Here is a 288358-nt window from a genome sequence, read left to right as displayed (position 1 = left end):
CTCTCTTCCTTTTTATATATTTAAAGAAGCTCTTACTGTCCATTTTTATATTAGTTGCTAGTTTACTCTCAAAGTTTATTTTCTCCTTCTATTTTTTTTTGGTTATCTTCTGTTGGTTTTTAAAACTTTCCCAATCCTCTGGCTTACCACTAATCTTTACCACAATATATGTTTTTTCTTTCACTTTGATACTATCCTTACTTCCTTGGTTAACCATGGTTGGTTTATTCCCTTCCTACAATCCTTCTTCCTCACTGGGATATATCTTTGTTGTGAGTCATGAGCTATTTTCTTAAACGTCTGCCATTGTTCATCAACCGTCTTTTCTGCTAAACTTCTTTCCCAGTCCACTCCAGCCAACTCTGCCCTCATTCCTTTGTAATTACCTTTATTTAAGTTTAGTGCAGTTGTTTCCAAACTAAGTTTCTCACTCTCAAACTGAATGCTAAATTCCACCATGTTATGGTCACTGTTTCCTAGGGTATCTTTTACTCTGAAATCATTTATTAAACCTGCCTCATTACAAGATCCAAAATAGCCTGATTGGACCCACAACACATTGTTCTAGGAAACTGTCCCGAATAAACTCTATGAATTCTCGCTCGTGGCTACTTCTGGCAATTTGATTTTCCCAATCTCTATGGAGATTAAAGTCATCCATGATTAATATACTGCCTTTTTTACATGTCCTCATTATTTCCTGATTTATTCTCTGTCCAAAAAGCATAGCTACTGATAGGGGCCCATAGACTACTCCCACCAGCATCTTCTTCCCCTTGTTATTTCTTACCTCCATCCATATGGATTCCACGTCTTCCAATCCAAGATCATTTCTTGCTATCATGCTTATTCCACCTCATACTAACAAAGCTACCCCCCCACCCTTTCCTTCCTGCCTGTCCTTTCGAAAAGTCACATACCCCTGAATATTTAGTTCCCAGCTTTGATCTTCTTGTAACCATGTCTCCGTAATGGCTATAAGCTCATACCCATTAACCTCTATTTGTGCCATTGATTTATTTTGTTCCGAATACTAAGTGCATTTAAGTAAAGAGCCATTAATTTTGCCTTTTTACAATCCCCCCCACCTTGACCCTATTTGCTGTTGTTTCTTTATGTTTGTACACACTGTTCCTTCCTGTCACACTCTGGGTATCATTACCTAAGTAGCTGCCCTGCAATGCCATATGCTTTTGCTTTGTAAGCCTACTTATCCCCTCTCCAGAAACCACCCCCACTTTGCGGCACTGGGTAGCTATCCCCCTCTGCAGGGCATTTGCGCTCACCACTGCCTCCCAACTCCCAAGCCGGGTTGGTGACATTGCTGCCCATCCTGCTGCTAGAGCAGCAGGCCTCCATGGCATCTAGTAGTCAGTGGCTCAGGGAACCCATCGTTGAAGTGGGTTGGGGGGATGCTGCATTCTTTTGTCCTTTGCTGGCCCTTTCTCCTGGGCAGCGGTGACGAGCTAGTGACGATGAGTGCTTTGCTGGCGGCTGCCTTTTAAAAATGGCAGCCAATGTGATGCAACAGCAGGGTGATGGCGGGCAGGCGAATAAGAGCCCACTCGCCATGGAAACGGCGTGTTTTGTGGGAGTGAATAAATAACAAGACGGGCTCGAGACAATACAGCATGGAAACCTGCCATTTTTGTCAGCGAGTAGGACTCCATTTTACCTGCCCGATACGGCACTTAGTGCAATTCTGCCCATCATCCCAGTTTGTAACTTTCTTCTGTTTTAAATCATAGTAGCTTTAGATAATTGTGATCTTTGAAAAAATATTATTTGCTACTGGTTGAATTTCAATGAAAAGGTACTGAGGTTTATCTCTGGGATCATGCTTCCATGCACTGGTTTTTCACATGCCACTATATACAAATGAATGGTGTTGGCATGCCTGTATTCCACAGGCCATCCAAATCCACATGAAAAGTGTCACTGTACAAACACTAGACTGGGTTTAGAGTTTGCAAAGTATCAAGTTTATTATTTTTTGCATCCAAGGATGGAGTACAAGTTAAATAGTGTAAAATAATAATCTGTATTGGCTTTGCTACAGATTATCTATTAATATATAGTTTATAGTCTAAACCACAGCCTGGTACTATAAACACTGTCACTTTCCAAAGTCTAGAAAAATCATAAGAGGGCTATTATATCTAGGTACCTAAATACAGTGATAAATCTCATGTTCAATACCTATGCTTGCTAAAGTAACCAAATATTGGGCATACTAAGGTAGACTCAACTTCAAGGGAAGTTAAGGCTCACTTACAAGTGATCTTTGATATTGAGCATAAGTAAATTGGGTAAAAGACCTCAACACTTGATGCAGATTTCACATTTGCTCCTGTTGGGTAAATAAGATATGTCCCCAAGTTCAGAGATCTTAGGTTCAAGTTGACAGAGCCAAGAAATGAGGTTCCCCATCTATGCATGGGGTACTGCTTGCATTTAATCTGTTAAAATTGCACACCTTACTTGTACAGAGCACTGGTAAACTTCACTCTCCTTACAGGGTTATCTGGCACTGAATGGGAAAAAACCCAGCTCTAGGAGATACATCTCTGCAGGATCCATGTGTAAGCTAGACTGGCTGCTCAATCAATAATACCCTTTCTTACTTATTATGCATTTATAAAGTTATTCAAACATTTGAAGTAATCAAATGAGCCGAATCCTGTGGAGTCAACAGTTTAAATTAAAGCATAAATTTCAAATCCAATAAAAAAAACAGAATTTGTTCGAGGTCAATTTATTGCATTCAACAATTATACAATTATGTTAATATCCTGTTCAGACTGTTACCTAACAAAAACAATGTAAAAATGTTAAAACAAACAGACGAAAGTAAATACTGTCTACATCAAAAAACATGGCTGTAGATCAAATTTATAACTATGGCAAGGTTAAGTGTACCACACAAATGCATTTTTATTTGTATTGGTTATAAAAGCTCAAAGATCTAATATGATCAAATCCTCCATTTGCAGATCATCCTTAATCTCAGTACACCGTTGCATTCTATAAATACAAGAGAATCAGTACCATGTAATAGATCAAGAGTGTTCAATTCTGCATTCAAACCTCTAGCTATTTGAAATCTTAGGCTTTATCACATCAAAAAAAAAAATGACACTGGATAACAAATACTCTGTTCTTGGTCAGAATACAAAGATATATCAGGCATTTCACACATCAGAGGAACCCAACTGGTGCATCTTTAAACTAGCGTTTTCACTATCAAACTACCTCCCACCCTAAAAAATATATATCCAAACATGTACTTGGCCACAACACTGAGGAAATGGAAATCCAGTGTAGCTCACAAAGTCTGTTTGCTCCTTCATGCTAAGGAGTCAATTTCAGCTACAAATTTTAATTGGGACAGCAAGATCATAAATAGGTCTTTGCACCCTTTTTGAAAACCAAACAGCATCAGATAACCAAGTTAATTGTGAAATGCTGCTGAAACTGCACCTTTTCCAAATGTACTGTTTGCTTCAAGCAGTTTAAAAAAAACACTTATTTCTCCTCCTGTAATATCTGCAAAAAGCAGCATCATGTAATTACCAGTTATTTAATTTTGGTGCAGGAATAGAGAGTAGCTTGGTCATCGATTTAGCTGATGCATTAGAGTAGCAAACATTTGATGCCAATTCTGAAAATCATTTAAAATGTTGAGCCATGACTGATGATACTCTGCAATGTTCCTGCCACTCCTTAACCAGTTCTATCCCCAATTCCCATTTACAACTGTTATGAGAACTACAAAATTCTATAATCTTTATGGTTAACAATATAACCAGATAAATAAAATCTTGTCATAGATTCAAATTAGACATCTGCAATGTATTTGATTGTTTGTTGCATCAGGGACTAAAGACCCAGCACACTCAGTCCGTCGTCTTTGCAACTCCCAGAAAACTTACAGAAGAAACTGCAGTTCTGTGAAAAGACCTCTGTCCTGGTATACTCTTTTACTGTCTCTGAAAGAGAAAAAAAGATATGCATTTATATTGTGGTTTTCATGACCATCAGACATCTCAAAGCACTTTACAGCCAGTGAATTGCTTTTGAACTGCAGTCACTTTTGGAGTGGATAAAACATGGCAGCCAATTTGGGCACAGCAAACACCCACTGACAGCAATGTAATAATGACCAGAAGATTTTTATGATGTTGATTGAGGAATATTGGTTAGGACACCGGTAATAACTCCTTTCTTCCCTTCAAAATAGTGCCACGGGATCTTTTACATCCAACTGATCAGGCAGATGGAGCCTCGGTTCAACATCTCATCCAAAAAACAGCACCTCCAAAAGTGCAGTGTTCCCCTCAGTACTGCACTGGGGAGCCAGCCTTCATTTTTGTATTCAAGCCCGAAGAACAATATTTTAGATTTACTAACATAAAACAATTTATTCTTTCCCCCATCTAGTCCACTCATGCAGGTGTAAAATGTCATAAAGTTTCATGTGGTAACGTTGTCACCTTGCATTATCATTCACCACCGCACTTCTCAACAGAGATGATTTAACACCCTTGATATATTTGTTCTCCATTCACTTTAAAATCCACTAAATATTAAAAACCTGATCAGCATCTCATGACTTTGAATCCCTCAGAGCTTTATCATAGCTTAATGATGGAATAGAGTTCACGCTATTTTTTCATTCCTGCAGCCTGTAAAACTTTCCAACTTATCTGATGTGAAAATGTTAAAACAGACAGAAGTAAGTATTGTCTATGCCAAAAAACAATGGCCATAGATGATCTAAATTGCAATTATGACAAGGTAAAGTGTATCACACAAGTGTATTTTTACTCATATTGGTTAAAAAGCACACATATCTAATCCTCCATTTGCAGATCAGCCTTAATCACACAGTACATCGTTAATTTCTGTTGCATTCTAATAGAATCAGTACTGATACTTTCAGTCACAAGGGTATTTACTTCTGCATACAAACCTCTAGATATTTGACTTTGTGATAATGTGGCTTTCTCACATTAAAAAAATGACACCAGACAACAAATACTCTGTATTCTGGCCAAGAACAGAGATATACCAGATGTTTAACACAGGAGGAACCCAACTGGTGCATCTTTAAACTAGTGTTTTCACTATCAAACTACCCCCACCCTAAAAAATATATATCCAAACATTTACTTTGGCAACAACACAGTGATGAAATGGAAATCCAGCATAGCTCAGGAAATAACACAAAGTCTGTTTGCCCCTTCATGCTAAGGACTCAATTTCACCTACAAACTATGATTTGGGACAGCAAGATCATAAATAGGTCTTTGGACCCTTTTTAAAAACCAAACAGCATCAGGTAAGTGAGTTAATTGTGAAATGCTGCTGAAACTAATTCCATTAAAATACACTTTTTCACAATGTAATCTTACATTGGAAAGATGTAAAGTTCTACAGGCTGTGGGAATAAAAAAAGGCATGAAATCCATCCCATTATTGAGATGCGACAGCAAAGCTCTGATGGACTAAAAAGGTCATGAGATGCTAATTAGATTTTTAATATTGAGTGAATCTTTGTAAAGTGAAGAGAACACAAATATATTGGGAGTGTTAATACTATCTCTGTTGAGACTGCCCATGATTTGAAATGTCTAATTCAGATAACACAGTTGAGTTTCTGAGGGTGAGCTCTAGACTTCTCAATGGCATACATTTACAAAGCTTTCAAAACAAAAAAAAACTTGCTCTAAAACTTAGGGAGAAACACATGATGTGCAACCCCCTAATTCTCTCTCTACCCCACTTTGCTATACTAAGCTCTTTATCACAATCCTGTACGACGTGGAAATAATCATGCGCCAAATAATTCTCCATAGCTGTAGCCAAATTAAAACATCAAGACTGTGGCAAAAACAAGAGATGAGATTTAAAAGAACAATCCGTATTTATATAGTGCCTCTAACGTAGCAAAACACCTCAAGGTGCTTCACAGGAACGTTATCAAATAAAATTTGATGCCAAGTCACATAATGAGATTCCAGCTGAAGACCAAAACCTTGGTCAAATAGATAGGTTTCAAGGAGCATCTTAAAGAGATAAAAAAGCTTCCTTACATCAATCCACTAATTCCTGCAAGTCAAAGAAATGCTCAGCATTCATTATTTTAAAAAAGGGGTCAAAATTGTTTAGTTGTAAAACAACTAATAACACTATAGTGAGGCTCACTTATATCCCAGTGCCATTTTCAGCACAGTGACAGGAATATGGATGCAGAAACAGCACTTAAAATTTGGCCGCCAAAGTGGCAGAATGCAGAATCAGCTACCCCACTAAAATTCTGACCTTAGGCGTAGCATTAAAACAACCAGTTCACAACAGCATCTGCAGAGGTTGATCACTGTCGCTGGGTGTAGTGGAAAAATAGGAGAGTTTATTTTAAAAATTGTTGGCTGCGCATGTGACTGGAGAATACAGAAGAGAGAAATGGAAGGTGCTGTTCTTTTGCAGCTACTGGAACAAAGGAAGCTGAGGGGATATTTAATTGTGGTGTATAAAATTATGAGGGACCTAGATAGAGTGGCTAGTAAGGAATTATTTTTGTTAACAGCGAGGTCAAGAACCAGAAGGCATAAATTCAAAGTAATTGGCAGAAGGAACGGGGAAATTGAGGAGAAATGTTTTCATCCAGAGGATGATGGGTGTCCAGAACTCTCTGCCTGTAAGGGCGGTAGAGGCAGTAACCTTTGTCACATTTCAAAAAACCTAACATACACCTTAAGTACCATAACCTACATGGCTCCAGACCAAAATCTGGAAAATGAGATTAGACCAGATAGCAATTTTTCAGCTGGCAAGGACAGGGTGGGCTGCATGGCCTCCTTCCGTGCTGTAAATCTATGTCCTTGTTGTACAGTACCTGTTTCATTATCTCATCTCTTGTAGTGAAATGTGGTGCATCTTCAACATCAATTTCTTCAGCCATTTTCAAAACCTTCTGTGTAAGTTGCTCACTGTAACTAAAAACAACACAAGTTACGGTACACCGCAGGAGGTCATTCTGAGAATTTTTTTTAAAAAGCGGAACTATATTCTTCTGAACTCCCACCCCCAGTTTTACAAATATTTATGAAAATACATATATGAGCCATTTATTGTTGGCTTGTGGCTTGTTTAAAGCCGGGGTTTGGTGGGACGGGCAAGAAACACCCTGAAACCAACAGAGTGGGGGACTTCGTGATGTGCTCCCCTTGAATCTATGCTTCAGCGATACTGTGAACGAGGGGGCATTGGGTCGAGCACCGAGTTGTTTGGGCCCTCCAAGTGAATAACCCCGAGTTAATGCTGGGGAAGAGGCCGCTCTCCTAGACCAGCAGCCGGCCACGCTGTACAGCCAATCTCAGCAAGGCCTCTGGAGGGATCCAGGCGGACTCGCTGCCACACAGAGATTCCCCGAGGACTCGCTGCCACACAGAGATTCCCCGAGAGTCGGTGCTGACCCCGGGGAGTCAGTCAGCATTGGGCCGCAGAGGCTGAGTGAAGCCCCGGCCCCGGCCCCGGCCCCGGCCGGCCACCCTCCCCCCCGCAGCCCACTCACCGACAGCCCATGAAGATGTGGTTGGCCCAGACCATGGAGAGCGCGACCAGGTCATCCATGCGATCCCGCGGGTAGTCGTTCAGGTTGCGGATCAGAAAGCTCTTGCGCGCCGTCCAGTGTTTATCGCTTTCGGACAGGCCCCGGAGCTGCTCCAGGCTGCAGTCCGCCAACTCCCGGTTCCGCTTGAGGAAATCATCCAGGCTGCAGTCCTCCATCTTCCCGGCAGACCCCGCGGCTCCCGGCATGCCCCGCGAGAAAGCTGCGGGCCTCTGGGGAGCCAGGAGCCGGCCGCCCTCTCGGCCTATGGGAAATCTCTACCGTCCCTTCAGCAGGCACCTTGTGCATCATCCGCACAAGGTAAATGTTCGCTGTTCACAGAGCAGGCTTTCCACCTCATTCATATTTATCAACGTTTCAATCAAATTCACTCACATTTATATATATATATATATACATACATTTATGTTACTAATGAGAAAGAACATGCATTTATTTTTGCAAACCTTCCCAAAGTGCTTCATAGGAAATCATGTAATTTTGTGGGTAAATATTTTAGCCAGTTGGCATTTGCAAGGTCCCCAAACATCGAACTAAATGACCGATTAATCTGATGATGGTTGAGGGATTTGTGTTAGCTAAGGCACTAAAACTCACTTTGATCCAGCTCACACGGAACATAAGGAACAGGAGTAGATCATTCCAGCCTATTCCACCTTTCAATGGCTGATCCATATTTTAATTCCATCCACCTATATTCATTTACACCTTTGTCAAGCAAAGATCTGTCAATTTCAATTTACATAAGATATAGCAGCAGGAGTAGTTCCCCCAAGCCTGCTCCACCATTCAATAAGATCATGGCTGATCTGATTTTTGGCCTTAATGTCACTTTTCTGCCTGCCCCCCCTAACCAAAGAATCCCTTATGGATCAAAAATCTCTCCAATTCAGCCATTAATGTTTTCAATGACCCAGCCTCCACTGCGCCCTGGGGTAAAGAATTCCAAAGATTATCAAACTTCAAAGTAGAAATTTCTTCCCATATCCATTTTAAATGGGACACCCCTTATTGTGAAACTCTGCCTCTGGTTCTAGATTCCCCTATGATGGAGGCATCCTCTCAGCATCTACCCTGTCAAGACGCCTCAGAATCGTAGGATTCCAACCACCCCCCCGACCAGCTGCTGGTCTAGGGGAGTGGCCTCTTCCCCAGCAGTAACTTGTGTGACAGTGTGGTTGACAGGGCATCCACCCTGTCCAGTCTATTTCATGCACTCCTGCTCTCACCCCTTTCCCTCCCATGCGAATCATAATAGGGTTCCCCTTGTCCTCACCTTCCACTCCGCCAGCCTCCCTATTCAATGGATCTGTTGGAAAAGGAAGCAGGGCTTTCACATCTGGGTCCCACCTGTCATTCTTGAAGGCCTGTGGAGTCTTCCTGTCTCTGTGAAAATCTGGCCCTTGTGTCCTCACCTGCCTTTCCTACCTGCCTTTGTATTGTTAGAAAATTTGGCTATGAGACACTCAGTCCCTTAATTCAAGTTATTAATATGGATCATAAATAGTTGAGGCACCTGCAATAATCCCCTTGGCACTCCATAATTACAATTTGCCAACCAGAAAATGACCCATTTATCTTGACTCTGTTTCCAGTTAGTTAGCCAATTCTCTACCCATGCTAATATATTACCCCCAACACAATGAGCTCTTATCTTTTGCAGTAATCTTTTATGTGGCACCTTATCGAATGCATTTTAGAAATCCAATTACACTACATCCACAAATTCCTCTTTTGTCAACCCTGCTTATTACATACTCAAAGAACTCTAATAAATTTGTCATACACAATTTCCCTTTCATAAAACCATGTTCTTTCTGCTTGATTGTATTATGATTCTCTAAGTGTCATGTTACTGCTTCCCAAATGGATTCCAGAATTTTCCCAATAACAGATGTTAGGATAACTGGCCTATAGTTTCCTGCTTTCTATCTGCCTCCTTTCTTGAATAGAGGTGTTACATTTGCAGTTTTCCAATCTGCTGGGACATTTCCAGAATCTAGGGAATTTTGGAAAATCACAATCCATTATCTCTGTTGCCATTTCTTTGAAGACACTAAGATGCAGGCCAACAGATCCAGGGGACCTATCAGCCTTTAATTCTAAAATAAAAGCAAAATACTGTGGATGCTGGAAATCTGAAAGCCTTTAATCCTGTTTGTTTTCCTAGTACTTTTTAGTGATTGATGATTGTTTTAAGTTCCTTCTTCCCTTTTGCCCCTTAATTTTGTACTATCATTGGGATACTTTTTTTGTCTTCTACCATGAAGACAGTTACAAAATACTTGTTCAAAGTCTCTTCCATTTCTTTGTTTCCCATTATTAATCCCCAGCCTCACCCTCTAAAGGGGCAATGTTTACTTTAACTACTTTCCTCTTTATATACTAGTAGAAGCTCTTACTGTCTGTTTTTATATTTCTTGTTAGTTTACTCATATTCTAATTTTCCTCCTTTATTATCTTTATAGTCATCCTTTGCTGATTTCTAAAATTTACTCCTTCTGGCCCACCACGAATCTTTGCAGCATTGTATGCTTTTTCTTTCAATTTGACGCCATCCGTAACTCCCTTAGTTAGCCACAGATGGTGCATCCTTCTCGTAGAATCTTTCTTTCTCAAGGGAATATACCTTTGTTAAGAGTAATAAAATATCTCCTTAAATGTCAGCCACAGTCTTACTACTATCTTACCTTTCAAGCTATTATTCCAGTCCACTGTGGGAAACTCTGTCTTCCTACCTTTGTAATTGTGTTTATTTAAGTTTAAAGCACTAGTTTCAGACCCAAGTTTCTCACCCTCAAACTGAATGTAAAATTTCATCATGTTATGATCACTCTTGCCTAGATTGTCCATTACAATGAGATCATTAATTAATCCTATCTCATTACACATTACTAGGTCTAACATAGCCTGTACCCTGGTTGTTTCCAGAACATATTATTCTAAGAAACGATCCCAAGAACATACTGTGAACTCATCCTCAAGGCTATCTTTGCCCATTTGATTCACCCAATCTATATGAAGACTGAAATTGCCCAGAATTACTGCGGTACCTTTCTTACGGAGCTTTCCCATTTTTTTTCTTGATGTATACTTTGGCCCACAGTGTAACTATTGTCAGGGGGCTGAAAAACTATTCCCATCAGTTACTTCTTTCCCTTGCTATTTCTTATCTCCACCCAAACTAATTCTATATCTTGATCTTCCAAGCCAAGATATTTTCTCACTACTGTCCTGATGCCATCCTTTATTAACAGAGCTACTCCACCACCTCCTCCTTTCTTCAAATCTTTCCAAAATGTCAAATACTCATGAATACTCAGTTCCCAGCCGTGGTCAATTTGCAACTACATCTCTGTAATGGCTATCATATCACAGCCATTTAATCTATTTGTGCTATCAATTCCCCCATCTTGATACGGATGCTGCATTCAAATATATTGCCTTTAATTCTGTTTTTTGACCATTTCCCCCTACTCTGACCCTTTATGCTAGTGCACTCTTATGTTTGTGTGCTCTGTCCCTTCCTATTATGCTCTCATTATCATTCCCCATATTGTTAACCTGAATTCTTGCTTTGTTCTTTCTCATTAACTTTCTAAGTCTCCCCTCATATGAACCCTCCCATTATATATTTTTAATCCCTCTCTATATTCCCAGTTACAAGATTCTCCAGAACACTGGTCCCGACAGTGTTCAAGTAAAGGATGTCCCAACAGTACAGTGCCCTCTTTTCCCAGTACTGGTGCCAGTGCCCTACGAATCAAAACCCATTTCTCCCATAGCAACCTGTTACAGCCTGGGATAAGTGGTAGAATGACTCCCTCCCTTTTCACCTCTCAGTTGACTGCAACAGGTGTTTTTAAAAATAATTTGCTTGTCAATCTGTTGAGTATTTAACTATTTAAGTGCTGTGACTGTAAAATACACACATAGACAGGTTTTTTCACAAGTTTTAAAAGAAGAGGAAGTAGAGTTCATTGTCCTTAAAACTTAACAGATAAAACATTAAAACACTCCAACTCACACTCAGACATGCATCCAAAAGACTCACACACACATAGAAGTAGGTTACAAGGAGGGAGGGTAGGTTAAATTGTTTAAGAATGTCCAAAAGACAGTCAATCATATATGGATCATGTAGGGTGATGCAGTGGATGGTTTCAGGTTGTGTTTGGTGAATCTTTTCAGGATTCTGCGCAGAGATGATTTAAAGTCTTGATGAACGATCGCTATCTTTTTCTGTGAAGTCAGCTGCTTGTTGGTCTACTTTGAAGTGTTTAGCTTTTTTTTTTGTAAAAATATACTTTATTCATAAAAAATCTTCAATCACATTCAAAACCATTTCAAAAACAACATTACAAGGGTACAATCCAGGTTAAACTTTTACAAAATGTATCACCAGGTGCATCAGTACAAACAATATTACAGTCATTTACAGCCTTTCATTTTGATCTGTACAGCCCGAGGGGCTCTAAACAGTTCCCAGTCTCTCGGTGCGCTGTGGTAGAAAGGTCTTAGACAGCGACCCTTCCCCATTGCGCCTTTGCGGCAGCTGGACCAAGCTTTAGTGCGTCCCTCAGCACGTAGTCCTGGACTTTGGATTGTGCCAGTCCGCAACAATCGGTCGGGGACAACTCTTTGTGCTGGAAGACCAACAAGTTTCGGGCAGACCAAAGCGCGTCTTTCACCGAGTTGATGATCCTCCAGCTGCAGTTGATGTTCGTCTCGGTGTGTGTCCCTGGGAACAGCCCGTAGAGCACAGAGTCCTGTGTCACAGAACTGCTCGGGATGAACCTCGACAGCAACCACTGCATCTCTCTCCAGACTTTCTTTGCAAAGGCACAATCCACAAGGAGGTGAACAACGGTCTCTTCCCCACCACAGCCACCTCGAGGGCATCGTGCAGAGGGGGTGAGACTCCTGGCGTGTAGGAAGGATCTGACGGGGAGGGCCTTTCTCACCACCAGCCAAGCTACGTCTTGGTGCTTGTTGGAAAGTTCTGGCGATGTGTTTAGCTTTTTTTTTTGTAAAAATATACTTTATTCATAAAAATCTTCAATCACATTCAAAACCATTTCAAAAACAACATTACAAGGGTACAATCCAGGTTAAACTTTTACAAAATGTATCACCAGGTGCATCAGTACAAACAATATTACAGTCATTTACAGCCTTTCATTTTGATCTGTACAGCCCGAGGGGCTCTAAACAGTTCCCAGTCTCTCGGTGCGCTGTGGTAGAAAGGTCTTAGACAGCGACCCTTCCCCATTGCGCCTTTGCGGCAGCTGCCCCAAGCTTTAGTGCGTCCCTCAGCACGTAGTCCTGGACTTTGGATTGTGCCAGTCCGCAACAATCGGTCGGGGACAAATCTTTGTGCTGGAAGACCAACAAGTTTCGGGCAGACCAAAGCGCGTCTTTCACCGAGTTGATGATCCTCCAGCTGCAGTTGATGTTTGTCTCGGTGTGTGTCCCTGGGAACAGCCCGTAGAGCACAGAGTCCTGTGTCACAGAACTGCTCGGGATGAACCTCGACAGCAACCACTGCATCTCTCTCCAGACTTTCTTTGCAAAGGCACAATCCACAAGGAGGTGAACAACGGTCTCTTCCCCACCACAGCCACCTCGAGGGCATCGTGCAGAGGGGGTGAGACTCCTGGCGTGTAGGAAGGATCTGACGGGGAGGGCCTTTCTCACCACCAGCCAAGCTACGTCTTGGTGCTTGTTGGAAAGTTCTGGCGATGAGGCATTCTGCCAAATGACTTTGACAGTCTGCTCGGGGAACCATCCCACAGGGTCCACCCTCTCCTTATCCCTCAGGGCCTCTAGGACGTTACGTGCTGACCACTGCCTGATGGACTTGTGGTCAAAGGTGTTTTTCTGCATAAATTTTCCCACCAGGGACAGGTGGTACGGCACGGTCCAACTACTTGGAGCGTTCCGCGGCAGCGTGGCCAGACCCATCCTTCGCAACACCGGGGACAGGTAGAACCTCAGCACGTAGTGACACTTGGTGTTTGCGTACTGAGGGTCTACGCACCGCTTGATGCAGCCGCACACAAAGGTGGCCATCAGTATGAGGGCGATGTTGGGCACGTTTTTTCCCCCTTTATCTAGAGGCTTGTACATCGCGTCCCTGCAGACACGATCCATTTTCGACCTCCAGATAAAGCGGAAGATGGCTCGAGTGATCGCCATCGCGCAGGAGTCTGGAATGGGCCAGACCTGCGCCACGTACAGCAACAGCGAGAGTACCTCACACCTGATGACCAGGTTCTTACCCGCAATGGAGAGGGAGCGTCGCTCCCACATGCCCAGTTTCCTTTTCACCATAGCCACTCGCTCCTTCCAGTTTCTAACGCATGCCCCGGTCCCTCCGAACCATATCCCCAGCACCTTCAGGCCGTCAGCCCTGACAGTGAAGGGGACAAAGGATCGGTCAGCCCAGTTCCCAAAGAACATGGCCTCGCTCTTCCCACGATTTACCTTGGCTCCCGAGGCCAGTTCGAACTGGTCGCAGACGTGCATCAGTCTGCGCACCGACAGCGGATCCGAGCAGAAGACGGCGACGTCGTCCATGTACAGGGAGGCTTTTACCTGAGTGCCTCCACTGCCTGGGATCGTCACTCCTCTTATGCCCGGATCCTTCCTGATGGACTCGGCAAAGGGTTCTATGCAGCACACAAAAAGGACAGGCGAGAGAGGGCAGCCCTGCCTGACTCCAGATTTAATCGGAAAGCTATCTGTTTCCCACCCATTGATTGAGACTGCGCTACTGATGTTAGTGTAGAGCAGTTGGATCCAATTTCGAATTCCCTCCCCAAAGCCCATTTTGGAGAGCACATCCCCCATGTAGGTGTGCGATATTCTGTCAAAGGCCTTCTCCTGATCCAAGCTGATGAGGCAGGTATCCACACCCCTGTCCTGTACATAGGCAATCGTATCCCTGAGCAGCGCCAGGCTGTCAGAGATCTTCCTGCCTGGCACAGAGCAGGTCTGGTCAGGGTGAATCACCAATTCCAGAGCGGATTTGACCCGGTTGGCGATGACCTTGGACAGAATCTTATAGTCCATATTCAACAGTGAAATGGGTCGCCAATTTCTAATTTCCTCCCTTTCCCCCTTGTGCTTGTAGATGGGGGTGATGATGCCTTTCCTCATGGACTCTGACATGCTGCCGGCCAGGAGCATACTCTCGTACACTTCTAGCAGGTCTGGGCCGATCAAGTCCCACAGAGCCGAATACAACTCCGCCGGCAGGCCGTCGCTTCCGGGGGTTTTACTCTTCTCGAAGGACTCGAGGGCCTTAGTCAGTTCCTCAGGAGTTAGCGGTTTGTCTAGGCTCTCCCGCGTACTGTGGTCTAGGACCTCCGTGATAGAGGACAGGAAGGACTGGGAGGCCGTGCTGTCCGTGGGCTTCACGTCATACAGACCGGCATAAAAGGATTTGCTGATCCTCAGAATGTCGGACCGTGATGACTTTACTGAGCCGTCTTCTTCCTTCAGGCTGCTGATCACAGAGCGCTCTCTGTGTACCTTTTGGAAGAAGAAACGTGAGCACGTCTCATCCTGCTCCACGGAGCGGACTCTGGAACGGAAGATGATCTTGGAGGCCTCCGAGGCAAAGTGCGAGGCTTGCTGGCCCTTCACCTCTTGGAGCTCCTCCTTGACATCGACCCCCATCGACCGCAGCCGGAGCAGATTCTGCATCTTTTCCTGGAGTCGGGACATTTCCCTCTGTTCCTTTCTAGCTTTCTGGGTGCCTTTGCGGATGAAAAACCTCTTGATGCTTCCCTTGATCACTTCCCACCAGTGTGTCAGGGACTCAAAGAGGGGTTTCACGGTTCTCCAACCTTTGTACTCCCTCTTGAGCTCCTCAATGTTCTCTGGGGTCAGCAGTTGCACATTTAGCTTCCATGCCCCCCTGCCCACCCTCAGGTCTTCCTCCAAGTGGCAGTCCGCCAGTAGGAGGCAGTGGTCAGAGAAGAACACCGGCTTGACGTCGGTGGATCTGACTGTGAATGCACGGGACACAAACAGGAAGTCTATCCTGGAACGAATGGACCCGTCTGGCCGCGACCAGGTGTATCTACGCTGCGCTCCGTCTGCAGGGTTGCTGAAGACGTCGTGCAGCTTGGCATCCTTAACTGTTTCCATCAGGGATCTGGACGTAGCGTCCAATCTGCTTCCGGCCCTGCTGGATCGTCCAGCCGCATCGATGATGCAGTTGAAGTCCCCGCCCAGAATGACCGGCCTGGAGGTCGCCAGCAGCAGTGGGAGCTGCTGAAAAACCTCCAGCCGCTCAGCCCCTTGTGCCGGGCCGTACACGTTTATTAACCGGAGTGGAGCGTTCTTGTACATTACGTCTGCTACCAGGAGTCGCCCGCCCACCACCTCCTTGACCTCGGAGACGGTGAAGTTGCCTCCCCGCAGCAGAATACCCAGGCCGGAGGAACGAGAGTCGTTTCCGCCCGACCAGATCGATGGCCCGTGGGACCACCATCGTGACCATTGCCTGTAGGAGCTGAGGTGCGGTATCGCACACTCCTGCAGAAACAACAGGTCAGCTTTGACCTTGGCTAGGTAGTCCAAGGTCGCAACACATCGCGTAGTAGATTTAATGCTACGCACATTTATGGATACAATCTTTAAACCCATATTAAAGCATTTATTCTCCTACCAAACCCACTGTCTCTGAGAGTCCCAGACCTTTAGTCTGCTCCTTCATACCCGTAGTGAGCTCAAATTCCTTCACTTTGGATGGGCTGAGGTAGATCTCCTTGGCCGTGTTCTGCTCCAGTGGCATCTGGAGGTTCACGTAGTGAGCGGATTTTGAGATGACCTTTGCTGGAGAAGCTTCTCCAAAACTCACCCCCTCTGGGGGGTTGCTGTTCCCGGCTTCCTGGAGCTGGGGTGCGATGATTGCCTCACTGCTCCCAGATTCCAGGGGCTGTGGTGCACTGGCCTCCTCAGGTTGCAGGCCAAGTTGGGGTGCGCTGGTCTCCTTGTTGTCTCCAATTTTCTGGAGCTCGGGTGTCTCATCCTCCAACGCCCTGGAGCTTTGCCGCCTCTTCTGTCGGTGCCGCTCTGGCACTTCCTCATCCGAAGAGCTGCTGCCCTTGTCGTCCGTGTCGGATGGGAGACGCCTCTTGCCGCTTCTCTGGGAAACGCCTTTGCTTCTTCTTCGCTCCCTCTTACTTTTCTTGTTCTTCACCGTCCGCCACTCCCCCTGCTGCTTTTCCACTGCTGCCTCCTCCTCCATTGATTCGCTGTCCTGAGGACTGGAAGGTTCAGGGGGTAGTGCTGTTGATTGGCTCTCTGTTGCCTCAATCTCTTTCTCCACCTTGTCTCTCTCTGTGTCCTCCTTTGTCCCGTTGAGCTCCCTGGGGGCCTTGGTGGTTGGAGTGACACGGAACATTTCTTCTGCTTCCCCGTGGTCGGCTTTGGCTGCCTGTGCGTAAGTACGGCAGCGTTTGGGGCAGGTCCTGTAGAGGTGACTTGCCTCGCCACACAGGTTGCAGCACTTGGCCTGTTTGCAGTCTTTTGTCTGGTGCCCTTCCTGTTTGCAGATCTTGCAGAGGGAGGCGCTGCAGTTGGCCGCCACATGACCAGCCTTGCCGCATGAGCGACAATGCTTGGGTTGCCCAGCGTAGACCAGGTAGCCACGGTTTCCCCCGATAGCGAAACTGGAAGGAGGGTGGAAAATGGCTCCCTTATCATCGGTCTTTAGCGTGACCTTAAACAGGCGTTTGCCTGTCCAGATCCCCAAGTCGTCTCGAATCTCAGTGCCGCTCCCCACCTTATCGAAGTACCTGGTGAGGAAGGTGACCACGTCGGCGACAGGGACGAAGGGGTTGTACACATGCACCATCACCTCACGTTCCCGTTGCAACGGCAGAGAAAAGTGCGGCTCCGCCGTCAGGATCTTCATCTCCGGCAGGTCTCTCTTCTCCTCGAACACCCTCAGGAGCCGGACGCAGTCTGCCACTTGCTTGAACGTGACGTCAAAATAACCACCTTTGCGGGAGTCATGCAGGGTGAAGATCTCCGTAGCTTGGAAGCCGCACGCCTTCAACAGGATCCTCCTGGTGAAGAAGCCCCGATCCATAGGTGATCCTGGTCAGATACAAGCAGGGCATAAGGTTGCAGAATGGCTGGATAGAGAGAGAGGGGCCATGAGTTCTCTTCTTCTTGTTACCCACTCATGGTCTGACTGACATTGACTCTCTGGAAAAACAATATCTTTTTTAACACAGTTAGCTTGCTATCAAATTACCTCCATTCACAAACTAACCAGTTACTAAATATGGTCATAGCAAGCTGGGAAACCCTTATTCCAGGTCCATTGTTTACAGTGATTAGACTAGGTGGTCAGCAGAGCCCTCTCCTCAACCAGAGCCCATTGCCCAAAGTGATTGTGTTGAATGGCTCAGTACACACCCACTTGAATAAACAGATTAGGTCTGAATGTCTATGAGGAGTTCAGAAGATGGGCCATTCACACTCATTTAAGATGATTGTCCTGGTGGGCTACCTCCAGACAGCACAGCTCCTTTCTGCTAGCTTTGTAATTTGCAAGGGGAAATTATGTAGTCAGCCATTTTAAGAGCTGCTGTTTAGGTCACTTAAAAATACTGTTGTCAGTCATTTTAAAACTTATGATAAAAGCAGAATACTGTGGATGCTGGAAATCCATATGACCCTTCATCAGAACTGATGAAGAATCATACAGACTTGAAACATTAACTCTGTCTTTCTCTCCACAGGTACTGTCAGACCTGCTGAGTTTTTTCAGCAATTTTTGTTTTTATTTTAAAACTTATCCCGCCCATTCACTAAATAAAGTTATTTTTGACATAAAACATGGTTTTGCAACAAATCTTTGAGCCAAGTTGAATGCTTGGCTCTCTAATCTTATTTACCCTATGCTAATTTGCTCATGGCTCAGGTGTTAATCCAGAAAGTATTACCTTTGTGTTTCAGATTTTGAATTTCTCCCCTAGTCACCTCACTCATAGTCACACCCTCCTGATCATGGACCAAATCTGAAGTATCTAACATAAGGGATGTGACTACCTCCTGGCACAATGTGTCCAGATAACTTCCCCTCTCCCTGATCGATCACAATATCCAAATATCAGACACAATATCCAAACATCAACTCTGAACCGTAGTTCCTCGAGTTGCAGACACTTACTGCAGATGTAGTTGCTGTGGATCATACTGATGTCCAGCCGCTCCCACATGCTACAACTGCGGCATATCACCTGCCCTGCCACCTTTATTGTGTTTGTTTAATAAGGGTTTCAGGTTAAGAAATATCACTTAATGATAATTTATAGCTATATTAAGTAATTTAACTAGTTTAACTATAAATTTAATACAATACTTATATCTCATGATTCACTACCGCCTCAGTTTAGGAAAAAAAATGAAACCATAAAACTCACCAACCAATCACCAACCTGCTTATCCAATAAATACCTCCAGACCTCAGCTGTTAGGTCTCATTGAGTTCCGCTCCCTCTCTTGGTCCACCCTTTGTTCAGTAAAAGACCAGAACAGCACCTCTTCCTTCACTGTACCAAATTCCCTCACTTCAGTACTCTGTCCATGCTACTTACTCCATAAGTGAGCAGGTAACTCCTATGTTTATACTAGCTGAAATTCCAATTTAAAAGTATTAATTTAGCTACCGGCTACTGCTTTTTGTGGGAGAGCCTTCCACACTTTTACCACCTTTTGCATGAAGAAGTGTTTCCTAATTTCTCTCCTGAATGACTGGGCTCTGATCAATTTCCTATCAATTCACTCAAACAAATCATCCCTTATCCATCTATATTCCTGGAATAGAACCCTAGTTTATGTGATCTCTCCTTATAATCTAACCTTTGGAGCCAGGATAACATTCTGGCAAATCTGCACTGCACTCCTTCCAAATATACTTTCTAAGGTGCTGTACAAAGTATTCCGTTGTGACTTTATCGATGTCTCTTTGTACTTTTATGCTCCTATCTACACTACTTACTATCCCACCAGTCTTTGTACCATCAACAGACTTGGATATATGGCTCTCTAATGTGCTAAGTAATTAATAAATATAGTGAATAGCTGAAGCCCCAGCACAAGACCCTTGTGGAACACAACTTGTCACTTTCTTCCAATTCAAATACATACCTATTTTCACTAATCTGTCTTTTACTGCCTGATTAATTTCCTAACCAGGTCAATAATTTGCCTTAAATTCCATGAGCTTTAATTTTAGCTAACAGAATTTATGTGGAACTTTATTGAATGCCTTCTGGAAGTGCATATAAATAACATCCATAGACATTCCTCTGTCTACTTCCTCAAAAAGTAAAGCTCAGGTTAGGCCATATCAAGAGTATTGCACCCAGTTCTGGTCACCACACTTTAGGAAAAATGTGAGGGTCTTTGAGAGGGTGCAGAGGAGATTTATCAGGGTGAGTCCAGGGATGAGGGATTTTAGCTCCAAGGTTAGGTTGGAGAAGTTTGGGTTGCTTTCCTTGGAGCAAAGGAGAATGAGGAAAGATTAAGTGTACAGATTATAAGAGTTTAGATAAGGTAAACAAAAAAAAAAACTGATCCCATTAGCTTACAGTACAAGGACCAGAGGACACAGATTTACGTTTTTGGGCAAGGGATACAGGTGAAATGTGAGGAAGAACTTTTTTACATAGCAAGTGGTAATGACCTAGAAATTGCTGCCTACAAGGATGGTGGAAATGGAGACAATGAATAGTTTCAAAAGGAAATTGAATGGGCACTGAGCAAAATAAACTTACAGGGCTATGGGGATAAAGCCTCAAAGAAGCCAGCAAGCAAACCTGACAGTTTTTGCCTTTCAGACTTCCCACATGGCAACTCCCATGCCCGCCACTGGTTGAACACCAGCAGCAGCAGGGTGAGGTCCTTAAGCGGGCATTAATTACCCACTTAAGGGCTTCAAATAGTGTTTGAGCAAGTAGGCTGTCCATGAGCCTCCCTGCTCCAGACTTAATCAGGCAGAGGCGGGAAGGCAGCGAAGTCCCCATCCCACATCCTCCCACCTGATTAAATGACCCCTCTTCCCCCCACCTCCAAAACCGCCACAGGGAAGGCCATTAAATTCTGCCCAATGGATTCATTAGACCTGATCCACGCTTTACAAATTCATGTTGACCCTCTCTAATCGGCTCAAATTTCTCTAAATGCTCAATCAAGCTGTCTTTAGTTATAGATTCCAAATACGTCCCCACAACAGATGTTGAACTAACAGGTCTATAATTTCCTGGTTTCTTTTTCCCACATTTCTTAAATAACAAAGTTACTTTTAAGTTATTCTAAAGGGATAATTCCTGAGAGAGCTTTGGAAGATGATGCTAAAGCATTTGCAATTTCCTCATCTACTTCCTTTAAAACCCTGGAGTGGAAATGATGAGGACCTCGAAATTTGTCAGTCTTTAGTGCCATTACTTTTTCTAACCTGTTTTATTGCTTAAGTTAACTTTAGTTAGTCGCAGTCTTTGATTTATTATTAATTTCTCTTGAATGTTTGGTATATTATCCTCTTTCTCTACTGTAAACAGAATGACACAAAGTAATTGTTCAAGTCTGCCATTTCATTATTTTCATTTTCAATATTATCCACATCTGTTTTTGAAGGACCCTTGACAACCCTTTTCCTTCCAATATGACTGCAAAAACATTTTGTGTTAATATTGATGTAACTTGCAAGTTTCTTTCATATTACTTTTTTGCAGCTCTTACTGTTTATTTTTCGTCTTCCTTTACTGTTCTTTATAGCTTTCCCAGTTCCTTGGATTTACACTATTCTTTGCATTTTAGTTTTATGTTATATCTCTATATGTCGACCATGACAGTTTTATTTGATAAGTAGCTCTTTCTCCTAAGGGGTATGTACTAATCCTGTATAACCTAAATTGTTTGAACACCTCCCACTGTTCATCTGCAGTTTGTAATAGTTTTAACTAGTTTGATTTCATGAATCACTGTCTCACCCTGTTAGTTAGCCTGAGCAAAATCTATAATCTCAGTAACTGTGTTAATCTTTCCTTTTGAAACCTAACATTGAATTCAATCATATTATATGCACTCAAGAAATTCACTACCTTTCTTAGTGGAGCTTCCCTACTCTTCCTAATGTATATGCTCCCATTAAAATAACACTGTTTTTGCGACAAATCTCTTTATTCTCTGAATTAATAAATGTTGCAATTTCATTTTTACTATTGGGAGGACAGTAAGTAGTTCTGATTACAGTTTTAAATTCTCTCTTGTTCCTCAATTCTAACCATAGGGTCAATGCTGAATGCTTCCCTTACAATTATCCTCTCATTAGTGTTGTAATAATATCCTTCAATAAGGCTAACCCCCTCTTAAAAATTAAACTGCTCCATCTGTTAAAATGGGTTTCTGATTAATCTCTCTTTTTCATCACAAATCCACACCTTTAAGTTTCTGTTCCTCTTGGCTCCACAATGATGTAAGTAACAAATATGTAAGCGTTTTACTTATATTTTGGGTAGCAGCCTCCAACGGTCCCTTTAAGGACTGCTGGTTTGGATGTTATGCATCTGAAAAAAATTGCTCTCAGTATGCATGGCACATGCTGTAATCAATTGTAGATACATTTCTGAAAGGTACCTGAAACAGGCGTTAGGCCCTGACCTGCTAATAGATTGGGCCTGTAATGTTCCAGCTTTATTCAGGTTGTGATCTTTAACTTGCGGCATACTCAACAATACCATCCTAATCTCACCAGGATTCCCCTAGCAATGTTGCTGACTTGCATGTTTCCCATGCAGCTTCAGTTAAGTTAATATTGCTGACCTAATTGCTTGTCTCCACATTACAACTGTGACAATTAGTTTCAAACAACGTTGGCTGTAAAGCACGATGGGACATCTGGTGGTCATGAAAGGTGCTGTATAAATGCAAGTTTTTTTTCTTTTTGGACCCCAATTCACAAGAGACTCCGCTCTGTGCAGAGAAAGCTCCATTGATGCAATGAATTACCATAATTAAATTAACACTGAATGGGAGTGTGGTGTTCCTTCTGTAGCACATCTGTTGAAAACACTTCTACAGGCTGCTCAACTACCATAGACATCACCCACATTTGCGATCCAGCTATATCATTACGCAGGATAAATCGAAGCACTGCAATGGGAAATTTTTCCACCACTCCAACTATAACTTCATTAGTCTTCCATTTGCTCTTTAAATTTACCTTCCACAATGGAATAGATTTAGTATCTCCATAAACCCCACTTATTATTACCTTCTCCTGCAATACTCCCTTTGAACAACAAATATCACTATCCCACAACATTAAGGATTGACTTGCACCTGTGTCTCTTAAAATTTTAACATCTTTACCTACCCCACCTTGTACACATGGAAAGACTTTCCCTTCACATACAAAGTCTTTAAACATCTCTGCAACCTGCTCCCTAGAATTCTCTTGAGTAAACTGTGAACACAATCCCACTTCTTTACCTTTCACTGATTCTCCCTGTTTCGCCTGTACACAACCCATTGGTTTCTCCTGTGCCTGAACTTCAGAACCCACAGTACTTTTACTTCCAGAGCTTTTCTGTACCCCAATAATTCCTACAGATTTTCCCTGCAGTCTCCAACACACTGACTTCATGTGCTTCACTTTATTTCAATGAAAGCACCTCAATTTCTGAATGTCACTCCTACTTTCAGCAACTTCCTTTTTATTCTGAGAAAAACTTCCTGGGAACTTCCAGCTACTCCTTCTTCTTCCCTGATGACCTACCTTCCTTTCACCTTCCCACTTTCTATCCTTTTCCAATTTGAAAGGGTGACAGAAAAAAGCTCTATGAACTAACTCATAATCATCAGCTATCTCTGCTGCTTGTCCTACAGAATTAACCCTCTGTTCCTCCACATGCATTCTCACTACTGAAGGGATTGAATCTTTAAATTCTTCCAAAAGAACGACTTCCCTAAGAGCTGCATAAGTTGTCTCTATTTTAACGCCTGCATCCACTGGTCAAATTACTTTCTTGTACTCTTTCGAACTCAATATAAGTGCCTGGGCTGTTTTCTCATATTCCTTAATTTCTGCCTATATGCTTCAGCAACCTATTCATATGCATTCAAAATAGCTTTTTTCACCACATCATAATTCACCAACATTTCTTCTGAAGGTGAAGCATATACCTCATGTGCCCTACCTAACAACTTAGACTGTAATAATAACGTCCAGTTTTCCTGTGGCCATTTTATCTGTTTAGTTAGCTTCTCAAATGAAATAAAGAATGCTTCAGTATCTTTTCCTCAAACTTTGGAAGAGCTTGTACAAATTTAAACATATCCCCACTGGGTGCTACTCCAGAGATAAATCCTTCCTCACCTACTGACATCTCTTGCCTAACTGCCAACATTTTCAGTTGGAATTCTCTCTCTCTCTCTTTCTCTTTCCTCCTTCTCCATCTTCACAACTTCTAGTTCCCTTGTTTTAAATTCAAGCTTTTTCAGTTCCTTTGCTTGTTCAAATTCAAGCTTCTTCATTTGCAACTGAAGTCTCACTACCTCCAGCTATGACTCACTAGTGTCAGGTTTCACTTCCAATTGTAGATGCTGTGCTATACTTTTAACTGTATCTGATTTCCTAGTCCCTGCAGGTAACCCCAATTGTAACTTATGCGCCAACTCTGTTAACTTAGTTTTGGCTATTTTCTCCAACCCAATCAGAGTTATCTCTTCTGCTCCCAGACAGGCCTTATCAATTGCCAAAGCCATCTTGCAGTCTCACTGCTTCTAAAATACCTCACCTATTCAAAGAATTCAAAGTGCCTCTCATACTCGTAAGCTTAAGATTCACCAATTCCTAACCAATCAAGGAATTGGAAATATAATTTATCCTGGACGAGCCCCCAGTTGTTTTGACTACGCAATTGTTAAAGCTGAGTTATTTAAAAATCCCAAAGGGAAACTTTAAACAACTGTCATAACCTAAAATTTTAAGTGTTATGTCTAAGATGTCACTCTAAATTCAGGAATCAGACCACCAGTTCTTGAGACTTTACATTAAACTAAATGAAACATTTTATTAATTTATACAGGTTAAAATATATATACACATGGCTACAAATTACTACGATCATAACTTTTTAACAAATTCCCAAACTAATGTCCATTAAGGCAACAGCAACCCATAGACATAACCAGACACCAGGCAAAGCATTTTCACCTTATAAATTCAAAATGAGGTCTTTTCACTTTGGTTCCTGTGAAGAGAGTTGGAGGCTTACAGCTGCATTGCCTCTGCTCTGCACACCCAAAACGGTTGTCTTGTTATACCTACCACTGCCCATTGAATGTTAATACTCATTGAATCAACAACCTCTGAATTAAACCTCTCTAACAATAAAACCCCTTTCATAGTACCAATTATATTAATAATATAAACATATTGCCTGGTAGTTGCTAGATAGGTGTCTGTTTTCATCCTACTTCTTGAATGCTCTATTCGAAAAATGCAAATGCACGCTATCTCCCTTACATATCAAAACTAGTACACATCAAAGCACCCAGACTAGCTGGCTTTAATCCAGTTAAAACACACCCACAGACTATAGAGAAATCTCTATTTTTAAAGAAAAATATTTTCCAAAATATTATATACATTAATAGCTTCATGACAGGTGGGTTGGAGACAGAAATTGTACTTTTGCAATTTTAACTCCTTGTCCCAACCGTTGATGCCTGTCAAACTAGGTCAAAATTGAGGCCAAGAATACAAGAGTAAAATCATAATGACAAAGCTTTTCAAAGCATCAGTAAGCCATAGTTAAGAGTTAACCATACAGTTTTGGATGGAGGATTGGACATTAAAGCCAAAGAAAACCTCCAATGTATATTTACCAGAATGATGAGAACCAAGATTATAAGAAAAAAAGGTCAGAAAAATTTCCGTTGAAGCCAGAATGGTTAAGAAGGGATTCAATAGATATTTTAAAAACCATGAAACATTTGGTAGATTGAATAGGGAATTATATTTTCCTCAATTTGGCACTCAGTGATGACAAGAGGTCATTGATTTAACACTGTCATTAAGAAAGTAAGGACAAAGAGCTGTTTGGGCCATGGAATACTTTGTCACAGAATGTGGCCCACACAGACCCATTGTACCTTTTAAGAGAAAATTGGATAAAATTAGACCAGAGAAATACACACAGCTATTGGAAGAGTGTGGGGTAGTGAGATAAGTTTTGGATTGCTCTTGCAAAGAATTGGCAGAGATAGAATGGCTCAGGTGATGTCTTTCTGTGATACAAACTTCTATGATACAATCAAAACCACTTGTTTCACTGTCTCTGGCCCGAACTAAATACAAACCCTTTCTAAATATTTTCACTTCAATTGTGCATCCACTATCCCAGACACAATTTTGTACTCTGTCAATGGAACAGGATAACCTCTTGTCATGAGCAATGCCACAGGAAATCTACAAGTACGTGGAAAAGTTTTGAGCATAACGCAAATATGTCATACGTCAAAGTGTTGCACCTTGTTGCAAATACAAAACAATCTTGAAATATAAAGAAAAGAACTAGCCAATTAATACTTCACTGACCTGATGCCTGAAAGTTGCAACCAATTCACAATCTTTCACAAGCAACCATTAAACTATAATTGACCTGAGGCTCTTTTCAATTAATAACAATTAGATTTTGGGTATGAACAGCACACAGTGCTTTACTATTATCACTTTTCAAAGTAAAAGCTTCCACAGTTTACCTTCAGAACTGTTAAGGCCAGAGAGCAGGGGATTCATTTTGGGCTTGGATAACCTTAATCTTGAAATCAAAGTTATCGAGGGCAGGTAATTTGCAATTTTCTGGCACTCCAACTGACTTCAGAATTCCTCTGGATAAGTACTCCGAGGAATTGCATTTAACTCAGGTCACTCTGACCTAGACAGAAAACTCAACCTCAAGAGTTTCAAAACCACAAAATAACACTATTGCTTGCTCAGTTAGTTCTTGTTCTACCAGTCCTGATGTAGAATTAGACTTGCTTTTGTTCTGCAAGGATGCCATGATGAGCTGACTCATAAATGAAACCTTATCACAGTTTTAGCCATGCATTAATATCTTAAACAAGATAGATTTTTCATTAATCTTTATTGTTTCAAAATAATTTTGATGGATGCAGCACAATTTGACACTTTGGAGCCTCACAATATGCCACCAAATAGACCATCCACATGCTAAGCCCCTAGCTCAATTGTGCTCCTTTGGGAAGATCTGAGTGAGGCTATCTAGGTTCCATAGGGAGAAAGGAGCAGTAGGAGGTGTAGTCACCCACAGGACCCATACTGTCTGGCAACTTTGAACAACTTGCAATAAAGTGATATTGACAAAAGGTTGGGACCAGCAAAACAGTTTGTCCTGCTGTCTGGGTAAGTTGTGTGATACAGACAGAGTTCAGAAAAAAAGTGAAAATAAAAATAATTTGCCCATCTTAGCATTTTTGTATCTAACCGATTTTGTGTTAAACAGGATTACTCACAATAAGACTTATTTACAGAACCAAACGTAAAAGGTAAGATATTGAATGCTTCAATACGGAACCAGATATCTGGGAACAACGGGTTGAACAAATACACCAATCAGGCAAATCGCTTTGAGATGTATTTGGGCAAACTCACTGACAAGATTCAGATAATATAGATGATGAATGCAACTTTAGTTTTCTTTCTTGTATTCAAAATTCATCATGTGAAACTGTAACCAAGATTCTACGTATTAGGGGCTCCTAAAGGTCAAGTTTGTATGCACCATATCTGTGCCACTGAGTTAATTGAAATTTACTTCATTGGCTATAAAGTGCTTTGGGATGCCCTGAGGTTGTGCCAGGTGCTATATAAATGGAATCTCTTTCTTTTTTTTTACAATACTTAATCTATGTTTATATAAATGCCCTTTGTCAGCAGTGCAAGTAAAGTAGTACTGCTGAATTGCATATTGTTGATTTCAATACACTGGGAATTGAGTATAAAGAAGACATATGTTAGCAAAACGATTTAAAGGCTTTTCAGTCTCTGGTGATAGGTTTGCTTCTGAGTGTGATATTTCACAGGAAATCTCTGTGAGGAACATTTACATTTTTTTGCTAGTTGTTAATGTAACAACTGAAGGTATTTGAACAAATTAATGCACAAATGTTTGCATTAATTTTTTCAAATTTTGTTCCTTAAATTTTAAAATAGTTATTTTACAATTCTCCTTTCTTTTCTTTAGATTTAGATTTTAATTCAGATTGAGATTCCCTTTCTTTCCACGCAATTTACTTCCCTCCTCTTCAGAAGGCATTGTGCCTTGTTGTCATGTAGGTCCAAAGATACAACCCTCTAATACATCATATAAGCAGCCATTCTTGCTATCTGAGCCTATAGATGATATTTGGCTGTGGGAGACATCACAGCCAATCGGAGTTCCATTCTTACCAAATGTATACTTTTCAGTAAGGGCCACTGAGTGGGATGAGGAGCAGGAATTCTTCTTTTGACCAGAATCATCTAGGTGTATTGTGGTTTTGATTTCTTATATGTTGAGATCAGCTAAATTAGTACAGGCCAACAGTTGAAACTGGGGACCCCATGGTCTGTTTTGCAATAGAGCAGTTGTTAAGCAGTACATTTACTCACCAAAAGATGATTTAACATTTTTCCAGCATTGTTTTGAAGATAATTTTACAAAACATGTATAGAACAACCAAAATTATAAACAAAATGTAAATATTGTAGTACAGAAAATTTAAAATGGCTGTACAAATGATCAATACTTGTAAATTTAGCCCTTTGCCTGGCACATGAGTACCCAGATACGCAAAAGAACTTCTCCTGGTTCAACTATTATTCTCTGTGGCAGATCAATGCCCTCCAGCAATCCGACTCTGGTAACTCATAATGGATCCTCCAACTGCATTGGGAAAAAGGTTGGTCAATTTCACTTTTCATCAATACATGGGTTTCAACAATAGATAATTCCAAAATGGGGCAAATACTACAGTTTACGTCTTGTTTTTCATATTGGTATTGTCCCAATACTGTTGTAACCAGTTGATTTTAGTGAGTTAATACTGGCATTAAAATGAGGTTGATCAGTGTAGTAGAAGGGTATGGTAAATACAGAGTTAATGTGGGACTGAGTGTAGTACCGCCCACACAGTGATGTAAGAAGGCACATGACGTAGACCCAGGGTCAATGTGGTGTTGGTCAAAGACATGTTAAGACCTAGGATGGAGATAGCTGCATGCCTGTACTCCTTACTGTATATTTGTGTATAGTTACAAGAAGTTTATAAAGACTTGCTGCGAACATACAGAACATTATGAAGGCTTCTTTAACAGACACATTCTGTAACCAACACCATCTCAGCAATCAGAAAATCTTGGCTTTGGTATCTATATTTAGATGCTGGAAACAATCAGAATAAAATTCTCAACTTAAATGCATGTATAGCAGTAGGAGCATTTACAAAAGTAGGGAGGTCATGTTGGAGTTGTATAGAACCTTGGTGAGGCCACAGCTGGAGTACTGTGTGCAGTTCTGGTCGCCACATTATAGGAAGGATGTGATTGCACTGGAGGGGGTGCAGAGGAGATTCACCAGGAGGTAGCCTGGGATGAAACATTTAAGTTATGAAGAGAGGTTGGATAGACTTGGGTTGTTTTCGTTGGAGCAGAGAAGACTGAGGGGCGACCTGATCGAGGTGTACAAGATTATGAGGGACAGGGTGGATAGGGAACAGCTGTTCCCCTTAGTTGAAGGGTCAGTCACAAGGGGGCATAAGTTCAAGGTGAGGGGCAGGAGGTTTAAGGGGGATGTGAGGAAAAACCTTTTTACCCAGAGGATGGTGGCAGTCTGGAATGCACTGCCTGGGAGGGTGGCTTCACATCCTTTAAAAAGTACCTGGATGAGCATTTGGCACGTCATAACATTCAAAGCTATGGGCCAAGTGCTGGTAAATGGGATTAGGTAGGTAGGTCAGGTGTTTCTCACGTGTCGGTGCAGACTCGAGGGGCCTCTTTTGCTCTGTGATTCTGTGATTTATACAGACTATAAGATGTAAATTAATTCAATATTCAGAGGTATAAAATATTTGCAAGGATAAAGAAAGCCGAAGAGGAAAGGTAACTATATATGTTCAGGAGAATTTTGAAATTAAGGAAGAGAGATTGACATTCCAGGGAAGACACAAACTGAAATAATAACAGAAAATGCTGAAAAAACTCAGCAGGTCTGGCAGCACCTGTGCAGAGAGAAACAGAGTTAATGTTTCGAGTCAGTATGACTCTTCTTCAGAACTGAAGAAGCACAAACTGAAATAGTCTGGCTTGAGTATACAAGCAGGGAGGACAGAATTAATGGTACAAGACACTGGGGTCTAAAACCAAGGACAAGTACAAGCATATTAGGTACCCTAGGTGAACCTTTAGCTTTGCACACCCACATTCACCAATACACACACAATTAACTTTTGAAAATGAATATTGTGCATTAGTATGAATGTGGAACTGAGCCACAGACTACGCAACATCTCCTGCAATGCCTATCGCGAGAGGAACCCTGCACTGTTGCATATCTTGCCGAATTCAACAACAAGGCGCAAAAATGTGTCCAGTTCTGGCTGGGCCATGTATAAACTGTCTGTGGACACAATAAGAAGAAGATTAGTATGAATAAAGATTCTACATTTATAATTAAAGATTTATTTTACACAAAAAAAGAGAATATGATATTGATTGTATACTCTCATTGTTCTACGTTTCTCACATGTACGAGAAGAAATGTACATTATAATGTGTAATATGGCTCACATGATGTAATTCTATGTGTTCTTGCAACAAAGTTGATCATTAAAATTTAGAATTTAACTTTCTGTGCTTTCACAGAATCACAGAATTGTTACGGTGTAGAAGGAGGCCATTCAGCCCATTGTGACTGCACCTGCTCGCTGAACATTTGAACTTAGTGCCAATCTCCTGCCTTTTCCCTGTAACCCCACACATTGTTTCTATTTAGATAATCATCCAATGCCTTCTTGAATGCCTCAATTGAATCTACCTCCACCACACTTCCAGGCAGTGCATTCCAAACCCTAACTACTCGCTGTGTGAAAAAGCTTTTTCTCACTTCACATTTGCTTCTTTTGCAAAACATCTTAAAACTGTGCCCTCTGGTTCTCGATCCGTTTACAAAGTGAACAGTTTCTCCCTATCTACTTTGTCCAGGCCCCTTATTATTTTGAAAACTTCTATCAAGTCTCTTCTCAGCCTTCTCCTCTCCAAGGAAAACAGTCCCAACTTCTCCAATCTTTCCTCATAACTGAAGTATCTCATCTCTGGAACCATTCTCGTAAACCTTTTCTGCACACTCTCCAATGCGTTCACATCCTTCCTATAGTGTGGTGCCCAGAACTGTATGCAATACCCCAGCTGAGGTCTAACCAGTGTCTTATATAAGTTCATTATAACCTTCCTGCTCTTGTACTCTATGCCCCTATTAATGAAGCCTAGAATACTGTATGCTTTAGAAACAGCTCTCTCTACATGTCCTACCATCTTTAATGACTTATGTACATATACACCCAGGTCTGTCTGCTCCTGTACATACTTTATAATAGTATCCTTAATTTTATACTGTCTCTCCATGTTCTTTGTACCAAAGTGTATCAATTCAGGTTTGTCTTCCTCTGGCCAGTCACAATCTAATATGAGAGGAAAGGCAATCAATCTGGTATTTAATGTTGACTGAAAGACAAATAAATTGAAAGATGTTTACAAGGCGTTTATGAAAATATAAAAAATTAAATATACAAAATATTATAAAATAGAAAAGGATTTTTCCAGTAGATATGGAATCTTGCTTTAATACCCCTCTTTTTCCTGTGTTTCTCCCATACAGGTCTTGCCAGCCTGTCCATTTTCTCTCGAGAAGAGGTCAAATAGATGGTTAAATTCATGCCTCACTGAAACAGTATGACTGGGAATGGGAACTTAATAAAATAGGAGGAAGGAACTGAATGGAGAGTCGTGATAAGCTGGTTTTATAGCTGCATTTGCACCTTCTTGACTCGCTTGTGAATGATGCAGGGAGAGGCCAACAGGAAAAATAACCTCAAAAATGAAACAAAGCTACCATCTCAAAAAATGGTAGTGATTTCTTGGAGTATTGGAACCCTGTTTTTAAACAAAATGGATAAATCTTCCATATGGCATAGCATGTTTAACAACTGACCTGGTAGATACACTTAGTAAATAGCTTGGCACTTAACTGTGGCAATTCAGCACCTTCACAGCGACCAATTAAAATCAATCCAGCCAAGGATATTATAGCTCTTCCAGTCTGCTAGATTTGCAATTTTCCATGAATTTGTGTAAACCTTTTTCTTAAATTTGATATTGTTCCTTACCCTATTTTTTGACTATGGCTCTTGCAGAATAGAGCACTTGCTTTTGAGAGGTAAGTGCTCACTGTATATTGTTGGTTCTAATGAAAGGTCACAGACTTAAAACGTTAACTCTTTTTTAAAACTCTCTAAAGATGCTGGATGACCTGCTGAATATTTCCAGTGTTTTCTGTTCTTAACTGCTGTTTGTCTGTAGGTTTATCCATTAACAACTCAGCCCAGTTTGCTGTGGTCAATTCACTTCTCATCCTTTTGAAGTCTGCTTACTTAAATTTAAAACCTTGGTCTCAAACTCTCCCTTTTCATTCTGAAATCTAATGTCAAATTTAATCATATTATTGTCATTATTTGCAAGATGTTCCCTTACCATTAGCTTGTTAACTAAACTTGAAGTATTTTATAGATGCCATATGCTCTAAATTGCAGATGTGGAAGGTCTTTTGCTTTAAGTACTTCAGCAATTATTTCAGATGTGGCTGAAGCATATCTTCTGTTCATCTGCCTGACTGCCTGTTCCCTCTCCTCTGGAATTTTCTTCTGTTTCCATTTATTTCTGCAACTTGGACAGGTCTCCAGTTAGCTCCTTTAAACTATTTCATCTTGATCTGAGCCAATGTCATAGTACTCCTTAAGGAAGTGCTTAACTCACTTGCATGTCAATAGGAACAAATGAAAGGTAATGAATGTTAGGTGTGAAAATGTTATACTCTATATATAAACAACTTGGATCATGGCATACAGAGTAGAATTTCAAAATTTGCCAATGATACCATACTTGGAGGAGTGACAAACAGTGAGCATGATATGCATTATCCACAACGTGACATAGATAGGTTAGCAGAATGGGCAGGCAAGTGGCAGATAGAATTTATTAAAGGGAAATGTGAGATGATGAATTTTGGCAGAAGGGATAGAGAGAGGCAGTATAGACTGAATGGCACATTTCTGAAGAGTGTGCATGAAGAGAGGGACCTGGGGGGTGCATGTGCATAGATCTTTGAAGGTTGCAGGACATAGTGAGAGAGTGGTTAGCAAAGCATATGGGATCTTGGGCTTGATAAGTAGAGGCATTGAATCCAAAAGCAAGGAAGTTATGCTGAACATTTATAAAGCTCTGGTTAGGCCCCAACTAGAGTATTGTGTCCAGTTCTGGTCATCACATTTTAGAAAGGATGTGAGGGTCCTTGAGAGGGTACAAAAGGAATGGTTTCAGGGATGAGGGATTTTAATTACAAGGTTAGATTTTTTAAAAATTTGTTCATGGGATGTGGGCTTCGCTGTCTAGGCCAGTATTTATTGCCCATCCCTAATTGCCCTTCAGAGAGGCATTTAAGAGTCAACCACATTGCTGTGGGTCTGAAGTCACAAGTAGGCCAGACCAGGTAAGGATGGCAGATTTCCTTCCCTAAAGGACATCAGTGAACAAAATGGGTTTTTATGATAGTCGGCAATGGTTTCATGCTCGTCATCAGACTTTTAATTCCAGATTTTTATTGAATTCAAATTTCACCATCTGCCATGGTGGGATTTGACCTAGGTCCCCAGAGCATTACCCTAGGTCTCTGGAAAACTAGCCAGTGACAATACCACTATGCCACCGCCTCCCCCAAAAGCAAGGAAAATCTGTGGTTCTCCTTGGGGCAAAGGAGATTGAGGGAAGATTTGATAAAAGTGTACAAGATTATGAAAGGTTTGGATAAGGCAGGCAAGGGAAAACTGTTCCCATAGATAATAGTACAAGGTCTAGGGACACAGATTTAAGGTTTGGGCAAGAGATGCAAGACAGCGATTGGTAATGATCTGGAACTCACTGCCCACGAGGGTGGTGGAAGTGGAAACAATCAATGATTTTGTAAGGAAATTGGATCACTTGAAGAAAGTAAACCTGCAGGGGCACAGGGGTCGAACAGGGGAGTGGGACTCCATTGGGCCATGTGACCAGGGAATGGGTAAAACTCGTGTCAATAATTTTAATGAAGAAATCAATATGAGTAGGAAACAAGATTTTTTCAATTATATTTACATCATTTTTGCAGTAAAAGCATCGACAGGAGTAGTCTCATTTTCCTTGTTTACTTTCCTCAAGTGACTACTATTTTCAAACTTTTTATACTTTCTTTTCAAATGCATGACATGATTATGTAAATTCTGCCATCAAATTGATCATATGATGCCCTCTCTCCTTCAAAATAACACTTTTTGTTGAAGACATTGCCCCTTTAAATATTTTAATTCTAAACCGTGTCAAAGACAGCTCTGAATTAACAGCACCTATTGGCACATCCCCTTGTCTGTGACATTTTACTATTGTTGGCGGCGTTGCATTGTTCAGAGATCCAGGTTACAAGTGAGCAGTTTAAGCAAGTGGGGAAGCCAAATGTAAAATGCATTTCATAAAAGGAAGGAACAAAAAATTTCAATGGGAAGATATTAAGGCCGAATTCATTCAGAAAATTGATCGCTGTATTTCTAAAAATTAAGTAATGCTAAACATTTACAAAATTGCTGGTTAGACCTCAGCTATAGTATTTTCTATAATTCTGGACACCACACTTTAGGAAGGATGTCAAGTCCTTTGAGATGGTACAAAGGAAGTAAACCAGGTTGACATCTCTAACTTTTTCAGTTCTGATGAAAGATCATTGATCTGAAATATTGCGGGACAGTTTTAATAGCAAAAAACGAATATCAGAAGCCAACAGCAACGCATCAACTTCCGCTTTTAACATAAGCATAACATGCAGCGCAGAAGCAACTCTCAAGGGGCAGGTGAGTTGACAATTATAATCTGCAAAGTGCTGATTAAGAACTGTTTTAACTCGCGAGTTGAGTTTTAATTGTGGTGCATATGTTTCCCGTCTTTGTGAAACTCGCTGGGAAAAGGAGGTGAGAGTATTATACAGCAGGATTTGAGGGGGCTGAGCAAACGGCAGGCAAGAAATCCTTTCAATGCTGAGACCTTGCACCTGTTTCCTTTTTCCTGGGTGAAAGGCTTTTACTCATAGGATTTGTTCTCAGAGTATGCATTCCCTACTTTGGAGGTGATTTCCAGTTTTTTGGAGATCATTTCTACTATTTTAGAATTAATTGCCTTTGATCTACATTCTCCAGCAGTCAACCTTCAGGTCAGCATGGGAGCCACTTATACAGCTTTATCTTGGACCTCAGATAAGGAGCAAGCTGAGCGACAGCAGCAGGAGTAGTAGCAGGAGCAGCTTGCTCCTCAACCACCTACTGCACCACAGGAGAGAGGCGAGGAACACAGAGCTCCAGCTTGTAGGAGGTGATATCAGTAAGAGGATGTTAAGCCATGATCGTGCACATTTATCATTTTTCATTGTCTGTTGACATCAAGTCAACATGAGTGTTGCATATCATGTGTGATATTTAGCTCTGTCACTAGATAGCTGGGAGACCCCACCTCCGATGGTCAGGAATGCTGATATTCACTTATCTCAAGCGCCTCCTCTTCAGCTATGGAGATGGGTAGAGGGCCACCTCCAGTTCTCTTCCTCTCTCTAGTGTTCTGTGCTCTCTTGCAAGACGGAAAAGAAGAGACCCATGACTGTAAGAAATGGAATGTTTAGAGAGGATGGAGGGGCCGTACTTGTTGACAATTACTATGAAGGAAAGGTGTAACATTACATTGAGATGAGGATGTGTGCCAGGATGGCCAAATGGGAGATGAAACAGTGCCTACACAGAGAGGGATGGGTGCACCTGCAAGATGTGTTGGTATGAGGAGTGATGTGCAGGAGAAAGCTTGAGAAGGCAAAGTGAAGGGATTTGGGGGTTAACTTGAATGTGCCATGCCACGTGCCTTCCAGACCCGATCAGGTTGTCAAACCTCTCCTTGCACTGTATTTTGGAGGATAGCACCACACTGATCTGCTGACCTCAGCAACACCTAACTGCGCCTTCCTAATGTCTGAGTTAGGCTTCTTCCCCCTAATGGCAAGGAACAGAATCTCCCTACAGGCCTTTACAACACACAGCATCATCTCTAGAGAAGTATCGTTGAAGCATTGTGCTGCTTTGCTTTGTGTGTTTCCACTGCTCCAGTTTCTGGCTCTGTCAAAAAAAAACCCTACAATGTTTCAGGTCTTATCTTCACAGGGTCCCTTTAAGTATTGAACTGAAATAGACTGATGCACACTGTCATCACACCCGTTCACCCTAATTTGTCGGGAAACCCTGCAATCAGATGCAAATGCAGTGGCACTGACAAACGCACTGCTAAAACTTTTGGATCTCTGATGCGGTGCCAACCTCCTCCAGAACGAGTAGGTCAGAAAGTTAAAACCCAGCCCATCAACTCGGTTTCTCTCTCCACAGATGCTGCCTGACCTGCTGAGTATTTCTAGCATTTTCTGTTTTTATTTGAGATTTCCAACATTTGGAAAATTTGCTTTTGTACGTGTCTTTTTTAAATTTCTGGAATTACGCTACCTGAAAGGGTGGTTGAATCAGATTCAGTGAGAATTTGCATCAGGCTATTGGTCATTAATCCTTCAAGAGGATTAATTTGCAAGTTTAAGGGGAAAAAGTTGGGATGTGGGACTAAATTAGATAGCCCTTTCAAAGAGCATGCGCAAGCATGATGGGCCAAATGGTCTCCTTCTGTGCCACAAGATTCTGTTCTGTTTTGTGCACTCCCCATCACACTTGGGACTTTGTAACACCAGTGCACAGGACCAGAGATTGGTCTCTATTGATCCGAAATATCTATAAGGTGCAGTGCTGAAATTCATAGCACAATACATTGAAACTGTAGGGAAAATTGCCTACTCTGTGAAATCTCCACAAGACATATACTCTTTCTATGTACCTTGGAATGATGAAGACTGATTGAATCCTGCCAGGATTTGACCCCATTAACCTTGACAAAACAGTGAATTCAGGGTATGTTTTCCACCTTACACCTCATTTCGCTAGGGGTTCATCTTAGCCCTAATAATGTTAGACGTCAGTATGGAAGCCAGTGGTTTCTTCATAGGACTGAAATGAAAAACAAGGAGAGGGCTACTCTTTTATGCTTCCTACTGGCTAGTTCAACAGCAGCACTGACAAATGCTTTGGAGCAGTTTGTCCATCTGCTCTTGTGGCCAAAGAAAGCACTTTGTCTAAGGACATCTCTGTCTCTCTTCATGTAGCATCCTCATTGTCAGAGGGTTGCTAGTCATGGCTTCTGCCAAGATATAGCTCTGGGGCAAGATGCAGGCCCCAAGAACCTCCTCAGCTGGTATAGGGTTTGAACCCGCATTGTTGGCATTATTCTGCACCACACTCAAGCCATCCATCTAACTGAACCCTCTAAGGATACCACAGAGGAAAAAAATCAGGGGGAAAAGTTAATAGGCAACATATTCTCAAAATAAGTTTGCAAAGGGCCTTTGATATTATTAATGTACAAATATTGTGCTGGTAATGATGGGATGTAGGTTAATTCACAACCATCAGATACCAGCTTGCTGAGTTACTGGTCTCATGCAATTCCTATACCTTCCAGCATGTCTTTAGGTTGCCATTGGTGGAGGAATGGGAGAAAATCATTCACCTGACCTCATGATCAGAGATATTGAGTTGACAGAGGACTCAAGAGAAAAGGAACAAAAGAAAACGCTATAATGGACAAAGCTTTGTCACCCCAAACAAAAAAAAGTAAGGTTTTTATATGAAAAAGTACATTTACTAGATATCAGTTGGATGATTGGTTCAATGATACCCCTTTAATTCATTTTCATTAATCATTGTGCTCTGTGCAAAGTCTATAATTCAACAGTAGCTCCCTCTCGTGATACCGTGGGTTGCTGAATGTGGTCATGATGTGTGTTGTTATTCATCAGAATCCAAACAGTAGCTGTTGCATTGTGGTTATCTGATACGGAAGCTGCAGTTTAGTCACAGGAAAACCAAACTGGGCTCTTTTTGCTCACAGTTGATGTCTGAGTGTCTTGAGCTAAGGCACAGCATGGCGCATTTCCTTCTCTGAGCCTTACTGTAGTCAGGAATGATATGATCAACGCCCACGGTAAATGTAACCTATCAAAGTAAACAGAGGGTGATATCTGTTGGCCTCCAAGCCAGCACAGAAGCATCCCTTTATCCGAGATTGCATGGCTCATTATTAGCACATTGACTTTTCAGCTTTGAGAAGCTGGATAGGAACCAGACTCAGACTGTTAGAATGAAGATCTGCCAACTCCGCAGCCTATATTTTCTTTATTTGTTCTCGGAATGTGAGAGTTGCTGGCTAGGCCAGCATTTATTGCCCATCCCTAATTGCCCTTGGTGATGAGTCACCTCCTTGAACCACTGCAGTTCATCTGCTGTAGGTACATCTACAGTTCTGGGGGGAGTTTTGGGATTTTGATCAGGTGACAGTGAAGGAACGGTGATATATTTCCAAGTCAGGATGGTGTGTTAGAAGTTGCAGGTTTAGAAGGTTCTGTCGAAGGAGATTTGGCAAATTGCTGCAGTGCATCTTGTTGTATGGTACACTGTGCTGCCAATGTGCACGAGCGGTGGAGGGATTGAGTGTTTAAGGTGGTGGATGGGGTGTCAATCAACTGGGCTGCATTGTCCTGGATTGTGTCAAGCTTCTTGGGTATTATTGGAGCTACATTCATCCACACAAGTGGAGAGTATTCCATCACACTTTTGACTTGTGTCTTATAGATGGTGACAGGCTTTGAGGAGTCAGGAAGTGAATTACTTGCTGCAGAAGTCTCAGCCTGATCTTGTAGCCACAGTATTTACATGGCTGGCCCAATTAAGTTTCTGATGATTGGTAATTCCCCGGATATTGATGGTGGGGGATTCAGCGATGGCAATGCCATTGAATATCAAGGGGAGATGGTTGGATTCTTTATTGTTGGAGATGGGTCATTGCCTAGCACTTATGTGACATGAATATTACTTGTCACTTATCAGCCCAAGCCTGAATGTTGTCCAGGTCTTGCTGCATGCGGGCACGGATTGCTCCAGTATCTGAAGAGTTGTGAATCATATTGAACACCATACAGTCATCAACGAACATCCCCACTTCTGACCTTATGTTGGAGGGAAAGTCATTGATGAAGCAGTTGGAGATGGTTAGGCCTAGGATACCACACTGAGGAACTTCTGCAGTGATGTCCTGGGGCTAAGTTGATTGGCCTCCAACAACCTCAACCATCTTCCTTTGTGCTAGGTATGACTCCAACCAATGGAGAGTTTCCCCCCCCACCGCCGATTCCCATTGACTAGTTTTACTAGGGCTCTTTGATGTCATACTCGGTTGCATGCTGCCTTGATGTCAACTCTTACCTCACCTCAAAGGAACAGTCAAGGAAAATTTGTTTGGAGCAGTCCCATTCCTTGGGTGGAATTTTCCAGGCCTGCCAGCAGCGTGAAGCTTGGCAGGCAAGGGAGCTTAATTTGGCGTGAGGCCAAAAATCAATTTCCCAATGTCGGGATGAACTCTAACATTTACGTTCTCGGGACTTTAGAGGTGGGTCAAGCTTCCCAGCAAACAATGTTGGAAAGAAAGCCCTTTTGCGTGCATTAGCATGTCATGCATGCTCCTTAAAAGGCCATTTCAACGAAATTAAGTTTCCTCTCCAAAGTAAGTTCCACGCCAGTGAGAAATCAGAATGTTCACATTCATGACTGCACATATGGCGTGCAGCTGGCAAGGTAGACTTCTTCCATGATTAATGATGAGTTGCAGCTCCATTGTCCTCTTTGGAGGGCATCTGTAAATGTTAGTCTATGCTTGAGCCGGGGTATGGTAATGCAAGTTGCGTAGAGGATGACCAAGGAAGGGAGGAAGGATTAGCAGGGAAGAGTGGACCTGTGGGCCCTGCAAAGGTGGAAGGGATAGACCCTGGGTGTCTGTGTGTCCCTTAAATATGGTGCCTGGACCTTCGACCCCATGAGATAACAGCTGGGACGGTGACTTCCTCCCTGCCCCCGCTGCAAGAATTGGCGAGCTCTTTGCGGATGCATATGTAATTTGCTGAATAGTGCAAGATCGCGTGTGGTCATCCATCTTGCTCCCCAGTGGAAATCACTCCCACCTCCATGCCCGCCACCGAAATTAAACTCCAGAACTGAAGATTCTGGCCATTATGTGCATAAATCCACAACAAATAGTACTCATGGCACCAACTAACATTAAATTAGCAATCTCACTCAGAATAGCCACAAGAATGAATTCTATGAGAAATGCAAATCCCACTTGGCTGCTGCTGGGATTCTCATTTGCGTTAACAATCAAACTGTAGCTTTACTCTAGCCTATTATTTTCTGTTCTGAAGGTGCTGAATGCTTACACAGAGTTTAAAAATGTATAACTATATTCCATTCCGAGCATTGATATTCTGTAGAATGAAACAAAAAGTTAGCAAGTTGTAAATAAAAATGTGTAAATTAAAAGTAAGCACAGCTGTCCATGCAAATGAAATGTCCTGCAGACATCTGTAGTTCTCTTATCTCATCCTGTCCGCATGTGGAGGAAGAATTCCGCAGTTCTTTGCTGCCTCATCCTAATGGGCATTTTTCATGTATAACCTTAGACATTAAGAACCAACAGGCTATTTAAATGCAGAAGCATCACAGTCACACAGGATCCTGACCTTACACTTATGAATTGGAACAGGAATCCTAATTATAGTTTTTTTCCACCTCTAGCACAAGGAAACTAAGACCAATGTACTGCTATCATTGCTGCCCCAGCTGAAATGAACAAAATCAACGGACACCAGAGATTGAATTGGCAACCTTTCTGACCTGTTTTGATGATATAATTGAATATTGGGAAGAGTGAAGCAATTGTTTTTAGTCCCTGCTCCAAACACCATTCCCTAGCTACCAACTCCACCTCCCTGGCGACGGTGTGAAATTAAGCCAGTCTGTTCGCAACCTTGGTGTCACACTTGATCCTAAGATGAGCTTCCGACCTCATATTCATGCCATCACTAAGACCGTCTGTTTCCTTCTCCGTAACATCGCCCAACCTCATTTCTGTCTCAGCTCATCTGCTGCTGCAATACTCATCCATGCCTTTGTTGCCTCTAGACTTGACTATTCCAACACACTCCAGGCTGGTCTCCCACATTCTACCCTACATAAACTTGAGGTCATCCAAAACTCAGCTTGCTGTGTCTTGACTTGCAGCAAGTCTCCGACATCCCCTATCACCACTGTGCTGGCAGATGTACATTGGTTCCCAGTCAAGCAACATCTTGACTTTAAAATTCTCATCCTTGCTTTTAATTTGGTTTTTATCTCTCTGAGGTATCTATGGTCTCCTAATTCTGGCCTCTTGTGCATTCCCAATTATAATTGCCCCACCATTGATGGCCATGCCTTCAGTGGCCTAGGCTCCCAGTTTTGAAATACCCTCCCTACACCTCTCTACCTCACTTTCCTCTTTTAAGACATTCCTTAAAACCTACTTCTTTGACCAAGCTTTTGGTCATCTGACCTAATATCTCTTTCTGTGGCACGGGGTCATATCTTGTCATATAATGCTCCTGTGAAGCACCTTGGGACATTAAAGGCGCTATATAAATATAAGTTGCTATAGTTGTACAAGAAGATGGATTTAGAGTTCTAGAATTTGGAGACATGATAGTTAAAAAACCAAAACAAATGGTTTTATTTCTAAAAATTAATTCTTTCAGAAATTTGAAATTTAAATTTTTCCACCTCTGCCATCCACTTTCCTTTACTCTTGTCTATTTCACATTTGTTTTCTTGCTGTACCCTCACACGACCATGTACTGAAGTCTAATCAACGGTACCTTGCCATCTGAATTGATTGTGTGAGCTCCTTCACCATGTAAGGTTTAGTGTTGTTTTGAATGTGAAGCGTCTTGGGACATTATGGGTAACCCAGCAGCATCTAAAATGTAATGCTGTGAGGAACTGGTGAAATTGGATTAACATACACAGTTGAATTGTCATGGGGACTGAAACAATCTGACTGTAACATAGTACTTAGGAGCAGCAGTTGGCCATTCAACCTTTTGAGCCTTCTCTGCATTCAGTAAGATCATGGCTGATCTGGTTGTGGTTTCAGCTCCACTTTCCTGTCTGCACCTCTGCCCCCCACATAACTCCTGACACCCTCGTCTACCAAAAATCTGTCTAACTCTGCCTTGAATAAATTCAATGACCCAGCCTCTGCTGCTCTCTTGGAAAGGTGTTGGCATAGTGGTATTGTCACTGGACTAGTATTCCAGAGACCCAGGGTAATACTCTGGGGACCCAGGTTCAAATCCCACCATGGTCCCTTTAAATTTTTAGGAAGGCAGGCGGACAGCAAAATCAGCTGTCTGCCCGCCGACCTGTCAATGGCCGATTGAGGCCATTGACAGGCTAATTAAAGGAGCCCCAGTGGGATGAAGTTTCATGTCTGTTTTGTAAAAAAGTTATGAAGTTTGTGTTTTTTAATTAACATGTGTGACATTGTCACATAAGGGGGACATGTTAATAATTTTTTAATTTTTGTATTTTTAAAGTTTTTCGGACTGTCACTGGTTTCCCTGAGACAGTACTTTGTCTCAGGGAGCAGTGTGCTCTTTCGCGTGCACGTGCGAAAGAGCGCACTTTGACAGATGGGGAATCCCTCCCCACCCCCCCCACCCCTCCCTGCACAGGAAGCACATAGCGCTTCCCGTTGGGGATGCCGCTGGGCGGGCCTTAATTGGCCCGCCCACTTAAAATGGCGGCGGGCCCCGTTTCGGTGGCGGGGGTCGGCTGGCCGCCTGCTGCCAAGCCAGTGGGGCCCGCACGCCATCCGAGGGCAAGATTCTGCCCTATAGAAAACTCTGGAATAAAAAGTCTAATGGTGACCATGAAACCATTGCCGATTGGTGTAAAAACCCATTTAGTTCACTAATGTACTTCTGGGAAGGAAATCTGCTGTTCTCACCTGGCCTGGCCTATATGTGACTCCAGACCCACAGCAATGCGGTTAACTCTTAAATGCCCTCTAAACAAGGGCAATTAGGGATGGGCAATAAATGCTGAACTAGCCAATGACACCCACATCCCACGATAATAAAACAAGAGTATTCCACTGAGAGAAAAATATTTCTCCTCATCTCAATCTTAAAAGGCAGACCTCTTATTCTTAATCTGTGTCTGCTAGTTCTAGTCACCCCCACAAGTGGAAACATCCTCCCAGTATCTACCCTGTCAAGTCTCCTCAAGATCATATATGTTTCAATAAGATCACTTCTCATTCTTCTGCAGGCCTAAACTGTTCAATCTTTCCTCATAGGGTAAGCCCTTCATCGCAGGAATGAGTCGAATGAACCTTCTCTGTACTACTTCTAATGCAATTATATACTTTTTCAAATCAGGAGACCAAAACTGTACACAGTATTCCAGATATGGTCTCACCAACACCCTGTACAACTGCGGTAAAACTTCCCTACTTCTTTATTTCCATTCCCCTTGTAATGAATGCCAGCGTTCCATTTGCCTTCATAATCATTTGCTGTATCTGCGTACTAACTTTTTGTGATTCATGTAACAGGACACCCAGATTCCTCTGTTCCACCAAGTTCTTAAATCTACCTCCATTTAAGTAGTACACTGCTTTTCCATTCTTCCTACCAAAATAGAGAAGTTCACATTTTCTCACATTATACTCCATCTGCCAAATTTTTGCCCGCTCACTTAACCTGTCTATATCCCTTTGCAGACTTTCTACCTCCTCTGACAACTTCCTTTCCTACTATCTTGGTGTCATCAGCAAATTTAGTTACCATACATTTGGTCCCTTCATTCAAATCATTGATGTGGATCGTAAATTGTTGAGGCTGCAGCATGATCCTTGTGGCACTCAACTAGTTACAGCTGGCCAACCCAAAAAAGACTCTCTGCTTCCTTTTGAGCTAACCAATTCTTTATCCATGCTAATATGTTACCCCCTACAGCATATTCTCTTATCTTGTCTAATAATATTTGATGTGGCACCTTATTAAATGCCTTTTGGAAATCCAAGCACACAACATCTACAGATTCCCCTTTATCCACCTTGCTTGTTACTTCCTCAAAGAATTTTAATGAATTAGTTAAACATGATTTCCCTTTCACAAAACCATGTTGACTCTGCCTGATCACATTATGATTTTCTAAGCATCCTGCTATAACCTCCTTAATAATGGATTCTTGCAATTTCCCTATGAGAGATGTTAGGCTAACTGCTCTGTAGTTTCCTGCTCTGTGATTCCCTCCTTTCTTGAATAAAGGTGTTACATTGGTTATTTTCCAATCCACTGGAACCCTTCCAGGATCTAAGGAATTTTGGAAGATTATAACCAATGCACCTATTATCTCTGCAGCCACTTCTTTTAAGACCTTAGGATGCAGGACATCTGGTCCTGGGGACTTGTCTGCCTTTAGGTCTAATAAATTCCCCAGCACCTTTTCCCTGGTGATGGTGATTATTTTAAATTCCTCCCTCCCATTCACCTTTTGACTTTCAAGTATCTTTGGGAAGATTTCTAAGTCTCCTCCAGTGAAGACTGACAAAATACCTGCTCAATGCCTCCGCTATTTCCTTCACTGGATCTAACAATGTTAATTATTTTAGTTCTGTAAATAATCCACAAAAGGAAAATAAGGGAACTCACTCCGCATTTTTCCCTTGTCAACCAGATTAGTCATGAGGTGAAAACCACAAATTAATATTTCCGATAATGATGCAGAGAACACTATTCACCACCCACCCCCACCCCCCCATCCCCTGCTCCCGACCCCACCCCAACATCACCACAGCCCTTCACTCGGACACCACAGACTGAAAATGTATGTGGCAGAACAAAAGCAGCTTCCCATTTGGAAAGTAGATTAAGCCTATAAAAACTTGAGACTGGCTAAAAAAGCAACATAGAACATGAGAACTATGTTCTCTGTACCAGAGGGCTGAAATGAAAAATACAATATAAGAGATAGAAATAATGAACATAAATATTTTAAATCTAAGTAAAATATAATAGAAAGCAGTCAGAAAAATGAGGCATACTACTCCAAAGAAAGGACATAAATCGTGTTAGGTAATCCTATATAAAGAGATGGCTGCATCTATAAAATCATTTGGGTTTCTGAAACAAAATAATTTTATGAGATTAGAAATTATACTGTTCAACACTGCCAGAGATACTAGTACAAATCCAATTTTTAAAGAAGGCAGAACCAGAGAACCAAATGTTAGTTAGACTTCAGTATAAGGTGAGATGCATGAAGGGATCATAACAGACACTATTCATGATCATCTAGACACAGGAGTCTTCAATGACATTCAGTATGACTTCCAGAGAAGAGGATTATGTGTTAAGAATTTGATTTAATTCTTTGGAGAAGCCACTGGATTAGTGATGAGGGTAATCCACTTTGCATTGTCTAAATTTGATGTTTAGAAAGCTTTTGATAATATATCTCATAACAGATACCTTAGGTAGAATCTTGTGGTACTGGGAAGTTACTATGCTGGATCAAGAATTAGCTGCATGCCTGCAGGCGGGAAAGTTGTTGTCAGTGGCTGTGGATCTACTTGAAGATTGGTTACCAGTGTTAGAGTCTTTGTTGTTTACAATATCATGACTAACCTATATGTAAGTGTTGGAGGAATGATCCACAAGTTTGCAGATGTGTGCAAGTGTTAACATGACAGAGGAGACCAAATTACTGTGAGCAGGTCTTGATATGTTGCAGGAATGGGCCCATATTTGGCAATTAGTAATTAACAATTACAAAGTTTTGCATATGGGCAGGACCAATGCTAAACATATCCTACATGGAATAGAATTGAATGCAATATAACACAAAACCTAGCATTCTGTCTTGTAAAAGAAATAAAAACAGAAAATGCTGGAAAAACTTAGCTGGTTCAGGCAACATCTGTGAAGAGAGAAATATAGGCTGGGAATTCCCACCCAAAGTGAACGGACCTTAGGCTTGTCTGTCAAATTTTCCGTCCTGCCTGCGATGATTCCCTCTGTGGGCTGGATTGGAAAATTCTGCCCATAGGGTTAACAATTTCATGTCCATGATCCTTTACCAGAACTGGAAAATGTTACAGATGAACCGCTTAAAAGCAGGGACAGAGCCAGGGGACAGGAAAACAAAAAAATAAATTCCTGTGATTGTGTAGAAGACAGGTGATGATTAATTGACAGAAGTGATGATGGTGTGAAAAGCAAAGGGTGCTGATAATGTCAGAAATTTTTTTTAAAAAGTTGTGTCCAGGAGATATATGTTATGACCCAGCAGTTGTTGAAGCTGAGTTATTTAAAAATCCCAGAGGGAAACTTTAAACAACTGTCATAACCTATATTTTAAGTTTGAGATGCAACTCTAAATTCAAGAATCAGACCACCAGTTCTTGAGAGGTTTTAAATTAAACTCAATGAAACATTTTATTAATTTACACAAGTTAAATATATACACATGACTACAAATTACTACTATCATAATTTTTAACAAATTCCCAAACTAATCTCCATTAAGGCAACAGCAACCCATTGACTTAACCAGACACCAGGCAAAGCATTTTCACCATATGAATTCAAAATGAGGTTCTTTTCACTTTGGTTCCTGTGGAGACAGTTATAGGCTTACAGCTGCTTTGATCTTACATTGCCTCTGCCCTGCACACATGAAAACTGCTATCGGTTATATCCAGCACATCTCATTGAATGTAAATTCTCATTGTATCACTAACCTCTTTGAACTCCACTTCTTCTAACAATAAAACCCCTTTCATAGTACCAATTTTATTAGTAATGTAAACATATTGTTTGATCTCTGCTAGCTAGGTGCCAGATTTCACCCCTACTTCTTGAATGCTCTATTCAAAAAATGCAAATGCTCTCTACCTCTCTTACACCTCAAAACTAGTACACATCAAATAACCCAAATTAGTTTTCTTTAATCCAATTAAGACAAACCCACAGACTAAACCTCTATTTTAAAAGAAAAATATTTTCCAATAATATATATATTAATAGCTTCATGACAATATGTGGTTGAAGCGGATATTTAGCAGAGGCATGGTTAGCATAGGAAATCTGGAAAAGTGCACAAAGTTCCTGAGGCCCAGAAACATGGTGGAAGGAAGGCAGTTAGGCATTAATAGTACAAACCATGCTGATGGTGGTGAATCAATAGGGGATCTCCATCACAAGTCTAAACCTAAATCTCCTGCATTCTATTAGCTCTAGTCCTCTACTCTTACATTAGCAGCACCAGTTGTGAGAGAAAATGGAAGAGGCAGTTAAAGTCATTGTTGAGGCTAGAAGGCTGTAAAGTGCCTCATAGAAAAAGTGCCTAGTGGTTAGAGTTACACTTATGCGGACAGAGCGGAGGTGTTCAGATAAAAAAAATCACCCATTCTACATTTAGCCTCTCCAGTGTAGAGGAGACCACATTGCAAGCAGCAAATCCAGTACACTAAATTGAAAGGAGTACAACTAAATCACTGAACTTCTTGAAAGAAATGCTTGGGACCCTGAAAGATGACAATGGAGGAAGTAAAAATGCAAGTATTGCATATCTTCTATTTGCATGGAATGGTGCAGGAAGGAAGGAGAACATTTGTTGGTATGATGGAGGAGTGAACCAGAGCTCTGTAACATTTCCTGCTTCTACCCCTACATCACTTGCATCACAGCTGTCAGCCTAATCCACATTTCTGTCACTTCCATATTTGCTTTCTGTAATTATCTCCACACTGGCTTCCCAAACATTACACAACTAGCTCAAATCTTTGCTATTGTATCCAATCGTACATTAAGTGAAATTTCTTGTCCTTGTCATCAACATCATCTATAAACTTTGATCCAAACTACTTCAGTGACCTTATCCACCCTTATGCCCAAGCCTGAGCCCTTTATTCTTCTAACCCTTACCTTTTGTGCATCCGTTGCCTCTATTCCACTATTGGTGGCTGAATTTTTTATCTTTCTTGGCCCTATCCTACTCTCTGGAGCTCTTTCCCAAAACACATTGCTCCATTTCCTCTTTTCTTGCTTTTAGATGCCTTGCCTATGGTCTCCTCTTTAAACTGCCCTATTTATGCTTGGAGTCTGTTTTAATTCTTCTATGAAATGCCTTGGGAATTGGCTATTCTATGTTAAAAGTGGTATTAAAATGAAAGTTTTTAGCAAAATCATTTTCCAAGAAGATTCTGCACTCCAAAAGTAATTTATTATGTGAAACACTTAAAGCTGTTTCAATGAGATGAAATATGGTGCAAGTATTATTTCTCAAATACAAGTTTTAAAATAATAATTTTCAGTAGTACACTTGCAAACAAAATATTTCTTCTGCTGAGTGCTTTTTCTAAAGTGCTTCTGTGCTATAACAAAACAATTTAATCTCCAGGGTAACTCCACTTTCTTACTCCTTCCTGCAATGTATTGTAAAATGATAACACCACTGTTCTAGCTTGTGTTTGACACTTGTTACTGTAAAACCTTCCTCAAAATTTTGGTTTATTTAAAACAAAATCATGCAGGTAAAGAAAAATGTATGGTAATTATAAGAACAGGAGTAGGCCACTCAGCCCCTTGAACCTGCTCCATCATTTAATATGATCATGGCTGATCTGTACCTCAACTCCATTTTAACTATATGCAAAAGCAAAATACTGCAGATGCTGGAAATGTGAAATAAAAACAGAAAATGGTGGAAATAGTGAGCAGGTCATACAGCATTCATGAAGAGAAGGGTAAATGTGACCTTTTATCAGAAATTCCATTTTAGACATTCCATTTTACCTACCTTAGTTCCATATCCCTTGATATCCTTATCTAACCCTACTTATCAATCGCAGTCTTGAAAGCTCCATTTGCCTCAGCCTCTACCACTCTTTGAGGGGAAAAAACTCTAGGAGTGGAATTCTTCCATCCGCTGTGGCAGTTTTCGTGGCGGGCGGGAGCGAAGAATCCAGCAGGAGGCAAAAAATCAGAAACCCGCCACTGCAAAAACAGGTTGCAATTCTCCCGACAGTGTTTTCATGGCGGGTCAGTTATTCCGCTGACTAGTGGCGCGAATGCCATTTGCGTTCATTAGCATGTCATGAATGCTCATTTAAGCAGCTGCTCACCAGAATCTTGTCACACCTTCCAATCTTCCACGTTGGCCATGCCAGTGGGAAATTACATTGGCGTCAAACCCGTTTGAAAAAGGGTGATGTGCACAAGTTGGACCTCAGATCACTGGAAGTTCGAGGTGAGTGGAACATACCTGCCATAGCGCTGCACCGGGCTTGTTGGGATGAACACCATTCTGCTGGGGTTGTAGGGTTGGTCTGTGCCTTCTCTTTGCTTTCATTGTCCCGAAGAACACCACTGTGCTGTGGTACTCATGCAGGCCACCATTTTCAGAGGCTAGCACTTCAACCAGGGGTGAGCTGTGAGGCAAGGGGCCGGGCTGACAAACACGAGGGGATCAATGGGGAGGGAAGGCTGTAGAATGGCAGTCAGACGAGAGGGCGAATACAAGGGGGTCAACTGGGAAGGAAGGCCGTGAAATGGCAGTCGGGGGGAAGGGCGAACCCTAGGATGGGGCCTTTCTGAGGTCACCCTCTAACTGCTTTTTGCCATCGGAGTGAGCAGGAGTCTGCTTAGAAAGAAAAGAAGAAGACCTTCTTGCGATGAAAACCACTTAAAGCCAATGGCTTCATTAGCGCTGTTAAAGGGCTACTCAGAACTCAGTGGCTACACATCGCAGTCACTGCATCTCAAGTGGAACATATAGGAATGTAGAATTTGGGAATGCAGGCAATAGTGAGGGAGACACAGCTGTATCATATATGGCATTCCATCAATGAAGGCCTGTTATGTGTTTACCAGATGTGACACTCCTAATGGGACAAGGGGCATATGGTCATTCGCCATGAGCAACTGATTGGTCATTAGTATGCCACATCAGAGATTGGAGCACAGAGTTATGTTGAGTCATATCTCAATTAAGCTTTAGCATCTCACGCAGGGCTCAAGATATTACATATCTGCGATGCCATCTTGGTTACCTTGATGTGTGTGCTTGTGCCTCAGGGACAAGTCAGCATCAGCCACCATGCAAGTAGGGCAGGAAAAACTATGAACACTTGCAGTTTCTGTACATTTCATCTTCTGAGCTTCATTTTCTTGCCCCTTGAATCACTAATATCATCAATGTTTCCTTTCAAAGAGAATACAAAAGCAGAATTGGATCGAGGGCTCAATGCTGCCTTTGTCAGACTCCAAATACAATGGAGGAGGTGAAGGAGGGAGAGGCGAATCCGCACACAGCTTCAGCAGGAGGGACATGGTCAAGCGGAGCCATCCAAGAATTTCCTACCTAACAATTGAGCGAAAGGCAATATCAGGTTTGTTCTGGATGAAGATAGCCAGGCTGCGAGATTCACCAGCTTTGCTGCCATCTCAGGCTACCCAAGAGTACAGGGTGCAATAGGCTGCACCCATGTGGCTATACAGGCTCTATGGCAGCAGGCCCTAATGTTTATAAACTGCAAGGGCTATCATTTCATCAATGCACAACTGGTGTGTGATCACCAGAAGCGCGTACTGCATGTTTGTGCACGTAAAGCTGGGAGTTGCCATGACTCCTACATCCTGAGTCACTCCCAGGTGCCTGAGATTTTCAAAGGGCCATTACACCTGCAGGGATGGCTGCTTTGGGATAAAGGGTACCCACTGAAATGCTGCCTGATGACACCGGTGCATTGTCCTCATTCCAAGGAGAGGTACAATGCTGCTCACAGCTCCACACGCTCCCTTATAGAGCAGACCATAGGGCTTCTGAAGATGTGTTTCAGATGCTTGGACCGCTCAGGTGGCTCACTCCACTACTCTCCCGATAGGGTTTCCTGCATCATCGCAGTGTGATGCGCCCTTCACAATCTGGCAATGCAAAGAAGTGACACCCTGCCAGAAGATGACCTGGAGGAGTATGAGCTCATTGGAGGATGAAGATCCAGAGGCCCAGGAACCTCAGGAGGCTGCTAAGGGTCATTATGAGCATGATCACGCCGTGGAGGAAGGAAGACGTGGGAGATGTGTCCATGATACGTTAGTCGCTGACAGGTTCCAGGAAGAGTAAAGTCAAGTGAGGGAATATGGCCACATCTCTCCCAGCCCTCAATGCCATCTTCTTTTAAGTCAGGGGAGGTCCCACATTTACACTTGCCTCATGAATCATCAGGCCATGATCTATGCTTTGGTCCATAGGGTCCTGTGAGTGAGCTCACTCTGGGAACTTAGAGCCCACTTAGGAACTTGAGCGATGCGAGAGAAGGCTTGAAGCCTTCATCACCATCCAATGATGCCAGCACTGCTGCAGCTGAGATGTGGGCATGCCAAGGGATCTCATAGAGTCATAGAGGTCTACAGCACAGAAAAAGGCCCTTCAGCCCATCGAGTCTGCACTGGTCAAGCAAGTACCTAACTATTCTAATCCCATTTTCCAGCACTAGGCCTTGTATGCCATGGCATCGCAAATGCACATCCAAATACTTCTTAAATGTTATGAGGGTTTCTGCCTCTACCACCCTTTCAGGCAGTGAGTTCCAGGTTCCCACCACCCTCTGGGTAAAAAAATTCTTCCTCACATCCCCTCTAAACCTCCTGCCCCTTACCTTAAATCTATGCCCCCTGGTTATTGATCCCTCCACCAAGGGGAAAAGTTCCTTCCTATCCACCCTATCTATGCCCCTCATAATTTTATACACCTCCATCTTATCCCCCCCTCAATCTCCTCTGCTCCAGGGAAAATAAACCCAGTCTATCCAATCTCTCCTCATAACTAAAACTCTCCAGCCCAGGCAACATCCTGGTAAATATTCTCTGCACTCTCTCTAGTGTAATCACATCCTTCCTATAATGCGGATTCCAGAACTGCACGCAATACTCTAGCTGTGGCCTAACCAGTGTTTTATATAGTTCCTGCATAACCTCCCTGCTCTTATATTCTATGCCTTGGTTTATAAAGGCAAGTATCTCATATGCCTTCTTAACCACCTTATCTATCTGTCCCGCTACCTTAAGGGACCAGTGGACATGTACCCCAAGGTCCCTCTGATCCTCGGTACTTCCCAGGGTCCTACCATTCATCGTGTATTCCCATGCCGTGTTTGTCCTGCCCAAGCGCATCACCTCACACTTATCCGGATTAAATTCCATTCGCCACTGATCAGCGCATCTGACCAGCCCGTCTATTTCCTTTTGTAATCTAAGGCTATCCTCCTCACTATTTACCACACCATCAATTTTCATGTCATCCACGAACTTACTGATCAACCCTCCTACATTCAAGTCTAAATCGTTTATATATACCACAAACAGCAAGGGACCCAACACCAATCCCTGTGGAACCCCACTGGACACAGGCATCTAGTCACCTCTCAACCATCACCCTCTGCTTCTGGATCCAATTTGCCAAATTGCCTTGGATCCCATGGGCTCTTATCTTTGTTATCCCATGTGGGACCTTATCAAAAGCCTTGCTGAAGTCCAAGTAGACTACATCAAATGCATTGCCCTCATATACACACCTGGTCACCTCTTCAAAAAATTCAATCAAATTGGTCAGACATGACCCTGCCCCTTAACAAAACCATGCTGACTGTCCTTGATTAATCCCTACCTCTCCAAGTGTAGATTAATTCTGTCCCTCAGAATTGCTTCCGATAGTTTCCCCACCACTGAGGTTAGACTGACTGGCCTGTAGTTCCCTGCTTTATCCCTTCCTCCCTTCTTGAATAATGGTACACATTGGCTGCCATCCAGTTCTCTGGCACCTCTCCTGTGGCCAGGTGTTGAAAATTATTACCAGCACCCCTGCTATTTCCTCTCTTGCCTCACCCAACAGCCTGGGATACATTTCATCCGGGCCTGGAGATTTATCTATTTTTAAGCCTGTCAGACCACTTAGAACCTCCTCCCTTTCTATGCTAATTTCTTTAATTATATCACAGCCCTTCTGCCTGATTTCCATACCCATGTCATCCCTCTGACTTGTGAACACCGACACAAAGTATTCATTTAGAACCCTACCTATGCCTTCCGGCTCCACACACAAATTACCACTATGGTCCTTAATGGGCCCTACTCTTTCCCTAGTTGTCCTCTTACTGTTTATGTACTTGTAAAATAACTTTGGATCTTCCTTTACTTTACCTGCCAATGTTTCTTCATGCTCCCTTTTTGCTCTCCTAATTTCCTTTTTAAGTTCCCCCTGCACATTCTATACTCCAGGGTTTTTGCTATTTTGAGCCCTTGGTATCTGCCATAAGCCTCCCTTTTTCTCTTTATCCAATCCTGTATATCCCTCGACATCCAGGGTTCCTTGGATTTGTTGGTCCCACCATTTATCTTTACTTGAATCTGTTGGCCCTGTACTCTCCCTATTTCCTTCTTGAATGAGTCCCACTGCCCTGACATAGCTAAAAGTAGCTGCTCCCAGTCCACTCTGGCCAAATCATGTCTGATCTTATTAAAATCGGCCTTCCCCCAATTTAGAACTCTGATTTCTGGCCCATCCTTGTCCTTTTCCACAACAGCCTTGAATCTAACAGAGTTATGATCACTATCAGCAAAATGTTCCCCCACTGATACCTCTACCACTTGCCCGACTTCATTCCCTAAAATTAAGTCCCGGGCCGCCCTCTCTCGTGGGACCTTGTAAGTACTGGCTTAAAAAGCTCTCCTGTATGCATTTTAAGAATTCCTCCTCCTTCCGTGCATGGCTTTTCTTTTGCCAATACCACTGAGGAGACACAAATGGCGATAGAATATCAATGCTGATGAGCTGCCCTCACTCAATGTTCTTTGAGGAAGAAGGGTTAGAAACGCTTACATCACACACTTCCAATAAAGATTTAAACATGTTTCCCTGACATCACACAAGGGGTGCAGATACTAGTTCAGCTGAGGTTGACAGCACAGGAATGTTAATCTCACAGAGGGACACTATCACTGAGCGGGAGGAAGGATAAACCTCGAAATAAGAGGACTCCAAAGTACAAAGTCACAATGCCTTCAGTTGACAGGAACATTCACATAACCATCAAATATGTCAACAAAAGTGCAACTTAATTACACAGCTAGCACACCCGTAACCCAAAAGTGATATCAATTTTTCTTAACTTTCCTAACTCTAGCACTATGCCTGGGTGCGGCCCCGACATCTGCAGCAGAGTTGGAGGCAGCCTGCTGACTGCTACATCCTGATGTCAGTGATGACTTTGGTGGACGTCCTCTGGTGGCCCATGACCTGGAGGACCCAATCTGATAAGGGTCACCTGCTCAGGGGCAGAAGTGCCATTGGCGGCCTGAGAAGCTGGAGTGGATGGAGTCACGGGACGGAGGCTGTTAACGGCTGCACACCCTGGAGTCTCCTGAGAGGAGGCGCCCGGGGTGTCCGGCTGATGCTCATCCTCCCTGTGGGTGCCCGAGGGCCCCGCTCTGACTCCTGCAGGAGATGGTGCACCTGGAAGGAGGTCAAGGTGCCTCTTTGCCTACATCCTGATGGTGCCCACCAGGGTTTGTGGCCATGGAGTGCAGGGCCAACCGCAAATCTGGCAAGACTTGCTGGACCAAGGTCTCCATGGTGGTTGCCAGCCTTCCCACGGTGACTTTGAGGCGCTCGCATGTCAGAGCCACAACATCAGACAGAACTCCTCCATCGATCGCTCTAGTCTGCTGAATGACTGCCGAATCTCTGTCTGATGTTCTGCTGCCTGTCGTTGCATCTCCAGCATAGAGTTGGTGGCCACTTCCAGAGGCTCATCAGCCGACTCACATCAAGTGGATGACTGGTCTCTAGCAGCCCTCTGGGTGCCGGAGACCTGGGCTGTCCCTGCCTCCAACTGCTGCGGTGACATGTCAGTGAGGTATTCCCCAGAAAGTGAGCCTGAGCCTAATCTACAGCTGTGCCCCACCGACGTGTGTGTCCCTGAGCTGGTGGAGGGTGCGTGTGAGCACCGTGACGGTTCTTCTGGAGCTTCATCCTCGGATGAGGTCCGAGGGCTCACACTGGTGGTGCTGGAATGACTTGGGGTCCTTGATGTGCTTGTGCGTAGAAAATAGAGTTTCAGTTAATGAGCATGAGATAGATAAGACTGCACGTGAGTCACTGTGATTGTCAGGATTTAATGAGGTGATGGAGCTGTGATCCATACTGGGTTGGTCGGAGAGGCCGATCTCCCCTTATCCACAGGAGCGATCCCTGTCGTCCACAGTCAGCTCGGCTGCAGCCTCCTCAAATTCACTGAGGGCAAGGATGTCCTTCCCCTGGTCTGGGCTCTCTTGCACATATTGTGTGCCAGCTTGGCCTGTATGAAGAAGAAATAAAGGCATGTGATGAGAAGGGATGGAGCAGAGGTTGGGTGAGATACATGTCCTCTGTGTGTGGTAAGCCCTCTCCAGAAGGCCCTGAGGGCGGAGTAAGCAACATGATAGATGGGATGATGGTGATGTGAACGTCTCGGTGTGAGAATGATTGTTGATATAGGTCCCCCGCCAATGGTTGCGTGAAACCCCTGAAGAGAGTAGTTGTTTGAGTGCATGATGCATGATGAGAGTTTAATATTGGAGGACATTGAAGGACGCTTCCTGCAGCCATCCGTGGGGTAGAGCAGGTGCCGTTATTCCTGCACCCCTTTGCCTGGAGGGCCTGGTGGGTGGTGGGGTGTAGACTTTGTGCTGAGGCTCTGAGCTTTTGTCTTATGGGTTGCAGATATCTCTGGTGGGTTGGAGAGATTGAGATTGTGTGATGGACTAGCATTTAAACATGGCGCCCGGAGCTTCGAACCTACCAGCTGAAGAATCAGCTCCTGACCCGCCAGGTGATACGGAGCGAAATGCGCCTCTGCATAATTAATGAGGCTTCAAGCGCAGAACTGGGCACGAGTTGCCACCATTACAGACGGCAGGCTGGGCACTGCTGAAACCGCCCGCTACCGCACTTAGTTTCATCTTGGGAGAATTCCACCCTAGATTTCTACTACTGGTTGTATGAAAAAGCACTTCCTGGTTTTCCTTCTAAATACCTAGCTCTGATTTTAAAATTATGCCCCCTTTCCCCTTTCTTTGCATCTAGCCTATTGAACCTTTTAACATTTTAAATACCTTAATCAGATCATCCCTCAACCTTCAATACTCAATCAGAGAGCACAGATTTAAAGGTTATTCGCAAAAGAAGCAATGGTGACATGAGGAAAAACTTGTTCATGCAGCGAGTGGTTAGGATCTGGGATGCAGTATAGTGGAGGCAGGGTCAATTGAGACTTTCAAAAGGAAATTGGATCGTTATCTGAAAAGGGAAAAAATTGGAGGGCTACAGAGAAAAGGTAGGGGATTGACACTAGATGAATTGCTCCTTCAGAGGCCCAGCATAGCCATGATGGGCCAAATGACCTCATTCTCTGCTGTAAGCATTCTGTGTTGCTCTGATTCAAGGGAATACAAGCCCAATTTATGCAACCCTTTCTCATAATTTAAACCTCTAAACTCTGTTAGTATTCCGGTGAATACGTACTCCATCCAATCCAAACCAATATAATAGCAACTTGCATTTGTATAGTACCTTCAATGTGGTGAAACATCCCAAGACGCTTCACAGGAATGTTATCAAACAAAATTTGAGATCGAGACACTTAAAGAAATATGACCAAAAGTTGGGTCAAAGAGGTAAGTTTTAAGGAGGTTCCTAAAGGAGGAAAGAGAAGAAAAGAGGCAAAGTGATTTAGGAAGGTAATTCCAGACTGTAGGTCCTTGGCAGCTGAAGGCAGCATTGCCTAGGGTGAAGTGATTAAAACTGGGGATGCACAAGAGGCCAGAACTAGAGGAGCACCTAAATCTTGGAGGATTGTAGGGGTGGAGGAGGCTACAGATGTAGGGAGGTATGGTGCCCAAAACTGAATGAAGTACTTCTGTTGTTCTGAAGAAGAGTCATACGGATTTGAAATGTTAACTCTGTTTCTTTCTGCACAGATGATGCCAGGCCTGCTGTATTTTTCCCATATTTTCTGTTTTTACTTCTGATGGGGTCTGATTAAGGATCTGACCAAGGGTCTATACAACTGAAATATAACTTCCTCTGCTTTGCAATACAGCCCTCTTGAGATAAAGGTCAACATTCCATTAGCCTTTTTGATTGCTTTTTGTACTTGTCAGCTAGCTTTAAACGATTTGTGTACTTGGACTCATAAATTTCTCTACTCCTCTGCAGTTCCTGGATGAGTTTAGAGAGAGTATGAGAGTATGTGAGAGAAGCTAAAGAAAGATGCAAGTTCAGGGCTAAGCCAGGAGGAACATCAGTGGAAGTTTGACCCAGTGGGTAGGGAAGAGAGGGAGGGAGGTGGCAGAGACAGGGCAAAAGAGACGGGGGAGAAGGTTTAAGAAGAATTCACAGTGGTTATTCTAGTGAAAACATTCATTTTCTAAAATACCAAGGTATTTCCACACACTGAATGAAAAAATTGGTAACATTATTGACATCTACTAAGTTTTGGCAAGATTCAAACTCTGCCAATTGACCCTGATCCACTCCAAGATTATTTCTATTTGTGAGATTAAGCTGTCATTTGTGGGTTTGAAAGATAAAACACAATCTACAACATTATAGGGTAGAGATACATCAGGATGTTGGAATTGTGCATTGAACAAAGGTGAATTTTATGCACTTTTAGAAGTTTTACTGGAAATTTTCAAAGATATAACATAATACTGTGCATTTATGTAAGGGTCTTCATCATTATTTAAAATCAGTAGGGTTGACAATGTGGTCAGGGTGTAGTGGCAGACTTCTCTCCTGGAAATATGTTTATCTGCCTTCCACTGAGCTGGCCTATAAAAGAATGCAAGGTAGACTATTAAAAGCTGGGGGCTTGCAGGGGCCTGTGCACAGGATGTCCAATGCCAGCAAGCCATAAAGAGCTACTGCAGGATTGTTCTTGAAGGGAATTCACTGCAAATTTTCTACTTGGTAGAAGCAAAGTCCTGAGGCAAAATAGTGGAAACCAGAGATAAGTGGAGCTAATTGTCTAAATGAAGATGGTATTAAATCCATTATTCCATATTTATGTTAGACAAATCAACAGGATTTAATGGTTCACTTCTGATGATCTGAGGGGAAAACATCTTTTCAAAAAAAATGACAGTTAAATCAAGAAATGATAGGCCAGTTAGTTCTACTTTAGTTACTAGCAAAGTACGAATGATCAAGCTGCCAATTCACGTCTCCACCCAGTCCCTGCTTATTTCTGTGTGAGTGGAATCATAATAGCAGACATTAGGTGCATATTTAAATGAAAGCATTACACTGGGATGTTACCAGACTTGTCACTATGCTCTTCTGCTTGCTGTTATTCATGCCTCAAGTGTAAAGGTGTAAGTCAGTTTAATGGAACATTAAACACTACAACTCACAGCCTAACTCATAACAAGTCCCGTTTACCCTGTGCTCGCTGATCTATATTGGCCCCCAGTCCAGCAGTGCATCAATTTTAAAATTCTCTTTTGTGGCCTCACCCCTCCCCTCTGTAATCCCTTGAGACATCTGTGCTTATCTAATTCTGGCCTCTTGAGCATCATCGTTGTTGGCCAAGCCATCAGCTGCCTGGGCCCTAAGCACTGTAATTCTCTCCATAAACCTCTCTGCCTCTTTACCTCTCTTTCCTGCTTTAAGATGCTCCTTCAAACCTATCTGTTTGACAAAGCATTTGTTCATCTATCTTAATATCTCCTTATGTGGTTCAGTGTCAATTTTTGTTTGACAATGCCCCTTTGAAGCACCTTGGGACAATTTACTATGTTAAAGGTGATACATAAGACAAGTTGTTAATGCTGTTGGCATCATATAAAAACTGCTGCCACATCCATCGCCAGTAACAACAGTGGGCTTTTTTTTTGAACCTTTGTTGCTAATGATGCCTAGAGGTCTGCTGCTATGTCAATGGCAATGGATAGACACTCTTGTCCCAGGGGCACAATAGGATTTTCTTTGGAGTTGCTCCCATACATAACACTGTTGAAGGAAGAAGAGGAGTAGGAACAGAAAGAAACCACGTTGGGTCAGACTAAACAGAAGGCAAATGGCACCTAACTACCACTACCTTGTTCCCAGAAATTACAGCTCATGCCACCCCTGCCTCCACCTCATCCAACAGTGCATCTCTTGACAAAAGAAGCCACCTGTGAAATTGTGATGCTTGCTGCAACCTGACTGCAGACCATCTCCAGCACAAGTATAGCATGGCCAATGGCTGTCAAGGTCACCACTGCTCTAGATTTTGATGTCACCCCAGACTGCTCTATTGCTCTATAGGATATTAGTAACAGTATCAAACCTTCACAAAAGCAGTAATAACACTGATGGGAAGATCAGTGATCATCCCACAATTATTTATCAGCCTATAGATCATGGTAACTGATTATTTGTTGTCAAAACTGTGTTTTAACTTGTTGTTAACTCATGATATTTTATGTGTTAGGCCTATCCTCATGTTCCTTCAAAGTGTCACTTGAGACCAGAATGTAAAAAGTGACTGGCTTCTGACTCTTCAGGATGGATTATCCTCCAATGAGGAGGCTGGACCCCATAACTCATTCCATTTCCCTACCAATCACTGCCAATTGAGAAATCACCAGGAGCAAGGTGGTAATATCCTCCAGGGCAGCATGAGGAGAAGGTGTGTGTAACTGTCTACTCAGTGCAGTGCTTCTTGGAAGCTGTTGCACACTACACTTGCCTTATCTAACCTGATCGGATCATTAAACTTCTTGCGACACTCGTGTCACCATCTGGCAAATCATAGATATGGCATGAACAGCTGAGGCCACCATTTTTCATTGGGCCTGAGGTATTCCTCTTGATGGCTTCCTCCCTATATGCTAAAAACTGCATCCCTCCTCAGTCCTTATAGAAGAAACAGCTGCCTCAAGAAACTAGAATCCCAAATTCCAAGTCCAATCCTTTCTGGCATTGCTTTGAATTCACTACTCCCTCCTGTTCCTGCAACATCTTACTCCTTAAGATCTTATTAGGTTACAGTTGGAATATTGTGTACAGTTTTGGATGCCCCTTCACATGAAGGATATACAAGCAACGAGAAAGGTGCAGCAAAGATCATTAAGATGTTACTAGGATCAAGGGTTAAAAATGTTGAGACATTTAAAAGTTAGAAACACTTAGAAAATCAAGCAGTGATGGAATAGTAGCCTTGAAGGCTATCAAGAGTTAAGATAAGACAAATAAAAGATTATATCCATTTGTTGCCAAGGCAATAATTAGGGGACACATATTTAAGAGGAAAGGTGGATTGTTTTAGAGCAATGGGTATACCCAACAGCTCGAGCAGCTTGGAAGGAGGTGACAAAGAGACTGAATGCTGTCACCGGAATTTCAAACAAAGAATTGATCAGAAAGGCATTTTCTGGATTAATCAAGATTGCCAGACTAGATGAACTAACACTTTGCATAATAGCACAGAAGAAGATTATTTGGTTCTTTGTGCTTGTGCTGACTCTTTGCTGGGGCAAACCAAAATGCCACCCCATCCTGCTCTCTCACTGTAGCCACATACAAGTACTGTACCTTGGCTAGCTTGTCTGGTAATTAAGCTACGTATTGCAATATGTGGCTGTTTATATGGTAGTGGAAGTTAAACTTACTTCCTCTGACACCCCTGGCTACCATTTTGTGAACTTCTTTCCCTCAGTCACCAGGTGACTTTATTTTCTGGATTTTATTTCTTCTGAAAGGATATTCACCGAAGCATCACTAAATCTGGGGTCTTTGTTGCTCTCACTCTGACGCAGAATCACAGAATTGTTATGGTGCAGAAGGAGGCTTTTCAACCCATCGTGTCTACACTGGCTCTCTAAGCATTTTAACTTAGTGCCAATCTCCTGCCTTTTCCCTGTAACCCTGAACATTGTTTCCATTTAAATAATCATCCAATGCCCTCTTGAAAGCCTCAATCGAACCTGCCTCCGCCACACTTCCAGGTAGTGCATTCCAAACACTACTTGCTGTGTGAAAGGGTTGCTTCTCACCTCGAATTTGCTTCTTTTGCAAAACACCTTAAAACTGTGTCCTCTGGTTCTCGATCCGTTTATAACCGGGAACAGTTTCTCCCAATCTACTCTGTCCAGACTCCTCAAGATTTTGAAAACTTCCATCACATCTCCTCTTAACCTTCTCCTCTCCAAGGAAAACAGTCCCAACTTCTTCAATCTTTCCTCACAACTGAAGTGCCTCATCCCTGGAACCATTCTTGTAAACACCCTTTCTTCATTGATTGCTGTACAGTTCTAATACACCCCTGCCCAAAAAGTCATGTTTCTCTCCCTCTCCTGGTGGCAGTGAACCATTAGGCAGCAGTTTTACCAAGATATCATGCGTCAAGTAAATAATTAGGAGGTCACATAGCAACCTGAGGAACTGTAATTCAGAATGCTTGAAAGCAAATTAGATAATACCATATAATACTCTGAAGAAGAGTCATAAAGACTCAAAAGGTTAACTTTGTTTCTCTCCACAGATGCTGCCAGACCTGCTGAATTTTTCCAGCATTTTCTGTTTTTATTTCAGCTTTCCAGCATCCACAGTATTTTGCTTTGATCTTGCATAATACCATAGGTTACATAAAGATTTGGTTAAGAATTCAGTCCAAAATGTCAGGATAAAGTAAGATTATGGATTTTCGAAACAAAGCTGTCATTTACATGTCAATACAAAGTGTATAACTCTAGTCCAGAGTGAAACCAGATTTAAAACATACTCAGAAGTTAAATCTTTATGCACTTTACACATTTTTAATGCTACAAGAAAGTGGATACTGCCGACTGTTCTGTTTTAGCAATGAAATTAGCTTGGACAGCAGAGCACTGCTTGTACATGTAAGTAGAATGCACAAGGCTTTCTCCCAAGGCAGACATAAAATTATTTTCCATTGTATTGTTATGATCTCCGTAGGACCAATAACTTTTAAAGAGAAATGTGAACTTCAGTTAATAGCTGAAAGAATGACATATCAAGATTTTATGTTTTAAAACTTTTACTGTAACAAATGACTAAAATGCACTATTGATTAAAAACTATTCTCTTTTCATAGACAATTTATGCTATAAATTACAGAAAAGAGATTCCCATTTAACTTTTAGTGCAATCAAAAATCTCCTGCTACAGTTTTACATTATACTGTCCCTTCAGTGGGCTCTTCATCCTCCAGGAACCTGTTTAAAATTATTCTCTGTTTCCGATGACTTGCTTCCTTATTACTTTCCCAGATGGGTAACTTCTAATCCCAGAACTACCTTTCACTGTGAGGGTTACACTGTAGATCCCTTCCTGTAGCTACAAGCTAGGTGGATCTTACAGCCTCCTTTAAACCCTCACAAATTCAGGCTTCAATCTGAGCGTGAGCTCCCACCCATGTTCTGCATGGCGAATGATAAAATTGGCTTTTTCTTTGCTTAAGGTGCAGGTCTGGTTGCTTCTATATTTTGCTCTCTACCTCTCAGATGGCTGCAGAACACAGAAGACAAGATTGTAAACCCTTGTCTGTGATATTCATGGTTTATAGGGAAGCCTGTAACCTAACCTCAAAAATAGCTCCCTCTACCCTTTTCCCCAAGGCAACCAGAAACACACTGGCTTTGTATCTAAGTAGAAATGTTAATTAGTTATCTTTGATCCCAATTGCCTTTCATCTTAGAAGTAAATGGATAGTTTACAGTGCCACTGTTTACAACTCAGTACCTATAACACCTTTCTGGGGTTTTGGAGACTTAAAGTTTATTCATGTTAGACTCCGAGGCTGTGGTCATTGTCTCCAAGTGTAAATACCTTGCACATCCTCTCAGTAAAACAGTATGAATCTCCCATTGATCACTTACAATCAAACCACCTAGGCTTACTGTCAGGCTAGGCTGCATAACAGGTCACAAGACTCCCTTAATTTATCCTAAGTTTAAAGACACAGTCCCAAAATCTAATAATCTTACAAACCAAAGAATACAGTTCTAAAATACCATAATCCTATAAACCTCACAATTGTAACAGCATAACTTTGATTTGGTAGTTGTGCTTCACACTCTGTAGCACTGGCCTCAGATGAGTAGTAATATAACTGCAGCCTGAAATATGTTTGCTTGTTAGTGAGAGTTCTTAGCACAAAAATGTCCAAATTTTTATCAAATTGAAAATAATTATATGCAGAATTGCTAATCTGGGAAATGGATAAATTCACAATAGTATAATCAGATTTGCTCTTCTGTTAATGTTAAAGAAGATAAAATACGTTTTCTAGGATTCCACCGCCATTGACCTAATACATATACTTCAGACATTCGATGATTATCTTCTTATTAGACCAGCCAGGGATTGGATATGCATATCTTCCCTTTGCTCAATGCTAGGATTTAGGGTAAGTATGCCCTCACTAGATTGACAACAATAGGATGGATCTGAAAACCTATATGATGGAATGTATACCCCCCATTGAATAACCAGGAATTAAATGAAGATCTCTGATAAGAAAGAAAACAAAGCCAGTTTAGGATATGTATGAGTTCAATTACTGGCTACATCTGAAGGTCAGATGAGTTTGATCCTTGGCAGCCTTGTTTCATAAGGGTTGGATTTCTTGTGCTCCCTGAGGATTGGCCTTCAAATAACTCCTGTTGTCCAAATATCATGAAAAATCTAATAAGTGCTCTATAACTGTTTACTTCACAGGAAGGCTATTTCCCAGATCAGTTAGTGATGGTGCAACTGAGCCACTGTCATTAGTGGATATTGAATTCCCCCTATCAGAGTGCACTTGTGCCCTTGTTTCCTTCAATGCTTCTTTCAGGTGGTGTTCAGCATGGAAGGGTACAAATTCATCAGTTGATGGACAGGTTTTGGGAGGGTGGGTAAGCGTTGCTGATGGGAAGGGATATAATCAGTAAAGGTTTATTTGCTTTTGGTAGACCTGATCTCCTAGGGACTGAAGTCAATGTTAGTAACACTCAAGACCATGCCCACCCAACTGTAGCATTGTCTCCCCTCTTCCAGTGGGCCTATCCTGCTGGTGGGACAAGGCATATCCTGGGATGGTGATAGAACAGTATAGGATCTTAAATGATAGGTATGACTGCGGGTACAACTATGCATGCTAACGTTTGACTATTGTGTCGGATAGCCCTCCCAAGTTAGATAGCGATTCTTAGGTGTTTCTGAGGAGAATGCTGCTGAATCTTGGCCTGATCCAAAGCTACAAGGTCCATCTGATATTTCTCATAAGATTCTATTCTGTAATGATTATTTTGCTATTACTGAATGGTTTGCCAGTCCGCTTAGGGGGGCATTTAAATTCAACTATATATTACAAGACTGGAGTCCCATGTAGACCAGACTGGATAGGGGATGCAGGTTTATTTTCTTGTAGGACATTAGTGAACCATATAGAATTCTATGACAATAAATTACCAGATTTATTAAATTCAATTTCACAACTTGCCAAGGTGGCATTTAAACCCTCTGCTTTGCCAGTTCAGTAGCTTAGCCATTAGAAAACAGCTCACCACCACCCTCTCAAGGGCAATTAGGGATGGGCAATAAAATGCTGGCCTAGCCAGTGATGCCCACATCCCCTGAATGAACAAAGAAAACTGTACCTTTTAATGTAATTCTACCAGTATTGTATTTCAGGCTGTGAAAAACTAATTAAGTTTGATTCAGATTCTGTTCACTGTCCTTTAGAAATGTTCTGGACCAATTTTTCATGCCAAAGGGCCAAAGACTAACAAGATTGGATATACCACCAGAGGAGGCGCAGCATAGAAGCCAAATGTTTTCCACACTTGTTTTCCACTGAGCAAGGCAGGTGAGCTGGGATACCAATGGGTCGGCCTCCTGTGCAGCAAGGAGAACCTGAAGAAGGGGCAAACAGTAGCAAGCCTGCTTGAAAGGGCAGTTATAAAGAAAATCTGAAAATTACCTAAGTTTATTTTCATTTGTTAATGTAATATTCTTTCTTTTCTTGTCACATTATCCTTTTTTTTACAGTTGGTCTCACTGCATGATGCAACATTATGAGGGGGTTGGGGTATATTACTGTCACACTTCCACAAATTCTGTTTGGAAACCAGTCATTGACAGGTGTGAAGGACTGAACTATGTTGATCCTTTTTGGCTTTCCTTGTGGAGAAGTATTTCGCGAGTTCTTGCCATTTCCCACAATTCTCTGCCACTAAGATTGAGGCCATCTGTTCAGTGCTCTCAGCTATTTCCCACCATTCTTCTAGCCCATCAAACCAGACTTACCCTAAAGATTCCCCCTGCCATGAACACGCATCTTTCTCTACTCTCTTTTCTCCCCTTATGCCCTTTCTGATCTTGTTTGTCCATGAGACTCATCCCTTGCTCCCTCGATCCTATTCCCACTAGTCTTCTTCTTAGGCAGTCCCTCAGAATCGAGGATGACTTGCTTCCACTCCAGTTCAATGGGTTTTGAGATGGCTTATAAGTCCAACGCGCAATCTGCAAACTCTGCTACATGTGCGGCAGGTGGTGCATGAAGGGCTGGGTAGATGAGTTGTTGAGAGGGTTATGTACTCTCTCTGACACCTTGACTTTGTCTCTGTGTGTTCCCAAAGAAGTGTCCCGATATGTTCGGTGCCTTGCTGAATGAATCTTCTCCATTGTGGTCGGTCACAAGTCAGGAACTCCCATGAGTCTGCAGGGATGTTTGAACTTTTCAGGGATACTTTGAGGACGTCCCTAAAGCGTTTCCATTGTTTTCTTGGAGTCTCTCGCCATGACCAAATTCCAAGTGAAACAGTTGCTTTAGGAGTCTGGTATAAGGTATACAAACAACATGGCCTGCCCATTGGAGCTGGTTTTAAGTGATTGGTGCCTCAAAGCTGGGGATGTTGGGTTAGGAGAGGATGCTGCTGTTGGACTGCCTTTCTTGCCACTGGATTTGGAAGATCTTGATCTTCACTGTGTGGTAATTCCAAGAAAAATGCAAGGAACAACACCAACCACTGTATATGGCCTTTTTCAACCTCACAAAAGCCTTTGACTCTGTCAATTGTGAAGGTTTATGAAGCATTGTCTTCAAATTTAGCTGCTTTGAGAAATTTTTCACCATTCTCCGCATACTTCACGATGACATGCAAGCTGTGATCCTCACCAATGGAACCACCACACACCCTATCCGAGTGAACATGGGCGGGGGGGGGAGTCAAGCAAGGCTGTGCCATCGTATCAACCCTCTTCTCCATCTTCGGCGCTGCAATACTGCACTTTACCTGCAAGTTTTTTTTTTTTTTTTTTTATTGTAAAAATATACTTTATTCATAAAAATCTTCAATCACATTCAAAACCATTTCAAAAACAACATTACAAGGGTACAATCCAGGTTAAACTTTTACAAAATGTATCACCAGGTGCATCAGTACAAACAATATTACAGTCATTTACAGCCTTTCATTTTGATCTGTACAGCCCGAGGGGCTGCACTTTACCTGCAAGTTACCCACAGACTTAGAGATATTTTAAGAACATCTATTCTGCCTTCAATCCAAAACCAAAATTACTCCAGCTTCAGTCATAGAGCTTCAGTATGCAGGTGACACTTGTGTGTGTGCTCACTCAGAAACTGAGCTTGTTGACTCTTTCTCCAAAGCATATGAGAAAACGGCCCTCTCACGAAAGACCCAGAAAACTAAGATCCTCTTCCAAACAGCCCCCACTAGACTACTGTTCACCCAACTTTCCTTCCTGGCCACTATTTTAGTCTTTTAAAAATTCATTTACATTATGTGGACATCGCTGGTTAGGCCAACATTTATTGCCCATCCCTAATTGCCCTTGAGAAAGTGGTGGTGAGCTGTAGTCCACATGGTGTAGGTACACCCACAGTACTGTTAGGCTAAATCACCCATCTCCACCCCTGCCTCAGCTTATCTGCTGCTGAAACCCTTACCCATACCTTTGTTACCTCCAGTCTTGACTATTCCAATGCTATTCCAACTAACCTCCTATCTTGAACCTCCGTAAACTTGAACTCACCCAAACTTTTATCCAAACATGCACTAAAGCCCATTCATCCATCATCTCAGTGCTCTGTGCTACATTTTTCACTGGTTTGTTAATATCTTGATGTTAAATCTCTCATCCTTGGTTTCATATTTCTCCATTTCCCCATCCCTACCTATCGCTGTCAGTCCCCCCAGCCCCACAACACTCCGAGATCTCTGTACACCTCCAATTCTGGCCCCTTAATCACTCCACCATTGGTGCCTTAAGCTGTCTCGTCCCTGGAATTCCCCCCTAAGTATTTTCCTACCTCCCTCTCTTCCTTAAAATGCTCCTCTTTAACCAAGCTTTGTTCACCTGCCCTGATACCTCTTCATGTGTCTTGGTGTCAAACTTTGTTTGTTAACACTGCTGTGAAGTGCCTTGGGATGATATACTACATGAAATGCATTATATAAACGCAAAATTTTATTGCTGACGTGTCTGAGATCAGGATATTGGTAAGAGCAAATCTGCAACCTTGTAACACAGCACAATGAGGCTCCAATGTGCTTCTTTGAGGACCATTTTCAGGTGGGAAGAGGCAGTAACAAACCAAACATTGTGGTGCAATACTGACTACCTGGTTTCTGTGACATGATTCACTGGTGATTTTGGAACAGGACAGAAAACATGCAAGCAGCACTCAAAACAGTACCTCTCTCCACCCTTCCACCAACCCCACCCCACAAAAACCTTTGAATGACCAACTTCTCATTAGAGTTTACAAAGGAGCTCCTAAATTACCGGCCTACTGTATTGCAAGCTGCCTGCCAGAGCTCACTGAGCACTGGCAACTTGTCACAAGTATTGTGATCAGACCCTACCATGGAAAGGATTTGCACTACTCACCAGTGCCATTGGGCAAGCAGTCCAATGGCACCACCCAAAGCCACCTGATGTGTATCCAAACCAAAAATGCTCCCCAGTCTGTCTGGATTTTGGAGAAAAATCTCAAGAGTAAAATTTTACTAGAAATTAACACAGGTGGTGCACAAATTCCAAATGGATCTGAACTGGTAAAATACAGATTTAGAGGTTATTTTAGAGCTCATCCTAGAATTTGTTTTTTCCCCAGGCTTTACGTGCTGTCTTTCTTATTTTCCCCCCAACCAAACACACCACCAATTATGCTCTGTTTTCACCAGTTTAGCTGGTCCCAATCTCATAGCCAATGATTACTGAAATTATCCTGTGTTATTTTTCTCACTCACTTCCTTTCTTGTTTGTGAGGAATATTTGGTTATTCCTTAGCATGGCTTAGATTGTGAACTTCATAGTTGGGGGATCGGTGGCACCTAGAACTCTGTGGCATACTACATTGGAGTACTGAAAAAAGACATTTTGTCAAAGCTTTTCGACTTGCACTCATCAGGACCATTGCAAGAATACCAATGCCAGGGAAAGAACAACTTTTTACTATATGAGAAGGTAGTTCTAATTGGTTGGCAAGTGGACTCTGATTGGTAGAGATGTTGCCAGGGAGAATGCACCAGTTAATGGCAACTGACAGTTAACTGCCGAGCATCGTTTGAAATTTAAACCAGGCGGCTTGACACTGGTCAAGGCATTGCCCTGAAGAATAAACCAGCGAATAGCTATCACTTATTTTGTTTAGCTGAACCAGGCGCAATGTGTGTACATGTTCCTTCTGTTTGCAAAGAGCAGGGCCCTGTGTATAATATAGGTAGCTTCCAGTACATGCAAATGCGCCATACTGCGGGCCCGACTGACAATCTTAAATTGGTTGTCAGTGTAATTTTTAGCACACTGAGGATTATTTAGCAAATGTTGTTCAATTGCGGAATCACATCTAATGTTGGACGCTGTGTTTTGAGTTTTGCAAGCACGGATTGTTTGGGTACAGCCTGTACCTTGCCCGTTGCGATCAGCATAAGGGACATGCTGCTTGATAAAATCCACCAGTCTTTGGGACGTACGTCCTACATACCTACATCACACTGGCATTGAAATTCATACCATATTACTCATTTGTGTGACAGGCAGAACGTCTTTTTGATTTGACGGCAGCATCCTGTTAGTGGTGAATACCACTTGTGTTGCTACTGCATAGTGGCAGCGTGAAACAGCTAGTGTCACCTGTTGCTCAAATTTTTGAGATACCTTTTCCTTCCAGGGTAATATGGGGTAGACTGGACACTTTTTCAGGGCTTAAAGTGATGGCCTTAGGCCCGTTCATGAGTTTGCGTGATATACAGCGCGAAATGAGCTGATCAGGGTAGCCATTATCCCACAGGATGACTTTGATGTGCCCTATTTCAGCATCAAGATTTTCGGTGAGCAAATGGCTTGGGCCCTATTTATGAGATTGCCGATAAGACCAATCTAGTAGCAGATGGATCTGTAAGAATCCCAACGCTTGTATTGACCAGTGAAGAAAAGCTTGCATTACATCGTGGTAGAGAACCCCCTGGCAGATTTCTCAACTAGTACGTCAAGGAAAGGGAGTTAATTTGACTGCTCCACTTCAAGGCCGTCACTTTCGGCCCTGAAAAGTGCCCAGTCTACCTCAGATTACCCTGGAAAAGCAAGGTATCTCAAAAATTTGAGCAACAGGTGAAGCTATCTGTTTCATGCTGCTACAATGCAGTAGCAACATGACTGGTATTCACCACTAACAGGATACTGCTGTCAAATCAAAAGATGTTCTGCCCATTACACAAATGAGTAATGTGGTATATGAATTTCAGTGCCAGTGTGATGCTAGGTATGTAGGTCGTACGTCCCAAAGACTGGTGGATCATATCCAACAACATGTCCCTTACGCTGTTCACAACAGGCAAGGTACAGACCATACCCAACCAGCCCGTGCTTGCAAAACTCAAAACACAGTGTCCAACATTAGATGTGATTCCACGATTGGACAACATTTGCTAAATAATGCTCAATGTGCTAAAAATTACGCTGATACCCAATTTAAGATTGTCAGTCGGGCTCATAGTGTGGTGCATTTGCGTGTACTGGAAGCTACCTATATTAATACACAGGGCCCTGCTCTTGGTAAGCAGAAAGAACATGGGGGAGGATTTCCCCTCCTTGGGCAGTTGCATCGGGCGGGCCCGGGAGTGTCCAAGAAATGGTCCGCCACCCACATTCGGGCCCCGAGCACGATTTCACATTGGCTGGCCGTTAATTGAGAGCCTCAGCATTGCCGGGGTGGGGGCTGGAGAAGCACAAGCGCTGAAGTTTGCGCATATGTAGGGTTGTGCTCATTGAAAGCTCCCTGAAGGCACAGAGCTGCCTCAGGGAGCTGAAGGATTTAAAAGTTAAAAATAAAGATTTGAAAAATAAGGGAAACATGTCCCCACATGTGACTATGTCACATGAACAGGGAGACGTTAAAAACTAGCTTAAAAATTTTTTACTGTTTTTTTTATTCACAGTTGGAAACCTCATGCTGCCCGCGGATGACGTTTCACAAAAAATGCAAAGGCCACCTGGCCTATTCGCCCATCAACCATAAGTTTGTACAGGCAGTGAAAAATTCAACTTAATTACCAGCTTGAGGGCCTTAATAGGCCTCTTAATTGTTGGTGGGGGCGCTACTGACTGTCTCGCGTGCCCGCCAACCGAAATATCGCGCGAGTGCGCAATGACATTGGGACGCTTGCCCGACATCATCGCGTGCTATTTCATGCTTGGGGGTGTCAGGCACATGTCCACACGCCGAGCTGAGAATCCTGCCCATGTACACACATTGCGCCTATTTCAGCTAAACAAAAAGTAAGTGATAGCCATTTGCTGGTTCATTCCTCAGGGCAATGCCTTGACTAATCAGAGTAAAGCTGCCTGGCTTAAATTTCAAACAATGCTTGGCAGTTAACTGTCAATCACCATTAACTGGTGTATTTTCCAAGGCAATGCTTCTACCGATCAGAGTCCATGTGCCAACCAATCAGCACTCTCTCTTTTCATACAGTTGTTTCTTCCCCTGACATTGGTATTCTTGCGATTGTCCTGCTTGGAAGACTAAAGCTTTGACAAAATGTCTTTTTTCAGCAATACTCAAGTTCTGTACTACCACATGACATTGGAGTAGAAACATATTGTAAGAATATTTTGCCTCCCATTCTGCTAATTTTGATGTCAGAATTAAAACTTAAATACTTAAACAATTTGGCAAACAAAATAAATGTGACATCCTATAAAATTCTATTTTGTAAGAAAAAATGATTAAAGGGTTTAAGGATTGATTCATCATGTCGAACAATCCTTTTAGGTTATTTTAAAATTTAATTTGTAGTGTTTCAAAACTTGAGAATATATAATAATTATTTCCTTACCTGAAGCTTTCTTTGTTTTTTTTCGTTGCTGAATGTCAGCGGGATCATGTGCTTCTTTTGTATTCCATGCAGTTGCAGTTACAAAATAAAATGGAATAGGAAGTGATTGGGCACTGTCTTCATACAAGAATGTTTGCGATTCTTTTCTCATCTGCTTTCCAAGCACATACCCCAGTGATGATTTGGTCTGCAATAGAACATATCACTCCATTGCAAAAAGCCTCATCCAACCATCTCCTTTTGACATGATGATGGCAAAAATAATACATGGCTCTTTCATTGTGATGTAACCAGTTCCTGTCATTTGACCTGGTATTATTCCTCAAAAGAGAAACAAGGTGATCTCAATTGTGGCTGCACTGGGTAAACTACAACTGGCCTGAGTGTTTGAGAAGAAAATATCAGCTAAGACTCAAATTCTGCTGTCTAATGATTCCTGCTAGAAAAGGCATATATGCATACGATTAAAAGAACTTCTGGCTTTAATATAAAAAAAAATGTCCTAAGGCACTTCACAGAGGTGTAAAAAAAAAGAATTAGAAGCTGGGTCAAAGGTGAAAATATTAGTTGGAGCAGCCAAAAGCTTGGTCAAAGATGAAAGGGGATCTTAAAGGAGGAGAGGGAGGCAGAGAGGCGATGGGGTTATAGGGAGTAAATTCTAAACCATGGGCCTGGTGGCTGAAGGCACAGCCACCAATGGGAGTAAGGGACAGGGCCGGTGAAGGAGCTCGGGAATACAACTGAGGGAAAAACAGTTTCTCATGTTGAAAGTAGATTTGCACATGATAAGAAGACTATCAAATTCAGATTCAATCTCTGTAAACTGTTGAGAATATCTAAAAATTGAAACACAGGGCAGAATTGTCCCAGATTTGCACAAAGTGCAGTAGCGGGTGGGAAAAAGGACCTTTTACCCGCCAGCCCCAATGGCGGGTTTTCCCACCATCTCGTACCATTCCTGGCGCGTCTTGCCTCATTAATAATGCATTCCCGGGAAACATGCCGGCGGCCTCTGATTCACCCGCCCCGATTCACCTCAAGCCTTCAGTAATCCGGCTGCCAAATTTAAAGGGCGCCCTGCACAGAGCCAGCACTCTCTAAGGGATCAGAAGCTGCTGCAAAGTCATGGCTGCCAAAGGGAGGAAACATGCTGTCCCCAGATTTAGTGACACCTCCCTCGGGCGCCTAATGGACGCAGTGTAGGACCACCATGAAGTCCTCTGCCCCTGCTCTGGGCAAAGACTAGCAAGCATGGTCACCAATCCAGCATAGCAGCGGTGGTCAGTGCCAACACTGTGCAAAAGAGGACAGCCACCCAATGCGGAAAGAGGATGAATAATCTCCTCCGTTCCGCCAGGATAAGTCACACATCTCATCACTCTCAACTCACACACTCACAAACCCATCACCCATCCACAGGGATCTCACTCACTGCCAGTTTAAGGGACCTCACCATTCACTCTCTCACACACCTTCATCTGCCTTGCGGATCGTGTCCTCATCCCATCCATGGCACAACTCAGCACCCACATATGCCAGGTATCCTTCTTATCTGGCCTGGCAGGACATCCTGCTTGCACTCACTCCATCTGTATTCATGCAAACAAACAGGCACACAACAAAAGGGAGAGGTCACAGACTGGTGGAGGAATGCCTGAATCAAGGTCCTCACAGACTTTGAATATAGAGTCATCCAGTTGGCTGGCGATGACCTGGACTGTTCCTGTGCTGATAGTGAGGTCAGCAACACTCAACCAAGTGAGGGTTCAGCAGTGCAACATCCATAAGACAACCATGCAGTGAGTTCCCTTGTTCCGCAGTTCCCTGCCATGAACTAATTATCTTTTCTTGTTTGTCGCAGGCACATCTTGGAAGCAGCCAAGGGGGTCCACGCGTCAGGTCCTTGATTCAAGCCCCGAAGACACCTCAGAAGAATCTGAAGACACCCTAAGTGAAGAGCCGTCATAGCGCTCACCCACACCTTCCACCAGCGCAGATATACGCACCTTGGTGGGACTTAGTTCTAGAGTAGCCTTGGAGTCACAATCTGGTGAGCACATCACACTGCCTGATCCACAGCAGGTAGCGGCAGGGACTTCCCATGTTTCCAACATTCAGAGGACTGCTGGGAGCCAGAAATCTGCTGAGTCTGAGTCAGATGAGGAGCCTTTGTATTCGGTCATACCTCAGTTGCTGGAGCTGCAAAAGCAAGCACAGGAACATTAGGAAGGGATGCACTCCTCAGATTGCAAGGCATGATGGAGGAGTCCGGCTGCCTTCAGTCTAAGGTGATAGCACCGGCATGCCAATACACCGAGGTCAACACTGGTAGGATGGCAGCCACCATGGAGACCTTGGCCCAGGACATTAGTCCTGCACTGCTGCGCGGACTGAACTCCATCACTAACATCATAGTTGGCCTCCTTCAGTATCAATGCAAGAAGGGTACAGGTCAGCCCAATCTCACCCCAGCTTCCCCTTCACTTCAAGGTGTCAGCTGGGGCCCTTGAGAACCCATAGGGAGGAGGATCAGCAGGTGCACAGCCTGATGCAATCCACCCAGGTGACTTCGGGGGTGTCCAGTCCATCTGAATCCCCTCTTCCTGTGACCCTAGCAGCTCCAGTTCCACAGGCCGAGGAGGGTGCCACTGCCACACAGCAAGACCCTGAAAGCAGGCTGGGTCCCTCCAGGTCTCAGCCCTCCAGAGGATGCCCGCCAAGGTCATCACAGTCAACAGTGTTAGAATCATATCTTTCAAGACTGAAGTTTTCTTTTATGAAATGGAAGGACATGGCATGACCTGGACATTTGGATGTTAACCTGGGATTTTTTTAAAAAGGTCATACGTTTACCTTGTTATGTTGAGCAGTGTTCGTGTCACTCAGATGTGAAAGATTGGTTCCTGCATAAGATAAAGGCAGGTGTCTCAGTCCAGGGCCTCTTCCCTGTGCAGTGTGTAACCTTCAGACCAAAGTGATTGTCCAGCTTCACACACACTGGACACATTAGTGATTCCTGCACCTCGATGGTGCTTGTCATTGCTGCCAGAATGTAGCGGGCAGGTGTCACAGAGTTCCGTCATTCTCTCTGTGTGCTCTCAGTGCCTTTGAGGTGGAGCTGGCTCCCATCTGTTCAGCATCTGTGACCAATGACACTGTGCTCCTGAAGGGCTCAGGTGCTGAAGGCGGACAAAGGATCAGGTGCTTTTAAAGTTTCATTGCTGCATCTCCATGATATGACCCTGATCACAGAGTGCAAGTGAGGTGTCCTCAGCCAGACAGGACTCAGACAAGTACAGAGGCAATGTGAAGATCTATGGAGTGTCCTCACTGCATGTCATCATCATCCTCCTGGAATCTTGCGACTATTGGGGCCTCTGCTGCGTCTTCATGACATAAGCCTGAGCACTGAGAGTATGTGCGCTGCCATCAGCCACACAGAAGTCAAATGTTCACGGATGCAACGTGAGGATGTCAGGACTGTCCTCACTGTATCTCATCATCATCCCCCATGAATCTTGCAGCTGTGAGGGCCTCCTGAGCGCACTTGCCTCATCTGGCCAGTGCAATGGCCTCATTGCCAGCATCCTCGCCTTCGAGGACCTCATCATTGTCACCCGCTTCGACATCCTCCTTATCGGAGGATACACGCAACTTCTTCATCTCCTCCTCAGCTAGGTCCTACCCCCTTTACAGTGCCAGATTGTGGAGTGTGCAGCAAGTGAAGATAATGCGCGACACCCTCTGGGGACTGTATTGCAGTGCTCCACCGGACCTGTCAAGGCACTGGAACCTCATTTTCAAAATGCCTATTGTTTGCTGCACCAAAGTCTGGGTTGCAGCATGAGCCTCGTTATACCGTCGCTGTGCTGCAGGCTGAGGCCGCCGCATGGGTGTCATCAGCCATGTCCTCTGTGGGTAGCCCTTGTCCTCAAGGAGCCAAACCTGCAGCCTCTCTGGAACCAGGGAGATGTCAGTGATCTGAGACCTGCTAGGGATGTAGGAGTCATGGATGCTCCCTGGGGATCATGCACAGACCTGCAGGATGTGTTTGTGGTGGTCGCACACCAGCTGAACATTCAGCGAGTGGAAGCCCTTGTGGTTGATGTAGTTGATTGCTCGTTACCATGGAGATTTAAGCGCCATGAGGGTGCAGTCGATGGCACCCTGCACCTGTGGGAAACCTGAGATCTGCACAAGTCCCAGCACTCTTGCTTCCTGGCTTTCCTAATCCTGGAAGAAATGTGCAAAGTTTTGTGCCTTTGCAAAGATGGCGTCTGTGACATCCTGGATACACTTGTGCATGGAGGCTTGCGATACCCCACACAGGTCACCTGTGGAGTCCTGGAAGGAGTCACTGCCGTTAAAATTGAGCTCCACCGTCACTTTCATGGCCACTGGCAGTGGATGCCCTCCATGTCTCCATGGCGCCAAATCCTGCAGCAGGTGGCATATGTGACTGACCAGCTCCCTAGGCATGCGCAGTCTTCAGTAACACTGGTTTTCGGTCATCTGCAGGGATGACAGGTGCCGTTTATTGACCCTGGGTCTTATGATGCACCTATGAGCGATGGCTCGCTGCGGATCTTCAGCTGCGTGTGCAGCAGACTCTGCCATCCCTTCATCTTGAGGGAGGTGCTCCTCCCTTTGCTGAGCCAGGTGCCTCCGCTGCTCTCTTCTTCTTCTTTGGTCTCTGTAAGCCATGAGGCACTCCACTAAATCACCAGGCTCCATGATCCTGATGCTCTCCTCCTGCAGGATCGAAGAGATGGAGACGCATGGGTTAGTATAGGTGTACTAAGAGCCCCTCTTGGTTAAGACTGAATGCCCCTTCATGCATGCAGGAGAGTGCTGGCCACCACTTGGATGGCCAGTGTGTAGTGCGCTAATTGACTGTCCAAAACCCTACCCACCTCTGCCCCACTCCACTTGACTGGTTGGCGCCAACATTGGCCACTGGACTACATGCTGTGCTCTCAGCTCAGGTACAGACATTCACCTAAGCCACACTGCAGGACTGGACCGTTAGCTTGAACCATAATGGATACTGGTCCAAAGCTTAATAAAGACATTGCAAAGGGCTGTGAGCACCTCCATCAGTGACTGTGCCATGGCCACCTTTCACATGGGGATTGTACAGCTCTCCAGATGGCCAATTGCTCTGCTGCTCCCTAAAACGCACATTAATTTGCAGCCTGCGCCTGAGGGGAGCATTTGGTGGTACTTTCGTGCTTTTGCATCGCTTGAGTGGGCAGAAAAGCTTCAAAGGCCTGACACCAAGCATATCAGTGGAGCTGCAGCTGGACAGCCTCAGCTGCAAAAGAATGCTCTCTTTAGACAAGCATTTCCAAGTGCGTGGCCGTTTCCCTCCTCACCTCCAGAGCCCCTCCACCGCCACCCTCCGACCCCCCTGTCCCGTCCCGGCCTGACCCACCCTGGAACCCTTGCCCTGGCATCGCACTGAAAGTCAGCTGGGAAAAAGTGACTTGCCTATGCCCCCTGCGAATGTGCAGTGCCTATTCTTTGATGTCCTACGGGCGATGCTCAGGAGCACATGGCAAGACTGTGTGCACTCACCTCCAAGCTCCCCTCAAAGTTGAGGCCATCAGGTGCATGTCTTTTAAAGGCAGCTGTGAATCACGCCATCCTGAAGTCAGGCTGACCTGGGCGGTAAATTTGATGTGGGGGGATGATTCTGGCGAGCAGGACTTATAGTTAGTTGCAAATGACGTTCCCGATGTGCAGCAGTGGGAAACACGGCCCACCATTGACGGGTGGAGCGGACGATTGCAAACCAGTTTCATGATGGTGTAAAATCGATTTCTGGCCTTCTCGTCATATTGTTCCCCCCACCACCCCCACCCCACCTGCCATTATGCCCGGCTGGTGCCGGACAATTCCGGCCACAGAAAATTAGAACCTTTCACCAAGATGGCAAAATATAATAGAATACAAGTAATGAACATAAATATTTGAGATGGGATGCAGGGAGAAGGGTCAAAGAAGAGGTTGGAATCAAAAGGATAGAGAATATGAGTAAGCATTGCACTGGAGGAGTGACACCATGAAAGAGATTTAAACACGAGGTTGAGAATTTTAAAGTTGAAGCACTGGAGCACTGAGGGCCAATGTAAGCAATAAAAGGGGTAATGGATAAGCAGAATTTGGTAAGGGAGAAGATATATGCTGCAAAGTTTTGGAAGCTAACGTTTATAGAAGATAGTAGGTTTATCAGGGGAACATTAGAATAGTCAAGTTTGAAAATGGCAAAAGCATGAATGAAGGTTTCAGCAACAGATGGGGTGAGGTAGAGGTGGAGGTGTAGGCTGTTGTGGGGATGGAAGGAAACAGCCTTTGTGATGGAGAGAATATGGGGTTAGAAACTCAGTTCGGAGTTGATAAGATACTGCGGCTGTGCGCAGCCTGGTTCAGTCTGAGACAGTGACTAAGAAGGAAGGGATGAAGTCAAGGAGAAGGGCCTAAATTACTGACTTTATTCTTCCTGCTGTTTAACCAAACAGATTGCAACCTCTCTAAAACTGGATGTTGGACAAACAATCTGACAACACAGTGGGCAGTGGAGGGATTGAGAGAGGTAATGGACAGCATCAGTATACATGTGGAAGCTGATCCCATGGCTTTGGATATAGGTTCCAAGGAGAAATATGTAGGTGAGGAAGAGAAGGAGCTGAGGATAGATCCATGGGAGACCCTTGAGGTGACTGTGCATGGTTGTGAAGCGAAGTCCTAGGTAGAGATTCTCTGGTAAGAACAGAAACTAGCGAAGGGGACTGAGAAGAGGCGTTGGAAGAGGATGGTGTAGTCAACCATATCAAAGGCTGCATAGAGGTTGAGGAGGATGAGGAGGGATGATGCATCACTGACACAATCATAGAAAATATTTGTGACTTTGGTTAGGGAAATTTCGGTGATGTGGAAGGGTTCAAAAACTGATTGGAGAGATTCAAGCAGTGAGGTATAGTAAAGAAGGTGATGGATCTGAGGTGCAACTACAAGGACAGCAGATTAAATTATTATTGGCTTAGCTGTGGAGCCACCAAGTTGGCAACACTCAAAATAAAAAGCAAAATACTGCAGATGCTGGAAATCTGAAATAAAACAGAAAGTGGTAGAAACACTTGCAGCATCCATGAAGAAGTAATAAAAGTTAAGTTAATATTTTAGGTACATGACCCTTTGTCAAAATTGGAAGGTATTACAAATGAACAGCTTATTAGGAGAAACGGAGCAAGGGATGAGGGAAAAAATAACCACATACACAAGAAAACATAGGTGAAAAACAGGAGATGGTTAAATGACAGGAGTGATAATAGCATAAGACAAAATAGATCATGATGAGAGAAATTAGAGAAATAAAATACATAAAATATCCAAAGGACATGAAAGGTTAATGCAAAATAGCAGAGGGAGGGCAAAGCATGGAAAAACTGGCAATACAGAGCAGCCGCTAGTGGCCTGGAAGAGAAAGGAAGGTTGATCCTAGGATGCAGGATATGTTGTTGACCATGTAGTAAAAGGGATCCACATCCTGAGCACTAAACCAGAATTCCCCACCATCTTGAAAATGCTGGCAGCTGGTATACCCATCCTACATTATCAGCACTTTCTGCTGTAGAAAAAGTGGGAACTGTGGAGAAGGCCTAAATATAATGTTAAGACTAGAAGGCTACAAAGTGCCTATTGAAGAAAGGAGGTCCTGTTCCTTGAGCATCAGTTGAGTTTTGGTGGGACAATAAAGAACCTCCAATAAGAGGGAGACGAACCACTTTCCTTTGACATTCAACAGCATTACCATTATCAAATCCCCTGCCTTCAGCACCCTGGGGGGGGTCACAATTGAAAAGTAGAAACTCAACTGAATCGGTAAAGTAAATGCCATGGGTACTAGAGCAGGTCAGAGGCTGGGTATTCTCAGGTGAGTGACACAGCTTTTGACTTTGCAAAGCCTCTCCATGATCTACATAGCACAAGTCAGGAGTGTGATAGAATACTCTCCACTTGGTTGGATGAGTGCAGCTGCATCTGTCAAGAAAGTTGACGCCATCCAGGACAAAACAGTCCATTTTATTGACACCTCACCCATTAGTCGAAACATCCAGCCACTGTACAACTGACATACCATGGTTGAAATGTGTATTATCTATAGAATGCACTGCAGCAACAGCAAGGCTTCTTCATCAACATCTCCCAAACCCACATCTTCCACCACCTAGACGGACAAGCACAGTAGGTGCATGGGAACATTATGTTTTCTACATTCCACTATCATTCCTATGCTGGCTTGGAGACGTATTGCCATCACTGGGCCAAAACCCTGGAACTCTGTAACAGCATTGCGGAAGCACTATCACCATTAGGACTACAGTGGTTCAAGAAGAGGGCCACCATCACCTATTCTGGCCAACTAAGAATGGGCAATAAATGCTGGCCTTTCCAACAATGTTGACATCTCCAGAATGAATTTTAAAAGTACGGAGAGGAAAGGGTAGAAGTGGAATGGAGAATTAAAGTAACAAGTGACTGGAAGTTCAGCACTGTATTTGTGGACAGACGTCAGGTGTTCAGCAAACAGCTCACCCTATCTGCTTTTGGAAGAAATACGGGTTAATTACTAGTTTACCCAGAAGAAGTGTTTGAGGCTCTGATTGGTGATATGTGAGGAGATATATATGAGACAATCATGTGCCAGTGCTGCAGAGAAATGGTCTCATTAATGAATGTAACAATGAAGCATTACAGACAAGATGTGTGATAGATGCAACTTTATATATCTATTAGTGAATCTCCTGTGTGGTTTGCTTATGGTAAAACAGATGATATGTTGTATTATAATGATAGGAGCATTATTGCTGCAATTTTATAGAGCCTTGGTGAGACTGCACCTGGAGTATTGTGTACACTTTCAGCCTCCTTACCTAAGGGAGGATACACTTGCCATAGAAGGAGTGCAGCAAAGGTTCACCAGACCGATCCCTGGGATGGCAGGATTGTCCTGTGAGGAAAGATTGAGGAGACTGGGCCTATATTCTCTAGAGTTTCAAAGAATGAGAGGTGATCTCATTCAAACACACAAAATTCTTATAGGGCTCAGCAGGGTAGATGCAGGAAGGATATTTCCCTGGCTGTGGAGTCTTGAACCAGGGGACATAGTCTCAGAATAAGGGGTAGGCCATTTAGGACTGAGATGAGGAGGTTGTTCTTCACTAAGAGGGTAGTGAATCTTTGGAATTCTCCACCCCAGAGGGCTATGGAGGCTCAGTCATTGAGTATGTTCAAGACAGAGATCGAAAGATTTTTAGATATTAAAAACATCAAGGCATATGGGAACAATGCGGGAAAATTGCATTTAGGTAGAAGATCAGCCATGATCTAATTGAATGGTGGAGCAAGTTCAAGGTGCCAAAGGCTTACTTCTGTTTCTATTTCTTATGTTCCTATGTAACCATATAACGTACAATGTATTATACTGCTGCTAAAATGAAATTGTGACTTTTTGCAGCCAAACAATCTAATTTCTGTTAAGGTGAGAATGAAGTCAATCAGTGTTCAATTTCATTTTGGTGAGGGAAAAATATAGATAGTAAACTTCTCACAAATTTCAGGTTGTCAGTCAGAATTTTGCATAAATAAGTAGATTGCTTAGGTCAGTCACAAGTTGCATTTAGCATTCTCAGTGTAAAAAGGCATTTCATTATGTCAACAATATTTGCAAGTGATTTGCTTTTCTCCCACTATCTTTTGAGGTTTAATGCAGCAATTTGTATACTGACAGGTATTACAGACAAAATATACACCAGACATATTTTTATTCATATATCTTCACTAGTGAATCACCCATGACACTGCTCACAGTAAGTCAGAGAATACAAAGTTTTATCAGGACTGCGGTATTATATTATGAAAAATCACTATATTATTTTTGAAGGCATGTAGATGAAAGTCCTTTTAAGGTAACACAGTCTAATTTTGTTAATTAAACATTGGGATTGTGTAGCGGACAATTAAGAGGTTGCTACTGTTAGTAAGCACTGAACGAGCCAATTAAGAGGCTGCTGGCTTCACTATTCTGTGTTCCTGGGGAGTATCTTTATACTTACCTTTAGGAAAGAACTTACTCTTTGAACTGTGAAACAAAAGGTTGAGTGCAGCATTTGAAGTGTGACTGACAGGAATTGAATGGTACACTGATTCATATTATTATAAAATAAAGATTTATATTGATTTAGATGCTATAATTCATCCTAAAAATGTTGAAAGATGTACTCAATATTAAATCACAGCATGCACATTGATAAAAATAAAACACTATCTAGTAACAGGAACTTGGAATTAACTGAACTAATCTGAATCTGCAATTTTGTATGCTGCATATGGAACAGTGGAACATTTGCACTGACAGCATCTTGAAAGATTTTAAGTGTCGGTTGCACATTTCTAATGCAAACATCAGTTCAGCTGGAACATTTAGAATTTTTTCCCTACTAATTGAGGTATTTTTGCTATGTTTGTTTGCTATGTTTGCAATGCAAGTTGTGGTTTCTTTCCTGGAATATACTATAAAAGTTTGAAAAGAGCATTTTTCAAATACTTGAGTCAACCTGGAGTTTTAGTGAAACTGTATTATCTAAAGGACATTGTACTGTCTTTTCCCAGGCCATATTGTTAGTTAAAAGCAAAGTCCTTGAATGCCTTATACACAATGAAAAGCAGTTTCTATCAGTGCACTTGAAGGAAAGGGACGCTCCATCTCACTTTCAGCACGCTTAAATCCCCAGGTGATCTAATACTACAAAATATTGGAACAAACTATTATTGTGTATATATATGCTAGATATATGATAAACCAAAATGCGCAAAAAACGTTTCTACCTTCATGCGAAACCACCTTTGTATTACTCCCTCACTGCATATATTTAAAACAAAGCATAAATAGTAACTAAAACTTTCGGAACTTGTTGAGTTTGGAAAATGAAAGAGATACGCAATGGATTCCCATGTTTTCTCACACGATTGTGATTAGATTTCCATTGTTATCCTGTACTTTCATGTTCGGTATCGTACATTTCACATGATTATAAAACCATTTTCGTATCCACGTTTGGATATATATATATATATATAGTCAATAATTTGTTCATAATTGTGAAATTAAACAATTAAAATAACTCCCCCCCTCCCCAAAAAGTAGGCATATGCTCACGGGTGCACAAGAGTGTGAGGTTGTTGATAGCTTTATTTTTTTTACTTAAATGCACCTCGGACATTAATATCCAGAGTGGGACCTTACATTCCACATCTGCTAATTGCATCCTGCCGTCAATGGCTTGCGGTATAACGTGGGTCAAAATTCCCACCGTAAAAAGTAAGGTGCTCTGCTTGCAATACCGCTGGGCAATTAATAAAAAAAATGCATACAGTCGCAAAGAGGGAAAGCTGACAAGTGCTATATGATAAATAAGTGCAAAATAAAAAATTAAAAGGCTTGCATCCAGCCCCCCCGCCCCCTGCACGACTCCCTTTAGTTTCCCAAGCTGTCTTTGGTGCGTTACAACATTTAAGTAAAAGACGCCGGGTTTGACGCAGGGAGATCTTGTGTTTTTTTCCAAGAGGCAATTTTAAGTACGTCATTAATATGGCGCCAAAAGATTTTGAAGTATGAGCTATTTCGTTGCTAGGTCTTGTAGTGTACGCCCGTGCCAAAAAAAGAGGGGAAAAAAATCGCCTTGTTTTCCGGAGGTAAATCTCCCAAAGTGAGTCTGCCTCCCGCGATCCGATCTTTTTTTTTTGAAAAAAAAATTTCCACATCCAAATTATCGGGAAGGGATCGTACTGCACACAAAAAAAAAACAAGGAGGGAAGATTTAAAAAAAAATAAGTAGCAAAAAAAAAAGCCACAAGATGCAGTTTGCAAAAAAAAAACCCACACCGGATCGGGGCGAGAGGATCAGAAACGCAACAGGACTGCATTAAAGTGATCTGAAAGGTGGGAGTGAGAGAGAGAAGCGGAGCTGCAAACTGTGTGTGTGTGTGAGAGAGAGAGAGAGAGCGCCCATTGCATTTCATTGGCAGCCATCTCAGCACTGTGTAACTGCATGTTTTTTTTAGAGAGAGAGGGAGGGGGGGAGAGAGAGAGAGATTTAAATGTATTAATGTGCATCGGATCGATGTGCGTTTCCTCCTGCGCCGCTTTTAACATATATCAGCACCATCGCATTCATATTACAACACCATCATCATCACCATCGTGGCCTGAGGACAGTCACCGCAATAAAAAAAGAGGCATATAAGATCCGAAGCTAAGCAAGCAAAAAAAAAAAAATTGCATGGTAATTATTATTGATCGTTTACAAGTAGCGAGCTGAGTAACTGTTTTGGGGGGAAATTTGATCTGCACCCCACGCGTGCAAAAATCCTTATTTTTCTTTTACTTTTTTGGGGACCAGAAGTGCAAGGCTCAACTTTTTTTTCTATTATGGATAATATTATATCGCTTGCCTGTGTATCAGTTACTGCAGTCCAAGACTCAAAAGAATTGTTTACATTTTTTGCACCCCAGCCTGTGAGCAGAGGGGTGCTGTTTGCTGTGTGTGTGTGTGTGTGTTTTTGAGAGGGGGTTGTGTACAGATGTAGATCTCACGGGTTGGAGAGTGGGGAGGGGAGGGAGAGGAGGGGAGGGAGGGGGGGGGGACGGAAGGAAAGATGTGCATTTATTTTTTACAAAATGCATCGTCTTTATTTAGTTGCATAATTTTGAATTTGCGTGATCCGTGGGGTGTTGGGACAACCGTTTGCAACGTAGGAGCTGTTTTTTTTTAAATAATACGTTTAATAAATGGTGTCTCTCTCTCTCTCTGTGTACATGTAGGTTCCTGAGTGCAAGCTGCGCTGCTGACTCTAGGGGGAGTGGCTCTTGTTTATCCCGAATTCGCTGCGCTCAGGTTCACCGGGGGAGGCGTGGCTCCTCAATATCACCCCCTTCCAGCAACAGCAACACCCACCGAGAGAAGAGGAGGGAGGGGGGTGCGGGGAGAAAGGCAAAAAAAAAAGTTGCTGAATTCTGCACGCAGGTATAACTTCAAGCACGTTTTAAAACTTCATCAACGCCGACTGCCCCCTTCTTTTTAACTGCCTGGATGCACAACTTTATGACAGATGCACACGTGTTGTTGCCTGATGTCGTGTGGCAATCACTTGACCTGTAACTGCATCACGCATTCAGTGAAAGCCCACAGATTGAGGAAGAGGAGGGCCCCTTGACTTAAACTAATTATCTCTGTGCTGGCACCTTTTTTTTTGGGGGGGGGGGGGGGGGGGATGGTCAAGTATAAAACTTTCATCATCTACATGTGCAAAGAATGCCAACATTAAAACACCAGCTGTAAACTTTTTTTGTGATAGCACTTAAATTCAGTGCAAAGCCAGACCCTGATTATTCACGTTCAAAACTAAATTGTACTCCAGGGGGAAAAAATATTCTCACGTTGCAATACAACTTGTTTATAAAGTATTATGCCCTTTTTTAATTGGAAGCGAAAGGTGAAATTTCTAACTTGCAAACATTTTTGTCAGGTAAAATGAACACATTTCACACCGTGCCACATCACAGGTGAAATTAGAAGTGATTGTAATCCTGGATTTAATTGAAACCTTTAATCTTAAAGATAAAAATACTTCGTATTCCATGCAGGCTGTGTCTGCAAATAATTTGGGTCTCAAACCAGTGAATGGAGTTTGTGAAGTTTCTTCTGTGTAGTCAAAGTAGTATGTTTTAAGATTTGTGTCAAAAATATTTTTTTACAAAGTTTATAAATGTGGGAGGGAAATATGACAGTTGTATTGTGGTTCCCCTCCCCCTTTCTTTGAGCATCTCTTGGCTTTGCATCACTTTGCACACTGGTGTTCTTGTGGTTTGTGTATTGTGTTCCTCCCTTGCTTCATTGCTTTGGTGAAGGGCAAAGACATTTTTTTAAAACTGTGATCACATGTGTGAGTTAAAAGGAAGTGGAAACTCTAGAGGTCAGTATTATGCCTAAAATGACTTCGAGGCGTGACATGAAAGTGGGGTTAACAATGAACTGTCTACAACAATCAGCTACAGTATCCTTTACTAAATCCTTTATTTGTTTATGAGCAGTGAGCTAAAAGGAGTCCTTGCAGTCCTTGTCTGTGTACTTGGTCGGTTTTGAAATGAATTGCAGTGGATTGATGGTGTGCAGATAATGCATGAAGTGACACGGTGGCATAATGTGCAGGAGTACTGAAGTGCAATAGCCAGATGCAATTTTGATGCCCTATGTAGATTTCCTGAACTAGTTATGTTGTGGGGAAATGTATTGGTATAGGCAAAAAAAAAGGCATTGAGGGCCCATTCCTGAAACAGGCAGAGAAGGTCCTTTGCTTATGTAAATAGAGGGCCTAACACCCATTTGTGACACCCTTCCATTGCCCAAATGCACTTGGCGTTGGGATGGCTATATTGAGGAAAATTTGGTCTACTTTGGCCTAACCAGTGGGACCTTTAGGGTACTGCAACAGGCTGTCACTGAAAAGACAAAGCTTTTAAAAAATAATGCCTGAATGTGGAGCTGGGTGGCGGGTTCCATATTCAAATCATGGGCCACTGTTGGCAGTAGCTCATCTTCTCACCTCTGATCGCGACCATGCTACCTTCTCCTGTAGCAACATCTCGACCTCACTGCCCGTGCGAGTGAATTTCTATCCCAGAGAATTGTTCCAGGGTGGTTTTTGCACACCTCCTAGTGGTGGGTTTTAGACTGATACTGTTGGGAGGCACAAAACATGTAGTCCACCTGTTCTTCTGTCCACTATTAATTTTGACCCGAGGGGATCAAGTTAGAAAGAAATGAAACAAAATGGGATCATTTACCCTCGAATAAAGATAAATCTTTGATTGATGTGAAAGCCAACAAATTAAACTTATACAACTGAGGAAGCAGATGGATTTTAAGCAAATCTTGCTTTCTATGTACCAACTTCAATGTCAATTCTATAATCGGTGGATGAATTGTGTACTGTCAGAGGAACCTGTAAATGGGATTATTCTAAAACTAAGTGCTAAAGCAGGTAGCTGAGTCTAATTGGAATAAATCTGTTATAATTTTGACCCCTATAATTAAGAACATATTTTGACAACATATTTGCAGTTTAATAAGTCCTTTTATGTGCAATGGCATCAAGACAGATAAAAAATTCTATAATGAGTGTAGCACAACTGCTCAGGCTTCTAAAAAGATTATTATTCGATGTGGGTAACTCTGGTAAGTTCACATTTATTGTTTATGCTTAGTGACGTTGAGAAGTTGGTGATAAGCCTTTTGTTTGAACCGCTGCTGTCATTGTGCTGTTTCCCCTAGAATGATATTAGGTAGGGAATTCCAGGGTATTAACCTAGAGACAGTGAAGGCAAGATGATATATTTCCAAGTTAAAAGGGTGCATGACATGGAGGGGAACTTGGACGTGGTAATAATACTCCAAAGATATTGTCCTGCTCTGTGGTGGAGCTTGCAGAGAAGGAAGTAATCCTGCTGAGTTTGTAGATTGCATCCTATAGATTGGCTGCAATATGTGCATAGGTGCCAGTGATTGAAAATGTGGATGCTGAGTCAGGGGAAGGGACACCGATCTGACAAACTGCTCTGTCCTGGATGGTGCCAAACTCCTTAAGCATTATTGCAGTTGCGCCCATCTGGGTGAGTGGTGACAATTCCATCACACTGTTGACTTGAGCCTTTTAGATGGCGTAGAAGGTTTGAGGGGATTAGAAGATGTTTCTTGCAGACTACCTAACCTCTGCACTCTTTTTAAAGCTACAGTGTTAATAAAGTTCGTTGTAGTTTCTGGTCAATGGTGACCCCCAAACCCCCCTCCCCCGAGAGGTTTATAATGTAGGACTCAGTGATGGTGATGCAGTTAAAGATCAAGGGGAGGTGGTTAGGCTTTTTTCTTGGAAATGGTCTTTGCCTGGCACTTGTGTGAATCTTACCTGTCACTTGCCAGCGCAAGTCTGAATGTTGTTTGTTTGAATGTTGTGTCATTGTTGGAGAAGTGTGAATGAAGCTGAATCATTGATAAATGCCTCATTCCTGATATTATGATGCCTTTGATGAAGCTTTTGAAGATGGTGTGACCTACAGTACTAATGAATAATTTTAGCAGCACAATTGGCATCGGACCATCTTCCTTTCATGTCATGTCTCTCTAGCCACCGCAGGGATTTTACCTTTGATCTGTATTGACCAGTTTTGCTCAAGCTCCTTGGTGCCATGTTCCGTCGAATACTTCCTCGTTGTACAGAGGTTACTATTAGTTTTTCTCTGGCAGTCAGCTCTTGTAGAAATGTTTCATTCAGGACTGTAATGAGGTCTGGAACCAAGTGGTTTTGGCAGAATCCAGACTGAGCATCATTGAGCAACTGGTGAGTAGGTGGCACTATTGATTACTTCATCCATCACTTTGTTGTTGATTGGTGAAGGCTGATAGGGCAGTAATTGGTTGGGTTATATTTATTCTTTTTTTGTAGGCTGGACATAGCTGGTTGATTTTCCACATTGTCAGGCACATGCCAATGTCTTAGCTGTACTAGAACAGCTTGGCGAGTTGAGCAGCTCTTGTGCTTAGGTCTTCAGCACTACTGTACATAGGAGGAGGTTGCAGCCACTGGAGGGCTTTTATTGCTCTTGACACCAGTTTTGTTATGGGTCTTTGTTGCCATGCTCAGTAGAATGCTCTCTTGATGTTCAGAGATTACTGTGAGCTCTCAGATTACAAAATAATGGACTCGTGTCAAAATGTGCATTTTGAGTATTTTTTTTAGTGTTCAATTAACATAAATCTTTTGTAAACTTAATTTCATGCATTCTTACCTCTGCTTACAAAGTTTCAAATGCTGGGAGGGGATGCATAATGTTCTTAATAATCTTTTTTCTTCCAAACTAATTCCTGAGTTAAAAAGACTCATATATAAACAGCGTAGACCTTGGATAAGCACTCTCATAAGAATCTGTCAGTTAGAAAATTCCACTAAAATTTAACTTGCTACATCGCCCCAACACTACTGTGCAAGAACAAAATTGAAACTTCAAATTGATTTGTATGTATCATGATACCACTGCAAGTTTTATTCTTTGAATTGCCTACAGGTGTGTTTTACCACATTAGTATATAAGAAATCTGTTGCTGTACAGCTAAATGTGCACTTGAAAGTTTCCAACAGACCACTAATCCCTTTAAGTTGTAGTACTTCAGGGAGGCAGTTTATAATGTGAATAACTTCATTGACAAAACTGAGCAGTGAGGAGTTCTCTTCCTCTTCCTGTCCAGTACTCCATGGTCAATTACACTATGAAACATATATTGCCTGTTCTCTACTGCAACAAAGTTTTCTTTGCTATGCCCCAACAGTGGGGAAGATATTCTCTGTATATTAAATGGAGCAAAATCATGCATATAGGTAGCTGCTTTAAGGTTTTGTTACACTTAAGACAGGAATGTTTTACCCTTTGTGATTTAAAGCCCAAATTCTTAGCGCCCATGCTCCCCCTCGCATCAGGATAACATTTCCATTGCATGATAACCATTCTTGTTGCCTACTTGAGCAAGATTGACAATTTCTGATTATCTCTATTTTGTGTCGTGGGCTCACATGCAAGCTAGTGGAAACTAGTTATGACTGCTGTAAACTCAACTCACTGAGAGATGTTACAGCCAGTAGAGAGAGGAGACTCAATTCAACAGTCCCAGCTGGAGTTGAATGCAGGTGCCACAGGTGGAAAAACATTGTGCAGCCCACTACACTACCCACTTTGCAAATTTTTAAAAGGTACTTAAGAAAAACAGAAACATCACAAATGTTCTTTCATGATTGCAAAATGAACATCCTAAAATCACTTATATTTGTGGTGCTTGGACTAGTACTTTTTATTCAGGTTTTGAATGAAGGCAATGTGGTAACATTTCTGTTCATGTTTAGATGTCTTAACACTCATGGAAGCATCTGGTTGGTTGAAAATGCAGTTACAATCCGCAATACAAGATGTAGCTACTGGGCAAATAATCTGGGAAAACAAACAAATTCTTTGAAAAGACCAGAAGATTGTATCACAAGGTGAGCATTCCTTCCTGGTTTCTTACTGTATCTGATTATTAACTGGAATTCTTACTCTTCAGCACCTGCGGAATGATTCCCTCATCTTACTGTTGAAGTATTCACTAGCTAGATCAATACCTCTGGAAGATTCTTTTTTCTTTATTCTTTCATGGGATGTTGGCATTGCTGGCAGGGCCAGCATTTGTTGCCTATCCTTAATTGCGCTTGAGCTGAGTGACTTGCTAAGCTATTTCTGAGGGCAGTTAAAAGTCAACCACATTGCTGTGAGTCTGGAGTCACATGTAGGCCAGACCAGGTAAGGATGGCAGATTCCCTTCCTTAAATGACAGTGAACCAGATGGGTTTTACGACTACTGATGATAGTTTTCATGGACACCGTTACTGAGACTAGCTTTATATATCACATTTATTAATTGAATTTAAATTTCACCAGCTGCCATGGTAGGATTTGAACCCTGTCCTCCAGAGCATTAGCCTAGGCCTCTGGATTACTAACCCAGTGAAATTGCACTATTAAACTTTGATTTCTTTCATTACCTCTATCCTTAAGTTTGTTGTCTTACTGTCCTTGTGGCCTCTTTGCAATGCTCACCAACCTTTTTTGGGATGCTGATGTGCCTTTTGACCCTGGTGGAAGGAGTTTATGTGAGGGTTCCCACAGAATGACCCTTCTGCCCTCAGTTCTGGGAGGTGTTTGGCTTTTACTTGGTTTCAGGCCATAACTGAGGTTGGCAGCACACTGTGCGTGGAATTGCTGTTCACTGTGTGAACCAGTGTTTTTCTGACCTAAAGCCCTGTGTGCTTTGTAGCAATGCTACACTGCACTCAAACTTTAAAACAATAAACTCTAAATAAAAGCAAAATATTGCAGATGTTGGAAATTTTAAATAAAAACAAAGTGCTGGAAAAACTCAGCCGTTCTGGCAGCATCTGTAGAGAGAGAAACAAGAGTTAACGTTTTGAGTCCAATATGACTCTTCCTCGGAACGCTAAGCGCTGTGTTACAAAGTCTACAAAGTTTATGTTTAAATTTAAGCTTTGATGAAATCTTATGTTTGGTAATTTTAACCCTAGCACATTGTATTAAATGAAAATGCATTCCTGACGCCATAATGAATGGATAATTAAACAGGTAAAAACCTGCAGTGTTGGTGCCATATCGCTTGTTAATCTACTCAATAGACATGTGTTCACTATAAACAACGTTCAGTGCATCAATCCAGCTGTGGAGTGCATAAATTGCAGGGTTGATGAGGAGAGGTTACTTTGTGATGATGTACTATGAAGTATTGTGGACAATATAAGGGAATGGAACAATTTTATAGGTGAGAAAGACAAAGCACCACAAAACAGAAGCAGCAGGTGAGGGGAGCAATTCATGCACACATTCACTTAAGTTTTTGCATGTCCTTGAGGGATGTATAGAGGAAGGTGTTCAGTTGAAGGAAAGTATTCGGGTAAGCAATGAAGGTCACTGTCATATCCATCACACTGATAGACATAGAAATGAATGTCAATTATTGTACGTTGCTATTTTGGAGTAAGAGTGTAGGAAGACCTGCTTATTAGAGCTGAGAAAGATTATATTACACAGATAGAATAAACTATACAAATAACAATCTCCTTTGCCGTCTTCAGCTTGCAAGTTTTTTTTACATTTTATATAGTTTATATACTGCAGTGCAGCATTTCCTTTTTCTCTAAAATTACATCTCAAGTGATACTTTTGTTACTTTTAGGCAGAAGACAATATTCAGGAGTCACTACTGTCCCAGTACTGGTGGTGGGCGCAAAGCAAATAAAACCTTTTACCCAGTAAGAGGACGTCAAAATGTAATCCTAGGGTGTTTGCTGATGCAGAGTCTGGGAGATACTGAAGTTTATGTAGATGACACGTGATTTGTGTGGTGTACGTACTGTGGCAATGATTTTCATTTGCATCCAGTTCAGGGCATCGTGTTTTGCTGTGAGACATGTACTGTCATTGCACAACACCAAGCATGGCAATGGCCACATACTCTTCCTGTGGCTCTTTCTGCAGAAAGACCATGAACTCAGCAGGAGCAATCTCGTATTGCAGGACCACCACACACACTTCTGGCACCCTGCACACTTCTTGAAGCACTTTGGAGGACATCAGTGAGTTTGCAAGAGTGAACACAGGATGATTCACTGCCTAAGAGTGAGGAAGGGAGAGGGGTAGTTGTTAATGTAGAACTGGATGTTGTTGTGCTTTGTCGAGTTGCTTTATAATTTTGATATCAGAGGGCCACTGATGAAACAGAGGATCTTTCAAAGGATTAATTGGTGAGCAACTTACTTGCTTCATTGGAGATGATGAAAACTGGATTAGATAGAGTTGTAAATTCCATTATTCCTATGGGCAGAGTTGTGTCTGTTGGTTGCAGTTGAGGAGTATACGGCATTACTGGCAACTGCAAGGAAGTGCAGGCATCTTACAAGAATTCTGGCTCAAACATACTGAGATCTGTTGGTCAAGATGTATTAGTGACTTGCTGTGGTACGCTTGTCAGTGTGCTAGAGATTCAGAGGCCTAATGCAGAACAAAAGCCTCTACTCACAGATATATGTGCTTTTGCCTCTGGTAGTGACATAAGTGGAAAGTATAAGAAGAGATAAATAATCCTTAAGTGACAGGAGGAGCGCCTCAAAAAATAGAGCCCCACACAGCCGGAGCCAGGCAACTATTGTGGCACAGAGGAAGGTTGTTTTTGATTTGCAACAAGTTGAAGTAGGCAGTATGTGGAATCGTAAACATCTTCTCATGATTCTTCCATACCCACTCCTTCCAGTACAGCATCACACTGAGCAGTACATGAGAAAGAATGTGGTGCATTTGTGTGTGGTGAGCAACAGGACAGCACAGCACACTTGCACTCTTGTTAATGACAGTAAATGTTGAATAGAGTGAAGTTTTCAGGCAGTGCTTGTTCAAAATACAATTTATGTGAAAATAAACTGAATTGTTTGGAAAATAAGAATAAACATCTGGCAGTTTTAAAGAAAGCTAGCAAATTTCCTGTGACATTGCTTACAGTGAGGCCAAGGATTTGCTGTTTTGCTTGCCTATAAAATAACAGTGAATAAACTTCAGAAGTGCTTCATTAGCTTTAAAGCACTTGAGGATGTCCCAAGGACAGGAAAATTGCAATATAAATGCAAGTTCTTTCTTGCTTTTATTTTTAACAACAGTTGGGATCTTTATGCTACAGTGGGAATAACATCAGGGCCATGATATGCAGTAAGTAAACAAATTGAATTATGGCTTTTATAATGAGACATTATGTGATTTTTACTGGTGCTTTGAGCATTGAACTACATTATTGTGTGTAAAGCGTAGATAAGTAGCCTTTTTGTATATGTTTCATTACCATGTGTATTTAATTTTCATCCTGCACCATTTGCAAAACTGGAGGATATATAACCAGATGCTATTAAAATGGACCAATTGGAGATTGGAATATGTTGCTTTGGAGTGCCTGGTAGGGCATACAGTTTAATTGCTCTGATGGCAGTCTTAGGCTTTGGTAGCATTTGGTAAAATTCTGGGGTTTGGTAGAACCAGGGAACGTTCCAAAGTTTTAGGAGAATTGGGGTTATGTCTGTTCATTTAAACACCAAATCTACTATCCTTTAATACACACTTAACGCATGTGCTAGCTACAATGCATAGAGCAAATTGAACACAGTGTGATTTGGCGGTTTCCGTGCCGCTGACGCCTGAAAGAATTGTTGTCCAGTCCTTTTAGTTGAAGATGCAGGTCACAGCTGCGGAATGGTTGGTGGAATTGTGTAAGCAGACATAAAACAAGCGAGGACAGCATTTAAAAATGTGGTTGACATGGAAGAACAGCTATTCTGATTTCACGCTGCCAGTGGTGAGCCTCATTGCTGGCTCTGTTTATAATGGCCATTCGTTATATTCCCTGCTCCATATTCAGTCCCGTTCACTTCAGTGGACCGAAATATCAAGCTGAGCTTATGACAGGTGGCCAGTGCAATACCGCCCGTTTAACACTACAGCCCGAGACAAGTTTCTGCTCCAAAATATATCAAATTAAAATTCTATTAATAAGAATGGAGAATGCAGGAAAGAAAGGAAAGTAAGCAGTTGTAAATCTATGTGCAAGTATGAAAGATAGTTAATATGATTGAAAAAAAGCCACAGACAAAAGTGATTCAGTGTTTCTTTTGAGTGTTGCAATGCATAAGGTGAAATCTTCGAGGCAATCTGAAGTTAACAGTTATTTATTGGAGGTGCCAAACAGGAGGAGAGATGAGACAAAATGAAAAGAGCCAAGGTGCTGAGCAGAAGTTAGGATAGAGTGAATGTGGCAATTAGAGATAGAAGTTATCGTTAGCAATGATAGTGGTTGAATTCTTAATGCATTTGCATGATGTTGCCATTCTAATGAAGATAGTGAGCTATTAAAAAGAACAGTTTAATTGTTAAAATACCAGAGGACTGTCATATGAATGCATTAAGAATTTGTCCACAGTTATCATCAATAAAAATTTTTGAGCTTAAGTGTTGGGCAGAGATGGTGATGAAGATGAAGTTGGAGATGTGACATTGATTCCAAAATATCAGGAGCAGTGACATAATGTATTTTGTCAAAAGATGGGAAAGAAAATAGGTTTTAAAGTCACTTAAGCCATTCTCATGCAATTCTTGCTGACTAGCTTGATAACATTGACAGGAATGCAAGGGAGCAGATTACATGACTATCATTTCAAATTGGGAATGGGGTGGAGATGTGGTAGGAAGAACAGCTAAAACAGGAAAAGAAAAATAACACACAGGAAAGAAAATGAACTAGGGTAAAATAAATAACAACGCAAATAGCGAAATAAAAAATTCTGGTGTATCATTAGTGCTGGAATGGCACTGTGGATTTACGAGACTTGGAATCTGGGGCAGGACTTGTTTACGCTGGGTTTCCATCCTTTAATGGTTGCACCATGGAGCGGATCCCCAACCTTCCTGGAATGTGTGTGTTGACACTGCTTGAAGCTTGTTGTAACCAGGTGTGGAAGTAGCTACAATTCATGACTTGGGCCCTGAATGTAGCAAGGCTAACTTGAAATAAGAGGTGTACCTGTTGCTGGCTCTGAATTTGAGTTGGAGCCTGGAGAATCTTTGAAGAGTGATTACATAATTCACAAGAGAGATTACGGAGCTTTTTTTTCCATTTGCAGCTGGAAGTAGCTGATCTCCTCTCTTCCAGCTTGTGAGCCAGTAACATGGCTGGGATATTTTTACCCTCAACTTTAGTAAGAGTTTCTAAGTTAAGCTATGGCATTGTTGGCATTTCCCGATGGAGGACAAGCGGTACAGGATGGATGAAGAAGAGGGAAACACACTATGAGGAAGATAGACCCGAAATATATTTAACTCGCCCCCACCCCCGCATTGAATTAACAGACAAGGTAGACTGTTAAGAAGATCTTAGAAGCTCTGTGTGAGAGAGCGTACTTCACTGAAAATGCTGTTAGGAAGCAGTGCCAACACCTGCATGAAAGTTTGCAACCACAATCATTTGCCTGGATATCTTTCTCAGTGCCTGCGAAAGTTACCAGTGCACTCGGTTTTTGGGGCACTGGCTTATTCTAAACAGTAGCAGGAGATCTGTATAACATCACACAGGTTGCCATTTAGATTTATATTTGTCAGGTAACTGGCACATATGTTTAGGGGAGATGGAGAATTCGTCCAGTTTGGCATGATAGCAATGTAAGAAGACATTCCAGTTCTGTCATGGTGCTGTGTTCCTCAAAGTGCATGGTGCAACAGGTGACATGCATATAGCATTGCAAACTCTCACAATTATCCCCCCCTCAACCTTATTAATTGTCCAAATCACTTGAAACTAGTTATAAAGAAGTAACCGCCCCCCCAACACACACACACACACACACACACACACACTCTAATGCTAATTGTTACTAGGTAGCATTCGTCCTCAGGAATTCTATTCTCCCCGAGCTCGTCACTGAAAATTGTCATTTGATTGGATGCCTTATGGGTGACAGAATGTAACGCATGATGCCTTAGATAATGACAAGTGGCAAGAACAGCAACTGAGGAGTGCTACAAGAAGACATATTCCTCTGTCAGAGTTATAATTTCATCTCAGGTTTCTGTCACTTCCTGACCTCGCAGGCCTATTGGGGCCTGAAAGGGGAACTTTTGTTGCCTTCATGGATTAGGAAGAGTTCAGCAATATGCTCCAAAACAAGTATTTCGCATAGTTGTTGCTTGATGTGCCCTGCCACCCACAGAGGCCTTTCTATAGAGATTCCTGGGAAGGTAACAATAGCTGCTTTGAAGGCGGAGGAGTTTGAAGTGGCTCCTCAGGAGGATCCTCACTTGGAGGACTCAGCAGAGAAATGACAATTACTTCAATGCAGTACATGACCTGAAATCAGGTAGCATCTCACATCTCCACTCTTACCTGAGATTGCAGGTATTTGCAATTCCCATAAGTACATGAGCACAAGATGAGTGCCTTCACTCTTGTATGTCGACATCTCCTTGAATGCATGACATAAATGCACCTTCTCCTTTATCGTAACCAATTCCAGAGTGATTAATAGCCATTATACTCCTTGTTCACACTGTGCTTGGCCCCTCTGAAGCACTGAGACACTTTATTACATTTAAGGGAAGTTGTTGTTGCTGCTGCTAAGTGATACTGTGGTCAATATCATGCGTGGTGCTGGGTCACCTCAGAGGTACAAAGGGCTTATGACACTGAGATGGTCCTCCTTTCATGCCAATTTGGTACTGGGAAGGACCAGTTTCACTTCTTGAACATCTGGACAGTCTGGTCCTGCCTCCCAAATGCTACTTTGCCACTTGCATGATACTTTGAGGGAGTAAGCCAGAAAGCTGTAATGTGCTGCTGTCCTGAGAAGTGGTGGCCTCATAAACATGTCACTATTGTACTGGCCCTGGATCTGATTTTCCACTAACCAGCAAAATAGCAGGTCTCATGACAGCTCTCGTGAGAAACTTGCTCTCTGGCTTTCAAGTGTCTGAGAGATGGCCTGCAGGTTTCTGTCTGTTGTCTCCCCTAATACAAGTCTTGGAATGAGTTGTAATTTCTTCCAGTTATGCATTGGAAAGATCAAAGCCATTCTCTTCAGAACCCACCACAATCTCAGTGCTACTGATTCCATCCCATCCATGGCTGTGGTCTCAGATTGAACCAGACCGTCTTCAGCCTCACTGCTGTATTTGGTATTGATCTGAACTTCCAACCCCATGTCCTGTGCATCACAAGGACTGACTATTTCAGCTGCATGACATTGCCTGTCTCCACCCTTCCCTCTGCCTTGACAGCTGCTGCCAAAACCCTCATCCTTGCCTTTGTCACCTTCAGACTCAACTATTCAAATTCTCTCCTGGTTGGCCTGTCGTCCTCATAACCTTCAGCCCATCCTAAACTCTGTTGCTTGTAACCTATTCTGCACCAAGTCTGCTCTCCCATCACCCATGCCCATGCTGACCTGCAGTCTCCTCAGTGTCTCAGTTTAAGATTCTCATCCTCATACTGATATCCCTTAATGATCTTCCTCCCTCCCTATCTCAATAGCCTCCTCCAACCTTCTCAAACTCCCCATTTTTCTGACGCTGGCCTTTTGTGCATCCCCTCTCCCTTCACTCCACCTTGTTGGCCGTGTCTCCAGCCATTGAGACTCCATACTTTGGGCTCCCTCCCCTAACCCTTTCCACCTTCCTCTCCTTTAAAACCCACACTTTGACTAATGTTTTGGTTATCCCTCTTAATATCTTTGACTTAGCATCAATTTTTGTTGATTAGGATTCTGTGAGGTGTCTTGGGACATTTATTTTGCTTTAAAGGTGCCAAATAAGTAAAGGTTGTCATTGTAAATCTCCAGAATTCACGTTCCTACTGACTGTGAACTCAGTTGTAGTATGAACCCTGTTTCAGTGTGGTGTTTTACATCTTTGAACATGTTCTCACCTCCCAAATCCATTTTCATCTTACCTGGAATTCCATGTTTGAATCCCACCAATCAGGTTTCCTACCACAGTACCGAAACAGCTCTTATCAAAGTCACAAATGACATCCTATCTGACTGTTACAAAGGCCAACTGTCCCTTCTTGTCCTTCTTGATCTGTCTGCAGCCTTTGACACAGTTAACTACACCATTCTTCTCCAGCACCTCCATTGTTCTCCAATTGGATGGGACTGCTCTCACTTGGTTCCATTCCTATCTATCTAATCATATCAAGAATATCACTTGTAATGGCTTCTCTTCCTGCACCCACACCATTAGCTTTGATTTATCCTTGGCCCCCTCCTATTCCTCATCAAATGCTGTTGTTTAGCAATATCATTGGAAAGTACATTATGCTGGTGACACCCAGTTTGATTTCACCTCTCGGCGACTCCATTGTTGCTAAATTATCAAACTGCCTATCTGATCCCCAGCACTGAATGAGCATTGGTGGCCATGCCTTCAGTTTCTTAAGACCTAATATCTGGAATTCCCTCCCTCCACTTCTCCACCTCTCTATCTTGTTTTTCTCCTTTAAGACATTCCTTAAAAATGTACCTCTTTGACCAGGCTTTTGGTCATCTGACCTCAAAGGTAGTTTAGTGTCAAATTTAGTTTTATAATGCTCCCATGAAGCACCTCATGATGTTTTATTATGTTAAATATAAGTTGTTCTTCTAATGCTAACACAAAGCTGTTATTCTGGTAACATCTTGCAGATGTTGAAATTGATGGAGATTGTTTGTAATTATTGCAGATCTCCGGATGGATAATGAAATAATGAAACGGAGGAAGTTCTCCACCAGCAGTGAGGACTCAGACACCACTGACAGTAAGAACCTCAATTGGTGGACTTTTGGGCAACAGAGTGAATGGTTACAGAAAGTGTTTCTAAGAATTGGCGGTCCAAAAATGTTCAGATATGTTTTTAAATCCATGCTGCCATCTAGCAAGACTCTAGTGGATGTGGAAGCTTGCAAATGTACACCTTTTAAGATCAGTCAGAAATTAATAACAGTTGGTGAATCAGTGAGAATGATTGAGTTTAAATACGCTTGTACTAATGTAGCAAAAATTATGATTTTACTGTGATCTGTGCTGAACAAGGATTCAGATTCAGTCATGAGCCACATTTAATAATTAACACTGTATATCCTGGCATAAAACAAACTGTAATGTTATTATTATCTTTAAATATGTAGCGTAGAATTTTATGCTCCTTTGAGGGCGGGTTTGCAGGTGAGGAGGCCAAGAAAAGGCCGCGGGTGCCTTTTCTGGCGCCTGCTCGTCCACCCCTGCTGTAATTTTACAAGTGATGGCGAAGGTGTCAGGCTGCCCTCTTGCCCTTGTGCCAGTTAATTGGTCACTGAAGGGCCACCCCGCCTGTGCCGCCATTTCTCTGGAGGCGAGCTGAGGCCAGCGAAGAGTCACTGTGTAGTGACTGTGTAGGCTTTGGGCGGGAAAGGAGGATGTCTCCTTTATGGATCCTCAGTTTTGATCGGAGGCCGCCCAATCTCCAGACACCCCCATGTTTTCCCTCCCCCCACTTAGCTTGCATCCAGCTCCAGTAACGGATGTTGCTGGCGACTGGATGTGGCCCCAGCAGCAGCCACTGCTCCTGGTGGCGCTGCTGGGACCAAAGAGCTGCTGACCATCCAATTGGCCGGCAGCTCTTGGAAGCCGGACTTCCTCCCCAGTTGGAGGCGGTCGTCTCACCTCAAGATAATTAACATCCCAACAGACAGTAAATCGCTGCTGTGCCACGAGACTGCACGAGAGTGGAAGACGTGCCGGCTTTCGCATCTGCCCATTGCACATGCTGGATGTAAAATCCAGCCCATAAGAATTTCATACCAAAGCAAAAAAATGATAATTTAGTAAGAAATGCCTTCAATTACGAGTTGAAGACAGTTCAAAATTGATGCCTGAGTTCATTAAGTTGGCATTCCAAAGATCTGCATGACAAAATGAGGACACTGCTTAACCTTGCAGCCCTGGGATCATGAGTTTCTGGCCTTTCTTGTGCTGTTGGAGAGTGGTATCTGTCTGAGACTGAGTTTTCCTTCATGGAGAAGAACGAGAAAATGGACTGTCCCTTGCTCCTTCTTGATGAATTGTGGAGCAATGTTGGCAGAGACCAGGGAACTGTTCACCCACCCATCCTATTGGCCAGGAAATGAGAGGGGAGCCAGAGTCCTGAAAGCGTTCCCAGTTGCTCTCATCCCCGCTTTTGTATCATCATTAATTGTGGTGCTAAATTGACCTGGTGATTCTCCAGAGTTTTTTTCCATTTAAGCATTGGCTTTTAACACAGGTTTATTGTGCCTTCTAAATCAGTTGGTTTTCATTGGATTGCTTTATTTTACTAATACAATGGTGTAAGATTAGTGTACACAATTCTCATTCATTGTCATCACCAGAGTCTAAAACCTTTTTGACCTCCTTTTCCAAGGTCACATAACATTATGGTGTCGAAGTTCTAAGACAACAAATACAAAGCACCCTTGGACAAGACAGGAAGAGAAGAAACCTTCAGAGGTGTGTTAGTCCATTTTACAATTCTCTCGTCAATACTTGCTAATATTTTTACACATATCCACTTCAACATAATGGTCAGGCATAGACTTCTTGTCTGTCAGCAGCACTGCTTCTTATTCAAACTGGAGGGAGGGTCAGAAATTTACTATTAAAACTCCAGCCAAAGGGGCTGCTTGGTTTGATTTAAAATACATTTAAGATCCAGCGCAGATAACTTGAACAAATAGATTTTTCAGTATCCTTGCCAATTGAAATCAGTACACATTGCTGTTCAACATGTATGCTTCAGCAATGATGCAAATTGAACAGCAACCAGTAGATTAAAAAGTTTCTACAGTATTGATGTTCTGTGATTAGATGTCACTAGCACATATAGTAAATATTGTTTCATATCTATAAAACAGAACATCATTATCACACTAACGTTTGCTGCATGTGAACTCATTGAATTTAAAACTAGGCTCCTTAGAGTTGAACATGGGAGTCTGAATGGACTCCTAGTTTCAAGATCTTGGGGGTAAGATTGGCCTTGGGTGATACCCATTTCACACGGTGGCCTAACTGGAAAAGAAAATTTGCCATGGTGCAAGGCCAATTTTACATAGTCACGGAATACCAATTTCACTACCCTTGATTCTAATGGGCTTTAGATAGTGTCGACTTATTTGGACATTTTGGGTAAAGGGTGTGCTTTACTTTGCATGATATGATGTGTTACAGTTCAGCTTCCTGTGCAGCACAGGAAGTGATACTATGACACCCAGTCAGAGCATCTCTTAAAATATCAACGATAAAAGATCCACATAGTTAATATCAACTAATAATTGCCAATTTTTATATATAAAAGTAATAATGCTTTTTTAAAAAAAAAGTTGCCATCGGAAAACTGAATGTAAAAATTCTGCTGCTCCGTAGTGGAGTTTCTATCATATGATCTATGAGATTCTGTACAACCTGTCCATATGGACTTGAGGGGAAATAATTGTCATAGGCTGTCTTTGCCTATTCAGTTTGTTAAAAAGGCACATAACAGTACTGAGTGAAACTACGAATTTTCTTTTTATTTTCCTTGAGATGGTTTCGCAGATGGTAGTACAGAGTAACAGGATGCCACCTGTAGTGCAGTAGTGCAATGTTTAAGTTGTTCTGATCATACTCACTACCTTCAAGTACTCAATCAAATTGCTGTGTGAGGAGGATTTAAAGACTACAAATCTAATCTTAGGGACATAATGTGATGAGGTCGAGAGGCCACACATGCTGTCCAGCCATCCGGGTCCTGTTCAGGATGTGATTTATTTTATTACCTTGTCTTGCGTTTTTTTAATGGGAAGATCACAGAAGCAGCTTGTATCAGCAAAGCATGATGACATGAACAACAAAAGACTTGAGCATTGTTTTGGACTGCTGATTTTTGTTAATGATTTCCATCAGTGGTACAATAATTTTCATAATTAATGTGATCACTGTCATGTAATTTTTTTTTTCTTTTCTTTAACCCTGTGTCTTCCCTGCTTGGTGCTTCTGATCCATGTGTTCTCAGTGGCCTGGTGCTTCTTGATTCTTTGCCCCTTCAGTTCAATGTCTTTTCCCTGTTTTCCTATCTCTCATCCATTTATTTAGGTGGTCATCTTTGAATTCCCTGTTCCATGCCTCTATTTACATCTCCCCTTCCATGAGAGCCATCCCTTAATTATCACTTCTGTAGTGCAATGATCCAGCATTTCCTGCCTTGCCTCTTAGTGATTGAAGATTGCCTACTGACTTAATAAATTAATTCTTTATTTAAAAAAGCCAGCATATAGAAGAGTAAAAGGTGTTTATATAATTTCTCTTGCCTTGCAGTCAGTGGTCTGCTCAGTCACCTAAGAAGTGGTTACAGTGTCTGTTAACTACCACTAGGTGCCATTAGCACAACTTGTCATTGGTACGCAGAGTATTATAATAGGTATACCTATTCCGGCACTGATGAGTTTCCTTATCGGAGAGAAAGTCTTTTTCAGTAAAATGGATCTCTGTGATAATCCCCTTGATGCAGTTTGCGTGCTAACTTGTCCATGTGCCTTGATTTGCTGTCTGTAACATTAACAGTGATTAGCTTGATCACTAATTCCCCCAATCAAATAGAACAAGATTTTTGAAACCCCAGAGAAAAAGTGTGTTGTTGCTTTATCAGTGGGTCTTGAGAGCTAATTTGCAAAATAATGAAAATAACTTGGATCAAATTGACCTGAGTAATCCCAGGACTATGGAAGAGATAACATTTTGTGAAAACGTGACAAGTTTAGATTGAGCTGAACAATGCAAGCAAATCATGATCTGTATTACAATTACTAAATCTGTTTATTGACAATCATAGTATAAGATAAAATTGTATTACCTTTATCAAAAGAAAATGAGGAAAGGACCAGTGATCCAATTTAAGGTACTCATCCAGTTTTCAAAAGATTACACATACACAGATTTGTGAAAGACAAAAAAGACATTCACTAAGGTATTTAAAACATTATCAATCCCTTTGGTGTTATTCATTATGTGTCATGCCAGAAAACATTAGATAATTTTCTAAAAGCCAACGGGCCTGAACATGAAACAAGCCTTTGGGTGATTTGTGTGGTACTGTTGTTGACCTAAAATGTGCTCCAAGGGTAAAGTTAAATAGGCTTAAAGGTGATTTCAGAGATAAATCATTGAATCAAGGAATTAAAGGAAACTAAGAATTTATGCGGAACATATCTTGTGCATCATCTAACTGGTCAGATCAACAAAAATGGACAGAATATTTGCTAACTGTAATCTGGAGTTAATTTACATTTTGGGTTTCAAGTCTTGTTTTGGAACTTAACTCATTGAAGTGCTGCCTAGGATCTCTCACAGCACGGGTGACTGTTAAAGGTAAGGGATGCTTTTGATATCAGACCTGAATTATGATTTCTGTGACATTCATTGCTCAGTCACAGTGGTTGTAATTAAACACCATATTGTCTATTCAAAGGTTATTAAATTAATTCAAGCCAGTGTATCACCTCTCATCTATGAGGCAACTAATGAGTTACAGTAAAAATACCATTAAGCATGCAACGAAAAAAATGTCATTTGCCCATTAAGTCTGCTCTTTTCGCAGACCAGGTACAATCTCCACTACTGTGGACATATGCAATTAGTTTACTCTTCAGGAGTCGTTGTGGACGAGAGTATTACAGTTGTGAAGAATAATTTGAGACATTAGGGCTTTTTCACTGGAACTGTGAAAGTTAAGCAGTGACCTTAAGTCTTTAAGGTATAGAGTTGCTAACTATCATTGGACATGTTCCTCCAGGATTGATCACGTGATCTCAAATCTAATGACATCTGATCATATGACACTTGCCTGCAGTTTGCAAATGTTATCACATTTACCATCTAAGGGTTGGGTCCTCTGCAGTTGAGTATTTGTGCACGTGATTTTGTGCTAGCAGTTGTCATGCAAGAAGTCTTGAGAACTGGAAGGCTGCCCGTTGAAGTTTAGCTTTCTGTGACTCTTCCTTATCCACCTCAAACTTAATATCAAATTCAATCATATGATGATACCATCTCTAATAGGGACCTATACGCTAGAACTATATCTACTATGTCCCCCATGACATGGGCAGAGGACTGGAACATGGCAGATAGTAGAGTTGGATGTCATTCGACCCATATTCCATTTGCAGTATTTTCTGATTTCCAACAAAAGTTGTTGCTGTTTGCAGTGTTACTTCTGTCATGTATTGTAGTTAATTTCAACTCTGTGATTATCTTAAATGAGATAGTAAAACTCGCTTTCTTGTTCACAGAAAGAACAATTTTGGGCTTGCCTGCCAGATGCGTCTGGCAGCCTGATCCCTTTTAAGACATGTTTATCTCCACTCTCCCTCTGGATTCAGAACTGAAGTTCACCATTCTCTTGAACATATAGTAAAAGTGACACCACTCCCAGAATTGGGCCTAAGCCTGTGGCTTCTTGGCAGCACACTCTTGCTGCTTTTGTTGGAACTGGTCATGGCTGAATGGCCATATTTCTCTCCTCTCCTCTCGCTGCCTGTTCCCTGGAGCTACTCTCCCTGGCACTATCTGGGGAAATGTAAGGGGGGTGGGGGGGGGTGCAGGTAGTAGACTGCTTAGTTTCCCGTGGGTGCTCCTTAGTTGTATGAGTGAAGCTACAACATCTGCACCTTCCACCCTGCCTTTCCCCCAGTTTCTGAATATGGGAATAGATTAGCCAGATACGGCAGTGGCAGCCACCAGGCGAACTTTGCTGACTCTGTAGATTTTTCTCCCTGGTTGCTTGCAGCAGTGGCGATCACTGCTCAATTTTGAGAGACTTGGTCAATCCAAGAGAGCTGACAACTCTGTTAAGATTATAACAGGTTTGGGTAAGGTAAATAGTAATAGATTGTTTCCTTAACCAAGACCGCCAATTTTTGTAGCATCACCAGTCACCAAACCTGCCTCAGTTCATGTGCTGCTGAAATGCTCCTCTAGACTTGACTATTCTAATGCCAGCCTTCCAGCTTGCATCTTCTGTAAACCTGAACTCATCCAAAACTGGTGCCCATATCCAAAATTGTGCCAAGCCCCGTTCACCCATCACCCCTGGCTTAAACTGATTCCTGGTCTGGCAAAGTCTGTTTAAAATTCTCATCCTCTTTTTCCAATCCCTCCATGGCCTCATCACCCTCTTGCAGCTCTCCAAGATCTCGGTGCTCCTCCAATAATGGCCTCTTGTGCATCCTTGATTTCTGCCACTTCACTATTGACGGCCATGCCTTGAGCTGCCCAGGAAGTCCCTTGCTAAACTTCTCCACCTATCTCTTCTCGTTTAAGATATTCCTGAAGGATGCCTCTGACCACTTTTATATTCACCTGCCCTTGTATCTCCTCATTTGGCTGGTATCAAATTTTGTTTGATAATGCTCCTGTGCCACGCTGGGAGTTTTACTACATTTAAACGCAGTACCTAAATGCAAGTGACTGTTGGGTAATCGAGAGGACACAATAGGAATTAAAGGGGAAGTTAGAAAAATGCAGAAGGCAGTATAAATTTGCAATTTTAATCCAAGAACCTTTGTAGAAGCAGCAACCAAACATAATGGTTCATTTCCCTGCACAGTGCAGTTGTTGAAATTGGTTCAGTACTGTGCAGTGAAGTAATGGTGGCTTGAAAGCACCAACCATGTCCTGTGGCTGTCCTGTTGGAGGTAATGCAGCTTAGGCTGTGCTGAGAAGCTTTACATTTCAATAAGCCAATTGTGGATGTGTTCTAAATGCCAGAGGTGACTCACTCTGAAACATCCCCTGAGTCAGAAGCAACAACCTTATTCATTTTCTATCTGAGCAGCAAAGCAGTTTGGCCATCAAGGATTCCATTTATCATTGCTCTGCTGTGACAGTAATCAGGTAGAGCATTCTGTGAATGGCCTCTTCTCTCATAATCTAGTCCACTGTTCTGAGTTAATGGTTTGATAATTCCCCAAGGGAAGTCATTCACTGATATGTTTAAGAGCAGGATGGTACCACACCCATCTTTGATTTCTCTGTCACAGTATGTCTATGGTGTGCGCACTTCGACCTCTTCTGAGTAGTATTGTACAGAACTGAATCATGCAGTTCTAAAATACATTTTGCTCTTATTTGTCAAGTTTGAGCTTTGGAAAAATAAACAGCATCCCTTCGAACTTGGGACTATCAAGATAGTCTGTGAAGGACAAGGCTCATTGTTGGACGGACAAACCAAGGAGATAACCGTCTTCTGGCAGGGATACGCCCTATCCCTTAAAAGAAAACAAACATGACGCCATGCTTTCAATCTGTAACGACAAATGAGCTGAGCTTAGCAGCCTGAAATGCAGTTTGATATTTAATATATTTTTAATCCTCCGCAAGTTTAATATTTATCCACCAGACTATTCCCAGACTAACACATCTTGCCTACGAGGGTAAGGAACACTTAACCTTTTGTGGTCTGCAGTATGGTATGTGCATCAAGTTATATACCTAACCAGAACTCTGGTTTATTGATTTGCAATTGGCATTGATTGCTGGATGATTAAAATCTGGCCAGTCTCAGGTCATGAAACCTCATGTAAAGGTGGATCTTCTGGTGCATTCCCAGCCTCTAATTACTATGAGACAAGAAGAATAGTTTTTTGCCTTCAGCACCCTTCCATACATCCCACAATTATTGAAGGACATTGGAGAATGAGAGATGAGTATGGCCATTTTAACCTTGAAAGTGAGGAGCTGGTGCGACCTGAATAATGTTATTAATTTATAAATAACTAACTACCGTCCCCACCACCCCCTCCAGAAAATCCCAATATTGTTTAGAATTGTTCATTGTTGTTGACTGAAGACAGTCGGTTGATGTTGCAAAGCTGCTGTTACAAATTCTGGAACGCAATCTAATGATACTGCAGGCGTCGAGAGCGAATATGGGCTGTAACAAGTGAGCACATAATGATATTGTACTGCAATCAGTTAAATGAAAGGCAATCGATTGTAGACAGGGAACACTTGTAGTGGCCCACATGACATCACAAAACTGAAGACAAGAAACTCCAGTGACTCATGCAGCAAATGCCTGAGGATGAAATGCAGCATAAATCAATTGCCAATTACCATTATTTTGCATGACACATCACCTAATTTCAATACAATGGCATTAGATTTTAAGCTTTTCTCATTATATTGGGCTGCTGTTCATAGCAGTGCTGCCATTACATGTGAAAGAATAGTACAGTAAAGGAAGGGATAGGTTTAATGTAGTGGACGGGTACTGTTGTCATAAGAATTTTTTTTCTGAAAGCACTTTGTCAGGCAATTGAAGGTACACAGGGCATTGCTTCCCCAGTCAGGCTGCGACTTTCTCAGATTTCATAAGAGGTCTTTGCAGGACAAGTAAAAGATCTTCAAAGTTGAATGATGTTACAATTCCAAGAAAGTTGTTGACATAAAAAAAATTCATAGTTTTTTTAAAATTGCAACTAATAAATCTATAATTAGCTTGCCAAGAAATGGTATAGTTGATTTAAAACTGTATGTGGTTTAGGACTTCCCCAAATTGGAAATGAATAGGAAGTGGTTTGGTCCATTGAATTCTATATGATAAAATTGCAAAGGTAAGTTCCCTGAAGCCTGTTTCCCAGTGCCACAGTTGAACTGGTGCTAGTTTGAGTATCGTGGCGATTCAGCCACCTGGCTCTCTGGTTCTTCTCTCACTCACTGTAGGGAACTGTTTTGCTTCTTAACAGTTTCTAGTGATCACTTATCAGAGATTGGGAACTTGGGCTTGTGGGAGTCACATGGTTGAATACCTCATCCTAGCATTCTGGGATCCATTTTGCTGGGACTATCCACATTAATCTCATTGTTGATGTTACTTTCTAATTGTTATCTCACTGCTAGGCCTGATTCTTGGGAATGAGGTGGGCCAGGAAGATCAAGTGTCAGTAGGAGAACATTTAGTGGACAGTGATCATTGTGTCATAAGGTGTAGGTTGGTATGGAAAAGGACAAAGAACAATGTAGAATAAAAATAACTAACGGGGAAAGCCAACTTCAATGGGGATAAGAATGGGTCTGGGCTGATTAAATTGGAATTAAAAGTTGGCAGGAAAAATGATAGCTGAGCAATGGGCCACCTTCAAAGAAGAGACAGTTTGGGCACAGTCAAGTTATACTCCCTCAAAGGGGAAAGGTAGAGCAAACAAATCCAGAGCTCCCTGGATGAGGAAAGAGACAGAGATTAAGATGAAGAAGGAAAAGTGTGTTTTTGGCAGGTGTCAGGTGGATAATATAATGGGGATCCAGGCTGAATATAGAAGGTTCAGGGGGGAGGTGAAAAAGCAAATAAGAGAAGCAAAGAGAGTATGAAAATAGATCTACAGCTAACATAAAAGGGAATCCCAAAGTCTTCTATAAGCACATAAATAGTTAAAGGGTGGTAAGAGGAGTAGGGAAAATTAGGGACCAGAAAGGGCATTTATGCATGGAGTGGGGCAATATATGAGGTATTAAATGAAAACTTTGGATCTATCGTTACCGAGGAAGAAGATGCTAACCAGGCCAAGGTGAAAGTGGAGGTAATTAATACACTAGATGGATTTAAAATTGATGAGGACATGTTAGATAGGCTGTCTATTATTAAAGTTGATAAAGCACCTTGACCAAATGGAATGCATGAGGGAAGTGAGAATGGGAATTGCAGAGACGTCGGCCATAATTTTCCAGTCTCTCTTAGACTCCGGGGTGGTGCCAGAGGACTGGAAAAGTGCAAATGTTGCACCCTTGTTCAGAAAAGGCAACTACAAGCCAGTCAGTTTAACTCCAGTGCCAGGGAAACCTCTGGAAACAATAAATCAGGACAAAGTTAATAGTCACATAGACAAATGTGGTTTAATTATGGAAAGCCAGCATGGATTTGTTAAGCAAAAATTGTGTTTAACTAACTTGATGGATTTTTTTGAAGCGGTAACAGAGAGGGTTGGTGAGGGCAATGCTGTTGATGTGTTGTACATGGACTTCCAACAGGCATTTGATACAGCACTGCACAACAGACTTATGAACAATGTTATAGCTTATGAATAAAAGGGACAGTAGCTACATGGAGACGAAATTGGCTGAATGGCAGGAAACAGAATAGTGGTTCGTGGATGTTTTTCATACTGGAAGAAGGTTTGTGGCAGAATTCCCCAAGGGTCAGTGTTGGGACCCTTGCTCTTCCTGATGTGTATCAATAACCCAGCGAAGGACACAATTTCAAAATTTGTGGACACTACAAAACTTGGAAGCATTGTGAACTGTGAGAAGGATAATTTGTACTTCAAAAGGACATAGACAAGTTGGTGGAATCGGTGGACAAGTGTTGGTTGATGTTCAATGAAGAGAAATATGAAGTGATTTATTTTGGGAGGAAGGACATGGAGAGACAATATAAAGTAAAGGTTGCAACTCTAAAGGGGTTGCAGAAGCAGAGGGACCTGGGTGTATATGTGCATAAGTCATTGAAAGTGGCAGGACAGGTTAAGCGTGCGACAAAGCATGCTCTATCCTGGGCTTTATTAATAGGGGCATAGAGTACAAGAGCAAGGAGGTTATGTTGAACTTGTATAAAATACTAGTTCAGCCTCAACTGAAGTATTGCATCCAGTTCTGGATTCCGCACTTTAGGAAGGATGTGAAGGCATTAGAGAGGGTGTAGAAAAGATTCACAAGAATGGTTTCCTGGATGAGGAACTTCAATTGCGAAGATAGTTTGGAGAAGGTGGAACAGCTTTACTTGGAGAATAGAAGGCTGAGAGGAGATTTGATGGAGGTATTCCATATCATGAGGGTTCTGGACAGAGTAGAAAGGGGTGGACAGAGTGTTCACACTCATGAAAGGATCAAGAACAAGAAGGCACAGGTTTCATTTAACGGAGTAATTGGTAAAAGAAGCAAAAGCGACATGAAGAAAAACGCTTTCAAGCAGCAAGTGGTTGAGGTCTGGAATGCACTGCCTGAGAGTGTGGTAGAAATAGGTTCAGTTGAAGCTTTCAAAGGGAATTAGACTGTTATCTGAAAATGAAGAATGGGTAGGGCTATGGGGAGAAGGTGGGAGGCTGGCACTAGGTAAATTGCTCATTTGGAGAGCTGGTGCAGACATGATGGGCCGAATGGCCTCCCCTTGTGCTATAAAAATTCTGTGTTTTCTATGGAGTTATTGAAATCATTTTGTTTCTCTGGATATCTGTGCATACCATAGATTACTGCATATAAGTTGACCTGGCATATAAAACGACAACATTCTTCCAGCCTCAAAAAATTGCGTTTTTGCAGATATAACCATATAAGTTGACCCCTCACCTTTTAAGCCACGACATGCTATACTCGCATTAGTAGTCAGTCTCAATTTTTGCCTGACTAATGTGCATTTTACTTACCTTATAACTGGGCACACGGGATCGAGCAGGTGATACCAAAAGCTTCTAATCTGTACCAAGTGGTTCTATGTCATCATAGCTTTTTGTGGAAAGAGTTCACCTTCCAGCATTAGTTCATTTGTTGTGGGTTTCTGCTCAGTTATACTCGTGATTCCCATGGTCGTATTCAGGCATTAGGTAAGAAGAGCTGATATTAAAACATAGGAAAATAGGAATAAAGAAAAGCATTCAGCCCATCCATCTTCAAATCTATATAGACTCTCAGATTAATGTATTTACACTACAAGTTTGGTCTTGGTGCTCAACTTATAAAGCATAAAACAGATGTCAATGTTTAAACTAACTTAAGTAGAGCATGATAGCATTTTTAGGACCTCTCATTCCTCTGCTCTGGTAACAGATTAGGCCCTGACTGCGGGTTCAGGTGGAAATTACACTGCTGATGCAGCATTGGTGCAGAGCAAAATGGCTTTGCAGTTACACTGTGGGTGCGATTAAGTTGCAACATATAGTCCATTTTTAGCGGCACACAGCCCACACGTAACCCATCCTGCCCTTTTAGAACAGGAATGCGTTCAGTTTAATTTTTTGCCCACTGCACCTACAGTGCTAAATGGCATTTAGTTCCCTGATTGACTCCAAAGGTGAAGTAATTACTCCTTACATCATGTTTTCCTAAGTTTTCCTTACTTTACAACCCTGGCCACTTTTTCTCCTGACTCAACTCAAGTAATCTCTCAGCAACCACTTCATGGATTTCTCTTGTGATTTGAAAACTTGGATCAGATTCCTCTCATCTTTTCGTTAATGGGAATAGATTAATCTCTCTTCATCACTGTTCATTGAATTAAGAGGTTCCATCATCCTTATTGTCCGTCTTTGAATCTCTTCCAATTTATTCATAGGCTTTCCAGTTCTTTTTACACCTTTAATCCTCACATGCTGTTATCAATATAAAATCCATAACTTCTGACTAATTACATGTTTAAAGACACTGACAAGAAAATTTTGTAATAATACTGTAGTAGAATTTATCTTCTGATAAACATTCAGTTCTTTCCCCTTCCAAACTCTAAAAATTTTTATTATTATATTGAGTATTTTTTGTAAATAGCAGATTCTATGGCACTACTTGATGAGGAGAATGTTTGATTACTTCTCATTATAATGAAACCCAATGTTACTATGAAACAACACTACAAACAACAACAGTTAGCCTATCTCTATATCAACACAAGTTCAGTCAGCTATATTGGGACCAGTGCGAGTTGTATACTGCTTTCATGTAGAAATTTGGTTTTTCACCCCTTACAAATTTGCTTACCTGTTGTTGTTTGTAGGTGACAGAATTACATTATAGAGTAAGCATCTTGTACCCTAAAAGTTGTTGTGGATTGAAAAAAAACATACAAGTGCTGGGAATCTGAAATCAAAAGAGAAACCTTTGGAAATGCACCTTAAATGTATCAGCATCTTAAAAATGGATAAGAAACGTTGGCAATCCTAATGAAGGTTGAATTTGAAACGCTAACCTTTTTTGTTTCTTTTTGGATATGCTGTTTACAGCTAGAGTTTACTGCTTCTTATAAAAACCAGCGTATTGGTCATGCTGATGTAAACATTTATACTTGTGGTTGGAGCAGCAGCAGGCCCACCAGTGCACCCACTGATTCATTCTTGTAGATTAATCCTCGGGGTGTGGGCGTTGCCATCAAGGCCAGCATTTACTGCCCATTCCTAGTTGACTTTGCGAAGGTGGTAGTGAGCTGCCTTCTTCAACCGCTGCAGTGCTTATAGTGAAGGGTAACCCACAATATTGTTAGGGAGGATGTTCTAGACCCAGTAAACGTGAAGTAACGATAATATGTTCTGGTAAGGCGGTGTGTGATTTGTGGATTTTATTCTTCCATGGGATGTGGGTGTCCTTGGAAATGCCAGCATTTGTTGCCCATTTCTAATTGCCCTTGAACTGAGTGGTTTACTAGAGGATAATTAAGAGTCAACCACATTGCTGTGGGTCTGGAGTTACATGTGGGCCAAACCAGGTAAGAATGGCAGATTTCCTGACCTAAAGGACATTCGTGAACCAGGTGGATTTTATATGAGATCCTGAGGGGTATTGACAGGGTGGATGTGGAGAGGATGTTTCCTCTTGTGGGAGAATCTAGAACTAGGGGTCACTGTTTAAAAATAAGTGGTTGCCCAATTAAGAAAGAGATGAGAGAATTTTTCTCTGAGGGTAGTGAGTCTTTGGAACTCTTCCTCAAAAGGCGATGGAAGCAGAGCCTTTAAATTTTTTAAGGCAGAGCTAGAGAGATTCTTGATAAGGAAGGGAGTGAAATCTTTAGGTCGACGAGTGGGGGGTGGGGCCCGTTCGCCGACGCGGGATGATGTCGGGCGGAACTCCTGATGTCACCCTGCGTCATTTCAATTTTCAGGTCGGCGGGGGCACAGCCGAATCAGCTTTGCACCCCCGGACCTGTCAACGGCCTGTTGAGGCCATTTTAAAACTAATTGAAATAATTAATGGACCTGCGCGGCCAGCCTTAGGTTGGTGGGCAGGCCAGGAGCCCTGGCGGGCTTCAGAAAAAGCATGAAACCTCATCCAAGGGTGGGATGAGGTTTCATGAGGGATTTAAAAAATTTAATAAAGGTTTGATTAAAAGTGATGGATATGTCCCAACTCAGGTGACAGTGTCGCATGAGGGTACATGTCAAGGAAATTTTATTTTTCCACCTGCACAATTTTTAAATTTGACGCCGATCTCCCTGAGGCAGCACTTAGCCTCAGGGAGATGAGTTCACACGGAAGAGCACACTCTCTGCTGAGGGAATCCCCCCCCACCGACTCGCACAGGGAGCGCATAGTGCTTCCTGGCGGACGTCACCGCCCATGTAAAATGGCGACTTGGAGGCACGCCCGCTCCTGAACCTCCCCCCCTCAATGGGAGAAAAATTCTTCCCATGGTCACCATTACTGAAACTAGCTTTCAATTCCAGATTTATCAATTGAATTTTAATTCCACCAGCTGCCGTGGCAGGATTTGAACCCGTGCCCCCATAAAATTAACCTGGGCCTCTGGATTAGCACCATCATCTCCCCTAAATTTGGGAGAGGCTATTGAAAAGCCTTGGTGAGTAGCTGCAGTGCAGCAGTACACACCGCAGCCAATGTACGCTGGTGGTGTAAAATGGATCCAAGTTCTGTTAAGATGCAACTTTTGTCCTGGATCTTATAGGCAATAGAATATAAAGAGATAGCACCTCACGCTGAATCTGGCAAGAATAAATGAATTGATTGGATCTATAGGGTTCCACTTATCAAATATTGTGCTAACCCGGGTAGCTTCAACTGTATGCCCATACTGACTGAGAGTTAGTGACTTCAGCTTGTGCCATGCACTGTGGGGGGCTCGTCTACTGCAAGGAGAATTCTGAAGAAATGATTAGAAATCAATTTCTCTGTTTGCATATAATGAAAGTGTGACAGCAAAAATGCTGCATTCCTAGAATTGACAATGATGTGAAGTACAGGGAGAAAACTGAATAAAACAGAATGCAGGGAAGAGCTGGAGAGAATCAAGTTACTCTATGTTGCTCTCATATAAGTTGTGGAACAGTTTGAAAGGAAGGAAAATTTACATTTTTATAGTGCCTTTGATGATTTTGGTGCTCCCCAAAGCACTTTACAGCCAATGAAGTAATTTCTGAAATGTAGTCACTGTTGTAATGTGGGAAACATGGCAGCCGACCTGTGTAGTCTAAGGTCCCGCCAACAACAATGCGACAATGATCACATAATCTGTTTTAAATTGGTTGAGGGACAACTATTGGCCAGGGCATTGTGGAGATTTCTCTGCTCCTCTTTGCAATAATGCGATGGGCTCTTTTGCATCCACCTGAGAGGGTAGATGGGAGCTCACTTTAACATCTCATCTGAAAGGCAGTGCAGCACTTCCTTGTTATTTCATTGCAGTGCCAGCCTGGATTTTGTGCTTAAATCCCTGTAGTTGATCTTGAACCAAAACTTTCTGTTTCGGACGAGATTGCTACCGCTGAGCCACAGCAAGTTCCATAACAGTGAGCCCTGGTATCACTGTAGGATGCATTCCAACCTCAAGGTTAGACAAGCTGTGAGGTGGAGACGGTAGACTTCCAGCTTATTCCATGAGCAACATAAAAACACAAACATACCTAAGTTGTGAGTAAATAACCAAGATTTTCGCAAAGTATTTATGCTCACTTCTGGATTTTTTTTCATGATGTTATCATTTCTGGAGACTAATCTACTGTGATTTAAATCTAGAAATGAAATGGTTGGTGAATGCCATTTACTAACTCCTGTCTGTTGACGGAGGCACAGCCCACATCCACTTAGGTACGTTTCAGTCTGCTACCCAATTTGAAATGTTATATCTCTAGTGACAGAGGAAAAGCAAGTGCAGGCTGTGAATCAAGGGAAGGAGAGAAAAATGGACAGGTTGCATCAACTCACTGTGCACATCTCTGCAGCCAAATCCCATTCAGTGTTATGTAAATTCTAGTTTCTGTATACCGCCTGAAAGAAACTAACAATTCCAAAATTACTTCACCTCCAACTGGTGGCTAAAATTAATTTACGGTCGACTAATTTACATGATTTAATTTAAGCTAAAATGATTTTTGACAGCTCATTCCACTTAAGCCCCACAAACTCCCCTCCCATCCCCCATGAAACAAATCATTGGAATCAACCAAGAAACAGGTGCTGTGAAATTTGGATCAGTAGTGCCTGTTGTTTGTGTATTACGGGTGTCATTTGGTGTCCAAAACAGCATCATGGCATGTTTCTGGGGCGAATCACACTGCCATATTAGTGAGGGCATTAGCGCATGCGTGCAGTGAATAGCTGCTGACAGTATACCGAGCAGGCAGATTATGATGCAAATCAGCAACAGATATGATATCAGCATTGCTATTTTGAAGCACCTTTTAACCTCAGCTGAACACATGCTCAACAGTACAAAGTATCCCACTACCGGTGCTATTGAAAGGGACCATCGACTACTTGCAGGTTAGTTGCTGGTGGATTTCTTCTGGCTGTTACTTCAATTCTAAACTGTTTTATGCTTTCTATAGTTGTTTCAAGTCGTTGAAGTCGACAGAGTGGTATAGCAGGTGCGGAAGGAGTTGGTGCTGATTCCAGGGTTTCCGCACAAATCAGTTGATCACAGACACGGGTGCTCCAGTAGACAATCCCCTTTGAATACAGCATGACTTGGAAAAAGAAGAGAGGCCAGATCAGAACTAGCTGCTGGAAAAGGGACGAGAAGGAGAATGGGAAGAAAGACTTTCAGCAGGGAGCCATATCTGTCCAGGTTGTTCAAGGAGCAGTTTCTTTGCCTGAACTTTGGCAAGGAACAATGTGTGTGACGTCCACATTTCAGTAAGGACATTCTCACTGAAATCTGCACCTGCTACAGCCACAACTGCAATCTCAGAGCAGGGTGAGGACAGCATTGTCAGTAGCTTGAAGGTGTGTCTGGCTTTTTCAGGCTGGTGCTATAGATGTTTGCAACATCTCACAGTTTGTCGTCCACTGTTGCATGAGCAAAGTCTCTGATGCTCTACATTCAATGAGAGCTAATTTCATTTCATTCCCTTTTGTTGGAGAGAAGCAGGCAGAGCAAGAACAAGGCTTTGATACGAGTGCAGCCTCCCCTATGGTGAAGAGTGTCATTGACAGCACGCATGCCAAATCTGCCCAACAATGCGGCTGAAAGTTCATAGAATGCTTTCGAGAGAGTTTTCTTTTAGAGCGGCACTTTCTGGAACCAACAAGAGAGCAGGTTATATTAGACTTGGTATTGTGTAATGTGACAGGATTAATTAATGACCTCAGAGTGAAGGCACCCCTCAGTAGCAGCGACCACAATAAGATTGAATTTTACATCCAGTTTGAAAGGGAGAAGAGTGGATCTAAGACCAGTATTTTAAACTTAAATAAGGACAACTATTTGGGCATGAAAGCTGAGCTAGCTGAAGTGAACTGGGATAGGAGGCTAGGGGATAGATCAACAAAGAAGCAGTGGGAAACTGCTTAAGGGGATATTTCAGCATTCTCAGAATAAGTATATTCCTAGTATAAAGGATAATTCTTCAATTAAAAGTTAAAGATTAACTAAAGAAGTTAAGAAAAGCATCAGACTTAAGGAAAAAGCATATAACTATGCAAAGATGAGTGGCAGGTCAGATGATTGGTCAGAATATAAAGAACGGCAGAGAATGACTTATGGGTTAATCAGGGGAAAGAAATTACAGTATGAGAGGAAGCCAGGTAGAAATGTAAAAACAGATAGCAAGAGTTTCTACAGGTACTTAAAAAGGAAAAGACTAAATAAAGTGAGTGTGGCCTTCTGGAGCGTGTCAGTGAGGAGTTAATAGTAGATAATAAGGATGAAATGAGCAAATATTTTGCTCCTGTCTTCACTATAGAGGATACAAAAACATTCCAGTAATAGCTGTAAATCACGAGGGAGGGAGAGGGGAGTGAAATTACAATCACTAATTAAGTGGTACTGAGCAAACTGATGGAGCTGTGGGCTGACAAGTCTCCGGGTCCTGATGGACTTCATCCTAGGCCCTTAAAAGAGGTGGCTAATGAAGTAGTAGATGTGTTGGTGTTAATTTTCCAAAATTCGCCAGATTCTAAAAGGTTCCATTGCACTGGAAAGTAGAAAATATAACCCCTCTATTCGAGAAGGGAGAGAGGCAGATTACAGGAAACTATAGGCCAGTTAGCTTGACATCTGTTGTGGGGAAAGTGTTAGAATCAATCATTAAGGAGTTTAAAGCTGGGCATTTAGAGAAACTCAAGGTAATTGGGTAGAGTCAACATGGCTTTGAGAAAGGAAAATCATGTTTAACCAATTTATTGGAGTTTTTGAAGGAGTAGCATGCGCCGTGGATAAAGGGGAGCCTGTAGATGTGCTGCACTTGCATTTCTAGAAGGCATTTGATAAGGTGCCACAAAAAAAAGGTTATTGCAGAAAATAAAAGCGCATGGTGTAGGGGGTAACATATTAGCATGGATAGAAGATTGGCTGGCTGGCAGAAAACAGAGAATATGCATAAATGGGTATTTTTCTGGTTCTGAGTGGAGTCCCTCAGGGGCTTTGCTGGGGCCTTAACTTCTTACAATTTATATCAATGACTTAGATGAGGGGAGTGAAGGCATGGTAGCTAAATTTGCAGATGACACAAAGATAGGTAGGAAAGTATCATGTGCAGAGGACATAAAGAGGCTGCAGACGGATATAGGTAGGTTGAGTGAGTGAACAAAAATCTGGCAAATGTAATAGAATGTAGGAAAATGTGAGGTTGTTCACTATGGCAGGAAGAGTAAAAAAGCAGAGTATTGCTTGAACAGGGAACAGCTGCAGAATTTCAAGGTGCAGAGTATATGTGAAACAATTAGTGTGTAGGTACAGCAAGTAATTAAGAAGACTAATGGAATGCTACCCTTTATTACAAGAGGAATTGAACATGAAAGTAAGGATGTTATACTTCAATTATACAGGGCACTAGTGAGACCACGTCTCGAATATTGTGTGTAGCTTTGGGCCATGGGATCTTTTATATCAACAGATTGGACAGATAGGACATCAATTTAACATCTCATCTGAAAGACAGCACCTGAGACAGTGAAGTATCCTGTCAGTACTGCACTGGAGCGTCAGCCTAAATTGTGTGTTCAGGTTTCTGGAGTCAGACTTAAATCCATGACCTCCTGACTCAAGAGGTGAGAATGTTATTACCACTGAGCCATGGCTGAGACCTTTTAGTAGACTTGACGTATCCAATTGCATAGCAACAAGCAAGAAACCAATTAAAGAATGCTGACTCATAGCCAAAACAGTACAAAGCATATTCAATCAAGCCATACTGAAACTACATAGTGTGCAGTACTGTGTTGAGTTCTTGTCCACGAGATACAAGGAAGTAACATAAACCTTGAAGCCAGTTTACAGAGAGAGGCTATTACCTCGTGCCAGTGTCTGAATTAGGAGTAAAAACTGGAGAGTCGCTTTTCAGGTTTGAAATGAGGTGACTCAATGCTGATTTTCTGTGAATGTGTAAAGTACTTCGAGATCAATAGGGGGAACGTTTCCAGCCTAGCTGAGGTAGGTTTGACAGTGAGCAGGGAGTTAAATACCTGAAATTGAAGAGGTCAGGTTGGGACCCCAACATCATCCCACCTACTTCCAGGTTTCACCTGTTAGGTTTGGAGGTGAGTGGGGAACCTCCCCCATATCTCTGTCGGAGCCATTGAGGGATTCTTGGCTGAGGGCTATGATGATGGGTACTCCTCTCCCTGGTCTTGGTCCTATCTCTTGTATAAGGTATCGTCTTTACAGAAAATGAAGCTGAATTGGTAGCTGTTGAAAAGGTAACTGGAGATGTGTTGGGCTTGTGCTTCTGGTGCATGCTGGAGAAGAAGCAAATTAGAATGAAGATCGGGAGGTGATGAATATAAAGCTAAGTGTGTGGAATATGCAGTGACGAAGCAATGTTGGGAGGACTTTGAGTTTTGTAAGGATATGAGAAGAGAATGGTATGTGTTCGAGTGTGCTGACGGATATGATAGAGGACAGTGAATTATTGAAAATAGATGGGAAGGGTATGAAAGGTTTGTGGTCGGATGCTGTTGAGAAATAGAGATGAAGAGCTATGCTCAGCCTTGATACTCTCGAGGGGCCTGATGGAAATTGTGCATATCCACTGCACGGGCTGCCTGATTTCCAGCATCATTGGGTGGACAGCCTGTCACTCATAGTGAAATGAGGCCTCAGAGTTACATTTACCCCGGCTTTATGTTGGCTCCACCACCTGCCCGCCCGCCCAAGTTCATGCAGAATTGGAGCTAAAATGCAGAGTGTTTTCCTTGACAAATAGAATCTCTCTCTTCACCCCTCCCCACACACCTGTCTGCTCAACAAGGGGAAAAGGTTTTGGAACGATTTTCAGCGGCGGAGGCGGCGAGAGGAGATCCCCAGCGCATGTGGAACATTACTACAAAGCCTCCATGCTGCAGGACCCATGGGCTAACCTGGAGCCAGTCTGTTTCTCTGACATTAACCAACAGTACAGCAACCTGCAGACCTCTAGCACTGGCAAAGGAGGGAGATATTTCAGTTAACAGTTTTGAAAACGTTAGGGATTTTGGTTATAGAGCAATTAAGTCTGACTTTTTTTGGCTACTGTAGCCTTGGAAAAAGTGAGTTGCTTCAGAATTGATGTTGTGAAGAAAAGAAAAGCAATCTTTATGCAATGTGCCTGTGTAATGTTGAAGAGAGGGGCTGTTCTGTCCCAGCTTGTGGGCATTAATTAGGTTTGGTTCAGTGGCATAATCACATTGCAGTGAAATTCATCAAAGCATCGCTGCAAGTCGCTGGTAAAGTAATGAAGATGTGATGGATGTTTGCCATTTACTCAGCATATTCCAAGTAAATTTGTTATTTACTTTTTCTTTACTCTTTCCAATTTTTCACCCCCCCCCCCCCCCCCCACCTCAAAGGCAGTAACTAATTGAGCTCCCCATTACTTTACCAAAGTTACCATTCTTCATGTGAAATTTTGAAAGTAGGAGTTAGCAGGCTAATCAGCTGTAAGTGGCATCACAGTGGAACCTGATTCAATATTGTTCTGGGTGAGATTAGCTGACTCAGTGCAGAGTAGAGCTGGAATCAAAGGCCATCTTGCCCTATGTAACTCAGTACACACCATGCTATGTCTTTGCCTCTTGAGCCACTGGGGCAGCTGAGATCACTCTGATGCTGCTTAATGTTGTGAGGTGTCCATGTCTGTTGCGATTATATGAAACAGAGAAGAAAAGATAGCTACCAAAGGAAATAAAACAATCAGAGTGCTTGGAACTGAGGATAAGTTGTGAATACGTGTTGTCGAGCGATGCTTCACTGAAAATAAACCACTGAGGAATGCTAACCACATAAAGAGTAAATGAGTTATGGTGGCTGTAACTTGAGCGATTTACTCATCGTAAATCTCAAGCCCCTGGTGCCTACTTTGTTTATAAAATCCATACAGCACGTGTGTTTATAAATGGAGGACTTTTATGTAATGTTGTAAAAATATTTTTATTTTTTATTCATATCTAAGCTGCTTACCTTTCTGGCTGCAGAATGAGTACTGATTGGCTATGGTGATGTGGTAGTGTGGGGGCGGGATGAGGTGTCGTTGCATGTTTGACATTAGTTACTCTGACTGTTGTGATTGCATTTAAGTGATGTCATCTTTGACTGCTTTATTGTTTCTGTCCCGAGAAAGAAAAACTGAGTCGTGTACAATGTGCCACTATATAGGATGGGCATTTTGCATGGCCAGAAAAAATAAATTTGTACTCTCATCTGGAGGGGTGGGCTGTATTTATATTTGCTTTGGCATATTGGACAAGAGCAGCCAGCATTTTTTGGCTGGCAAACATGAGAAATTTAGGAGTGGGCAAGTTCAGCTATATGGGGGAATTGCTTACACAAAATAAGAGGATACAAAACACTATTCAGATATCAACCTCAAATAAAATCTTTACATTTCTGAACAATGAGGCCTTGTATTATGTCTGGAGCTAGATTTTCCATTTTGGCAAAATCTCAAATGGAAATATGGCACTGTGGAAACCCACCTAACCCAAAGCGTCCTGCTTCTGTCATAGTTTCTAGCGACACATAAAGTTAAATAATGATGGTCAGCTCCTAGCGCTATGGACATAGTCATTAGGAGCTCAGAATTGGAGGGGGCTGGAGTGGGGTGGGTCGTTGTTGGGGTGAAAACGAATATGCTTCTACTAGCAACTTATAAGCAACACGAACAAAAAATGGTTTTGGATGCAAAACTATATATACCTCAGGAATGCCTGTGGAGGGCCAGGCTTCCCAGGTTCAGTGCTGAAGATCTAGAAGTTGTTTTGAATGAAGTTAGGCAGAGGAAGGAGGCACCATTGAGCTCACCAACAGGAGTGACAGGAGATAGAAAACCCAATCAGTGCCAATTCCCAATGCTTCATGCCCAGCCACTGATTACTTTTTAATGACCTGATCAGAGCAGACAAGCTAAGCCGATCTAGCCATGCACTCCAGGATTTTTTAAAAATTCATTCATGGGATGCGGGCATTGCTGGCTAGGCCAGCATTTATTGCTCATCCCTAATTGCCCTTGAGAAGGTGGTAGTTGCATTCTTGAACTGCTGCAGTTCATGTGGTGTAGGTACACCCACAGTGCTGTTAAGAAGGGAGTTCCAGGATTTTGACCCAGCGACAGTGAAGGAGCGGTGATATATTTCCAAGTCATGATTGTGAGTGGCTTGGAGGGGAATTTCCAGGTGGTGGTGTTCCCATGTATCTGCTGCCCCTGTCCTTCTAGATGGTAGAGGTCATGAGTTTGGAAGGTGCTGTCTAAGGAGCCTTGGTGAGTTCCTGCAGTGCACCTTGAAGGACACACTGCTGCCACTGTGCGACAGCGGCGGAGGGAATGAATGTTTGTGGATGGGGTGCCAATCACATGGGCTGCTTTGTCTTGAATGGCATTGCGCTTCTTGAGTGTTGTTGGAGCTGCACTCATTCAGGCAAGTGGAGAGTATGCCATCACACTCCTGACTTATGCCTTGTAGGTGGTGGACAGACGTCAGGGAGTCAGGAAATGAATTACTCACTGCAGGATTCTTAGCCTGTGACCTGCTCTTGTAGCCATAGTATTCGTATGGCTGGTCCAGTTCAATTTCTGGTCAATGGTAAACCCCAGGATGCATTAAACACATCTGCCACTGACATTGATATCCCGTTCACAAAGCATTGAAACACTTCAATTGTTTACCAACCAACAATGTCCAGGTAACCCCACAATGCCCTTTAAACCTCTAGTCTTCAACTCAAGGTGTTCATTCTCAGCCTTGCATGCATTCACCCTACTAAAAGCCTGTTTTTAATTGCTTGCTCTTTTCCCACTGTCATCACCTTCATTATGGTCTTCATGATCAGTGGCCACATAGAGTCAGTGCTGGTGGCATGGTAAAAATAAGCATGTGCGATGCTGCCTTTTCTCAGGGTGGTAACACACTGTCCTGCTGCCAGCAGTGCTTGCATGTGTGGCCACATTGGCACAGGGCCAAGCAACCAATGGAACACCAGGTGCTGTCTGCAGCAGGTCCATCTTGGGATCCAGCTGCTATGTGGCGAAGACCTCTTAATTTCAAGATGTTTCCATCCCAGCGCAACAGCCTTCCAACCAGCAGAAGCATTAGATTTGGAGTTAAGTGCTCATACAACATACATTTGCTTGAAGGGGAAGCATGGCGGTTAGAAGAATAAGGTGTGCACACATGCAGTGTGGCTGTCAGTAAAATTATGATGGCAATAAAGTTGTGCATACAGGTATTGTTCTTGGCAAGGTTTGGAAGTAGCTTTGATGAGGTGAATTGAAAGGTAACTGTGAAAATTGATGAGCACAGAGAAAGATCTGTAGATGCTGACCTATTTGTGGTGGGAAGGGAAGGGACCTGTAGACAGGATTGCTCATGCAGCTGTTGGACGTTTTAGTCAACAAAAATTCTCCCATATCAAATTGACAGCTGGCACCAGGTTGACTTGCATGCTGATGTACAGCTAGCTACAAACAACCTGCACATTGAGAGAGTGGTATCCATTCCTGTCAATATATATCTGGCCGTCAATAAAAGGAGCAATTAAATCACATTTGTGCCATCTTTGACTTCTTGAATTTTGAAGGATCCTGTCACTCGGTGAAATTGTAGTGCCCTATCACGTTGGGAAGCTAGCTCTAGACAGCAGTGCATTTGAGACTTGCTTGACCTGTGTCACAGATGTGCCCACTAGCAGCCTGGAATGACAACTTGGCCTAGAATTATGCTGACCTTAATAACCACAGATGGGGCTGTACATAAGGCCAGACAGACTGCAGGCCTGCTTGCAGCATGGAGGATAACTCTGTGATGGATCCTTTTATAAAGCAAAGCCTTCTTGGGCACTGCTCCCCATTCAGGTAAGAGTACCTCTGACTCTCTGCTCTGGTTATGGTTGGGGGAGCGGGGCAGGTTGGTGGTGCTGCCATGCACCTACCCAGCAACCTCACCAGCTTGGTCTCCCACCATTACTACCTTGCCAGTGTGGCCTATCTGAAAAGGGCTGGTACTTATAGCATAAAAGCAGAGGAAAAAAGCAGATGGCAACTACAAAAGATACTAAAAATGATGCAACAAGAACAAGATTTGTATAGTACCTGATAATGTACCAACTTTGTTCCTTTTAATCTGATTCCTACCTACATGGTATCACTTAGTAACTCTGAATGCCAGTTTTGTTCTGGTGTGAATTGAGTTGATGACAGAAAATGGGACGCATGAAGTTTCCAAGTTATTACCAGCTCATTTAAATGTTGGTATTTCACCATCTGCGAAAAATGGCAATGCAGTTAGATGGGTGCTTGCATGGCTAGGGATCAGACATAATAGACCCCTGTCTATTTCCTGCCTCTGCCTACCTGTTTACAGACCCAACGTGTGCAGAATGTAGAATGATGTTTAGGTTCTGTATCCTCTGATTGCCAATACTAAGAAAGCTGCAAATCTCAGATCCAATACCTTTCAGGTTAGCCAATGTTGATCATTTATGACAATTTAATTATGGAAGAAAAATTACATTTCATTTTCAGTTATACTTGTAACTAAATATAAAATCAGTTTACCCTCAAAGAATCAGCTGTCAGGCAGATATTTAGAAAATACTAAATTGGTTCTTATGTTCCATAGGTTGTGATAATAGAGGGTTTAACTTTTTGACATTATGTCACTTTTTTCTCTGTGCATTAGTTTAAGATCTAAGTTAAATTGGCTCCTTTTCTTGTCTCCAGGGGTGATAATTCGCTGTGCTTTTGGCACACTCCACTGTAACTTACCCAGTGGTGTGGTGGTTCGGCTGATAATTAGGGTGGAATGCTGAAGTAAAAATGTGCAATATATACACTTAATAGCAACCCCTTTACAAAGAAGGCTGCTGGAGGAACAGAAGGGGAATCTGCCCCTCTCCCTCTCCATGTTCTGGCAGCCTTTCCCCTGTGAGATAAGGCAGGCATGATATATGTGCAATAGCATAGCCACCTGCAACAATAAGGAGCTACTCTGACTCCATGAGCTTTGTGCAAGCCATGTTGGAGTTCCTGGGCGAGCCCATCCTGGCACCTCTATTGCATTTTCCTCACCTACCTCCTTTAGAACACAGCTGGAAAACCATCATGTCCTGGGGATTTGTCAGTCTTAATTTTTTATCTCGTACAGAAGCAAAATACTGCAGATGCGAGAAATTTGAAATCAAACAGAAACTGTTGGAAATACTCAGGAGGTCAAGCATCTTTGGAGAGAAAAACCGAGTTCACCTTTCAGACCAATGACTTTTCTTCAGAACTGGGAGAAGTTCGAGGTATAATAGCTTTCAAGCAGGTGAAATGGCGAAGGATGGAAAAGAACAAAAGGGAAGGTCTGAGGTAGGGCAGAAGACGGGAGACATTAAGTTGGTTGTGATGGGCCAAAGGGCTTGGTAATGGAACAAGTAAAGAAACAAAGGGTGTGTCCACAGAAGGTGTGAATGGCAGAATAGTGAACAGCTGCCTCTGAAAACAAAAAAGAGGAAAACAAGATTAAGAACGTAACATGCATAGGGAAAAAACAAAATGGGGGGGCAGAGATTACGATCTGAAATATTTGAACTCCGTGTTGAGCCCAGAAGGCTGTAATGTGTCTAATTGAAAGCTGATGTGTTGGTCCTCGAGCTCGTGTTGCTCTTTATTGAAACACTGCAGTAAACCAAGGACAGAGAGGTCAAGAGTATGAGCTAGGTGGAGAATTAAATTGACAGATGATTGGAAGCTGGGGTTTATGCGTGCGGACTGAGTGGAGGTGTTCTGCAAAGTGATCACTCGGTCTGCGTTTGATCTCATTGAAACCACATTGTGAGCCGCAAGTACAGCATATTAAATTGTAATAAATGCACGCAAATCGCCGCTTCATCTGGAAGGAGTGTTGGGGCCTTGGACAGAGAGGAGGGAGGAGGTAAAAGGGCAGGTGTTGTACCTCTTTTTTTTAATTCATTCATGGGATGTGGGTGTTGCTGGCGAGACCATCATTTGTTGTCCACCTGTAATTGCACTTGAGTGCAGTTAAGAATCAGCCACATTGCTGCAGGTTTGGAGTCCCATGTAGGCCAGACTGGGTAAGGATGGCAGATTTCCTTCCCTGAAGGACATTAGTGAACTGGATGGGTTTTTATGACAATCAATGATAATTTCATGGTTTCTCTTACTGAGACTAGCTTTCAATTCCACATTTTATTAATCGAATATAAATTTCACCAGCTGCCGTGGTGAGATTTGAACAATTGTCCCCAGAACGTTACTGGGCTTCTGGATTAATAGTCTAGTGACATTACCTCTACGCCACTGTTTCTCCAGGGAAAGGTACTGTGGGAAGCGATGAGGGTGTTGGGAGTGATTGTGGAACAGACCAGGGTGTCACGGAGGGAACAGTTTATTTATTAATTATTTTTTTCTAATTTTGTTTTCTGGCTGAATTTAACATGAGTGAGCTCCAATCCCTGATTCATTATTAATTTCCATGGAACGCCAGATATATGATCCACCTCCTCTACTGTGAAGATTGACATAAAGTAATTATTCAGCAGGTCTGCCATTTCTTTATTTCATTTGCAGTATTGCCTCCATCCGCTTTTAAAGGGAACACCTCTACCTTTGACCACCCTTTGTCTTTTAATGTCGTTGTAAAAACTTGTTGTGTCAAACTTGACCTCCCTCTCAAAAGAAAGCTTTATTCTATGAAGAGACTGTCAAGGGATCAGCAAAAGCTAACACTTTGTCTCTTGCTTTGTCCCAAAAGGTTTTTCGAACAGATCTGATCACTGCCATGAAGCTTCCTGAGTCATACCAGCTAAATGCGGACGAGTACTATATACTAGCTGACCCATGGCGACAGGAATGGGAAAAGGGCGTTCAGGTGCCAGCTAATACTGAGTCAATCCCCGAACCAGTGGTGAGGTAGGTCACAGTAGGTTTTGGTTGTTCTATGTCACTCCTGAGTGGTCCTGGTGCTACAATGCATAGACATGACATGTGATTTATTAGCAAATCTGTTAAAGTATATTGTTTTGTTACTGGGATGTGCGCAACAACAATAACAGCTTTCATTTATAGAGTGCCTGTTACTTGGGAAGAGAAGCCATTGCTGGAAATGCGGGGGGCGGGGGGGGGATCCACCAGGACAGAGGGTACAGATTATACTGAACACCAGGGCACCAAAGATGAAGGAGAGGGAATGCTTGAGAAGACTGATAGTTGCAGAAGTATACTGATTAATGCACGGCCAAAGTCTAGACAGTTGACAGGTTGAGAGTGTAATTGTAGATGTTCTGGGGAGAGATTTTTCCACGGGTGGAGGCTGAAGGGTTGTGAGTGGGTAGGAAATGTGGGGCATAAAGGACACAAGGAAGTGGTCAAAGAAGGCTTTGTGAGAAAAGCCATAAGAATGGAGAGGCTACATAAAATGGCAACGTGGAAGGGCTGGTCATGAACATTGTTAGAACTTCTATGGGGAAGAGATCAAGAGAGAACAGGATGCCAGTGAAATCAGAGGAGAGGGGCCAAGGGCAGTGAGGATTAGTCATTGACCAACAGAAAATTTTTATGGATTGAGTTAAAAGACTATCAACATGAGAGAGATATACTGTAGACCATCAAATAGTGGGAGGGAATTGGAGGAGGAAGTTTGTTAGTAACTCGGAGGTTAGTAGTAGGCTGAGAATTATAAATAATCATTGGCGATTTCATTTCAGCCACACCCAAATAAAGTGGCAGATAGAAGTAATCGAAGAAAAAAAGGAAGTTGAGTTTTAACATTCCTTTTATTCTTTCATGGGATGTGGGTGTTGCTGGCAAGGCCAGCATTTGTTGTCCACCCTTAATTGCCCTCAGACTGAGTGTCTTCCTAGGCAATTTCATTGGGCAGTTAAACACAGAGTCAAGCACATTATTGTGGATCTGGATTCATATAGGCCAGACCATGTAAGGATGGCAGGTTTCCTTCCCTAAAGAACACTAGTGAACCAGATGGGTTTTTATGGGGTGTTGGATGCTGTCCAGTGGGGGATCTGAATGAAATCTTCATAGTCTTAAGTAGGTTAACTGTATATATTTATTAACTATAAGAACTATGTACATATATACAGTAAAAGCTTCAAGCTTGGAGCTGTCTCCATGCTTGCTTGTGCACACTGGTCTGTTCAACAATAGACAGACCTCCAGGTGCAGGTCAATTGTTCTCTACATCCCTGTGTGGGTGGTACATCAGCTCGAAGATTTGTTTGACTTCATATCTTAGTGGTTCCAGAATCATGCCAATGACCAGGAGTCAGATTTCTTCAGGCCCACAGAGTGGTGTGTCTGTTGTTCAAAACCAGAGGTGTCTCAGTCACGGTTCCTTGTCTGATAGGAGTGTAACACTGGCTCCCCTGTCCAATTTAAAGTTTGTGAGATGGCCATGAACCGAAATGTCTGCATTCCAGAACAAAAAGCCAGGATCTTTGACCTCACCCAAGAAGCATGGCTGTTCGTCCTCTTGGCGTGCAGCCTCGACCTCATGAATCATCTTTGGGTCATCTGTGAGTTTAAAAGCTTTGGCCTTGCACAGTTTGCCAAAGTGTCCAATTCTGTTACATTGAAAGCATTGGGTTGAAATTGCAGGACATTGATGTTGCCAGTGGGGGCGCTTTGTTCCACAGTGCTGACATGGTTGCTTTGCTGGTCGGTTAGGGTATTGCTTCCCTTGGCCTGGAGTGTCCATGTTTCTGTGCTGTTTAACTAACTGGATTGTGGTGTTTCCTTTGCACCACAATTTACTTTCTCCTCTTAAAATGGACCTGTGCTGCACACAGAGTTCAGACTGCCTAAGAATCTGGATAGCTTTCTTGAGGGTTAGATCTTCCTTCGCTTGTAGCATGTTTAAGAGTGCGTCTTCTGCTACTGCTACAACTATTCTATCCCTGATAGGTTCAGATTTTAGGTCTCCATATTCGTAGCCTTTGGCCGATCCTGTACAGATCATTAATGAATGAGTCGACAGGTTCTCCTAGCTGCTGGACATGTTTATTAAATTTAGCCTTTTAGAGGATTTTGTTACTTCTTAGATTAAAATAAATATCGGATGATTTTAGCACTATTTCAAATTTCACACATGACTCTTTGATTCCTTGTCTAGCAATAATGTTATCTGCTATTGGGTCTAATGAGTGAAGCAGCCTGTTAAACTGTTAAACAGCTTCTGTCTTTTTATCCAGACTTGAAGCAATTGGGTATCTAATTAATCTTTTTCTCCAAAGCCCCCAATTATGTGATCAATCTGGGCCTTGGATAAATCCAAATTGATCAGGAAGAGTGGATTCCTGATCCATGGTTAAAAGATTTTAAAGTGTCATTTCAGCTTTAAGAAGATGCTGATATTCAAGATGGCGACACCGCTCATTTGAAGGCAAAGGGTTTACCTGCACTTGGGCTGCCACTTGCGCTCAGCCTTGAAAAGATTTTATACAATGGCTGCTTGGATTGACTAGCTGCAGACTGCCCCTTTTCAGTGCTAAACTTTAGGATCATGGAAGTGTTGAATCCTGGGCCTTTGCTGGTCTTTAAAGCTGATTCTTTAGTCCCAATTCTTCCAAATTAATGAAATATGTTTTTTTCTCTTTTTTGGAGTGAGCTCGGACGACAAGTGTTCAGGCGCCGGCTCAGGAATCTGTTTTTTTTCCAACGGAGTTTTTAAATGACAATTCTTGACTACTGAACTTTTTAACAGTTTCTCAGGACTTGTTGTATCTTGAAATATAAATGTTTTAGCTCACCCTGCTAGGTCTGCTGATTCTGCACTCTGGTTATTGAAGCTGACTTCCATGGAATTCAAAGGAGTCTTCTGCTGCAGTGAAGAATTTAATTTCTGCCTTCAGCTTCCAAGCCTTTCTTTTGAACTTTTCATTGTTGATTTCCTTCCACGCCTTTGCTTCTTGAGCTTTTCTTCAGGTCAGAATGCTTCTTTTGATTTTTCCTTCAGTTTTCCAGGGTTTTAACTTTGAGGTTTTGAATAGTTCCATTTGTTGCCACTATGTTGTAGTGTGTCAGATACTGTCCGGTAGGTCTTGGTGAAGTCTTTGTAGTCTTAAGTAGGTTAACTGTATATATTTATCAAATGCAAGAGCAATGTGCATATATACAGTAAAGGGTTCAAACTAGGTTGCTGTCTCCACGCTTGCTTGTGCACCCGACTTTGTCCAACACGAGACTGATCCTGAGGTGCGGGTTATGTGTTCTGTTACAGTACAGTGTGGGTGGTACTATACTCAGTCCCATGTTAACCCTGTACATGCCAGACCCTTATACTACAGGAACCATTACTGAGATTAGCTTTCAATTCCTGGTTTTCTTAAATGAATTTAAGTTCCACCACTTTCCATGGTGGGATTTGAACCAATGTCTCCAACCATTAGTCTGGGCCTAGTCCAGTGATATTACCACTACGCACCATCTCATGTATAGAGAACTTTTTTGCCACTCAGTATGTAAAAAATCCAACAAGGAAAAAAATCACTGCTGGATCTTGTAATGGGTAATGAACCAGAACAGATAGGAGAAACAAGAGAATGAGAACATAATAGTAATAGTGATTACAACATTAAAGTTCAAGAATAGGATCAAAAGTGACTTAAGTAAGACAAAGGCTAAGGTATAGTTTGGAAAAGAGCAAATTAGGAGGGAATGAGAGTTAAACTTATGAGGCAAGGTTTGATCAGGGATAGTCAGCATGGCTTTGTCAGAGGGAGGTCATGCCTAACAAATTTGATTGAATTTTTTGAGGAGGTGACCAGGTGTGTAGATGAGGGTAGTGCAGTTGATGTAGTTTATATGGATTTCAGCAAAGCCTTTGACAAGGTCCCACATGGGAGACTTATAAAGAAGGCAAATGCACATGGGATACAGGGTAATTTGATAAGGTGGATTCAAAATTGGCTTAGTTGTAGGAGACAGAGGGTGATGACAGAAGGCTGCTTTAGTGACTGGAAGCCAGTGTCCAGTGGCATACCACAGGGATCTGTGCTGGATCCCCTATAAATCATCATTTATATGAACGACATAGATGACTATGTGGGGGTGGGGAGGATTAGTAAGTTTGCGGATGACACAAAGATTGGCCGGGTGGTTAACAGTGAGGTTGAGTGTCTTGGGTTACAGGAAGATATAGATGAGATGATCAAATGGGCAGATAAGTGGTAGATGAAATTTAACCCTGAAAAGTGTGAGGTGATACACTTTGGAAGGAGTAATTTGACAAGGAAATATTAAATGAACGGCATGACACTAGGAAGTTCTGAGGAACAAAGGGACCTTGGCGTTTGTGTCCATAGATCTCTGAAGGAGGAGGGGCATGTTAGTGGGGTGGTGAAAAAGGCATATGGGACACTTGCCTTTATCAATCGAGGCATAGATCACAAAAGTAGGGAGGTCATGTTGGAGTTGTATAGAACCTTGGTGAGGCCACAGCTAGAGTACTGTGTGCAATTCTGGTTGCCACATTATAGGAAGGATGTGATTGCATTGGAGGGGCTGCAGAGGAGATTCACCAGGATGTTGTCTGGGATGAAACATTTTAGTTATGAAGAGAGGTTGGATAGACTTGGGTTGTTTTAGTTGGAGCCAGAGAAGACTGAGAGGCGACCTGATCGAGGTGTCAAAGATTATGAGGGGCATGGACAGGGTGGATAGGGAGCAGCTGTTCCCCTTAGTTGAAGGGTCAGTCACGAGGGTACACAAGTTCAAGGTGAGGGGCAGGAGGTTTAAGGGGGATGTGAGGAAAAACTTTTTTTACCCAGAGTGTGGTAACGCTCTGGAATGCGCTGCCTGAGAGGATGGTGGAGGCGGGTTGCCTCACATCCTTTAAAAAGTACCTGGATGAGCACTTGGCACGTCATAACATTCAAGGCTATGGTCCAAGTGTTGGTAAATGGGATTCGGTAGGTAGGTCAGGTGTTTCTCACGTGTCGGTGCAGACTCGATGGGCCGAAGGGCCTCTTCTGCGCTGTGTGATTCTGTGAAAGTCAATTGGGAGAAAATCTTGAAAAACAAAGAAAAAAAGCTGTGGGAAATCTTTGAAAGGGCAATAGAGTTCAAGAGAAACATATTCTACTAAAAGCCAAAAGCAAGCAAGCTAACCTTGGGGACACTATAGATGAAAAAAAATGAAAATGAAAATTGAATCTAAAGAAAAAGATACATAAGTACTACTTACATATTAAAGGAGAGATGGACAGAAGGGAATACAAGGAACTTAGGAGGGATGTTAAAAAAACTATCTGGAAGGCAAAGGGAAATTACAAAATCAGGTTATCACAGAATATAAGAAAAATATAAAGTGAGGTTGGTAGACTGTCATTGTGTCATTAGTAGACTGTCAGTGTGCAGTAGATTGTCACTGTGTGGTTGGTAGACAGTCACTGTGCGGTTGGTGGACTGTCAGTGTGCAGTTGGTAGATTGTCAGTGTGCAGTTGGTAGATAGTCACTGTGAGATTGGTAGACAGTCACTGTGCGGTTGGGAGATAGTCACTGCAGTTGGTAGACAGTCACTGCAGTTGGTAGACAGTCACTGTGCGGTTGGTAGACAGTCACTGTGCGGTTGGTAGACAGTCACTGTGCGGTTGGTAGACAGTCACTGTGCGGTTGGTAGACTGTCATTGTGCGGTTAGTAGAGTCTCACAGAAATATAGAAACATAGAGAATAGGAGCAGGAGTAGGTCATTCGGCACTTCGAGCCTGTTCCGCCATTCGATATGATCATGGCTGATTCTCTATCTCAATGCCATACTCCTGCTCTCTCCCCATACCCCTTGACACCTTGAAAGTAATCCAGAGACACCTTGGACTAGTAATCCAGAGACCCAGGGTAACGCTCTGGGGACCCGGTTTCGAATCCCCCCATGGCAAATGGTGGAATTTGAATTCAGTAAAAACCTGGAATTAAAAGCCTAATGATGACCAGGAAACCATTGTCGATTGTTCTAAAAACCCATCTGGTTCACTCATGTCCTTTAGGGAAGGAAATCTGCTGTCCTTACCTGGTCTGGCCTAAATGTGACTCCAGACCCAAGGTTGACTCTTAAATTGCCTCTGAACTAGGGCAACTCGGGATGGGTAATAAATGTTGGCCTGGCCAGCGACATCCACATCCCATGAACAAATAAAAAAAAAAGTCGAGAATCTATCTATTTCCTTTTTAAATATATTCAGTGGCTTGGTTTCCACAGCCCTCTGTGGTAGAGAATTCCACAGGTTCACCACCCTCTCAGTGAAGAAGTTTCTCCTCATCTCAGTCCTAAATGGTCTACCCCATATCCTGAGACTGTGACCCCTTGTTCTCGACCCTTCAGTCAGAGGAAACATCATCCCTGCATCCAGTCTGTCCATCCCTGTCAGAATTCTATATGTTTCAATGAGATCCCCTCTCATTCTTCTAAATTCCAGTGAATACAGGCCTAGTCAGCCCAATCTCTCCTCATACGACAATCCTGCCATCCCAGGAATCAGCCTGGTGAACCTTCGCTGCACTCGCTCTATGGCAATTATATCCTTTCTTAAGTAAGGGGACCAAAACCGCACACAGTACTCCAGGTGTGGTCTCACCAAGTCCCTGTACAGCTTTTTTAAAATTCATTCATGGGATGTGGGCCTCACTGGCCAGGCCAGCATTTATTACCCAACCTAATTCAGAGGGCATTTAAGAGTCAACTACTGTGGTTCTGGAGTCACACATAGGCCAGGCCAGGTAAGGACAGCAGATTTCCTTCCATAAAGGACATTAGACATCCTTGCTCCTGTACTCAAATTCTCTCGCAATGAAGGCCAACATACTATTTGCATTCTTAAGAGCTTGCTGCACCTGCATGCTTGCTTTTAGTGATTGGTGTTCAAGGACACCCAGGTCCTTTTGTACATCAACATTTCCCAATCTATCATCATTTAAATAATACTCTGCCATTCTGTTTTTCCTACCGAAGTGGATAACTTCACACTTATCCATGTTACACTGCATCAGCCATGTATTTGCCCACTCACTCAACTTGTCCAAATTGCCTTGAAGCCTCTTAACATCCTCTTCACCACTCATTCCCACCTAGTTTTGTGTTGTCAGCAAACTTGGAAATGTTACATTTGGTTCCCTCATCCAAATCATTGACATATATTGTGAATAGCTGGGGCCCAAGCACTGATCCCTGCAGTACCCCACTAATCATCACCTGCCATTCCAAAAATGACTTATTTATTCCTACTTTCTGCTTCCTGTCTGCTGACCAATTCTCAATTCATGCCAATATATTACCCCCAATCCCATGTGCTTTAATCTTATACACTAACCTCTTATGTGGGACTTTATCAAAAGCTTTCTGAAAATCCAAATACACCACATCCACTGGTTCTTACTTATCTATTCTGCTAGTTATGTCCTCAAAAACTCCAGTAGGGTTGTCAAACATGATTTGCCTTTCATAAATCCATGTTGTATTTGTCTAATCTCGTTGATATTTTCGAAGTGTTCTGTTATCACATCCTTTATAATAGACTCTAGCATTTTCCCTACTACCGCTGTTAGGTTAACCGGTCTGTAATTCACTGTTTTCTCCCTCCCTCCTTTTTTAAATAGTGGGGTTACATTTGCCACCCTTCAATCTGCCGGGACTGTTCCAGAATCTATAGAATTTTGGAAGATGACAACCGACGAATCCACTATTTCCATGGCCACCTCCTTTCGAACCCTGGGATGTAGATTATCAGGTCCTGGGGATTTATCGGCTCTCAGTCCCATTAATTTCTCCAGCACTATTGTTTTAGTAATACTAATTTCCTCCAATTCCTCCTTCTCACTAGACCCTTGGTTCCCTGGCATTTCTGGGAAGTTGTTTGTATCTTCCTCAGAGCTAAAGTAGTTGTTTAATGCCCTGACATTTCCTTGTTCTCTATTATAAATTCTCCTGTTTCACACTGTAAGGGACCTACATTTGTCTTCACTAATCTTTCTCTTTTTACATTCTTATAGAAGCTTTTACAGTGCTCTTTTATGTTCCTTGTGAGTTTACCCTCATACTCTATTTTTCCCCTCTTAATCAAACTCTTTGCCCTCCTTTGCTGAATGCTAAACTGCTCCCAATCCTCAGGCTTGCTACTTTTTCTAGCAACTTTATATGAGTCCTCTTTGGATCTAATACTATCCTTAATTTCTTTTGTTAGCCGTGGTTGGGCCGCTTTTCCTAGTTGTGTTTTTGCGCCAGAAAGGAATATATAACTGTTGCAATGCATACATCCCTTCCTTAAATATTAGCCATTGCCTATCCACGTCATGCCTTTTAATGAAGTTCCCCAGCCTATCTTAGCCTACTCATGCCTCATACCTTCATAGTTTCCTTTGTTTAGTTATAGGACCCTAGTTTCAAATTGGGCTACATCACTTTCCATTCTAATGAAGAATTCTATCATGTTATGGTCACTGTTCCCTAAAGGACTGTTCCCTGCACAACAAGATTATTAATTAACCATTGCACAGTACCAAATCTAGGATAGCCTGTTCCCTAGTCAGTTCATCGACATACTGGTCTAAAAAACCATCTCGTACACATCCAGGAATTCAACCACCAGAGTATTAATGCTAATTTGGTTAACACAGTCTATATGTAGATTAAAGTCACCCATGATTACTGTAGCACCCTTGTTACATGCATCTCTAATTTCCTGTTTAATGCCGCCTCCTACCTTATCACTACTGTTTGGAGGCCTGTAGACAACTCCCACTAATGTTTTCCGCCCCTCGTTGCTTCTTAGCTCCATCCAGACTGATTCTATATCTAGATTTTCTGAGCCAATATCCTCTTTATTGCACTGATTTCATCCTTAACTAACAACACCACGCTACTTCCTTTTCCTATTTGCCTGTCCGTCCTAAATATCAAGCACCCTTGGATATTCGGTTTCTAGCCTTGGTCACTCTGCAGCCATGTCTCTGTAATCGAAATCTATCATATCCTTTTACATCTATTTGCACTGTTCATTCATCTACCTTATTGCAAATGCTCTGGGCATTCAGGTGCAGTGTCTTTAGACCTGTCTTTTTAATATTTTTACACATTTATTTTTGTACTATGGCCCTACCTACTGCTAGCTCTCGTTTCCTCTGCCTTCCACTTTTTTGCTTTCTACTTTTCTGTCTTTTCTTCCTATCTTTGTTTCCCTCTCTTGTGTCTCCCCACTCAGGTACCCATCCCACTGCCAACCTAGTTTAAACCCTCCCCCACAGTACTAGCAAATACTTCTGCAAGGATATTGTTTCTGGTCCTGCTGGAGTGCAACCCATCCAGCTTGTACAGGTCCCATCTTCCCTGGAATCGGTCCCAATGCCTCAGCAATCTAAATCCGTCCCTCCTACACCATCTCTCCAGCCACACATTCATCTGGTCTATTCTCCTATTCCTGATTTTGCAAGCACGTGGCACTGGGAGTAAGCTTGAGATTGCTACCTTTTGATTTATTACTTAGCTCCCTATATTCTGCTTTCAGGACCTCATCCCTCTTTTTACCTATGTCGTTGGTACCGCTATGGACATGGCTGCTTACCCTCCCCCTTCAGAATGTCCTGCAGCTGTTCAGTGACATCCTTGACCCTGGTACCAGGGAGGCAACGTACCATCCTGGAGTCATGTCTACGGCCACAGCAACACCTGTCTGTTCCCCTTACAATAGAATCTCCTAGCACTATTGCTCCCCCACTCGTTTTTCTAGCCCCCCCCCCCCCCCCCCCCCTCCGTGCAGCTGAGCCACCTCATGGTGCCACAGACTTGGCTGTTGCCGCATTCCCCTGAAAAACCATCTCCTCCAGCAGTATCCAAAATAGAAAATCTGTTGAAGAGAGAAATGGGGACTCCTGCACTACCTGCCTAATGCCTCCACTCTGCCTGGCGGTCACCCATTCCCTTTCTGCCTGTGCACTCTTTACCTGCAGTGCGACCATCTCACTGTACGTGCTATCCACGAAGATCTCGTCCTTGTGGATGCTCCACAGTGACTCCAGCCTCAGCTCCAGCTCCAAAACATGGATCCTGAGTAGCTGCAGCAGGAGACAGTTCCTGCACACTTGGTCACGCTGGACACTGGAAGTGTCCCTGACATCACACAGGAGGAGCATTTCACTTGGCTGAGCTGACTTGCCATGACTTAACCTTAAATGACTCCCTTTACTTTTACTTCCTCTAGCTTAGAGAATATTAAGGACAGACGAAATAGTCACCAGGTGCTATTTAACAAGGCTGCCGCTCTTCTTACTGAGGAAAGGTAGAAAATGAAAGGATCTCTCCTCCCCTCCTTACCGAACTCCCTCTCTCACCAAACTCCACCTGAAGCACTCTAATGCAGCCCAAAGCAGCACTCCAGTGCAGACAAAAGCAGCACTCCAGTGCAGACAAAAGCAGCACTGTAGATGGCTTGCCTTTATACACTCTGAATCTAGCTTCTGAAAACCTGTTTAAGCCAGTTAACTGTGTGATTAGTAGACTGTCACTGTGCAGTTGATGGACTGTCACTGTGCGGTTGATGGACTGTCACTGTGTGGTTAGTAGACTGTCACTGTGCGGTTGATGGACTGTCACTGTGCGGTTGATGGACTGTCACTGTGCGGTTGATGGACTGTCACTATGCGGTTGATGGACTGTCACTGTGCTGTTGATGGACTGTCACTGTGCGGTTGATGGACTGTCACTGTGCGGTTAGTAGACTGTCACTGTGCGGTTGATGGGCTATCACTGTGCGGTTGGTAGACTGTCACTGTGTGGTTCGTAGACTGTTACTGTGCAGCTGGTAGACTGTCAATGTGTGATTACTATACTGTCACTGTTTGTTTGGCAACCTATCACTGTCTGTTTGGTAGCCTGACACTGTGTGGTTAGTAGACTGTCACTGTGCCATTGATGGACTGTCGCTGTGTGTTTGGTAGACTGTCGCTGTGTGTTTGGTAGACTGTCGCTGTATGTTTGGCAGACTTGTCACTCTGCGGTTGGCAGGCTTGTGACTGTAGTTGGTAGGCTTGTCACTCTGCGGTTGGCAGACTTGTCACTCTGCGGTTGGCAGGCTTGTCACTGTGCGGTCGGTAGACTGTCGCTGTGTGCGGTCGATAGACTGTCGCTGTGCGGTCGGTAGACTGTCGCTGTGTGCGGTCAGTAGACTGTCGCTGTGTGCGGTCGGTAGACTGTCGCTGTGTGCGGTCGGTAGACTGTCGCTGTGTGCGGTCGGTGGACTGTCGCTGTGTGCGTTCGATAGACTGTCACTGAAGCTGATAAAGTGCTAATGAGACTGATGGTGTTGATGGCAGGACCAGCACTTGCTTCACTCTTGTCCATTAGTCATGAGCTGAGCAGAACGCACCTGCTGAGACTGGATACTGTCTCCATGACAACACAAAACTGGACTGTTGACCATTAGCCTCTGGGACCAAGTGACGGCTCTGTCCTCATGCATTGCCGGTGTCAAGCTGGAAGGTAAAACTGTGTCACGGATGCTGTAACCTTTGGGAAATCAACATTAAACTTACTTTAAATTGTCTGTGTGTTAGAAAACGGAAGGCACTGGTATATCCATTGAAACCACCCCAGCTGAGAACCCATGCTTCAGAGGATGAGCTTAAAAATATAAAATTCGCAGAAGATAATTGACAAACTAGTAAACACTAAAAGAGGATAAAACCCCAAGTCTTGATGGTATGCACCTCTGCAAACTCAAACCAGGAAGGAGATGGCAGAGGTACCAGTTTATATATACAAAAGTTTTATAGAAGATGGTGTAGTGCCAGAGGACTTGCGAGTGGTTAATATTGTTCCTATCTATAGAAAGGGAGTTGGAACAAAAGCTGGGAACTATAGCCCATTCAGCTTAATGTCAGTGACAGGCTAGATATTGGAACCTATACTAAAGGAAGTGATGGAAGATCGTTTTGAGACAGAAAAAATATCAAAAAATAGTCAGTGTGGATTCTGAAAATCATGCAATACTAACCTGATAAAATTCTTAGAAGAGGTAAAGTAAAGAGTAGACAAGGGCAATGCAGTAGATATCATATACTTGGATTTTCAAAAGGCTTCAGATAGGGTACCACATTTAAGTTAGGGACAAAGATTAGGGGATGTGGTGTCGGGACAAATATCTGAAATTGGCTAAAAAGATGGAAAGCACAAAGTAAAGGTAAAGGGTAGCTATTCTGATTATAAAGTATAAAGGGCAGTGCTGGAATCACGGGTATTCATAATTTACATTAATGATTTGGACTTGGGAACAAGCAACTCAATATATGGGGTGTATAGCTAACGCTGAGAAAGATTGCAACATTAAAGAAGACGTCAGAATACCTGCAGACTGAGCAGTTAAGTGCTAAATGCACTTTAACACAGATAAATTTGAAGTGATGCACTTTGCTAGGAAAATCAGAAACGTCATCTGCACCTAAAAAAATAAGAAACTGAGACTAGGGAAGAAAGGGGATCTAGGAATCCAAGTGAACAAATCATTAAGAGCAGCATTTAAGGCCAGCAAAATAATTTAAAATAGTAATAAAGCACAGGGATATATTTCCCAGAGGTACAAAATTCAAAAGTAAAGTTGTGTTAAACTTATATAGGACCCTGGTCAGGCCGCGCTTAAGAGTACTGTGCATAGTTCTAGTCTGCGACTATAAAAGAGGACATAGAATTATTGGGGAAAGTACAAAAAAGATGTACAGGGATCATATCGGAACTGTGATATTACAGCTGCCGGGAAAGGGAAGACATAAAGCTAACCTCATAAGAAACCTTTGCAATTATGAATGGATTTAAAAAGGTAGATAGGGAGAAAATGTTTCCACACAACTAGAGGCCATAAATGCAGGAGAGTTACTAATAAATCCAATAGGGAAATAAGGAGAAGTTTCTTTGCTCAGACAGTAGATAGTGTGGAACTCACTACCGCCGGAAGTGGTTAATAGAAATAACCTTTAGATGTTTTCAAAAGGAAACTAGATATGAACATGAGAGAAAAGGAAATAGAAAGATCGGCTGAAAAACTGAGATGAGATAGATGGAATGGGAGGAGTCTTGTGCAGCAGAGACAGGTTGGGCTGAATGGCCTGTTTCTGTGCTGTATAATCTATGCAATGGTTCTCGGGGAGAAACTCAGGGTGAGGTGTTGTTGGTGTGGGGGATGGCTCAATAAAGTTTAAGGATTTTAGAAGAGAGGCCAGTAGGTGGAAGAAGATGAGCTACTTCGAGGAAAATGCAGGGGAAGAGACCAAGATATGCACAGAATCAGGGTTGATCTTAGGACTGTCTTTGGTTAGTTGATTTTAGCCGGGGTAGCTGTTAGAACGCTACAGTTGACTTCAGTATCCATAGGCTTGGAGAAAAAGGAAAACTGAACATGATCTCCAGTCTTTTGGAAGCGTATGTGTAAAAATGTTGCAGTAAGGAGAGGATTTAGTGCCACCTCTAAATTTCTTTTAATTGGAGTTGAGTCAGAAAGACTGAAGTGTATTAGTGGTGTGATGCCATCACAAAAATGCAGCCAGAGAAAATTAATAAGCACAAAAGGTGAAGTTGAAAAACTGTGCTGTCACTCACCACTAGAGGCAGGTGTCAGTCATTGTTCAGTGGGCAGTCAAGGTTCTGGGTTCAAGTCCCACTCCAGGTATTTGCTCACACAATCCAGGCTAACACTCCAGTGCAGTACTGCACTGTCATAGATGCCACCTTTCAGATAAGATGTTAAACAAGGCCCCATCTGCTGTCTCAGGTGGATGTAAAAAATCCAATGTCATTACTTCGAAGAATAGCAGGGGAGGTTCCCCTGTCCTGGCTAATGCTTATCCCGCAAGAAACCAGCACCTAAAAATGGATTATCTGGTCATAATTACATTGCTGTTTGTGAGAGCTTGCTTTGTGTAAATTGGCTCTCCCATTTCCTACATTACAGCAGTGACCACACTTCAAAAATACTTCACTGGCTGTGAAGCATTTTGGGGCATCCTCGGGTTGTGAAACCTGCTCTGCGTTCTCTGGCCTCGCCCTACAGGACATGGCACTATCAGGATAGTAGTTGAAGAAGGGCATTTGAGTGAAATACCAGAGGGTTCTCCAAAACTAGATCCCATCTTCAGAGCAGAAGAAGGGGAGGGAAATTGGAAGATATGGGAAAATATTCTCTCAAGTAAAACAAGTTTCAAAAACTGAAACCCTGCCATCAGAACTACATTTAACGAGGGAATCTTAGCATCAGGACTTGTTTTAAAGAGGTGTCTCTCTATGAATATCTCTTTAGGTTACCACAAAAGACTGTATGTAATGATTGGCTTCGGAAACAATTCGGTATGGCTTTGATGTCTTCTTTTAAAATCAAATCCAATTGTCCGTGTATAATTTCAAAATTATCGTGCTACAGAGTGACTTAGAAATCAGTTAACTGTAATCAGAGAGCAGCCCTTTAAACAGATGAGATTCTTGGGAGACTTAGGGCGGAATCACCCCAGATTTACACTAAATGCGGTAGCGGGCAGGGAAAACGACGTTTTACCTGCTAGCCACAATGACGGCTTTTCACTCCGTATCATCCCAAACCCGCCGTATTAATCATGCATTCCCGGGAAACACGGCATTTTGATGGTGGGGGAGTGCTTGTTCACCCGCCATGCCATCACCTCACGCTTCATCATGCCAGGCGCCACATTTACTGTGCAGACGCTCGCATACCTCTCAATGCTTCCAGCCCACGATTACTGCGCAGAAGACAGGATGGCCCCGAAAGGCAAAAGGAATGCACTGGTTTAGTGATGCATCCCTCGAGCGCCTTTTAGATGCCGTGGAGGCTCGCTGTGATGTCCTCTACCCCCGCTCTGGCCGCAGGAGGGGCAGCAGCATCACCAATCCAGTATGGGAGGCGGTGGCAACGTGGTCAGCGCCAATGCCCGGCAAAAGAGAACAGCCACCCAGTGCCGCTACAGGATGAATAGTCTCATCCGTTCCGCCAGGGTAAGTTACTCTTTTCATCACTCTCAACTCACTCTCAAACCCATCACACATCCACAGGGATCTCACACCTCAAGGGACAACACCACTAACTCTCACACACACCCTCACATCTCCATCAGGCTCATATCCTCTGGAGCTCGCGTCCTCAACCCGTTCATGGCTCTGCTCACCACACAAACATTCCACACAGTGCCATGTGTCCTGCTCACACTCTCTCCATCTGCTTCCATGCAGGAGAAGCCTGCTCACATGAGCAGGGAGAGGTCCCAGACCAGGGATGGAGTGGCCCACGTTAAGCCCCTCAATCACTTTGAGGAGTGTACCATTGTACTGACTGGTGAAGACATGGACCATGCCTGCGGCAATGGTGAGGTTGGCAGTGAACACCCATGTGAAGATCCTGCGCCACAAAATCCCTCTCTCAATGCAACTGTGAATGCTCTCTCTCCTGCTTTTGACTCTGCTGCCATGCACTAGTTATCTCTACTTTGGTTCACAGGGAGCTCTGCCAAGTGACTGACACCCTCAGCCAGCCAGTCCCTCAGCTCCATCCACGTCCTCACCTCCAGCAAAAAGGACACCTCCTCCACTGAAGAGCTGGAAATAAGCAGCCTGGAAGACCCATCACAGCGCTTACCCACACCCTCCACCAGTGTAGAGACACACACCTCAGTGGGACCTAGATCTAGAGCAGGCTTGGGTTCACAATCTGGTGGTCACCGCATGGAGACGCATCCGCAGCAGGAGGAGGCAGGTTCAGTCGAGCTCCCCGGCACTCAGAGGACTGCTGGGGAAGAGGCATCTGTTAGGTCCGAGTCAGATGACTAGACTCTGGATTTGGCCTTCCAACTCATCCTGGAGAGTCGGCAGAAGGCTTGGGAACATCACACAGAGCTGTTGGGAACCCTCAACAGAGTGGCTCGCGGGTTGGAGGATTCGTCCGCCTGCTCTCAGATGAAGTGGTGCCCATGTATGCACATTTGAAGGTCTGCATAGGGAGGATTGTGGCACCATTTAGACCCTGGTCCAGCAGAACACTGAGATGTGTGCAGTCCTACACTCCATCGCGAGAGCCATGGGTGAGTTCCTGCAGTGGCAATGCGAGAGGGAAATGGGGTACCTCAACATCCCTCCAGGTGCTCCTTCCCCTCAAGGAGTCAGGCTAAGGCCCCCGGGCACCCAAAAGGAGGAGGAGCAGCAGCTGGACACCCCTGGGTCATCCACTCAGGAATCTCAGAAGCTGTCCTCTCCCTCCGAGCCCCCTTTGCCTGTGAGCCCCTCAACCTCATCCTCTGTCACTGCAGAGGGAGCAGCTGGCCAACAAGTGATTCTGGAGGGAGAGGTATGTGTGTGGCAGGGCCTTTCGGAGCCTCGTGCAAACACACTCACACACCCGCGTATCCTTCCCATATCACACTCACCTCAATGTCCTGAGCATTTTCAATGCTGCCTGCTGGGGTTTACTTTCACTTGTCCATCTGAGCTGACCTGCATCTCCGCCCACCCAATGATCACACCCCCATTCAGCACCTGACCTCACCCACCACGACTTTCATTTCACTTTCGATTTAGACAGCATGGTGGTGGTGGTTCAGTTTTTCGTTCGCTCCCCCGTCCTTTTTCTCCCCAGCCTTCTCGCCATATTGTCCACTAACTCCGCTGAACAGGCCCGACATCAGCGGGCACGGAAAATTCCACCTTTAATTCTTCAGAAAGCTGGGAACATACAGCTCCAAAAGTTCAGCTATAGTAGCAGTTGTTAGGGCAGTGTTTTCACTCCATCTTGTGGGCTTTACAATTTTCCTGGACATTACTTTTTTTTGATGATACCAACAATACACTGCACTCTGTGTGATTGGCTCACCATCGCAATTAAAAGAGGTGTCACAAAAATAGGCAAAAACAAGTTTTTGTTACTTCCTTTTAGAAGGAGGTTGCGATCCAAAATGTAAGGCGAAACGACAAGACTGAATGATACATTTGGGATCTGAATTCAAATCCGGTTCAGATTGATTAGCCTTTTGGTTCTTCTGACTGTCGTATAAATTGGGTATGAGACAGGATCAACTCAGCTGCCAACAGGTGCAAGCTAGCAACAACAGACGACAAGGTTTACACTTTATCTGAAATGACCAATTTAGTGCCAGAGGGTCATTGGGATAGGCGGTGTGAACAATGGGAGTATCTAAAACTGAAATTAAGACATTCAGCCAAAGCATTGTAGATGGAGCTTTGTTCTGCAATTAATCCATGTTATTTTCGATCTGGGGTTACTTGAGGGGCTACCGTAAATGACCAAGGTGGGTAGCTCAAGTTGGGAAATTTCCTAACTTGCCAGACCCGCCTTAGTTAAAAAGTACCCCGATACTTTCACATTTTGCTTCAGGGGTGGAGGGGTGGTGATGGAGTCAGGTCCACCAACGCCGGAAACTAAGCGGTGGTGGCCACGGGAGTGGGCAAGTGCCAAGGCAGGTTGGTTAGAAGACCCACTTCAGTTCTCTGGGACTTTGTCTCAATTGTGTTAGAAGATTATAGGCTCTCTAGCCCTCAACCTCATTATTCATACATGGCTGTGAGCCCAGCCCAATAAAAACATTAGCTCAGCAGAGGGACCTGTTTTTGATGACAGAAGTGAATTGCTGACTTTGCTTGATTGACATCTTTAAGTGGTTATAATTTCTTCTTTCTGTGATCTCTTTTGTCAATGTCTGAACATAGCAATGGGAGTAGGCTATTCGGCCTGTTGAGCCTGCTCTACCATTCAATCGGATCATGACTGACCATCTACTTCAATTACACTTTCCCTCACTATCTGCAGTAGGGGCTGGAGGAGGTTACATAAAACAGTTCTTCCTCACACTTATCTTGCATTTCTTCCCAAAGTCTTAGATCTGCGTCCCCTACCTTGTATAATCTGCCAGTGGATAGCGTTTTTCCTTGTCTACCTATCCAAATGGTTTGCTATTTTCTGTCCATAAGCCATTATTTTTAACCCAAGTTGACACTGACCCTTCTATTTCTTGAGCCCCAATTTTGTTAACCAGCCTTTTATGTGGTACTTCGTCAAATGCTTTCTTAAAATCCACATAGAGAAAATCCACTGCCATCAACCATCAACCTTCTCTGTTACTTCATCAAAAAATTTCAATTAGATTAGTGGAAGATGGCCTGCCTTTTACAAATCAAGGCTGACTCTCCTTAATTAACTCAAACCTCTCCAAGTGCCTGTTGATCTTTTTTCTCTGATTATTGTTTCTAAAACCTGACCCAATGCTGATGTTAAACTAACTGGCTTGTAGTTCCCTGGACTGCCCTTACACAGTTCCCTGAATAAGGATGTCACATTTGCCACTCTCCAATCCTTTGTCATCGCCTCGCATCTAGGGAAAATTGGAAAATTAAGGCAAGCCCTTTCGCTATCTCCGCCCCCACTTCCTTTAATAACTTGGGATGCATGCCATCTGGACCAGGTGACTTATCCATCCAAGCATGATCAGCCTATCCAGCATCCCCTGCCTCTCAGTTTTCACCCCATCCATTACCTCTGCCATTTTCGCTTCTACTGATGTTTTGCCTATTCCTCTTCCTTAGTAAACACCAATACAAAGTACTCATTAAGTATTCTAGTCTTGTCCTGTGCCTCTAAGTATATATCATTCTCTTTGTCCCTAATAGGACCCACACCACCTCCTGCTACCTGTCTACTACTTATACACTGGTAGAAGATTTTATCACTAACCTCAATTGAAAACAATGAATTGAAGTTTATATTTACATTTCTTGAACCATTGTCTTTAGAACTTATCATCTCTGGTTAAATTTAGAAAACAATTGATCTCTTTGCAAACACATGAATCATGAGCATGATCGCCAGACATTTTGCTTTTTAAATTTCTACTTGGTAAAAGTGACACCATGCCTGTAGTTTATTTTGCCAGAATTCTAACATTTCCCAAGACAAGCGGGGAGGGGATTTTGTTTTGTGCACTAGATGTGGAAACATCAGAAGTTGCTGTGCCCCTAACCAAGCTGTTCTATCACAGCTACAACACAGGCACCACCTACCTGTCTATGTGGAAAATTGCCCAGGCATGTCCTGTACACAAAAAGCAGGTCAAATCCAACCCAGCCAATTGCAGCCCCATCAGTCTGCTCTCAATCATCAGTCTACCCTCGACTGTCAGCCTACTCTCCACCGTCAATCTACTCTCCAATTACTAAATTAATGCAAGGGGTCATCAACAGTGCTATCAAGCGGCACTTGCATAGCAATAACCTGCTCACTGACACCCAGTTTGGGTTCTGCCAACCCATGACCACGACCATCTAGAAGGACAAGGGCAGCAGATAGATGGGAACTCCACCACCTGCAAGTTCCCCTCCAAGTCACTCACCATCCTGGCTTGGAAATATATCGCCGTTACTTCACTGTCGCTGGGTCAAAACCCTGAAACTCCCTTCCTAACAGAACTGTGGGTGTACCTACACCACATGGACTGCAGCGGTTCAAGAAGGCAGCTCATCACCACCTCCTCTGGGGCAAGTAGGGATGGGCGATAAATGCTGGCCCAGCCAGCGAAGCCCACATCCCACGAATGAATTATAAAAATACATGCTTCTAAAGAACAAATAATGCACTTTCTTGGTTCATTATTCATTACAACTACGTCAGTTGGAAGAAATCTGCAGCCAAACTTGTCTACAGTCTTTTTTTACATGTTTCTGAGTGCAGCAGACATTTGAATGGACGGTGGTAAAAATGTTTCAAGAGGACACACACCTCTGACAATATTGCCTTGTTTGGGGACTTTCATTTGATTTACTCCATGATAAAGTGCAATGATGAGCAGTCTGCTGCAGAGACAGGGAAGGTTTAGAAAGCCGATGGGAGGGAATCATTGAAATAGGATGTTGGAGAAAGTTCTGAATTGGATTGTTGAGTGCCAGGATGTTCTGAATTACTGTGCTTGGAAAGCTGGGAGTTCCTGTTTTGGGAATTGTGGAGAGATGTGAGGACACTGTTGAAAGATGACATTATTTTCTGTGAATTACTCGGGTCAATTTTAATTCAGGACAGGATTGGTGTGTATAGAATACCCAGAAGTCTGAAAACTTGAGAAGGCGGGTGATTTTAGTGGGTAGACTTCATTAATATTTTCCCATCCTGAAGTAGAAGGAAATGACATCAAGGCTGGTGGGCAGAAGTGGGAATTGGGGCTGGAGGTGGCTGTAACTGGAGACTCAAGAAAGTCAACCCTGGCACAGGGTAAGTGCTTGGAGGGGATGTGCTGGGGGAGGAAGGGGGGGAGATTCCACAAAGATGCTAATGTAGGGAGGGTCAAACCAGGAGGACTCTGCTCTTCCTAGCCCCCAAGCTACCCTTGCAAAAAAAAAATGTTCACCTTGGTCTCTTCTGGCCGCTTTGCTGCATTTCGCCAGGTTTCCCTAATGATTTGACATTGTGTGGCACACCCTACCTGCCCATTCAGTCTTTGTTAAAATCGCATCACGGCACCGGTGAAACAACAACATTTTGATATAGATTTGCCTCTTTCCCACTTATAGCGGAGCCTGGGCTGGCATTCAAAGTCAGCAAAGCTAAAATGCTGTTAGGTGGGAACTATGTGGGCTTGGGTTGGTAAGTGGACTGGGATAAATTTAACCTGATCTTTTTGAAGTGCCTATTGATCATTGCATTGGTGGGGGCTGTGAAACTATACGACACTGGTTTTTGGGTTGCTGTGAAAGCTGAGTGAACTGTTGTATTGCGAATCACTAAAGATGCACAAACCATCATGAAGCTCCATTAGTAATTAAGTTAGGAGTCACTATGATTGTGTGTGTTACTGTATTAGAATTATTGCAGAGTGATAGATACAGATGAAGGAAGTTTTCCAGTCCTTTTTTTATTCATTCACGGGATGTGGGCTTCGCTGGCTGGGCCAGCATTTATTGCCCATCTCTAATTGCCCTTGAGAAACTGGTAGTGAGCTGCATTCTTGAACCGCTGCAGTCCATGTGGTGTAGGTACACTCACAGTGCTGTAGGGGAGAGAGTTCCAGAATTTTGACCCAGTGACCGTGAAGGAACGGCGATATATTTCCAAGTCAGGATGATGAGTGACTTTGGAAGGGAACTTCCAGATGGTGGTGTTCCCCTCTATCTGCTGCCCTTGTCCTTCTAGATGGTCATGGTCTAAGGTTTGGAAGGTGCTGTCCAAGGAGCTTTGGTGAATTTCTGCAGTGCATCTTGTAGATGGTACACACTGCTGCTACTGTGCGTCAGTGGTGGAGGGAGTGAATGTTTTTGGATGTGGTGCCAATCAAGTAGGCTACTTTGTCCTGGATGGTGTCAAGCTTCTTGAATGTTGCTGGAGCTGCACACATCCAGGCAAGTGGAGAGTATTCAATCACAATCCTGACTTGTGCCTTGTAGATGGTGGACAGGCTTTGGGGAGTCAGGAGGTGAGTTACTCACCGCAGGATTCCTAGCCACTGACCTGCTGTTGTAGCCACAGTATTTATATAGCTAGTCCAGCTCAGTTTCCGGTCAATGGTAATCCCCAGGATGTTGATAGTGGGGGATTCAGTGATTGTAATGCCATTGAACATCAAGGGGTGATGGTTGGATTCTCTCTTGTTGGAGATGGTCATTGCCTGGCACTTGTGTGGCGCGAATGTTACTTGCCAGTTGTCAGCCTAAGCCTGGATATTGTCCAGGTCTTGCTGCATTTGAACATGGACTGCTTCAGTATCTTGACGAGTCACAAATGGTGCTGAACATTGTGGAATCATCAGCAAACATCCCCATTCCTGATCTTATGATGGAAGGCATGCCATTGATGAAGCAGCTGAAGATACTACCCTGAGGAAATCCTGCAGTGATATCCTGGAGCTGAGATTACTGACTTCCAACAACCACAACCATAATTTTATCAAAAAGATCGTTGACTTTTTCACTAAAATTATGGAAAGAGGGAAATTCACCCATCTTGAACTGTATATCGGACGTTGAGCACCTATCTCAAAAAGCCTGAAATTCATTTTGGAATTAGCTACTTTTAGTAGATTTTTGCAAGTCACTTGGAAGCACTTTCTTGTTCTACAAGTGAGGTTAGAATTGGCTTTTTTACGCTGTTTGCCCTGACTTTTTAAAAAAGCCAGTTTCTAATTATTTTCTGGACTTCCACATAAAGAACGACTTAAAGGATTGCTGAGACCAGTATAATCGTACAGCATCATTAGTCACTGCCTTCAGGAGAAATTGGGTGGAGGCGGGTGTGGAGAAATGAGAATGTTGGAGAACAACAATGTCCACATGACTAACTTCAAATTAAACAAGTAGGAAATGCACTTCTGATTGGTTTTGAGAGATAGAATTTGCTTATCACAGGCCTGGAATTTTCCTCTGAGCAGTAAAGTACACATTGGAGTGGGCACTGGGAAGAGTATTTGATTGCTCATTGTGGTTTGGGTGATGGGGTGGGCATTTACATACCCAAATATAATAACAAAATACAATAGGGAGACAACTTTGCTCTTTAGCACACTGGCATCTGTGCTACCCCCCAGCCCACCACCCTTCCTGCCTTGGCTCCTGTGTACTTGTGCAGATCCCTCCCCTATCCTAGCCTCCAAAATATGTGCAGTGTCAGGCTCTGAGCTGATGACTGTGATTGTAAGAGTGAATGATGGTGTCTCTTCATCTTCACTGTCTTCTTTCACTTCCTGCACTGATTGGGAAGGCTCCAGTTCTTGTGTATCTGAAATGAAAAAGGAACAAGGATTGAGTTGTGGTGAGGGGGAAGAGGAAAGTAAGAAGTGTTTGCTTTCGCCAACTGCAGCTTGTGAATCAAAAGAAATTGTGTGATGAGGTAGAAGTGGAATGAGAGGAGGAAGATTAGCCAAGTATCCATATCAATTATCCATATCATTTGTCACTTCAGTCCCACCAGTGACCACAGCTTCAGTGAGGTTCTTTCCAAAGATGGCCAACATTGTCTCCTCCATAGGGGTTAAAACATGCAGGCACGCTTATCCTTCTCCAGTTCTTTCCTGCTGCCTGCTGCTACGCATCAACTTCTCCTGCAAGAAAGAGGGAAGAATGTCATTGAGGGTCCTGCAATCTGTTTTGGTGATTTAGCTGTCTTGGTTGGATAGCTGCCTTTGTTATGTGAGCTATAAGTTGTGGATGCAAGGCTTGTAACAATGCTAAGCGTGTGAAAGTGAGGTAAAGCATATGATTTGACGGCTTGAATACCGATTGATAGAAATTGTTGGTAGGTGGGTGGTGAGAATGTAGTGCATGGGCAATGGATGAGGCTAGTGGTGCAGATGGTAGAACATGCTATTTGAAGATGAATTCAATCACCTTGACAACTCATATGAGATCGTCAAACAACTTCCTGCTCTGCATCCTTGTTCCTGGCATTGATTTCCACCTCTGCTTCATTCCAATGCCTCCTCAGGCTCTGAATGGAAGAAGTGTTGTTTCTTCTTTCCACTTCTTTCACCACGACCTCCATTGCAATTTCTGGAAACTTTGGTGCGCGTTCTCTTGCATTTTCAGCCATTACTGAAAGTATCAGAGTATAGATTCAAATTTTCAAATGACTCCCATCACTTCTTGCAGCCACAATGCATCTCCCCCTGTCAGAGATGCAGGCTGTTTTTAAGTAGCACTAGCCAGGAGTGATATTGGAGCCCCTGTTGACGTGCATAGCCACTGAACAGGAGGGGTAGTGCTGGCTGCATGTGGAAATCTTGTAAAGCAGTGGCAGCAAAAAATTACCATGCTGCCTGCATTGGGCGTGGGTTAATCATGCGCCATGATCTCCATGTTTTCAGGGGTTATCTAATTTCTCTCCCATTGAATGCACCAGCAGACAAGACTAATTGAGCTGATTTATGTCAGCAGAATCTGACATACTGGCATAAAACAAATGACTAACAACATGAAATACTGACTTGACATGCTTACTGCTTCTCCCTAATTAAGAAGTATCCTGTGCTGTTACATTGGATAACTTCTGTGAGATAGATCACTGTCCTGGAAAGTTTGATGAGAACTTAATTTGCTAATATACTCATTGAATCCAACAGTTGTATCTTTCAACTCCACATATTGTTGAATTCTGAGCTTTGCACCATGTTGTGCATTGAGCTCAGCCTATGCACTTAGCTTCCAACCCCATGACGATTAGAAAAGATGTCATAAGTCAATGGTGAATCCTGTGGAGTTTGTCAATTGTTTGCATAGGCACATAATCGCACATTTCTCTAACTGAAACTTTTTCATTGGAAAAAATGTGGAGAATTACATGTTGTGATCTATCTATCATGGCTTATGTGCTGAATTGGGTGGAACTGTGATAGGTACCAGAATATAATAGTGCAATAGGGAGCCTTGTAAGTGAAAAGATTCTGTTAAAGAAATACAAACTCTTGGAAAGAGAATGCAAACTGTATGTTTAACTAACTTGGTGGTTTAGCAGGTTAGCCTTTAGTGCTGGAGCCTGGATTCACATTCAACTAGGAATAACATCAAATTGACAGGATAAACATCCACTCTCTCTCTTTGCTGTCTGCAGGTGTCCTTTCCAAAATAAATTTTGACAAATCAAATTCCAATGAATTATTTGTAATGATGTAGAGATCCTCATGATTCCAGTTAACATTTAACACATTGGGCAACATAATTTTTGTTGAACAGGTCCAGAGAAATCAACAAGACTCAGTAGGTAAGATGTCAACCTCATGGAAGAATTAGCTTGAGCAAAAAAACTGCACGATTATTAATAGACCCTCCTGGTTTTCTTAGAGATAGCTTTGATTTTGTTATTAAGATTATTTCACTGGCGTTTTGGCATGTACTTCTGTATATCTTTCCCAGCAAATCAAAGCAAGAGCTGTGGTTTGTAGGATGCAAGTCCTTTAATTCATGGATGCCATTCGTGGTCTGCAAATTGTTTGTAAGAGGCTCATCCTCCTTCCTAACTATGAAATGTTTAATTATTTCACAAAGGGAGGTCAGGAGCTCTAGAAAAGTCAGGCTGAGGCTGCAGACCACATACTTCAAGTGCCACATGTGTTTCCCAAATGACATGGTGGTCTCTTAAGGTGACTTCCCAAAAAAGACTAGTTGCAAATTCTGCTTTATTTCTTTTAGTTGTGAGCATTAGCACAGACACATGTGGAGCCATGTCCCTTTTGTGGTAAACTGCAAAGGAAAGTTTTAAAATGGAATTAATCATTTGCAGAAGTGTTTCCACCTCGTTCTTGCTGAACTTAGGCTTCTGAGTTTCTATTGAGGTGGTATATTGCGAACTATTATTTCACATAAATCTAATAAATAGGTGAAGCTGATTGCTTGTCTGCACTGCGGGTGGCCAATTACTGCCTTGCATTGAATGTTGTTTTCCGCAGGAGGGAGGTAAAGATCTGAAGGATGAGTCTCCCATCCCTTCATTCTTTTGAACCCACCTTCTTTTGCGCGCCATCTTACAGTCAGTTACAGAACAGCATTAGCTAAAAGGTTTGGAAGTGGGCCTGAATTTGAGTGCTATTGGGTGACTCACAGGAGCAGGGAGTAATAACAAAGTAAACACTATAGGGCAAAAAGCTGTGTGCTTTTGGATCCTGAATTGAAATTTGCCTTGTTAGATGTTCACTGCAGCCTGAAATTATTAGCAACCCTTGTGAAATGAGAAAGTAGAATTCACACTCTCATCAACCGCATTTCATATCAACTGAAAACCAGGGCCGCCATCCAGATAGGTCCAGCCTGATTGTCCTAACTTATATTTTTACCTGCTTATTTGAGGTACATTGAGATCAACTTGAATGATTCAGAAATCTGCCAGAAAGTTTTGATAAATCCTTAAATTAGAATAGCATTGGGATCCATTTGGCATCCTGAGGCCAAGTATGCAGATTTTTCAATGGCGCCAGTAGCTTGGCTCCGTAAACTACAAACCTGGCAGCATGCTCGCACAGCATTTGGGTTTTCTGGCACCCTCCTCACTTGCGACTATGCTTAACGTAATTGCATCTTCCGGTTATTGATTGTGATATTGAGGGGAGTGGAGTGAATGATTCCTCAGAGAGGCAGTGTTGGTGAGGAAGAGCGAATGCAGCTTTCCACAGATTTCTGTCATGCAAAACCAGTACAGAGAGATACCTGTGAGTAGGTCACTGGGCCACAATTCAGTTAAAAAAACTCCAATTTCCAGTTTGCTCAGTAATTTTTGTACTTTTTTTTTATATATAGAATATACATATTGTATAATATATATTTAGGATAAGTAATTTTTTATCTGCCATTCTATACTTGTTCTTCTGGTTAGAATACACTGTGCTCATGTTCTTAGGCCACAACAGACTATATTTGTGTCGCTGTATTAATAATGACATGGTAATTCCTGCATGTCTGCTTCATACTGCAATATCTCATAGTAAACTAGATGCCATTGTCAGTGGGATGGAGGGAGTGGGAAGAAGGCTTTCCACATGAACAGTGGGCTGAATTTTTTCAGTTGGGTTGCAATCTTGACGTCAGCCTCAATTCCGGGCTGGGAACACGGAGGTGGCCATGGAGCTAAGTCTGCCGCAATCTTCCCAGAGGCGGTCAATTAAGAAGCTGCCTCCAGGAGCCCTGTTCAATTAAGGAGGGTGGGCGGACCAGGGAAACAGAAGGCTCAATCAGAGGACCCACGGGCAATGTGTGGCTGGCAGCCCCACTATGAGAGGTGGGCGCTGCCAAAGTAGGCAGAGAATGTGAGGCTGCTTCAAAATGGAGGCACTCTCTGCAGCTTTGGGAAAGAGTAAGAAACACAGATGGCCACAGATGTTGGACCATCATTGTGGAGGGGATGGCTTGCAGCCAGTTGTGACTGTCACATCCCAACGGATTTGTTCTGAGGTGAGTGGACTTGCTGCCTTGCGAGTCCTCTTCCATCTGCCTGCAAACCCAGTGGCACTTTCAACTTTCCCCTAGTTGGCCATTAATGGACCAAATTGGCTACCTGCCGGGTAGCGGACCAATCATGTTATTTTTCAATTTTGCTCCCAGTCCCACCTCTAAGGGCCTGAGAAAATTCAGCCCAGTGAGTCTGCAAGTGACGTTATTTACCCACAGTCCTTGGCAGCACTTATATATTTTGACAACCCAGGTGGCCTAAATAAATGACTGCCAAGAGCTACAAGCAGAGAAATAAGGAACAGCTGACAAACATTCAAATCATTAAGTGGAGAGAAGGGTAATATAAGAATGGGAGTGACTCGTTGCTGGGTTTAATTTTTGAATTAGCAGTTTTAAAATTAACTCTTCGTTAATGCGAAAGCCCATTTGATGTTCTGTACAAACTCTTTTGGGTGACAGAGTTGAATTTATTATGGTTGTCTGTACAGCCCTGAACAGCACAAAACAGTCTGGATATGAAAAAAAGAATAGGGTCTTAGTGGATTTTTTTTTTCCATTATTACCCTCCTTTCCAAGGACCATAGTTGACTCCAGAGGAAACAGAGGCCAACTTCAGACACCAAATGAGGTGTCAGCTGTGGCTCAGTCCATAGCACCCTCGCCTTTGAATCAGAGGGTTGTGGGTTCGTGTCCCACTCCTGGAAAACCAAGAACTGTGATTGTACTCGAAAGAAGTTGCAATCTGTGACTGTTGGTAACTCGAAAGAGTTTCAGACACCAAATTCTCATGTACTAACCCGTTTCCAGTTATACAGAATTCCCAATGCAAGCATCTCTTCTCCAATTTTGTCCCCTCCTTTCCTGATGGCAATCTTCTGGTACCCTGCACCTTTTTTCAGGCATGAATCTAGACAGAGCCTTTTGACTGGCTATTCCACTGTGATGGCATGAACCTGATTCTGCTGTTTTTCAACATTCCTGCATGTGCGGCATCACCGCAGCAGAAACCATGGCTTTTTTTCCTCTATCCATTCTCTGAACACTAATGGGACTACCACTATTTAAAGTGCCCGCTGATGTTGCCCTGGCTTATATATCATATATACTAGCTCAGTATAGACACAGCTTGAACCTGGAATCATCCTGAGGTTCCTGCCTCAGTAGAGTATATGTTGACTCACTGAATCTATCAGTAAAACTCTTAAGATTACACTGAATTACAAAATTCATGATCAAAGTATAAGGTATTTTGCTTTAATATTTTAGTAACAAGCAATGGATGCCATTTTAGCAATTTTACCCCCTTTGCCTTCTCTCTTAAAGGCATTGATGTTTGCTGGGGTACAGTTCCACAGGTGCCAGTTATCAACTGTACCTTGTCCAAGTGCCCAAAATTCACGTGGCAATGGAATCTACTTGACTGTGGAGTGGGTACCACAGCTGAGGCCTGATCCAGTCCTCACCGCCAACAGCCGAGTGCTTTCAGCAGAAGTCACTGGACAGTCCTCAGGAGAGAGAAGTGTGGCAGATTTTTACATCCGTGATCAATGGGGCTGAGTTGAATTTTGCTTCGCTGCCAATTCCTTAACTCAAGACTCGGCATCGTTTGAGATGGGCTTACTGGGTGGACCTAGCAAGTGACTAAATGGCTACATCACAGCATAAATTTGCACATTAATAGTTAGTAGCTTAATTAGAAACATTAGTCCAAACTTAAAGATTCTCCTAAATTTAGTCCTGCATCATCCCAAATTAATTTCTTCTGGAGTCATTCCTGAATTGCTTTAGTCTGCCTTATGCAGCTGCTTCCCAGTTTGACTGTTTGGGATTAGATGATTTTTGGTTAGTGTGGCTAATGAATCTAGAGCAGGACTTGTCTCCATTGAGAGATTGTGGCAGGCTCATCACTAGGAACAGCCAGGTTTGAATGAGAATTTGCTTCCTCCAGCAGGAGATTGCATGCTGCAGTCGATGTTTTATCTGCTGTGGTGCACTTTAATCTGATGTAACTGCACGATTCTTAAAACAGAAATTTGTAGAACAAATGCCATTGATAATTCACCACCCTGATTCTAAACATGGTAAAGAGGCATGTTAGGCACTTTGTTTAGACAACACTGGCTTTTAAAACTGAGCTTTGCCAAGCTTTAATCTCATTACTTAGGAATGCATCCAGAAATCTGATGTTGCAGGTCAGAAAAATGAAGCTACCCACTGGTGTTTGGATTTCATTATGCTCTCATCTCCACCCTCCACCCCATCACCACCCAAACATCATTCAGTCCTTGTCATTCAGAAACATGTGATGCAGCATTTTTATAGGCTATGATTACTCCCAAGTCTTCAACCTGTCAAACGTTGAGCAGTAGTAAAGGTACTGCAGTACCCTGCCTCACATTGCACCACAAACTAATGGTCTACTTATATTAGTCTAGATAATGATCTGCTCAGGCTGAATTTTATCATTGCGGCAGGGAAGCTGAAAACGGGTCAGAAAGCTGGGGGTGGCACTGTGTCGAACGTCTGTGGGACCCTCTACCACATTTTTCCGGGAGAAGGCAACGAATTAGTTGTCGTTGGGGCTGCTGTCCCGATTAAGGACAGCCTAGGAGCTGCTGGCCAATCTGAGGCTGGCAGCAGAACAGCCTCATCAGCGCCACTGGGAGTGGTAGCTACTGCTGGGACTTCGCCTGGAAGCAGAGGATGCCATGGAAGCAAGCTGCCCTCCCAACCAGGTAAGTGGTGTCTAGGGTTGCCGGGCCAGTCAGGGAGACTCTGGTGAGTGTGCGGGGTGTGGTATTGGTGAGGAATGGTGGCACCATTGCCACTGGGATGGCCATTGCTGCCAGGCGTCCTTCTCTAGGTCACAGAGCGCTCAAATAGGAGATTACACCCCCACCCACAAACCCGCTGGGAGGCTGATGCTTTCTTTCCCCATGCAGCAGAAGCCCCTCCCCTCAACCACAGTTAAAATGCCACATAAGTGGCTCAATTGGCCCCTGGGCAGCAGGGTTGTCTTTCACCTTTGCTGCCACCAGTAAAGTAACATGGCAGTGGGAAGATGACAGGCACTTCATCCTGTGCCTCCCCTTGCCATTTTACAGCCTCCTCCCAATCTGTCCCTAGATGGCTGGTAAAATCCACCTCCTTCTCCACCCCCCATCCCCTGCCTATTTCATTTGGATTCCCGAATGAAGGAAGTGAAAAGCATGGCCAGATATTTAAGAACAGCTTCTTCTGTTGGTTTCAAATTCAAATGAATGGGGTAGGGGATAGATGAAATGGAGAGAAATAAAACTTCAGCCAAAGGGAGGGTAAATTCAATTTAAAAAGTCATAAAAACTGTTCTCATATTCTGCGCAAACAAATTCTGTTATCCATGGAAGATTAATTGTTCTATGAAATTGGCGATTTATGCAGTTACTTTGTGATAATCAAGTATCTCTTTGCGATTGCCTGTTTGCTGGAACTCTTCCAGTTGGGTTTCTTACAGTATTTACTAACTCTTTGATTTACTTTGTAAGTCTGATCCTCCTATCTTTTCTCTAATTTTAACCTTCTCAGAAAGCAGTGAGTCATAATGGCTTTGTCCTGACTCAGACTGCAACACCCACATCCAATAGCACTCCTCAAGCCACTGACTGTAATTTTCGTAGCTTTTTTTTTTAACCACTTGGTGCACACTGGCAGTGATAACCTCACACTAGCAGAAACTGCCGGGCCTGCCAGAATTGATGGCCATCTGATTCATTTTCTCAACGGTGTGGAAGAGTGTTTTACTGTATTGAAGCATAGTCAGGACACAGAACAAGGCACTGGACACCTGCCAAGATTTTATATGCCTGCCTTCAGAGGTCTTTGTGGCTTTTGAGTGAGTCAGTGGAAAATGTGAATGAATTCTATTGATGGCACTCTTTATTTGATAAATAGCATCAATATCTACTTAAGTAGGTTGAATTGGGGGAATCGTTTTTGTAGGTAACCTTAACAAGTAGCCGAGAGAAGCCACGCATTTCCTCAGCAACATATTCCACATTCTTCAACAGACCACACTGGCATGTTGCAGTCAGAAGCAGCACAAAATGGAATCCTTTTAGCAACCTTATAGACCTGCACATATTACACATTCATCAAGCAACCTTTAATTTCACCAATTTTGCAATCATTTACAAGCCATTCCTTTTAAAATATAATTTTATCATTTGCACTTTCTAAGCGTGTAGTAAAATGATCCAGTGACTGCTTCGAATCCTTTTGAGAAAATGCTGGAAGAATATAATGAGATTTTTGATTTCCACTTTCATACTCACTGGTAAAGCATAAACACTGTTGTGTTCTGCACTTGACAGCATTTCAAAGTTAATTAAAGTAATAACTGTCACAGCCTGAGTTGTGATCTCAACATGGAGAGTAATGCATCTTAGTTTTAAATTTTACTTGTTAATTTTGTTCAGATTCAGGGGAGCAGTTTTGGTTGAAGAGGCAGTTCATGCACTGAATGACACCTGCAAGTGTTTTGAAAACATGAACATGGGTGGTGTGGGAAGAAGTGAACGGAACCATAATAGTCAACGTTGTATCCCATATCACATTTGACATTTGATAAAATGGAGGCGTTCTACTTTCTGACTTCATTCAGGTCTAAAAATGTTATTTATGTCTCATCTTGTTTCCTCTTGTTGACAGGACAATGAGCACGTTGAATCCTCTTTAGTATAAGTAAGAATCCTTTTCCTTGCACCCCACCTCCCTTCCCTCATTCAGTCGAGTATTGGATTCCCATTCAAAAGATCTCCTCAGTCTGAGTTACTAGTTCATGATTTGATAAATGGACTTGGTTTCTGAGTACTGGCAGTCCTTCACTGGACTGAATTTTCATGGAATTGGGGAGGCTCCATGGAGGTGAAAAAATGGTGGCCAGGACTCAATTCTGGGATTCCTGGCCCTGTTTCCAGTGCCCCCAATTTTCAGCACTGCTGGTTAAGGGTACAGGCTGGTGAAGGCCGTGCACTGTACTTCTGACCTGGCATCTTCTACCCCTCCACAATTTTCGTGGAGTCGGGCCAGCTTTTAAAGGACTTGTGGTTCATGGCCCCTCAGAAATATCATGAACCATAGTATGGATGAGGGTACCTTTTGATATGTTAGTTCAAAAGGTCTTATTGATGCCCCTCATGCTAAGCTACTCTCTCTATGGCTCCTCATACCCTCCATGCCAAGCTATGTCACTTCCATACCCGTTCACCCATGATACACTCTCTACAGAATCAATGAAACGTAGAGTAACAATAGGATGTGTGAAAAAGCTTTTAAAAAATTAATTCATTCATAACGTTCTACTTAATTAATAACTGTTTTTACTCAGCTCTGTCAAAGTGTCAATCATCTAGACCTTTTAAAGGATCAGTAGCAGAAACTAAAAACACTTAGTTTTTTATATCTTGTGTAAATAAACATTGTGCAATTGACAGAATAAATCAGAGAGCAAGAGCCCTCAATCAAGCAATGTTTTCCAAGGACACAGTTGTTTCAACAGACTAATGAATGTTTGGGCTCCCAGCCAAGTCTCATTATGCATTCTTGGCATGGAGGGTATGATGGGCCATGGGAGGTGGGTAAGGGGGCATAGGTTGCCACGGAGAGTATGAGCGGTCTCTCAGGCTGAGGCAATGCAGAACTTCATTCACTTTGACCCTGAGTTGTATATCCTTTTCCTTCCATCGCGGATTCACTGTCAGCATAATTGACTGATCCCTCCACCGATTCCAATCTATTTCACACACTTCTGTTCTCACTCCTTCCCCTGCTTCCGAGAACCATGATAGGGTTCCCTTTCTCCTCACCTTCCACATCTCCAGCTTTTGTATTGAACGGATCATCCTCCAGCATCGCCTACAGCGTGATGCCACCACCAAACACATCTTCCCCTACCCTTCTCTTTCACCATTCCAAAGGGACCGTTCCCTCCGTAACACCCTAGTCAACTCCTCAGTCAGCCCAACACTCCCCCCCCCCCCCCGCCTTTGCTACAGCACCTTTCCATGCAAGCACAGGGGATGTAACATCTGCCATTTTACCATCTCCGTTCTCGATATCCAAGACCCCAAACACGCTTTTCAAGTGAAACAACGATTTACTTGTATTAAATGTAGTCTATTGTATTCACTGCACACGATGTGTTCTCTACATTTAGGAGACAAATGCAAACTGGGTGAGCGCTTTGCGAAACACCTCTGTGCAGTCTGCAAGCATGACCATGAGCTTCCTGTCATTTGTCATTTCAATTCTGCGCCTTGCTCCCACTCTTGACCTTTGTCCTTGGCCTACTGCAGTATTCCAATGAAGCTCAACACAGCCTTATCTTTCAGCATTGTATAGCCATCTGGACTCAACATTCAGTTCAACAATTTTAGACCGTAATTTCTGCCTCCATCTTGCTTCCTATTTTCGTGGTTTGGTTTTTTTTTTCTTTATTCCCACACGTTGCATTCAGATGGCAGCTATGCAGCCATTCACACCTCATCTGGACACATCGTCAACTCTGTTTGTGTCTCCACAAATGTTGCCTGACCAGCTGAGTATTTCCAGCATTTTCTGGTTTTTTAGCTCAGATTTCCTGCATCTGCAGTATTTTGCTTTTATATCTATCCCACATATAGTAAGTCACCAGGATTCCTTTTTCTCACTTTGGGAGCATTACCTCTTTATGCTTCTACCTTCCACTGCTAAAAGTCTAATTGATGCTGTCTCGTTGAGTAGACTGATTTCCCAAATGCATTTCTCATCTGCCTTCATATCTCCATCCTTCCTAAATTTCCAAATTCTCAAAAAGAAATGCTCAAAAACCTGCCATCTTTCCCCTTGCCAAACTCCACTTGAGTTTTTGAAAGTCAGTTTCTTCCAGCAATTTGATTACTAACTCATTATTTGTATTTGAAAATTTTGTCATGGCCTCATTGCTCCCTAAGTCAGCAATCTTCTGCTCTTGTTCTGCTTTACCGTTTGTCCTCTGCTCCCTTCACTCATGCATTGATATGGGGTTGCTGTGCCTATGCTCACTGAAACTCTCCCTTCTTCAGCAATCCAACTTGCTGACTCTCTGACTTTCCCAGCAGCCTCCTTGACCATGTTTTCGGCTCCCTAACCCCAGCCCAGGTGTCTTCCATCCTCTTTCACCTTTGCTGCTGAGTGCCATTTACACCTCATCTGGAGGTGCCTAACAAATGTAGGTTGTTGATATTGCTGCCTTCAGCTAATAATAGAGCAGTACTGACTGGGCAACTGATAAATGTGAACCTCTTGCTCTTCCTTTCTAAAAATAAATCAAAGACCTATGAAAAGACAAAATGAGCTCTGCAACTTCTTGCAGCCACAATGCACTACCCCTTTAAGAGTTAAAGGCTGCCTTTGAATGGGGTTGCCACTCACAATATTGGGGCCCCTGCTGATGGGTGCAGCTAATGAACAGTGTGGGAAGTGCTAGCTGTGCACAGCAATCATTTAAAAGACCAGCTAACCAATTTACCATGCTGCCTGCAATGCAAGGAACATGTGCAAGTTAATCACGGACCACAATCCCTCTGAAGATAAGTATTGATCTTTTCATTGAGAACTGTCGGCATGACATCAGCCGTCTCAATTTCTCTGCTCCTCTCACCCACTCTAATCTGTCTCCTGAACTTGCCGCACTTTATTCTCTCAGGTCCAACCCTGACTTTGTTATCAAACCTGCTGACAAGGGTGGTGCTGTTGTTGTCTGGTGTACTGACCTCTACCTCGCAGAGGCTGAGCGCCAACTCTCAGACACTTCCTCCTACCTCCCCCTGGACCATGACCCCACCACCGAACATCAAGCCATTGTTTCCAGGACTGTCACTGACCTTATCTCCTCTATAGATCTTCCCTCCACAGCTACCAACCTCATAGTCTCCCAACCCAGGACAGCCCACTTCTACCTCCTTCCCAAAACCCACAAACAGGACTGTCTCAGTATACCGATTGTGTCAGCCTGTTCCTGCCCCACAGAACTCATTTTTCCTATGTTGACTCCATTCTTTCTCCCCTTGTCCAGTCTCTTCCCACCTGCATCCGCAATTCCTCTGATGCCCTACGTCATAAAAACAATTTCCAGTTCCCTGGCTCTAACCACCTCCTCTTCACCATGGACGTCCAATCCCTCTACACCTCCATCCCCCACTAGGATGGTTTGAGGGCTCTCCGCTTCTTCCTTGATCAGAGGTACAAACAATCCCCATCCACCACCACTTTCCTCCATATTCTCTCACTGAACAATTTCTCCTTAAACTTGTCTCACTTGCTCCAAATAAAAAGTGTGGCTATGGGTACCCGCATGGGCCCCAGTTATGCCTGTCTCTTTATGGGGTATGTGGAACATTCTTTGTTCCAGTCCTACTCCGGCCCCCTCTCACAAATCTTTTTCGGTACATTAATGACTGTTTTGGTGCCGCTTCATGCTCTCATCTAGACCTGGAAATATTTACCAATTTTGCTTCCAATTTCCAAGCCCCATCACTTTCACATGGTCCATCGCTGACACTTCCCTTCCTTGACCTCTCTGTTTCAATTTCTGGTGATACACTGTCCATCAATATTCATTACTAGCCTACCGACACCCACAGCTACCTCGACTACAGCTCCTCAAACACTGCTTCCTGTAAGGACTCCATACCATTCTCCCAGTTCCTTCGCCTCCGTCACATCCGTTCCGATGATGCCACTTTCCAAAATGGCGCTTCTAACATGTCTTCTTTCTTCCTTAACCGAGGTTTCCCACCCACTGTGGTTTACAGGGCCCTCAACCATGTCTGACCCATCTCCCACGCCTCTGCCCTTACACCTTCCTCTCCCTCACAGAATCATGATAGGGTCCCTCTTGTCCTCACTTATCATCTCATCAGTCTCCGCATTTAAGGTTATCATCCCCCGCCATTTCCGCCAACTCCAGCATGACGTCACCACCCAACACATCTTCCCTTCACCCCCTCTGTTGGCATTCCGTAGGAACCGTTCCCTCCGGGACACCCTGGTCCACTCCTCCATCACTCCCAACACCTCATCCCCCTCCCACGGCACCTTCAATCCTGGAAGGTGCACACCTACCTCTTTACCTCCTCCCTCCTCACCGTCCAAGGGAGAAACACTCCTTTCAGGTGACACAGCGCTTCACTTGCACCTCCTTCAATTTGGTCTACTGCATTCATTGCTCCCAATGTGGTCTCCTCTAAATTGGAGAGACCAAACGCAGCCTGGGTGACTGCTTTGCGGAACACCTTCGGTCTGTCCGCAAGTATGACCCAGACCTTCCTGTCGCTTGCCATTTAGACACCCCATCCTGCTCTTATGCCCACATGTCTGTCCTTGGCCTGCTGCAATGTTCCACTGGAGCCCAACGCAAACTGGAGGAACAGCACCTCACCTTCCAATTAGACACTTTACAGCCTTCCAGACTTAACATTGAGTTCAACAACTTCAGACCATGAACTCTCTCCTCCCCCCTCACCCCTTTTTTTATCCCCTTTTTTTCAATATGAATTTTAATTTTTTAATTTTAATGTTTTAATTTTTTAATTTTAATTTTTTATCCACTTGTTTTTATTTTTATTTATTTTCATTTTTACTCATTGTTTTATCAGCTTTTATCCTATTTTCAATCTTTTCTCCCCACCATCCCCCCCCTCCCCCCCCCCCTCTCCCCAACAAGGGCTACCTGTCACTTGTTCATGTTGTTCTTTCCAGAGTGCTTACCCTTGTTCTGCTATTATCACATTCTGCTTTCTGACCTTAATGCCACCATCAGCACCTCCTTTAGCCAGTACCACTACCATTAACACCCATTTGTCCTTTTGTTCATGGCATCTCCGGCAATCTCTTCTTTGCCCCCACCTATCTCTGGCCTTCTATCCAGTTTCACCTGCTCCACCCCCCTTAAACAGTATAAATTTCATCACTTTTTACTTTAGCTCTGAAGAAGAGTCATATGGACTCGAAACGTTAACTCTTGGTTTTCTCTCCACGGATGCTGTTAGACCTGCTGAGTTTTTCCAGCATTTTCTGTTTTCTGTGTTCCACAATCCCTCTGCCCATTTTCAGGGGTCAATCAAGTTAACTCCTGATCTTTCTCAGTCTTGCAAATGTCAATTGTCTCAGCCTCTATGGCCTTTTCTGGGGATGAGTTCCAGAGTTTTACTACCTTTTGTGTGACACAACACTTCCTGACTTCACTTCTAAATGGCCTAGCTCTTATTTTAAGATTATGCCTATTTCTTCCGAATTCTCCCATCAGAGGCAAATTATCCAATCGGATTCCTTCGTCATTTTCAGGCCTTGATTCAACCCTCAGCCTTCTAAACGCAAGGGAATCCAAGCCAGATTGATGGAGCCTATCCTGATGGTTTAACCCTTTAAACTCTGGTAAACTTCTGAAAAATCTGAATATTCCCCCTTCCAAGGGTAATTTATCTTTTCTGAAGTTTGGTATCCAAAACTGAACACAGTACTCCAGATGGAATCTGACTAGGTCCGTACAGCTAATCACCATTCCCTCACTTTTGTCTTTGAACCCCCTTAAGATAAAGGCCAATATTCCATTAGCTGTTTTGTACCTATGCACTAGCTTTTAGTGATTTGTGTGCATCATACCCAAATCCCTTTGTTCTTGCACAGCTCCAAGTCTTTCACCATTAAGAAAATATCCTGATTTGACTTTCTCAAATCCAGAGTTAATGATTTCAGGCTTTCCCCCATTGAACTCCATCTGCCATAGAGAGATAAACAGAGTTAATGTTTCAGTTCGATGCCCTTTCATCAGAATAGGACCCCTTCATCATTTTAATACCTTGTCGATCACCACTGCCTGACCTGCTGAGTTTTTCCAGCATTTTCACTTTTTAGTTCAGATTTCTGACATCCACAGTATTTTGCTTTACCACCTGCTATAACTTTGTTCACTCACTTTGTATGTGTTCCTTTGTGCCTCCCTGCTCGCATTCACACTGCTGTGCCACCTAACTTGGTGACATTGGACTCTTGGATACACAACTCCCTCTGTTTAAGTTATTGATGTCTATGGTGAAAAGCTGAGGCTCCAGTGTACCTGGGGTAGACCACTTTTCACATAATAATAGGATGTAACCTAATTACTGTGTTGTGCTTGGGAATGACCCACTACTCAGTGTGCACCGCCATGCAGTTAAGTAACAAGGCCTCAGTGGACTTAGCGCCGAGTTCTTGATTCCATGGAACAGAATTATTTTAAGCTTTTGGGGCAGTACTGTGTGTCTGGTGGTCTCATTAGCCGGTACAAAATTATGTAAATATTGGGAAGTGGTCACATGCCAACTGCCCATTGCTGTTTTGCTGTGCAGGTCTTGATGCATTGAATGCCTGCATTAAACCAGTGCTGGGAACCTATATTGGTTGAATAATTCTCCCATGTTAAGTGGTTTTGCTTTTGAGACTTGCATTCCAACAGCTGTTTTTGACCTGACAGGCTGAAAATGGTGCTTTTGAGCTACCACATTTCTGTCCTAACTACGAGGTATTTTCATTCAATTCAGCACTTAGAATCATAGAATGGTTACAGCACAGAAGGAGGCCATTTGTCTGTCGTGTCTGTGCTGGCCTTTTTGAAGAAGCAATTCACCTAATTCCACTCCCCAGCCTTTCCCCGTACCCCTGCAAATTTTTCCTTTTTGGATAATGATCCAATTCCCTCTTAAATGCCTCATTTGGCTGTGCCTCCACCACACTCTCAGGCAGGGCATTCCAGATCCTAATCACTAGCTGCATGAAAAAGTTTTTCCTCATGTCACCATTGTTTCTTTTGCCAATTACCTTAAATCTGTGCCTCCTGGTGCTCAATTTTTCCATCAATGGGAGCAGTTTCTCCCTGTTTACTCTGTCCAAAACACTCATGACTTTGAACACCTGAATCAAATTGCCTCTCGACCTTCTCTTCTCCAAGGAGAACAGTCCCAACTTCTCCAACCTTTCTGCATAAGTGAAGCCCCTCATTCTTGGAAACACTCTCGTGAATCTTTTCTACACCCTCTCTAATGCCATTACATTCTTCCTAAAGTGTGGTGCCCAGAACTGGACGCAGTTCTCCAGTTGAGGCTGAACCTGTGTTTTATACAAGTTTAACATAACTTGACTTTGGTACTCTATACCCCTACAGATAAGGCCCAGGATACCGTATCCTTTATTAACCATTCTCTTAACCTGTCCTTCCACCTTCAGTGACTTATGCAAATATACACCCAAGTCCTTCTGTTTTTGCATCCCTTTTAAAATTGTACCCTTATTTTATATTGTCTCTCAGCACTTTCCCTATCAAAATGAATCACTTTATACTTTATTAATTAAATTTTATTTAATTAAATTAATTATTAAATTTCAGCTCATTTCACCAACCTGTCTATGTCCTTTTGAAATTCTACACTATCCTCCTCATGGTCCACAATACTTCCAAGTTTCATATCAATCTCAAATTTTGAAATTGCGCCCTGTACACCAGGGTCATTAATTCTGTCAGGAAGATGAGGAGTCTTAACACCGATCCCTGGGGAACTCCTCTATAAACCTTCCTCTAGTCCAAAAAACAACCATTCACCACTTTCCTTTGTTTCCTGTCACTCAGCCAATTTTGTATCCATGTTACTACTGTCCCTTTAATCCATGAGCTCTGACTTTGCCCAATTCTGTTGTATGGCACTTTATCAAATTTCTTTTGGAAGTACATGTACACCATAATCAACAGCATTATCCTCATCAATCCTTCCTGCTACCACATCAAAAAACTCAAGCAAGTTAGCTAAACATGATTTGGCCATAACAAATCCATGCTGGCTTTCCTTAATTAACCCTCATTTGCCCAAGATTAATTTTGTCACAAATTATTGCTTTTATAAGTTTCTCCATCATCGAGGTGAAACTGACTGGCAGTAGTTACTGGGCTTATCTTTACACTTTTTTTGAACAAGATGTAACATTTGCAATTTTCCAGCCCTCTGGCACAACCCCTGAGTCTAAGGAAGATTGGAAAATCTGTGCCTCTGCAGTTTCCACTCTCACTTCCCTCAGTATTCTTGGATACATCTCATCTGGTCCTGGGCGCCTTATCAACTTTAAGTACAGACAGCCTATCCAATACCACCTCCTTATCAATTTTAAACTCTTCACGTGTCTGAACTCTCTTCCCTTTCACCATGACCTGGGAAGTATCTTCTTCCTTGGTAAAGATAGATCAAAGTATTCATTTAGTACCTCAGCCATGCCCCCTGCCTCCATGTGTAAATTCCCTTTTGGCCTCTAATCGGCTCCACACCTCCTCTTACAACTCTTTTATTACTTATGTGCCAGTAGAAGACTTTTGAATTCCCTTTTATGTCAGCTGCCAGTCTCTTCTCATACTCTATCTTTGTTTCTCTTATTTGCTTTTTAAATTGCTCTCTGGACCTCCTACATTCAACCTGGATCTCCATTGTATTATCCACCTGACATCTGCCTTAAGCATACTTTTCCTTCTTCATCTTAATCTCTGTCTCTTTCATCATCCAGAGAGCTCTGGATTGGTTTGCCTTACCTTTCTCCCTGGGAATATACCTTGATGATACTCGAATTACCTGTTCTTTAAAGGTAGCCTGTTGTTCAGTTACAGTTTTGCCTGCTAATCCTTGGTGAACATTTCCCACAGTAGCATTCTGGCAGTTCACCTCTGCAACAGGCAACCCAGTGCTGACCATGAGCATTTCATTGGGCTTACCAGTGGCTGTGCTGGATTTAGAAGAGGGATCTTTGTGGGGAGAGGGATCATGAGTGCACTGTCATAGCAAGCCGCCTGTATTCAGTGGCAAGCATCTTGCATTGATTGGCAGGTGGCCCAGGAATTGTGTTATACAAGCTAGGCACAACTACTTGGTCATGTTGGAACAGATTCAGTAGAGACTTGGTGATCGAGTTGGGTTGTTAACTGGAGCATAACCTTTAATACTGCATTGAAGTTGTACATTATTGACTCTTTCAGATCAATCCTGTTGTTATTTGTTAGATTTGGCATCAAACAGGTCACAGTTTGTTTGCCAGCAGCAACACCATCATCACTTTCCTAACAGAAAAGAGTGAATAACTTGAGCTCATCGAGCATTTCTATCTGGTGACAGGCTTGCCAAAAGTACAGGGATTCACTGCTAACCCCCATGTTGACCTGGTAACATCACAACTAAATAATGCAGGTGATGGCAGGATTTCCTAGCAGCAGCTGTGAAGCTTTAAACTGAAGAGAGTCTACAATGCTGCAACCATTTGAAGGATGGCTCTGACAGCAGATCAGGGGTAATATCTTGCTGCATCAGCTTTCAACTCCAATTCAGAGACAGAAAGAAAATTATGCCTCTATGCAAATTCTGGTCTAACAAGCTATCAGAATGTTGAAGCAACGCTTCCAATGCCTGTAGAGGAGGAAGAAGAGGAGGTGAAAATGCTGATGGATGGTATATATGATGCTGGATACTGTCCTTCAGCAGTATTTTTTATAAATACTTAATGAGACTCCTGAAAAATTGGAATTAGCTTTATAAGCTCTTGTAAGTGACTGACTCCTCAAAACTTTGATCCAAGCTGAGCTAAGACAATTGCGTCCAGGATCTGATTTTCTAAATTTTGCTGGCCTCCTCCCCCATCCATTGTGAAAAGTTGGCATATTTCCCAATCTACATCAACCCAGCCAGAACACATTAGTGTACTTTAGCCAGGTTCAGATATGTGGCTTTGGTCCAGACTTATTGTTGATTGATGCCAAAAATCTTTTACTGAAATTTGATTTAGCTGCACTGGATTAAAGACATGATTATCTGTCAAACTGTTTGCCTTTTGCAATGCTATGAATTGTGGTTCCAATAGTACAAAGCTTGAACTCTTGCATTTTCAGCTGTTAAATTCTTGAAGAAAGGTTTACACCAGTAAAAAAAAAAGTGACTTCAAACATGCCTGCAATTGATATGGAATTCTTACATTCAGAAATGCTTATGAGACTCATTGGTGGGATCGTAGTCCATGTATTTTTTGGTCTGCACGGTCTTCAAACATGGTTCTGGAATTTAAAATTGACAACAAGAAAAGGCTGTTATGCTCATTAAGCCTGTTCCTATCACTGTCCACATATAATCCATTTTATTAGCTCCACCACTGAAGGTGGGTGGAGGTAATGTTTTCTGTCTATTTGTCTGTAAACAATATATCTCAAAAACTAATGGACAGATTTCAACGAAACTTGGTACACAGATAGGGTATGACCCAAGAAAGAACTGGTTTGTTTTTGGTGAAGATGCGGATCCAGAACCTGGAATTTATTTTTAAAGGATCTAATAACATTGGGCGATAGGGCGATTTGAATTTTTTTAGAATGTTGTTGATTGTTTTAGAATGTTGAATTGTCTCAGCTGCTGTGGTGCAACTTGTCACAGCTGTCAAAATGTGAGCAGAGTTTTCAGAGCAGGTTGTTGGATGTGGATTGGCTTATAACCACCTCAGTGAGATGGAAGCTCTTAATAAAGAGATTTCTTTTTTTCAGCTCTGTAGTTACAGAGCATCACACAGGCAAGGAAAAGTCACAATGAATATCTGTTTAATTGTAATAATGTTGAGTTAACACACTATGATGGAGGTATGTTCTCTACTGAGTGCTCTCTTCACTTGTTATGAACTGTGCCCAACCCATTTCATTGTGCAAGAAAAGGTTTTGTAAAATTTTTCCAATGCAAAGGTAAGTAAAGTGAATCTACAGAATATCAGTCTGACCTTCTAATCTGCATAACCATTAGATTACCATAGAGCAGTAGGATACAAGGGAGCAGAAGTTATAATACAACTGTCCAAAGCCCTGGTTAAACCACACCTCAAGTACCATGAGCAGTTCAGGGCACCACACCTTAGAAAGGAAATATTGGCCTTGGAGGGAGTGCAGCATAGAATTATCAGAATGATACCTGAAGTCCAGGGTTTAAGTTGTGAAGAGGGATTACACAAACTAGGTTTGTATAAGGTTCAGGTGATTTGATTGAAGTTTTCGATATATGAAGGGTAAATGATAGCGCGACACAATTTCTGCTGGTTGGGGAGTATAGGACCAGGAAACAGAGTCTGAAAATTAGGGACAGACCTTTCAGGAGTGAAATTAGGAAATCTTCATACACACAAACAATGGCAAAAAATTGGCACTCTCTTCTGCAAATGGCAGTTGATACTGGGTCAGTTGTTAATTTTAAATCTGAAGTTTTGGAGTTTTGTTAACCAAAGAGTAATATGGTATATCGGGCAGAGGCAGGTACGTGAATAGAAGCAAAATATTGCGGATGCTGGACATCCTGAAATAAAAACAGGAAGTGCTGGAAAAACTCAGCAGCACTGGCAGCATCTGTGGAGAGAGAAACAGAGTTAATGTTTGAGTTCAATATGACTCCTGTTTGACAGGTATGTGGAGTTTTACACTTCACACTTTTACACTTCATATTTTCTTTATGAACTGTTGTTAAATTTCACTGTGAACCTGCTTGTTGAGAAGCTTGTTAACAAGCTGGAGAAGGCCAGAAGACAATTTTCAAATTGTAGATTGGCAAAACTGTACAGTTTGGTCAACAATAGTTCACAGTTACCAGGTACAATGCAGGGAGCCATCAAGTAATGTTTATTCTGAAGAAAAAAATTTTGCAACAAGAGTTACAGTATCAGATCAAGTGTTGTACCTTATCATTCGCCGTTTGGCCATTTCTCTGCACCATGAGACTGCTGGCCCTATGATGTCCTGCCTCCTCTATTCTGCAAGGCAGCCACAAGCCCTGTCATGGTAGCTGCCAGCCTTTGAGAGTTGTTTTCTGCAGACAGTTCCCAGCTCCTGGCAATGCTCAGCGCCACTGATTGGGGAGGTGTGGCGTGGGACCCAGAAATGATCCTGGGATCTGTTCCCTAATCCTGGATTGAAAATCAAGCCTGGTGTGATTGAAAACAATTTATTTTGCATCGTGTTTTCGGATAACAGATAGGGCTCATATTTTTGATTTTTACGCACTCACTAAGAACTTTGTAAATCATTGATGGTTTTGTGTTGGCAAAGAGGGGACAGCTATCACATAAGAACTCTGGATCTTTAGTTAATGAGTTCTCTGTTTAAAAGTTCGGTTTAAGAGCGTTCCTGCTGACATTGTGGTTTGAAATCTGATACTAAGCAATAGAGATCAGGAAGGTCCCAGAATTGATTTTATTTTTGTTTGTGTGTATGCTGATGTAGCTACTCTCGGCTATAAGTACTGCCCTTAGTGCTCCAAGGGTAGTGCAGAAAAATCAGCTCAGACAGACATGGTTTCTCTCCTGATTGTTTTTCGGTGACCCTGTAAAAAGCTACATAGAACCACAGAACGTTGCAGTACAAAAGCAGCTCATTCAGGCCCCCAGGTTTGCACTGGTTTGCTCCTAAATTCCTCTTCTTCAAGCAAGAACTCATTGAAAGAATTTACAGAGTCTAATTCCACAATTGTTGGTGACAGAGAATTTCACATTCTGACCACACCTTTTTGCGAGGAAATTTTTAAAATCACCTCTGAATTTTTTTTTGTGACCATCCTAAATTTGCGTCCAGTGGAAATAATCCGTGACCGTTTACTTTATCATAACTATGATCTAGAAAACCTTTTATCAGGTCAGATCACGTGGGGAAAAAAGTCATGGATGTTCAGTGTTGGGAACAATCCAGCTTGACTGTAAATCATCCTGCGGGCCAATAATTTGTTAATGCTCATTATAGTTCACAAATGAAGAATGAGTGCAGAGTTGAGATATGAGAGATCTGTCATCTTCTGTGGAACAGCACTCCTCTATAAATCACAGGTGGGGTAAGATGGGGGTAGGGCAAGATCTTAGATCATGAGGCTTTTCCAAAAGCTCCAGCAAGGATTTCATTTTTCCCGATGAAAAAAATGAATTAACCCTTAAGACACTAGCTTCCCATGTTGCTTATGGGGAGATTCTATAGAATCATGGAATGCTCCCACACAGAAGAAAGCCATTCGGCACATCATGCTTGTGCTGCCTCTTTGGGAGAGCTGTCCAATTAATTCCACAGCCCTGTAAATTGTTTCCCTTCAAGTATTTAACCAATTCCCTTTTTGAAAGTTACTATTGAATCTGCTTCGACCACCTTTCAGGCAGTGCATTCCAGATTGTAACAGCTGACTGAATAAAAAAAAGTTTCTTGATGTCCCATCTGCTTCTTTTGCAGTCACTTTAAATCAGTGTCTTCTGGTTACTAACCCTTCTGCCCACTGGAAGAGTTCTCCTTCTTCTTTGCTCAATTAAAACCGGCCATGATTTTGAACGCCTCTGTCAAATCTACTCTCAATCTTCTCTACGGAAAACAACCCCAGCTACTCTAGTTTCTCCACGTAATTCGAGTAAACCTCTTCCTTCCTAACATGTCATGGTTAGAATTGGACAGTATATTCTTGCTGAGGCCTGGCCAGTGTTTTAGAAAGGTTAACATATTAACAATAGCCGAGGAGAGTGCAAGGTCCTTGAGGAGAGACCTCCTCCCTTTACAGCCAAAGTATCTGAAGGTAGTGTTCTGTGAGGTAGGGCAAAGGAGTGTTGAAATACTTCATTTGGCGTGGCACTTTCCTCAGAAGGCAGCTGGCTGAGCTGTGTGGGAAGAGTTGGCAGAGCAGTTTCTCCAAAGAGGAGAACCATGGCTGAGATGTGGAGGAAGTTTACCTATTGAAGATGTTTGCCTAGGTCCGTGCCCAATGAATGTGCAGGACCTTTTGCTCTCTCTGGTGGCAAGCTTGGAAGCAGCAAGGACATGTAAATAGGCTGAATGGTGCAGTACTGTAATCCCGCCACCTTCCCGCGTCCGCCAAAATTAAGTTCTGGACGAGAAGGCCCATAGTTGACCTTCCTGCCCCACTGTCTATTGAGGCCTTTGTAGCCAATTAATGACAACTCAAGGGCCTCATCCTGCTACTGCTGCTGGTATTAAACCAGTGGCAGTCGGGTCTGTCGACATGCGGTGTGCACAACAGGCATAACTGTGCAGCCAGCTTGTCACCTCTAGAAATGGGTTGGTGAGGCGGCAGGGGATGTCCCTTGATCAAAGGCACTCAGTGCCTGATTGAGAGCTTGAGATTGGGAAGGGGGACCTGCTGAGAGCCACTTCTTTGCCCTTGCCGCAGAACCCCCTACACTGCTCTTCCTGCGCCTCCCACCTCATAAGAACATAAGAAATAGGAGCTGGACTAGGTCATTTGGCCCCTCAAGCCTGCCCCGCCATTCAATAAGATCATGGCTGATCTGCCGCAGGCCTCAACTCCTCTTTCGTGCCAGCTCCTCATAGCCCTCAACTTCCCGATATTTCAAAAATCTATCTGCCTCCTCTTTAAATACTTCCAGTGATCTAGCCTCCACAACTCTCTGTGGTAGAGAATTCCAGACATTCACTACCCTCTGAGAGAAGAAATTCCTTTGCATCTCAGTTTTAAATGAGTGTCCCCTTACTTTTAACTATGTCCCCTAGTTTGAGATTCCCCCACTAGTGGAAACATCTTCTCAATATCTACCCGGTCAAGCCCCCTCAGAATCTTATACGTTTTAATAAGATCACCCCTCGTTCTTCTAAACTCTAATGAATAAAGGCCTAACCTGTTTAGCTGTTCTTGATAAATTAACCCCTTCATCCCAGGAATCAGCCTAACGAATCTCTTTTGAACTGCCTCCAATGCCAGTATATCCTTTCTTAAATACGGGGACCAAAACTGTACACAGTACTCCAGGTGCGGCCTCACCAGCACCCTGTACAGTTGTAACATGACTTCCCTATTTTTAAACTCCAATCCCCGAGCAAAACGGCCAAAATTCCATTTGCCTTCTTAATTACTTGCTGCACCTGCATGTTAACTTTGTGTGTTCCATGCACAAGAACCCCCAGATCCCTCTGTGCTGCACTTTCTTGGAGTCGCTCTCTATTTAAATAATAGTCTGCCTTTTGACTCTTCCTACCAAAGTGCATGACCTCACACTTTTCTACATTAAACTCCATCTGCCAAGTTTTTTGCCCACTCACTAAACCTATCTATATCCCCTTGCAGATTCCTTCTGTCCTCATCACAACATGCCCTCCCACCTATTTTAGTATCGTCAGCAAATTAATTTTCTAAGGAAGTGCTTGAGAAGGCAGTGTGTTGCTGGCTATGGTTTAGTGGCGTATTTAGTGATCTTTCTGATGTTATGAAATGCCTTCTGTAAATAGGTCTGCATTTCTTGTGATATCCAAACGATATGCAAATTGCAGCCTCTCCACTGCAACCTCTTGGGCACTGCTGTGAGTTCAGCATTCCAGCTGTGCAGCTGAATAAAGATGTGGCATGTTTACAAGTTAAGCTGCTGTTGTTTCAATTTATTTCAGTAATTTAATTCTTTGTAATTTTACCTCAGAATGTCCACGTGCCCTTGGGAGGAATGGAGCTGTCAGTCATACGGAAGCCATTTTCTAGGCGTTCAAATGTTAACTGCTCATTTTGTTCTCTGAAGGAGGATGGTCAGCTTTAAGATGTTCCGAACATTTGACTCTGTAGCTCTTGCATTGAGAACAAGTCTCCAGGCTACAATTTTTCTTTAGCTTTCTAAGGAGCTCATATTATTTCATTGTTGAGGATAATCTTGAACTGGCATTAACTCCATCACCAGTTACAGAACCCAAAGAATTGGAATCTCTTGCAAAATTCACAAACTCATTGATGGGCTTAGTTTCCACCTTGAATTTTGGCTGTTTGAAACCAGGATGAATAACAGTAATGAATGTTTACTGCTACCGATGGGCATAACCAACAATAACTTGCATTCACAGAATATCTGTACACAGCACTGAGTGATCTAAGGCACTTCACAGTGAAGAAATGGACACTGTTAAGTAGGAGTGTTGAAGCTTTGGCCAAAGACTTATGTTTTGATACAGTTTTGAAGGCGGAGAAAGAAGTAGCAAGGGGAAGAGTTTAGGGAGAGGACTACTGGCAATAGGTGGTGAGGGAGCTGAAAGCTCTACAAATTAATGTGAAGCGGAAAGAAGTGAATGGGCACGAGAATAGTATTAAATGACAGGAGGTCGCAGCCTGAATAAAGGCACAGTGATAGACTGGGAATTTGTAGGTGAAGATTTTGAATTTACTATGTTTGAAGTCAGGGAGCCACTGGAGCTTAGTGAAATCAGGAGGTATGGATGATTAGGATGACTGCATTGCCCTACAGAGAGCCAGCCTTGATTTGATGGACTGAATGGCCTCCTGCAGTGCCATAATGATTCTATGACTCTTATGACTTATTGGCATAGATGCAGAATGTCATTGGACAATGTTATTGCGGGAGAATGTGTAGACAAGGATGAATACTCTGGACATGATTGTGCAGGGGATTGAGGAGAAGCTATTGCTGGCTAACCTCTGGCTATAATTCAAAATGGCACTACTTTGGTTGTATTGGCAGGGAGATCGTGCAGTACGGTGCTGAGTATTTTAGTGCAGTACGTGTAAATGTAGCAAAATGTACTGGGACCAGCACTATATTCAGCCTGCTAATATAGGATATGATTAGGTATTCTCAAAGAATCCTGATCTGTCTAATTACAAAAATGAACAAAGGAAGCAAATGCATCACCTCGTGGGAGCAAATAACTCAAGTGTTTGCACAATCAAATGCAGTGGGATGTTGATGGATATCAGTATTATTATTGGCCTGGGGGTAATACTGGTCTAGCTGAAGCAGTGCAGTAGTGCTGTTCTCTTAAGTGCAAGATTATACATCAACAAACTGGTCCCAAATCACTTGTATGCCAGTTGCAGTGGACCGTTCTAAATTAGCAAAGTTCGTGTTGGCCTTTTCCACATATATGCATCAAGGCAAAAAACAAGATTGAAATTGTAGCTTGGCGAAATTGTAATAGAATGCCATTTAATTTTTGATTTCATTTTCTCCTTCTGTAGGGTTTTACCAGAATTTGAGAAAACACTTTTGGCTCCAAGAGAACAAGTGTTGGAGACTCTAACTGGCTGTGAGTCTTCCGAGTCTGGCTACATGGACATGAAGTTGCCTCCCAGGAGCACATGTCGCTATGACCTTGACGAGGTTGACGTCTACTGGTTAGAACTGGTGAATGCAGAATTTCAAGGAGCAGGTATTGGTTTGTCGTTTTCTAACCAGAGAGGATAGTAAATCGAATATAGTACACTTTCCCTGCTGCTGAGGGATTTTCTAATTTAACACTAACAGATTGACACTCTTGTTAGTAGATCATCTTCCATTTTCTGGTTGATTTTTCAGCTATCAACTTGCTGCTGAGGTTCACAAACTGTCAACGTTCAGTGTTCGTAGATTCACTTTCTCTGTATGCAGCTCTCTTGTTGAATGAGCTGGAAAACTCAGCTTTGCACTTGAGAGATCTATAGTTGATTCCTCTTAAGTACATTGCGAGTACAACTCATTTATGGGTGCGAGCAAAATCATCCCCATCTGTGTGAAAGTAGATAATTTGGATATTCTTTAAAAGAGACTGTCTGCTTAAAAGGGTGAGGTAGTGCCATAATTGAAAACAAAGTGGTGTTACTGCTTCACTAAACATGCCCTGGACCTCTTATTCTTGCAGTTTTAATTACACACACTCACGGACACTTAGGCGAGCATTTTACAGACCTGCCGTGGCGTGTCTTCCCCTGGCGGATGCAGCGAGCCATTTAAACCTCCATTCAGTTCAGCAGGACTGTAATATCCCGCCGGGCAGAAGGGGCCATAAAATCCTGGCCTTAAAGCCTTAAACGGACCGGTGATTCCCTTCTCTGTTCTCACATGCACACTAACACTGATAGATGAAAGAACACTTGAAAGAGTCAGTACAGCATGTACTTTACTTGCCCCGTTATAATGTTTTATCCTTTACAGTGGTTATGCACAGTACAGAGGCTAATTGTAAACTAGATGTAACATCCAATCTCAAGAGATCACTGAACTGTTACTGTACTTCCGATGCACTCCCCAGCTTTTAGGATGTGTACTTGGATGATGAATGAAATCCTGAGCGTTTTGGATAATTTGGAATTCTGCTTTGGGGAGTGGAACCCACTGATAAAATCTTGTTTGTTGTGGAATTTGGATTCTCTTCATTGCATTGGAGCACAGTGTAAACTTCACAAGCTCACCATGACATAACTATCAGCTTTTAAAGAGATCCAATGTGTACCATTATTCTGAAGCTAAACCTTTGAATATTGATGCTTGCTTGTTTTGTAACCAGCACATTGCAGAGAATGGTGAAGGGTGTGATTTCTTTGCAAGTCATAAGCAGAAGTGGTGCTACTGGTGGCACAACTGAGTCTAAGGCTCACAGGATCTTCCATCCCTAACACACTGTAATTTTGAAATTAGGAAAAACCATTTGAAGAAAAAATCATACTCGCTTAGTTCCTGGGAAGTCCTTTTGCACCATTATAGTACAGCCCCTTTAAATAAAAACATCTTACTCTACACTTGTCATCACAGGTTTTCAAGGCCACTGTAAGTATACATTGTGAACAAGAACAATGCAATTTTTGTCCTGCTCTATAAATACTATACAATGCATTTAGACCAAAATCTGAAGTATCAGCTGCATACAGGATGCGTCCATGTACTTGCAAATGTTTACATAATTGCAGTGTCAATCTGAAGGAGGTGGAGATGGCATGGATTTTCTTATCCGCAGTATTTTAACCACTGTATTAATCCATGTAACATAGATTGGTTAATATGGGTGCTAAAGTAATGCAGTTTGGAAAATCTATGGTAGTGGTTTTACACAGCTCTTTTATCTCTGAGACCATGAGAGAACAGTTAGCACAGCATATGGGACCTTGGGCTCATAAATAAGAGGTAAGTTATGTTGAAATAAAACAGAAAATGCTGGAAATACTCAGCAGGTCAGACACCGTCTGTGAAGAGAAACACAGTTAATGGCCAGAACCTTCCATTTTGGGCAGGCATCTCATACGCAGCCTGAAAAAGCAGCGAGATACCCGCGCTGACTTTTAGGAGGAAGACCCATCGTATCTTTGGCCCATCAGGCTGTTAGAAGATAGACCTTCCTCTCGACTGAGGATCTCAGGATATGACGTCCTGCCTGCCAAGAGCTGCCAGCCAATCGGAGCCAACCCACCAAATTTTCAGGCCCACCTGCGTCCTTCCTCACCTCCTGCGAGGGCCAAAGATACCGGCCCATCCTTCAGGTCGTGATAACCCTTCATCAGAACATCAGAAGTTGTCCTGAATCTGTGTAAACTCTGGTTAGGCCACAATTAGAGTATTAAACCTAGTTCTGGTCACAACACTTTAGGGTGGATCTGAGGGTCCTTGAGGGAATGCAGAAGAGATTTACCATACATAGGAACATTCGTACTTATGAACTAGAAGCAGGAGTAGGCCTTTCGGCCCTTCAAGCCTGCTCCGCCATTCATTAAGATCATGGCTGATCTGACTGTAACCTCCCGCCTACCCCCCCGTAACCTTTTACCCCTTTGTTTATCAAGAATCTGTCTACCTCTGCCTAGAAAACATTCAAAGACTCTACCTCCATTGCCTTTTGAGGAAGGGAGTTCCAAAGAGACTCTACCCTCTGAGAGAAAAGAATTTTTCTCATCTGTCTTAAATGGGCAACCCCTTATTTTTAAACAGTGACCCCTAGTTCTAGATTCTCCCACAAGAGGAAACATCCTCTCCATATCCATTCTGTCAAGACCCCTTAGGATCTTATATGTTTCAATCAAGTCACCTCTTATTCTTCTAAACTCCAGCAGATACAAGCCTAGCCTATCCAACCTTTCCTCATAAGACAATCTGCCTACACCTGGTATTTAGCAAACTTTCTCTAAACTGCTTCTAATGCATTTACATCCGCCCTTAAATAAGGAGACCAATACTGTACGCAGTGTTAATATGGCACTCACCTTGTTAAATACAATTGCTAGTTAAGCAGGTGATGGGCGTTGATTATCCCATCTAAATAGAATCAAAAGATACAGCTGGAATGCTTTGTGCGGAAGCTACTTGGAAGTCAGTAGCACAGAGGAGCTGTCTTGAAAATAAACCAGCTTGAACCAAAAGTCCAGCCTGGATTAATTCTTCCACCACAACCTCTTATTGTGAGTAAGACACAGTACTCCAGATGTGGTCTCACCAGTGTCCTGTACAACTGAAGCAAAACCTCCCTACTTTTATATTCAATTCCTTGTGCAATAAACAATAATATTCTATGTAACATATCTATTTTCGCTAATTACTTGTTGTACCCGCATATTAACCTTTTGTGATTCATGCACTGGAACACCCAAATCACACTGTGTCTCAGAGCTCTGCAGTCTCTCAACATTTAGACAATATGCTTTTTTATTCTTCCTGCCAAAATGGACAATTTTGCATTTTCCCACATTATACTCCATTTGCCAGATTTTGCTCACTTACCTAACCTATCTATGTCTCCTTGTAGCCTCCTTATGTCCTCTTCATAATGTCTACCTATCTTTATATCATCAGCAAATTTAGTAACCATACTTTTGATCCCTTTATCTAAGTCATTTATATAAATTATAAAATGCTGAGGGCCCAGCACTGATCCCTGTGGTACACCACTAACCAACCCCCGCCAGCCAGAAAAAGGCCCATTTATGGCTACCCTCTTCTTCCTGTTAGCTAGCCAATCTTCTATCCATGCCAATATGTTACCCCCTACATCATGAGCTTTTATTTTCCGCGATAACCTTTGATGTGGCACCTTATCAAATACCTTATGGAAATCCAAGAACAGTACATCCACCAGTTCCCCTTTATCCACAGCACATGTGACTCCTTAAAAGAACTCCAATAAATTTTTAAACATGATTTTCCTTTCACAAAACTAGAATAGGATTTTAGCTACAAGGTTAGTTGGGGGAAGCTGGGGTTGTTCTCACTGGAGCAAAGGGGATTGAGGGGAGATTTGATAGAGGTGTGCAAGATTATGACAGGTTTAGATAAAGTAGGCAAAAAAAAGCTGTACCTATTAGCTGATGGCATAAGGACTAGGGGATACATAATTATAGTTTTGGGCAAAAGATGCAAGGGGGAAATGAGGAACCATTTTACACAGGGAGCAATAATGACCTGGAACTTGCGACCGGTTATATTAGACTTGGTATTGTGTGACGTGACAGGATTAATTAACGACCACAGAGTAAAGTCACCCCTACGTAGAAGCGACCGCAATATGATTGAATTTTACATCCAGTTTGAAAGGGAGAAGAGCGGGTCTAAAACTAGTGTTATAACACAGCAGTTTTTAAAGGCTGAGTTATTTAAAATCCCAGAGGGGAACTTTAAACAAATGTCATAACCTATATTTTCAATTGGTATGTTTTGAGTTGCAGGTCTAAATTCAGGAATAAGACCACCAGTTCTTGAGAGGTTTTTATATCAAATTAAATGAGACATTTATTAGTTTATAACAAGGTATTAAACACATACTCATGATAGTAATTTGTAGCCATAACTTTTTAACAAATTCCCAAACTAATCTCCACTAAGGCAACAACAACCCATAGACGTTAAGCAGACAACAGGCAAAGCATTTTCACCTTACAAATTCAAAATTAGGTTTCTTTCAATTCGGTTCCTTTGCAGACAGTTGTAGACTTACAGGCTTAGATCTTACATGCCTCTGCCTTTCACACACAAACTTCAGCAGGTTATACCCAGCACTCCCCTTTGAATGTAAATTTTCATTGTATCACCAGGCCCTTTGAACTCCTTTCATAGTACCAATTTTATTGGTAATATAAACATTGCTTGGTGTCTCCTAGCTAGGTGCAAGATTTCACTCCCACTCTTGAATGCTCTATTCAACAAAGTGCGAATATACCTCAACTTCTGTTTACATTTCAAAACTACTACACATCAAAGCACCCAGACTAGCTGGCTTTAATCCAATTAAGACACACGCAGGCACACCCACAGACTAAACCTCTATTTAAAAAAAATTTTCCAATAACATTATATACATTAATAGCTTCTTGACACTAGTATTTTAAACTTAAATAAGGGCAACTATGTGAGGATGAAAGCTGAGCTAGCTGAAGCGAACTGGGAAACTAGGCTGGAGGATAGATCAATAGAGAAGCAGTGGCAGACATTTAAGGGGATATTTCAGACTATTCAGAATAAGTACGTTCCTACCATAAACAAAAATTCTAAGGGGAGGACCCACCATCTAAAGATGTTAAGGAAAGCATCAAACTTAAGGAAAAAGTATACAACTCCGCAAAGATGAGTGGCAGGACAGATGATTGGACAGAATATAAAGAACAGAAGAGAATGACTAAAAGGCTAATCAGGAGAACGAAATTGGAGTATGAGAGGAAGCTAGCTAAAAATGTAAAAATGGATAGCAAGAGTTTCTACAGGTATTTAAAAAGAAGAGTAAGTAAAGTGAGTGTTGGTCCTCTGGAGAGTGACAGTGGGGAGTTAGTAGTAGATAATAAGGAAATGGCGGAAGAAATGAACAAATATTTTGCTTCTGTGTTCACTATAGAGGATACAAAAAACATTCCAGTAATAGCTGCAAATCAGGAGGTGAATGGGAGAGAGGAACTTGGTGAAATTGAAATCACCAGGGAAACGGTACTGAGCAAACTGATGGAACTGCAGGCTGGTAAGTCTCCGGGTCCCGATGGACTACATCCTAGGGTCTTAAAAGAGGTGGCTAATGAGGTAGCTGGTGCGCTGGTATATTTACAAAAGTTGCTAGATTCTGGAAAGGCTCCATCAGATTGGAAAGTAGCAAATATAACCCCTCTATTCAAGAAGGGAGGGAGGCAGGAAACTACAGGCCAGTTAGCTTGACGTCTGTCGTGGGGAAGTTATTAGAATCGATCATTAAGGAGGTTATAGCTGGGCACTTAGAAGAGCTCAAGGCAATAGGGAAGAGTCAGCATGGTTTTGTGAAAGGAAAATCATGTTTAACCAATTTATTGGAGTTTTTTTGAAGGAGTAACATGCGTAGTGGATAAAGTGGAGCCTGTAGGCATACTGTACTTGGATTTCCAGAAGACACTTGATAAGGTGCCAAATCAAAGATTATTACGGAAAATAAAAGCGCATGGTGTAGTGGGTAACATATTAGCGTGGATAGAAGATTGGCTGGCTGGCTGGCGGAAAGCAGAGAGTATACATAAATGGGTCTTTATCTGATTGGCAGGATATGACGAGTGGAGTCCCACATGAGTCTGTACTAGGACCTCAACTTTTTACGATTTACATCAATGAGGGGAGTGAAAACATAGTAGCTAAATTTGCAGGTGACACAAAGATAGGTAGGAAAATATTGTGAAGAGGACATGAGGTTGCAGATGCGTGAGATTGTGTGAGTGGGCAAAGATCTGGCGAATGGAGTTTAAGGTGGGAAAATGTGAAGTTGTTCACTTTGGCAGGAAGAACAAAAAGGCAGAGTATTACTTAAATGGAGAACGGCTGCATAATTCTGAGGTGCAGAGACATCTAGGTGTTCTGGTACATGAGTCACAAAAAGGTAGTATGCAGGTACAGCAAGTAATTAAGAAGGATAATGGAATGTTATCCTTTATTACGAGAGGGATTGAACATAAAAGTAAGAATGTTATGCTTCAATTGTACAAGGCATTGGTGAGACCACACCTCGAATACTGTGTGCAGTTTTAGTCTCCTTATTTAAGGAAGGATGTAAATGCATTGGAGGTGGTTCCAAGGAGGTTTCTTAGATTGATACCTGGAATGAGTGGGTTGTCTTATGAGGAAAGATTGGACAGATTGGGCTTGTTTCCACTGGAATTTAGAAGAGTGAGGTGTGATTTGATTGAAGTATACAAGGTCCTGAACAGCCTTGACAAGGTCGATGCTGAAAGGATGTTTCCTCTTGTGGGTGAGTCCAGAACTAGGGGGCACTGTTTTAAAATTAGGGGTCATCCTTTTAAGACAGGGATGAGGAGAATTTTTTTCTCTCTGAGGGTTGTGCAACTTTGGAATTCTCTGCCTCAGTACATGGTGGAGGCGGGGGTCATTAAATATTTTTAAGGCAGAGGTAGGGTAGATTCTTTTAAGTCAAGGGAATCAAAGGTTATCGGGATTAGATGGGAATGTGGAAATGGAAACGAGATCAGCCATGATCTTATTGAATGGTGGAGCAGGCTCAAAGGGCCGAATGGTCTACACCTGTTCCTATTTCTTATGTTCTATCAAAAGGAAATTTGATGGGCAGGAGCAAAATAAACTTACAGGACTACAGGGATATTTAGAGCGGGGGAATGGGATTGATTGGAGTTCTCTACAGAGTACCAGCATGGACTCGATGGCTGAATGGCCTCCTTCCATGACGTAATAACTCTATGTCTATGACCTGGGCTCCATTACATCCAGACAGATTATGTGCCAAATGCCGGAGAGGTGACATTTAACCGGGCGGTTCCTGCCTCTGCGCAGTTAAGTCTGGGATGGCCTGTAGATGGCCATTCCACACTGCTGTCAATTGAGGCCCTTAACTGGGCAATTAGTGTCCACTTAAGGACCTCATTCCACTGTTGGGTTTGTCTGAGGCTCCTGTGGAGGGTCTCTCGTTCAAAGGCACTCAATGCCTGATTGAGGGACCCGGCACCGGAAAGTGGGGTCCGCTGGGAGCTACCCCATCCCCTTGCTACCAGCACTCTACCGTGACCCCCACCCCACAACCCCCATCCCGCATGAGTCCTCGTCAATCCTAGGCCTCCCGCAGGGTGCATTGCTGACAACTGCCTCTGGTCCCGCTGGTGCTGCCTGCAATGGACAGCTTCCAGCTTCTGATTGGGCAGAAGCTCTTCCGGTGGGGGGTCCTGAACTCCGCCCCCAGGGTCCTTGATTCCGAAGAAGACCCATCGCTGGCCACTTAAGTACCTGAGAGGCACTTAATATCAGTGGGTCTTCCCCAGAGGAGGTGACGTGGGTTTCTTGCCAGCTCGCGAGACCCCTGTTGCCTACATTAAATATCACCGATTAATAGATGCTGCCTGACCTGCTGAGTATTTCTAGCATTTTCTGTTTATATTTCAGGTTTCCAAAATTCACAGCATAAAATTAAGTTGTGCAGTTTTTTTGGTGGGTGCACATGCCCGGGATAGAGCTATCCACATTTCAGTACTCATTGACATGATTGTGGAGCATTGGGAGGACAAAGCAGAGGACTTTCTTTGTAACTCGAGTGTGTTGCACCTACCCAGAGGGTGCTTAATGGTGATACTGGGTGTGAGTCATGGAAAAGACTCATTCCTTAACACTCAACATCTGTGTTGACAAAAAAAAATCACCAATACTATTTAGTTTTTTCACCATGTGTATTTAGTGCATTGATATTAATGTGCTAGAGGAAACAAATCCACTTAAAGCAATGTATTTAATATGGTCTCATTATACCTTGCGATACTCCTCAAATCAATTAGGTCCCTTCAGCTGTCACAACCAACAGGTCAAGGGCAATTAGGGATGGGCAATAAATGCATCCCGTGAAAGAGCAAATTTAAAAAAGTGATCTGTAACCACCTGAATGTGACCTGATATATAGTTCTAAATGCTCTCCTGACAGCTCAAGTTTTGAAGCTGTGCTTTTCACAGTTCAAGTGACAGTGTACAAAAGCTTCACCCTCCTTTTGTGCTTCGTCAAAATCCACTTCTTCATATTTTTTAAAAAGTGAAAGCTCACTGGCCACCTATCTAACCATTAACTAGATTGTTGATGGCCATATTTTCTAATTAATAACTGCAAGGTAATTGACCAGTTTGCACTTTGTTGTGTTAATTATATATTACTCTGTGGAACTGCTGTAGCAGAAAACATTGCTAAGCACAATTAGTTAATTGGTAATAGTTAAGGAATGATGTTTCTCAGCTGCCACAGTTCCAATTGAGTAATTGCGCCTCAGCACAAATACCCTGTGTAAGGGAGAATTCTGCAGCATCATTCCTTTCTGTCACTGTCTGGCTTGGTGTTGTGCGAAATACAGTGTCACTCTATTGCTTTGGAAGCTCAAAGCAATATGAATTCTGTGCTTGGCTTGGGATTTGGATGTGTAGGAGAATAAATTGGATCTGTCTGCATTTCAACTGTAAAGTGTCCCCCTTAATATTCATATTCTGTTTCTGATTGAATTTGCTACATGGTTTTGCACCACATAGAAGAGGGCGAGATGGAGGTAGGCAATGCAAGATTATTATCTTTGTTCCAAGTCATACAGGAAAGTAACTAATATGATTGGGCGAGGATGCTTTGCTTTGTTGTCACTGTAACGACCTGAATTGATAAACATTGGCTGAATTCAGTGTTTCTTGGTTACACGCAACAAAAGATAAATTCACAAACTCCCACGATTTTCTCCGAGCTGGTACTTCATCTAGGGAGTTATCATGTGTTGGCTGCACGGAGAGCCCTGACTCTCAACTTCTGTTGTGACTGGTGATCTCCAGTCTGTAATCTTCCCTTGGGAGTTGAAATGACGTTGTTCCCATCATTTCCCATAATCATTTCCAGTTATGCAATGTTCTACTTAACAGAAAATCAAAAGTTTCTTTTGGAAACTACAATTATATTCATTGCTGCGGGGGATGCTGGTTATGTACAGGAATGAAAATTTAACTTTTTTCCCATATGGACACTGCCCCAAAAATTCACTAGAGCCATTGGATAACAGTAAGTTTGCTGTGCCCCTCACTGTGTGTTATAATGAATGCCCTGGTTAGTGACTTGTATTAAACTTTTTGTCTGTAGTATTTCAGTGCAATCATTTATTGTGTTTAGAATGAACTGGATGCAGTTTGTACCTGACTGCTGCTTGTCCATAAATGCAGGCGGCAAGGCAGGGTAACTGTCACTACAAGGACATGCCACTGACTGAGATTGAGTTTCTGGGGTTGGGCCATTTAGGTAATGTTGTTGGGGCATCCTGGCATTAATTGGGGAATAGCATTTGAGGTGATACAAGGAAATGTTGAAGTCCTTTGACTTACTAAAATGAAATTTTCAGGGAAAAAAACTGCATCATGCAATCAATTGCATAGCTATTTCAGTCTTTGAAAATCTTAACACAGGCATCACTAGGTTGCAATGCTGAAATTATATGGGATAATATATTTCTGTCATTTGCATACCTGCCATTTCCAGTGGAAAATTGGCCATCTGTAAAATTGGGTGGTGATCTGTCAGAGTAGTCCCTGATCTATCTCTTGCTTTCACCCACTCAGTTCTGCTGAAAAAACAGTAGCAGAAAGGTAGCATATGTGAGATGTGGTGTTAAGAGATGGAATTAAAACAACCCTAGCCGAGGATGTGCGTTAGTGCACTCTTATTGTTCCATTAGTGTTTGAATATTATAATATGTATTTTTACATTTCTCACGCACGTTTGATCTAATACTTCACAGTTTTCGATGATTAAACCATGCTGCAAATTCCTCACAGTGATAAATGTGTTGATGTTTGTGGCAGGAAGGCAGGGCACCCAATTCAATTACGTGTCTTATCAGACATCCTTTGAAAATCATTCCAAGCAATTGTAGCTGAATCAGAATTATGAGCCATGTATTGTGTACAATTAATGTAACACATTAAGTTTTAGTGAGTTATAATGTTTTGCTGTTATGCCAGAAATGGGCTTAATTGATGGTATATGCTTGATGGGCTAAATTACCTTTTTTCTCTTTTAAAAAAATATTATTTTCCTGTTTTCTTACATGGAGATGACGACTTATTGAGAGATTGAATTCAGCAGGTGCTGACAAGCTTCCTTATCCTGTCCAAATGACCATTCTACATCTGGGCTCAAACACTTGAGTGTCTTATCATCCCATAAAAAAATGCCTATTTTGGGTTTTGAGCCCTTTTTTGCGGGGGGGAGGGGGAGGAACCTCATTGCTCCAGGTAACCGAGACCATTTGTGCCACGTCACCTGAAGAGGCTAGTATTGGACAAGATCCCAAAGGCATTAATAAGGGATATGGGCATTACAGCTGAATCCAATCCTGATGTCCACACCTGACACTCTAGGAGGGGTCGCTTGATCAAGAGTTCAGGCAATTTCCTTCCCTTAGGACACCTGCTCTAGCATCACCATTGCTGCCCTGGGATCAGCTAGCTCAGCTCAGTGTTACACACAATGTGATGGTTTATTCACCGAGTCCATTTTTACCCTTTCTTCTTGTGGCTTATCATTTGTTGTTAAGATCCTGTGTCTTTTTAAAAATTATTTCACATCTAGTTTGTTACCTGTTTTGCCCCTGATCCCTACATGCGATACAATAAATTGGATTAGGGCAAACTTTAGAAAGATGGGGAGCTAGCTCAGGTGAAAAGAGAAATCAGCATGCAGGATTATAGGACGAGAGTGGAACTTCTTTTTTCAAAACAATAAAATGATAATGAGACCTCAACTCTAAATAAGTATGCTCCATTAACAAGAAGAAAACTGCTAGCAGTTTTAGGATGGTGCAGATGAACCATCATCAACAGCAATAACAGCTTGCATTTATATAGTGCCTTTAATGTGGTAAAATGTCTCCAGGTGCTTCACAGGAAGGTTATCAAAGAAAATTTTGACACCAGGCTACATAAGGAGATATTAAGACAGGTGACCTCAACAAAAAGGTAGGGAGGAAAGACAGCTGGAGAGTTTTAGGGAGGGAATTCCAGAGCTTAAGGCCTCAGCAGTTGAAGGCAGGGGTGCCAATGGCGAAACTATTTGAGTTGAAGGAGCACAGGTACCTCAGAGTGTCGTAGGGTTGGAGGAGGACACAAATCGGAACGGGGGCAAGGTCTTGGAGGATTTTGGGCAAAAAAGGATGAGAATTTATAGTCAAGACATTGTTCAACTGGGAGCCGCTTCATAAATGGCTAATGGTATGCTATCCTTTATTACAAGAGGAATTGAACATAAAAGTAAGGGTGTTATACTTCAGTTATACAGGGCATTGGTGAGGCTGCATCTCGAATTGTGTATGCAGTTTTGGTCTCATTTAAGGAAGGATGTAAATGCCTTGGAGGCCTTTCAGAGGAGGTTTACTAGATTGATATCTGGAATGAGCAGGCTTATGTGGATAGGTTGGACAGACTGGGCTTGTTTCAAATGGAGTTTAGAAGAGTGAGGGGGTGACGACTGAAGTATATAAAATCCTGAATGGTTTTGACAAGGTGGACGTGGAAAGGATGTTTCCTCTTGTGGGTGAGTCTAGAACTAGGGGGGCACTGTTTTAAAATTAGGGGTTGCCCTTCACAATTTTTTCTTTGAGGGCTGTGCAAGTCGCCTCAAAAGGCAGTGGAGGTGGGGGTCATTGAATATTTTTAAGGCAGAGGTGGATATATTCTTGTTAGGCAAGGGAATCAAAGGTTATTGAGGGGGGGTAGATGGGAATGTATTACTCGAAACTCAAACTGATCAGCCATGATCTTATTGAATGGTGGAGCAGGTTTAAGGGACGAATGGCCTACTTCTGAGCCTATTTCATATGTTCACTGGAGATCAGTGAGTACAGGCGTGATGGGACAAATAGACTCAGTGCGAGTTAGGACACAGGCAGCAAAGTTTTAGATGAGCTTACGTTTATGGAGGGTGAAAGATGGGAGGCTGGCAAGGAGTGTGTTGGAATAACAAAGGCATGGGTAAGGGTTTCAGCAGCAGATAAGCTGAGGCAGGGTTGAAGTTGGGCGATGTCATGGCGGTGGAAGTAGGCAGTCTTAGCACGGATATGTGGTCAGAAGCTCATCTTGGGGTCAAATATGATACCAAAAGGTTAGAAACCAGTTAATCATGGAAGCACAGAATGGCTTCTGTGTCCATGCTGACTGTATCCAGGAGCAATTCAGCTAGTCCCAATCCTTTGCCTTTTCCCTGTAGCCCAGCAATTTTTTTTCAGGTACTTATCCAGTTCCCAAAATTGAAGAAGAGGGACTATAGGAACATAGCTACTTCTTTAAAGTGATGCTGGACTCAAAAATGGGGGAGTTATTTAGTAAAAGTCTTGCATTGGTCATTATTGAAGAGAAGAATGTGAATCTTTAAGTTGTTGAGAATGAAATGAGCGAAGTGGCAGATAAAAGGAACCTTTTAAGAAAGGCAGTTGAGCCAAAGGGAGTCAAAACCCCTGGGTCTAACTAGATGCATCCAAGGATCCTGAGATGAGGGAGAAATTTGCAAGACCCCAGAAATTAAGGCAGACATTTGAACTTGATTGTCTTCAAGGGGTACTGACACAATCCGATAGGCTGCCTGTTTTTAAACCCTGTCTCTATTGAAAAGTAAAAACATGTGGCTTGTAGGCAGGGCGGTTGATCTGAACCCACTGATTTCCTTCCAATATTACAGGGTTGTTATGGAACATGGTAGCAAGGGTAGGTCGTTCAGCCTCTCGAGGCAGTTCTGCCATTTAATTGATCTTGGCTAATTTGTATCTCAATTCTATTTAACCACCTTTGCTCCATATTCTTAAGTACCTTTATGGAACAAAAATTTACCTGCCTTAGTCTTGAAAATTTCAATTGACCAGTATCCACAACCATTTGGTGGACATGTTCCAGATTTCTGTTGCCCTTTGTGTAGAAGAAGTGTCTCCTGATTTAATTCCTAAATGGCCTAACTCTAGGTTTAGGATTGTGCCCCTTTGTTCTGGATATCCCACTAGAAGAAATGGTTCCTTGTCATGAAGGTATAATAATTTTCATAATATTTTTCTGGTTTATTGTAAAGTAGGTTTATGGGGGTTGTATTGTTCTGCCTGTGTGTGTGATTTAATTGCATTTTGTAGCCAAGCAGACTGCAAGTTGAAGTTATCAAAAGAAGGTGTAGAAGTATCTTTAATATGCTAATGATAAACATGGTTGGGGTCTTAACATATAAGGTGTAAAGGGAATTTGCATTTTTAGATAGATGAAGCAGGATTTGAATTTCAAATAGGTTAACGAGAATAGCAGCAACATGAAAAGATTTATATTATAAGAAAGGTAAAAATTCCAAAGACATATGGAAACAATGGAATTTACAGATTAAATGGGTGAAACATATATAAAGGAGAATGAGGCTATGTGTCGGGGAAGGCATTGTAAGATCTAACAGCAGTGTGAGAAGCCTCCAGTTTTTGTGCATATGCCTGCTGTCTACAGAAACCAAAGCTGGAGAGAGCCATTTTGAATTCCACTGTCCAGGCTATTGTATTAATTTGCTGCACCCGTTCCAAATCTAAAATCTATTTTTGGATCGTTGCCTTAAAGGGGGTGTGACTGGGAGCCAGGTTAATTAGGGATTTTATGAGTTATTATAGCAGTAATTTGTAATTCTATGTATGTGCTTGAAATCTTTTTTGTTAATAAATAATGTAGTTTTCTTTAAAAACCTCAAGTCTTGGTGGATTTATTACTTCTGAATTCAGTGCACGCTTCTCGAAATAAATACAAATTACAAAACTGTTGTGGTAGTGTGATCAAGTTTCCCTCGTGGATTTGATTAGCCTGGCACTCATCATCTGCTGCATCATAACATCATCCATATCTACCCTATTGAATTCCTTTACCATTTCAAATACCTTGATTTAGATCACCAACTGTTTAAACCCAGGTTAACACAACCCACTTTTATGCAGTCCTGAATTTAACCCTTTAAGCCCTGGTGTCATCCTGGTGAATCTGTGTTGTAGCCTCTCCCAGGCCAATATATCCTTCCTAAGGTACCCGCCCCAGAGCACAATGCAGGGGCATAAATACAAGATTAAGCACAAAATACTTAAAACAGAGAATAAGCCAAAATCCTTTACACCTTTATACAGAGTTATAAGTGTGATTTAGCCTGTTTGCTCAGGAGGAGGACAAATACCAGCACAAACAGGCATTTTGAAAGATTTCTTTCTCTGTATCCATAACTGTAGCTGGATGAGCTGCATCTGAGCCGGGGGTGGGGCGTGTGGGTGCGGTTTCCTCAGGTTTCCCCTCTTCTATTAAAATAGCTTTTAAAAATTAGATGCCTGCTAAGGTCTATATAATTATAACAATACAAAAATTATATTTGTTTTTCCAGGAATGCTTGAAGTTGATGAGCTGATGATGGAAAGGATCATTGAGGAGCTAGAAAGTCAATGCCAGGAGAACATGAACCTGGCAATTGAGACGGAGGAGGGTCTCGGGATTGAATATGATGAGGATGTGGTGTGTGATGTGTGTCGTTCCCCAGAAGGAGAGGATGGTAATGAGATGGTTTTCTGTGACAAATGCAACATCTGTGTTCACCAGGTAAATGGCTACTGTTTGTTCATGTCCTCGGTGTTCCATGAATGTTTATGTATGAAATTCTTTTTACTGTGATCAATGCCCTAGGTGCACCAACATGTAAGGATGGCAAATTTGGGAAAAGAGAATGCTGTTCTGTGATTGGTGCCGAATCAATGGAGCTTTACTTCACATCCAACTCGTGTTGTACCTGACATGAGAATGCATGATGATAATGATACACAGTCAGAATGATAGTACAGAAATCTACCAAGCCCATCAAGCCTATTCTTCCAACATACTATATTTACTGAGTGTTCCATGGACTTCACCATACCTGTTTGGTCTCCTGGTAAACAAGGTTCTATGGAGTTTCTCCCTGCATAAAATGAAACTTCTAAACATCTAGCTGACCTTAATTCCTACATTCTACATCTTTGGTGTCTAACCTTTTGGGTTTTAAGCTCCACAATTCCTTGAGTTTAGAATCACTCTGGCAAGTGAGCCTTTAGTCTTCTGAAAATCAGGTTGTGGTTTTACATGCCTGATTCCTGAGGAAAAGATAGGAAGACCCAGGAGTCAAACAAAGAAACCTCAACACTGCACTCAGCCTTCTAGGAATGCATCATGTGCCACTACATGATGTTCAACTTTGCTAGATGGGTGACTATGAAGTGTATCACAGTGTGTCTCGGGTTGTATGCGATCAGACAAACTTACTGATCATTAAACGGGTACTTGAATAGTACTCTGTACACAAAGTGTATTTACAGTAATTACAAACCACTAATTTCCTCCATGCTCCCAAACAACAGATACTTTCCCCATACTAGCACTCACCATGAAACTAACCTATGGCACAGTTTCTTAATTTTTGTCATTGGTTTTACATTACCACAGGCCTTCTTCCCCTTATCTATGCTGGGTTCAGAGTGCTGTCTAGTTTCAAAAAAGTCCAGGCTAAATTCCAGATTTATTTTAAGATCTGCTGGAACATTACATAGTCAGTCAATCACAGGATTCTAAATGGTGTTTGCCTGACAAATACCACTGGTAAATAAATCTGTACTGTAAACGACCCCGCAAAATGTTTGCAAGTGAATGGAATGGCTTAACCAATTAATCAGTTCCAGATATGTTGAATGATCTGAACAGATCTGTGACCAAGGAAAGTGGCAACATAGACTCTTGCACATCACCTGATTCTGGGATGTGTATTTTCTTCAGTTTTCAATCCACTTGTTTGGAACTCCTTCCTTAAACCTCTCTGATCTTCAAATTCTCTTTCTCTCTGCCCTTACGAATCTCTTACAACACCCAATACTTTGGTGAAGATATTGGCCATTCCCTGCTAATCTCTCCCTTTGTAGCTTGCTTTACACAAAAGGTGTTGTATAATTGCAAATTCACTGCTTTTAGATAGAGCTAATAATCAATTTTATCCCTGCATGTGCAGTTACTGGCAAGAAAGAATCCAATAAATAATCCACCAGGCATGCGATTGCATCATTTTTGGCAAATTTCAAATAACCTTTGCTTTGCCCTGGCAGCTTAGGAATTACCAGGTTTCAAGCATGTATATTCCGGATTTAGGCCAGAGACTTTGCTATTAGGAGTATGCTTTAACTAAATCCTGTGATTTAATCCTTTAAACTGTGATTACCAACTGCCTGTACACAGAGATCATGGCTTGGTAAATCTTTCGAGCATCAGAACCAGAATGACAGAATTGTTACGGTTTAGAAGGAGGCCATTCGGCCCATCGTGCCTGCACCGGCTCTCTGAGCATTTTAACTTAGTGCCAATCTCCTGCCTTTTCCCCGTAACCATGCACATTGGATGATTATTTAAATAGAAGCAACGCCCTCTTGAATACAGAATGTATTGGCCTGAGTTTGGTAATTCTCAAAGTAGCCGACTGGTTCTTGCGATGTCACTGGCAAAGCACCCATCTTGACTTTCCACAGAGCTTCTTCAGATTTCCTGTCATAGCTTTGGCAAGAGATCAGAGCTCCAGAGAGATGGCAGAGGCAGCCGTTTGCATTGTTTCCACCGATCTTTCAAAATTAGAGCAGGAGTACTCTGCAGAAATCCTCCCCCCAACATCTAGATGTCATAAATAATTGTTTGTGTTAACTGAACCTTGGTCTGTTTCCAGTAGAGAATCATTTTAATGAGATCCATGGTGTATGAGAAGGAAATTCCAATTAGGTTTACATATCTCATTTAAATATTAATTCCAATGTTGGCTAAGATGGCTAATTCTTTAAAACTTCAGTTGAATGCTGATTTGATTATAATAGATGACAGTTTGACTCACAGGTGTCTGCATAAAAGAGTTTATTCGCTTGAGTTCTTGAAGGAGACACTTGACCGTTTGCTATTTTTAAATCACAACAGGCTTGTTACGGGATCCTGAAGGTGCCCCTTGGCAGCTGGTTGTGTCGGACATGTGCGTTGGGTGTTCAGCCAAAGTGTTTGCTGTGTCCCAAGAGAGGAGGTGCACTGAAGCCAACACGCAGTGGCACGAAGTGGGTCCATGTTAGCTGTGCCTTATGGATACCTGAAGTAAGACATCCATCTGTACGGAGATTAACACCAGGGTCTCAGCAAACTGCCTTGAGCACACTTTGAGAGAAGGGCTGACCACTGCTTTTCCTGTTCAAGCAGAATAAATTCACGGATTAAATACTTCGTTGGTACAAAACTAGTTGGGTGATTTGACTTTATTGTGAATGATCTGATCATGCTACAGTTGGCTAGAATCAAGTATTCAGAGGTTAGCAAACTTACATAAATGAAAGTGTTCTATGTTAACCTGTATTCTACATGACCTGGTGGTGCTTTGTGCTGGCATTAGTAGGAAACCTATTCCAGTTTCCAGCACTGACTTTCATGCCTCACTTTGATGCATGCAGTACCTCCCAACAAAATTAGTGTTTGCTTCATCAAAGCAATTAGTTGCCACTGTTTTAAATGATGGTCTATTAAATCTATACAAATCGAACTCATAGTAATAACTCAAACCAGAATGTGTTGGAAATGTGCGACAAGTCAATTGTAATCAAAATGTTAATTGACCTGTCTCTGCACTTACAGTTTTATTTTTATTTCTGATTTGTATGTGTTTTATTTTGTCTCTTGAACTTTACACTGTCTGTAAAAATGTGCTCCTCTTTGTTTGCAGGGTGATAGCTTCAGGACTGAGCTTGTTTTTTTTTAATTCCCTTTCCTTTCCATCCTATTATGAAAAGTCAGATACCAATTAACTCATGCCGCGCTCAAGTCCCTTCAGTACCTATTTTATGAATCACATTACCAAACCTTGAGAGCAAATCGCAGTCACCCTTCTGGTTGAGGAATAGAGTAAGGTAACAAATTAATTATATAATAAATGTACAATGTTGAAACATCATAGTATAGAGCCACAAACTGGAACTAGTGGTGTTCAGTTCCCAATTCTGACCACTTATCAGTCCGCAGTATCTCCCTGAATCAAATGAGTGCTGCAGTACCCAGTCAAATGTGACATGGGCAGAGGCTGAGAAAAAATTTCTGCTGATTGCCCTTATGGTGGCAGGATGTGTGGCCCTGTAAGATCTAGGTCCATGAATGGAAAAAAGGCAAGGAAAGTTGCCCAAAAAGATTCCATGGTCTGTCTAATTAAGATTTACTGTGTTTCAATATTTTTAGGTAAGTATAGGTTGCCCTGAGAAGATGGAACCCATTACAAAGGTGTCACACATTCCCGCTAGCAGATGGGCTTTGGCTTGTAGCCTTTGCAGTGAACGGACTGGGACATGTATTCAGGTCAGTATGAACATAGTTTCCAGTATTGTTCTATGACTACAATGAGAGTGCAATACAATTTGTTCTAGTACGCAATTTAAAGGTGATTAAAGTGGCAGACTATGTCTTGTGCATTAATTAACTCTCTGCTTCCTAGCCCAACCTGAACCTTCATTTTGATTGATAGTAGATGGGAGACTTTACCTCCTTGTGGAAACTTGTAGAATGTAACTGTCTTGGGCTCTCCTGGTGGTGACAGCTTATGAAGGCATTGAGCAGCTGACTCCTACAATCCATGAATGCTCCAAGTTTGACTCCCAACCCCCTCCATGCACAGACCGTGCCAAATTTAGCTGATCTGAACCAGGACAATAGTCATAGCTTTACAGGTTGCCACAGCACTCCAGGGTAAGGAAGAGGAAAATTGGGCTGGTTTCTCACTACTGATCTTTGCTGAAAAACTCTTCCTGGAAAGTACACTTGCATAGACTTTGAGTGAAGACAGAATCAGGCTTATATATGATGCCACCTGCGGGCGAACTGTCTACTGATGGTCACTGTCTAGACCTGTACATGAAGGATGGTCGCTTTGGCAAGGTACCTAAAGTCAACCACAACCTGTAGAACTGTACCCCGATACACTGCCAGGTGAAAGGAGAAGGGAGAAAATTGTCAGGAGAAAATAGAGGAGTGAAGGCATAGATGCCTTAGAGTATGTGTTAATTTAAAACTTGTGTACAGTGTTACTGCGGATGTGCTTGAACATTCTCATATTAAAGAAATTTCCTATTGTTTTGTTTAACTTTAATAGTTTTGGGTGCGTTCACATTTTTTTTATTTTTGTATAGAATTTGCGGTACAGCAAAAAGATCTATTCTGATGTTGATGCTCCTCATGAGCTTCTTCCCACCATACATTGTCTCATCCCACCAACATATCCTATTACTTCCTCCTTCATATATTCCTTTAGCTTCCCCTAATGGACCTGTACTTATCACCTCAACCACTGCATATGGTAGTGAATTCCGCATTCTCACCGCTCTACCCCTCTGCCCTGACATTGGCAGTCCTCTACTTTCTTACCATAGTGGGCTAAACCTCAGGTTTGAACTGAGATGGTGAGGCCCCAAAATTCTGATACCATTGCTCCACAAGCAGAAGGTAGCGGAGCAGGGCTTACATTGCAACAGATGGACGCAAATCCTCAGGCTGATTTCATTGGCATGATTAGAGGGGCAAGGCCTGTAAGGTGCTTCAGAAGAAACCGTCTCGATCTACCGGCTACAGTTAAAACAGCCTACAGTCCCTTAACAATAGGGAAGCAGAGGCTTTTCCCAGTTTGAACATGAATCGGCTGCTTGTTTTCTTCTACTAGGGAAGTTCAGGGCCACAGTTATTAACATGATTGATTAGTTTAATCTTGTTGCTTTTTGGGGGGTTGTCAGAGATATAGTTGATGGAATTCCTGGCATAGTCCTGAAATTCCCCAGAAGCATTATGACATACAGGCTTTTACAGGTGGACTTAAGAGAAGTCAATTCTGATCAGACTCATTCACTTAAAAATCAGAAATTGGAGCCTGCCCATTGGATCAGAAAGCATTTAAATCAGTTTCACAAATGGAACAATTTCTAACCAATTGTTTGAAAATGGTTTTGCCATTTCATCAAATTAGCAAACCACCAGGCTCAAACTGTTTGCTCTTGATATCTTCAAATGTCACGACCAAAGGGTGCAATAATTTAGTGTGTAAATCTCACAAAGACTCAGTGCTCTTTTCCTTGTAGGCTGTGGGTTAGTATTTTAAGCTCTATTTTGCACAGTTGCCCCATGGTGGAGCTGTGCTGCCAGTGCGAAGGCTTCATCAGGAAAATGGAGTTACCTGGTGCATTGGAGGTAAAACCATTGCAGAATTGTAAACCATAAACTGAGTAAAATGCTGCAGGTGGTTTTGTTCACTTTGAGATCTGTTTGATAGGAGCACCAATACATTGAGGAGTAATTATCTTTGCTCTCCTTTCCAGTGCTCAATGGCTTCCTGTATAACAGCATTCCATGTGACATGTGCGTTTGACCACAACTTGGAAATGAGGACTATTCTTGCAGAGAATGATGAAGTTAAGTTTAAGTCCTACTGCTTGGACCACAGCAGCACTACTACCAATTCCTGCACCAAACGGGATGAGGCCATGAGCAAACTGAATGAGGCACGGCAGTTCACCACAACCACTGATGGGATGGTAGAGGTGAATCAGAGTGAGTCTGACCTGGAGAAGGCGAGCCTAAGGAAGCAGAAGCTGCAACAACTTGAGGAGGAGTTCTATGAACTAGTAAAGCCCTCAGATGTGGCCCAGCAGCTGCACATGTCTGATGTCTTGGTGGATTTTTTCTACCAGTACTGGAGACTCAAGAGAAAGTCGAATTTCAATAAGCCACTTCTCGCTCCAAAAACGGATGAAGTGGACAATCTTGCCCAGCAGGAGCAGGATATCTTATATCGACGACTGCGACTCTTCACACATCTTCGACAGGATTTGGAGAGGGTGGGTATGAGTTAACTACACCTCATACAGACTACTGTGGAGCTAGTCTTTATTTGTTTCTTTATCAGACTTTGCATTAACAACTAATATCAGTGATCAGTGGGCATCTTAGCCACCTTTTTAAAAAAGGTGCGATTAAAATGGTAGCAGGCAAGCAGCAATGAAGCAGAACTAGAGCTGTAAGTGCCAACAGTTTGTTGTAACTCCGAATCAGCCCCCATTCCCACTGAAGTGGGTTAGAATTCCATGAACCTATGTCTTATCATTTGTGGTGCTATATATTGGTATAGATTCTCTTTCTCTTCTTTGTTTAACGATTTTTGTTTTGATTTTTTGTTCTCCTCTTCTTTGCTCATATGTCAATTTTTTGTTCATTCTCTTCTCATTGCCCCTGTGTATCTGTCTCTTAATTTCCCTCTGTTGCTTTTCCTCCATGCGTGTTTCTCAACTCCTCTCTCCTTGATTTTTTTGTCTTTCTCCCCATCTACATTTTTTTTCAGCCAGCTGATTTCCTCAGACCTTGCTGTAAATTTGCTAGAAATGTGTCAGAAACCCCATTTACACAAGTGAGAGAGATTTCCAACATACTTCTGACAAAGCTACAGCTGTGGAGCAGGAGAAACTCTGAGAAAACTATTTGTCTGTGGTTGGCTACACAAGATTACAAAGCTATATCTAGCAGACTGAAGAACATATATTGTGTAAAAAAAAATTGTTTTATGTTGACAAGTTAGTGAACTAATTTTTTTTTGAAGTATTAGTGAACTAAGTATGTCCTGAAGTGGGGAATAGTAACTCACTGATTCACTTTGATGTTATCAGAGTGCATTCTTGGAGAGGAAAGTTTACAGACTGCCTATGGAAATTTGCAGTCCTACCTACTGCTTTTAGCTTGTTGAGTAGTGTCCTGTTTAAAACGGTTTGCATTCCTAGCTCTTATCCCAATCCCTATCTTCTTCCACTCATTTTCTTGCTTGGTTTCCAGATGTGGGAGAATTAGGTTTGTACAATGGGAGGTGGAGCTAACCCTTGCTTCACAGCACAATTGAAACTGCTTTTCAAGTTGTATGTAAATTCCTGACTTTGAGCAATTTTGGCATCATACACACACACACACAGACACACACACACACACAGACACACACACACACACACACACACGCACACAGACACACACACACACACAGAGAGACACACACGCACACAGACACACACACACACAGACACACACACACACAGAGAGAGACGCACACACAGACACACACAGAGACACACACACAACATAAAATGTCAGAGAGATGCACAGAGCAAAAAAATAGCCCGGGTTCAATCCCCGCTCGATGTAGAATTAGTTGATTCAGACTGGGCAAGGGTGGGAGCATTACAATCGTAAGCAGTGTTCCTGACAAAGGATTACCAAAAAATCTAAAGGGTCTCCTGCTTTAAAGTATACACGTGTGAACTTTGAGTGAAGGGCAGCTGGATTGCGATGCCCCATTGTGAAAGAGTCGGCAAACACTCAATATTGAAGATTGTTAACTTAAAGTTTCAGAAGCATGTCAGCACCCGCAAATGTGAACCCCAGTCTCGGTCACTAACTTCAATACAGGAGAATTAGAAAGAGAAAATCATAGAATAAGTAAATGAGAAGGAATATGGATCAAATGGAAAAATCTTTGTTGTGTTGGTGTTTAAATTCCTATTGTAATAATATCCCTTATTATCTTGTAGATTCCCTTGCCCCCTTGGTCTATCCTTTCTCCTACAATCTTGGCCACCTAACTTTTTTGCTTCCTGATTTATCTCCCCCGATGCCTTGAACTAGGGATTTTGTTTCTCAGTTAACAAAAAAATCATATGATCATCAAATTGTTTTTATTTTCATCCATTCTTTGAAGGCACAAAGTACCATGTAGTCTCATTATGCTTATCATGCTTATCATGTGTCAGCAACACATAAGAGCCCTAGAGAAATTCCATTAACAATGCCTCTGCCAGGTTGAATGGGCAGACTGACAAATGCTAGTGTCCTTGAAACCAGGTCCACAAGCATTCAGGTAAAACTCCTGCAAAATCATCTTCGATGGACTGGACGCTGTGTCCACATGGCTGAAAATCAGCTCTTCGCCAGATCCTGTCCTCTGAACTCTCAAGTGGCCAATATTCCAGGGGAGATCAAAGAAAATACTTCAAAGACACTCTGAAGGGCAGCAACACTGACCTTAATAACTGGATGGAGCTTGCTACCAAACGTTCAGAATGGCGGCAGGTTGTTCATTAAGCTGCATCACGGTTCGAGTTTATGCCTTAATAAGGCAAAGCGATGAAAGAAAAGGAAGCAAACCCTGCACTCTAGATCCCCCTACCTCGTGGGACATCCTGTCCCATGTACCCAGAGATCTGGGGGTTGAAAATTAGCCTGTTCAGTAATGTGAAGACCCATGACTTAAACTCAGAACCCTGAGTCGAAGTCATCCTCGAATCAAGGGACAGCCAACGACTGGTCTCCCCAATCAGCCATTAGATTGTTGCCTTAGACTACAACTGGGAGTGACTTGCCCCTAGGCCGCCTCTTGATTTTTTATTGCCCCCCCCCCCCAGCTTTTTGGGATTAGTTTGGGATTAAAATGAAGGGGTGCATACTTGGCATCATTTTTTAAAATTCATTCTCGGGATGTTGGCTTTGCTGGCTGGGCCAGCATTTATGGCCCATCCCTAGTTGCCCTTGAAACGGTGGTGGTGGAGAGCTGCCTTCTTGAACCGCTGCAGTTCATGTGGTGTAGGTACACCCACAGTGCTGTTAAGAAGGGAGTTCCAGCACTTTGACCCAGCGACAGTGAAGGAACGGCGATATATTTCCAAGTCAGGATGGTGAGTGACTTGGAGGGGAATTTCCAGATGCCGGTATTCCTATCTGCTGCCCTTGTCCTTCTAGATGGTAGTGGTCTTGGGTTTGGAAGGTGCTGCTGAAGGAGCCTTCCTGCAGTGGATCTTGTAGATGGTACACACTGCTGCTACTGTGCTTCGGTGGTGGAGGGAGTGAATGTTTGTGGATGTGGTGCCAATCAAATGGGCTGCTTTGTCCTTGATGGTGTCAAGCTTCTTGAGTGTTGTGGGAGCTGTACTCATCCAGACAAGTGGGGAGTATTCCATCACACTCCTGACTTGTGCTTTGTATATGGTGGACAGGCTTTGGGGAGTTAGGAAGTGAGTTACTCATCACAGGATTCCTAGCCTCGGACTTGCTCTTGTAGCCACAGTATTTATATGGCTAGTCCAGTTCAGTTTCTGGTCAATGGTAACCCTGAGGATGTGTTCTTCCAACATTCCAAATTGAAGGTTCACACTGTGGGAAATCGGTATGAACTTATGAACCACCTCATTGCCCACTGCAGAAATCATTTTCTAAGAGAACATAACATAAAATCATAAAAATAATACAGGAGAGATGGTGGTTTAGTGGTAGTGTCACTGGACTAGCATTCCAGAGGCCAGGATAATGTTATGAGGGCATGGGTTCAAATCCCACCAGGGCAGCTGGTGGAATTTAAATTCAATTAGTTAACTAATACACCAATCACTGAAAGCAAGCATGCAGGTGCAGCAAGCAATTAAGGAGGCAAATAGTATGGTGGCCTTCATTGAGAGAGGACTTGAGTACAGGAGCAAGGATGTCTTACTGCAGCTGTACAGGGCCTTGGTGAGACCACACCTGGAGCATTCTGTGCAGTTTTAGTTTCTTTACCTAAGGAAGGATATACTTGCCAGAGAGGGAGTACAGCAAAGGTTCACTAGACTGATTCCTGGGATGGCAAGTTTGTCATATGAGGAGAGTTTGGGCCAACTAAGTTTGTATTCACTGGGGTTTAGAAGAATGAGAGGGGATCTTATTGAAACGTATAAAATTCTGACAGGGCTGGACAGACTGGACGCAGGGATAATGTTTCCTCTGGCTGGGGGTCTAGAACAAGTGGTCACAGTCTCAGGATAATGGGTAGGCCATTTAGGACTGAGATGAAGAGAAACTTCTTCGCTTAGAGGGTGGTGAACCTATGGAATTCTCTACCACAGAAGACTGTGGAGGCCAAGTCACGGAATATATTTAAGAAGGAAATAGATAGATTTCTAGACTCTAAAGACATCAAGGGGAGAGAGTGGGAGTATGGCGTTGAGATAGAGGATCATCCATGCTTATATTGACTGGCGGAGCAGGCTCAAAGGGCCAAATGACCTATTCCTGCTTGGATTTTCTATGTTTCTAATTCAATTGATTAATTTGTTAAAAAATCAAGAATTGAGAGCTAGTCATTGAAAACTATCATCAATTGTTGTAAAAACTTATCTGGTTCACTAACATCCTTTCGGGAAGGATATCTGCTGCCCTTAACTGGTATGCCTTGCATGTGACCCCAAGTAACAAATTAAACCAGGCGCTGAGGCCTCAATGTTCAGTCAAAGTTTGAGGGCTCATTTATGCTTGATGGCTAGCAGGCTCTGAAATTGCAGATTAAAATTAATAGTAAATTAAAATTATAGATTAAATTCCAAACACAGTTTATCATGAGTAGACTCTGTGTCTTCCAAATTCTCAAAGATGTAGTTATCAGGCTGTAAATAGTTGTGCTCTAAACTCTCTATTTACTTCTAAGATGAATGGGAGTTGAGGCTAAGGATAGCTAATTAGCATTTCTACCTTAATACCAGGCTAATGTGTTTCATATTGCCTTGGGGAAGAGGGCAGAGGAAGCCATTATTGGGATCAGGGTACAGGCTGCCCTACAGATCACTGAATACCACAGACAGACAGCAGAGACCCTATGTAGTCAGCAAAGAGAAAAGGCTGCTTGACTTTGCGAGCTACCATAGTTGGATGTGAGAGGGAGTCGCAACCTGCAGCCTTCTAAGGATTCCAGGAGATTTGTTCTGCAATGGCCATGGGGAAGAAGAATCATTAGAAAAGGTTTTACAGCTGGTGGTGGATTTTCTCTGAAAACTGAGGACAGCACTCACTGAGGCGATCACTCAAAGATAATACTCGGCAAAACTGGGATATGGGAGCCCGTTGGAAGGAGTAACTGTGGACTGTTTGCTATACGAAATGTAATTCTGTGGAGAGTGCGATGGGTGATGAGCATAAAAAGGGAAAGCACATTTCTGTGGTTTAAAGTATAAATTGTTTACAAAAGAAAATGGTGATTAGTCAATGGTGTTTTTAGTCGTTTGTTATAGTAAAAGTTTTAAAACGTCATTCTTTCAGCTATTAACTGGAAGTTTGAATTTCTTTTTAAAAAGCTAATGGCCTCTGTGGAGATCATGACGACAGGAATATTTGAGTAAAAGCACAGTAACGTTCACAGTGCTAACCATCACAGTTACGGTCTTTAATATTCTCATTACCAACCATCAGAGTTACCATCCTCTTTGACACTCACAACACTGACCATCAGAGTTAATACTCATGCCACTGACTAGCAGTCACTATCTTCTTTAACATTCACAGTACTGTTCACCGGATTTGCCATCCTGTTTAGCATTCACACCATTGACCAAGCAAATTACATTTTCCTTTACAGATTGGTACTGTTGATAACAGAGTTTGCAATTTCACAATAGTGTCAGACATTTATAAATCGTGCAGTTCTGAAATTACTGTGTTACTGAATTACTGTTAATTAATTATGATGGCAAAACAGGTTTTATTTTCATTACACAGTGCTTATTTATAGCAGTGTTGTTCCAATTGTTATTAAACAGCTGTATGATCTCAGAGCTAGTGTCAAATCTTTGTTAAACATTGAGTACTGCTTTATAGTAGGTGCCAAATTGAGACTGCGCATGGCTATTATAGTACTTTGTCTGTGAGTTATTTCCTTTTCTTCTTTTCCCTCATCCAAGACTTCACTTTGCTGTCACACAACTTTACCAGTCAAGGGGCAGGCATGGGGTTCTGCTTCTAGTTGTACCAGTGCAATATCAGGAGCCAAGGAGCAGGGGGATGTGTCCTGACACATGAACTATTCCTGAGAGTTGCTGACCTTTCCCTGTGAAACTGTGAGGGAAACTCAAGTAAAGGCCAGGTGCTCGTCGGTGGGGTGGAGGGGAAAGAGGAAAAATTGAATTGAATCTACTTCTGTATTGTGCCGTCTGAAGAATGCTAGGAAACCGGTAAGCTACCGACCAGCTTGACTGCAGTTGATATCTGGCCAATGGTGACGAGAAATCGTGCATGGGAACACGCCACCTGAAAGATCCCATCCAAGTCACACCTTACTTGGAAATATATTGTCGTTCCTTCATTGTCATTGGGTCAAAACCCTTGAACAACCTTTCCAATAGCACTGTGGGTGTACCCTACACCACATGTACTGCAGTGGTTCAGAAAGGAGTCTCAACACCCCCTTCTCAAGGGCAGTGGGGATGGGCAGTGAATATTGGCCTTGCCAGTGACGCTCACATCCCATGAACGAATAAAGAAAACTTTCAAGTACCTATGATTTGTCTGACGTAATTCTGTTGTCTGTGGGACAGGTGGTATGAAGCTTCTACCATGCCTGCCCTTTTGAGAATTTGATGGGACAATGTGTGAGAGAGCTTTACTGTTCATTTTTTTATTTGTGTGTAGTATGTCTGACCAGCGAGTGCCTGTTGTTGACACTACTTGTGCGAAATGGTGAAGTGTCATTCTTCCACTGAATGAACACAACGTTCACCAGCAAATGTAAAACGAGAAAGAAGCTCCCCTCAAATTACCCAAAAGTCCTGTAAAACAAGAAAAAGCTCTGCTTGAGGGCTTTAATGGTAATGGTCATTTTAGAAGATTTTGTTTTTCTATCCATTTAACATTGATTATATCAGTGCATTCCTTATTGCTCCCTACATGCACGCTCCAGAGTAGTTCCAGCAGCTGACACAAGTCTCACATCAGTATCATGTGTTTACTTAAGAAATGAAGTCAGATGGTAGGTCAGTTAGGGATTTTCATGTGATGAAACTATCTGAACCATTTCAGAAATTTTATCAGTGGTCCTCTGAGACCATTTCTGCTGATTTGTTGGGGGTGGTGATGTGGGGTTCTGTTCAGTGTTTACTGATGTGGGATCAAGTTGACTGTGCAGTAATCTGCATTCTATGTTACAATGTGAGTTGATGGTGTTTTGATGTACTCCAGTGTGAAGTGTTCAATAGGGCAATAATGTGCTTGTTTTAACAGGTTAGAAATCTCTGCTACATGGTGACACGGAGAGAGAAAATGAAACAATCAGTCTGTAGGCTCCAAGAGCAAATATTCCACCATCAAACCAAACTGATAGAAGAGAATCTGCATCGAGGTAGGGCTCTGCTCAATCTAAGTAGTTTTACTCTATATTAATCCACTCTTCTAGGCTGCAAATTTTTGGATAAGGTATGAAAAGGAAAAATGTTGCTGGTCGTACAATGCTTTTTCCCATTGACTTCAATTAAGTACTTTTGAAATGTAGTCACTGTCATTATGTAGGCAAACACAGCAGTTAATTTGCACACAGCAAGGTCTCACAAACAGCAATAAGATTACCAGAAAATTTGTTTTTGGTGCTGTTAATTGAGGGATAGATATTGGCCAGGACATCAGAAGAACCACTCTGTTCCCCTTTGAGTATTGCCATGGGATCTATTAGCTTGAAACCACTCACTGACATAGATTTGAAAGTGCTACCACTGGCTCGAGGCTGACATATGAGTATGCTTGTATTTTTTTTTGTCCTGTTAAATATATGTTGTTGCTCTGTAACTCTTCTTCCAAGTCTCAGGGAACATGTAACATGAAGTGGCACTGTGATGCCCATCACATTGCTTCTTTACATTGTGGGGGAACAATAAAAGCTGTCAACAAAAGAGCTTCAGTTGTGCATTGTAACTCTGACTTCCTTGTTACAATTCTGCTTAAAACTGAGGTGAAAGCATTGAAATCCAAATGGGAGCGTCATACTAATGAAATAGTGTTTTAATGGAATGTCAATGCGATGGGATGAATATTGCAAACTAATGAACTTTATATGTCATCAGCCTGTGGCAATGAAGGACTGAATTTGAATTCATGCCTTCTTTTAATGAACACTCACAATGTGAGTAAACTCAAGGATATAAGTTCAAATGAGACGTACTGCTGAATGTGGAATGTCAGTAACTGTATACAACTGGACAGAGTTGTAGGTTGAATTTCTGTGTCATTTTTTTATTTTGAAATGAGATGTTCCTCCCAGTAGACTAATCGATCATCCTCAGATTTATCCACTTCAGGGACTGCAGTGCCATAAGGATTGATCTCACATTCACATGATGAATTATTTTTGAAGTGCAATACAGGTCAGCGCTGCAACTATTTCAATGCATCTATGTCCCATAAGCAGCACGAGGCCGGTCAATTGGCTTGTTTTCATGGTATTGGCTTAGGGTCGAATGTTGGCCATGACACCCAGAGAATTCCTGCTTCTCTTCAAAAGGGTGCCCTCGGATATGGATGAGCAGATAGATTTAGGGGTCCAAGTACAGTAATCACTGAAAACTAGTGGCCAGATTAAAAAATTAAAAGGCTAAAGGTATCTTGGCCTTTATCTCAGGAGGCTGGAGTACAAAAAGGTGGAAGTTAGGGTACAGCAGTACAGACCTGCATTGAGGCCCCCATCTGGAGTATTGCATTCAGTTCTGAGCATCTTCCCTGAGCAAAGATAAATTGACCTGGCAGTGGCTGCGATCCAGATCCACCAGAATCATATTGTGGCTAAAAGGGTTAAATTATTTGGACAAGTTGCATATTCCCTCAGATATAGAAGATTAAAGGGTGATCTAATTGAGGTGTTTAAGATGATTAAAGCATTTGATAGGGCAAATGGAGAGAAATTATTTCCTCTGGTGGAAAAGTCTAGAACCATGGTTCATTATCTGAAAAAAATTGAACTAGGCCCTTAGGGAGCGATGAAGCACTTCTTGCCAGAAAAAAAGGTTAGTGGAAATCTGGAATTAGTCCCCCCCCACCCCCCAGCATATCCATGCCCCCCACCTGGGGGATATGCTGCTGTGTCTAGGTCCATTGAAAATTTTGAAACTGAGATCGATAGTTAGGGTATTGAGGGTTACAGAAACAAGGTAGGTAGCTGGGGTTAAGTTACAGATCAGCCATGACTAGTTGAATACTGTAGTGGGCAGGCATGAGGAGCTGAATGGCCTACTTCTGTTCATATGGATCATTAGCACCCACCAGAACTGACCAGTGGAATCTTGGTTTATGTCTCATCAGAAGCACAGCATCTCTGGCAATCCTATGAGTTTGTTCCACAGTATTGCATTTCTGTCAGCCTAGGTTATGAACTCGCACCTTGATTCCGCAATCTTCTGATTAGTCAAGCTATGTTAAAACAAGAAGAAACAAATTAACTGGTGGTTCATTTCATTGTTATATTTGGAATATTATTGGAAAATTGTTACAAAATAGTACCAGTCCACACAATGTCAAAAGTGTGCAGCATTTTGAGCCATGTCAATGTGATGCGATGTTATATCAATGAAAGAATTATTATGATATTCAGGATGCCAAAATAGAACAAAAAGCTGGCGGTTTAAATATAGTGATCCTTTTAGTTGTAAAGAGGACCAAGCCAGATTGATTTGTTAAGAGATTCTTTATCACACAGGAGCTCATTTTAGCCGTGTCTGAGAGATAGCAAGTTGTTTCTTTCTGTGAAGTCTTTACTTCTCTGCTAATATCTGAGTAATAAGTACTGCCCTGTGTCTGTTGTTTGAAGTGTTTTGTCAGCTGGATCATTGTTCGTAGCAGCCATTCACTACTTTTTATTTGTTCATTGGACGTGAGCATTGCTGGCAAAGTCAGAGTTTGTTGCCCATCGCTAATTCCTACTACCCCCCCCCCCCCCCCCCCCAGGACACCACTCTTTCTGTGCAAGCCTAGACAGCAACTTTTAGCTCACGTAATGAATGTGTTCACTACAGCCAACACCCCACCCTCGTCCCCCTATTTTTCATACGACAGCAACAACTTGCATTTATATAGCACCTTTTAACTTTGTGAAATGTCCCAAGAAAGGGCAAATTTGACACCAAGCCACATCAGATATTAAGACAGCCGGTCAAAAGCTTGGACAAAGAGGTATGTTTTAAGGAGCATCTTAAAGGAGGAGAGAGGGCTACAGAGGCTGAGGGAAAGAATTCCAGAGGTGAGGGACTATCCGCTAACTCAGCACAAACTGAGGATAGAACCTGGGACCTAATTGGCCTATTTGGTTTGGAACATCAGTCATCACATTTACCGTTATTTAGGTTTTAAGATACATTTCAGGATTTCACAGGACATTTATTAGCTCAGGGATAGAAAAGGTGAAATGCTACAGTTCGGATCGGTCAGTGGTAAAATCCTGGGCCTCAAAACTACACATAACCATCCTTACTCTCATTACTGTGGCACACTCAGACTTTATTCAGGGAATTTCCCCTATATTTGTTTTAAGCTAAGTTTCTGCACCAGGGGATTTTTTCTTAAGTTCTCATAACAATTTGAGTCCTTCCTGGAACAGCAGGCGACAACATCAGTTCTGCACTGACCTTTTTAATTACTTGTTGGACTGTCTGGTTCAGATCTTCCTGTAGCATTAGTTGAAACGTCCTGCATACCGAAGTTAATTGGACATATACCCAACTTGCAGGTGCCCTCCAGTCAGTTGTTAAAGAAGAATCAGATTCATCTAGTAAAAATTTCTAGCTGCTTGACGCTATCAACAAAAGAAAAAGATAGAATGGAAAAACTTACATTTCTTTAGCACTTTTCACTACCACCAGATGTATCAAAGTGTTTTACAGCCAGTGAAGTGCTTCTGAAGTATAGTTACCATTGTAATGCAGGAAATGCGATAGCCAATTTCTACACAGCAAACTCCAACACACTCCAATGAGATAATGACCAGCTAATCTGTTTTTGTGACTTTGATTTAGGGGTAAATATTGGACAGGGCACTGGTGATAACTCCCCGACTCTTCTTCAAAATTGTGCTGTGGGATCTTTTAAATCCAACTGAAAGGGCAGGCATAAAAACAAAAAGCTAAAAGCTACTGCGGATGCTGGAAATCCAAAACAAAAACAGAATTACCTGGAAAAACTCAGCAGGTCTGGCAGCATCGGCGGAGAAGAAATCAGTTAACGTTTCGAGCCTTCATGGCCCTTCGGCAGAACTGAAGCATAGTTAGAAGAAGGGAGAAATATAAATTGGTTTAAGGGGTGGGGGGGGGGGGGGGGGGGGGGCGGAGAGAGAGAGAGAGAGAGAGAGACATTGAGGGTGTCTCTCTCCCACCCCCCCCCAACCCACCTTAAACCAATTTATATTTCTCCCTTCTTCTAACTATGCTTCAGTTCTGCCGAAGGGCCATGAAGGCTCGAAACGTTAACTGATTTCTTCTCCGCCGATGCTGCCAGACCTGCTGAGTTTTTCCAGGTAATTCTGTTCTTGTTTTGAAAGGGCAGGCAGGTCAGTTTAAAGCCTCGTACGATAAATGGCACTTCCGACAGTACAGCAATCCCTCAGCACTGCACTGGAGTGTGAGACTTGATTTTCTTTTGAGCTCAAGTCCTGGAGTGAGACTTGTACCAGGACTCTTGTGATTCCGAGGGAAGAACACTAGCAATGGAGCTACTGCTGACACAGAAACAATTAAGTGAAGTGCTCAACAATTTACCAACAGCATAGACAGCCTCAGTAACTGCAGAACATTACTCAGATTGATAAACGAAGGGGTGCCCCCGACTATAACCACAAGTTGCACTTCCTTGCAACACCAGTCATTTAGAAGAATGCAATAGAACTTGAGTGGTGAAGGGTTGAGGCAGAAGGCAAGTGCTGGGACAGCAACTTCAAGGTTGGCATTGGTCATAAAATGCTGTCTGGTGCACATGGCTATAACGTAACTCAATGTTTTACCTGTTGCTTTGTCACTCCTAATGCCAGCTGTGGTTTGGTTGAGAAGCTTTGTTGTTTGCAGTCATTTATCAGTGTTCGTAGAAGGATTTTCTCTGTGTAGCTGCTGTGCTTTTATTCAGTCTAATTTCTCCGTGGAGAAGGTGGGAGAGAACTGTCCAATCGGAAGTATTTACAAATCATTTTCATTGGCCAAAGTTTTTCTTCTCTTCCCCGCCCCCATCCCCAAGCTAGTTGAACCAGATCGGTAGTTCAATTAAAGGAGCGAGGTGTAAAAGAAGAAATTCTTGAAGATGCCTTCATATTTGATTTGCATGTTGTTTGGCCCACATTTCCAAAGGCCTGTGATGCTGCCATCAGGGCAATGGTCACTTTAATGATATAAACACAGGGAGACAGCACACAGACTTCACTCCATGCTGATCCAAACTACAAAGTGCCAAGAACAAAAGCACTTTTGTTAACACCACTGTACCTTGTATTAAAAGACCGCTGAAAATATATTGCTGAAAGCAAGCGTGATGGTGAACGTCAAACTCCGCGACCCTCCATGCAGTTGACAAGTGGTGACACCCTCACTGAAGGACCAGAAACTGATCAAATGGTGCAAGATTATGTAATTATACTGTCCAGTTGAATAATCATAAAAACGGTACTGTGTAATACCACAGTTGATGCATATTACATTTGGAAATGACAACCACAGACAGATTAATAAAACCAAACGTGATTTTAGCCTCATCATGATACCAGACAATCCTGATTGAAGAAGTGACACTGTTGAGGAATACACTGTCTCTGTTTTGACAGAACAGTTTTTTGAGGAAAAAAACAGAAGTTTTTTGAGGAAACTATTCTGTGCCCCAGGCAGTTTTAAAGATGCTTTTCAATTATCTACTTTGCCAGTAACATTGTTTACAGGCTCAAACATCATTGAAGAGATTGTGTGGAGAGGAGCACAGTTAACGTTTCGAGTCCGCATGACTCTTCAACAGAACTAAGGAAAAATAGAAAAGGGGTGAAATATAAGCTGGTTTAAGGGGAGGGTTGGGACAAGAAGAACTGGATAGAGGGCCAGTGATAGGTGGAGATAACCCAAAGATGTCACAGACAAAAGGACAAAGAGGTGTTGAAGGTGGTGATATTATCTAAAGGAATGTGCTAATTAAGGGTAGAAAGCAGGACGAGCAAGGTACAGATAGCCCTAGTAGGGGTGGAGTGGGTACCTTGCTCGTCCTGCTTTCTACCCTTAATTAGCACATTCCTTTAGATAATATCACTGGCCCTCTATCCAGCTCTTCTTGTCCCAACCCCCACCCCTTAAACCAGCTTATATTTCACCCCTTTTCTATTTTTCCTTAGTTCTGTTGAAGAGTCATGTGGACTTGAAACGTTAACTGTGCTCCTCTCCACAGCTACTGTCAGACCTGCTGAGTTTTTCCAGGTGTTTTTGTTTTTGTTTTGGATTTCCAGCATCTGCAGTTTTTTGCTTTTATCATTGAAGAGATTCACTGACTAAGCTGCAGTGATGTTCAGGCACCATATTCCTATCAGGACATCCTATTTTATCTGAGATTATTGGCTGGCGGATGACATTAAAACAAACAGATGTTTTATCCTCATATTGCCCACAACACTGCTATTATCTTAAAGATGCAGATGACTCCACTGCGAAAAATAATCAACTCATATCTTGCATTTATGTTAAGTCTTTTACAACTTCAAGACATCCCAGAGCACCTTTTGGAGCATAGTAATTATTGTAATGTAGGAAAATGTGGTAGACTAATAGTGCTCAGAAAGATCCCAAAAATAGCAATGAGGTAAATGGCCAGATAACTTGTTACAGTAATGTTGAATGAGGAATAAATATTGGCCAGGACAGTAGATGGACCCTCCCCCCAGAGTCTCTTGTGTGAAAAGTGCTGTGGCATCCTTTACATGAGGGCAGATAAGGTTTCAGTTTAACACCTCATTCAGAAGGCAGCAGTGCAGCAGTCCTGAAGTACTGCACTGCACACAGCCTCGATTATGTGCTTAAGTCACTGAATTGGATCGATCTTGAACCCACTATTTCCTGACTCCAAGACCAGAGTGCTACCGCTGACATGATGTTGACATCAGTGAACCACTGTCCTGACTTTGCTTTGTGTATGTGTGAGGGACTATATGGTGAGACTTTTCCTCTGCTCAGAGCACTGACACGCCCATGATCATGTGTATAAACTATGTATGTAATGTGCAGGGGAGAGCTAGCTAAATTAAAAATCCCTGCTGTTTTGTGAGATGGGCTTCCTGCTTAACTGTACTGTTTCACCACATGCTGCTGAAAGCATTAAATGAGTTAACTCCAATTTTGTGTTGTGTACGTACCAGAAAAGTTTGGATGACATCAGGTACTTCCTGTGATTGCTGTACAATTCCAGTTGTACATTTTCTTACAACAGGGTTGAGGCTAATTGCAAACAGTGACGTGGAGACATCTAATCTTGTTCTATGTGGTGTTTGTTATTTTAAAGTTTTCCTTATCAGCATTTTGAACTGCACGCAGTGGACACCAGACAGCCTGATAATGTTTTTGGTTCACAAATAAGGCTGACCACATGTGAGTCAAGCTGGTGAGTGAAGTCAGAATTATGTGAAGCAGCTGGTTGTGCAATCTTCTGCTTGCATAACCAGTTTTAAAATACTTCATAACTTGAAATTTGTGTTCACTATCAGTTTTGCGTTGACTTTCTGCAGGTAGTGATGTGAATTAGCAGCAGGGAGGTTGGGTTTTAGGTATTATGGTGCCATTTTCTGGCAAAAAGTGGCAGCTTGGTGGGGGTGTGTCGAGGCAGTGGGGGGTGGAGTATATGTAGTGTTGAGCTACAGCATTGGCTAAGAAATAAATTGTGGTAGCAGTGCTGTAGAAGCGTGATGTTGAGATCGACAATAAAGAGACAGCAACAGCTGCCTTTGGGAAGAGGAATGGTGATAGTGGGAGAGAGGAAGCAGGTGCCTTGGGGATCAGAGCAGCACCTCCTAACAGGAAGCTAGTTTGCAGAATCCACTGGGCCAGGTGATTGCAGCTCCTGAGAATCAGAAGGCTTTTCTTGCAGCAAGGAAATTAAATTTAATATTAGCCTTCAACTAAGCAAAATCCTGGTGCTTCCCAGCGAGGAAGGAATAAAAACTGGAAGTAAAGCCAGGCTGCTGTTGTGTTAATTAAGTACATTTGGAATAAAAGCCAGTACATGGTGACCATGTAACAACTGGATTGTCATAAACACCCATCTGGTTCATGACAGTCCTTTAGGGAAGGAAATCTATCTTCCTTACCTGGTCTGCCAAATGTGATTTCAACAACAACAACCACAACACTTTAGCATCTTTAAAATAATGTGATGTCCCAAGGAGCTTCACATGAGTATTATAAAACCAAGTATGACACTGACCCACATTAAGTCAGCCATATTAGGTCAGATGACCAAAGCTTTGTCACAGAGGTAGGTTTTAAGAAGTGCTTTAAAGGAAGAAAGTGAGGCGGAGAGGTGTAGGGAGAGAATTCCAGAGCTTACCTAGGCAATTCAAGACTTGGCCACCAATGGTGAAGCAGTAAAAATTGAGTGTGCACAAGAGGCCAAATTTATTTCAGCACAGATATCTCTGAGGGTTTTGGGGCTGGAGGAGATTACAGAGATAGGGAAGGATGAGGTCATCGAGGGATTTGAAAACAAAGATGTGAATTTTAAAATCAAGATGGTGCTTGACCAGGAACCAATGTAGGTCAGCGAGCACAGGGGGGATAAGGGAATGGGACTTGATGTGACTTACGACACGGGCAGCAGAGTTGTGGATGACCTTAAGTTTACAGAAGGTAGAATATGTGTAACTAACCAGGAGTGTGTTTGAATAGTCAAGACTGGAGGTGACGAAGGCATGAATGAAGATTTCAGCAGCAAAGACAGAAGCAAAGACAGAAGCAAAGGCGGACGATGTTACATCGGTGGAAATAGGTGGTCTTCACGATGACAGCAGACTCTCTGAAATGACCTAGCTAATTTCACCAAACTGCCGCAGAAATGGTCACTGTGGGAGTACCTTCACCATAAGGCCTGCAGCAGTTCTAGAAGGTGGATTACCACCACTTTCTCAACAGCAATTAGGGTCGGGCATTAAATATTGGTGCTGCCAGCAAGGCCCACATCCGGTGAATGAATAAAACAATTACCTTGTAGTGGCTGCTTTCAGGGCTGCATTGACAATTGATGCAAGAGGACAGAAGAAAGAGAAAATGTCTTAAAGCACTGAAAGCGAGACCTTGTTAAATTTTTGTTTCAGTTTTTTGTTTGTTTTTGTTTATTTTTGAAATATATCACTTATTCTGTAGTCAAATAATTCACTTTCTATGATGTGATAGATGTGATGAGCTTTGAGTTTGTGGGAAGAGCAGAAAAGGAACTGTGCCAGAAAGAAGCAAGAGAACTAAAAGAGATCAAATGGCATAAGAGGTACCAAACAGAGGGAAGAAGCCTGTTAACATCCTGGAGGCTACCATTAACCAGAAACTGAACTGGCCCAGCCATATAAACACAGTGGCTACAAGTGCAGGTTAGAGACTGGGAATTCTGAGGCGAGTAAATCATCTCCTGACTCCCCAAAACCTGCCCACCAACTGCAAGGCTCAAGTCAGGAGTATGATGGAATACTTGCCACTTGCCTGGATGAGTATGGTTCCAACAACACTAAAGAAGCTCAACACCATTCGGAGCAAAGCAGCCTGCTTATTCAGCACCCCATCTACCAACTTAAATATTCACACTTTCCACCACCGACACAGGTGGAACAGTGTGTACCATCTACAAGATGCACTGCAGCAGCTCACTAAGCCTCCTTGAACAGCTCCTTCCAAAGCCACAACCCCTGCCACCTAGAAGAACAAGGGCAGCAGATGCATGAGAACAGCACCAGCTGCAAGTTTCTCTCCAAGCCACTCACCATCCTGACTTGGAATTACATTGCCATTCCTTCACTATCGCTGAATTAAAATCCTGGAACTCCCTCCTTAACAGCACTGTGGGTGTAGCTGATGGACTGCAGCGGCTCAAGAACGTGGCCCATAAACACCTTCTCAAAGGCATTTAGGGATTGACAATATATGTTGGCCTTGCCAGCGATGCCCACGTTCCATGAAAGAATTTTTTTAAAAAATAGATCCGGAGATTCCCCCGTGGGTACAATCTGAAGGCTCAACCTGAAAATGCGTCCATTATGTGCCCTTTTTGTCAGTGTTCAGTTAGTATCCTCTCAGTCTTATTAGAATATGATCAAATTTAAAATGGGTATAAACAGGCATGAATCGGCACAAACATTTGGGACCCAAGGAAATGCCAGATCCACACCATTATTATGACTCTGCAGTTGGGAAAGCTGAGTTATTTAGAAATCCCAGAGGGAAACTTTAAACAACTGTTATAACCTATAATTTTAAGTGTTATGTTTGAGATGTGACTCTAAATTCAGGAATCAGACCACCAGTTCTCGAGGTTTTACATTAAACTAAATTATACATTTTATTAATTTACACAGGTTGAAATATATATACACATGGCTTCAAATTACTACTATCATAACTCTTAAATTCCCAAACTAATCTCCATTAAGGCAACAGCAACCCACAGACTTAACCAGACACCAGGCAAAGCATTTCCACCTTACAAATTCAAAATGAGGTTCTTTTCATTTTGGTTCCTGTGGAGACAGTTGGAGGCTTACAGCTGCCTTTTGCTCTCACATTGCCTCAGCCCTGCACACACACAGCTGCTGAAGTTATACCTACCACTGCCCATTGAATGTAAATGTATCACCAGCCTCTTCTAACAATAAAACCCCTTTCATAGTACCAATTTTATTAGTAATATAAACATATTGCTTGGTATCTGCTAGCTAGATGCCAGATTTTACCCCACTTCTTGAATGCTCCATTCAAAAAATGCAAATGCTCTCTACCTCTCTTACATATCAAAGCTAGTACACATCAAAGCACCCAGAATAGCTGGTTTTAATCCAATTAAAACACACCCACAGACTGAACCTCTATTTTAAAAGAAAAATATTTTCCAATAATATATACGTTAATAGCTTCATGACACCGTCATCATCATCAAATGTTTATTTATTCAAAGTCAACTTTCATTGCAACAAGAGATTTTATAGTCCGTTCAAGTAAAATGCAAAAATACAAAAATATTAAGAGCTGAGCAAAATAACGTATTAAATCAAAACAAATGTCTTTTTTTGGAACAAGTTATTCATCAAAAAGCAAGAAAAAAAGTTCAAATGTAAATTCACCAGGATATTTCTTTAAGTTTAAGTTTCAGCTCATTTAGCCATCATGAATGCATATTAGGCACTGCAGGTGGAAATCTGAGCTTGGTTGTGCCCGTTGTTTGGGTGCTACAGAGTTTGCTTGGAGATCAAAGTAGGTCTGCTGCACTCAGTACATTTCTGCCATGAATCGTGCCGGGTACCATCTTGGTGAAGGCGTGAGCTGGATGTCGACACAGCAGGCAGATTATGACATCAATCCGTATGAAATGCTCAATTGATGCTAGCATTGCCATTTTGGAGCTCCACGCTCCAGTCTACTCCTTCCTCTTAACTTCACACAGCTGAGCACACACTGAACGACATGAAGGACCCCCTCACCATGACTATTGAAAGGGATCATCAACTGCTTACGGGTTGCTGGTTGATTTTTTTCTGGCTGTTGGTACAATTCTACAAGTGTTTGATGTTTTCCACAGTTGTTTCAACTTGTAAAAGTCTACAGAGTGTAGTGTGACAGGTACTGAAGTTTTTTTTTGTCGACTTCAAGTCTTTTGCACAAACCAGCTGCACCATTGTGGCTTTGTAGGGTTGCCTTTTGGCATTAAGCATGTCTTGGAGATTCAGTGGAAGAAGCTGCTGTAAGAGGAAGGAGGAAGAGAAGGGCTCTCAGCAGGAGGCCATATCTCCAAAGGGATAGGGAGAGGATGAGATGGGAAATCGACTGCAGGATTGCTGTAACACTGGGAGTCCCTTCCTGTACTGGTATCCAGAGCCATGATGGGAGCAGTGCGAGCTTCCTCTGCAGGACTCGGACATTGGGTGGATGCTGCTTGTTCTCCAATGGAAGTTAAAACATCAGCCATCAGACCCTGTGGGCTGAATTTTACAGAGCACCCACAGTGGGAAAACCGATGAGTGGACCTGTGAAATAGGGCGCCATGCCATCAATGGCGTGCCTACAGTCACTCCACCCACCCCCCTCACCACCCTGATTTTACAGGTAGAGGTGGAGGCCTGTGCCCAACGTGTAGTCTGGCAGGTTTAACCCTGCAGGCTGCTGGTCGGTGGGGGGGGGCGGGGGAGGCGGTTTGCCTCCTTCCTGGCCCCCTGTGCTAATCATAGGCCATCCCAGCCCACACAGTTCCCCCCACCCACTCCCCCCTGCAGCCCTATGTGGTAGAACTTCCTCCGGGAGACGGACGGAAGTCCCACCTCATAATAATTTAAAGCGCTGCCTCCCAAAAAATTAAATGGGGCGAGCCAGCCAAGCACAGGCAGACTCACCTGTGACATTTATGCTGTCGTGCGGGAGCTCACCTTCAAGGTACAATCCAGCCATGTATCGTGGTTGGGTTCACAAATGTGCTCAGGGAGTTAGCCACCCCTTCCATGTTGGATAGAATTGGCTCTGAGCCCTGTGCCAGGTTGGTGCCTGGACTCTTCCAGGTTCCTTAACATTGAAACCAAGTTTTCAGGCTGGTTTGCCAATGCACCAAGCGTTTTCTGTGTATACCCAGCAGAGTTTTTCTGTAGTCTGCCACAGCAAAGTCCTTACCTGAGTGCAGTCAGCTGGCACCTGCTCTTTCCTTGCCCCTGTCCCAGCTGTAAAGCACTTGTACACCTACTTTGTGGATTGTGAAAAGGCTTTTGACCAGGTGAAGTGGCAAAAGCTGTTGAAAGTGCTGGGGACGATCAGAGTTGATTGGAGAGATAAAAAAATGATTGTACCTGGGACAGACGGCTACAGTCAGGATAGTATCTGATGAAACAGAACTTGGTGTAATCAGGTGTGGGGTGAGACAAGGCTGTCTACTTTGTGGACGCCATGTTAAGGAAGCACTAGATGAAGTGCAGAAAGGTGTCACAGTAGAAGGTCAGTTCTGAAGGCAGTGAAATTTGCAGACAACCAGGCCCTAGTGACTAGCACAACAGAGGACCTACAGATAATGGATAGAATGAATGAAGTGGCGAAAGCTTATGGAATGAAAATTAATGTAAAAAAGATGAAAGTTATAAAGGTTGGGGGAAATAATGGTGGGAAAGTAGAGGTCAAAATAAATGGTCAACAGCTGGAACAAGTGTCACAATTTAAGTACCTGGGAAGCATCTTGCCCGAAGGTGGTCACTGCCATAAAGAAATCTGAGCTAGAATATCAATGGCAAAGAATGCATTCTTTATACATAAAGAATTGCTCAACATAAGAATGCATAGAGATCTTAAGAAAACAATTATCAAGTCTGTGATTTGGAATGTCTTATACAGGACTGAAATGTGGCCCTTGAGAAAAGTGGAAGTCCAGAGATTAGAAAGTTGTAAAATATGGCTCTGGAGAAGGATGGAGTGGGTCAGTTGGCGAGAACACAGGAGCAATGAAGAAGTTCTCAGGATGGTGGAGGAGGAGCACTCATTAGTGAATGTCATCAAAAAAAGGCACAAGGTTGGATTGGCTATATGCTGAAGGAGGTGATTGAAGAAAGATGAGAGGAATGTAGACCAAGAGGGAGAAAGGGAATGACGATGCTGGGCAACTTGAAATTGAAAATTGGAGGCTCCTTTGAGAAACTGAAGAGGAAAGTACAAGAGCACGACATGTAGAGAAATGAACAGAGGAGCTGCCTCTAGGCAGTTCACAGCTACTAACTATTATGTCCTGCAGATTCCACCTCCATGCTATCCTCTAAATTACAGACACTGTTAGCAGCTGAGGTGCTGGCTGCGAGTATGAAATCAAGTGACAGTGCTGTGCCTTTTTCATCACTGCCATCTTGCTGTACCTTCATTGCCTGATCAGCTTATAGTTCACGAGTATCAGAAAGATGAAGGGCAGAGTTAAGACTATGGTGAGGGAAGGGGAGAAAGTAAGGGGTACATGATTTTACACAGTCTGCAGGATTGTGGGATGAGGGGGCGGTGGTTTCTAAGGGGGAGGATTAGGTATGCGAATATTGTCGTTTTCAGTAGTTTCAGCTCTGTTGCTAACCACGGCTTCAGCAGTGTCGTTCCAATTTAATGAGCACACCCTCCTCCCTGAGGGTTAAGACACGCAGGTATGCCTGTCCCCTGGTTATCTCCTGCTACCTCCAGTTGTGCACCACCTTGTCCTGTAAGAGAGTGGTAAGTGTGTCAGTGAGTGTTGTGCAATCATCTCTTTGGTTGTTGTGGCTGACAGAATTGAATAGCTGGCAGTTTGTGCAAGCTGTGAGATGTGGATATGAGGCTTGCCAAGTTTCAGGGTGAGGTGCAGTATGAATGTTAGGTCTTGGTGAGGATAACTTTTTTTTAAGAAAGCTCTTAAAAAGCTGCAATTAAAGGACCTGAGAAATAACAGCTGCCTGCCAGGCACCCTCTCCCCCACCCTCCCATCTCCTGTCGTCCACTTGATCATGAACAAGTGCAAGTTAAGTGTTGAGGCAGGGGCGTGGGACTAGATGCATTGCTCTTTCAGAGAGTCAGTGCAGACTCAATGGGCCAAATGGCCAACTTCTGCCCTGTAAAGATACTGTGATTCTGTGAATTGGAGGATACTGTCATTTGACATTCAGGAGTGCAGCAAGTTCTGTGGGTGGAGACTCCTGTATTGAGCGGGCTTGCTGGACCGATGTAAAAGATTGAGGGGACTAGGGCATATATATTGTAGTTCTGCATGTAATTCATTTGCAGTTAAAGTTCCACAATATTTTAACCCATGTAATTGGTGTGTTCCCAGATACACCAAAATGTGGCTGCAGGTGCAGAGGAAACTCCAGCCCATTCACAATAGAAGAAATAGAGAAACAAATGAGCCCTGAGATGGTTAAGGTTGGAAAGAGAGTAAGGAAATTTGTTATGTTTTATACATTTTTACTCATGAATTTCTAGCTTTGGTGGTGACTCGTTTACAGCTAGGTCTAGTATTATCAGGATGTTCTTGAAGGGCTCTGTGATGCATGGGAATGTTGCACTAAGTTTGTGTAATAATGTGTCATTTTGTTAATGCATCAATATAAGGGAAGCGTCGAGTATGTTTATCAGACAGCTGACTTTGAAACTTCATTTTGAAATTACCACAGCAAATGTTTTACATGTTGCCTTCACTTGTGCTGCCTCCAGTCTTCATTTTATGGTGAGCATTAATATTCATCAAATTCCTCTCAAAATTTTCCACTTACACTATCACCAGGAAATTAGATGAAGCACTAAGTGGGCAGAGATCTGTTGTATCCAAGCTCCACTCATATTTCCAATTGATTACCATTATCTTGGTATTTATACATGATAACCAAGTAGTTAGCTTGGCCTTCAGTGTTTTAAATTTGGTTGTCCATCTCCGATGGTGCCTGATTATGTGAACTTTGACCTTGCACACAGCAACTACTTTAATATTAATGGCATGGTGGAAACTAATGTTCGATCTAGTCATGGGCTTGCATGTCCATTGGCTGATGACATTCGTGTTACGAAGAAAAGAATACAAGAGTGTAGAATTTCTGATTCTGGTTGATAAATGGTAACCGGTTGGAAATATGGGAAGAGATTTATTATACCATAGGCAGGATTTTCCAGCCCCATCCGCAGCTAGGATCGTCCGATGCTGTCGAAAGTCAGTGGACTTCTGGCTGGCCCGCCAAATCTCCCACTGCAGGTCCCGCCACTGCGGGTCCACAAAGTCCCATCCCGCGTGTCCACTTATTTTGCACCCTACCCAATTTTCCAACTATCTTTTCATGAGTCAATAGAAGAGCTTGCTTGTTTCCCAGTTCCATCATTTTAATGAGGCCCCAGTGACATACTTTAGCCACTAATGCAATTTCAGGAGAAAAGCTCTGTATCGCAAACCTTGTCCGTATAAAATCGGCATCCTGGCTTATTTGGGATGTACTGTAGATGGAAATACATTTAAAGGGACCTAATTGCTGCTTTGTGAACCTGGTTTTCTGGCTTTTTGGGGTTCTTTTTGTTCAATTACTGCTCATCACTGGGTTGCTGAAGAGGTTTTATATCAAGCGTTTTAACACATCTGTTCTTTGGACATCTACAATATTGCCACCATGGGGATGCCCCCAAGGGATTTCCTGCTTTTTGCAGGAGTAAGTGTAAGGAGGAGCAACATAGGGAGATCAACCTATGACAGGTGACAGAGACAGACTATTTCCATCTGACAGTACCCTCAAACTGCATTTACAGGCAGAGTTATAAACGGACAACATTTGTTAGAGGTGGTCTGCAGATGTTCAAGACAAGGATTGTGCTCTCATGTTCAATGCCAACTGCCATGCTACATTGCCATTTTACGTGGAACGTGTCCTAGAACAGCCAAACAAAGCCACCCTTCTCACTGTCATCTCAGATAACACCACCTTTATTGGTCAGTCGTTCCTGCCTCCATGTTTAGTTAAAAGATCTGTACCCGAAGCGTTAACTTATCTGTTCTTTGAATAGATGCATTACCTTGTCCGAAAGGCCATTATTAAATATGCCTTCAATGTCCATCCTCAAGAATAGCTTGGTAGCACCACTGCTGACCGAGCTGGCCAAGTTCTGAAGGACATTGCTGCCATGCTGGGCTTGCAGCTGCCAGTGAGAAAACAAACACAAGGGAAAAACTTACTTGATCTCGTCCTCACCGGTCTACCTGCCGCAGGTCGATCTGTCTGGTAGGAGTGATCATCACATAGTCCTTGTGGAGAGAAGTCCTGTCTTTACACTGAGGACACCCTCCATGTTGTATGGCACAATCACCATGGTACATGAGAAGTTCAGAACAGATCCAGCAGCTCAAATTCGGCCATCCATTAGGTACTGTATTGGGCCATTGACCGCAGCAGAGTTTGTTCAAAAACAGCCTTAACCTCATAGCTGTCATATCCTTCACTCTACCACTATCATCAAGTCAGTCAACAACCCTCGTTCAATAAGGAGTGCAAGAGAGCAGTACCAGGCATTCCTAAAAATTAGGTGCCAACCTCCTGAGGTTATAAGAGGACTGCATGCATGCTAAGTACTGGAAGCAGCTTTCTATAAACAGAAATAAATACTGAGGATGCTGGAAATTTGAAGTAAAAACAGGAAATGCTGGATATGGTCAACAGGCCTGACAGCATCTGTGGAGAGAGAATCAGAATTAAAGACTTAAGATGATGGCCTTTTGTCAGAATCATCCTGATGAAATGCAGGACCTGTTGAGAATTTCTAGTATTTCCTGTTTTGTTTATGCTATAGAGAGAGCTAAAGGATCTCACAACAATGGATCAGATCAAAGCTCTGGAGAATAATATCAAAGACATCCCCAGTTTAGATGGTTTGGGTGCTTAGTGGATAATTTAAGTGAGCTATTTGGGAACGCATCTTTACATTTACGCATTCATTGCCCATTGATGGTATGTCCTAGAAGCCTTAATTATGAACCATTAGACTACTAGCTTCAATAAAGATACACTGACTGTGAAAGAATTCTTAGCTGATGTGCCTGTGTTTGATAAGCTTGTCACTAGAATTCTTCCCAACCAGTATACCTGTGCTGGGTTACCTGTATCTGATATGTGACAGTATAATTAACACTTAGGAATCTGAATACTATATAAGAATTAGTTCAGTATTTTGATATACCATGTAAGTGGTAATTAATGTCTTTTCCTGCCTGAATGAGGTAATTATCCTGATAGCCATGTCAAACTAACAGGAAACTGGAAAACAGTCATTTTTTGTTTTGCTTGCATGAAGGATGTTGCCTATTTATAGACCATAATAATTTAAATATTTATATAAGTTTGTTTATTTTTCTGTTAAAGTTAACTAACTCAGCATAGATTGGTGATCTTTCCTGGCCTTTGTGACTCAGTATCACATCAAACCTTTTGCATTAAGCCACAAAACAATTGAGAACCTGCTGCACCTTTTCAGAGAATTGTTCTACCTTCCAGTAAAAACAAGCAGCTCTCAGTACTGAAGGTTGATTTAATAGCATCAACAAATGTACAGTCAGCTGCTCCGTTGCACCCTTTAAGATGCTAGAAATCTATTTGGCTGCATCATCAGTGTCTATGTTTAAACCATTCTGCTCCTTTTGGAATTTTTCATTGGTCAAGGCATAGGCACCTTGGGACTCAGAATTAATGGACAGTATTTGTTATGTGCCTGTGTTGCTTTCACGCTTAAGAACTTTGTAATTGATGTTGTTTGGGTTCGTAGTTCCTGGTCTGCACTAGAGCTAATTGATAGACTAACTATGTTTACTAACATCAGGCTACAGCACAAAAAATATCTTGTTGAAAATAATTGTGCCGTTAACTATAAAATCCTTTCATGTGTCATCATTGAGACCCAATCCTAGGAGATATTAAAACATTGCTGAATGAATTGTGCGCTCTATTCAGAATTGCTTAAAACGTTGTGCCGTGTTTAAAGTAAGAATAAGAAACTCAGTCAGTTCAGATTCTAGTAATTTATTTTTAAGGAATAAAATTAATTGTTGCGAAAAAGAATTGCTGCAGTGTTGATGCAGTGCTTAGTTAAATATAGCATTGATTAATAACAGGCAATTTTCCTCCTCCTCTCCCTCCCTTCACCGCACCCCCCACCTCCCCCCGCCACCCTCAACCTTGAGTACATCTGAGACAACAGCTAATCTAGCTTCAACCTGCCTGTATTTCGGCATTCAAGTCATTTTAATCGGCCCCATGAGCAGGCCTGTCACTTGGCAGGGGTTTATGCCTAGAAATAAGAATGAAAATCCCAAGCGCTACTGCAGGCCTGGGACCTTGTTGGTCACAAATGGCTGCTGTGTTTCTCGACATAATAACAATGGTCACGCTTCAAAATTAATTCATTGGTTCTGAAGTGGTTTGGAGTATCCCAAAGGTGTGTTGCAGTTCTGTATAAATACAAGTTTTTTTTTCTTTAGAGAGCGCAATCTGGAATTCGTATGGAAAATGGTTGATAACCGTTATCGTTGTGCTAGGTTGCCAGTTTCAGGGCTTACAACATTCAGTTTGCCACCCACTTCGGCTCACAGCTGCCTCTTGCCCAAGTTAAAATCAAGGCTAGAGTTTCCTCAATTTGGGCACCCTTTGTGACGACTGACTGGAATGCCAACTCTGCTTGTGTGATGGCAAACTAGATAGTTTTCATGACCGCTTCGTTTTTCTTTGATAAATTTCTGTGTTTAAATTCATTATTCATGATGTAAGCCTTGTCTTAGTGATGGCACCCTGCACACCACCAGAGTCAGAAGGTCGTGGGTTCAAGATCCAGTTTAAAGACTTGCCAATAATCTAGGCTGACACTTGAATGTAGCACTGAGGAAGTGTTGCACTAACAGTGTTATCTTTCATATAAAATCTTAAACTGAGGTCCTGCCTGCTCTTTCAAGTGGATATGAATGATCCCAAAGCACCATTTGAAGAAGAGCAGGGAGTTGTCCTGGTATTCTGGCCAATATTTATCCTTCAACCAACATAACTAAAATGGCTTATCTGATCATTTATCTTATTGCTGTTTGATTCATTTGTGGCTTTGCTGTTTGATTCATTCATGGCTTTCAAATGGGAATTGGATAGCATGTGAAGGAAAGATATTTGCAGGACTATGTGCTGTAACCATTCTATGATTGTGCAGCATTTTGGGACATCCTGAAAAATTGAAAGGCACGATATAAATTAAAGTTCTTCTAAACACTTTCTTTTGGAGGGGAGGGGGCTATCATTTGGTTGTGCAAAGGAATGGGGAGATGTGGGTTATCACCGACCACAGGCAGTCTTCCTGATTGTGCAGGCCTGTCACTTGGCAGGGGCTTATGCCTAGAAATAAGAATGAAAATCCCAAGCGCTGCTGCAGGCCTGGGACCATGTTGGCCACAAATGGTTGCTGTGTTTCTCGACATAATAACAATGGTCACGCTTCAAAATTAATTCATTGGTTCTGAAGCGGTTTGGAGTGTCCCAAAGGTGTGTTGAGGTACTGTATAAATACAAGTTTTCTTTCTTTGTAGAGAGAAATCTGGAATTCATATGGAAATGATTGATAACCGTTTATAGTTGTGCTAGGTTGTCTGCCCTTTAGTATTAATACTCCAGTCGGTTGTGATACCTGAAATTTTTAACCCTTATTTCCTCCCCTCCTCTTTTCTGCTGAAGGTGCTGAACCATGCCGGAGTACAGCTCCATGGGCACCAGCAGCCCTCAGGTACCAGCAATAACATCCATTCTTTATCAGCAAGCTATTTGACCACGCATAGTTGAGCTGAACCCTATCCTTACCCATGCCTGTACTCACAAAGACACACATACAGGAATTCTCATTGATCATTGCCCTCCTTAGCTCATGGGTAATGGTAATAAATATTCTCCTCCCAATGCTACCCTGTGTGAGATTAGCTAACTCAGCACTGATCCTGTAACCTTCATATATATATAGCACAGGTCAAACTAATAGGGAACTCACCGAGGAACTCCAGTGGATAAATTAAAAATTGAAAATCCTGAACAGCCTTCTGTATACAACTTTATATTAATTTCTGTTAATTGATAGTTTGTCCAGATTAGAAATGACCATGAAGACATCTTTTATTTATAATTTGCTGAATTACAGCAAATCAAACATAATAACCAGCTGAAATATTTTACATCCTGGGCAAACTTCCATTTGTAGGTACAAATCTGCAAGAAATTGTGCAACAGAAGGTTATTGCTGATAAGCAATTATGAATTTCTGATGCGAGTAAAATGCAGGAAATTAAGAGCTATTCACAAGCTGGTTACTTAAAAGCCATTTTCTGATAAAGCTGTAAAATCTTACCTACATTTGAAGGTAGTAGAGCCTTAAATAATTAAACCTGGTCATCTGTTATGTGTCTTCTTGATTGTTTGATAAATCAACCTCCTGTGCTTTACATCTCATAGCTCATGTTTTTCTAGGTAGCTGGGGCTGAGTGATATTATAATGACTCACTTTCAAGTATGACAGTGTATTATGTCTGAATTGTACTGCTCATGTTACAACCGCTAGAGAATGCTTCTAAGTTTTACTAAAATAATTGAAAAAAATTACCCATTTATTTTCTCCCATTAACTATCGCCAAGAAAACAGAGACAAGGCAACCTGCTGTTGGGTTTTGCCCATCTGAATTGACTACTAAAAAGTTTATGTGACTGTTCATAAGAATGACTTCCCCTCTGACCTCACTCAGTATTTCCCCACAGCATCATGACTAAAATTACCTGGGCAATTGCAGACATAATATTTATGTCCAGCTGCTTAGTAAATTTGTACCTTGGTGCTCCAGTGAGTTGCTCCACTTTGTGGCATGGAACCTAAACAAGAATACAAGAAGTAGTAGCTGGAATATACCATATGGCCCCTTGAGCCTGCTCTGCCATTCAGTATGATCATGGCTGATCTTGGGCTTCAACTCCACTTCCCTGCCTGCTCCCCATGTCGCTTGATTCCCTGAGACACCAAAAATCTGTCTATCTCAGCCTTATATTCAACAGTGGATCATCCACAACCTTCTGGGATAGAGAATTCTAATGATTCACAACCTTCTGTGTGAAGAAATTTCTCCTCACCTCACTTTAAATGACTGGGCCCTTATCCTGAGACTGTACATACCTGGGCCTGACCCTGTAATATTCACGCAAGATCTTCATCTTACTCCTGCAGCCTACCCTCCATTAAATAAAAACAGTAAGCAGCTAATTTAGCAGATTTGGGAAATTCTATGTTGGATTCTCTGTCCTAGGATATTCTGGAAAAAAAACAAAAGGAAAACCGAGTGATCCAAAGGAGCGTGGGAAGAACAGACCTAAGGGCAGTGTCGAGAAGAAAGGCAAGTTAAAGAGTGAAACGCGGTCCTTATTGAAGCAACTTGGTAAGTCACCTTGTAGTTTAATACCAAAGCAAAATCAGAAAAGCAACATATTGGTACTCCAGTGCCATGTGTGTCTGGGAGGCATAGGGGAGGTTGTTCTGCATTCATAAGATTTTTTGTCAGGGGAGCTTTTCATCCTCAAAATTCCCTGGCAATCAACTCTATAAACACCAAGCAGGTCATCTGAAATAAAAACAGAAAATGCTGGAAAAACTCAGCAGGTCTGACAGCATCTGTGGAGAGAGAAACAGAGTTAATGTTTAGAGTCTGTATGACTCTTCTTCAGAGCTCTGTGAATAAAATGCAGGAAATTAAGAGCTATTCACAAGCTGGTTACTTAAATGCCATTTTCTGATAAAGCTGTAAAATCTTACCTACATTTGAAGGCAGTAGAGCCTTAAATAATTGTTTATGACATCTTTTGCAACCTCTCCTTTGCCTCCACCAATCACTGGCCTTCTATCCAGCTTCATCTGTCCCACCCCCCTTAAACAGTATATATTTCACCACATTTCTACTTCTCTTTAGTTCTGAAGAAGAGTCATCTGGACTCAATGTTAACTCTGTCTTTCTCTCCACAGATGCTGTCAGACCTGCTGAGCTTTTCCAGCAATTTTTGTTTTTGTTGCCTTAAATAATTAAACCTGGTCATCTGTTATGTGTCTTGATTGTTTGATAAATCATCCTCCTGTGCTTTTCATCCTATAGCTCATGTTTTTCTAGGTAGCTGGAGCTGTGTGATATTATAATGACTCACTTTCAAGTATGACAGTGTATTATGTCTGAATATTACTGCTCTTGTTACAACTGTCAGAGGATGCTTCTAAGTTTTACTAAAATAATTGAGAAAAATTATCCATTTATTTTCTCCCATTAACTACCGCCAAGGAAACAGAGACAGGTAACCTGCTCTTGGGTTTTGCCCATCTGAATTGGCTACTAAGAAGTTTGTGTGACTGTTCATAAGAATGGCTTCCCCCTCTGACCTCACTCAGCATTTCCCCACAGCATCGTGACTAAGATCACCTGGGCAATTGCAGACATAGTATTTATTGTCCATCTGCTTTGTAAATTTGTACATTGGTGCTCCAGTGAGTGCCACTCTCCATTTTGTGGCATGGAACCTAAACAAGAATACAAGAAATTATAGCCGGAATAGACCATATGGCCCGTTGAGCCTGCTCTTCCATTCAGTATGATCATGGCTGACCTTGGGCTTCAACTCCACTTCCCTGCCTGCTCCCCATGTCACTTGATTCCCTGAGACACCAAAAATCTGTCTATCTCAACCTTCTTATTTCAGATTTCCAGCAACCGCTATATTTTGCTTTTATTTATACAGGCCATCTGCTCTATTTCAGTGTATGACATTTTTCCTCAGCACTTCAATGGTACCACCTCTGCCTCTGAACCGGAATGCTCCAGGTTCATATCCCGCTCCCAGACTTGTTGGCCATGGAAGGATCCATCCACTGGTGCAGGCAGGCCAGCATGTACGGGTGCTGGTCCACAGCCTGGATAAATGGGGAGGATTAGAGGCAAGAAGAGCATCTGGCTCTGAAAGCACCCATCTCATACCAAAAATGATAGTGATATGAATGGAGAAGGGTGATCAACCAGCATTATGGTGACCCAATGTAACATGGGAAAAGCCAAAAGAGAGGGAGGGACCTCAATGATGTGAGATATTCTGAATGTTTGCACATGTTGTGTAACACTGAGGTGGCCTCTTGTGTTTTGATAGCTGAGCAGGCTTGAAGGGGCATGGCTTACTCCTGTGCCAGTGTTTCATTTTAACTCTTTCTCAGGGAGCCTGTAAAATTAGATTATCAAGTTATGTGAAGTTCTGGCTTCAGATTCCCCAAATACTAAAGTCACCAGGCTTGAAAATCCAATCAGCCCATTCCATTGGTGGAGGTGCTGTGAAGTAGGCCTTAGTCCACTGATCCCCAATTACAGTAATGGGGTCAATACCATGGTTGGGGTCGACCTTCAGTGCCTACAGGCACCTACTCTGATCTGTCCTTCAAAGTACTTCAGCCATTTGCTCCACAGGCAAACCTGGGCGAAAGACAAAGTGGGTTTTAACAATTCATCTGCATCCATAGGAGCCAATTCCCAGCATAACCAAGATAATCAGGCACCTTCAGGGTGCATTATTTTCGTCCAGGAGACTTTTTAAACCCTTTCCTGGGATTTTGATGGAACTTTTTCCAACTCTTTCCATTGAATTACATTGAGACCTACTGAAAACCTAGTAGGCGGAATTCCTGGGATATCCCAGGACCCTCACCGTGGCTCTAGTCATGCTTCCTTGACATGATGGGATGAGTGAAAGATTAACCACTGGAATTTCTTGGAAGGGATCCATCCTGTTTAGCAGTCCCTCATATGTTTTTGCCCTAAGTAAATTTTGGAGCCTGTGGGATCAATTTAATTCCCAAAATCAGGTGAGTTTGGGTCAGGTGAGACTTAAAACTTTAAAAATTTCAAACTTGAACACGACCTGCAAACTTCCAGTTTTAACAGATGTGGGCAGCCAACCCACGCACGTCAGGTGGGATCCTCATTTAAATGTTTTGTGAGACTGCATGCCTCAGATTTTATCACTCTCACAGCTTTAACACCAGCTAGCCTTGGGAAACACGGCAGCCAAAGGGAGGCGAGGACAGCTGGATGGAAAGGTTAGAAGCCTTTCCAGCAATCTTATGGGCAAAGAGGAATAGGGAGTGCTTGCCCTGCCACCACTAACCACCCCCTCCGCTAACCTGTGAACCTCCCCAGCAATGGGACCACTCTCTCTTCAATGATTGGAACCCCTCTCTGGCTGCTGAGGCCTACCATTTCCCCCAAGTACCCCAACCGCACCTCAAGATACCCTCTCTAGGGACCCCCGAGGATCTTTCACTCCCTCCCTCCCTCCCTCCCTCCCTCTATGCTCCTTGGCTCAACGTGTCATGCAGGCCTATGAACTGCAGCTGCACCTCCCCCCACCGCTTACCCCCCACGCCCCACCTCCCCACCCCCACTAAATCTGGCTGGCTGATGGTGGAGAACTGCTTTCAAAAGTGTTAATCAGCAACAGCAATTTGTATTTATATAAAGCCTTTAATGTAATAAAATGTCCCAAGGCACTTCATAGCAGCATAACAATACAAAATTTGACACTGATCTGTACACACACAGATTTTAGGGTAGATGAGCAGGAGCTTGATAAAGAATATAGGTTTCAAGGAGTATCTTAAAGGAGGTAGAAGTAGAGGGTCAAAGAGGTTTCTGAGGGAGTTCCAGAGCTTAGGGCCTTTGCAGCTGAACATACAACCGCCATTGCTGGAGCCATTTAAAATCAGGGATGCTCAAGAAAGCCAGAGTTAAATGAGTAAAGATATTTTAGAGGGTTGTGGAACTGGAGGAGGTTGCAGAGAAAAGGAGAGATGAGGTGATGGAGGGTTTTGAAAACAAATGGATATTCTCTCTCTCTTCATGTAGCATCCTCGTTGTCCAGAGGTTGTTAATCGTGGCTTAGGCCATGATATCTCTATGGGCAAGGCAAGGAGGTACCCAGCTGCGATGGGGATTAAACCCGCACTGTTAGAGTTATTCAGCACTGCACTTAGCCATCTGGCCTACTGAGCTAACTGGCCCCAGATGGTCATTATGTGCCCCAAATCACCTGACAAATCATTGGGGGCTCGTATATTGTAGGTGTCCATCCTTTTTGTACTCTGTCATGTAGTCTCAGAATGCCAACATGCTACTTTTGGCAGGTTCTTTCCCCTCAACCCCTCCCCGATTTTCTTCCTACCAGTTCACTGGTATCTTGTCTAATTGCTTTTACTTCACTTGTGAACCTGAACAGTGAAATTTTGGTAAATATTTGACCATGGGGCAGAATCTGAGAGTCATAAGAAGGCAATCAGGAATAAAAGTCCTATGAACCCCCATTTTCCAACCACATGCCCCCCCCCAATCATCTGCCTATCCCAGGGATGCTGAGGCCATGGGCCTGATTTTCGCTACCGAGGTGGGTAGCTCGAGTTGGCCCCATTACGTGCAGTCATCGCTCCAGGGAGGTGGGGGCAGGAGAAAGTTGGGCCTGCTGACCTGGGAAACATTTGATAGGTGATCATGGGCACAGCCAAGTGCTGAGGCTGGCTGATTAGAAGGCCCACCTCGGTTCTCTGGGACTTCCTCCCAGTTGTATTAAAAGCGGTTAGACCATCTAACCCTCACTGTTCACAGACTCTCAAACCCCTCTCTCCCCCCCCCACTCCCCTTGCCACTTCTATGTCACCTACATTCCCTCCATGTCACCTCCATAGCCTGCATGCTTCCTCAATGCTCCCCTTGCCCATTAACCCAGTAAGCACATTGTGTAGCACCAATGAGCTATATAATAGCTGAAATGCTGAGGAAAAGAAACACCCATTCAGAAACCAGCTTTGAAACGCCTAGTGTTCATACAACCCTATAAAAGTGACAATTAGACAGAGCCATTAGAGTATCAGGAACAGAAGCTTTACCCACTTCGCACCCCTGAATTTTGTCCAAATAAACATAGACATTGACAAAAGATATCACAGAAAGAACACCTTATAACCTCATAAAGATGTCAATCAAGCAAAGTGAGCACTCCATTTCAGTTTGTCCAAACAGAACCCCTGCTGAACTAATGCATTTGTGAGTCTTTGAGCTCAGTCAAGTATTCCTAATAAACCTAAGTGAAGGACGAGATGTCTGGCCATCTGTTGCTGCTGATACTATTTCCAGCTGGCAAATGATGGAAACGTTTTGTCTGAATTCCCTATTGGATTTCTTAGTAATTATCTTGTACTGGTGTCCTGCTCTTCCCCACAAGCGGGAACATTCTTCCGTATCTGCTTTATCAAAATTTTTCATAATTTTAAAGACCTCTATTGGGTCATCCCTCAGCCTTTTTTCTAGTGAAAAGAGACCCAGCCTGTCAATCCTTTGCTGATATGTGTACCCACACATTTCTGGTATCACCAATGTAAATCTTCTTTGCATCTTGCATCCTTTTCATAATATGGTAACCAGAACTGCATGCAGAACTTTAGGTGTAGTCTAACCAAGGTTCGATACAGGCTTAGCATAACTTCCCTATTTTTTCAATTCTATCCCCTAGAAATAAACCAGGGTTCTTGGCTTGTTTTTTTTATGGTCTTGCTAACCTGTATACCTTTCCTGCAAACGCCATGAGGGGAATTTTCGATCGCTGTTTGGCTTGAGCTTGGAGTGGTTTAAACTCTAGAGTTTAGTTGTATCAGGGAAGAAGTGGGTCTGCTCTCTAGCGAGCAAATGGTCTCCACAGCACACAGCTTAGCATAGGCTATGCTGCTAACTGCAAGAAGGTGTAGCTCCTTGCTAGGTTAGAGTGTTGCTCTCCTTACCACAAATACATAGCTGAAGCACCTATCCAAACAACTGATGGTCTGACAGAGGAAATACCAAGCAATCTGGAACCTCACCCACCCCCAATGTCTAAACCACTTCCCAGGAGGAGAAAGTAGACCAGCAGGAAGGAAATAGGCTAGCAGCAGATACGCACAACAGCAACTCCAAGCAACAAGGCCAGCAAAAGTGAGATTTTCATAGAAAGGTTTGTACAGGAGGAGCACAGACATTGCACCTTTGGAACTATCCAAACAAGTCGGTGGTGGAAATTGTTAGTGAGTTCACATGCCCACAGTTTCCTTTGATGCTCCCAAAACATCTGTTATTAGTAGACAGGAATGTCAGATTGCAAGCCAAAACAAATTCCAAATGGTAAAACGCATTTTAGTAAAAGAACATTACCTCCAGCACTGACTTCAGATGACGGAAATAGAGAAGGTTTAGTAGGAAGTTTTAAATTCAGTGGCTGAAGCTAATGCATGGCTGAGTCGACTGGTGCACCAAGGAGCTATTGACATTAAAACCTCTGGTATGAGCTGTCCTATCTACAGCTACCTCAACACCCTATGAGACATTGCTTGATTTTTTTTTTCTTTTGTAAAGGGTTACCGGTAGTCATGATAATGAAACATGTCAGTACTCTACATGAAAGGAAATCTGACTCCTCTGAAGCCACCAATTTGGAGGTGGAGATATTTACAAGTTTGGAAAAGTGATTTGTGACCATTATTTTGCAAGTTGCATTGCAGATATGACAGCTTAGGGTGGACATAAGTGCTGAATGCATGCTTATATAACCATCTCCTTGTTTTTAGTGAACAACTGATAGACCTCAATACTGTCCCTCAGTCCCAAGAACCTTTTTACTCCATATTTCCCCCTGAACAATCTGTTGAGGAGACAGTACTCAGGTGATTGACCGCCCCCTGCCATTTTGCTGCACACTGGCTATATTTGGAGGATTTGCGTCTGCCCCCAAATTGCCTTTTCCTCAAAAGCAGCTCCATCAACAAAACCTCCAAGATCTCTTTGCTAAAGGAGAGATTTCTGGGAGCCTTTACAACCTTCTGCCTTGTTAATCAGTCTCCACAAAAAAATCTACTGGTTCCCAATGAGTGATGCCACCTTCCTAATTCCCCCCCACCACCACCCCAAACTCTACACCACCCTCCAGCAGGGTAATTGCGCATCACAATCCCTGCAACTGAAAACAGCCTTATCCAATTTGGAGCCATTAGATTTTGAACTGAAATTGAGTCATACTGATTTGTAGTCGAGAGTTAGTAGAAAGCAAACTTTTCATTCTACACATGTATGTGCTGGCTACAACAAAGTATAAAATTTAGGTTTGCTCATTATAGTATTTCTTTTCCAGGTTTGTCATCCTCCATTTCTTTGGATGGGGAGCTTTTACAGAATTGGTTGGCCCAGACAGTTCAAGTTAAGACAGAAAATCTCCTGAGCCATTGGTCTTTACACAGTGGTGCAGGAAATGAAGAGACTACAAGCTTCCTGTCAGATAAACTTCTGCATGACGAGCAGTCATTACTTAGCATTGGTTCAGTGAACCGTGCTGGAGATCCTCAGTCAGAACCACCCTACGCACTGGAAAAAAAATCCAGGCACAAAGCAGGGGAAGACAGTAAGCCTAAGTCCCTGAGAGATTGCACAGGCATCATTCACACCAAGAATCAACATAAGAAACAGCTGGACTCTCCACTAGATGGCACATCCTGGTCTGATAACTCCAGTGAACTTTCCACCCAAGGCAGTTACACAAATGGGTCTAAAGGACAAGGGTCAAAGGCCAATGGAAGTCACAAAAGGGCCAACGATGTGCGAAAGACCAGCAAAAAACAGGCCTCACATCATTCCAGTTCCAAGGCAGCTCTCCCGAGTACATCACCGATAAGGAATATCGGTCAAATTGGTGAAATGTTGGACTACTTTGAACCTGCTTCACCTAAACCCAGTTCTTCAGTTAAAGTGCCTAACGCATCCACAAACCCTAAATCTTGGGTAACTTTCAAGATTCCAAAACCAAGAGAAAGCAGCAGAAAGTCACAAGTGCAGAAGCAGGATCTGGGAAACAAATATCAGCAGCTGAACCCAGACAGGGAAAAAAAGCCCAAAGACACATCAAAGGTGAAGCGACTCTTCGATAATGAGACTGATGGCTATTTTTCTGATGCTGAAATGAGTGACTCAGACACTGAATCTATGGCTAATAGGTCACAAAGGCTTCAGCGCTTGAATTCAGAAAGCGTGGTTGTGCACCGAAAATGTGGTGGAGAGGTTGTCAGAAGGAGCATTCTGGCTTCCTGAGTATCCTAACTAATTGGATAATGAATAGTCAGGTGGCTCAAAATCCCCAGTTGCTACTCTCGCACTCATTTCTGCTGGTAATCTGACCTATGAAATGCTTACTCTGCAAGTTCCAAACTTAATGGTTAAAGTTTCAGTGTCACTGCCTCTCTTTATTCTACCCTACAGCTGCCAGCCTAACAAGATTATCATGTAGTGAACTTTTAAAATTCTAGTCAGTAACAGCCCTTTGAAATAGGTGACTCAACTTGTAATAAACCAGCATGCAGTCAAAGTAACTATGGTATATAGTGTGTAGTTTATGCCCTGGCGATCTGCAAAGGAATCATTTCATGTTACTATCGTGCCAGTTATTTGATGCCTTATACTTTCAGGCATTACATCACTGTCATCTTTACTCCCCTCCTGTGTTGTGCTTCTTCTACCCAATTCCTGCATGACAGTAGGAAAAGTCCGAAAAGTAAACCTTAATTTAAAAATAGACAAAACTGTACACTATATACTATAAAACTAAATGGTTGACAGTAAGTTTAAGGCAGTGATTCAGTCTTTGAAAGAGTTATGCTACCATTCATAAACCCATCAAGCTTTAGTGTCGAGATTTGTGGCATTATCCAGAGCTCTCGATTGAACTGCTGCCTCATAACTCACCAATATCGGTCTGTTATCCTACATATGGTGTAGAAACATTTGCCGAGTTTAGTTTCTGGTTCTGCACTGTCATAAAGGACTAAGGGGCTAAACGGTCACCCTGTTTACTATTTTGAGGGGTGTTCTTTGCTCTATCCAGCTTGGCAATCTGTCTACATCATATTGACATGTTGGCAGTCTGGTGGGAGACATCATGCTCCTGCGATTAAGGTTTTGAATGAGAAAGAAAAGCTACTATTCGTTGATGGTTAAGACAACGTGCAAGGAGAAAAATAAAAATTGTTAGAATTTTGTGGCATTCATCTTCTACTAAAAATAAAGCACAAAATGCACTTTTTGGAAGTCTGTCACAATGAAGAAAGTGCTGACTTCATAGGCCGTATAAGAGTTGCAAAGCAAAAGGGTTTTTTTAATATTTTTTAGAAATTTTAGGAAGTAGCCAGATGCTGAAAAGGAAATTACAACAGTATCAGACATAATGTGTACTGGAGTCTCATACCCAGTAACACAGTTTATTATATAATGTTCTAGGTGTGTTATACACAGTTACACACTGTATTGTAATAAAGGAGTGTAACACCCTATAATACATCTGAATGTTTACCCAGTAACAATGCATAACCGTTGAAGTTATGCCATGGAGTTAAATGTTTGAAATTCACCTCTCCACTATTTTAACAAATAATTAACCTATTTATTTTAAACAGGTTGACACTTCCACTAAAATAGCGAGAGAAATTTCAGGCAAACACATGAACATCCATACTCTGGATTCCCAAGGCACAATTTCTGGGCCCTAGTCCTGAATTCCCAGTAACACACAGTGAATTATTAGGGCAGATGATTACTCAGCCTGCAGTAATAGCACTGTCATGGAGTTACAATTTCTGTGGCCCACTTACTACCCCATGACTACTCCGCTGCCATATTTGCTGTGGACTTTCAAGAACGCCCAACTGAATCAGCCGGCAGCCACATTAATGTATGCAAAATGGGATCTTATGTTGTACTTAGGACCCCATTATAATTCAGAGGGCCAGCAGGATAGAGTGTGCTCTGTGCACATTCCGTCCAGTTGAACTGTGTGATGAAGAGAAAGAGGCCCCAAAAATAAGTAAGTAATTGTTTTTGTTGGGCCAGGAGAGGCAGGAGTGCTACTCAGGGATCCACAAAAATGATGTGGGCCACTGCCACTCCAGCCATTTCCCCAACCCACAGCGCCACAACCCTCCTTCCTTCCAAACCTACCTGCCTCTCGGCCTCCAATGATGCTGTGCTGGTGAGCTACAGAAGGAATGTCCATTTGGGGAATGCAGCCTACTGGCAGCATGGCGATGAGGCCTTCAATGGACCTTGCCTCCCACCAGCAGAATGCTACCTGCATATTTCATGGCTGGAGTTGCAATCAACCCTGTTATACAAGACATAAACAGGTGTGTTATATCTCAGTAACACATTGTATTACACAGATGAATGTTCTATCTCATAACACAGACTGTAATCTACCATATATTACATATATTCAGTTGTGTTCTATCTAGTAACACACAGAGTAATATGTATGCAGGAGTATTACATCCCTATACAGCAGTGTGTTGAACCTACAATAATTTTACATTGCGTAATACCTGGTGTATTACTTGGTAAAACCCTCTCAAGTATCAAACTTTCTAATGCCATTTTAATGCTAGGATCAGCACCCAATTATCTATTGTACATTTTTAAGGACACATTGGGTGAATGAAAGCTAAATCCAAAGGACAAATCTCAATATTCCAAATTTCCTCCTTTAGAAAGTCAATGTAGAAAGGTTCCAGCACAGATTTTCAGTGCCCCTTGGTAACATTAACAGGCATGGGGTCAGCTTCTATATGCTAATGACACCCAGCTCCTACCTCTACACCATTCCTCTTGGCCCCACTACCACCTCTGTGCTATCAGACTGCCTGTCTGATATCGTCATGAATGAGACAAAACTTCCACCAAGTAAACACTTGGAAGTCATTAGTTTCAGCCCTCACCAAGCCTGCACCATTATCATTGACTTTATTCTCCTCTCCAGCCATTTGCTTGGAATTCAGCTTTGCAAAAGATTCCTTATTTCCACTGTATTCCCCACCTAATCCTTTTTGCCACAAAACCCTTACCGACGTGTAGACTTGATTTCTCTAATGTCCTCTTCTCTGGCCCATTAAATGTCAACTGCTCTAAGAATGCCACCATTTATCCCACACTAAGGCTGAAGTTAGACCTGCTCCCACTTCACCAAGGTTACCGTGAGAAGTGCGACAAAACCCCATTTGCGCATGTAATCAGAGTTTCTGCCACACTTTTGAAATAACATGGGCAAAGCTAAAGGAGCTCAGAGGAATTTCCCATCTTCTGTCTCGCTTGCCCATATCACCTTTTCCGTGCTGGCCTATTTTGAACCCAGTCCCCTACCGTTTAAAATTTCAAACATTTAAAATCTTTTGTTATTTGTCATCAAGTCTCACCATAGCCTTATCCCATTCCAGCCTTATATGATCTCCCACACCCTTGAGCTCTCCAACTCTTGACCTTTCTTGATAATCTCTTTCCATTCAACCCGTCATTATTGCCAAGGTGATCAGCTAATTCAATGTTATTCTCCAAAACTTCCCCCCCTAATCTTTGTTACATTACACTGGTCATTCAGCAGAAATCTTTAGAAAATGAGGTTCATTCACATTGAATGTTCTATAAAGCTTGCTGTTAGTACCCTGTGGCAAGATAATAATCTCAAATTTCAACTGTGATAGCCTTTAAGCTTTACAACCACAATCAAGTTTGTGGTGAGAAAGTTCAAAGAAGGCTTGATGCTCAAGAAAGAAGACCATTCACATCGTATTGTAAGCTAAAAGGTAACAAATTATTTTGGGAAGCTTTTAAGGCTCACTTACAAACCAGTTGGATATAAGCTAAAATCTAGTACTTATTTGTTTTCTTAAACATGCTAATCATTGGGTTTGTTAATAATGGTGTGGTCTAACTATTCATTTCCATTTTTTTTCTTGGAATATACATAGCTTGCACAGAAGGCTTTTGTGACAGGAACTTCCTGTCAACAATAGGAAGTGCTTACAAGAAGAACTTCCTGACAATATTTGGTACTTTCTGAAAACTCTTAAGTTGTGTTGTCAACTGGAGGTATCTAAACCAAAGTTACAGCACTACTGGCCAATAAGAATCCATTATGCCTGAGCTCTAATCTTGAGTAGAGGTTGCTTGTGGTTTTTAACACCTGTAGTCTTGTAGAACTGGCCTAAAGTAGCACATGGCCATGGCGATTAATTGAGATTCTCAATAATTTAAAGTCCAACAGACTCCATTAAAATGCACAATTTAGAATATGCTCTCAGTTCATTTTGATGCACTAGATCTCAAGTTAAATAAATCCTGTATATCCCCAAGGGAAGCAAAACTCCTTTTTTCCATTTTTGTATTCACTGGCAGTAATAAACACTTCTGGGTCAGATTTGCTGTGGCTTCGGGCTGACACTGGGTTTCACAGCATTGTGCCATGTTGAAACCTTGAATAGCGTCTCCAATAAACCACACCTGCTGCACCAAATAACATGACTAGTTTAAAATGGCCCTAATCCTGGCCTACTTCAAAACGTATTGCTATGAAACTTACCAGATAAAATACAACCTAGAATTGCGAGAAATTATAAAACAGGGTTCATTTAGTTAACTGTTTATATTAAACCACAGTAGTTATCCCTTGCCTTGAACTAAACTGTCAACTGATGTTGACTCCATTGCATTGTCTTAGTATTGCTGTTGTATGGGTCAGTATGTTGGATCGCTGCATTACTTTCACTGGTTCTCACTAAAATAATTGGAATGCCTGGGTAAATAGCCACCAGCATCTCTCCCTGGGCATAGATAACTTGGGGGGGAAAAAAGTGTGTAAATTACATGTGTGAGTATCTGTTCTATTTAAGAGGTTTCTTGTTTGGAAAACTGAGCCTGTACCTGCATTTCGCAACATGATGTGCCAAAAGTGAGTACAAATGGAGTAAGGCTGGAAGAACCTCTACCGTCCATAACCAGGAAGCCTCATTCTCCCTTGTTTCTCTCTAGACATTTAGTTTAGGGTGATTCCAAATAACTGTCATGTGATGTTGTCAAGGCTACCAGTGTCCCCATAAATATGCTTCTGTACCAATACTTCAACAAAGTACAAAAAAAAGGTAATTTTATATATTTCCACTGAAGTTTACCATTCCAGCTTATTATATTGATGTTCTACAGCTCATGAACATATGTTTCATGTGTGAAAATGACACCAAATAAATGAAAGTTGAAATAGGCAACATAAGATGTTGGATCCATCAGCCATTTGCTGATGCCAAGCCTGTTGTATGAATATATTTAGATCAAAACCAGACTCTTTGACAATTTAATATAGCTGATTTAATACCAGTGCCCTTGAACATAGGTATCTCATGGGCCTTTGCACAGGTTAGTTGATAAATTCATTGCATGATGTGGTATTAAGCCACACAGACTAGGAAAGTTCTATGTTTGATTCCCTGGGTTGTGCTGATCTCAGCCAGAGTAGTAGCAGATGAGTTGCAATTGGCCTGTAGTGCCCCTGAACTGGGAAAGGAAGAAAAAAATAGGTTTGTCATTCTTGATTGGTGTCTAATGGATGTATAGATAGAGTGAGGTTAGAGCTCAGCAGTTAAACTTACCCTTGTCAAATTGCCATAGTACTCACTGTCTCAGCTCACATATGTGGATTGGCTACTTGGACTTGGTGTGGTTTCTGGCAAAGTATGAGTCACTGTCTTCAAGAGAGGAGCGTGGAGAAATTTAGGGGAAAAGGGCATCAAGTGTCAGTGTCCTTCAACATGAACATCACCAGTTTTAAAAAAAGTCTAACTGTTCCTGCACTTTGTCTCTGATTATGCATAACTTCGAAGAGACACCTTACGATGACCATATACTTAGTGTTAGCTAGCGCATATACTGCAACTGTAGAGATTGTTATTAGTAGTTAATTGCAAAGATTGGCATCGCTTGCTTCCTGTAGAGATTGGAGTCCCTGAAAACCATAAAACCCTAAGAGAATTCAATTGTTGTCACATTAACAATTAAATGTGGCAAGGTACTGTGATTTCAAATTGACCCTGTTGCTTCATTACATTACCACCTGAGGCAGCCTGAAAAGAATGGAACACATAGTCAACAAACTGAACCCTCAAAATCAAAAGCTAGAACATTTTTACAAAGAGAAGTGCTAGTTCAAGGGAAATGCAATTGGAGGTATCAGTTTCCCTAGAGTCACTTCAATTCTGAAAGGGATCAAATTGAATTCCTTAATAAGAAGCTAGGAGGAAATAGCAACACTTCTACAAGGAGCCTGTCTTTCAGTAAAATAAGACATACATGACATTCTCTTTATATCTATCAGCTCCCCAGCATTTCCTATATAATAAATCGTCTTGGAAGTAATGAAGACATCAATCAACGGATATTTGTTTGTGTTGGCCCATAGTCAATAATGTCTTTAAAACATATGCGATCCATTTCTTTCAAGAAAAGCTATTAGGTGAAACCATCACTGAAGTAAATGTCACTTTAATGTGAGCATGCAAGGTCCTGTATTTCTATCAGTGCCCAGGTGCTTGGTCTCCCTGGACTAAACACGACCAAGTTGAGAGCACAATGACCTCCTCCCAGGCTTCTGCCATTGTAGCTCTGAGTTCATCACAAGTGGATGCATGAAAATGACCCAGGCATGACTGTTCCCCTGATATTCTCAATTCTCCTCCTCTGGGAAGACCATTGGCCATCTCCCCACAACTGAGAGATTCCGTTCTAGAGGAAACTGCTCTGTGTTCCTGGCAGTCATAGAATTGTGCAGTGTTCTTCTAGGTGTAATCATGCACTGGAAAAGAGTTCTTGCTTTTACTAGTAGCTAACCATTGTGTTAGAGTGAAATCGCAGCCTGTAAAGTGCGTAGCTCACTTTAACTTGTTATGCATACAGTTGAATTAATTACTAGCTAACCTATTGGAAAAACTCCACAGTGATACTGGGAAGCCCATATTACATTTTCTCTTTTTTTCTCCTCTCAGTCAATGTTGTTGATGATCCACTCTGGATCTCATCTCATGCAATGATCTGCCTTCCCAATTGCTGCACTCTAAAACTGGCAGTGGAAATCACATGGCTGTGCACTTAAACCCAAAAGAAAGTTGGTATGGGGAAAAAGAATGGTGATTGTGTTGTGAAAAAAAACCACAGGCTGATTTTAAACTCCTGTGGAGCACAAGTGCACCAACTGTTAAGTTATTTATCAAGCCCTCAACAGTAGTTCTTTACGGACTCCTGCTTGTCCCAGTGGTTGTCACCCTGAACCTTATCACCCAGAGTCTTGCAACAAGAGGATAACAACCTAAATGCGTCCAACTTAAATGCTATTTATTGGTACATTACAGTTTGTACAGTTTATATTCTTTCAGGCTTCTCAATGTATATCTGTTTCCATTTAGGCTCCATTTGTTCACTCTCAGCTGAATAACTTCTCATACTTAGGATAAAAATTGTGCTTATTAACAAAACCAGTATAAGATTCTAATCAATTTGACACTTCAGATATGGTTTAAAGGATTTATGTGTATTAAGGCTGATCTGTCCATTTTGTAAATCTAAAAATGGGTTTCCACACAATGGGCTTTGAGTTAGTAATTTTAAAAAGATGTGTAAAAAAATCTACTGTGGAAATCATGCACCCAAATTTATTTAGGGAGTATGGAAAACAGAAACTGAAAAAAATAAGGTAGGAAGAATTTCTTTAGTCAAAGAGTGATTTATGTTTTGTTAATCTTGTTCAGGATAGGAGAAGCAGAAATATGCAGCTGGATGTTAGTGTGGTGGAAAGGTGAGCTGATAATTTTTTGGACAACATATCCTAGGGCAGGATCTTCTGGTTGGTGAGCGGGGGCGGGGCCAGCTCACCGACGTGTAAAATGATGCAGGGTGACATCGGGTGGAACTATTAAGTTCATTAAGGCCGTTAGAAAACCAGCTCATTGGTGGACCTGCCCGTCCAACTTTAAGGTTGGCGGGCAGGCCGGGAGCCCAGGCGGGCTTGTGAAAAAACATGAAACCTCATCCACTGGTGGGATGAGGTTTCATGAGGGCATTTAAATTTTAATGAAAGGTTTAAATAAAAGTTATGGACATGTCCCAACTCATGTGACAGTGTCACATGAGGGGGTCATGGCAGGGAACATTTTTAAACTCCTTTATTAAAAGTTAAAAATCTGAGCCGATCTCCCTGAGTCAGCACTTAGCCTCAGGGAGATCAGTGCGCTCTTTCGCATGCGTGCGCGAAAGAGCACACTCCCGGCTGAGGGAATCCCGCCCCACCACCCGCACAGGGAGCGCATAGCGCTTCCTGGCGGATGTCACGCTGGGCGGGCCTTAATTGGCCCGCCCACATAAAATGGCGGCGCGCCCCTGACCGGGGCCGCCGATCAGGAACCCACCCGCTCCTGTTCCTTACCCCCCCCCCACCAAGATGGGGGAAAAATTTTGCCCTAGGGTTCTAAGATTGTAGAAATCCAGTTTATGATGCCGTTGATCAGGACAAAACGGTAAACTGTTTTTGGAGTAAATACCTCAACTTTATTTTAATCTGTCTCATAAACATTCAAGATCTTCATTTATTTAAATACATTAAAAGATTTATCCAAACCACTTCTAAATGTGGCTTTTATAGATTGAAAAACCATGTTTTATTATAAACACCTTCATACACACTCACAGTTAGACCCCTGTGAATGTTGCTGGCAGACCATGTTCTCATAAGTAATGAGGAATGACACAAGTGTAGTTGTAATTCCAGGATAGTTATTTGGATTACAGTGCTGAGGAGTACATAATTCAAAGTATACATGTATAGATACCAGAAACAATAATGAAGGGCATATGCCCTGTTTCTGCATATCCCTCCATTTTTCCCTCGCAACATCTCTGATTGAAAATGGGCAGTGAACCTCATGAACATATAAACAACATTATGTAAATAAAAGCCCAAATCCTTAAATTTAAAAAGGAAAATAGATGATAGGTATTGCAGACCAAAGCTAGATTACTCTCTTCTTGTGACCAAACAGGCGTAAACCATTGTGAGAGGGAAAGTGTGGGGGGACTGATGAAGCTAGTTGCCAGCCAGGTTGTTTGTTTGGGGAATGGCCCATATTCGTGTAGGGGTGGGGGGGGAGAGAGAGAGGATGGTGGTGGTAGGGACAAAGAGAGGGCAACTAAACATTTTAAAAGAAAAAAAATGAGGGGTTTCGGAGTCCAGTCTGTTAGCATGCTGTTGATTCATGCCTGGGACCTGGGTTTGAATTAGACTTGCTCAGTTCTTAGTGGGAGCGGATGCACAAAGTATAACCGTAATTCGAAACAACATTTGCAATGTTTCTGGCAGTCATATTGATAGCTGGTGTGCAAAATAAAAAGCCACACTTGTATAGTAGTAGCCTTCTTTCTAAGGTTGGGCTTGAAGCTGGGAGACCTTTTTACATTACATCTAACTTTTATACTGTGTCTGACCTGGGAGCAGCTAAGTTGTCAAAAAATTGAAAATTTTTCAGGCTTGCATTGATTAGTAAAAAGGTTTCCAAAAAAACCAAACTTTTTTTTCTGAATATGGCACTCTGGAGGTCATGAGAACATATGAAATAGGAGCAGGGCCAAACAAACCCTCAAGCCTGCTTAGCCATTTTATAAAATTGTGGCTAATTTGATTTCGTCCTCACTCTACTTTCCTGCCTGCTCCCCATAACCCTTGACATTTCTATTGTTCAAAATTCTGCCTATTTCATACTTCAATATATTCAATGACTCAGCCTCCACAGCTTTCTCGGGTAGAGAATGCCAAAGGTCAGAAATATCTATCACACTGGACTGCAATGAATCATACTGACTTTATGGTTTCTGAAACTTTTTTCCTTCAAAAAGGTTGGTAATAATCCCTCCAAACACCTGCAGTGTGACTTACTCAGGCCTGGTTACCTCATCTCATCTCGGCTGTTAGATTCCCAGTGTGTATTCCTGGAATGCATTCCTATCCCATCTAGCTGAGATGTAGGCAGTCTTTGTTACTTCTCAAGATCTTGATATATAGAGAGGAAATGCAGTGTTTGGAAAGACATTCGGTTTAATAAGAGTCTCTGCAGTGCACATAATGATGAACATGCAAAAGTGAGTTAGAGAGCGGGCTCTGATCGAGGGGTTTAGGTGGTTTATATGGAGTATGAGGAATTCTGGGAGCAAGTTGCAACCAATAATCTAATTGAGTGGTTCAGATAGTTTGTGTGTGTATAATGACATATTATAAGTGCATTACAGACCGGAATCTAATTCAGAGATTCCTGTTGGTTTTCAAGTGTAATAACAGGCACCCAGGAGGGTACCACAGGCACAGGAGTTTGTTAATAAGCTGAGCAATGTATAGTTTTCACCTGATTCCTCTTGATCAGATTCTAGCCTTTAAGTTGCTCCCTATCTGTTACTTTTTAAAGATATGTGCTGTTTTAGGAGATGATTTCATTTGTGAAATTTATTTTTAAACTGGTAGATCTGAGTGCAGACACTGTCTGCCAGTGCATCACTGATGTCAGATGGTGCTTGCAACTCAGGATTGTGAAGGTATCACTGCATTTTATTGAAAAATAACTTGCAACAAAGAAATTCTAACACCAGTGTAATAAGTATAAAAAAGAATACAACAATGCTTCATCAAGAAGGGGTAGCCAGTGTGTCTAACATTGTGATTGTTTGTTATCGGTTTCCAGTTGTAGGATATGTAGACTAGTACAAATATTTCACACTTGATCATTAATTTGGAGTCATTACACAAGCCTTTTGAATGGTCAGCATATGGCCAATACTAACAAATTGAAGAAACTGATAAAATTACAGATGTTTCAGAATACAGATGTTTCAGAATGGAAATTCTGCATCAGTTTCTTAAATGGAGTCAGATTTAGACTCTCTAGATCGATTACCTGTGCTTGCTGTATTAATGTAAAGGGCATATAGATTCGGTAATGTAGTGTAAACACAGATATAGACAACGTTTTAAAAAACAGTTTTCCATATTCAGGTTCTGTTAGACTGTAGCAACAGTATGTACCATAGGAACTACAGACCTTACTGAACACACTGCCTTTTACCAGTGCTTGTTTCAATGTGCTTAAATAGTTAACAATATATTCACATACGCTGTTTGCTGATACTGTATACCAATCCTAGACCATACTGCCTGCTGAATAGTTTCTTCCGTCATATGTACTCATTACAGAAAACGCAAAAGAAAGGAATCTTGTCTGTTGTCCGAGTTAAGTTGCTGTCTGCGCTGTATGTAAAATATTAAAACTCAGTGTGAGCTCTTGGGGGGGTCACACAATTATGGCAAACGGGAGGCCGTGTGTGTCTTTTGTTTCAAGGAAAAGCGATGTGCCATTTGTTAATAATAAAGAGAATAATGGAGATATATATAAAGAAGAAATGCTATTTTAAATTATTTTTGGCTTTTTTTTTGCAATATTTATTTTCTTGTATTAGAGTACTTATAAATCCTTTGTAGAGAAGAAATGTATTTTCCATTAGTGCAAAAGGAATCGTATAAACTGCAGACCTATTAATCTTTTGTACATTTTCCATGTCAGCGACCTTTAAAGCAATATGATGTATCAGAAGTTGTGTACTTTGTGTAACTGCATTTCTGTTAGTATTGACTTGGAATTGCTAAGTTCTCTAATTGACCCATTTTGGATTTCAATTGGAGTAAAGTTGCATTTCAGAGTCTTGAGAGAGTGAGACCCTCAACAGAGATACAGAAAGATCTTGTACAGAGAGAGAAAGACTGAACAGAGAGGGACCCTGTGCACACAGAGAAAGAAATCGCTGATTACTGAGTTTGATAACTTGGCATTTGTCAGTTCATTGGCAGCATACAATCAATAAAGCAGTGTTTTACAAGTAAACAGTTGTCTTCCTTTTTTTTCACCCACTTCTTTCTCTTCTAATTCTAAAGCCGAGAAGTTATGCTAGTTGTACGTTTTTTTAAAATTCATTCATGGGATGTGGGTGTCGCTGGCTAGGCCAGCATTTATTGCCCATCCCTAATTGCCCTTGAGAAGGTGGTGGTGAGCTGCCGTCTTGAAATGCAGTCCATTTGGTAAAGGTACACCCAAGTGCTGTTGGGGAAGGCGTTCCAGGATTTTGACCCAATGACTGTGAAGGAATGGCAATATAGTTCCAAGTCAGTGTGGTGAGTGGCTTGGAGGGGAACTTCCAAGTGCTGGTGTTTTGATGTGACTGCTGCCCTTGTCCTTCTAGATGGTAGCACTTGTGTGTTTGGAAGGTGCTGTCTAAGGAGCCTTAGTGTGTTCTTGCAGTGCATCTTGTAGATGGCGCACACCACTACCACTCCCACTGTGGAGGGAGTGAATGTTTGTGAATGTGGTGCCAATCAAGTGGGCTGCTTTGTCCTGGATGGTGTCAAGCTTCCTGAGCATTGTTCAAGCTGCACTCACCCTGGCAAGTGAAGAGTATTCCATCACACTCCTGATTTATGCCTTGTAGATGGTAGACAGGCTTTGGGGATTCAGGTGATGAGTTACTCACTGCAAGATTCCTAGCTTCTGACCTGCTCTTGTAGCCACAGTATTTATATGGCTAGTCCAGTTCAGTTTCTGGTCAATGGTAACCCCCAGGATGTTGATAGGGGATTCAGGGATGGTAATGCCATTGAATGTCAAGTGGTGATAGTTAGATTCTTTCTTGTTGGAGACAGTCATTGCCTGGCACTTGTCTGGCGTGAATGTTATTTGCCACTTATCAGCCCAAGCCTGGATATTGTCCAGGCCCTACTTGGACATGGACATGGACTGCTTCAGTACCTGAGTCGTTGTGAATGGTGCTGAACATTGCGTAATCATTACAAACATCTCCATTTTCGACCTTATGATGGAAGAAAGGTCATTGATGAAGCTGCTGAAAATGTTGGGCCTAGGACACTACCCTGAGGAACACCTGCAGTGATGTCCTGGAGCTGAGATGATTGACCTCCAACGACCATAACCATCTTCTTTTGAGCTAGGGATGATTTCAACCAGAAGAGAGTTTTCCCCCTGATTCCCATTGACTCCTGTTTTGCTAGGGCCCCTTGATGCCATGTGTATGGCAAATCATCCAAGAAGACGTTTGTCAGCTGTGAGGTGTGATATAGGGAAGAGTTTTCAATTCCTGTCGGAGGCAGGTCCGGAGGCGGGAAAACCCAACAGTTAACGTCTTAGAGCAGCGTGCTAGTTTGCCAGTATGTTCCCGCATCCATGCCATTTTTGTTCTGGTAGGAGCTGGGGGACTAACAACTACCTGCCCTCAAGTGGCAGTTAGCCTTTTAGACCAATTAAATGGCCTTTAAGGTCACTCAGCTGAAGCCGACTGGAAGTGTGTGGGGCCCCCCCCCACTGAGGCCGAAACATGGTCAGGGAACGAAGATGGCCCCATGGCATGGACTGGCGGCAAAACTCCACCCTGCTAGGGACTGATCCTTTTTGCACCCACCGTGGTCCTGAGGCCACAGCTGTGGCAGCTGGCCTTTTTGTGAGGGGGTTTGCCCCCTCCATGATGACAACATGGCAGCTATGGCCTTTTTAAATTGAAAGTGTTTATTAACCTTCTCTTCACAGGCCACCTCCATCATGCGGAACCCTCTCCCTCTCTCACACATTGATAGCCTCCTCCTCAGATGGTGGGGCTGCAGATATGTTGTTACCAGAGGGCCTCGCATTGGCCCTCAGCCTCAGGAGCCTGTCTGCCAGCCTTAATTGAAGGTACATTTCAGGACATCCAGCGGTCATCGAAGACGCTATATAAATTCAATCATGGGATGTTTGTGCCACTGGTAAGTCCACCATTTATTGCCATTCCTAATTACCTTTGAGCAGGATGGGACCACCATCTTTTTTAAATACAGTGGCTTGCTAGGCAATTTCAGAGGGCAGTTAAGAATCAGCCACATTGCTGTAGATCTGGGGTCACATATAGACCAGACTGGGTAAGGGCAGCAGATTTCCTTCCCTTAAGGGCATTGGTGAACCAAATGGGTTTTCATGACAATCCATTAGTTTCATGCTCGCCATTGTTAGAGCTAGCTTATAATCCAGACTTTATGTAATTAATTGAATTTAGATTCCCTAGCCGCTGTTCCCATTGGTGACAGTGTCGAGAATCAAAGTACATTGATTTAAGGCGATTGGCAAAAGAACCAAAGGCAACCTAAGGGAAACTTCTATGTAGCAAGTTCTTAAGATCTGGAATGCACTGCCTGAGAGGGTGGTGGAGGCAGATTCAATCCTGGCTTTCAAATGAGAATTGGATAATTATCTGCAAAGAAAGAAATTGTCAGGCTACAGTGAAAAGGTGGGGAAGTGAGAATCGCTTACTTCCCATGAAAAAATAAAAAAAAACTAGGTGAGTTACTGATGAGTACCAGAGAGCCAGCACCAACACGATAGGCTGAATAGCCTCTTTTGCCATTTTATGATTCAATGATTTACACTGAGGTCCCAGATAAAAAAATTCCAATGGTATCATGGGTAATGCCACCACTGGTGATGTAAGCCCTGTTACAATGGTTGCTTTGAAAGAATGTCTGACAAGTCCCATTTTCACTGCTTAGAGAGAAGGAATTCACCCACATCATTCTACTACATCGAGCAAAGCTCTGAAACTAGCACAGTGAGAGATTGCTTAATCACATAGATTTGGTCTTTGGAACAATAGTTCATTAAATTAACCTAATGTACTTGTGTATATAATCTCATGCTTGTGAAAATCTGTGCTTTTGGTGATGTTAACAGTTTTATTGATGCCAGTAGGTGGTGTTTATTGGTGACTCCTGATTCAGTAATTTTAGCATTTAATTTTTAAAACAAGGTTTGTGGAGCAAGTTTTAAATCACGATACAACAGGTAGTTTTCTACTTGATGCCCTTGGAACTTTGTTTAAGATTTATTGTGCTTTTTTATTCATTCTGGGATTGAATATTGTGGAATTTATTGTCCATCCCTATTTACTCTTGAGAATCTACCTCATTACAACTGAGTAACTTGCTAAGCCATTTCAGTGGACACTTAAGGGTCAACCATATTGCTGTGGGTCTGGATGCACACAAAGGCCAGATGAGACAAGGCCAGCAGGCTCCTTCCCTAAAGGATATTAACAAACCAGTGAGATTTCTACACCAATCTGATAATTTTCTGTTGTAGCCTTCCATCTCGCATGGTCAACTCTGTATTAAGCATCGCCTGGTGTGGTTCAGGAGCCCCACTCTGGCATGGCAGTCATTTTACTACAAAGGAAGGCAGTGGGCTGAGAAGATGCATGACTTTCGCTGGCCTTTGTAATCTCTGGGTCTGCTTCTCAGACACTTGAGCTTTCATTTCTGCTTGCCTCTTCCAATGCCCCTCCAAACAGTCAGCCTCCAGAGGTCATGACCATCAGCAACTGTCTCCTAGTTATCAGTGTCAATGTGTACGATCTTCATCTCATTTGCAGCAGAAGTACTGAAGCCCAGGAGGTCATAACCCAGTGGCCAGTTCACCATACAGAACGTCTTTGGGTATATAGCAATGATCCATCCAATGAACGTGGCCAAGCCAGTGCAGACATCGTTGGTTTAGCAATGAGTTCATGGAATTAGCACACTCCAGGACCTCTGAGTTAGTGATCTTGCCCTGCTAAGAGAAGCCAGATATATGTCTGAGACAGCAAAGGTGGAAACTGTTCAGTTTTTTTCCTGTCTAGCATATGTTGACCAGATCTCACCACTGTTGAAGAGTGCATGGAGGAGTAAGTTTGCTAGATTCCCTGTTCTCAGTTATGTTGCTGTTGTTCCACACTCTCTTCCCCAACTTGGAGATAACAGCTGAAGCTTTTGCAATGCATGTAATTGTGGTGATTATGGTTATATGTAATGTGTAGTATACCTTTAAGAAGGATGTTATAAAGGAAGATCACATCCTGTAACAAATAGAGAAGTAGCACAGGCTACCTCTATGGTCAGCAGTCTGTAGTTAGAAGGAGAAGTGTGAAGATGGGGTTTGATGTAGAAGCACACAAATGTAGCTGCTGAGTACCTTGCAAATAAACAGAATGTGTTCCACCTAAGAAGTGTCTGCTGATCAACTCTATCTACGGTACCAACTCGGCTATCCCACAGCAAGCATGTAACTGGGATTCACAAGCCCCAACAAACTCGCAACGAGGACGCAACAAACTGGTGACAAGGAAAAAGCAAGGATAGAAGACAGATACAACGAACCGGCGTCAAGGGTAAAATTAATTAATGGAACAAATAGAGAGAAATGAAATTGGGCTTTACCTCACACGGTAATTGTAAGTAGAATTTCCAAATCGTCGAAGTAATCCCCTCTCAGAATGCCACAATTCGGAAGAAGTGATCCTTTCGACCCAGCCACAGGTGATTGGTCTCATTATGTTGAACCCATCGTGTTCTATTTCCAAGCAAATGACATTACCGGGGAAGAGAAGAGGCAGGAGATCCTATTATTGACATGTGGGAATAAAGCCTATGGCTTAATTCAAAGTTTGATGCACCCTGTGCCCCAGATTCGAAAAAAATCTATGAATTGGTGGACCTCGTGAAGGGTCATTACCAGTCAAAGCCCTCGGTAACGATGCAACGTTTCAAGTTTAATTTAAGGAATAGAGCCTCGGGGGAGACATTTGCTTGTTCTGTGGCAAGTTTGAAACAGTTAACAGAACATTGCAAGTTTGGTACATCTTTAAATGGCATGCTCAGAGATTGTTTAGCGTGTGGTGTGAATGAGGACACGATTCAGAAGAGATTACTGTCCGAAGCAAATTTGGATTCTAAGAAGGTGCTAGAGATGGCACTGGCCGTGGAAAGCGCAGTAAGGGATTCAAAAGGAAGTGCAAAATGGCGCCGTCCCATTGGGTGGGAAGCCCCAGACAAATAGGGCGTGACTCTGCAAGACTCTGTCAAAAAGCGGGAAACAGCCACCGCTGGCAGGAAAATAAAAAGAAATGACTTGGCAATGAAAACAAGGAATAATTGCAGCAGAGGTGGAAACGAGCAGTCTTATAATGATTGGCAGTTTTAAAAAATCGAATGTTTTTATTGTCACCGAAATGGACACATAATGAGACAGTGCAAGGAAAGAATCAGGGTGACTTTCAAACAAAAGAGAGAACCCCGTGAGATTTACAATGTAGAAGAGCCTGGAGCAACAAATTCTGATATTTATTCGTTATTTAATTTGAAGGTTGGAAAGACGGAACCAATATATGTAACAGTGAAAATAAATGGCAGACCTATTAGAATGGAAGTGGACACAGGAGCTTCCACTACAGTAACTGGTGAACACACCTTCAAATACCTGAATTATGGTGAACATAAATTAAATTTGGAAGAAGCTGATGCCAGATTAAAAACATACTATGGTTAAGACATCCAAGCCAAAGGCATAAGCAGAGTTTCTGTCCATTACCGAAGCCAATCGGTAAAACTACCCTTAATGGTGGTAGCAGGTGAGGGATCAAGCCTCCTGGGACAAAACTGGCTAAAGGAGATTAAGTTAGAATGGGCTGAAATTTTCCAGCTGAGAACAAGTGGGATATCAGAGTTACTACAAAAATATGCCTCCATCTTCAAGGATGAACTTGGGAAGATCCAGTGGCTGTAAGCAAAAATTCATGTGGATCCAGAGGCAAACCCCCAATTCACGAAGGCAAGATCAGTACCTTATGCACTGCGGGAAAAGTTCGACACCAAACTGGACAGATTAGAGAAACTAGGCGTTATACAACTTGTGCAGTTTCAGAATGGGCAAAGCCAATACTACTTAAACCTGACCAAAGTGTCCAAATTTGTGGAGACTACAAATTGACAGTTAACAAAGTGGCTAAACTGGACAGACACCCCATACCAAAAATCAAAGACCTGTATGCCCAGCTGGCAGGTGGAACCGCCTACACGATGCTTGATATGAGTCATGCTTATCAACAATTGTAGTTAGAGAAGGCCTCCCAGGAATTTGTCACGATTAATACCCACAAGGGGTTAATCAGAGACTGGACAAGTAGGAACCCAGTCCTATCTCAAGTACAAGGATGAGTGCTTCATGGTTGGTCACAAGAACCTATGGGCAGAGTTTTCTGTGCCCACTGACAGTGGGCATCATAGGTGGCATGCAGAGATAGTATGGCCCAATCGGTTTCACGACGGTGGGAAGGCATGTCCCAATCGTCTGCTCAGCCCGCCAACGGCGGGCTCTGTTTCCCACCAACAGTTGCCGGGAGCTCATTGCAATACATCAGCATATCACCAAAAGACCATCCTGCCAGGCTGTTGGATCATCTGTCCGTGTCGGCGGGAAAGCATGTCGACGTGCTTCACAACAGCACACAGGCAACATGCACTTGGCGGCCTGCAGTTTGGAGGAACTGGGGGTGAGTGAACAGCAACGTTCTGCAGAGCTCCCCAGGGTCGCCTGTTGCTTTGCAGGCTTCAGGGGAGCGGGGGGCCGGGATGAAGTTCCGCACTGCCATGGAGGTGACTGTTGTTGCAGGGTGGGAGGTTGTCTGGAGGCAACTGCTATCCAGCCTCAGAGGCGACTATTGTTGGGGGGGTGCCCAGGGGCAACTGCTGCCCAGCCAGGGAGGCGGCTATTGTCAGGTGGGGAGCAATTGCTGCCCTGGCTTTGGATCTCGTGCATAAGAAATCGAGATGGGGGGCAGGGTAAGCGAGGGAAGTGAACACGCAGTAGGGACACCTGTATAAACTGACCATTCCTCTGCAACTAAGACAGATCAGGCGCAGCCACAGTGATATGATTGGGGTCGGGCTCTGAGATTGCCCGCCCATGAAAGCAACACGGAGGGACCAAAGTGCCACCAAGCGCTCCAGACCCTACCCTCCCCCGCCTGCCTCCCCACCCGGGCACATACTGTGAGTCTGCGACCACTTTACTGGACCACGGAGCAGTTGAACTGCACACGTTGTACAATTTCCTCGCCAATGCTGGCCATCTAGCAGTCACTGCTGGAAGTGCTCACAGCCCCTTCTAATCTCAGCATCCATGTCGCAGGTTGACAGGGCAGCCATGCAGCACGCTCATCTGTGACCATCTGAGGGGTGGCCAGCACTCTCTGGGAAGCATTAGGGGGTGGTCACACAGGGCCAGGAAAGGTGCTAAGTACAGCCATGATAACTGCGTCTCTCTCTCTCTTTCATGCTGCAGAAGGGCCATGTCAGGATCATGGAGCCTGGTGACCTCGCTGTCTGTCTGATGGCCTAAAGGAAGCGAAGAAGATGGAGGAGAGAGCGACTGAGGGACCTGGCCGCGCAAAGGCAGGAGCAACAACCTCAGGAAGAAAGGGCTGCTGGGGCTCCCACACATTCTGCCCAGGAGCAACAGCGAGCCGTGGCTTGTCAGCGCCTAGCGACACCCAGTGTCTATAGATGCCACCTGCCATTCCTGCAGATGACCGAGAACCAGTGTCGTCAACGACTGCACATGTCTAGGGACCTGGTCGCTCACATCTGCCACTTACTGCAGGATTTGGCGTCAAAGGGACATGGAGGGCATCCACTGCCAGTGGCTGTAAAAGTGACCACGGCACTCAATTTCTATGCCAATGGCAACTTTCAGGGCTCCACAGATGACCTTTGTGGGGTTTCACAAGCTGCCACCCACAAATGCATCCATGAGGTCACAGATGCCACCTTCTCCATGGCACACAGCTTTGTTCATTTCACCCAGGACCGGGACAGCCAAGATGCAAGGGCCATTGGATTCCCCTGGATCTCTGGATTCCCACAGGTGCAGGGTGCAATTGACTGCACTTGTAGTGCTCAGGCCTCCATCACTGCACACAGTGGACTACATCAACAGCAAGAGATTCCACTCACTGAATGTGCAGCTGGTACCACCAGAAACCCATCCTGCAGGTGCGCGCACGGTTTCCAGGGAGTGTACATGGCACCTACATCCCCAGGCAGTCACAGACCCCTGAAGTCTTCCAGGGTCCACAGAAGCTGCAGGGATGACTCTTCGGGGACAAGGACTACTAGCAGAGGTTGTGGTTGATGATTCCCGTGCAGCGGCCTCAGACTTCTGCACAGCGACGGTATAATGATGCTCATTCTGCAGCTCGCAACTTGGTGGAGCAGACCATCGGGACGCTGAAGATGAGGTTCTGGTGCCTGGTCCGGTGTGGTGAAGCCCTGCAATATAGTCTGCAGAGGGTGTCACGCATCATCATCATTTGCTGTGCCCTTTACAACCTGGCGCTGCAATGGGGAGAGGAGCTGGCTGAGGAGAAGATGGAGGAGCTGCACATCTCCTCAGATGAGGCTGAGGAGGTCCTCAAAGGCGATGACGATGTGGATGAGGCCCTCGCACTGGCTATATGAGGCAGGCGCGCTCGGGAGGCCCTCATAGCTGCAAAATCTGTGGAGAATGACGACAACATTCAGTGAGGTAACCCCATAGACCCTCACATCGCATTTGTGAACATTTGGCTCCAGTCTGGCTTACGGCGGCACGAATACCCTCTGAGAATGCTCCTGTCATGGAGTTGCAGGGGAGGCCCTAATAGTCACTCGATTGCAGGAGGATGATGATGACATATAGGAAGGACACTCCATAAATCTTCACAGCATCTGAGAACGTCTGACTCCTGTCTGGCTGGGGGCAGCTCGCTTGCGCTCCATGATCAGGTTTCATATCATAGAGACACAGCCTCAAAACTTTAGAAGTCCTGATGATTTGTCTGTCTTCAGCACCTGAGCCCTTGAGCTGGAGCACAGCATCAGTGGTCAGAGATGCTGAAGAGATGGGGGACAGCCCCTCCTTAAAAGTGCTGAGAGCACATCGTGAGAATGAGAGAACTCTGTGGCGCCTGCCCACTCCATTCTGGCAGCAATGGCCAGCACCGCCGAGGTGCAGGCATCAGTAATTGTCCAGGGAGTGTGAGGCTGGACCATCACTTTGGTCTGAAGGCTGCACTGAGCACAGAGAAGATGCTCTGGACTGAGACACCCACCTTTATCTTGTGCAGAAAGGTTTCACATCTGAGTGACAAGAACACTGCTCATCAGAACAAGGAACCATAGGCAGGGAGACCTTCTTAGGAGTTTATTGACAATAGTGAACATTATGCACAAGTGATTAACACCTATGCCCAGGCTGTGTAACTAATTCTCCTTAACTTTCCTAACCCTGCCGCTACGTCTTGTTGCGCCCCAGGCATCCACTGCCAAGGTGGAGGCAGCCTGCTGACTGTAATGTCCTGTCTGTGATGACTTTGGCAGGCATCCTCTGGAGAGCCGAGATTTGGTGAGCCCCGGCCTGCTTCGGGGTCCTGCTGTGTGGCAGTGGCCTGTGAAGCTGGAGCTGCTGAGGTCACAGGAAGAGGGAACTCGGATGGGCCGCTGATTCCCGGAGTCAACTGGATGGAGGGGCCCGGAGTGTGCACATGCTGATCCTCATCCCTCTGGGTGCCCGGGAGTCCTGGCTGACTCCTTGAGAAGCCAAGGTAGCTGGAGTGAGATCGAGCTGCCCGGCACCCCTCTCGCGTATGCACTATTGGAGGCCAACTATGGCATCAGCGATGGAGTTGAACCCGTGCAGCAGTGCAGGAGTGAAATCCTGGACCAAGGTCTCCATGGCAGCCGCCACCCTATCAGTGTTGACCTTGGTGCGTTGCCATGCTGGCGCTATGACCTCAGCCTGAAGGTGGATGGACTCCCCCATCATGACTTGCAATCTGAGGAGTGCAGCGGACATCCCTTCCTGATGTTCCCAAGCTTGCCTTTGCAGCTCCAGCAACTATGACATGACCGAGTCCAGAGGCTCGTCATCTGACTCGGACTCAGCAACGTTCTGGTCTCCAGCAGTCCTCCGAGTGCCGGACAACTGGGAGGTCCCTGCTGCCGCCTGCTGTGGATCAGGTAGTGTGCTGTGCTCACCAGATTGTGATCCCAGGCCTATTCTAAAGCTAGGTCCCACTGAGGTGTGTGTCTCTGTGCTGGTGGAGGGTGTGGGTGAGCGCTGTGATGGGACTTCAGCGGGGGTGCCTCCAGATTCCTCTCCAGAGATTTCTCCGGGGCTTGATTGGAGGCCCAGGTTCATGGACTCCGTTGGCTGTTTGGCAGATGTGCCTGCAAAAGCAAGGAGAGATAATTAGTGCATGGCAGTGACCTGTGAAACAGGACACATCACTCACGGCATGATTGTCTGATGGATGTTGCACTGCTGGATCCTCACTTGGTAGAGCAGTGTGGACATCACCGTCAGCACAGGGATGGTCCAGTTCATGGGTGGCCAGCTGGATGGCTCTGCTGTCAAAGTCAGTGAGGACCTTGATTTCAGGCATTCTGCCACCGGTCTATGACCTCTCTCATTCTCGTTGTGTGCCAGCTTGTCCTGCATTGATAGAGATGGAGAAAGAGTAAGCAAGACGTCTGCCAGGCCAGTTGATAAGTATGCCTGGCCTATGTGGGTGGTCCCATAGATGGGATGAGGACAATGACGGTGTGTGTGAGACAGCGAATGGTGATGTCCCTTGAACTGGCAGTGAGTGAGGACCCTGTGGATGTGTGATGGGTTTGTGAGTGTGAGAGTTGAGACTGATGAGAAGAGACTTAACCTGGCGGAATGGAGTAGATCATTCATCCTCTTGCAGCATTGGGTGGCTGTTGTCTTCTGAAGGGCATTGGCGCTGACCACCACTGCCACCGCCTCCCAAGCTGGATTGGTCACATTGCTGCCCATCCTGCGGCCAGAGTGGGGATACAGGACATCCCAGTGGGCCTCCACGGTATCCAGCAGTCGCTCAAGAGACCCATTGTTGAAGCAGGGGGCTGCGGTCTTTTTTCCTTTGCTGGCCATGTCTTCCATGCAGTGGTGAGCTGGAAGCAATGAGTGCTGTGCTTGTGGCTGGACTTTAAACATGGCGTCTGGCATGATGCGGAGGCGGGGTGATGGCAGGTGGGCGAATGAGAGCCCGCCCGCCATGGAAACAGCATGTTTCCCAGGAGTGCATAAATAATGAGGCGGGTTTGGGACGGCGTAAACACTCCATCGCGGCTGGCCGGTTAAACGTTGTTTTACCACCCGTTACCGCACTTAGTGCAAATCTGGGAAAATTCCACCCTGTATCTGATGAAATTAAACCACACTTTAATAGAAAATGTGAAATAACCAGCCAGGATGATATTTTATTGTGGGGAGCATGAGTGATAGTTCCTCCAAAGGGAAGAAAGCCACTGTTAATTGAGCTACACAGCGCACGTCCAGGCATTTCCCGAGTGAAGACCATAGCACGCAGCTATCTATGGTGGCCTGGGAAGGATGGAGAAATAGAGAGTTTAGTGAAGAATTGTGTGCAGTGTCAGCGATTGTAAAAATTGCCTTTAACAGCTCCATTACATCCTTGGGAGTGGCCAGGAAGGCCATGGGTACGATTACACATTGACTATGTGGGACCTTTCATGGGAACAATGTTTCTGCTCATTGTTGATGCCCACTTAAAATGGATGAACATATATGAGGTAAAATCATCAAAGTCTTTTGCTACAATGAGAAGCTACATCAAAGTTTTGCAATTAATAGACTACCAGAAGTAATCATTTCTGATAACAGCACAGCATTTACAAGTGCTGAGTTTCAAGGGTTTATCAGCCTCAATGGTATCACTCATAAAAACTTCACCGTACCACCCTTCCTGGCCGAAAGGGTGCTTAAAACATTCAAGTCAGGCATGAAAAGGTTAACTGGAGATTTCCTAGCAACCAAGCTAGCACTATTTCTTTTTCATTATAGGACCACCCCTCACACAACAACAGGTGTTGCACCTACGGAAGTATTGATGAAATGCCGTCTCAGGACGAGATTGAGCTTAATAACTCCAAATATAGGGGGGAAGGTGGAAAGGAGTCACACAAATTTGATTGAATTCTTTGAGGAAGTGACAAGAAGGGTTGATGAAGGTAGTGCAGTGGATGTTGTGTACATGGATTTTAGCAAGGCATTTGACAAGGTCCCACATGGCAGATTGGTCAGGAAAGTAAAAGCCCATGGGATTCAGGGTAATGTGGCAAACTGGATAAAAGGTTGGCTTTGTAACAGGAAACAAAGGGTAATGTCCGATGGATGCCCTTGCGAATAGAAAGTTGTCTCAAGTGGTGTTCCACAGGGCTCGGTGTTGGGACCCTTGCTGTTTGTGTTATATATTAACAATTTGGACGTGAACGTGGGGGGCACGATTGGGAAATTTGCAGATGACACAAAGATTGGCCGAGTAGTGGATAGTGTAGAGGATAGCCATAATCTCCAAAACGATATAGATGGGTTGGTGGAATGGGCGGTAAAGTGGCAGATGGATTTTAACATAGAGAAGTGTGAGGTCATACATTTAGGGAGGTCAAACAGTTACAGGGATTACAAGATAAATGGGAATATACTAAGTGGGGTAGATGAAGTGAGAGATCTTGGCGTACAATTACACAGGTCCCTGAAGGCAGCAGTTCAAGTAGACAAGGTTGTAAAGAAGGCATATGGAATGCTCTCCTTCATTGGCAGAGGTATAGAATATAAAAGTAAGGATATAATGTTGGAATTGTATAAAACACTGGTGAGGCCACAACTGGAGTATTGTGCGCAGTTCTGGTCACCACATTACAGGAAGGACGTAATAGATCTGGAGAGAGTGCAGAGGAGGTTTACAAGAATGTTGCCAGGGTTAGAAAAGTGTAGCTACGAGGAAAGATTGGATAGGTTGGGGTTATTTTCCTTAGAACAAAGAAAGCTGAGAGGTGACTTGATTGAGGTGTACAAAATTATAAGGGGAATAGATAGAGTGGACAGGATAAAATTGTTTCCCTTGATGGAGAATTCTAGAAGCAGGGGACATAGATTCAAGATAAGTGGCAGAAGGTGTTGGGGGAACATGAGGAAGAACTTTTTTACGCAGAGAGTAATGGGTGTCTGGAATTCGCTGCCCAAGTTGGTGGTAGAGGCAGAAACTTTAAACTCTTTTTAAAAAGTACTGGATCTGCACCTAAAGTGCCGTAAGCTGCAGGGCTATGGGCCGGGTGCAGGAAAGAAGGTGGGATTAGAAAGGGCACCTGGGTGTCCTCGGGCTGGCATGGACAAGATGGGCTGAATGGCCTCCTCCTGTGCTGTAACTTTTCTATGGTTCTATGGAGTCAGGGAAGTCAGAAAACTAGACACGACTGGCATAGTCATGAGAGGAAATTTACCGTGGGAGAGACGGTATATGTGAAGAAGTTTGGAGAAGGATCAAAATGGTTACTGGGTGAAATAAGTGCAGTGACTGGACCTCTATCATAGAACCTGAAGGTGGTAGGCTGAGTCATACAGAGGCAGGTGGACCATCTAAGGAAGAGAGAAACAAATCACCAATAAATGATTCCACTGGTGTTCATGACCAGGTCAACGTTTCCTGTTGAGAGAACTCAACCTAGTACAGATGTGTCTGAAGTGTCTGGCGTACCTGCAAGAGTTGAGGAAGCAGATCTGCAGGTACCCAGTGAAGAACCTGATGTTCAGACAACTCCAGAAAATGAGGTTCCTAACAAAGCATCTGAAGTTGTAGAGCTGAGACGTTCTACATGCCAAAGGAAACCCCCAGAAAGACTGAATTTGTAAGTTACTTATGTGTAAATAATTTGCTATTTTGAGAAAATTGTAAGTGTAAAATGCATTTCCGAGTAAAGGGGGAGAGATATAGTAATTATGGTTTTATGTAATGTGTAGTATACCTTTAAGAAGGATGTTATAAAGGAAGATCACACAATCATTTGTAACCAATAGAGAAGTAGCGCGGGCTACCTCTGTTTCAATAGCCTGCAGTTAGAAGGAGAAGTATGGAGATAGGATTTGATGTAGAAGCACACAAATGTAGCTGCTGAGTACATAGTAAATAAACCAAATTGTTCCACCTAAGAAGTGTCTGCTGATCAACTCTATCTATAGTACCAACTCGGCCATCCCTCAACAAGCGTGCAACTTGGATTCACAGATCCCAACAATATTGATTTCAGCATCAAGTGAAAGACTGATCGTGATTGTGGAGTCTAGATACCAGCGATTTTCTGGCCACCATTACGAATTCCAGCTTTTTATTCCAGATTTTATTTAATTAATTGAATTTGTATTCCCCAGCTGCTGTGGTGGGATTTGAACTCTTATCTCTGGATCATTAACCTAGGCCTCTGGATTATTAGTAATATAACTACTATGCCTTTATATCCACTGAGCTTTAGATTAAACTTAATAACCACCAGGATCCACTGATGGACTTCTACTGCATGTGCTGTGCTCTTGTAGTAGACAGGCAGATCACAAATGAGGGATTGATCACTTGATATTGATCGAGTCCTCACTTTATCTTCTCAAAACCCCAGGGACACTGAGAAAATAAAATGAGGCCTCGATCAATATCAAGTGATCCCAACTGAACAGTACAAGTGTGCCAATGTCAAGTGAGACTGGTGTTGAATAGTCTTCTATCACTCTATAATACATAAATGCTCTGCTAGAACTTCATAAATGTGCAGGAAAATTTCAAAGCTGCACAGGAAAACATGGGGTGGAATCATCCTGTTACAGCTATTCTATTCTATTACCACCCACTTAGTGCTTATGATGAATGATTATTTTGATATTAACCCTAATTCTAGTGAAACTGCCATAATTCATGTACATCCAGTTAATTATTTACAATTGTAATGCATAACCAATCATTCAATGAGTAAATGACCAATTAAACAAATTGCTAAGGGTGTGCTGTGTAAATCAAGCTGAAGTTTTTCAATATATTTGTGTTTGTTAATATATGCTCAGTGAAGCTTCAAGAAATGGCCATCACATCACAAACCTTCAAATATAAAATGATGCATACAATACAAAACTCCTAAAAATTAATAGACCTTTTTAAGGTTTATCAACAAGTGACTGGATACAATAATAAAACAATTTTGGGGATATTATGCAAAGTATGCCTTTTTCACTAAAGAACTACAAATGATTGCTTTATAATAAATAGTTGACTTAAAAGGGAATGTTCTTTAAATATTTAAAATAACCTCACATTCTACAAAACCCAGTTATGCAACTTAGGCACTGGCAGTGCTGTGGTGCTTCAATGCTGAGTTAGTCATACTTCTGAATTCTCCGTACATCCCCCTTCACTTACTTCTGACCTGCCCAAGTCATTTCTTCTTCACAATGCTCTATTTCCTCTTCGTTCCCCATGGAATGCAAGCCAGTCTCCTCTCCCCTCTCTATCATAATGCTCAGTTTCCTTTCATTCCTCCGAGCACAACTTATCTGTTATTTACTGGAAGGCTGCACGAGCCACATTTAGATGTGCTGGAATAATATTGTTCTTTTATTTCCAGATTTTAGGAATTGTTTTGTAATGTGAATGAAGGCTTATCCATTTTGAAATACCAAGTCTCATAATTACATCTTTTGAATGAAATCTATCAGCTTTGACGCAAAGTCTTGCCATAGGCTAAATTCATGTGATATGATATTACAAGAGGCTTGTGACAAAAATTCAGCTGCATTGTTGAAGGTAGATTCTAGCAGCATGGATAGAAATTTGGTTAACAGACAGGAACAACTGCTAGCCTTGGAATGTTTTATAATGTTAAAGGTGCTATCGAAATATAAGTTGTTGGCGATGACTGTTAAATTTCCTCCAGTTAAATATTGGGAAGATGGAAGCCATCTTCCGTCCCCACTACAAACCCCATTCCCTAGCTACCAACTTGATCCCTCTTCCTGGCAACTGTCTGAGACTGTTCACTACCTTGGCGTCATATTTGACTCGGAGATGAGCACCCAGCTACATATCCATCACATGACTCTGTCCCTGTCTTAACTCATCTGCTGCTGAAACCCTCATCCATGCCTTTGTTACCTCTAGATTTGACTATTTCAACCACTCTTGGCTGGTGTCCCACATTCCACTCTCTGTAATCTTCAGGTCATCCAAAACTCTGCTGCCCATGTCCACTTGTATTTAATCACATTCATCCATATTCCCTGTGGTCACTGACCTATATTGCCTTCTGGTTTAAGAAATGTATTGTTTTTCAAATTCTCATCTGTGTTTGCAAATACCTCTATAGCCTCATCTTTCACTGTCTCTGTTGTCTCTTCCAGCCCCACAACCCTCTGAGAATACCTGAGCTTCTTTTATAGTGGCATCTTCAGCATCCCCAATTTTAATCATTCCATCATTCGTGGCCACAATTTAGCTGTCAGGGCTCTAAGCTCTGGAATTCCCTCCCTAAACTTCTCAGCCTCTCTACCTCTATTTCATCCTTAAGATTTTTGACCAAGGTTTTAGCTATCTGTCCTAATATATGGCTTGTGTCAAATTTTACTTTATAACACTCCTGTGACATTTGGGACATTTTCCTACATGAAAGATGCTATATAAATACAAGCTGTAATGGGTATTGCTCAGTTTTGGCAATAGTGAGCTATTTCTGAAGGTCACAGAACCTAAGGGAAAGCTGGTAATGCAGCAACAATGTGGAAGTATAGTAGCATTGACCTTTTACCTCTGACACTTGAGCCCATCTTTGTCCTCAATGTCTTTAGATTTGGACTTGAGAATCAGACTCACATTGAAATTTGCTGACACCAAAAAATTAAGAGGTTTGGTAATTAGCAAGGAGGACTAAAAAAACTTCAGGATGACACAAACATGTTTGGCAGATTGGGCAGATGTAATTTAATGGGGAGTGTGAAGTGATACATTTTGGCAGGAAGATTACGGAATGGAAACATAAAGTCAGTGCAAAGATACTGAAATGTGTCAAGAAATGTAGAAATCTAGGAGTCTAGTTGCAAGTAGATGAAGTCAGGATAAAGGCCTGAAACATTTTGGGCTTATAAATGGCATCATAGAACACGAGGGTATAAAGTGAATGATACTTTTATGCAAGACAATGATTCGGCCATGGTTAGAGTACTGCGAGCAGTTTCTGAGCACTTTATTTTACAAAGGACAGTCAAATCATTGGGTGTATACAATATAAATCCATAATACTGCCCATCCCAGCTTCTGCCCCAGCCCATCTGCTGCTGAAACTCTTTCATGCTTTTGTCATCTCCAGATTCACAATGCTCCTCCATATCCATAACTTTCTCTAGACCTACACCCTCCAAGATCTCAGTACACCTCCAATTCTGTCCTCTTGAATATTCCTGATTTTCATTGCTCCACCAAAGTGGCGGCCATGCATTCAGCTGCCTAGGCCTTAAGCTTTGGGAATCCCTCCCAAAACAGATTGTACCATCTAAAAGATGCACTGCAGCACCTTCCAAACCCATGACCTCTACCACCTAGAAGGACAAGGGCAGTAGATGCATGGAAACACCACCACTTGCAAGTTCCCCTCCAAACCACACACCATCCTGACTTGGAACTATAATCGTCGTTCACGTCGCTTGGGCAAAATCCTGCAACTTCCTTCCTAACACTATGTTGGGTTTTCCTACACCACATGGACTGCAGTGGTTCAAGAAGGCAGCTCACCATCACTTTATTGAGGGCTTTTAAGGATGGGCAATAAATGCAGTCATAAATATTTGTTACTATCAGTGACAGAACCAGTTCCAGAGATAGATAAACACTGCAGGTGCTGAAACACTGAGACAAAGATAGTTTGTCTGTAAATATTACAGAATAGTATTCCTGCATTTATTAGATTTATTTCTGTCAAATATTGTTTGATAATGCTCCTGTGAAGCACTTGGGATATTTTACCATATTAATGCTGCTATATAAGTACAAGTTGTTGTTGAAGACCTAACAAATAATGAAATCCATAAAAATGCCCATTTCAGTTGACATGAAAGCTTGTATGGCTGTAAAGCCACACCTTTTTAACCTTTGGGCGCTGTTGAAATGTTAGAATGCTGTCCAAACCTAACAAGAATGGTGAGAAGGCTGGCAGGCATGGGCTGACGCTGGATTTCAAGTGGCTGAAGGCTGACACTGGGGACCCAAGGTAAGATCTCCAGCTCTATGGAAAGTCATTAGGAGGAGAAGGGGTTTGATGCTCAAGGAAGGGAAAGCTCAATGTTTCTTTGTGTGACCAGGGAAGCAGGAAAATCGGAGAGGTTGGGTGGGTGGGTGAAATATACCCCAGTCACTGACACCAAAGACCGAGCTGATACCACGTGGGCCTGTAGTGGGTCTTACCTAAGACAGCTGTTAGGCTGCTTCTCCAGGGAAATCAGAGTCCTAAACTGACTGTATGACCTTGGTGCAAAGTTCAGGTACAAATCACACAAACTTCCCCTAGTTGTACCAGGCTTAAAAAAACTCTCCACCGGACCACAGGAGGCCGCTCAAGAAGCAACACCAAATCTTTTGAAAGTTACATTTTTGTGAAGACAGGTGGAGCAGGAGTTCCCCTCCTGGATCCGCAAAAATATTACAGGCCATTGTTGGGCCAAGCTTGCCTAACTTCACCTATCCTCATGGCATAACTGCGGGTTGGCTCAATATCGGTGCTGGCTGGAGTTTTTCAGGCTGGCACTGCAAGTTGCATCAAGATGCTGGTTTGGCACCCATTTGGGCCACAAGTCAAATCATCCTCCCCATGTTCTGTCTGTTTAGTGTGAAACTATCAGCCACCTGATAACTTGCTGATTACTAAGCATCTTGTGTCGCGTTTTAAAAAGCAAATGATTTATTTACTATTGTTTGTACAATTTGGGATCAATGATGGGAAGATATATTACTGATTAGTTTAATTTGTATGAAGAGTGAGTTTTTTTGAGAAGCATGTTTCCAGGATTCGATTCTAATTAGTATTCAGCTCTCATTAAATGTGGCTGAGGGATGCGAAGTCAACACTACTGAGTGCTTGTGAGACTCAAGCCCTCCGATGACATCAATCTGTATTTTCATTGGCTCACCAATCTCATTATTAGGAATCAATAGTGTTTCCTGTATCTGTAATTTTCATATGACTGAATTCCAATGACACACAACATTCTTCCAAAAGATCAATATTGAATTGACCAGAATAATGTAAATACAAGTCAATGTAATAATCTTACATCCTATTTGTAAATATTCACAGAGCTTCCTGAGATGTGACAAGCCGTGACCTCTACCACCTCAAAGAACAAGGACAGTAGGCACATAGGAACACCACTACCTGCAAGTTTCCCTCCAAGTCATACACCATCCTGACTTCGAAGTATATTACCGCTTCTTCATCACTGGGTCAAAGTGCTGGCGCTCCCTACCTAAGCTACACCACAAGGATTGCAGTGGCTTAAGAAAGGAGTTCACCTCCATCCTTTCAAGGACAACTCCATCTACATCCCATGAACAAATAAAAAGAGTGATTCAATTTAATGTCGGAGGATTGATTCCTGCACTATGCTAAGTAGGACACATTCTTAACTTCAACAGTAATAGGGTCACATACATTGGCTACAGGGTCCCTAGGTTAGGCAAGAGGAAAGTTGAGCCAGAATTCCTGCTCCTGATTGCTATACAACAACCCCTACTGGTAATATGGATGCCAGCAGGGGCGAAAATTGTAAACAAAAAAAGGAATACCAAAGATAGAGTTTCCAACTGGTGTACACTTCATTTATTGTATGAAAACTTTCTAAAATATAGGCTGGACAGCATTGGTTTTCCATTTATTTCTGTGGAATCATAGCATCATTGCTGTCAGCAGAATTCTGCTATCACTTTGTTGTTCAGGGGACAATATTGCTCCTCCCAATCTTCTGACATCCAAGGTTAGTGTAGTCCATGACTGGTCAATTTGAAATTTGTAGACTTATGCACATACTACATCACCTCTGGTGACTTCTTTGAAATGTGAAATTAGAATAAAAACAGCAGGAGAAGATTCTTCCAAGATCTAGTTTTGAGACTAGATGGTGATGTCTGGTAATGCTGCTGGTTTTAGCTTTAACCATAGAAGTGTTGGTGACTAGGTTATGATCAGATATGAAAAGAATGAAGACAAACAATTCAATGCACAGCTTAAGCTTTTATGAATGGGAAGCAACAAGTGGGTGAGGTTGGAAGTGATTGCAATTTCTTAAGTTCAGCAGAAGAGGTGAATGTCTTAGTTAAATAGTGGGTGGATTCAGTGGTTCTTCAGAAATCTTAATGTTAAGATTTGGGAAAGGACAAATATATGACTATGCATTAACTGATCAAGAAAACAGCAGAGATTGATCAACGAATGTTCTCAATATGAAACAATAGACAGCAACCTAAGGGTAATCGAACTATCTTTGTCTCGGTGTTTCAGCACCTGCAGTGTTTACCTATCTCTGAAAATGGTTCTGTCGCTGATAGTAACAATTATCAAAGATTTTTTGAAAATTCTAATAGTTGAAAGCAAATGGCTTATGTGGTTGATCCAATAAAACTTGATTTTTCTGACCGTACATATGACTAGTGCTCAATTTCCAGACAAAGAAATCTTCCAGAAGGAATTAGCCATAACCCACAAGGAACAATAAGCATCTATTAAAGAAAGACAATTGATTATATATTTGGAGGAGCACCACTCCACATCAAGCATGGGACAGGCAAGGAGGCAAGTCCCAAGTCTACCTTAGCCGGAACAGGAATTGAACCCATGCTATTGTTGTTATTTTGATCAGCCATCTAAGCTAACTGGCCTCCTTCCAACAGAGTATATTTGAAAAGAAAATACATTCTCTTCTAAGTGGTGCAGCATTACCAACTCTAAACCTGTTTTCTTCAAAATCCACATATCTGCATTTTTCAGACAAGATCATATAGTAGGCTGTGAAAGCTTCAGCTTCTCCTGCTCATTCACAGTGAGGTCAATTGTAGCACCTTCCTACCATTCCCAATCATTCCAAATACTGAACTTGTTGAACACAGCACTAATCAGGGATTAAATTTGGAACCTTCTTGACCGGTATGGCTGTGTACCATATGTGTGTAATATGGTTACTACTGAGTCATTTGGGTGTGATGTGGTAGCCCAATTCCATCTCACAATTTTGTGCCATGGTGGTCAACTCTGTGTTAAGCATCACTGGTGTGGTGTGGTGCATTTGCTGCAGAGGAAGACAGTGGGCTGAGACCGTGCACAATTCACTGGCCTCTGTTTGCTCTGGGCCGTCTTCTCGGCCAGCTAAGCTTTTTGTTTCTGCTCGCCTCTTCCAACGCCCTCCCAAACAGTCAGCCTGTTAGCAACAGTCTCCCAGTTGTCAGCGCCAAAGTCCGCCATCTTCATATCTTACTTGCAAGCGGTTGTGACCCAGTGGTCAGTACACTGTGCAGAAGGTCTTTAGGTATATGGCCATCATCCATCTGATGAACGTGACTGAGCCAGCACAGACGTCATTGACTTAGCAATGAGTATATTCTGATGGAATTAGCATGCTTGAGGACCTCTGAGTTGGTGACCTTGTCCTGCCAAGAGATGTCGAGGATACATCTGAGACAGCAAAGGTAGAAACTGTTCAGTCTTTTCTCCTGCCTAGCATATGTTGTCCAGGTCTCACCACTGTAGAAGAGTGCACTGAGGACATAGGTGCTTGGTAGTCAGTTTGCTGTTGTTCCACACTCTCTTACTGCAGCTTTTGCAATGTGCTTGTTGATTTCAGCATCAAGTGACAGATTGCTGGTGATTGTGGAGCCTTGATATGTGAAGCTATCAACAACCTCCAGTGTCACATTGTACACCTTGGCCCATGACATTTGTCTTCCTGCATGCTGATGGTCAAATCAAATTCTTTACAGACATGAGAGAGAGTCTGTCCATTTTCTGCTCAAGGTGTTCTTTGGTATGGAAAGCATGCCACTTTACCCACACATTAGACACATCATATTGACCTGTTGGACAGACTAGGTGTGATAATACTGATTTAACATTTAGCCTTTTAATAATTATTCGTTACGTAATCCTTTTTCATTATTTCAATAGCTACAGGGTTTTTTAATGTTTTTCAAGTTTTAAGAATATTCTTTTGACTACAAGACCACTCTTAGTCCTTCTCCTTAATGTTACTGAGTACTTCATAACATGTAAAATTGTTTTTTTCCTTGAATCTGTATGTTGGTAACAATAAAAATAGTAACAATAAAAATGAAAACCCTGTTGATTTTTGCAGTACCTCTCTGCATGAATCAGGAGCTTTGGCAATTGTTCATCCCAGTCTTTGGAGTCGTGTTCAGTGCATTCCCTCATCATTCATTTCAGCATGTTGTTAAATCTCTCCATTAGTTTGCTGAAGGTGGTATATGGTGTGAAGAAAGCTTAATATTGTATTTCTCACCATTGAGCAACTATCAGAGACATAAAGCTAATACTTTAGTCTTAGAGGATTTCTTTTGGAAACACAACTCATTTTAACACTGTTGATAATTGATTGTAAGTGAGGGACATAAAGTATACCATATCCAGTAACCCATAAACCCATGCCAGCATTATTAAGATACACCCCTTCCCTCAAACACCCTAATTTCCTGGAGAAGCAATGGACCTACTATATCTATGTCCACTTGTTTAAAAGGTTCACTAACTATGGGCAGGACAGTAAACACACTTATTCACAATATACTGCTACATCCTTGAAAACACTCAGCCAATGTATAATGGCATAACAAATTATGGTTTGTTTGCTTTAATTCTTGTTGCCCAGTGGGTTGAATGCTTTGGGTTGCTTTTGCTTTTTTTTTTCAAAAAAGCTTGTGCTGCTAACTGTTGCAACACTTCCGGCTCTCTGCCATCCTATCATTTAGTGCTTCCCAAACTATTTCCAATGTAACCCCATTTTAACACTTGAAAATTAATGTGACCCTAGACAGCAGCAAAAACAAACCAACAATAAGACAGCATAGTAACATTCAGTGTATAATTATTAAAGTTCACTTATTATAGATCAACATTTAATAATACATCATAAAAATAAGAAAATCTGTTTATAAGGTGTTCTGTAAAAATGCTATTATTTTATGTACTCACGTCGGTTTCAGCCAAGCTCTTCATATTCCCTGGTGACAGAAGATTCAGTGAAGCCCCTCCTCCTCCACCCCACGCACATACATTGTAATCAGGCCCTCTCCCACCATACACACAGACACACATGCATACATGTCCCTCTTCCCAACCCCCCTCCCCCACACACTGTTTCACGTAGCAGCCCCTCTTTCGAACCCCCCCTCCCCCAACTCACTCACTCAGCAGCCCCTTTTGTCAACCCCCCACTCCACCCACTCATTCACTCAGCAGTTTCTTTTCCCCACACACTCACTCACTCAGAGGACCCTCCTCAACCCCCTTCCCCTCCACTCACTCCCAGCCCCTCTTCTCTACACCTCCCCCACTCACTCTGCAGCCCTTTTTCCCAAATCCAAACATCACATACACATACACACACACGCCCCCATCCCCTCTCCCCTTACCCACTTTTGGTTTGTTGCCAGTACCTATGAAGCAGATGCACTAGCCCGGACCAGGGAGCTTATAGAACAGGCAGACAGGTGCAGAAACACTGCAAAGTTTAAAGCCAGCGCTCATCTTCGCAGCTCAGCCGTGTGACCTCCCGCTTTTGCCCAATTAAGTCAGCAACTCAGTTACATTTGCTGACCTCTGCCTGCACCAAGTTGGTACACAAACATCCTGGGCCCACTCAAACTGGTCGCTAAAAGTGCCTTCTTATGTTAACTAGCATTCTGGGTTCACTGCATCTTGCTGTTTGGCAACATTGATCCAATGGGTCCAGGGTTGCCATGTCTGAGCCTTCACACTGGGCAGTCTCTTCTCCAGTCACCATTGATGCCTTGGAAGAGACAGAGCTCACGACCCCAAATGTGGTCTTTGTAACCCCATCAGGGGTCACTACTCAAGTTTGGGAACCCCTGATTTTGGAGTTCATTGACAAACCAGCAATTCATCTCTTAGCTCAGTACAGCCTCACTGATGGCTCACACAGTCTTGGCTATTTGGTGCAAACATTCTAGCTCTCCTGGTCGACTTTACCTTGCATGACCTTATGCCAGGTGGTTTTCTTCCAGAAAGAAGATTGTTATCAAGAGCAATCACAGCAAAGTTCTTCCCTTCATGGGTACTACACCTCCCTGAATGGTTTGGCACAACCTTTGGTCATGTGAAGAATATAGTCAACATCCACTTGTTATAGCTCTATTCATTTTGCAATGGTTTGGTTGTGCTATCCAGCTCTTCCTTGACTCTGAATTACTAACAGGACATAAATCCTTTTCTAATAGTGAAGTGAGAGTTACTGCCCTTGACATCAAGGCAGTATTTCACCATGTGGCATTAAGGAGTCCTACTAAAACTGAAGTCAAATAGGATCAAGAGGAATACTCTCTTGTTTATAAGGAAGACCAGAACTGAAAGTTTATAACTAACAGGAAAGGCTGAACATGCCAGGGCTACTTTCTATAGGAAAGAGAAGGCTGAAGGGCTTATCCTCTGTGAAAGACTTAATGTTGTAGCCTAGGCTGGGAAACACAGCAGAAGGGGATCCCAGAGATGAATGTAAAAATGAGGAAAATGGAGGGGGCATCGTTGCGAAGAGAATATTCCCTGTAACGAAAGAAAGCGAAATTTCAACCAAAAGAGGTAAAGGATGAAGGAGAAAGAGTGGATAAATTCAGAGAGAGTGAGGACTCCTAATGGAAAAGAAAAGGAAGGTGAAATTAAAACAAGTTTATTTTGTAAAGGACATTTGGGAAATTCCATGTTTGCGAGTCACCAGTTCCTGAGGGTGTGCTCTCCAGTTACAGTGACAGTACTGGAAGGATTACTCATACATGCAAACAAAATAGCAGCGGGGATCCTGTGGAGTTCAATTGTTATTCAACTCTTCTACCAGACAGTGAACAAAGAAAGGAAGAGGAGAAAAATCAAAGACAAAAACTGTCACATATATGCAATGCACATTACTTGAAAGCTGACACTGCTATGTGCGGTGTACAAGAGCCATATCCCAATAATAGAGAAGGTGGTTATTTTTGATTTGGGTACCGTGCAACAGCAGTGGCAGTAACTGCGCCAACCTGAGTAATTTAAGTAAATTACTCCTGCTGCGCTCCTACAACCAAAAAAAACTGCTGGCCTTGGCTCAGTTTACACTCTCACCTCTGAGTCAGAAGATTATTGATTTAAAGAAATCTTTGCATTTATACAGCACCTTTCAAAACCTCAGGACACTCCAAAGTGCTTTAGAACCAATGAAATGTTTTTGGAGTGTAGTGTAGGAAATGTGGCAGCCAATTTGCACACAGCAAGCTCCCACAAATGGCAACAACAACTTATATTTATATAGCACCTATAACATAATGAAACACCCCATGGTGCTTCACAGGAGCATTATATGACAAATATGGCAGAAGATATTAGGTCAGATGCCCAAAAGCTTGGGCAAAGAGGTAGGCTTTAAGAACTGTCTTAAAGGAGGAAAGCAAGAGGCAAGAGATGTAAGGAGGGAATTCCAGAACTTAAGGCTGAGGCAACTGAAGGCACGGCCACCAATGGGGGGGTAATTATAACTGGGAGTGCACAAGAAGCCAGAATTAGAGGCGCGCAGATTTTTCGAAGAGTTGTGGGTTTGGAGGTGATTACAGAGATAGGGAGGGGCAAGACCACAGAGAGATTTGAAAACAAGGATGAGAATTTTAAAATCATGTCACTGCTTGACCGGGTACCAGTGTAGGTCAGCGAGCACAGAGGTGATAGGGGAATGGGAATTGCTGCAAGTTAAGACACAGGCAGCAGAGTTTTGAATAACTTCCCATTTACAGAGGGTAGAATATGTAAGACCAATCAGGAGTGTGTTGGAATAGTCAAGTCTAGATGTAACAAAGGCATGGATGAGGATTTCAGCAGCAGATGAGCTGAGACAGGGGCGAAATTGGGCAATATTACAGAGGTGGAAATAGGCGGCCTTATTGATAGCATGAATATGAGGGTGGAAGTTCATCTCAGGATCAGATGTGACACAAGATTGCAAACAGACCAACTTAATCTCAGACTGTTGCCAGGCAGAGGGATGGAGTCGGTAGCATGGGAACGGAGTTTGGAGCAGCGACCAAAAACAATGGCTTCAGTCTTCCCAATAGTTAATAGGGGGAAATTTCTGCTCAATCAGTACTGATGTCAGATAAGCAGTTTGATAACTTAGCAACAGTGGGGGAGTCGAGAGAGAGGCGGTGGTGAGGTAGAGCTGGGTGCCGACAGTGTACATGTAAAAACTTCGCACGATGTTGCCATGGAGCAACATGTAGATGAGAAATATGGGGGCCAGGGATTGACCCTTGGGAGAAACCAGAGGTAATGGTGCAGCAGCAATGTGATCATGACCAGATAATTTATATTTTTTTATTGATGCTGATTGAGGGATAAATATTGGACAGGAAACCAGGGATAATATCCTCAAATCTTCTTCAAAATGGTGCCATGGGATCTTTTACAACCACCTGAGAGAGCAGGTCTGACATAGCCTTAGCTTAAAGTTTTAGCTGAAAAATGACACTTCCAAAAGTGTAGCACCCCCTCAGTAGTGTGCTCAAGTGTCAGCCTAGATTTTTGTGCTTAAGTCTCTGGAGCAGAACTTGCCCTTGAACTCAAGTCCCAGAACAGAGACGTAAACCCAAAATCTAGGCTGACATTCCAGTGGTCTACTGCACTATTGGAATTGTCATGATGTGTCTGAGATGTTAAATGAGGTCCTGTCTGCTTGTTCAAGTAGATGTAAAAAATCCCATTGCTCTATTCAAAGAGCAGAGGAATTTTGCCAACATCCTGGTGAATGTTTATCCCATTAACAACACTCAAAAATTATATCAGTGGCTTCTGCTACTTCCTCCTCTTTTCCTTGCCAACAAGCTAAACCTCCTGCTTGGGCTCCAATTTACACCCCACCCCCCCCCCCACCACAAAACTCCACTCAAGCCCTGAATCTGTGTCTTTCGCTAGTTTGTTTTAACTCTCCTCATGCCCTTTCTGAGCTCATGTTGTCTATAAGATTCCCCTCCTCTTCTTTCAACCTTATTCTCTAAACATCTGACCACTTCCTGGCCACTACTCAAGCTGACATTACAAATGGTTCTCTCTCCTCAGGTAATATCCCTTTCTCTTTCAATACTGCCTTTAAAATACTTCCCAAAAAATTCACATTCATCTTCTCTGTCCTTCCAAAAGGCATTTGATAAGGTGCCATACAAAAGGTCAATAGGCAAGATAAGGGCTCATGGAACTAGGGGTACTAGCATGGATAGAGGATGAGTTAACAGGACAGGGAGCAAAGAGTAGGCATAAATGGGGCATTCTCATGTTGGCAGGCTGTGACTAGTGGAGTGCCACAAGGATCAGTGTTGGGGCCTCAGCTACTTACAGTCTATATTAATGGCTTGGACAAAGGGAGAGAAGGTAATGTGCCTAAGTTTGCTGATGATACCAAGCTAGGTGGAAATGTAAGTTGTAAGGAGGACACAGAGAGGCTGCAAAGAGATATAGACAAGATGGCAGATGGATCATAATGTGGGGAAGTGTAAAGTTATTCACTTTGTTCGTAAGAATGGAAAAGCAAAATTGTTTTCATGGGCGTGAAATTTGTAAATGTTGGCCGAGAGAGATTTGAGTGTGCTCGAACAAGAAACTCAGAAAGTTAGCATGCAGGCACAACAAGCAATTAGGAAGGCAAATGGTATGTTGGCCTTTATTGCAAAAGGATTAGATTACAGGAATAAAGAAGTTTTGCTATTGTACAGGGCTTTGATGAGATCGCACCTGGAGTACTGAATGCAGATTTGGTCTCCATATTAAGGAAGAATATACTTGGATTTGAGGCAGTACAGCATAGGTTCATTAGATTGGCCCCTGTGTTGAGAGGGTTGTCCTGTAATAAGAGGTTGAGTAAATTGGGCCTATATTCCCTGGTGTTTAGAAGATTGAAACATATAAGATTCTGAAGAAGCTTGACAGGGCGGATGCTGAGATGTTGTTTCCACCGGCTGGGGAATCTAGAACATGGGGGCACAGTCTCAGGATAAGGGGATGGTCATTTTGGACTGAGTTGAAGAGAAATTTCTTTATTCAAAGGATTGTGACTCTTTGGAATTCTCTACTCCAGAAAGTTGTGGATGTTCCATTGGTGACTATATTTAAGGCTGAAATAAGCCAATTTTTGGTCTTTTGGGAGTCAAGGGAAATGGGGAGTGGGCAGGAAAGTGGAGTGGACACCCAAGAGAAGCCTTGATCATGTTGAATGCCAGAGCAGGCTTGACAGACTGTATGCTCTACTCTTGCTGCTATATCTATCTCTCTCTTGGAAACTGCCACTCAATTTCCAATTTCTTTTTCCTTTCCAAGTATGTTGAACATGTTATTGTCTCACATGTCCATGACCATCTTTCCTACAGCTGTGTTTGAATTTCTCCAGTCAGGTTTCTAAGCCTGCAACAGCACTGAACCCACTCTAAGCAAAATCACAAATTACCTCCTCTGTGACTGTGACAATGGTGCATTACTCCTCCACTTCCTTCACCTCTCTGCAGCCTTTGTTCATTGTGGTTTACATCAAACTCCTCCAATGTCTTTTTTCCACTTTCTAGCTCAATGTGATTGCCTTTGATTGGCCACTGTTTCCTGTGCAATTGCAGCAGACCATCTCCAGAAATGGCTTCTCTTTTTGTCCTCACACTGTTACCTCTAGGGTTCCTCAAGGGTCAACCCTTGGCCCCCCTCCTTTTCCTCATTTACATGTTGCACTTTGATGATATCATCTGCAGACATGGAGTTCAGGTTCCACATGTTCCCTAACAGCAGCCAACTCTACCACTCCACTGCACCTCTCAACCCATCCACTGCCTCTGTGTTGACAGATCCCTTGTCCAGTATCCAGTCATGGATGAGCCGCAATCCCCTCCAGTTAAAGATTGGGAAAATTGAAGCCATCATCTTCAACTCCTGCCACAAACTCAATACCTTTCTTAATTATTACAAATCCCTGCACTACCATTGTTGCAGGTTGAACCTTACTATTCACAATCTTTGCATTCTATTTGAGCCTGAATTGAGCTTCCAATCCCATAAGCTCTCCACCATAAAGGCTGCCTGCATTCACCTTCATTGGCCATCTCGGCTCCTGCCTTAGCTCATCTTGCAACTGAAACCTCTCTTTGTAAACATTAGACTTAATTATTCCAGTGCTCTCCTGGCTGACTTCCTATACACTATGTTCCTTAAATCTCAGCGCATCCAATATTCTGCTGTTCAGATCCTATCCCATATCATGCTCATCCATTATTCCTGGCATTGCTAACCGACACTGGCTCTCAGTCTCTCAGTCACTGCCTTGAAAATTCTCAGCTTCTTGTTTAAATCTTTTCATGCCCTTATCCCTTCCAATCATTGTAACTTCCTCCAGCCCCACAGCTCTGCCATGATCTCTCCATTATTTTGACACTAACTTTCTGTGTATTTCCTCATCCTTCACCCCGCCATTGGTGGCTGTGCCTTGAGCCATCTAGATCCCGTGTTCTTCAAATCCTTCCCAAAATCATTCTTCCTCTACAACACCCTCTCCATCTTCTTAAAACCTACCTCTTTAACTAAGCTTTTAGTTACTCTTCCTAACTTCTTCTTCATTGGATTGGCATTAATTTTTGTTTGATTACCCGGGATGGAATTTCTTATGGAGTGTACCCCGGAAGCTATGTCTATTTCAGCCCATTCTGCCACTCTTGCTTTTCCTGATCCTGCAAGGAAGTTTGGAAAGCTAATATTTTTGTACTCTTCTGGCCCTTGTTCCTCTCCCCACAAGCTTCATCTTATAGAAAGCCACAAAAGCGTCCCTACTCAGGCCAGTGAAGCCTGATATTCAGTTTTAAAGAAAGTACCCACTAGTTCCTAGCAGATGAACTTCCTGCCTGCTTAGAACAGCAGGTTAAAATTGAAGACTGTGGGAAGGAACAAGACAGCAGTGGGTGAATCTGCTGGACCAATTTAATTGCCTGTCTGGTTTCCGCCAGGTGGCCAGGATTAAGATTGCCCCTCAAAGGGCAAACGTATCTTCTACTTGCTGGTTATTTGTGTAATGCAAATACTTTGATGAAAACTTTGAATGATGATTTGTCAGGTCAGAAAGATGCTCCTGGTGGCTGTGGGGAGAGATGGAATGAGGAATATTTTGGAGCAGTCATTTTAATTTAAAAAAGAATCAGTGAAAAGCTGTAATAGAGTCCTGTTTCTCTATCAATTATTAACCAAGCAAATTGGAAGTTCATTTCAGAGAAATATTGTTCATAAAATATAAAACTAAAACACAATTTCCTTTCCTGTCACTATTGATAACGAAAGAGATCTTGTGGTGCCATGAGTAATTTTCCCTGCCTCTGAGCCAGAAGCCCTGGGTTCAAGTCCCACTCCAGGACTTGATGACCAAGGAAGGTGCATTCATATACAGCCAAACAGGTATCAACTTGTAGATCCTTCCAACACATGCTAATGGCAGGTGGTAAGAGTGGGAGAGATTCCTGGTCAGCCATGTGATTGAAAGAAATTGGGGTCTCTACTATCACTACCTGTGACTGGGAAGAGTGTCCTGCAGTCAGTTCTTGTTGAAAATAACAAGAGTGACATCAAAAGACAGCGCGGGAGAGTGGTGGAGAAATCGGAACCAGCGCGAGTGTGGTGAAGCTTCAAAAAGTGATGTCAGCACAAAGGTGAGAGCTGATTGGTGAGTAGTAGATAAGTGTTTTTCTCCAGTTTAAAAAAGATTAAGCTAAGGAAAGGTAAGGGTTCTAGTTTTTATTTAAAGTACATCAATAATTTAACTTTTTTACTGTATTTAACTTAAAGTAAGGGTTTTTTTTCAATGAGAGGCATGGCAAGGCAGATCAGTCCCATGTTATGTACCACCTGCAACATGTGGGAAGCCCTAGATACTCCTTGCTCTGTCACCGACCACGTGTGCAGGAAGTGCCAGCAGCTGCAGCTACTCGAGCCCCGAGTTTCGAAGCTTGAGCGCCAGCCAGAGGCATTGAGGTGTGGGGTGACCACGTTTTTAGACTGGGAGGAGCTACTTTTAGGTAAATCTGCGTCAGAGCATTGGGGCTCATTCAAGAAGGAAATAGGGAGAGTACGGGGCCAATGTATTCCAGTTAAGACAAAGGGTGGGACCAACAAATCCAAGGAACCCTGGATGTCGAGGGATATACAGGATTGGTTAAAGAGAAAAAGGGAGGCGTATGGCAGATACCGAGTGCTCAAAACAGCGGAAGCCCTAGAGGAGTATAGAATGTTTAGGGGGGAACTTAAAGAGGAAATTAGGAGACCAAAAAGGGGGCATGAAAAAACATTGGCAGGTAAAATAAAGGAAAATCCAAAGTTATTTTACAAGTACATTAAGAGTAAGGGGATAACTAGGGAAAGAGCAGGGCCTATTAAGGACCATAGTGGTAATTTGTGTGTGGAGCCGGAAGACATATGTAGGGTTCTAAATGAATACTTTGTGTCAGTGTTCACAAGTGAGAGAGACAACGTGGGTATGGAAATCATGCAGAAGGATATAATTAAAGAAATTAGCATAGAAAGGGAGGAGGTTCTTAGTGGTCTGGCAGGCTTAAAAGTAGATAAATCTCCAGGCCTGGATGAAATGTATCCCAGGCTGTTCAGTGAGGCAAGGGAGGAGATAGCAGGGGTGCTGGCAATAATTTTCAATACCTCTCTGGCCACAGGAGAGGTGCCAGAGGACTGGAAGACAGCCAGTGTGGTACCATTATTCAAGAAGGAAGGGAGGGATAAACCAGGGAACTGCAGGACGATCAGTCTAACCTCAGTGGTGGGGAAACTATTGGAAGCAATTCTGAGGGACAGAATTAATCTACACTTGGAAAGGCAGGAATTAATCAAGGACAGTCAGCATGGTTTTAAGGGGAAGTCTGACCAATTTGATTGAATTTTTCGAAGAGGTGACCAGGTGTGTAGATGAAGGTGATGAATTTGACATAGTCTACTTGGACTTCAGCAAGGCTTTTGATAAGGTCCCGCATGGGAGACTGATAACGAAGATAAGAGCCCATGGGATCCAAGGCAATTTGGCAAATTGGATCCAGAACTGGCTGAGCGGCAGGAAGCAGAGGATGATGGTCGAGAGGTGTTTTTGTGACTGGATGCCTGTGTCCAGTGGGGTTCCACAGGGATCGGTGTTGGGTCCCTTGCTGTTTGTGGTATATATAAACGATTTAGACTTGAATGTAGGAGGGTTGATCAGTAAGTTCGCGGATGACACGAAAATTGGTGGGGTGGTAAATAGTGAGGAGGATAGCCTTAGATTACAGGAGGATATAGACGGGCTGGTCAGATGGGCTGATCAATGGCAAATGGAATTTAATCTGGATAAGTGTGAAGTGATGCACTGAGGCAGGACAAACAAGGCACGGGAACACACGATGAATGGTAGGACCCTGGGAAGTACCGAGGATCAGAGGGACCTTAGTGTGCATGTCCACCGGTCCCTTAAGGTAGTGGGACAGGTAGATAAGAAGGCATATGGGATACTTGCCTTTATTAGCTGAGGCATAGAACATAAGAGCAGGGAGGTTATGCTGGAACTGTATAAAACGCTGGTTAGGCCACATCTAGAGTATTGTGTGCAATTCTGGAATCCCCATTATATGAAGGATGTGATTGTACTAGAGAGAGTGCAGAGGAGATTTACCAGGGTGTTGCCTGGGTTGGAGAGTTTTAGTTATGCTCCCGGGTGAGGAGGAATGAGCTGGTTCCCCTTCTTTATGCAACCCCTCGGTTGGTCACGACAAGGTTAATTTAAAAGGGATCCCTTCCCTTGTGGGTACCTTTTCCCAGTCCAAATGTATTGATGTTTTAAACAGAGCCAATTTAATCTGGCTTTCTTGAGCCATAGAAAGAGTAAGTTTATTAGTTACTAAACCCGAGAAAAAATAAGAACGCAACACACATACACACAGATCAGAAATGAGAAGTTGAATCCAAAAATAAAAGTTAAAAAGATATATGAATCAGTTTTTGGCTTGTTCTGTGAAGAATAGATGGTGAAACTTTGCAGCTGTTAAGTTGGGTGATTCTGGTAAATCTGACTTTGGCAGTTGAGCAGTTGGTTTGGAGACACTTTGTTCTGCAGGTTAGCTGAAGGAGTTGTCCTGTTTCCTTTTTGACTGTGGCTTTGCTGACTTGCCCCTAGCCAGAGAGACAGATAGATAGACTTTTACCTGAAAGCTGCAGGGATGCCTAGTTGATGTTCTGCTGAGATCCTCTCAATCCGCATTAGCACACCAGAACTAGAACACACAGATCAAGTTTGCAGCTAGCTTTTTAACCCCTTTTCTTATGTATTCCTGGAAGGGAAAAACAAACACATCTTTCACCCAAGCCCTGCTTTCTTTCAACTCAGACCATTTCCACATTCTGAGATACAACTCAACAGGAAGTGCTTTCTGCTGAGATGTGGTAATCAGTCTCCATTGTCTCCACAACGACTGGAGATTAAAGTTCAGTCTTTTGCATTGCATCTTTTCCTTTCAAGAGGTGTCAGCTGTGGCTCAGTCCATAGCACCCTCGCCTTTGAATCAGAAGGTTGTGGGTTCATGTCCCACTCCTGGAAACCAAGAACTGTGATTGTACTCAAAAGAGTTGCAATCTGTGACTGTTGATAACTCGAAAGAATTTTTCCTTTCAAGTGTCTGTCTGAAGTAGGCCTTGACACCTTTTTAGGTGTGACATTCCATGCTGTCTGGACTAGTCGGTCAAGTATAATCCACATAAGAATTTTCCAGCAGGTGGTTACTTTACATTCTCAGGCAGCTTTTGCTTGTATGTCTTTTAAAAAAAACACACCTTACTTAAGAAGTTCAGTATGTCCGTAAGTAATTCAGGGCTGTGATCCACTGACATGACATCAGTGTTAATAAGATAGTGCCAAAAGCATGGGGTTCAATCCCTGTTCTAGCTCAGTAGATTCAGGACCTGCCTCCTTGCCCTACGCGTGGTGGAAATCGTGGTGCTGTGGGTCAAACCTGCCTTCGGGCAGAGAAGTGAAGAAGATTGCTAACATATAGATTATAAATGGTTCAATCTCAAACCTTAGCTCCTGAAAGTCCATGAACAATAAAGATTACTATTGTGCCTTGAGGAACAAATAATTATATTGTCACCACAGGCATTGATGCATCTGCTACCAATTTGGACACTGTGGAAACAGATGCATTAGCACATTTGAAAGGTGAATTAGCGCTATTTGTACGAAATGGAGAGAGGAAAAACACCAGATTCATGATGTGATAATGAATATCACACGTGAGCAAAGCAATGATATTCTCATAACATGTGTTATGTATTATGTGTGTAATACATATGCCTTTGCTGATTGTCATTTGCAGTAAGATTTTGACTCACTCAAAACTCATTAAAATGGGGTATTTAGCGCTAGCTGTGGCTATATGGATAGCACTCTTGGCTGGAATCTTGCGTTCTGGAGTCTAAGTTTGCTGGCGGGCACGGACATGGGAGTGACCTTCCTGGGGGAGGAGTGGGGGCTGGGGGCGAGACAGATGACCACACGTGATCTCGTGCTATTCAGCTCATTAACAATCCATCCGTGAGGAGCTCTCTGATTCTCGCAGCGGGGGCAGTCAGGAAGTCACTGTGCCCACAATTACCTGATGGGGTGGAAGGTCCGGATGCCATACTTAAAGCACACTGGGATAGCTTGCACTATCCCTTCCGCCTTGGCCTGGCCACTGCTCCACTCTTCCCGGTAATCCTTCCTCTCTTCCTTGGTCATCCTCCACGCAACTTGTGCTGCCACCACCCAGTCTCAAGCATAGGCTGGCATTTACATATGTTCCCCAAAGAGGACAATGCAGCAGCAACTCACCGTCACTCATGGAAGAAGTCTAACTTGCCAGGTGCACGCCATTTATATGCAGTCGTAAAAGTAAATGTTCCAACTTCTCGCTGGCGGGGAACTTAATTTGGAGGGGGAGCTTATTTCCAGTGAGCTGGCCTTTTAATGAACATGCATGACTTGCTAATGCACACAAAAGGGCTTTCCGGCATTGCTCGTCGGGAAGCTTGACCTGTCTTTATCCCACCTTTGAAGTCCTGAGAACAGAACTGCTAAAGCTCATCCTGCCATCAGGAAACTGATTTTTGGCTCACACCAAATTAAGTTCGCCCGCCTGCCAAGCTTTCTGCTGCTTGCGGGACTGGAAGATTCCGTGCCTTGTCACTAAGAGTCTGGGTTCAATTCCCACTTCAGAAATTTAAGCACAATATCTAGGCTGACACTCCAATGTAGCACTGAGGTTGTGTTGCACTTTTGGAAGTGTTGTCTTTCAGATGAGACATTAAACTGAGGCTATCCTCTCAGGTGGACGTTAAAAAATACACCCTAGCACTCTTTCATTAAAGAGCAAAGGAGTTCCCTCAACCTCTTAGTCATCCGTCAACAACCACCACTAAAATAGATTATCTGGTGATTTATCACATGGCTGTTTGTGGGACCTTGCTGTGTGCAAATGGTCACTCTATTCCCTACATTACAACAGTGACTATACTTCAGAAAGTACTTCATTGACTGTAAAGCTGAGTTCATGAAAGGCACTATGTAAATACAAGATTTTCTTATTGACGTTGTACCAATAATTTTCCAATGGTGTTCACACACCTTTAAAAGGTTTGCAGCAGCTGTTGTAGTACCTATCATCCTCATTAGGAAAGCCCAACAGTTCCCTCCACTATCCAGTCCCTAAGTGATAAGTGAATGAAGAATAAATTTTCGTTCCACATTCGATTTTCACAGTTGCAAATTTGCCACGACTTTCTTAATTCAGTATTATCTCTGCCTTTTGATGTTGGTCAGCTCAAATAACTACAATCTTGTTACATTCTTTCCTTTACGTGCCAACCTTGTACAGCAGGAACACTTTCTCATCTTCATTTTGTTGCCACAATTTTGTTAACCTCATTTGTGGGGACAGGAACATCAGGTAAATTAAGATCATCCACATAACAATGGATTACAGGAATCTGAGATTGGCCACATGAAACCAGATCTACCAGTTGGCTCTCTATTCATATATAATCAGGGACTGCAATTAGAAAAATTCCCTGGTTAGGTTCTGTTCAGGATGTGGAAATGGCAGACACCACTGCATAGTTGAATCCCATGGAATCCAACCCACAACAGCAGTTATATCCATACCAGATCAGGATGTTGTGGACTTGACTTTCTAACCACACAATGGGTGAAAATAGCAAGCAAGCTAATTGCTTTAGTTCCCATACACACATGGCAAAAGTGGAAAAGTATATTTGTTTTCAATTTAACAGATGTAAAGGGTAATAAAGTTTAGATCCCTTTAACAATGCAGTGAATATGATAAACATCTGAGTGGCTGCTGAGTAACCCAATTTAGCTTTTCCCTCATATATCTTCACTTGAACTTTATCTGGGAAATTAGCCCTAAAAATCAGTAAAATCTGCCTATGCCTCAGTCAAAGCACAACTTCACCTGAGGCACAGAAATGCAACAAGAAATCAAAAATAAACCAATGATCAGAGCAAGGAAGATGAATTAGCCTCAAGATAAAGGTGATTGCATGGCTGTTATCCTTAATCAAAGCTGTTAACCAACTCACCTCCCCAGCCTGGTTAGCCTCTGGAATCTTTCAGCATGCCCTTCCAGACTATTCATTACTCGAGAGCACACCTCTTGTCTGTGCCATCAGCTCCCAGGCTAACGTACCATAAAACTCAGCTGCAAATACCCTTGAATGTTCCTATAATGCCCCTATTGCATCGGCAATGCACAGTGTAGCACGCTAAATAATTGCCCAGAAGAAAAGTTTAAGACAATGCAAATGACCCTATCCCTGGGATTTGGGACGGGATAGCTAGTCTACCTCAACAAAAACAGAATCACCTGGAAAAACTCAGCAGGTCTGGCAGCATCGGCGGAGAAGAAAAGAGTTGACGTTTCGAGTCCTCATTACCCTTCAACAGAACTCAACTACCTGTTGATTATCCTTGCCTGAAACCCTCCTATGTTTCCTCATTCTCTTCTTGTAGGTCTGCAGGTCGACAGTTCTCCTCATGATACAAGTACATGGTTATTCCTTGTTGAATGGTAAAAGGATGCAAGATTCAGTGGATGGTGTTGATTTTGAAGACTTTGACTGGACTACTAAGCAGCACCTTGCCTAAGTAGAGGTGGCAGCCTTCCATCTCTAAAGGCAATGGTTTACGCCGTGGTGGTCAACTCTGTGTTAAGCATTGCCTGGTGTGGCTCAGGGGCCCCACTCTGCCATGCCAGGCACTGCATTTGCTGCAGAGAAGGACAGAGGGCTAAGAAGATGCCGGATTCACTGGCTCTTCTTTCTCTGGGCCCCTTTCTCAGCCAACAGAGCTTTCTGCTTCTGCTCATCTCTTCCAATGTCCTTCCAAACAGTCAGGCTTCAGAGGCCACAACCATCAATGTCTCCCAGTTGTCAGTGTCAATGTCCACAATCTTCACATCTCACTTGCAGGTGTCCTTGTAGCAGAAGTATGGATGCCTTGGAGGTTGTGATCCAGTGGCAAATTCACCTTAGAGAAAGTCTTTGGGTACACAGCTGTCATCCGATGAATGTGGCCAAGCCAGTGCAGATGTCATTAGCTTAGCAATGAATGTATGTTGATGGAATTAATACATTCCAGCACCTCTGAGTAGGTGACCTTACCCTGCCAAGAGATGCCGAGAACACATCTGAGACAGTGAAGGTGGAAACTGTTCAACCTCTTCTCCTGCCTGACATATATTGTCCAGGTCTCACCACTGTAGAGGAGTGTGCTAAGAATGCAGGCTTGGTAGACATGCAGTTTGGTGTTCTGTCAGGTTGCTGTTGTTCCACACTCTCTTACTCAGCTTGGACATAGCAGCTACAGCTTTTGAGATGTGTGTGTTGATTTCAGCATCAAGTGACAGGTTGCTGGTGATTGTGGAGCTTAGATATGTGAAACTATCAACAACCTCCAGCTGATTGTCAATGTTGATAGATGGTGGTTTGGCAACATCCTGGACCATGGTATTCGTCTTCCTGATGCTGATGGTCAAACCAAACTCGTTCAGGCGTGAAAGAGTCTGTCCATTTGCTATTATAGGTGTTCCTCAGTACTGAATGTTGGGAAAACTCTCTCATCTAAGTAATTAGTGTAGTAAATGACCAAGTGACTAAAGAAACAACAGAATTAGACCATAAGACCATATGGCATAGGAGCAGATGTAGGCCAATTGGCCCATCGAGTCAGCTCTGCCATTGAATGAGATCATGGCTGACCTGATAATCCTCAACTCCACTTTTCTGCCTTTTCCCCATAACCCTTGATTCCCCTAATGATTAAAAATCTGTCTATCTCAGCCTTGAATATACTTAATAACCCAGCCTCTACAGTCCTCTGTGGTAAAGAATTCCGCAGATTGACTACCCCCAAGAGAAGAAATTCCTCCACATCTCTGTTTTAAATGGGCATCCCCTTAATCTGAGATTATGCCCTCTGGTCCTCGGCTCTCCCGCAAGGGGAAACAACCTCTCAGCATCTACCCTGTCAAGCTCCCTAAGTATCTTATATATTTCAATAAGGTCACCTCTCATTCTTCTAAACTCCAATGAGTACAGGCCCAACCTACTCAACCTCTCCTCATAAGAAAATCCCTCCAACCCCAGGATCAACCTAGTGAACCTTGTCTGGACTGCCTCCGATGCCAGTATATCTTCCCTTAGATAAGGGGACTAAAATTGTTCACAGTGTTCTAGGTGTGGTCTAACTAGTGCCTTGCATAGTTTTAGCAAGACTTCCCTATTTTTATACTCCATCCCCTTTGAAATAAAGGTCAACATTCTATTTGCCTTCCCTATTACCTGTTGAACTTGTATGTTAGCTTTTTGGGATACATGCACAAGGACCCCCAAATCCCTCTGTGCTGCAGCCTTCTGCAGTCTTTCTCCATTTAAATAATAGTCAGCTCCTGTATTCTTCCTGCCAAGGTGCATAACCTCACATTTTCCCACATTATATTCCATCTGCCAGGTTTTTGCCCATTCACTTAACCTGTCTATATCCCTCTGTGGACTCCTTGTGTCATCCACACCACTTGCCTTCCCATCTATCTTTGTGTCATTCGCAAACTTGGCGATAGTACATTCACTTCCCTCATCTAAGTCATTAATATATATTGTAAATAATTGTGGCCCCAGCACTGATCCCTGTGGCACTCCACTAGTCACAGGTTGCCATCCTGAAAATGCCTTCTGTATCCCAACTCTCTGTCTTCTATTAGTTAGCCAATCCTCTATCCATGCTAATATACTACCCCCAACACCACAGGCTCTTATCTTATTAAGTAGCCGTACGTGCAGTATCTTATCGAATGCCTTTTGGAAATTATAGTGTTAGTGTTCTTAAGCTGTGTTCTTTAATAACTCAGCTATTCGTGCTGTGCTGTACTGTGAGCTCTTCCAATTGGGGTCCTGACTGAGCACTGTCTGCCAATAGGCAACTGTTCATTCTCTCAAAACCTCCAAATAATGCAGGCAGCCTGAACTGCTGAGAAATAACAGCATCATGTGTAATCTCTGGATAATGTGCATTAAAGATCAAGGTCACATTTCTGTGTTCAGAAACCATCTGAGCATCTCCCCTCCAGTTTTTTGCATGCATTCAGATTGATGTTTGCAGCCTTGATGTTCTTGCGAAGTGTATCTATACTGCCTTGGCTTATTGAAAACCTACCAGCTGGTCAAAATGATGTGTCCTCTCCAGTTGATGCCTCTTTTCCACTGTTGAAATTGGAGGGCGCATGCCTGTGGATGTTGGCTGATATATAAGCGAGGCTGTGCTGTTACCTCCCACATCCCCATCCCTTCACTGAATAGCTGGCTGATGATCACTTTCTAGATTGATATAGACAATCACTAGGTTGAAGTACTGACGAGCTGCCAACCTACCTTTGTCCCACTTGTTGTGGTTTAACTTTCAGCCTACTAGACCATACGCTCTGGAATTCCCTCCTGAAACACCTCAGCCTGTCCATCACTCTCTCCGCCTTTAAGCCCTCCTTAAAACCCACCTGTTTGACAAAGTTTGATAATCCAATAATACTGCTAACCCTCTCAGATTATCTGGGGGTATTTTATTATTACTTTTGGAATGTGAGCAGTGCTGGCAAGACTAGAATTTCTTATCCATCCCTAATTCCCATTGAAAAGGTGATGGTTAGCCACATTCATGAATCACTGAAGTCCATGTGGTCTCAGTAAATCCAGTTAATCCTGGATGGTGCTGAGCTTCTTAAGTGTTGTTGGTGCTGCACTCACCCAGCAAGTGGACAGTATTCCCTCACGTTCCTGACTTGTGCCTTGGAGTGATCTGGGGAGTCAGGAGGTGAGTTAGAATTCCCAGCTTCTGACTTGCTCATGCACTTAAATGGCAGGTTCAATTAAGTTTCTGGTTAGTGATGACTTCCTGGATTTTGATAGTGAGGGATTCAGCAGTGGTAATCCCATTGAATTCCAAGGAGCGATGGTTGGAATCTCTCTTTGGTCATTGGCTGGCACTTGTTGCATGCCACTTGCCACTAGCCCAAGCCTAAATGTTCTCCAGACCTTGCTGCATGCAGGCAGTATCTGAGGTGTTGTGAATGGTACTGAACACTGTGCAATCAACAACAACTTATATTTATATTGTACCTTTAACGTAATGAAACATCCTAGGGCGCTTCACAGGAGCATTATAAAACAAAGTAAGACACCAAGCCACATGAGGAGCTATAAGGTCAGGTGACCAAAAGCTTGATTTTGAGTGTCTTAAAGGAAAAAACCAAGGTAGAGAGGCAGAGAGGTGAAGGAAAGGAATTCCAGAACTTGGAGCCTAAGCAGCTGAAGGCACGGCCACCAATTATGGAGAAATTAAAATTGGGAATGTATAAGAGGCCAGAATTAGAGCAGTGCAGATATCTCAGAGGATTGTGAGGTTGGATGAGAATACTGAGATATGGAGAGGCAAGGCCACGGAAGGATTCGAAAGCAAGGATTAGAATTTTAAAATCAAGACATTGCTTGACTGAGAGCCAGTGTAGATCAGTGAGCGCAGGGGTGGCAGGTAAATGGGACTTGCTGCAAGTTAAAACGCAACAGTAGAGTTTTGGCTGACCTCAAGTTTACAGAGCGTAGAATGTGGGAGACAAGCCAGAAGAGCATTGGGATATTTGAATATAGCAGTCACAAAGGCATGAATGAGGTTTTTAACTGCAGATGAGCTGAGACGGGGTGAATTTGGGTGAAGTTACGGAGGTGGAAATAGGCAGTCTTGGAGATGGCACGAGTATGAGGTCAGAAGCTCATTTTGCGATCAAATGTGACACGGAGATTGCAAACAGACTGGTTTAATCTCAGACTGTTTTCACAGAGAGGGATAGAATTTAGGAATGGAGTTTGGTGTGGGTCAGAAAACAACAGCTTCAGTCTTTCCAATATTTAATTGTAGGAAATTTCTGCTCATTCAGTACTGGATGTCAGATAAGCGCTCTGATAATTTAACAGCAATGGAGGCTTTGAGAGATGTGGTGTTGAGGTATTGCTGGATGTCAGCAGCATACATGTGAAAACTAACTCTGTGCCTTCGGATGATGTCACCGAGGGGCAGCATGTAGATAAGAAATCAAGGATCGATCCTTGGGGAACATTAGAGGTAACGGAGAAAGCAAAATACTGCAGATAATGGAAATCTGAAATAAAAACAGAAAATGCTGGTAAAACTCAGCAGGTCTAGCAGCATCTGTGGAGAGAGAAACAGTTAAAGTTTCGAGTCCATGTGACTTCTTCAGAGCTAAAGAGAGTAGAGGTAAAGTAAAGACGTAAAGTACAGCTAGAGGTAAGGTTTGGGTGCAGGGAAAGAAACCTTTGCATGTGGTTCTCTAGCTATGATTAGATAGATAAGAATGGAACCAGAAGAGAGCAGGCCCAGTCGGCTGGACAACAATGAGAAACATTGGAGTACATGGTGTGGTCAACCGTGTCAAAGGCTGAAGACAGTCGAGAAGGATGAGAAGGAAAAGGCTACCTTTGTCACAGTCACAAAGGATGAGATTTGTGACTTTGATAAGAGGTGTTTCAGCGTGTGACAGATGTGAAAAGCTGATTGGAGAGATTCAAACATGGAATTCCAGAAAAAATGAGAACGGATTTAGGAGGTGACAATGCATTAAAGGACTTTGGAGTGGAAAGGGATTTTTGGAGATAGGATGGTACTTTCAAGAATGATGAGTGTCAAGGTTTTTTTTTTAAGAGAGGAGTGATGACAGCAGAATTAAAGAAGAGAGGGACAGCATGTGAAAAGAGAGAATAATTTACAATATCAACTAACATGGGGTCCAGGAGGAGAAGTTGGGCAATCGGCAGTTCAGTGGCAATAGGATCGAGGAAACAGGAGGTGGGCCTCTTGGACAAGGTGAGCTCAGAGAGGGAGAGAGGGCATGAGGAGAGATAGGAGACAAACTAGAGAAAGATGCAAGTTCAGGTTTAGGGCAGGGAGGGGCACTAGAGGAATTGGCCACACGGGCTAGTGGAAGGGAGGTACACGCAGAAACAGGTAAACAGATTGTCTCAATCTTAGTAACAGAGTAGTCCATCAGCTCCTCACACATGTTATATTTTAAAATTGTTTAAAGA

The 288358-nt window shown here is 42.7% G+C and overlaps 2 protein-coding genes across 6 annotated transcripts; one reads left to right on the top strand and one right to left on the bottom strand.

Annotated features, from left to right (window-relative positions):
- Nucleotides 1-2739: 2739 nt before the first annotated feature.
- Nucleotides 2740-7922, bottom strand: cdkn2aipnl (CDKN2A interacting protein N-terminal like). Of its 2 annotated transcripts, none has more exons than XM_078550949.1 (3): nucleotides 7577-7922; nucleotides 6899-6998; nucleotides 2740-3989 (listed from the first exon to the last, which is right to left on the bottom strand). In XM_078550949.1, exons 1-3 carry the CDS (start codon nucleotides 7819-7821, stop codon nucleotides 3981-3983), a joined length of 354 nt encoding a protein of 117 aa, XP_078407075.1. In that variant the 5' UTR covers nucleotides 7822-7922; the 3' UTR covers nucleotides 2740-3980. The 2 variants fall into 2 exon arrangements, with proteins under 2 accessions (XP_078407075.1, XP_078407076.1); XM_078550950.1 differs by having other exon boundaries at nucleotides 6899-6992; nucleotides 7577-7840.
- Nucleotides 7923-83125: 75203 nt separating this feature from the next.
- Nucleotides 83126-234092, top strand: jade2 (jade family PHD finger 2). Of its 4 annotated transcripts, XR_013577818.1 has the most exons (15): nucleotides 83126-83497; nucleotides 84380-84581; nucleotides 89506-89640; nucleotides 98451-98525; nucleotides 100146-100231; nucleotides 126128-126285; nucleotides 175320-175510; nucleotides 190442-190653; nucleotides 193030-193197; nucleotides 194323-194439; nucleotides 196443-196961; nucleotides 204172-204289; nucleotides 224342-224390; nucleotides 225946-226074; nucleotides 232865-234092. XR_013577818.1 is itself a non-coding variant. In XM_078550974.1 (14 exons), exons 4-14 carry the CDS (start codon nucleotides 98459-98461, stop codon nucleotides 233812-233814), a joined length of 2715 nt encoding a protein of 904 aa, XP_078407100.1. In that variant the 5' UTR covers nucleotides 83126-83497; nucleotides 84380-84581; nucleotides 89506-89640; nucleotides 98451-98458; the 3' UTR covers nucleotides 233815-234092. The 4 variants fall into 4 exon arrangements, 3 of the variants coding, with proteins under 3 accessions (XP_078407100.1, XP_078407102.1, XP_078407101.1); XM_078550974.1 differs by lacking the exon at nucleotides 224342-224390; XM_078550975.1 differs by lacking the exons at nucleotides 83126-83497; nucleotides 224342-224390 and adding an exon at nucleotides 83629-83840.
- Nucleotides 234093-288358: the final 54266 nt, after the last annotated feature.

This window comes from Cetorhinus maximus, chromosome 10 (genome assembly GCF_964194155.1).
Source record: "Cetorhinus maximus chromosome 10, sCetMax3.hap1.1, whole genome shotgun sequence".
NCBI lineage: Eukaryota > Metazoa > Chordata > Chondrichthyes > Lamniformes > Cetorhinidae > Cetorhinus > Cetorhinus maximus.
Note: the sequence above shows the minus strand (reverse complement) of the source record. Positions and strands in the feature narration are given on the sequence as shown.

Coding starts and splice junctions, on each gene's coding strand:
- cdkn2aipnl (XM_078550949.1), bottom strand. CDS start 7,821: ATGCCGGGAGCCGCGGGGTCTGCCGGGAAGATGGAGGACTGCAGCCTG. Junction 6,999..7,576: donor CACATCTTCATGGGCTGTCG/GTGAGTGGGCTG, acceptor TGTTGTTTTTAG/TTACAGTGAGCAACTTACAC.
- jade2 (XM_078550974.1), top strand. CDS start 98,459: ATGGATAATGAAATAATGAAACGGAGGAAGTTCTCCACCAGCAGTGAG. Junction 194,440..196,442: donor GGACTGGGACATGTATTCAG/GTCAGTATGAAC, acceptor TCTCCTTTCCAG/TGCTCAATGGCTTCCTGTAT. Junction 204,290..225,945: donor AGAAGAGAATCTGCATCGAG/GTAGGGCTCTGC, acceptor TCTCTGTCCTAG/GATATTCTGGAAAAAAAACA.